The following is a 213,822-nucleotide window of genomic DNA, read 5'->3' as shown; positions in this document are numbered from 1 at the left end:
CAGCGGCGGGGCGCGGTGGAACGCAGGGGGCGCCCGCCCTTGGCCGCCGCCGCCGCCGCCCACCGCGGGGCCCGCCACGCGCCGCGCCGGGCCAGCCGGGCTGCCGGCTGCTGCCACCGCAATCCCGGCTCCTAAATCAGCGCGGGGAGGCGACCCCTTCCCCCACCCGGCTCCCGGAGCTCCCCGGACGGCGATTGGCTGCGCGGAAGCCCCCCGCCCAAGGGCCCCCGGCTCCAGCTGCCGCGCCATTGGCTGCGGGCCTCCGCCAGCCTTTACATAAGGCCGGGCGCGCTCGAGTGGAGTTGTATAAAGCCAGCGCGCGGCGTCGGGGCGGGAGGCTCGAGGCCAGCCCGGGACCGGGGCTGGGAGCGGCGAGGCGGCGGCGGCGGCGGCAGCAGCGAGCGCCCGCGCTCCCGCGCCCCCCTTCCCCGGCGGTGGGGCCGAGCGGCGTCTAGGATGGTTGGCAGCGCCGACCTCGCTGTGAGTACCCGCTCGAGCGCCCCCATCCCCGGAGGAGAAAGTTTCTCCAACCCCGCGCACCCCTCCCCATCCGCTCGCCGAGGTGGCGGGGAAGCCACCGGGAGTCTGGGAGGACCGGGACCGCGGAAGCGGCGGCTTAGGCTCCCCAACTTGCCAAGAGGCGCGGGACTCGGTGGGCGCGCAGAGTCGACCCCGCTGGCCAGGGACGAGAGCTGGGCGCTCGGCTGGAGGTGGCCTGGGAGCTGCGGCGTGGGGACGACCCTCTGCAGCCCACGGGGAAGGGGGGTGGGCTCTGGAGGTCAGCAGTTTGGGAGGAGGCGGAGGAGGTGAGGAGGGATGTGCCGGGGGTTGGGGGTTGGGGGCTGTCACGGAGTCACTCAGCCTCGCAGGCTCACTTCAGGGCCGGGGACGCTACCTTGCGGCGGGCCGAGCGCCTCCGCTCCCCGGCTGGGAAAGCGTCCCGGAGGGCCGGCTCTCCGTCCCCGGGGAAACCGATGTGTCTCGCGGGCACAGCGTTGGCTGGCAGAGCGCTCCTGGAACCAGCACCGCGCACAGCGTAGCTGCCAGCCGCTTTTTGCTGGACCGAGGTGTGGTCTCGCCTTCAGACTGTCTCAGGCGAGCCCGCTTCAGGCATTCCAGGGCAACCGGGGCGGGGGCTGGGGAGTCCCCGTGGACCCCGTGGGGACCCTGGAGGCTTCGATGGAACATCCGCCGCGCCTGGGGGCATGCCCAGCAGCGTAGCGCGCGTCTTTGCAGTGCAGTGGTGGGGAGCCCTGGCTGGTCCCGCTTCTGCAGAAGCCAACTCAAGAATCCGAAGTCATGCCAGGCTGGGTGGGAGCCTCCCGGAGTGGCGGGCAGACGCTCCCGTGGTGGGGAGGGGTGGGCTTCCTCCGGGAATGACTAATGAATATTCCTGCTGCTGCTGGCGGTGGGTTCCCCGGGTGTGGACTCTGTGCCGAGGGGCACCAGTTCCCGGGGCAGGATGCGTGCCTGAGTCGCACTTGAGGTGTCTTCTGGGGTAGGTGCAGGTCACCCTAGGCGATTCCCGGGAGAAAGAGGGGCAGTGTTCTGGAAGTAGGGGTCAGCTCTGTGGTGTTGTCTTGAATCAGGGAAGAACTTAAGGGGGAACAGAAAAGCTCAAGGGGGGAGGTCTGGGAGTCTGATGACTTGGAGGCCTAAAAAACCAAGATACAATTAGAGCAACTTGGGAGAGTCACACTGGACCCCACTCACAGCTGTCAGGAAGGAGCGGTGAGTGGGAACATGGCGGTGGCTCCAGAAGAGCCTTCCAGGATGTGTTTTCTTTCCTTCTGGCTTGGCTCGTAACATCCTACTGGAAACGCATCCTAAAGTCGACCTGAGAGAACACGGAGGGAGCTGGATGTTAGCTCATGGGACCACAATTAGAGTATTCCACTTTCCGGCTGTTTGGAATGGGAAGGCTGAAGGGAGGGGGGCAGCATTGGCCTGCTCTGCCTCTGCTAGCTGTGTCCCTCACATCCTGTCCCTGAATGTGGGTGGGTGTGCACGTTCCCAGGAGGTCTACTCCAGCCTGGAGATCTTTCACCAGGGCCGTTGAGTCAAACCCCCAGCCTGGCTTGGTTCTCTGCCTACCTGCACTCAACATTTCTTGCTGCATTTCTCAAAGCCTTTCAACGTGAAGGGTCTGTGCCGTGACATAACTGCTTGTTGCTTCTTGGCTCCATCAGGGCTGCACGGATGTTCCCAGCCCTGTGCTTAGTCCTTAGCGCCTTGGTGTTTGCTGTGAGACATTCTATGGCTGTGCAGGACTCGACCCTGTGAATATGCGGACCAATGGCCTGTATCATCCTAGGGTGTGCAATGGGACTCCTAGAGCCAGCACTCCCCTGGCCAGAATTGGTTCTCTGCTGCCAGCTGTGAGGCTGTGGGCTTGGTGTCCAGTAGGGGGCGGCAACGGTACCTGGCTAGGGACCCCTGACTTCCTTACCACTTGCCCTTCACTGGCCACAGTAGCGTCACACTAGGCCTCAGCCCCCAGCCATCACTGTTGTCACTGAACCCCATCACTGTGTGCTGCCTAGGTGGCAGGTGTTGCTGTGACCTCAAGTGCCGTGGGAGCAAGTGTAAACCCAATGTTCCAGAGAGAACTGGTGCCTGGTCCCACTGTGTGCTTGGTGCTGCTGTGCACTTTGAACTCATTAAAGGCTCATTAAAACAAGAATGAAATCTTGAAAAACATCTGGTTCTTCAAGCCCGCTTCCTTCCCCAGTCCTCTTCTGCACCAGCCAGTGTTACCGGGAGGGGACTTGCTGGAGGTGGGGGAGTTGGGACTGGGCCCTGGGACCCCCGGATCTCTGTGCAGAGAGAGCTCTTTGCACGCTGGCGATGTGCTTCCTCGTTACCATGAACAGTGGTTTCTGTTCTCGGTACAGCAGGTACTCGTAATGACTGACGATGCTTTGGCGAATTAACAAGCTTGGGGAAATTTCCTCTGACTGTTACTCAGAGCAGCCAGACGAGGAGCAGATAAGTTCTGGTAATGTTCCTACACAGGTCGTAGAAAACCATAACTATTCTTTGCCTTCTTCCATGATCTTTCCTACAATTCAAGTTTTCTTTTAGGCAAACATCAAGCCGCTGTGGGTGTCTGTGCATGTAGCAATAGTTAAGTACCCAGGTCTGGAGCCTTCATGGCCCTGCTTGAAATGCGGGAGTGGCTATGTCTGTCCTACTGTCACTCCACACCCTGCTGCTGGGACCGCCCCCCCCCAAAGCTCAGGCCTTGGATGGACTGGGTGTCTATGTGTCCCCTCCATCCTGCTGCTTCCAGCTCAAAGGCAGAATCCTGGACTGTTCTATTTTTGCAAAATCCTCATGTTCGGGTTTCTTGGGTGACCTGGAAGGTGCTGCCATTTCCACTGCCCTTTCTTGTGTTCTGTGAGTCTGGCCCTCAGCACCCGAGCTAGACTCCAGGAGGGAGGGAGCTGAGCAGCCTGGCAGCTGCAGCTTTGCTGTGCCCACCCCAGCCATTTGGCATAGCCAGTGGCCTTCCTCCAGCTTCCCCTGGAGCTTCAGTCATGTGGCAAACCCTGTCTTGAGGACCCATTGTTGTCCTGCCAGAAGACGCGAAACCTCTTCACTCCTTGGGCTCACCCAAGGGATGCTTGTTGCTGCTGAAGGTGCTGGAAGTTTCCTTACCTCCCTCTAGCTCATGGATGGGGTGTGTGTTCCCCACCAGGGACAAAGGGAGCCCTGGGGGAGCAATAGGCCTCTGTGCAGCCTTAGCCAAAGAAATGGACATGCTTTCTCGAGGCATGGGTCACTTCTAAGTAAGACCGAAGGCAGGTAGCTGCATGAGACTGTAACTAGGGCACAAGCTCTCTGGGTTTCTGTTGCCATGGGGGAGGGGTGAAACATCTGAGACCCTAAGAAGGCATGAAGACGTCCCTGCTAGATGGCTGACCCTGCCCCAATCTCCTTGTAAGGCTCACAGACTGCTGCCCTGGTCCCTGGCTTAGGAGTCCTGGCCAAACACCTTGAGCTCTGCAGATGTTACCGGGCACCTCAGTTACGTGGTGCAGCTGGCATTTCTGTGACAAGGTGGGGCAGCAAGTCCAGAGAGGCAGTCTGTGGTGTGGCCGTGTCCTTGGGCAGGTGAAAAGACGTCCCAAGCTGGAAGGGGGCAGGCTGTTGCCGTATCAGTGTCAGAGCCTTCCCTTGCCACCACGGGAGGCCAAGTGTCCAGGTCTGTGCGGCAGCAGCCTGGGTGGGGCTTCCTTCTTGCCACCTCCCCTCCTGTCCCTCAGGGTTTTCACTTTGGGGGTCTGCCTTTCTTGGGCAAAAGACATGTTATGGACCTTTGGGTAACCCTGAATGTGGGAAAGACCCAGAGCCATTGAAGCCTCAGACTGGGGAGAAGGCTTCTCAGAGCTGCGGGATGTAAGAGCACGCCCCGAGCCTCCTGCCAGCTGTGCACGGCCGCCAGCCTCGGCTCTGCTGGGTGATGGAGAGCCTGGCTGCTCACTTAGGAGGCACAAACCTGTGAACTCTGCTTAGGAGCAAGTATGAAATCAGCTCATTATCACAACAAACACGCAGTGGGCCACCTAGGGCATTTCACAAACGCATAGCTGCAGAGCACTGGGAGATGGTGTCCGAAAGGTGTGAGGGGGCTGGAGAAGAGGAGGGAACAGGGAGACCTCTTTTTTCCACTAAATCCCTCATCTGGACCTGATTGAAGCCCTTTGGCAGCCACAGGAAGGGCCTTAGGAGACACTGTCATTGCAACAGCCAGGCCAAGGACCACTCCTGGCGTCCACGGGGGAGAAGCCAGTGGTTCCGCTGGCCATCCTGAGACACCCAACACAGCGTTATCCAGCCCTGGAGGTCCACATCACCAAGGCCAAGAAGCCCTGGACCACATTGGAGGAGACAGACTTCAAGCACATTGTCATCCAGCTCTCCCATTTCACAGCTGAGACGGTGAGATCCTGAGAGCAGAGGGGACCAGCAAGGGCTGCCAGGCGAGCAAATAGCCCAGCTGGCCTGAAGCTCGGATCTGCTTTCTCCAGGAGGCTGAACTTTGCCCAGACTGCCCGCAAAGTTGTGGCAAATGAAGATTAAATGCGAGCTGTGAAAACACTTGCCAAATCATAAAGAGACTATTTATTACTATTGCTATTATTAAGAATTCGGGAGTTTGGAAAGTTCTATTTCTGGCTGTGCCACTGACTCATTGTATAATCTTGGACGAGCCTTGCCTCCTCTCCTGTGCTTCTCTGTGAGGATGTGTGACGGTGGAAGGGCAGTGAGGAGGCTCAGCAATGAAGTGTATAGCATAACTGTCATGTTTAGAGGAAGGTCCCAAGACATGCCCTTCAACCACGCTGCACACCAAGAAACCAGGATAAAATTGCTTCTCGAAAGGAATCGGGTTGACTCTGTGAGAAGCAAAGGGTTGAGTTGGAAAGATTCCAGATCCTGGCCTGTGAGTTGGTCCCAGCCTAGGCAATTTGATGAACATCGGAGGAGAAACTGATAGCCCCTGAGATGGCAGGCGACTGGATTTGTCCCACTCCCCCAGGAAGGGAAGAGGGCCACCCTTTCCTGCTCAGTCCTGCTTTGCAGGGAAGTTTTGCAGAGAACTTCAAGGAGGACTGGGAAGGCGGGTCATTAATTAGTAAAACCTTGTTTACTTAACAGACACATCCTTAAAGATCTCTTCCCAGAGACATTTTGACGTATGACTTTAATTAGCTACGGGAGAATCGAGAGTGCAGAGAGTATAAAATGACCCCTTCTGCTGTTCTCTGTTACTCTTATCTTCGTTTGCACTCAACAAGTACAGTGACAAGGTCATGGGCTCACCACTGAGTTCAGGGGCTATCCCAATGACCAGAGGTGGAACAGCATGCTCCCTCCCCTCCCCCCCCACCCCCTCCTTCCAGGCATTGGCCTCCACCCACCTGGGGAGACTTCTGGGTAGCCCCTCCCTCCCATGCTCACCCCTGGGCTTAACTCCTACTGTGTCTCAGCCCTGGTAGACTGTCCACTCATTTGGGCCAGGCACCATGGCTTTGTCTTCCCTTCCAAATGTCTGTCCCACTGTACCAAGAAGGCCTGAGTTTGGAAAAGCGGTACTGAAGGCATCAGAAAAAAAAATCCACCAGGGGTCCTGGATAAATTAGGAAGGGAAACAAGCCTATTCCTCAAAGTCTTGTAGTCCAGAGCTTTTCCATTCAACACTTGGCAACTCCTCCTGGCCAGGGAGCACCTGGCAGGCCTGCATCCTGTCACCTGCTGCATTTGGTCCTTCAGCACACATTTGTTGGTGGTGGACAGGGCATGATGGGTGTGGCTATTGCCTGACCAGTACAGGCTCCCCCTGCGCCAGCACTTGCCACACAGTCATCTCCTTCTGTTTCAGAGCAGAGACAGAAGTTGCACTTCCTGCAACGGGAAGTCAGAGCAATTAAGAATACTTATTAAGGATCTACTCCACCTTGCACGTAAGCCTAGGGGGCTCCGTTTGCCCCCTCAGCGTCAGAAACGCCATTTCATTAGGCCACCAGTCTCCCAGCATGAGTCCCCTGAGCCGTCACCTGCCTTTCCCAGGAGCAGCACCCAAGGCCTTGTCTGTGTGAGAGCGCCACTGCAGGCAGGGGCGACAGAAGCTGTCTCTAGGTAGAGGGAAGGTGGGGCAGGGGGACCTGCCTGCGGTCTTCCAGGCTGGCACTGCAGAGGCCTAGGACAGGGGACAGGGCTGAGAAACTGACAGCTGTAGTACTGAATGTGTGTTCCCTGGAGGCAAGGACTCAACCTTATATTCAGCTGGTTTTTTCTGGTGTTGGGAACAGTGCCTGACAGAAGAGGTACATGAGAAATAAGGAATGCACACATAAAAGCAGTGACAGCAGCCCCCGTGTCCTCCCTCATTTGGGCCACAGCCTTCACCTCCCTCTCCAGCCCAGTGCGCCCCTGTCCTAGCCAGCTCCACAAGCCCCTGCCACAGGGTTCTTTCCCACCCACCGCTCTGGCCGTCGCACTCCCTATCCCTCATGGCCCAGGTCATTCACGAAGCTGCCAGCATCGTTCCAGTTCCCTCCTACCAGGTGCCCTGCTCCACCCTGTGCTGCAGCCACACAGTGCCTCCATGGATCGCATAAACTCTTGCCTCCACCATGCGCACACCTGCCATCCCATCAGCCTGGAATACTTTCCTGCTCTCAGTCTCCTGGCCAGCTGCCCCTTGCTCTGTCATGTGCCTGCCTCAGTTTCTCCAGGTCCCATGCCTTGCTCCTTCTGCTGTGTTCCTGTTGCACTTGGCTGAAAACAAGTTTGTGTCAGTGGAAGAAACTGTTGAGTGTGATGCCTAGAACAACTTTGGGAAAAGCTGTTCTCCCTGCCAAGGGCCATCTGGGTATTTATCACGTCGTTTGCGGGCCATGCAAAATGATCGGCTTAAAAATCAGCCTGCTTATGGATTTATTGGATTTTGAGTCCCGCCTGTGGTTGCCTTGGCAGGGCCAGACCAGATGAGTTTGTGGGCCTTAGGCAGCCCACAGGCCAGACGGTCCCACCCCTGGTTGGGAAGATCAACTATGGAGCCGGTTTGCTTAGAAACAAATCGTGACTCTACTGTGCACTGGCTGTGTAACTTTGGGCAATTCCTTAACCTGCCTGGTTTCCTTTGTGACTGAGGATGGCAGCTGTTCCTGCCTCATCAGCTCGGGAGGAGGCGTCCAGGGTCCATCTGTGTAAAGGGGTAGAGCAGTGGTTGGTAACATCAAGGTTATTGTCATCCATTCCTCCCATGGTACTTGCTGCCAAGAGTGTAGGCTGTGCCGCAGGTGAGAGCCTCACCCTCTGCCTTGCAGAGCCCGGGGTCACCCCTGTTTAACAATGGAGGCCAAAGACCGTGTGGATACAGGTGAGATGAGAGGACCCGGGACAGCATCAAGGTGAGGGATTAAGTGGGGGGCCATCCCAGCAGCGAGAGCTCAGGGGCAGGAGCCAGTGAGGCAGTGTTGAGTCGGTGACCCAGTGGTTGAACAGGTGAGGGAGATGTGGGAACCAAGATGACTACCAGATTCCCAGCCACTGGCTGTGCTGGGATGTGAGGGACCCCCACCCCCACTTCAGATTCAGAGTGAGTGAAGGAGAAGAGGGAGGGGAGAGGGGAGGAGAGGCTCAGCAAAAGGGTGGAATGCCACCCCTGTGTAGAGGTGGCTGTGTGGCAGTCCAGGCTTCCGCGTGGAGTCCCTTAGGCCTGCTGATGCTCCCCGCACCTGCCCACAACAGTCCTCCCCAGAGTGGTAGCAGTGCCAAGCCTGCCTGGGGAAGCTTAGCGCATGGCAGAATGGTCCCTGTGGGGAGGCAGGTCCACACCCAGGCTGATGTGGGTGATGGGGAGGCCTGGAGTGTGGCTTGCATCAGGATGGCTCCGTCTCAGCACCAGAGACCCCTGGGGTTGCAGAACGCTTTGTTGGGAGCTGCCTTGTGTGTTGTGGCGTGTCCAGCAGGATCCCTGGCCCCCACCCCTGGATATGACAGTAGCACCTCTCTTCTCTGGTTCTTAAACCCTCACACATCACCCAGACATTGCCAGGTGTGCCCCCTGATAGCAGGGGCAGCAAAATCTCACTGGTCAAGAATCCCTCTCTTCCATATGGACACATGGAGACACCTGGGAGAACTCCCTCCTAACTCACGACCAGGGCCAGGAGCCCTGAGAGGTATGCGGGGGTCTACCTGCATGGCTCCACCCTCTCCTCCTGCCTCTCTGAAGCGATGTCCAGGCCCCTCCAATGGCTCATTTAGCTCTTTTGGCATGCCCCGCCCGCCCCCAGCTCCCATCACAATGTCAGGCCCATGTGGGGTACACAGCAAGTGGTGCTGTAGGGATGTGAGCCCAGGCAGCTCTGTCCCCCCTTCTCCAGCTTGGCTTGGTTCCAGGAGCTCCTCGGGTGAAGGGGTTCCATGTGGCCCCAGTGTTCCCTTGGAGGCCCACTGTCCTATGTGTTTTCTGCTCGCTCCCAGTGGTGGCAACATTTAGGCCTCCTGCTTTTGAGAGAGCTTAGGGTATGCCCTCGGCTCTTCTAATGGACACACAAAAACTGCTTACCCTGAAAACTGCCCCCCCAAAGCCTCTCCCCACAGCTGCCTGACCCCCACAGCAGAGCACTCGTGTTGCCTGGTTACCACTTTTCAGACTCAATCCACCATGTCCAGAAACCACAGAAAACGGGGCTTTGCTGCTCGTGACCCACAGTCACGGCATTGGCCTGTCCACCCCTGGTGTGTGCCTTGTAAAAGGAAGACAAGCATGCAGCCAGCCCTGCTGTGACCCGTGGCTTACTCGCCCTCAATGGCCGGTAGGGGTTGAGTCCCCTGTTACAGATGAAGACATCAAAGATCAGGATGGGTCCCCAGGGTTGTGAGCTGGTCAGTGGTGGGTTTGGGATTAGAATTCAGGTTGCTGGCTCCAGACTTTGGGTTCTCTGTCCCATTGGGGATGCTGACAAAGCTGGCCTATCATGCATTTTTATGAAATCCTCACGACCAAGCAGTTCTCTTCGTAGCCTGAAACACGTCCCGCCACCCTGGTCCTGGGAACACCCGCTTTCCCCTATGCACAGGAACAGCCTACCTCACCAAGGTCTGGTGTGCTCTGGGCCTGCCCCTCTGCCCAAGCACCACCTTTGGGGTTTAACCTCTTGGGGACTTCTCCACCCCCCGAGTGGTCTTCCCTGGCCCCTGTAGCAGGTGTCACAGCTGCCCAGCTAGCTATTGGGAGGGCTCCCTGGGGCCAAGGACCAAGTTTAAGTCATTGTTGCTTTCCTAGAACTCACTGCTTCTCCAGTACATAGTGCATGGCACTTAGCACAGGTACTTAGCACAGCCTCACTAGTACTCTGTTCTACTGCAGTACTAGGCCTGCTGGTGAGTACTACCATGAGCACTCTTCTTCCTGGCAGATGCTCGATGCACAGGCATTTGAGGCAACAAAAGTGTTAGGTTCAGCCTCCTTGTTTATTGCTTTTATCTTTTCTATCTGTTCCCCCTGAGGCTTCAATGGTGCACAGTGGGGTGACAAGAGGCCCCAAGCCAGCCAGCTAACTAGGAGGTGACTCAGGGTGCCCACTGCTGTCGCTGTAGGAAAAATCACCCTGCTCTGCTTTCTTTGCCAAACTTCATATCCCCTTCCTCCTTTGACACTCTCTAGCTAAATAGATTTTCTTCATATACTTCAACAAGCCGATGATGAATTTTGGTAGCAGCAACATTTTTCACTTCAAATCAGATTGCAGCTTACACTCCCATCTGGGGACCGGGAGGCCAGGGCAGGGATTCTTAGAGTACACGAGAGCATCGTGTGGGCAGTTGATCAAAAGATAGGGCACTCACACCCCGCCCCAAGCCATTTCCATTGAAAGCTGGCTGAGGTGCCTGGGAAACAGCACAATGTAACATCTCCCAGAGGTGACTCTGGGGCTTGGTACTAAAAGTAAGGTCTGCAGACTAGCAGCCGAGGCATCCCCAGTCAGTTGGTTAGAAATGCAGACCCCAGGCCCCAGCCCCAGACCACCGGAATCCGAATCTACATCTCACATGACCTTCCAGAGGTGCATATGAACAGTGCAATCGAAGGAGCATCACTTCAGAACAAGGACAGTTTTTAAATACCTGTTAAATATGACAAGTTGCAAGCACTTTCTGCTGATTCACATGATCATTGGGATATATTCCTTTTTTCCTTCATTTCACAAATGGTAACAGGGCACCTCCTGCGATGGTTTGTGCGTGCACCTTGGCACGCCTCACTACCTTGGCCTACAGATTCCTGCCCATTCCAGTCACTAGGCTCTGTCCTTTGGTGGCACCCGTCTCTTGTCCCCTGGATCTGACCCTTTCCCATTGATTCTGTCCTCTCCTTCCTTTTCACCCTCTTGCAAAAATTAGAGTCAGAATTCCTCCTTGTCAGTCTCTGTCAGTTGGGAGCATTTGACCTTGAACCAAAAATGGCTGGTGCTGGGAGTGCATAGAGACAAACTAAACAGTCCTGGGCAGTCCTGGGGGTTGCATAACCCTGAGGTTGATTTCAGCTGCTGAGATCTGGAACTGGTAGAGGGGCTTCTGGACCCCCTCCCAGCCCTTCACTGGAGTGTATGGCCCGACCTGGTAACTCTGGGATGTAGTTACATCCAATGTAGAACTCTGCTCTTCAGTGTATGGTGTGTAGACCAGTGCCAACAACACTGGGGAACTTGCTAGAATCCTGGGCTCTACTGCGAAGTTAGTGAACCTGAATCTGCGTTTTAGTAAGACCAGCAGGAGATTTATACACACATTAAAGTTTCTGACGTGCTAAAGCACTGGGATAGAAGAGTGTTTCTAAGTATTAGAATCATGGGAGCTTTCAGAGACCCTCATGCCCAGGAGCAGGAGTGTAGCCTAGTGGTTTAGGGGCTCACCTTCCACATCAGAGAACCTGGGTTTGATTCCTGCCTCTGGCTCATGACTCTAGTTTCCTGCAAATGCAGACCATGGGAGGCAGCAGTGATGGTTCCAGTAGCTGGGTTCTTGTCCCCGACCTGGAAGACCTAAAGCTGTGTTCTCAGTTTCAACCGTGACCCATCCCTGGGTGTTTTAGGAGTGAACCAACAGGTGGGAGCTCTCTGTCTCTGTGTTTCTTTTCAAAGATAAAAACTAAATTAGTTTTAAAAAGCCCATGTTTAGGCTACATCCTATGCCAATTAAATTGGAATATCTTGTGAGGAGATCCAGGCATCCGTATGTTTTTGTGGTAAAATACACAGAATCTAAACTCTATCTTTTGAAGGATATTTAGGTGTAAATATGTGGCATTAGACATAGTACAACTGTCAGCACCACCTATGCCTGAATCTTTATTTATCCCCAACTCCACACCATACCCACTAAACACTCCCCATCCCATCTCCCTCGGCCGTGGTAACCATTGCCCTACTCTGTGTCTCTCTCGATTTGACTACTCTGGGTACCTCTTATAATATGCGTCCTTTGTGACTAGTTTGTTTCACTTAACATATGCCTTTGCGATTTATCCAGATTGCAGCGTAAATCCAACTTTTCTTCCTTTTTAATGTTGAATAATACTCCATTTATCTGTTTATCCAGTCAACCATCCATAGGCCCTTGGGTTGCTTCTGTTTTTTGGCTATTTTGAATAATGCTACTATGAGCATGGGTGTATTCCTGTCAGTTAAGGTCTCTTTCACTTTTGGACATATGCTCAGAACCGGAATTCCTGGATCCTGTAGGAATCCTATGTGGATTTTTCAAGGAACTGCCTGGCTGTTTTACACAGCAGCTGCACTGTTTTCACATTTCTTCCAGCAATGCAAGAGTTCCGATTCCTCCACATTTGCACCAACACTTGTTATGTTTTTTTTTTAATTAAATGATAGCCATCTTTATGGGTGTAAAATGGTATCGCCTTATGGCTTTGATTTGCATTTCCCTTATGATTAGTTTTATATTCTCATTGGCCATTTGTGAATCTTGAGAGGAAATAGCTATTCAAGATTTTTACCCATTTCGAATCAAGTTGTGTTTGTTGTTGCTGTTGAATTATAGCAATTCTTGAAATATTCTGGATATTAGTACCTTATCAGATATATGATTTGCAGATGTTTTCTCCCACTAGTTGGGTTGCCTCTTCGCTCATTGATGGTCGATTTTACTTATCTCGTTGATGTGTGTGCTTTTGGTGTCTTATCCGAGAAACCCTTGTGAGGCATGAGAAGTTTGGGAGGCTCCCCAGGCGATGCCAGCCTACATCCAATACTGAACAGAGTTTCTCAAATTCTAATAGACATCCAAATCCCCTGAAATCTTGTTAAAATGCATATTCTGATTTATTGGGTCTGGGTGAGGCTCAAAGTTCTGCATATCTTAACAAACTCCTAAATGAAGCTGATGCTGATGGACTGGGGACCACTTGGAGGAGCCAAGGTGTGGAGAAGCATGTCAATGGTTTCCTTCGCCCGAGCCTGACAGCAGCCAATGGATATGGACCAGGCTTCCTCCTGAGCCTGCCTGTCTCTGGCCTTCCGCTGATATGAATCAGGCGGGTGGGTCCATGAGTTGCTGCAGAAGAATGAAATGTGAAGGAGACCTCTTTGTCCCGCTCTCCCCACCCCTCACACACACCTGGGAGTCAAAATGTTCACCGAGGGAAATGACACAGATTGGCCTGAAGTTTACCAAAGAGGGAAATTGCGGAAGATATGCTTGTCTTAAAAAAAAGAAAAATCCTTTAATCCAACACCAAATTTCAGAGGTGGAAAGGTCTCCTAAGAGATTTTCTCCCAAACCTTCGTTTTGCAAAAGAGAACCAGAACCCCCAAGGATTGTGACTTGTTCAAGGTCACCAAACAAAATAGAGGTGAGCCATCGGGGCACTGCTTCTTTTTACTTTAGGTTATTTATCGAAAAGTGACAGTGCAGAGCAACTTCTTCCGTTCCGTAGTTCCTTTGGTGAAGTCTCACCAGAGAGGGTATAAACCAGGAGACTGCCTCCCGATTTTGCCTCTTGTGGCCTTTGTTAGAACGTATCTACCAGTGAAGCCCATGGGCCCTCCTAGGACCCGCTCCCCTGGTGGCAGTGACCAAAACTGCAGGACTAGTGCCTGGACAAAGCCACCCAGGTTCTGGACGACATGCCCACCAGGTCCACTTCTCGCTCTGTGCCTGTAGCAGGTGCTGTCGCTGAGCACAGCACTCTCTCAAGCCCCTGCCAATCAATTGGATTTGCCTCTCAAGTGGAAACCCATTCGCTCTCCCTGCGATAGAGGTCATACGCTGAGACGCCCGCTGACCTTCAGGTCCGTGCTCATCAGCGCATCTACGCTGGTTGTTAAATAGTCTTTCCCATTTGCCAGTCCCTGACTGCTCACTCACCCAGTTTTGAGTTTCCTTTATCCAGCTAGGCTTCCTGGCACGTTGTAGTGCTGGTGTAGGGATGCATTTGCCGTCAGCGATTAGACAGCTTGTGGCAACAGCTGCCTTGTTGGGACATCGCGGCAGGTCGGAGTGACCTCACTGGGTCACGCACCATCCCGCGTGGGCCTGGACCTTCCACAGCAACCTCTTTCCTGGGAGGGTGCCCTGAGATCCGCTTCTGCCTGGCAGCCAGAGCCATACCCCTGTGTCTCTCACATGCCTCTCCTGCAAGGCCTCAGGAAGGCGTCTGACTCGCACTTGGCTCCAGTGGCAGTGCCCGGGTCCTGTCGGGTAGGCTCTCAGTTCTTGAACTGGAACATGCTCATTTGCTGGCAGGAGCTCTCCCTCCATATGGGCAGACAATCTTCAGATCTTCCTTGACCGTCCCCTCATTAAGACATCAGCCTCACTCAGCCCGGCTCTCAGCCGCCAGGCGCCCTGACGGGTCAGCGGGAGAGACTCCATCAGGAGGAGGGTTGCTGCCTTCTGAAGGCAGGGCGGTACCGCTCTGCCTGCTGGGACCAGACCCGTGCCACCTTTGTGTCACTCATTCCAGCGGCTCCTGGGACACTCGGAGTTGTGAGCTCAGGCCCAAGGCAGAGTCGCAGGGTGGCGTCATCTGGGACGTTCTAAGCATCTCCTTTGCTCCTGCTCACAGCAGGTGGAGTCCTTCCCCCTCCTTGGCCATTCTCAGGCATCTCCTGGGTGTGTGCCATCAGCTCCCATGGCCCCAGGCTGCTTGGCAACATCCTGAGTTATGTTAGAGATATAATAATGAATTATACAATGCATTATACATAATTAATTTATAATAAAACACGCATGCAATGGTTTAATTTCTCCAAGTGAATGATGTGCTCCCCGCCAGATCTGCTGGAAGGAGTCCCCTAACTGGCTGCCTCTTGGTATCGAGGTGGTGGCCGGCTGCCCTGGGGAGGGATGTTGGCTCAGGGAGCCAGCCAAGTCAGGGATTCCCCACCACGCTGCTTCTGGGTGGCATCCCGCAAGAGGACAAGCCTTTGCCGCCTCTCCTCTTGTTCTAGACCTGGATCCTCCCAAAGGCCTGGCCCCTGCCTCTGCACGGTTGGTGAGCTGTCATTTTCTGCATCATCTCACTCTCACTCCCAGAGCATAGGAGACGCCTGCACATTGGTATCCTCCCCTTCCTTCCTTCCACAAACATGCATTGAGTGCCTGCCAGGCACCCTGTCCCAGGCTCGGGGGATGTCGCTGAATAAAGCAGAAGCCAAGAGCCTTGCCCAGGCGGGGCTTACACTGCAGCCATGGAAGACAGACCATGAGCACTCCCACATGGGAGGAATTAGTGGAGACTGTTGTACGGGGCGGAGTGCTGCAGTAAGAGAGCGTGGAGTGGTGGCAGGACAGGGAGGGAGGATGCCCCACTGTGATGGGACAGGGTGAGCTGGACAGGGCTTTTGGGAAAGTAGCAGACTGGGACTTGCCCAGGTCTTCGGGAACAGGGGAGAAGGACCCATGGGCCCTCACGGGTTTCCCTAGCCAGCTCTGGCTGCAGGACCTCTCTGTGACGCTTGTGCCTTTGGGTTTCAGATGCTGCAGATATCACTGTGCCTGCTGCTGCTGTGGTTTCTGCCCCTGAACGAGGGATCGCAGCGGGCTGAACCCATGTTCACTGCGGTCACCAACTCCATCCTGCCCCCTGACTATGACAGCAACCCCACCCAACTCAACTACGGCGTGGCAGTGACCGACGTGGACCACGATGGGGACTTCGAGATCGTTGTGGCGGGGTGAGTGTCCCTTGTTCTGACTTTCACAGGTGGGCTTGGGAAGTCTCTGCTGTGCTGGGGCTGAGTGGCAAGTGAGGCCCAGGGCCAAGGACTTGCAGCAACATACGTGCCTGCTGCTTGGACTCCGGTCGCCTGCTGGCTGGGTACAGCCAGGGTTGTGGGGGGCAAGTGCCTAGCAGAAGGTTAGGATGGAGGAGGTTGCATTTTGGCAGAAGGAGGTTGGATCCAGAGGCTTCCCAGGGAGAATACTGGTCCTCTCTTCTCGTGGTTGCCATGCCTTCTTGGTTTTGCAGCTGCTGCTTCCTTCCCGGAGCTCACAGATGTCCTGATAGGAGGGGAGAGGGTGGGCGTTTGGCACAGTAGTTGAGACACTGCTCGGTCCCAGATTGGAATGCCTGGGAGCCAGTCTCACTGCTGCCTCTGATTCCAGCTAGCTTCCAAGGTGAGTCCTGGAAGGCAGCAGCTGAAGCCATAAGTACTTTAGTACCTGTCTCCCACCGGGAGACCCAGGTTGAGTTCTTACCTGTTGCAGCCATTTGGGCAGTGAGCCAGCAAACGGAAGATTCTCTGTGTGTGTGTATTTTCCCTTGACTTTCACATAAAAGAAAAACTGAAAATCAAAACTAGGGGAGGCTTTGGCCCGGCACAGTAGCCTAATAGCTAAAGTCCTCGCCTTAAATGTGCTAGGATCCCATATGGGCACCAGTTCTAATCCCGGCAGCCCTGCTTTCCATCTAGCTCCCTACTTGTGGCCTGGAAAAGCATTCAGGGAAGACCCAAAGCTTGGGACCCTGCACCTGTATGGGAGACGTGGAAGAGGCTCCAGGCTGCTGGGTTTGGATTGACTCAGCTCCAGCTGTCGTGGCCACCTGGGGAGTGAATCAGTGGATGGAAGATCTTTGTCTCTGTCTCTTCGCTCTGTATACTTGACTTTGCAATAAAAATAAATAAATATTAAAAAAACTAGGGAAGACTTATGGGTGACAGTTGTGGTATATGATGCTCAAGGCTGCCTTTTCGCAGCGCTCTGTGTAAAACTCAGGGAAAAGTTAATCACCCACTTCCAAGAGGGAGGAAGAAGGAAATTAAGAGGATTGCCACACCTCCCCTAACCATGTCTTGGCACTCACTGAGCTCTTGTGTCCTGAAATGCAGCATTGCAGAGCAAGGAAGGCCCAGGACCCTGCCTGAGACCCTGTGGCTTCTGTTCAGACGCCTTTTGATCGGATGACCTTGAGTTAGTCGCTCCACTCGGTGAGATTCTGACAGGTCATCTAAAGGGAGGCAGCTGCAGTGCCCTGTCCTGAAGCCTCATAAGCAATGACACATGACAGTGCCTTGTAAATCCTGCCAATCACCAGTTGTAATGGTGATTTACCGAGCATGAATATGCACCAGGCACCGTGCATCGTGTTATTTCATCCTCCTGACAGCACTAAGAAGTACGTGAAGAGTCTTCAAAAGGTTTATGGAAAACGCCTATTTTGAAAAATCTTTGTGCAGATTTAAAATTTATTGGTACTGAACTTATCTTTTGGAAACATTTTTAATTAATTTTGTTTACTTGAGCAACGTAGAAATTAAAAGAGAAAGATGCAGACAGCTCTTATCCGCTGGTCTTCCCTAAAGTAAAGGCAACTTCAAGCACTCCTGTTGCATGATTGCACTCAGGCTCCTCCTATCTGTTTTCAGTGTTTTATTTGAAAGGCAGTGAGAAGGGTAAGGGGGGAGAGCGAGCAAGTGAGAGAGAGATCTTGCATTTGCCATTGTACTCCGCTAGTGCCCACAGCATCCAGGGCTGGGCCAGGCCAAAGCTGGAATCTAGGAACTCCATCTGGTCTCCACGTGCGTAGCAGAGACCCAAGTGCTTGGGCCGTCACCTGCTGCCACCTGGAATGTAGTCGAAACTGGAATCAGAAATGAATACAAGACTCAAACCCAAGCACTGTAATATGGGATGCAAGCATCCCACGTGCCTCTGTTTCACTAGGCTACTGCTGCCCACTTTCTCACTTTCTAATTCCAGTTTCCAGGAAGTCTTTGAAGCTCCCCCCTCCATGCTATCATGCCCACCTAGGGAAAAGGAAATGGGGGTTCACAGGCAGCAAGCAGCCTGCTCTCTGTCAAGTAAACAGTAAGTGGGTGAGTTAGGATTTGAACCCCAAGACTTCTCGACTGTAGAGCTGCCAGACTATGCTGTGCAAAAGTTTAGTTATCACTGCTTTAAAAATCCGTCAGCCAGTAATAGCACTACAGGGGCCAGACAGCTTCATTCTGGGAGCCTGGCGCTTTTATGGTAGTACTGAACAAAATACCTGGCAGGTAGTGTGATTTGTAGAAATTGCATGTAACAATAGGAAGCATTGACCTTGGAACTCGAAGACGGGGTCTTAATTCTACTCCTACTTAACCCAGTAGTCATGAGCCTCGTAGACTCTCTTAGCTCCACAGACCCACTTTCCTTAGCTGTAAAATGGGCACCCAGACCCCACTGCAGTCGTAAAGGTCGGTAGTGGTGGGGTGCAGAAAAGATACTTGGAAAAGTGCATGTTTGTTTTCATGTATGCATGTTTTCCACCCTGTGCCAAGAGGCGGCCTCAAGTCTAGACCCTGCAGAAGGTGAGGCGTGGGCGCCATCCAGTAGAGCTTTCTGTGATGCTCTGGATGTTCTGTGTTGGAGCTGTCCACCACGAGGGGCATCCAGAAGTTCATGGGAAATGGAGTTCAATGTAGCACACGTTTGCAGCGACGTTTTGAAGCCCCCTGTGTGGTATCTAGACCGGTGGCTATTTGAATGTGTGGTTTATAGTCAAGGAACTGAATTTTTAATTGTTGGAATTTTTTGTTAAATACCTGTATTTAATTTAACAGTGTAGTTCTACACTTTTAGAAAGAAACCTAGAGAGCAGAGGATGAAAAGGGAGAAGAGGGAATTCTGAGAGTGACCCTTCTCTCTTGGGGTGGCCCGCACAGAGCTGCAGCCACACAGCTCGCCCGTGTTCAGCTGAGAGTGGCGGAAACTGCCTGGTCAGACCATATCCACGGCCTACCTGCCTCCCCCGACACCATACCTGCATGCCACCTGCCAGAAACGGGGTTCGAGGACTGGAATGCATGTCTGAGCTGCTCAGAATTGTTAGTTGGCTTTGTCTCCTGCTGGGTGACCCTGTCTCCGTCTGGCTCCCCAACAGCCTCCTTCTCCAAATATGCTCTGCTTTCATCACGGACCATGAAATACTCTCACACGTCTGCACATTAGTGTGGGAATAAACAGGACCTGAGATGTGAATGGAACTGCCGTGTTTCCTTCTACAGGGAGCTCCCAGGCCTGCATAGGTGGGACTTTCTGCAAGGTTACAGACAGAAGTAAAGAAAATGACAGAGAGAGCCCAGCAAACTGCCTGCAGTGCGCACACATGTGCGCGCGCACATACACATACACACACGGAGAAACAGGCCAAGGCCTCCTATCAAAGGCATGCTGGAATAGTGGTCATGGGCTGCACTGCCTTGCTTGTGATCCATCTTTCCAAATAACTAACCGAGAAAGTCTTGCCCCCAGGCCGATCCTGACTTGGGTCTGTTTGGGCAGCAGCATTTGGTGGAAGAATTGTCAGTGGCTCCTTTTCCCTGACAGGGCAGAAGGATTGCTAATGTCCGCATGGACACATTGGCCAGGATCCGTTCCCTGAGCCCGAATGTCAGCATGGACTTTTTGTGCCCAGGTCTCCATCCCCTCCTCCAACCCCGCATCCCCAACCCTCTAATGTGTGGGGAATTGGACCCCCATCTTCCAGGCCTGCAGCATCTTTCTTTCCAAGTACTGGACATTCATTTTACCCTCCTCTTCAATAAACTCTTCTCTCTCCCATCCAAGGAACTCAAGATATTTTGCTGTAGTGCCCTCGATGACAGAGAACTTGACCACCACTAAGTTAGATTAGAGTGGATGACTCCACCTACTCTGGATTGCCACTCACTATGGGTCTGCAGGGCCTGGATTCATTCTCTGGGAACAGAGCCAGTCCCCACTCACCTCACCCACCCTACCCCCGACATGCATCCTGACCCTGGGCCAGTTGTTCAGAAGGGCTGCTGTTTGTTCTCCCAGCGAAGGGTTGGGCCAGGCAGCACCTGCGAAAGCTTAAGCTACTGGGTGTTATTCTGAAAAATTATGTCTATTGCTCACCCCCAGCAAAGACTTAGGAGCACCAGGGAGGACAGCATGGCAACGTTGGGCAGCCTCCCAGCTGCTGGTCAGGCTTTCTTTGTGGCTGTTGTGGAGCATTGTGAATTCTCAGAGCGTCACAAAGCTACGTTCTAATTTAAGTACCAACATACATTCCAAAGGCAAATATAACTTTTTATTATCTTCAGCTGAGGATGATTTGTCACTGTCTTCGTCTCGGGGCTGGGTAACCAAGAGCTGATCACACAGACGTATTGAAGTCGGGACCTTGGGAGGTCGTTTGCTCCACCCGGCAAGTCTTCGGGAGCTCCTCGTGCCTAGAGGGTTCCATCTACTCTGTAATCCAGCCCACTCGTGTTCCTGTTTAGGACTGATTGGGCTGATCTGGATCCCTGCTTGCACAGCGGCATAGGCCGTTTCTTGCAGCCTGTTTCTCTGTTGCCTAAGATGTAAGCCAAGTGGTCACAGTCCTTTCTAAGGCCACTGTCCTACCTTGAGACCCATGTGTACCCCTTGAGCCCACTCCGATTTTGACTCCAACCTGTGTTTCATTTATTCCATACCCAGGGTTAACTCTGCCTCCCTCTCTGATTGCATAGTCTCTGGTGAAGAATTATGAAACAGGTGTACATTTTTAAAAATTGTATTTGAATGCCTTTACCTGGGGCACCTGTGGTCCAGCGCTGACAGGCCCACTCTCTATTATCTTGTAGATCTTTCCATTATGCAGTCCCTGAAGACGTTTACTTTTGCCACCCCTGGGATAATGGCCAGCTCTTCAGTTTCTAAGGCATACACTTGCTTGAACTTGTCTTGAATTTGTTGACCTTGGAGGGTGTCTGACGGGAGCCCTGTTGCTTTGAGTGTTTACTCTCTGAATAGGTTTGTTTTGTTTTGCTTTTTCGGTATCCTCGTTCTGGATATTGACGGCATTGATTTTGCGCGCGTGGCGGGTGGGTTTATGTTGCGTTCCGGATCCTTGACTTAATTGTGATGGAAGGTGTGTGCGTGCCTTGGACTCTGGGAGGAGCAGAAAATGACCGCCCTTTGTTCTGCGGGGATGGGGGAGGGAGTGGGCCCCGGGCGCTTCTGCCACAGCTGGGCGAGTGCCTGCGCATACGGAGGGCTTATCTGTCAACCGGCAGGTGCGTGATTGCGGTCTGCACATAGTCTCCTCCCTGCGGGGCGAGGGGAGGATTTGATCACGCCGGGAGACAACCACGCACGTCCAGGCCATTGAGGATCTTCAGGACCGGTTCCCTGGGTAAATAGAAAGCCCAGTGGCTTCCCCTTTTCTCAGTGGAACTAAACGCCCAATCTACCTTCTCACAGAGTCTGGAAAGGAATTCCTGTTGGTGTCAATCTCGCACAATTCCTTCAGAGCAGCTTTTGTTTCCTGGGACATCCCCAGAGGTCTGAGATAACCTCCCCCCTTCTCGGTTTCCTACAGGAGTGTGCTCAAATGGAAAGATTGTAGTGGTTGTAACGTTGAAATCATGATTTAGATCAGTTTTTCTACACAAAGAGCATTCATTTGATAAAACCTTAGCGCATTCGTCACACTCGGAAGGGTTTCATTTAAAGGGATGCTACAGATTGGAAAGCAGTGTTTTCCTTTTTTCCCCCTTTAATTCTGCAACTTTATCAGGGAACTTTTTCTTTTAATTTAGTTAAGTTAATTGAGTTATTTAAAAGGCAAACTATGTTCAATTACCAGATTAATCATGATCATGTAGGAGATATTTTACCATTATAAACAATAAGAACAGTGACAAGGAATATGACATTTATCTATGGTTTCACTAAAGCAGCCTTTCTGTGTTTTATTAGAAATATATGTAGATACACATAGTGCAGAGGTATATTTTCACGGTATTGAGGTACAGTAGATAGATGTAGTCTGTGCATAAATATATTTAGATGTAAGAGGGTACTTTAAAAAGTTTGGGAGGAGGGGCAGTGCCAAGCACAGTAGCCTAGTGGCAAAGGTCCTTGCCTTGCACGTGCTAGGATCCCATATGGCCGCCAGTTTGTGTCCCAGCGACCACGTTTACCATCCAGTTCCCTGTTTGTAGCCCGGGAAAGCACTCGAGGATGGCCCAAAGCTTGGGACCCTGCACCCATGTGGAAGACCCAGAAGAAGCTCCGGGCTCCTGGCTTCAGATTGGCTCAGCTCCAGCCATTGTAGCCACTTGGGGAGAGAGTCAGCAGACAGAGATCTTCCTCTCTGTCTCTCCTCCTCTCTGTATATCTGATTTTCCAATAAAACTAAATAAATCTTAAAAAAAAAAAAAGGAAGTCTGGGGGCAGTGTTGTGGTACAGCAAGTTGAGCTGCTGTCTGCAGTGCGTGCATCCCTCATGAGCACCGGTTTGTGTCTTCTTCCCGCTAATGTGCCTGCAATGGCAGTGCGAGATGGCCCAATGGCTGGGCCTCTGCCATTCCCCTAGCAGACCCCGATGGAGTTCCTGGCTCCTGGGTCCTGGCTTCCACACCTAGCACAGCCCTGGCTGTTGCCGCAGTTTGGGGTAAATCAGCAGATGGCGCTTTCTCTAGCCTCTCTGTAACTCTAAATAAATAACTATTAAAAAAAGTTTGTGTGAAGTGGGATTAAAAATGTAAATGTGGGGGGGTGGGGGACATTTGATACAGCAGCTCAGATGCCTGTGTTCTGTATCTGAATGCCTGGCTTCACACACCGGATCAGCTCCTCATTCCAGCTTCCTGCTCATGGGCTCCCTGGGAGGCGGCAGGGCATGGGATGGCTTCTGCGTGTAGATCCTTGCCACCTGCTTAGAAGACCTGGATTGACTCCCTGGGTTTTGGTTTCCGACTTGTTCAAGCCCCAGCCATTGTTTTGTTTGACTCGCTCCCTTTCAAATTTAATTAGTTAAACTCTACTTAAAAAGCGTAGGCTTATTTTAATTTTTTTTATTATTTAAAATTTTCTTTAGAAAAAAACCTCTTTTTTTTTTTTTTTGACCCAGCACAGTAGTCTAGCAGCTAAACGGCCTCACCTTGCACCCGCTGGGATCCCATATGAGTGCTGGTTCATGTCTCAGAGGCCCCACTTCCCATCCAGTTCCCTGCTTGTGGCCTGGAAAAGCAGTTGAGGACGGCCCAAAGCCTTGGGACCCTGCACCTGCGTGGGAGACCCGGAAGAGGATCTGGCCTTCTGGCTCCTGGCTTTGGATCAGCTCAGCACCAGCAGTTGCAGCCACTTGGGGAGTGAATCAGCAGATGAAAGATCTTCCTCTCTCTCCTTTTCTCTGTAAATCTGCCTTTCCTATAAAAATAAATAAATCTTTGAAAAATGGAATCTTAAAATCCATGCATAGTTTTTCTTAGCAAGGATTTCAATTTATTATGAAAACATTTTTTTCATCAAACCCAATACATACTTTGAAACTATTTTTAAAAGATTTATTTATTAGAGAGAGGGATAGAGAGAGAAGACCTTCCATCAGCTGATTCACTCCCCAGATGACTGCAATAGCCAGAGCTGAGCCAATCTGAAGCCAAGATCCAGGACTTCTTCCAGATCTCCCATGTGGGTGCAAGAGCCCAAGGCTGTGAGCCATCCTCCACTGCTTTCCCAGATCATAAGCAGAGCTGGATTGAGAGTGGAATAGCTGAGACATGAACCAGTGACCATAAGGGATGCTGGCACCACCATCAGAAGTTTAACCTACTATATCATAGCACCAATCCCTAAAAATATTTTTAAAAGCTTATTTGAGAGACAGAACTCCCATCTGCTGGTTCATGCTGCAGATCCTTGCAATGACTCGATTTGGTCAAGGCGCATGCCAGGAGCAGGGATTATAGTCCAGATCTCCCATGGAAGAGGCAAAAATTCAGTTGATTGGGTAATTCCACTGTTACAACATCTGCATTTACAGGAAGCTAGAGTTGGGCAACAGAGCTGGGAACAGAACCTACGCAGTCTGAAACACATATTTGTAACTCCATTTTTCTACAATAGTTTTGAAGTACCTTCCTCTAACTATTTATCTGCAGATATAGCTATAAAAATAGATTCTATGCTATATAAATTTTTATGCTATTTATATAACAAGCTACATAATTTTGTAGGAACCATAGTGATATACATCATTCCCAAGCTTTCTTTCTCTCTCTGTAACATCCAGACATCCAGATCTGGCTTTTGAAAGTTGCTTAGAGTGGGTGTCCTGTCTGCATCCTGCCATTCCCTGAACGACATTTAAGCTGCTTCTAGTCTGTGGCCACTGAAACCACTCTGCCCTAATGCCCTCCTCTGTTTGCGTACTCTTCCTTTTCTCTGCGATAGCTACTGCCACATGGAAATCCTGGATCAAGGATTTGAGCGAGCATGTTTTAAATCTTAGTAGGAATCACCAAATTGCTTTCATTCTCAATCTTTTTCGTGTCTTCATAGCCTAGAAATAAAAGATGAGCACGGGGATGATTCAGTTCAACAGCTATTGCAGCGCCTACCAGGAGTACAGCCATGTGTCCCAGGGTCTGAACTTTATCAATTTAGATTTAACAGTTCCAGGAAGGGAAAAAAAAAAGGGGGTCTATTCTACATTGGCAGAGAAAAATGCCGCTGTGAGAAGCCACATCGAGGAACTTCAATACTTCCTGATTCAGACTGCCAAAGGACTTCCACTAAAGCTGCCCCTGCAAAAGTATATTTCTGAAGTAAGTCACCCTTGACCCTGACATTCATTGTCGACGGTGTGGTGGAAGAATGATTGCCGGGTGCTGGCTCTTCTGCTGTAGTGCAGCGTGGACTGCCCCTGATTTTGAATACTAATAAGACGCAAGTAGAAGCAGGACTTTTTAACCCATTCTTCAAACTCTTCCAAGCAGGTTACTCAGGAGTGTGTGGCAGGCTGGCCAGAGATGTTTCATGGCTGTACCCAGAGCTCCTTTTCCCCAACCCAAGCGGTGGGCAAACATGCCACCCCTGCCCTCCACCCCAGCTTTCAGACTCTCCTGGCCAGCTCAAGAGACTACAGCCTGATACTGTCACTCCAGGCACACAGGCAGGGCGAGGGTGGCAGCCAAGGCAGGTATGACAGTGGTCTCCCAAAGAGGTCCACCTCCTCATGTCCCATGGATATGTTAGCTTGCAGAGCAAAGGGGATTTTGCAGATGTTTAAGTTAAGGACCTTGCAATGAGGAGGAAGAGGGCTGGGTCCTCTAGGTTGGCTCCATGTAATCACAGCATCCTTAGGAGGAGGCAGAAGAACAGGGCGGGGTGACGGGCTGGGAGAAGCACTCGCCCCGCCATTCCTGGCCTTGAACATGGAGTGAGGGGCCAAGAGCCAAGGAATGTGGGAGACCTCCAGAGGCTGGGAAAGGTAGGGCTACAAATAGGCCCTCAGAGCCTCCAGGACGGGGTCAGTCCTGCCTGCACCCTGATATCAGCTCCGTAAGACCAACATCAAGCATAAACATACATAACTGGAGGGTCATTGGTTTGCATCGTTTTAAGCATTCAGTGTGTGGTCATTTGTCTCAGCAGCCACAGGAAGCACCATAGTGGGTAAAAGGTTCAATGTTTGGCACCATTTTTCCAGAGGTGATGGCAGTAGCCTCAGAGTATTTTCACAGTGGAATGTTTATAGTTTCATAGCAATAAAAGAAATATGCCACCATGTCAGAGATGCAATCAATGAAGATATGAAAGAGGATTGAGGAGGGGAATTGGCTCAGGTGATTGTTCTTGCTGGGAGGTCCCAGCATGGTTGCCTGTGAGCTGGACACCCTGGGGTGCCGGGAGCATGGCTCAGCCCAAGTCCAGGGGCCTCGGAACCAGGGAAGCTGAGGGTATAACTCTCAGCCGGAAACTGAAAGTGGTGAGTCGAGCCCATTTGCCATCTGTGTTGACGGCACCTATGTCAGGCTAGGTCCCCCCAGACTCATGTGTTAATCGCATTTGGAAACTTTCACAGACACACCCCAAATAACACTTTCCCAGGGTTTTTAGGTTATTCCTTAATCCAATCAAGTGAAGATGTAAAGTTAAGCATCTGAGCCAGCAACGGATGTGTTGTTTGTCATCATGGTCACTCCCCAGTGTAGGAGCATGTGCAGTTTTGAAAAGAGTTCCCAGAGACACTTCCTTGGTGGTCTGCTAGATTCACTGATCCTACGACAATCTGTTGATACCCAGTGTGATGGGTGACTGGAGATGGAGAGAGAGAAGCCGGGACTTCGGTGGTCTCACTGTCCCAGGTGGGACAAATGGACTCAAACTGGGAGAGGTCTTAAGTGATCAGTGTCACCTGACAGATGAGGTCAGAGGCGTCCCAGGACACTTTGGCAGTCTGAGGAAGTCTGGGGAGGTGGAGCTGCGAGGTGACCTCGGAAAGATACTGGTAGCCCTAGGGTCTGTTTAGTAAGGGGACAGAGGCTCCTCCAGGTCAAAGCTAGCTGGAAGCTCACTTGTTGTTTGTTTATTTTTAAATTTATTTTTAAAAAGATATTTCTACCACAAAACTTGATTTTCACAGAGTAGTGAAGAGTATTTATAAAAAGCCCTTCAAAAATAGTAATATAATTAAGACACCGAAATTGCCTTTGCTGAAAATGGCAGAGCTACTTTTAGTCACTGAATTTTCCATCCATTCAGAAACTATTCGTATGCTCTGTCGCCAACCGCGTTCCTTGAAGTCTCTCCTCTCTGTGTTTTAAGTGGAGGACTGGCTTAAGGATATTCTCAGATCTGTGGGCTCCAGGACAGGCTGCCACAGGCTGGCACAGGGCAGGCAAAGCTGAGGCCAGGCCTCCCCACAGCATGGGCCTGCCGTTTATGCCCATTGTTCCTGCGCTGCTGCCTCCCCTCCCAGGAGGCAGGTCCAACCTCACCCTGCCTGTCTCGTGTTTCTCTTCTCACCTCCCTTCTGCTCCGCAGCCCAGAGGGCCTGGATGACAGGTGGCTCCATCACTTTATCGCAAGGATGCTGTAGCTCTGGCAGTCTGAAGGAAGAGGTTACTGTTAATGTGCAAGTATCTAAGAAAACACCAAATGTGAAGAAGCTAAACACAAACATTCCCACCTCCAGGGTTTCACAGTGATCTCCGCTTCGTGTGCCTCTGTGTGCTTGGGCCCTAGGCCTCAGAAGGAGTGTGGAGTAGTGTGTGTTGCTTGTATCTTCTCCTCAGTGGCCCAGCACTTGCATGTTATGCAGTGTTTCTAAGAGTGACGGATTTTTTTTTAACATTTCACTGTCTCTTAAATTGAGATGTGACTTCCGATTGCAAGCCTGCACTTAATTGGCAGAGTTTTCCCTTTTCTGGAGATACGTAAGCTACTGAGGAGGCATCGCCAGAGACCCGTTAGATTTCGTGAAAGCGTTGTGTGCAGAGGGGGCTGCCCCACTTGGCGGATGAGCATGCGAGGTCCAGGCTTCTGCTGAAGGACAAGGGGTGGTGAAGAGGTGGGTCAGCTATTCTGCATACACACATTAAAGTAACCTTGCTAGCTGTGTTGCTCAAATTGTCATCTCTGTTAAGTCGTTTCCTGCTTGACTATTGCTAATGGAGACGTTTGTTTTGTGATCCCTGCTGTTGCTGTCCATTCCCTCCTGTGATCCTGCCAACCTTGATTTTATTCATGGTGAGGTTAACGTATTAGTTGCAACTTCCAGGGGAATGGAGCCATGATCACTACCTTGTTACCAAGAGACTCTGTCCCTCCCTGCTGATGCCTCTGCTTGGTACGTGGTGGAACTCTCTCCCTTCTGGTTTGTATTTGCCAGGAACACTCAGTCACCCCTCCATGTCCATAGAGGAGAGATCCTAAAACCCCTTACAGAGGCTAAGATCCACAGAAGGTCAAGTTGTTACAATACTGTAGTATTATCTGATAACCCAGGCCATTCTCTGTATGCTGTCAGTTGTCTCTACGTGACGTAGAATACCTAGTATATGTAACTGGTGTGTACAGGAACCTCATGCTGCTCTGTTTGGGGAACAATGACAAGAAAAGGAAGTCTGCATGTTCACTCTGGGCACAACTTTATACCCAACATTTTTGACCCACACATGATTGAATCTCCCTCCACATGCTGACTATATGGGAGGATCTTAAGAAGTTAGGGAGAAGTGGGAACTTAAAAATGTAAGTTTATCTGGGAGCAATTTTGAAATTCATATGTAGTCTTTTCATCATATGCATTTCCAAGAACTTATTGAAGATCCCGCATGTATTTTTTACCATAGTTTCCATAGTATTGCCTTGTACTTTTCATTACATTGTGGTTTCTTTCTCTTTTTTAAAATAAAGATTTATTTATTTATTTATTTATTTATTTGAAAAGTAGAGTTACAAAGATGGAAAGGGGGAAAGAGAAAATAATATTGTTATTATTATTATTTTATATAGACAAAATTCTAAGTTTATACTGAGTTTTACCATTTTATTTGACTTAGCTTTCCTTCCTGCATCTCAGAAAGATCTTTATGATAGCCCACTTTTGGATGTTCCTTTACTAGATGTTTGATGCTGGCAAACTGTCTCACTGTTTAAACCTGGAAACATGGTTGTGGTTTGCATATGGTTTGTGTGTTGAAATTTAATCCCCACTGTGAGAGGTTAGTGTGGTGAAACAGCCCAAGTGCAGTGTTCCACACAAGTTAGGGCTTTGGGGGTGGCTAGGCTTAGATCATGTCTTGAGGAGGGAGTCCCATGGTTGACTCCTGATGGCTTTACATGAGAGCAACTGGAGAACGCTTGTGCACACACTCTCCTTTTCTTGCTGTTTGGTGCCCTACATTGCCTAGGACTCTGCCACTGAGAAGGCCACCACCAGATGTGGCCCCTTGAACCTCTAGATCTGTGACCTAAATGAAGTTGTACAACCTCAAGGCTTTCATTATAGTGAGGTAAAATAGACTAATAGATATATCTTTACTATCTCTCTGGTCTTAGAAGATTGTTATTTCTCTGCATTCAAAACTTCAATATTGAATCTTATTTATTGCATGGTCTTTATCATTATTGTATTTGAGATACTTTTTATTAGCAATGACATTCCTTTCTAAGTTATCTTTCTCTCTTTTTCATCTTTTGTATTTTACTAGCGTACATGTAGAAATGGATATCTAATTTAAAGCTTAGTTGTGTTTTCTGAATCTAAGGAGTCATGCCTCTCACTGGTGGTGAATATTTCTCAGCCATCTTTTTAAATCTTCTTATCACTCTTTATTCTCTGTCCTTCTGGGACTGTGTCCACATCTCTTCATCTTTCTTGTGCTATTTCATCTCCAATCCCTCTGTACTGTCACATTCTGGGTAATTTCCCAGGTATATCTTCCAGTTCATTAATTCTTTCTTTAGTTACATCTAAACTGTTGAGTTTTCATCTCACAACTGTTTACTTCATATGATCCTTTTTCAAATTTCCCTGATAATTTCTTTTTTAGAGGTTAATTTATTTTTATTGGAAAGTGAGGCATACAGGGTTCAGCATCCGTCTCTGTTAGCTCAAGGATCACTTACACTCTTCACAGTGTTCTAAGCCGCTTGTTCCCATTTCTTCACCACTCTTGTTCAGTTCACTTTTCCATGAGGTAAGGTGGTTCTTGGATATTTCCCTTACATTTAAGATTCCCTGTAAGATATTAAAAATACCAGCACATTGTATGTGAGATTTACTTGTTCTGTCCAGGTAGAATTCTTCAGAGGTGTGCACACAAATAGAAGCACGCCTGGAGCTGTCAATAAACTTAGAATTTCCAAATCTTATGCTCTTTCATTATCAAGAATTCATGGGAGGACCCGGCGCAGTAGCCTAGTGGCTACAGTTCTCACCTTGTACACGCTGTATCCCATATGGGCACTGGTTCTAATTCCGACAGCCCTGCTTCCCATCCAACTCTCTACTTATGGCCTGGAAAAGCAGTTGAAGATGGCCCAAAGCCTTGGGAGACCCAGAAAAGGCTCCTGGCTCCTGGCTTTGGATCAGCACAGCTCCGGCCACTGTGGCCACTTGGGGAGTGAATCAAAGGACGGAAGATCTTCCTCTCTGTCTCTCTTCTCTGTGTATCTGACTTTCCAGCAAAAATAAAATAAATCAAAAAAGATTTAATAATAAAAAAGAATACATGGGAGACCATAGACAACTAAAGGCAGTAATATTTAATAAGTTCTCACCTTCTTTTCAGAGATGCTTGAACTCACTTCTTGCAAAAGCTCTACAGCAAGAGAGATTTGGCATGAGTTAGACAAGGAGAGATGTGTATGTAGAAAGCATGTGCAGTAAAGCCCTGAGCACACATGTAGCCAGCCCAGGCCCTTGGACTGTGCCTCCCTAGAAGAGTACAGGAGAATCAGAGTCTGTGGCCAGCATAGATGATCCTATTAAAGGTCACTGGTGCTTGACTTTGCTTCCCCCGGTGACAGAGAAGGGGATCCCTTCTCTTTCAGCAGCCATCTTTCCATGCTGTTTATGGGATCCTTACAGCTATATGAGTTCATGGACTCAAGTGTTGTTCGACCTGCTTTTAGTGTTGTAGTTATTTCATGCATCCTCCATGAGTGAGAAGGAAGATGAACATGCTAATGAGGATTCTTTCTGACTGGGTTAGCATTGCATCAGGGGGCTCCTCATTAGGGATACAGCAGCAGATCTACTCTTAAGGATACCATAGCACCTCCAGTCCTTCTTCCTGGAAGAATATTCCCCCTCTTTTGGAGAATCACAAGATCCTAGGGGAATAGCATCAAAGTAGCCCTTTGGTTACTAGTGATTGGTCCGGGGCTCCTTGTAGTCTGAGACTGTCGAGTCACTGTCATGGTCTGAGGTTTCTGAGAAGAAGAGCTCTTTCATTGCTCTCAGACCATGAGTTGGATCCTGGAAGAACAAAGGTGACACCCAAGAGTAGGCCAAGGTCTCTGAGGCCCCCAAGCTATGGGTCTCCTGTGGCTCTTCAGTTCTGGAACACCCTTCCGTGGCTTCAGTAAATCCTCTCCCTCCTTTCTTCCAGGACTACTTTTCTGATCTAATGCCTAAACTCAAGGCTTATAAATCAGACAGTGGCAGTCTCTTTGTAGGCCAAGTAAGGATTCTATCAGGTACTGTGCTCAAAACAGAGCATAACCACATCCACCTTAGAGGCTATCTTAACCAAAAGAAAGACTGAAGAATATGTAAAAGCAATTGACAATCTGTGATCAGCAGTGGCCTATGTTTACGAAGGAGTTTTTGCTATATGGATCAGACTTCAAACCCAAACTGAAAGAAAATCACAATGTTCCTTAATTAAATAATAAACATTCTCTATGCACACTTTGATCAATAATCCTTTTAAAATTCCTCTTCTCACATTAGATTGCAGGCTTCTACAGGCAGGTACTTTATCTTTCATATCTGCGCACCTACAGTGCCTAGCACATGGTTGGTATTCAATGAAATGAAATAGTCAGGGGTCTTGTGGCTAGATGAACGATCTTAGGTAAGGGAATTAATGAAAATAGTAAACATTAACTACTCAGAAGTGATTGATTCAAGGACCTTCGTCTTGAGAGCAACATCCATCAATTCAGTAAGCAAATCCTACATGCCTACTTACCGTGTGCATAATTGTGTGCTCAGTGCCTTAGCAAAGACTGGAATATGATCCCTTCCTTTCAGCCACCATAGTTCTAGGATGTAAAACACATATGGAAGTAACAGAGCAGAAAGCTATAGAGACTCCATATCAACACACTTAACCAGGTCTGCGACCCCCAGGTCTGTCAATATTCTAGTCTCTTGTAAACACTGAAATCCATCTGAAGATGAAATTGCTCTAGGATGTCATAGGTTTGATATTTTACAGTTACAGCAAGGTCCTTGTGTTCATTTCCCTTTCATTTAAGCCAGAGGACTTCATTGACTAAATCATCCCAAGGGACTTCACAGTAGCACTGAGCCTCCGTTCTGGTTCTTCTGTGTTTCCATTAAACACCTTGGAGAAGAGCGGAATTCTCCCAAATGTCCCATTAACCAGTTGTATAGATGCTAGCTTTGCTTTTGCCTTTATTCATTTTAAATGGCAAAATTATATATATTATATTATATTATATTATATTATATTATATTATATTATATGTGTATATATGCATATGTATTTAACATGTAAAGCATAATGTTTTGAAGCACATATATAATGTTGAATGGCTAAAATGAACTAAATAACAAATGTATTACTTCACATACTTTTTTTGTGATGACAGTATTTAAAATTTACTCTGCTAATTATTGTCAAGAATATGGTCTGTTGCTGTTACCTCTACTGCCCATGTTGTGCAGTCAACTTCTAGGACTTATTCATGGTGTAACTGAGGCTTTGCGCTCTGTGACCAGTTCCTCCACACCCGCATCCCTAACACCAGCCCTGATAACCACCATATTACTCTCTGCTTCGGTGAGTTCAGCATTCCAAGATTCTACATCTGAGTGTGTCTTACAATTTTTGTTCCTGTGCCCAGTGTATTTTGTATGTCCTCTAGAGGTACAGTCTTGTTGTCATAAATGACAGATCTTTTTTTTTGGAAAGCTGAATAATGCCTCATTGCGTACATACACAGTTTCTTGATCCATCTGTTGACGGACACATACATTGATTCCATATCTAGTCTATCATGAGTGATGCCTCAGTGAGCATGGGAGTGTAGATGTCTCTTTAACAGATCTATTCCATCTTCTTTGGTTATATACTCAGTAGTGGGATTTCTGGATCATATGGTAGTTCTATTTTTAATTTTTTGAGGAACTTCCATACTGTTTTCCATAATTAGCTTTATATTTTTGAACATATATTTTTCCATCAGTAACCTTATCCTTCCCTCCAAATGAAAGCAAAATATAGACGAGGAAGAGAAAGATAGTCTCACCTCCCCCCGCCCCAAATAAGATGGACTGTAATCCTGGTATCCCCAGGATCTCTTGCTTTTTTCACAGTTAAGTCATTTTGGTAGGAAAGAAAAAGAAAAACACATAAGCAAGAACAGAACACACAATTTGAGATCCAGACAACCCTGTGCTTTAGGTCCCCCGGATCTCTTAAAGTTGCTACCCTGTTGTGGCGGGCTGCCACTGCTGTACCCAGCTGTAGCCGAAGCAGCCCTCCACCAACTCAATCATTGCTCCATCGAGGTGGTCTGAGAGGGTCTGGGCTGAGCCATTTCAGGACCTGCTTCGCACGGAGCTCCAGAGCTCTGGCACAGCCCAAGGTCAGTGTCTTCCCACTGCCACATCCTTCCATGTACTCCATTTTGCTCCTATAGATTGGGAAAACTCGGAAAGCATGGCAGGTCTTATTATAAAAGTTCCTTTCCGGACAATTCATTAATGTTAAGAAGCAAGAGCTGGTGAAATAGCAGATATCTCAAAGTCTTCAAGGACATGTCTAAAGTCTAAGCCAATTTTTTGAGCACACCTAACTTTTCATGGGAAAATGAATCTTTAAAAACTAAGTAGTTAAAAGGAGACTAGTCCGTTTCTAGTTCAGAAAGCTGGAGAACTACAGAAAATTTCAGAGAACATGGGTAACTTTCTGATGGCTGTCAGATAATAGTGCTTTCTGAGTTGTGGGGAAGACAGATGAGACAAGACATGCAAATTGCTTAGCACAGCACCTGACACATACCATGTGCTCAATTGCTAATGTGTTGAGGATGATTATGTTTACTTAATGCCTAATTTAACAGGAGGAGTTTACCTAGACCCACCCGCGTCTTAGTAGCCATAATGCTTCTCCACTCCCTCTTCCCAACAATGAAATAACATCTCCATGTAATAGTTTTGGTTTTCAATTAGAACATAGATCTTCTGCTCTTAATTCTTCACACAGTCTTTCAAACATTACTGTTGTGTAGGGTCTGTCACCCTGAAATAAGTTATCTTACATTGACTTAGTCTCCTATCAATCAATTCCCCACCTAGGAAAAAGTTTATTTACTCCTATTATATTAGTCCGCTCATATTCATTCATTTCACAAAATGTTTTATTAAGCGGCCATGTGCCGGGCACCTTACTGAGCCCTGGAGGTGAGTAGTGAAAGAGAACAGACTCGGAGAGAATCAATATGCCTGACGAATGAAAGAAATCCTTACTTTGGAAAATAATTCCAACTTCTTCCAACCAAATATTTTATCACAATTCGTAATTTGGAACCAGAATAATTTCTCATTCCCACTGTACATTCTTGCTAGTAAGAAGAGGAATGATAAAACAAAATGGGCAAAGAAAGAAGGATATGATTGGGACGACCCATGAATTAATCAGCCCCTGAATAATCAAGAGGTGATATATAAAACGTAAGTATCACATAGTTCATGCCTTCTTAAATAATTAAACATATTAAAGGAAGGACAAAAAGACCACATTTCAGAAGAAATGAGTAGCCTCGAGGCAGAGGGTGAACCAAAAAGAGCTCCATGGTAGCATTTATGAGGCCTCTGTATTGTAGCAAACCAGGCCGACAGGGATGGGGCGGGGATGCGGATTCTCCCTGGTGTTTTCAAGCAGTGAGCGCCAGCCTGGAGGTCACGGAGTTATTGTAAGGAATCTGAGGTTCCGTCTGCACGCAGGCACTTTCTCAACAGGAGCAAGTACAGCTACCATTATAGGGAGATTCTTTTTAAACATTAAAAGGTATCTTCTGACTTTAAAGGGGGTGAACACCATGAGCTGAAAATATATACTTATGTGCCGTCATGAAAACGGGATTAAAAGGAGCAAGAGAAGGGTCAGCAAAAGAAGAGAGAGCGGGAGACTTCAGACAAGACAGAGGAGCGAGAATGTGAGAAGAAAGAGATGGGAGAAGAAAAAGAGAAAAGAGGCACACAGATGGAAGGGGGAAGAGGGTTGTGGAGTCACAGCAGACTCCGGCTCCTGCCCTTCCTAGCCGTGAACCTCAGACAAGTTGCCTGCCCTGCACGAGTTCTGGTTTCCTCATCCACCAAATAGAGATAGTAGTTGGCAGCTTACTTCTCAGCTCTATGGCGGGGGTGGATTGGGTTTCACTCATGGAGAGGTAGAGGCCCAGGAAAGCTGGCCATGTAGTTCAGACTAGCCTCAAGGCTTGGGAATCAATGGTGCGAATGACCATGATCGCAGACCAGTGCTTGGAGAGGAGATGTTCCAGCTAAGCAGCGAGGCATCCTTCCCGCCTCTGTTCTGTTTAGCCCCTCCACCAGTTAGACAAGGGTGCACCAGGGGAGAGCAGGCAGGCTCACTGAGGGCACATAATCAAATGCTAATCTCATCTGAAAGCACCGTCCCAGACACACCCAGAAGTCTGGCCTGCTCTGTGCAGCCTATTTCCTGTCCACTGTGACACATTCCATGAGTCACGACAGCAGCTGCACAGAATGTCCAACATACAGGGAGTCCTCACAGATCACCTGCCACTGTCTGGTCACCTGGCATTTACCCATAAGCTCTTCCACAGCCTCATCTTCTGGCAAATATCCGAATGTGGCTTTCTGGTCAGTTCTCGCCTTTATCAAACCAGATGAGTCAGCTTTTGATCGTGATAGAAGCTGACCTTTGCTTAACCACCATCCTCACCCCGATTGAGGGTCTGGTGGGGCACACCAGAGGCAGCTCACACCCCCCAGGAACTCATCAGCTTCAGCATTTCTGAGCATCTTTCTGTGGCACCAAAACTGCCTGCGGTTCTGGGCCTGACTCGCCTCGACCCAATCACCATAGGAAGAGCCACACGCGAGAAAGATTCCTAGTGGCCTCAAGGCCACCTTTCTGTTCAAGGAGAATGTGAGAGCCAGAAAAGGGGAAGGATTGTTTTACCATATGTAAGGGTTCCATTCCTTGATCTGGAAACAGAGGGAGCTGAGCAGATGTACACTCTGGCTTTTTCTTTAAAGCTTTGCTTGAACGGTAGATTGTTGAAAAAAAAGAAATAGAGGATCTTCCATCTACTAATTTATTCCCTAAATGCCCACAACAACCACAGCTGGGCCGACTAAAAACCAGAAGCCTGAAACCAGGAGCTCCATTCGGGTCTCCCCTGTGGATACCAGGGTCGCAAGCATTTGAGTCATCATCCGCCTCCTTCCTGGATGATGAGCAGGGTGCTGGATTGCAAGCAGAGCAGCTGCTCTCAAGCCAGACTCCAATAGTGGAAGCTAGTGCTGCAAGAGGCAGCTTAGCTGACTGCACCACAATGTCAGCCCCGGGTAATCTTGATGTGGTCATTTAGCAGACATTTGTTGGGTACCTCCTGTGCGCCCAGCCCTACAATTAGTATTAGAGACGGTGTGGCCAGGGTGGACATGGTCCCTGTTGTCACGAAGCTGGCATTCTAAAGGGAAAGACAGCAAAGAAAGGACCAGGGATTTGAGTTTAGAAATAAGGTGCCCCCAAATAAAAGCACTGTGAATAACAAAAAAAAGAAAAGAAGTAAGGTGCCCATCTACCACACACACACAGTCTTGTGGAAAGTCGCAGAGCCCTGGGTGAGTTTCCGTCAGCAGCCCTGGGAGCTGGCAGCACTGGCCTCTTCCCCTCCCTGGCTGCCCTGGAATCCCTTCCTTAAATTATCCACTTCAATTCCCATTTTTCTTCCCTCCTAACCCTCAATTTCAATCCTTTAGAAAACTATTGAGATCTAGTGATGCAAAGAAGACACTAGCTAGATTTCCAAGGAAATTTGCACGCTCAGAATGATTAACCAATGGTAGGAAGACCTGGTGAAATGTTCAGATGAACCCAGAACAAAGGAGAGAAAAGATGAACCCATGGGTGCCCAGGAGTATGCCATTCGTGAGAACCAAGCTCAGAAGTCAACCAGGGCTCGACAGGGGGGCTGTGGGTCTGGGCTGACTCTTCCTCTTCCGAGTGTAGGAGTCCTGGGGCTGCGCACACCAAGTCATGTTTTTGGGTGGCTATGCTTCAAATATTTCTTATGTGAATGTTTTAAAATTATGCAAATGACTATGGCATTCCTATTTTAACACATCTTCATTTCTTAATACACTAAAAGTCTCAAGAACCGAAAGTGACCCAGCGCTCTCTCCAACCAGTGTGGAGACGCTCTGGCTTTAGCCTTGCTCAGTATCCACCATGTACTAGACTGCAGTGGGCCTTTCATGTGTATTCTCATTTATGGCAGAGGTGCTTTCGTTTCCGGTTCATTGAGGAGAAAGTGAGACCTCAAGGCAGGTCCCTGCTGAGGGACATGCAGGTATTGAAGGGCTGGAGCTAGGAGGTGACCGTGGCTGGACTGGCTCAAAGCTTTCCCCCCCGCCCCCGACCGCCCCTTGTTTCAGAGCTGGGCTCTGTGTTTGTGAAATCACGGTGTCTTCACTGTGTTGCAAAATGAACTAAATAAAAAGATGTAATTTTTCACAAGGATAAAAATATTTCCTCTGAAGCATGCTTTTTAAAATTCCTACGATTTTGTTCTTGCCTTTTTTTGGTATTAAGAAGTATTTTGATGGTTTATAGTGTGAGGGGGAGTTGGATGTTTTCTTTATTGTGTTAGTTAACAAAATAAAGCATTGGCAACCCTGTATGAGTACCCCAAAAGTTGGTGTTTTCTTTCTTTCTTTTTTTCCCTTTTTTTAAAAAAGATTTACTTATTTTTATTGGAAAGTCAGATATACAGAGAGGAAATACAGAAAGATTTTTCCATCCGCTGGTTCACTCCCCAGTTGGTCACAATGGCTGAAGTTGAGGCGATCCAAAGCCAGGAGATGCTTCTGGGTCTCACACTTGGGTGCAGGGTCCCAAGGCTTTGGGCTGTCCTCTACTGCTTTCTCAGGCCACAAACAGGGAGCTGGAACGGAAGTGGCATAGCCAGGATACAAACCAGCACCCATATGGGATCCTGGGCATTCAAGGTGAGGACTTTAGCCACTATGTTACCATGCCGGGCCCAAAGTTGGTGTTTTTAAAACTCGCCGTGCTGGGAACCTTCAAAGTCCTTAAGGCACAGCTCCAAAGTGTTGGCATCTCCATAAGGTGCTGGCACTCGGCTGTGCGGTGTGCCTTCTCCATGCCTGGGAGATGAGAACCACTAATGTCAGACCTTGCCTGGCTTAACAGATTAAGAAACTGAGGCTTAGAAAGGTGAGGGTCCTGGGCCCAAGCCCTCCCCTGCACTCGGCTGCAGGCTGGAGGCTGCTGGTGAGCTAAGGATCCTTGCTTCACCCACCATCCCACCCCCAAGCTTTCCTCTCCACCCCCTGTATGTTTCACTTCAGAGCAACCCTCCTTCCTATAGCCTGCCTGTCAGTTTTTGTTTCCTGTAAGTTAGGCAGAGTTCGTTTCTGTTGCTTATAGCCAAAGAACTCTGCTGAGCATGGAAGCATCTTCTCCAGCTCTGGCCACACTAGGTACAGCCTCATCCTCCGTTTTCTCTTCTTCCATCCTGTAATGCAACCCTTCCTCTTAGCCTGTTGCTCTGAAGACTCTCAGAGCTGCATTCCTGGCCTTGTGGAGGGCTGCAGGCAGCTTTGGTGGCATTCTGCAGGTGCTCTGGCCTGGAAGGACTTCATGCAGAGCCTCAGCAGGGAAGCTGTAACTGTGCGCTCTGTCCCCTGCTGGCCAGGGACACCATGAGGCCAGTGCTTCCTTTCGGAGCTTGGCAATTCAAAAGGGTCTCTTATGTCAGTGTCAGGCTGGCTAGGAAGAGTGGGCCAGCTACCGCTCTAGACCTGCCTTGTACTTTGGTAACAATCTTGGTTGTGTACATGTGGCCTGCTCTGTGTGTATGGGAGTTGGAAGGTGGATTCCTATGGACATGCTGGTGGGTGGTTTTCTAGGGAACAGGCACATTTGGTCTACACAGCGAATGTTGGCACTTTGAGAGGCAAGTGTACCTCTGGGCTGACCAAAAGCTGTTGTCACTCACGCCCCAGCTCATCCACAGTGACAGCTGTGCAGTGTGGCCTCGGAGTGGCTGCCAAATGTGGCTGTGGTGGGCATGCCACAAGCAGCAGGAGAAGCACCTGCTCTCTTCATTAGAAAGAGAAGAATCATGCTGGTTCTCAGGACACATGAGCCTTCTGCAGAGAAGGGACAGGATCTGGCTCCCCCTGGAGGGAACAGAGCAAACCAGAGAGTAGCTCATTTCCTAGGAGCTCTGTGATATGAGAGCGCATCCGTCAGCTCACGGAGCGGGAGACGGCTAATGAGGCCAGTGTGTTTACAACGTGAGAAAATATTGACAAATAAAGTCACGCTTCATGCTGTACATAGCATCTACGGCAGTGGTAAGAATAACAGCAGGACTTAGCTGTGGTTAATTTTTGTCGAGTTTTGGTGCCTGGCATTCCCTGTTCCTAAAAACATCCTAGCAAGAGATTGCTTCTTGCCTTTTGTGGGAAGTTTTTGGAGAAATGATAGTCCAGGAAACTGCCCTCGCTCCGTGGACACCTCTCTGGAGCTTCGTCCAGCAGTTGCCAAGGGGCTGAGCCAAGAGGCGGGCGCAGGTCCTAAATGCATCCAATCAGAATGTCCCGAGTCTTCCATTTTTCAGAACAATGCAAGGATGGAAGAATCATTTGGAATTCAGTCTTTTTTTTTTTTTTTTTTCGCTACAGCACCTGAGTGAGGCTGTCAGAAGGTTCAGGCTCCTTCTGGAGCTATCTGTCCAGAGTCTGTTGCTTCAGCCTTCCTTTTAAACCAGTAAGATCCCCCATTACCTGCCAGTCAACTTCCTTTTGCTGTAAGGCAGGCAGAGTTGGCTTCGGTTACTATTTACAACTGAAGGACTCCACTGAGCATCACCTGTCTGCACTAGCTCTGCCTTCTTCATGGAGGCTACCGGAAGGCTGTCTGCCCGCTCCAGGTACTGTGACCCTGCCCATCCGACATGACCTTGGGCACCTGTTCCTTGTCACACAGGAACACAAGGCCTCATGACCAGGCTTCAATTTGGACCCAAAGCGACATTACCAGCTCAATCAGCTGGTTATTCACCAGGCTTGGCTACAAATGCCAGAAAGCCTCTTGACTGTTTCCAAAAATAAAATCCAGCCTCACAGGATGAGGATCTGCCACCATTGTGCAAATTCCAAGTGATATGGCATCAATTTGAAGAAAACTCTCGAGGGAACCCCAAAGCGTCTGGAACAATGGCAGCAGCCTTGGGATAGATGGGTGGCATCTCTGACGACTGCTCAGGAGAGAGAGAAGCAGACTCATGTGGAGCGAGTTATTCCAGCATATTCATTAAATAGCCCATCTCATTATCTAAAAGGCACATTCCACAGTGGAGACATGTGTCCAACCCGTAAGAGTTAGAACTCTTTGGAAAACCCCCAGCATGCCCTTTAAGAAGCTCTCCCCCTGGCCATGGCCACACGAGGACTTTTCGCTCCATGTGGACAGCACATGGAGATTAACAGGTAGTGGCCATTGTCCGTTGTTCTGAAGCTGCCTGTGTGTCTTCTGCCCAAGGAGAAACTGCCAGTCTAAACTAGGAGAACATCTGCAACCCTCCAATTTAAGAGCCCCATATAGACATCATGCACGCTTCCTTGCGTTCTGAGTTGTTCTTAGATGGGAAGAGGTTTGCCATTAGGTTTCCCAAAATAAATGTGTTTGTGTGTGTGTGGGTGGGTGGGTGTGTCTGTGCGGGTCTAACTGTGGGCCCCAAGCTGAAACATCAGAGTCTGTGGAACACACCTTCTCCTCCCCTATCTTGATAAGCTCGTCTGCCCGCCCCCATACAGCCAGGCAGGAGAAATGAACAAACCCTTGGTCAACCACCCTCATGCCCTTGTGCCAGGTGCCGGGGCCCTGAGCCATTCTAGCAATTGAAGTATCCCTCTTTCAGGCAGGGGGCAGAAGAAACAGGGATGGCTCTTGATGTGCCTTTTGATGGGGAGACAAAGGAGGAGTGAAGCTTTCAGAATTGACTTCTGTCCCTTGGTGTCTGGCAGTTTCTATCTGTTTGTGATCAAAAGATCACAGCCCAAAGAGGGGAAGAAGAGAAGAATCTCTACTTCTAGCAGGCTCCAAAGACATTCTTGGATTATTTATTTGTTCTGTAACTCATTTCTGTCAAACATCCCTTTTCTATCTCTTGTCATAAAAAATTGAAATGCTAGTTTCTCAGTGGATGCCCTGGCTTTAACTATCTGTCTGACCTTGGACAAATTATTTAACCTCTTTAAACCTGTTTTCTTGAGTGGAAGTCCAGGGCCTGACACACACAGGTGCTCCCTGTGTGTAGGCATGTAGGCCCTGGCATCTCAAATCCTTCCTCTCTAACTCCCTCTGTGGCTTCCCTGGCGATTGAGGGCAGTCGTAGCAGGGTGGACATCACCATTGTCCCTCGGCACACTTCATGTCCAATCTGATGCTTACTAACAGATATCCTTTGGCATTGTCCTGCGCACACTCCATCACTGCATTAGCATCAGCCTGGGGTTGACGTCTACATGGTTTACCCAGCAGAACTGCCATTGACTGACCGTTGCTCGGTGCCCTTCCCATTTGTGTGCCAAAAGGTGTTTATTCATTCACTCCCTATGTTTGAAAATCTCTCCACAGGCAAGTTTCCCGGCATCCTTCAAGTCTTAGTTGTCTGTGTCGTGTCATCCCCTGATAAATAGGAGAGACCGTGAACTTTGTCCCTGTGTTTTGATACTTTTCATTCCTATTTCTCCTTGAATTCACACAATGAGATATTTCTAGAGTTAATACTATCCTTTTTGTGAAGTTGATTTGCCAAGTGGGTCCCCTAGAGACTTGCCCCCTAATCTGAATTGTCAACTGGGGACCACCCGAGATTGATGGTGGAGGGTTATGATTGTCTACGTGTTGCGCTTTCATCCAATTTTCTGATGTGTTTTGGTAATGATGTTGACAGTTGTGTGAAGATCTGTTACTGAAATTAAAGCCGCCGCAGCAGCATTTTTGAGCTTGATGATTAGATTTGATTAGATCGGAGTGGGTTTTACTTCTCCCTCCGAGTCAGCAGAGATTTACCGTCCACTGACTGATTTAACTTCGTGCAGTAAGACGGGTAGCGACATAACCTACCCACTGAAAAGGAAATGCCAGGAAGTGTCGCAACAAAGCTCAGCCTCATTTGCCTTTGTGTTGACCTTGAAGGGTTGGAAAAGGTTCCCATTCTCTAAGGTTTCTACCCATGGAGTGGCACAGAGACAATAAATGCTCGTATGTTTTGGTGGGTGTTAGTAGTGATGGGCATCTTCCCTCAGTAGCTATCACTTGAGTGAGTCAGAAGCTTTCATGAAATCAGGTAAAGCAAAAAAGAATAGGAGTCTGGTTTCTGAATTCTTGTTGCCACTGGCAGGAGGTAGGAGCAAGCCAGTTACGAGTCTGAGTCTAGATGTCTCAAAGTCACAGCGAGTTGCTGGAAGAAGACAGCCCTGCCAGGGACCTCCTGTAATGTGACATGCACAGTTTCACTTTGTGTGTGAGTTCTCACGATGATCATAACCAGTCATTCCCAGAAGAGGAGCTGCAAAGGACCAACAGATGTGGGGGGTAAAAGTAGAAATTTTCAAGATGCAACCTAAAATCAGACTCTAGTTTTCACTAACAGAACTGGCAAAGCTTTAGGCAGGTTACACTACTCAGTGTTGAGGTGCGTATTTTCATGAGCCACCAGTGGGAATATAAAAACCTAAGAAATCAAGAAGTACTTAAATCCTTAAGAACACATTGTACGTTAGACTCTATAGTTTCCCTTCTCTAATTCTGTCCTGGAGAAACGATCATAAACAAATGGTCAAAAATTTATTTGCAAGGATGAGCATTGAGGTGCAGTGGATAAAGCTACTGCTTGGGATATGATACCCCATATGGGAAGGCTTGGGGTTGTGTCCTTTGCTTTTGATCCAGCCTCCTGATAGCACACCCCAGGAGGCAGAAGATGGTTCAAGTTCTCGAGTCCCTGCTACATGTGTGGAAGACCCAAAATGGAATTACTGGTTCCTGTTTTAGGCCTGGTCTAGTCCTGGCTGTTGTTGCAGGCATTTGGGAATAAATCAGCAGATGAGAAATAACACACATGCACACTCTCTCTCCTGCTGTCTGTTTCTGTGTCTTTCTTTCAAATAAAAATAAGTATTTTTGCAAGACTGTTATACTTGTTATAATGGCCAACAAACAGAAACATCTTAATAGCCAATAACTAATAAAATGGTTAATAATGAAACATCAGCATAAAAAAATACTATGTGTTCCTTAAAAATTCTCTTCCAAGAATATTTCAGGATATGAGAGAAATATTCATATTATAACTAATGTAAAGAAGCATAATGTAAAACTTGCTGTAGCACATTTAAATATGCACAGAAAAGGACTAGAAGAAGGCACACCAGCGTATTAAGTGCTATTCCAGGTGGTTGAGTTAGAGGTTATTTTTATTTTCTGTTTTTTTGCAAATTTTTATAAAATTGGCTCACATTTTTATTTACAGTTAAGAAAAATGTCTAATGATCATGATGATAGCATCTATAAGGTCACCCTAAAGGGTTTTTTGGTTGTTGTTTTGTTTTCAGCTTTTCAGACCCTCAGGAAGAGAGCGGGGAGAACAATTACATGTTTCTCTTCACCTCATTTACGAAATGTTAGCAGAAATTCTACAGGCTCCAGGTGCTTTGTTTTTCAGTTGCTTGACAGTGTTCTTCACCTTGCCGAGAAAAATTTGAGGGATTCTGCAGGTTCTTTTGCCTGGTTTTGCGGGATGGAGTTGAAGCCTTAACTGAGAAGTTTTGTGAAAAGGTCTTTTCATAGCTTTGGGGCAGATTCATTCTGACTTAGCAGTTTTCCATCCGGTAATAACTAGGAAGCTGGCAACTACCATGTGTGTGTGTATGTGTGTGTGTGTATGGCGCTTAAGTCTATACTAGCATGTGTTTTACAATGTTAGGAGAGTACCAGACACCCTCAGGGCTCATTGTTCTATTTCTTTGTGCTGTATTCCTTTGAGCCTCTGCCCTGCTGTGTAGAGGCCTCTGTTTCTCTCCCTCTCAGAGATGTCAGGGCTGGAAATGAAAGGCCCCCTGCTCGTAGCTGTGGCATGAGGCAGCTGGACCACATGATTAAGGCATCTTCAACTCCAGGCTGGTGGGCTTGGATGGCTCTTGGAGTAGGATACTTCCTCTACCCTCTCATCATTCTTTTTTCCCCCAGTTCCCACCTAAGATTGTAGTCTAAAGGCTACAATTCTTCAGCCACGTAAAGACAGAGCAGTGTAGTGATCCACAGAATCAAACGGGATGGTTCGAGGTCATAAGCATTTCTTGGTGACTTTGAGCTGGTTGAGCTAGTGTACATAACAAATCCATATGGCAGGAACATAGAAGTGTTGGCCACCTTCATGGCCTCTAAGGCCTTGACCTTGTGTGCCACGGTGTGGCCATTTGATCAACATCATTACACCTACATTATTCTTAAGAACCCAGCCGTGACCTTCAGTGGAAGTGAATCCAGGACTTTACAGACACAGCTGACGATGAATTACAACTCATCCTACAGAGTTAGGCATTTAACCTGGCAGTTTAGAGGCCCACATCCTGCATCAGGGTGTCTGGGTGTGAGTCTTTACTCCAGCTCCCGATCCCAGCTTCGTGCCACCCTGAGAGGCAAAAAGTTCACATCACTGGGTCCCTGCCACAAGGTGGGAAACCTGAATGGAGTGTTTGGCTGCTAGTGTTAGTCTGTCCAAGCCCTGGCAGCAGTGAGCATTTGAGGAGTGAATCAGTGGCTGGGAGATCTCTGTCTCTAAAAAAAAACAAATAATTGAAATAAACCATCCTTGAGTTGGAAGGTGTGATGCTCTTGCTGCGCAGCCCAGCACTGAAGGTTCTGGAGGGCTTGGAAGCATGAAGTTCTAGAAGCATGTTCTAGAAGAAGTTCTAGAGGTCTGGTCCCTGATTATAGGGGAGATAGAACCTACGCGTATGGCAAAAACTGAAAACGAGAGCAAGTATCTTTCTAGAGATGGAACTGTTTCGCAGAACCTGTCTCCTCTGAGGCTGGGAACTGTAAGCTCCAATCTTTGAGATCCTGCCGTGTCTGCCTGGCATTGTGCTGAGCTCTGGATGAGGCCCTTCTCTGATCCTCAACAGGCCTCAGGGAGGCCCTCCTGACCTCTGTGTTATAGAGGAGCACAGGTAGGAGAAACGTCCCAGAACCTGCTCCAGATTATAAAGTAAAAACACAAGGCCATGGCCCACTGCAGCCATCAGGCTGGAAGAGTGACCTGGTTGTGTTAAAGGGAAATCCTTTTTGTATTAAAAGGAAAGCCTCTGGAGCACCTCTGCCAGTCCTTTAGTGGAGGGCCCCCTGGGAAGTGGTCACTTGAAGAAGGGCCCTGGTGATTCCTTTCATCAGACAGGCCTGGGAGACAGGGTCTGACACGACTGCACTGCTTCTTGCCTGCCTGCAAGTTAGAATCATCCAGGGAGCTTCTAGAACAAATACCAGTACCCAGCTCCACCCCAGTGTGTTCTGATTTAATTGTCCTGAGGTAGGGCCCAGGCTTCAGTATCTTAAAGCTCTCCAGGCAATTCTAAAGGTGCAGCCAGGGTTGAGAACCGCCGCTCTGCTGCCTCTGCTGATTAAAATTAAATCAACCTGACTTACTCTAAAGAAACACTGGTAAAAGAAGAATTGCTCGGAGCTGGCCAGCTGTCTTCTACCTCCAGTCCAACAATCAGAGAGGCATAGAAGGGCTGAAAGAAGAGAAGCAAAGGAGCCAGCAAGGTGGGTTGCAGCCTCTGCACCCACTCACTCTCCAGCTCTCTGCCAACCACACTCTGACCCCCTGCAGGTGCTGCTTCGGCGGGGCTTTGACAAAGAGGAGAAGTCACTGCTTGCTTCACCAATGTTCCGTAAGCTTGGAGGGCCTGCCACAGCAGATCACAGAGCCCTGTCTCACAGTTTCTGATGGGCTGTGTCCGGAGAAGGTGCTGGTCAGATCACTGGCTTAGTGCTTTTGTGGTTTCATTTTATTTGAAAGGCAGAGAGAGAAGAGAGAACCTTTTATCTGCTGGTTCCCTCCCCAGAATGGCTTCAACAGCCAGGATTGGATCAGACCAAGGCCAGTGACTGAGGGAGGAGAAACTCTACACAGGAAGCGCACCTGAGTGGCAGGGACTCAAGTGCTCGAACCATCACCTGCTGCCTCCCAGGGTGGGCATTAGTAACAACCTGGATTGGAAGCAGAAGTGCCAGGACTGGCGCTGGCATTCTGACATGGATGCGAGCACTCCAAGCTTCCACCATCCCCCCCGCCACCACCATCTTACCCTCAGGCTCTGATGGTTTGTACTTTGGAGGAAACATTTGTCTGACTCTGCGTTTGGTTGGGGAGTGGGCCCTTGGACATTTGCAGGGAACCCCACAGAGGCATCCACACAGTGATTCAAAGACCACCCTGCCTCCATCTCCTCCCTGAGTCACGGGTTATTACACACACGGTCAGACCCCAGTGCAGATTCATCAGCTCTCTCAGCAAAATACACGATGGCTCATGACTGCCAGGCAGTGTTGTCACACCTGGAAGGCGTGGCAGTTGAGTCAGATCAGAGTCTTGCCTGCATGCAGTTCGTGGAAGGAAAGCAACACACACACACACACAAACACACACAGAGCAATGTGATTTCAGAGGACAGGAAGTGACCAGGAGGAAGGCCTTTGAGGAGGGGACACTGGCAGATAAGACCGGAACTACAACAATAGCCCACTAGCCCCATCATTACCTTGTATCCACCAGGATCCCATATGGGTGCAGGTTCGTATCCTGGCTACTCCACTTCCCTCCCAACTCCCTGCCTACGACCTAGGAAAGCAATAGAGGACGGCCCCAAGCCTTGGAACCCTGCACCCTCCTAGGAAACCAGAAGAAGCTCCTGGCTCCTGGTTTCAGATTGGCTCAGCTCTGACCATTGCAGCCACTTGGGGAGTGAACCAGAGGTTGGAATATCTTTCTCTCTGTCTCTCCTTCTGTCTATAAATCTCATCTGCCTTTCCGATAAAAATAAATAGATCTTTAAAAAAAGAAAAGACAATCTCTAGAGTGGTTTTGAGCTGGGCACGCATACAGAACAGGAAGCCAGCCCAAGGTAACATGTGTGGCAATCAGCTGGCACTTCAAGCTCTTTCCAATTCTTGTCTCACCGGGGTCTCCTAGCATCCTATGATGTAAGACCATGGGAGCCTCTGTCCTTATGTTTGGTTATGTAATAAGCAGGAGGGCAAGGACTGGGGCTGGTGAGAGCTGGAGCTTAACACAGTGTGTCTCAGATTCTCCTATGCACACAAATAACTGGGAACCTGCTAACACGGAGCCTCTCACTCAAGGAGTCTGGGGCATCGCCTGTGACTGTGAATTTCTGATAAGCTCTCAGAGGGACGAACTCTGTTGATCTGTAGACCACGCTTTGAGTAGCAGATCCAAGTCATCCTGAATGCCAACCATGTTCATTTAGTCAGAGTTGGGAGTAGGGGAAGATTATTGCCTAGTCTGGCTGCATCCTTGGAGTTAACCTGTCCCCATCCTTTGGTCCAGCATCAGGGGTCCTTGGGTCCTTTCTGACACTGAAATGCACGCTGGGCAGAAGCAGCAGGGCCTCCCCTCCCCATCAGGGAAGGCAAAAGACTGGAATCCCTGCTGATGTCGCACCCTGCCTTCAGCTTAGGCACAGCTCAGGCCGGGCCATACATACTGATGATGGCAGCACACCGGTTCCCGCCAGTCTGATTTACGCTTGGGAGGTGCTCATCAATCCCAATAGGGAACTTGTTATTTTAGGCTTCAGTTTTGATAGCAAAAACCAACTCCATAAAGCCAACAGTTTCTTTTTTCAGCTCCGTCTCCAAGGCAGGCCTCCTTGCTTCCTTGCTAAGCAGACCTAAGCCCCTCTTGGGTTCTCAGAGCCGACTTCCTCCCTGGCCTCCTTATTCAGGCTCCCATTTGGTTTGGTGCCCTGGAGAGTCACCATGAAGAGTCTCCCGGGGGGGGGGAAAATATATCAGCATAGATTGCAAACAGCTGGCTTGCTTTCTACCGGCAGGAATGTCATTACATAAGCACCAGAACCAGAGGTGGAAACCACACAAGGCTTGAGTTCTCCCCAACACCTGCCCCCTTGGGTGAGCAGAGCTGCTGAGACGCCCCGCAGTCTCCTGAGTCCGGCTTCCTCTCACTAAGGCACCAGACAATGGCGTTGCTAGAACCACTCCTCCTGACCATGGTATTCCAGACATCACAATTCAGAGCCTGTCATGGTGAGCAGCTTGCCAACGGACTCACAGAGCCTGTCACAAAAGGTGCCCGAGCAGAGGCCCCGTTATCAATTACCCTGGGCCCTCTTAGCTGTCAGGGCCCACCTGGCCCAGCTGTTCAGAACTTACCCATAAATCCCAGGCAAACCCCATCCTAATTTGGCAGAAAACGGCTCATGAATACCAACCATGTGGAGATGCTCCACTCGGGCTACCCCTGTCCTGAAGGTCCCGCAGAGGACGCTGAGGAAGCGTCCACGTCACACCTTTGCACAGAATGCTCCCTGCTACCAAATGAACAAAAACAACTGAGCCAGCCCATCCCGGTCGACATTTTGCTCAACTCAACACTTACTGAGCCGTAGGAAAGAACTTGGCCAGGTGCTCAGGGAGAAACAGATACATAAGGCGCAGGGCTGTGCTGAGGAAGAAGGCAATCTATCCACAAATACCTAGCACACAGCATAGAATGTGATGGATCCTGGACCAGGAGTAAAAGGGAAGGGCAGCTGGGGGCTGGGTGGGAGGGGAGAGGAATCCTCACAGGAGGAGTCTGTGACCTGCTGGAAGGGCTGACAGCAGAGTGGGTCGGCCCAGGGAATAGATGGGATTTCAGCCAGAGGGGGCAGCACTGGGGAGCGAAGCGCGCCATCACCACTGAACATTAAACTCTCACCACTGTTATTCTTTTGAGTGCTCTGCCCTCTGTGAGGTGGGTACTCACACGACCACCCCTGATCACAAGTGACATGGGCGAGGCCTGGCCAGGTCAGCTAACCTGTGCAAACCAAATACCAGTGGGAGCGGAGCTGGGCAGCCTGGGACTGGTGCCTGGTGCACTGTTGACTCTATTGCCTCTATGAGGAAGACATTGGGTGTTCTTTATCCTGGCCGTTTTTAGATCACTAATCAGCACTGCCAGCCCTGTTAGAAGCAGAGCGGGCACTGAGGACCTACTGAAGATTTTTGTTTACGCCTCACCATGCGGCTTTCCATGTAATCAGTGCCACCCTCGAGGACAGCAAGCGGCAGGCTGCCTTGCTGTGCTGGGGAAACCAGGAATCTGCTCTCTAAGGACTCAGCTCCTCGGAGATGGGAGACCCTGGGACTGTTCATGCCTTCATAAGGCAACAGCCAGCTGGCTTCTCACCCAGGGCCCCGGAGCCCACCCTGCCAGGTGCACCCTGCTTCTCTCTCAGGTGGGAAGAAGTGAGAGAGGTTCTGGGTGCAGAGTGCCAACATGAAGCTTTGGCTGGGTTCCACCCACCCTGCTCCAGGTGCAAGCTGTGCAGACCCTTGGGGAGGAAGGGCCCACTAGAACAGTGTCAGAGCCCTGGCTGACAGCCTTCCCAGAACTGCCTGCATCTGGGCCATCTTTGATACTGGGTGATGTTGGATCTCTGAGTTTTTTCTCCCTAAAGAACTGTAACACACATCTGCAGGCTCATGGTCCTCCCCCTCTCTCCCTGCACCCCGAGGCTGGGAGAGTTGAAATCTTTTGAACCCAAACCAGCTGTCCCTGCCAGGTGAAGCCAGCCGGGCACCACGGCCCAACCCCTTCTCCCGGGATTGGTTCAGCAGTGTTTTGTGTTAAATGCCGACATATAAATTTGTAGGCGAATTTTGTAAGCAAATTGGATTCCTTCACAAGGCCCTTAAGTGCTGCCATTTAGCCAGATTTAATGGTAGGCTCCGGCCAGCGCAGCGCGCATAGCCATCCTCTGTGGCTGACCCTCCGCGGTCACCGGGGAATCGATCCCCTGGCTGATGCACGCGGCGATGGCTGCGCGGCCCACCGCCTCCGCCCCTCCGCGCATCCTCCAGGCTTCCTCGTACTGTCTCCACCTCCTCCCCTTCCCGGCTCCCCCCGCCTCGCTCTCTTTCTCTCCCTGGTCGCAGCCTCTCCTTCCCCTCCCGTCTCCCCCTCCTCCTGTCTGCGCCGACGTGGCAGCTGCTTCCAATGCAGCGAGATGCAGCATTCATTCAGCTTCGCAGACTCTTTAAGGTCGTTACTAAATATATCAAGCAGAAGAAAAGGGTCTTTTTTTTCCTATCTCTGAGCAGGGAGCATAAAGACCGGCCTTAGGATCGGAGCTCGTCCTCGTTACCCCCTAGTGGGCGGCTGCCAGGAGCCGGGTGCAGGCCCCCCACACGGGCCGAGGCTGGCCACGCCCAGGAGGGGCGCAGGTGACGGGAGCAGGGAATTGGAACTGACATCCATTTTACATCTTGAAGGAGTTCAACAGCTCCGGAGACTCCGAGGGGAAAACAATTTCCACCAAAGCTATTTCTCCTCCTCTGGATTAATACATACATACATACATATACTTTTTTTTTCTGTCTTTCTGAGGATATTGGGACATGTTGGAAGAGGGCAGCCTGAGGAGCCTGGAGACCGAGAAGGGATGCTATTCAGATGCGCTAAGCACGCCTGCTGGCTCCTTTTTGAGTTGTAAGCAGCTGACCTTGGCGACCTGGGCCGAGCTAGCCAGGCTGCTGGCAGTGCGCAGCTCCGCTGGGTGGTAGCCTTGGGTCCCCACCCGCCCCCTTGCCCCGTGGCCAGCCCCCTGCCCCTGGCGCGTGCAGGCACGGCGGCTGGGTGGTGACTGAGGAGCAACCCCCACTCCGCTGGCTCACGGAAGTTCCTGGAGGAGAGATAAAAATATAAGTAATGTTTCATATTTTATCTTGGGATCAAAAGTGGATGTGGTCACTAGAATGGGAGGGGGGAGACAGCCGTTTTTAACCTTTTCTGGGGCTGTGCTGCAGGCGGCGTGCATACTCTGGGGATCATAAGACACTTTAGGTTTTGTGAGGTGCCAAGAACCCCTGGAGCCTCCTACTACAATGAAGGGCCCAGGAAGGAAGGCTGAGGTCATCAACACTGCGTCAAAAGGTGATTCAGTGGTGGAAAGGAGAGTTTTGGGAGAACATTCTAGAAAGGTGGTCACTGAGGTACTAGATTCGGTGAAGGAACGTGAAGCCTTGGGGCAGTGGACTCACCAGCTGACAGTCAGCCTTGATGGTGGTGATGCTGTGTAGGGGTTCCCCAGGAGGTTACGTTTCCCAGGTGAGGCCGGTAGGCAAGGTGGCGACCACAGGACATGTGAAGCCCTTTCCAGAAATTCAGCAGGGAGAAGGATGTGGCAGCGAGTGGTTTGGGAACACCGAGAACCCAGCTGCTCCTTGCTGGGTGGGGAATCAACAGGAAGTCTTCGTGGAGGAGACCGGTTCAGAGACGGGGATACACCAGGTGGAGGGCAGAGTTGGGGGCAGGAAGGGAGATGGAGGTGTGGAAGGCCAGTCTGTATCCTGAGGGTAGCCAGGGCAGAAGGAGCTGGTGGTGACGCTCTGTCCTGTCAGCCGCTGGCCTCTGAGGAGATATTTTTAACACACTCCGTTTTTTTCTTCTTCTGATTCTAAAGGTACCACAAGCTCATTATAGAAATTTCTTAAAACTGTGGAAAGATGTAAAGAAACACACATGTAATTACTGTTAACATTTTGGCATATTGCTTCCTTTCAGTCTGCGTTTCGTACAATCTGAGACATTTTCATTAAATCTAAGACACCCTCATTTGGGAGAATGTCATGACTTTGGTGCCACTGAGGAGGTGCAACTGCACATGACAGGGACTCACCAGAGTGAGGGAGCCACGCACCATTCACGGGCTACGGTGGGACAATCTGCCATGGCTGTGTGCTTTCCTCAAACTCCAGATGTTAGCACACTGTAAATGTTGTATTGTGCTTCTTCACTCACATCAATGCCACGGTTCACCAGGTTGTACATGTATTTGTAAAAGTAATTGTTAATGCCCGCCTAATATTCCATTACGTGGAGTATCACGCAATTCATACCACTACTCCCCTGCCAATAGGTATCATGTTCGTTTCTTCTTTTACCACAATACACAGTTCCTCAGTGAGAAATTACATGTGTAATCTTTTTTTGCATATTTTGCTGAGAGATAAATGCACACCACAAGCCAAATGGTAATATGGTGTAATACGACTTATCTCTGGAAAACATGTGTTATGCGTTCTCTCTCTGCAAAGTATGTAAATAAATTGCTGCTGACCTTGGCTGCAGCTCTGATGTTCATCCCTAAATCACGTTTTCTTTAAGTTGTGGTACACAACCCGTGACAGAAATATGCACCTGCTTAGCCATGTTGTGGTGAGCAGTTCAGTGTCCGCAAGTCCGTTCTCACTGAGAGGCAGTCATGACCACTATCCACCCACAGAACGCTTTCCATCTATACAGAGAAACTGGACCCATTAAATAACAAACAACCCCTCATTTCCCCCACCTCCCGAGTATGACAGACACAGTACTTCCTGTCTGGGTGTCTGACAGCTCTGCATGCCTCAGATGAGTTAATTCATACCATACCTGTCTTTTTGTACCTGCCTTATTTCACTTGGTGTAATGTCCCTCGGAGTTAAGACACATTGTTGCCTGTGCCAGAATTCCCTCTCTTTTTAAGGCTGAATAATATTCCACGGTGTGTATCTGTCTCATTTTATTTATCTGTTCACCCATCAGTCCTCATAGGATTTTGTCTGAATGGCGGACTTCTCCAGAGTAGATTCCTCGTCATCAATCAAAAGGCATGAAAAATATTTAGACTCTTGACACATAGTTCTGCTTTGCTTTCCCAAAATCCTTTAGAGATTTATACTGCCTCTATCAGTGTGTCAGTGTGTCTGCCAGCTCTGGATATTATCATTCGGCTTATTTTTTTTTTTACTTTGATACCAATAGTATCACCTGTCATTGTTTTAATATGCATTTCTTTGAGCACTCCTAATGAAGGTGAACTTCTTTTCTTTTATTTCTTCATTAACTAGGATGTGCCCCTCTCTCTAAATTGTCTTTTTATGTCCTCTGATCATTTTGCTAGTAAAGATGTAGTGTTGTACCTACTCCTTCACGTGCAGTTGCTCCTTACAGATGGATTAGTGCCACCATCACCTGTCTCCCTGTGTGGGCAGAGGAGAAAGTGCTGGGAGCCAGCAGGCAAAACTGCTACCCTGATGCAGTCCACGTGTAGGGAGGGAGCAAGACAAGAACCAAGCCCTGGCATGGATGGGGTGGTGTGCGGGCTAAGGAGAGAAGTTAAGATGAGGCAGGGGAGGAGTGCCAGGGCTGTACCAGGGAAGACCTCTCTAAGGAGCCGGAGACAGGCCCTCAGGGAGCGGAGGGGAACTCCCGTGGTTGTCTGGGGTGAAGGGTGCTGCTGAGGCAAGGCCCTGAGGGAGGAACTCGAGAACTCCAAGAAGCCCAAGTGTGCCCAAGGCCACAGGAACACCACTGCAAGGCCCCAGGCCATGAGGACAGTGGCTCAGACCCATGGACCCACAGAACTGGCCCACACTGGGGAAGCAGTGCTGTGATTTCCACATGCGGAGTACAGAGCAGAAAGGCAGAGAAGGGGCTGGGTGACCGTGGGGAGGTTGTCACAGTGATCCCCATGGAAGACACACTCGCTTGCTTGTCAGCCTTTGTCACCAAAACTAAGGTGCCTGGGAGGAGTTCCCGGGAGGGAAGGCGGCTGGTGGTCCCAGACCAGGAGGCACCCAGAAACCCGGCACTTGATGAGGGCCAGAAAGCAGGGAGCATCCTCAACTCCCACACCCCCATTGCTTCCTTTATAGCCATCAGGAGCTGATCATGGGTACCACCCTTGGGGGAAGCCTGCCCCAAGCCAGTCACTTCCCAAAGGTGCGACCTTCAGACACCATAACTGAGTCAAGCCGCCACCTCTGCTGCCTTGGCAGTTAATGTTAATCCTTTAACTGCTAACTGAAGGCTTTGCGTGTTCATGTATGTGTTGGCGAGTCAAATGGTGTTCAAACCATAGAAGGCGACAGAGCTTAGACCAGACAGAGGTTAACAGGCGTGTGAGAAATGACCAGAGGGGATTGACTGCAGAAGCCCCTGCAAATAATAACTTGCGTGGCTGCCCAAGTAGCTTCTGTAATGTGGCATAGTATTGGCATCAAGCTTACCCACCTCCTCTCAAGACTTTAAATCCTCTCCGGATGACTTCCAGCACCAGATGTAGTAGAGATGTGGTGGAATAGTCAGACTGTGTTGTGTAGGAACGGCAAGAGCAAATACATCTATACATGTTTAATGCAGATGCAATTTTTTTTCGATATTTTCGGTTCCCTGGAGGGACAACCGCAGATTGTAAGATAGAGCTAATCGGATTGGCAAATGAACTGGGAGGTGGGAGAGGAATCGAGTGAGACATGATGAAGCTTTTGGCTTAAGCACCTGGAAGTCAGACGTTGAGGAAGGAAAACAGCAGGAGTAGATCTAGATGGGCAATGGGGAGCTCTGTTTTTGACAAGTTAAGTTTGAAATGTCTATTAAACATTCAAGAACAATGTCGAGCAGGCAGTTGGATATATGAGTCTGGAGTTCAAGGAAGAGGTCTGGGGTAGAGATATAAATTTGGGAGTTGTCAGTGTACGGATGGTATTTAAAGCCCTGATACTGTGTGAGGTCACCAAGGAGCAAGACTGGATAGAAGACAGCAGTAATGCCTGGCGACAGAGCCTACTGCACCCCCCGCCCCTGACATCAGCGCTAATCTGGACCCTTTGGCATGTGGGGCCCTCTGCGGGTTACAAACTGGTGTGGGCCTGGGTGGGGAGAGAGGGCACAGTGAGATCCGTGCTGCAGATCCAGGCTCTGTAGGGCTGCCTGACATTTATCCCTTCTTTCCAGAGTGGGGAGAATCTGAGGGCGTCTCATCAGAGAAGGCCCCAGCAGGCAGTGGTTAATATCTCAGATTTCCATGGTTACGTTTGACCAAAGATCAGCCAACTCTTTAATCTCAAGAATCATCATCAACAGGGTGATGCGCAGTGGCAGTCTTTTGATACTGGCAGGGGAAACGCAGCCTTGGGAGAGAGAAAGGTAGAGAAAGAGGCAGGAAGGGCAAGGGCCCCAGTGGGAGGCTTGGGTTCTGTAGAGTGACAAGTGCTCAGGGGAAGGAGCCTTGGCACCTGGAAAGCCCTGTCAATCTCTTTCCTTGGCCCCCAAGTCCTCAGACCCAGGAGATTCTAGAATCTTTTCCTGCTCCAGGGGAGAAGCCCCACTTGCAGTGTACACATGCTCTCAAATTGGAATAGCAGAGCTGGCCATCGTGGTTGCCACCCACCCTCACCTGTGCCTTCATACCTGCTGCTCGGTGTTAGGAACAGTGACCACACAGCTGTCACCCAAACCAGGACACTTTGGATGGGGTGGGGAGATCTACTAAAAATTTCTCAGGACGACCAGCCTGTACTGGACCTGCCCTAGGCAAGCTGGAGCACCAAGGCCACCCGCTGAGCTCCGGGTATGGCTGAGGCACTGCAGCCTCCCCTAAGGAGAGGACTTAGAGGTGAAGCTCCAGGTTCACCTGCAAAGGCCTGGCTCAGAACATTGCAGCTTTGGTGACACCTCTTGGTGTAGGAATGCTTTGTCCCTACATCTCGGCTCCTCCCGCGAGAGGCCCTTCCTGCTCCTTTAGGACATGGCTTTCAAAAGGCTGCTCTGAAGAGGGCTTCTCTGTCACACACTGGGGGGTTGTCCCCACCCGAGGCATTCCAGCCCAGGTCAGGGCTGCCTTCCTAGGGAACCTAGATCCTCCAGGCGCTCCCATCTCCCTTCTCTTGCTCTCTGCTGACCCCAATTCCCCTAACCACATCCTGGGCTGCTGAAGAAAGACCTGTTCCTCTGATTCCACATGCCCAGGGCTATTAAAGGGACAACAGAATTAACTGCTTAAACGTAAATGCCCTCCCTGGCAAGCCAGCGTGATTCCCTTTCAGAACCCATTTTGGTGCTGTCATCTGTGAATTTAAAACCTTTTTGAGCTTCATGTATATTTTAAGTCTGTTTTCTCTTCCTTAGATTACAAATGCCATAAATTTCCTACCTGATGAACAGTGCATCTTTTTATTTGTCCTGAATTCCAGCTCTTTCTCCTTGCCCAGATCTTAGATTTCTGGAAGCCAGAAAAAAATATATTCCTCTGGGAAACCATATATGGCTTAATGGGTCCCGCTCTGTCTTAACAATCATAGGGCAGGAAGAGCCCTTGAATGTCATTCATTGAACTTACTTCTCCAGTTCTATTCACCAGATTCCCCTCTCTCTTTATGGATACCCAGTCTGCTTGAATATGCCTAGAGACAGCATACTTACCAACTCCGGAGGCAATCAGCTCCAACTGGGTAGAATATCTTTATGCTGTGTAAAAATCAGCCTCCCTAAAATAGGATGATTTGTTCAGTCATACAGATAGTCGTGTGAACTCACATTCAGCTTAGCGTGGGTACAGATGGCTACATATGGAAATAGACATAGGTATCTACACAGGTTAGTACACACATCAACTTCCTTGCTCTGTCACCTCAAGGACCCCAGAAGCAACTGACACCCTAGTAGCAAAAAGCAAAGAAGCCCCAAGAGCTTGGTTCCTAATGCTATCCTCCAATAAAATGAATCAGAGAAGTGACTTATTCTTAAACACTAGGGCAGGATACACACACCATGAGCCTGGAGCATCTGGTGGTGCCAGACAGTAAGGAAGTACTCAAAAAAGCCACTGCCATGGGGTGCTCCACAGAGATGGGGGAGCCCCAGAAGCCAGAGCCCGAGCTTCCAGTGGCTGATGCAGGAACACTTCGTGCAACCTCATCAATAAAGTAGCACTGGCTTACAACCCAAAGTAAAAAATAAATATCAATGAACCTCCACTGATATAAATAAGTGATTTCATAAATATTCTCCCATATTTATGGGAGAATAGATAAATCTCCCAGGTAAGAGAATTCCAAATAATTGATGTGGATATTGCATCCTTGAGGAAGTGAAGTGTCAGTCCCCACTCCTTCCGTGTGGGCTCTGCAAACTGACTTTCTTCCAAAGAGCACAGTCCGAGGCAGGGGGCTGCTACCCATACAGGGTAGACCCCTGGCACGACATCAGCCAGGGGATCACAGGCAATAACACCAGGAGTCGGGCCTGTTGATGTGCATCTCCATGAGTGGTGGCCTTTTTCCCCATGGCCCTTAAACCCCAGTCCAACCCAGAGAAAAGCATCAGACAAATCCCAGTAGAAGGAAGCTTGCCAAGTTCCCGACCCAGGGAGAAGCTGTGCCCGCTGACGGGCGCTATGGACTGCTGACAGCTACATGCAGTGTGGGCTCTGGGGTGGGATCCCGGGACAGAAAAAGGACGTTGGTAAATACTGAGGAAGCCCAAATGAGCTATGGACATTAATTAATAATAGTGTATTGATCTTGGCTCAGTAATTGTGACAAATGTAGCAGCTAACATTGAATGTTAATGATTGAGGAAACTGGCTGTGGCATGTATGGAAACTCTGTATACTGTCTGCGTTTTTTTCCTGTAAATGTAAGGCTATCCTAAACTAAGAACTTTATTTAAAAGAAACAAAATCAGATTTCCCTACTTATGTACCGGCTTTGACTCCAGCACCAGCCTGCATCAGCTTAGAAATGACCCACCACAGGTCAGTGCTGTGTCTCTCCAGGCCACGTCCCAACAACTGTCATAATACTCATCCTGCCCCCTCTATCTCCTTCCTGTGACCCTCTGTCCCTTCTCCAGCCACAGCTGATTTTGACAGCTGCCTGCTCAAGTCCTTTGAGGTGCCCAGAACCGAACACAATACTCTGGGTGGGTTGCCGTCCCCCGCCCGATGAGGAGCAGGCACGTGTGTCTCCAGTAGTGGGACCCGTAGTGCCTTTCACTTGGAGGGCAACCATCTCACGCTCGTCTCCCATTGGACTCTGCGATGTCTGTCTCAATAGCCCCCAGTGCAATCAATAAGAGAGGTAACTGCAGAATTGATGCTTTCCAAAAATAAAAGAGAAAAAGAAAGGCTAATTTCTAGAGGCAGGGAGTGTTCCAATACCGTGAGTATTTCAAATGCTCTTGGAACCTACCAAGAGAGAGGAAATTTGGCAGGTGTGGAACTGGAAAACGAACTTGAATCTAATATCACTTGCAGTCTACTGGACAAGCTGTTCAACTGCTCTTGCCTCAGTTTTCCTCATCTTTAAAATGGGGGTAATAATAGGGCTTGCCTCATACAGTTCAGGGATTCTATGTTTGCAAAGGAGCTCATGTTTGCAAATTTGCTGCTGGCATGCAAGTTGTGCTTTACAGATGCCATTGTTTTAGCTTTTGCTTTGAGCACGGAGTCGGCACAAGGAGACTTTCAGCCAGCCCCTAATAATGAATCACTCCTGCCTCACCACCCTCTGGTGGGTCCCTGTTCTAACACCCAGCACCAGCCTCCTCTCCCCCAATTTGTTCTGTCATCTGCCTTTTTGATCAGTAAGCCAAGTCATCATCTGTGGATGTTGAATAGACGGAGATGAGGACTGAGCTGGGTGGCAAGTGTGATGGGTGATAAGCCTGGGTCTCCCACCAGCTGGGCTGGTGTCATGCCAAGGAGCTTGAAGCACCCTCCCTCACTGGGCCCCTGATTAGTATAAGCACAAACCATGACAAGCACCTTACACATGCTAATGGCCAACTTCCATTGGTTTTAAAGACTAATCATCTCGGGATGTCAGGGTAAATGATGGGCTCAGAAGAAATGGAAAGAGAAGTCAGGGGTGCTGGCATCTGAACTTAATTAGACACCTGTGCTCTTCATAGGGCCTGATAAGGTCAAGCAAACACAGTCAGCGTTAATAACATTATCAGGGCCGTGTGGTCTGCAGGCCTTGCCAAAGTCGATACGTCAAGCTTTTGTGGCTCGGAACATGTGTCTTCCGCTCACACTCAGGCTTATTTCGTACATGCCAACAGCTGGCACCACATCTGGAGAGGCTGTTTCTGCTGTGGCCTCTTTTCTCCTAGGAGTGTTTTATGGGACAGCCCACCCCACCTCAAGCGTTTCGAGAGGAAAGACCTCCGTCATTCATTCTTGACGGCCTGTCACGCGGCAAGCCTCTCAAGCCTCGGCTGCAGGGCTGCTGTGTGAACGAGAAAAGCAGACACTCCAGGGCAGTGGGCCTCCAGCATGCCTGTGCCACATCATCGTGTGGCATGGGGTGTGAGGGGAGGAGGCATTCCTGGGCCTGATCACAAGCCTGCTGTGTTGGGAAGAGGGGTCACCTGGGGGTGGCGCATAGCCTGCAACTCCACGTCTCACTTGCTACATAGGTGATTCTGACGCGGATACCTTGAGAATCACTTGCAGTGCATGCTCTGCTAAGGGCTCTCAAGCCCCCACCTGCCAGCCAGCACCAAGCACTCCTTGTTAGTATTATTCGCAAGTGCTTCATTCTGTCTTGAAGGGGGCTCTGAAAGCCAGGTTTGGAGGATTCAGGTCTCTAGACAGGAGACAAGGAAGGAGGTGCGCTGAAAGAAGGACTGGCTGCAGCCCAATGTGGAGCCCAGGAAGATTGTGGTGGTGGAAGAGGGAAGAATACACACTAAGGGCAGGAGCCTAGGAGGCAGCCCTGTGAAGCTGTGGGTCTTTGGGCAAGTTCTATAACCTCTGAGTCTAGATTTCGTTATCCTAAAGGGTAACTATTGGACTCAACCTCCCTGGATGATAGGCTAGTTTTTAAACAGTGTGTGTGGCAGGGAGAGTCGGGTACAGGTGTTTGGGTCTCACACCTCTTGCACCCACAACCCATATCAGAGTGCCTGGATCTGAGTGTTGGCTTCACTTAGCATTCTGCTTCCTGCCAATGTGCACCTGGGGAGGCAGCAGGTGGTGGCTCGAGCACAGTCTCTGCCACACACATAGGAGACCCAGATGGAGTCTGGCTTCAGCCTGCCCTAACTTCAACTGTTGTGAAAATTTAGAGGGAGTCAGTGGATTGAAAATCAATCCATGTGTGAGTATCCTTCCAAAAAAAAATAAATTTAAAAAAAGGCAGTTAATGCAATGAACTTACCAATGTGCCTAGAACCATGTATATCGTCCACAAATGACAGTTACTTAAAAATACGAACAAAAATAATAAGTACTGTAATATTATTCTGCCTTATGAGAAATCCCTACTTGTTCATAGGTCAATGAGCAACCATTCACTTTTTAGGCAGAGGTTATAATATTTCAGTCAGTTAATAGTTATCTGGCTCCTACTGTGTGCAGGATTAGACCTGGTACTAAAGCCCATGCAGTTTGTATTTAAGATGGCCACCTCTGGGGCCTGGCACAGGTAAAGCCAGCATCTATAATGCCAACATTCCATATGAGCACTAATTCAAGTCCCAGCTAATTCACTTCTGATTCCACCCTGCTGATGCACCTGGGAAAGTAGTTGGGGCATGACCCAAGTGCTTGAAACCACACACTCACATGTGAGACCTGACTCCCAGCTTTGGACCAGCCCAGTTCTAGCCATTGCAGCCATTTGGGGAGTAAACCAGTGAATGGACAATCTCTCTGTCTCTGTTTCTCTCCCCACCTCCCTCTGCAACTCTGCCTTTTATATAAATAAAATAAACATTTGAAACATTTCATGAAAAAAAAAAAAAACAGACAAGGGTATCTCTGGTGGTGTCCGATGGCAGTGTGGGGATGAACTTGGGGCAGGAGATCTTGGTAGGTTACTGCCACCATCCAGGCAATGGTTCTCGTGTGTGAACAAGCATTGAGTCCCCTTGAGCTGGATGGGGATTTGACCAAGTTGCTAAGGGCCTAGATCCCACATCAGAGTACCTGGTTCGGTTGTTGGCTCCGGTTTTCTGCCAATGCCTTCTCGGGTCCAGCATTTCGGGAATCCCTCAATGGGTAGGTGCCCTCTGCCTCTCACATAGGTTATTTTACAATTTTAAAATGAAACTGTCCTGAGGACATGTTCAAGGCCCAGACAGCCACCCCCATGCTGGCGGTCGCAGGTCTGAGAAGTCCAGGGTAGCCTAAGGAATATTTGTGGGGTTTTTTTAAATATTGATTTATTTGGAAACATAGATTTACAGAGAAAAGGAGAGACAAAGATCTTCGATCCACTGGTTTACTCACCAAATGGCCACAACGGTTGGATTTGAGCCGATCTAAAGCCAGGAGCCAGGAGCTTCTTCCAGGTCTCCCATGCGAATGCAGGGTCCCAAAGGCTGTCCTCGACTGCTTTCCCGGGCTACAGTCAGGGAGCTGGATGGGATGTGGAGCAGCCAGGACATGAACCAGTGCCTATTTGGGCTCCTGGCACTTGTAGTTAGATAATTAGCCAATTGAGCCATTGTCTGGGCCCGGAAGGTGTGTTTTGAGCACACTCCCAGGTCAGGCTGTGGCTTTAGGCCAGGGGACCACACCTTGAGAAGCTCCATTCTGGGCAATAGAGGAAGGCATGAAGATATCGAAGGACACAATTAGGAATGGTGGGGGCTGGTTTCAACATGGTATGGACAGTAACTGGTGGATGGGACACCGGGGCTGGGCTGCCTCTGCCCTCTCAGCTTGTGCCTGGGGTTCCTGCACACTGGCAGGGGTCATGGCAGCCCACAAGCTTTGAGCAGAGGAGGAGCTGCTGCCAGGTGGCCTGGCCGTACATTTGAAACCCTGTGCCCTCTCATCACAGCCAGGGCTGGGCTTCCCAGTGTGGTCTCTTTTCATTCCTGCGTCTGTTCCAAGGAAAAGCACTTTTTTTTTTATTTTTTATTTTTTGCTATTCTGTTCTTCCCGGGATGCCGATGGCTCCGAGATGTGCGGGTGCCGTTCCACAAGAGTGCCCGAGGTGTGTATTGAATTTCGGTGCCGGATCATTTAATGTGCGGTGACAGAGGGAGCGGATGTTGTTTGGATTCCTGTGGAACTCTCTGCCTTTCTATTTTCTGGGCCGAGAGCCCGCGGCGCCTTGCTCTGCAGCCGGCCCCTGAATTCTCCACCTGTAAGAACTCACAGTACCAAGAACCATCCCCCCACCCCAAACACACAGTCCCCACAGGCATTGCCAAAGCTCCCTGTGAAAGCCAGTGGAAAATTGGAACATTCGCGTGGGTCTTCGGCGCGTCCGTTTCATTTAAAGCTCTCCACAACCCTAGTTGTTACTGAATTAAACCTTGAAGCCAACAACAATCAATAACCTAATAATATGATGCTCTGAAGGTGCTTTTTAGTAATGAGAGGGAGGCTCTCGGAGGGAGGTACGGCTACCCAGTGGCAATCTGCCTTCAGACCTTCAGACAATGGCTCGCTCTGAGCGTTCTTACCCACCCAGAGCACCCTGAGCACTGTGGCGCAAAAACTTCTCCTACGGAAGAGGGCACGATCCATCCGCTCAGACTTGTTCAGAGAGCCAGCTTTGCCTCTCTCACTTCTCTCTTTCCTGACCTAGGCTCTGGCCAGAGAGCCCAAGCACGGACAGGTGCAGAAGAAGGGAAGCAGTGAGCTTGGGGCTGCACAGAGGGGGACAGTGAGTCCCTTGGTGCCTGAGCACCATGATGTCTAAAGAACATGAGAGATCAAAGCACTGTCTGTGAGAGGCTTGGGTTTTAAAATTGGCACCACCCAAGAGGGTCACCTTGAGGAAGACTCCAACGCTGAGCATATAATGGGACTCATGTAGTTCCCGCTAAAATCAGACTCCAGCCTGAAGTAGAAGCCATTGCAGGGGAGGGCACAAGACTGCTGCATGGAGCCTGAGCGCCCAGGCATCGGTAGAATCAGAGTTCTCTGCCTCTGCCACCACCAGTCTCAGGGGGCAGAGGAATCAGCTGTGATTGCATCTTGACTGTGGGGTTAGGCTTAGCAGGCCCACAAGCCTCTGAGACCCTGTGTCTCCCTCTGCCCCCTCCTGGTCATACCCTGAGTCCTTCCCCTCCTTTTACTAGACCCAAGATCTAGACAGATAATCTTTGTTTTTCTAACATTCACCTGCTGTTGGTTGAGTTTTGAAAATGAATTCTATTGAGAAAAATTCAGATGTGTGCCACAGTGGCAGAACAGCTATAGTGACGCCCCTGCGATTTTGGTGGACTTTGAGTGACATTTTTTCTTTCCCTGATGATTGATGTCTGGGAGTGAAGTGCTGTTTTCATCTGAAGTCACAAAGAATGAGAAGAACAGGCGGTGTTGGGGGATGGAGTCGCGGCACCAGTGAGACAAAGAAGGCAGACCCTCTCTGCTGCCCTCCGTCTTCTCCACAGGGGCCTTCAAACCCCAACAGGGAGGCCCAAGCTCTGCCACACCCTGTGACAGGCAGGTGCACATCTGGTCATCTGAAGTGGGGCAACGACAGGATAAGCTGCAGCCCTACTTCAGGTGACCTGTGACGGTCCTATGGTGGGGGGAAGAAAATGGGAAGGTTATTTCAAAAATAGTAATAAAGGAGTGGGCCTGAAAACTGAAAAAGTGGTGAATTTAAGCAAATGGCTTGTAAGCGTTTAGGACATAGTGTGGGGAGCTAGCTCCACTACCCGTCTCCTTGCAGGCCAGCCAGGAGACTGGCAAGATGCTGTAGTCATCATTTATTGTTATTTCAGTGGAGTAGTTAGCCGTCTCTCCACACATCATCACAATGAATGTGCTGACCCATAGGCAGATGATGAGTTCTGTAGTTAGAATCACATCCTCAGCATGGATTCACAAGCCACATGGAAGATCCCATTCCAGAACCTGCCTCATTGAACCTCTTTTGATCAATGACTCAGCTAAATACTCAGAAACCATGCTAATCAGAACTGTAACTGAGACCAGAGAGGGACAAATAATGATTTGACCTTCGGGAGAAAACTGTTTGTTTTGTAAGCAGTTACTTCATCCTACATGCATGGTTGTGTGTGTAGAGCTACACGGTAGAAACTCACTTGTGTGTAGGTATGTGCTCTGCACTTCCCGTATAGTACCCAAGTTTATTTTAAAATTAACCTTTATTTATCTGAAAGACAGAATGACAGAGACTGAGATCTTCCATCCATGGTTCACTCCCCAAATGCCTGCAACAGCAAAAACTAGGTCAGGTCAAAGTCAGGTGCCAGGAACTCCATCCCAGCCTCCCACATAGGTGTCAGGAACTCAAGTAATTGGACCATCGTCTGCTGCCTGCAGGCACACTGGCAGGAAGCCAGATCAGAAGTGGAGGCAGAATATGCTCCCAAGCAGTCCAGTGGGGAATGCAGGCATCCCAAGATGCAGCTTAACCAGAGGGTACCCGATTTGACTTGGAAGAAATTAGTATTTATATGATGATTACTCCTTACTGCTGCCAAGGAGAACTGGTATTTATTGAGCATCTGCTGTGTGCCAGTGTTGGAACAAGCTCTGCTGTACAGAGCTATGGCAGATCTGAAACTTCCATTCTTAGTCATGCTTGCAAGGTTTTACCTGTGGCTGATGTCTGGAAACTTGGACATGCGGAGGGTCGCAACATCCCCAGAACTGATACAAATGACTCTGTGCCACAACTGTTGGTATAAATAATGTGGTTTGTGTTGAGCACCTGCTTTCCTTCTAGATATCTGCAGTTTGGATACCTGTAAAGCAGAGGATGCCCGTGGGACCAACCCTAGTACAAACCCTGGGCGCGGAGCCTCTAATGAGCTTTCCTGGTAGATAACATTTCACATGTGTTGTCACAACTCGTTGCTGGGGAAATCAAGCGTTGCCTGTGTGCTCCCCTGGGAGGGACTCTTGGAAGCCTGTGCCTGGTTACCTCCAGACGTCAGCCCACCTACCTTTTCCCTTTGCTAATTCTGCTGTGTGTGTCTCTCCCCAGCTGTGAGTGATACGATGTGCTGAAGCTGTGTCCTCCTAGCTCATCACTGGGCTTTGGGGTAGTCTTGAGGACCGCTGGTGCGTAGGCATTTGCGACACATTACAGACTTCTTAGAATAATTCTATCCTTACTGCTCACTTCCAGATGCAGGCCTTGACTCTGAGTCTCATTCCAAGGCTCGTGTCTTCCATGGAGTTGCAGACACTCACTGCTCTTTCACTCTCTTGTTTCTTTTGGGTCCTGAAGTTGGCATGAGTAGACCACCATCCTCATATGTTTAGAGACCTCCAAGTAGGGTCCTCTTAGCACTTTCTAGAGAGAAAACAAACCACTGAACATACCACCCAAAGCAGCGGGGGTGGGAAATAGTTCTTGTTTTACAGAGCCATGCTATTTGTCCCCATCTGCCTCTTAGACCAAGTGGTTAAATTTTCTAGAAAAAAAGAAGTGGATGCAGGCATGTGGCTAAATGGTTAGAATGTTGTTTGGGACAGGGGCATTCCACATCAAAGTACTTAGGTGCGAATCCCTGTTCCACTTCCAATCCGGCTTCCTGATGATGCAGACCCTAGGAGGCGCAGCACGTGATGGCTCAAGTACTTGAGTCCCTGCCACTGTGGCTTCAGCCTGGCCCGTCCTGTTTGTTGTGGGCACTCGGGAAGTGCATCAGCAGGTGGAAGGTCTCTCTGACTTCCCTCATCCCAGTAACTGCTGACTTTCATATATATACATTCTTTTATTATTTTTAGGTGTGGGTTAAAAATTTCTCCAGGGTTTGGGGAAATATAAAGCTGGCTGAGTGACTGGCACCTATTATGCTTCCTTTCCCAGTCATCTAAGAAAAGGACAATGCTCCCAACCCTATAGAATGCTAACCACCCTTTATGAACTCTGATGTAAACTGTCACCTTGGGGTGCTGCTACCGTCATATCCCTGATCATCATGATAACACATGTGGCCTCTGGTGCCAGATGTTTGTGATGGGGAGGGAAGCAAGCGACATAAGAAGTCTGTTCTTTCTGCTTGTTTTTGCCATAAACCTAAAACTGCTCTGAAAAATGAAGCCTGCTCATTAGAAAAAAAAAAAAACCAGTAGACACCTGTAGCTGTTCAGGTGTGTCCCAGGGAATGGATGAGGGCCTAGAAAGACCTCTCCTGCCCTTCTCCACTTTCCAAAACTCCAAAGGGTGACTCACACCTCACGTTCCCTGCTGCTAGCTGCATGATGGGCACTGAAACGTCTTGCAGAAGAAATTGTCCCCTTTCTTTTGCCAACTGGCATAAGATGTGCTCATCGTCTCCCTCATTCCAAGAAGGCACAGACTGCGCAGTTCTCTGCTTCTAAACCACTTCCTCCTCCCCCTGAGAAGTTCTGGGATGTGGGCAGCTGGGGCCTATCAGGAACCCCCCCATTTCGTGGGTGCCCCGCTGCCTACCCTACCCACTCTTCTGCTCAGCCTGCAGCCAGGCCCTGGCGAGGTAGGAAGGCAAAGAAGGAGGCAGCTCCAGAGCTGGTGCAGGCATGGGGCTGGTCTGGCCCCATGCTTCCAAATTCAGCCCTTTTCTGGCTGACACAGAAACCGGCCAGGGTTACTGATGGCCACATCCTCTTGCTAAGCTCTTCACCCATCATCTCCTGTCCTTGGTCCCTTCTTAGCACCTTTGATGTTGCACACACTGCAGTCTTAGCCTCTTGGGAAGTAGTGGGGCTACTAAATTCAGTAAAATAGTCATAAACAGTGCAAGGGAGCTGTCCCTGCAGCAACAAAAGTGAATCTACCCTCAGGAGGCAGAAGCCAGGCAATGGCCAGGGAAAGGCGGGAGAAAAACTTCCTTAAGAATGGAAGTTCAGGGCCAGTGTGGTGGTGAGTAGCAGTTGAAATTACTGCCCGCAACACCAAAATCCCATTTTGGGTGCCAGTTGGTGCTCTGGCTGCTCCGCTTCCAATCCAGCTCCCTGCTCATGACCTGGGAAAGGAGCAGAGGATGGATCAAGTGCTTGAGCCCCCGTACTCAAACGGGAGACCCAGATGAAGGTTCTGGCTTTGACCTGTCACATCCCTGGCTGTTGTGGCCACTTGGGACGTAAACCAGCAGTTGGAAGACCTCTATCTCTATCTCTCTGACATCTAAATAAATAAATAAATAAATCTTTCAAGAAACCAAAACACAAGCTCTAGGAGGCCAGGCCCCGGGCCTGGATTTGCCACGGGCTCTGCTGCTTTCCAGCTCTGCACCATCATTCTTGGTTTTCTTGTCAGCAAAATGGAGGCAGCCGTGGTCCCTTGCAGACCAGGCCAAGTACGCATGGCCCGTAGTGAGCTCTCTGTGATTAAGGGCCAGGGCGGCTGCTGCTGCTGCTGCTGCTGCACCACTGTTGGAAACAAACCCTCCTTCCCATTCCCCTTCTGCCACCCTCACTTCATCCTGAGACATCTCCCACCACCCCTTCCAGAGAGGCTGCCTGCCCTCATCCTAATTGACCATCTCATCCTCAAAGAAAAGTGCCTCATCTTTTAAAATAAATGTTCTGCTTTTCCACTTCATGTGTACTTTCTAGAAGGTTCTCCCTGCCTCCCAACCCTCCATTTGAGAGCAGGGCAGATCACTGCACCCTGAGGGAGATAGCCCAGGGTTGTATTCATTGGTGCTTCTTTCAGCGAACCTATGGTGGTGGCCTCTGTGATACAGAGGAGAGTCAGTCCAGAAGCGATTGGCTTGTTTGTATCCTGGCAGGGGAAAGGTGGTGATGAGTTTCCTGTTCAGTTTTGCTTTTCCTGACCACTGCTGGTGCTGCAGGTGTCAGGTTGGATATGAGGACCAGAGGCTGGAGTGCTCAACAAGCAGCAGTGTGAGTTCTCTCTCAGAACACTGATTATAGATGGGGTCAGTGCTGGTCTGAACCCAGCTCCAGAGGTCAGGTACGTGCGCCATCACTCAAAGACAACCCCTAGGGGAGCACTGGAGGTCCTCCGTCATGTCTGTTAAAAGGCAAAGTGGGGCGGTAAGAGAACCTGTGTACGGAGCTCCTAGCCCAGTGCAGGGCAGGCTGTGAGCAGTCGATGCATGTTAATCTGTCATGATGACACATTCTAAAATTCAATCAGAATCTGCTCAGAGCAGCTGTTTTGGAATTTATCGGAGAGTTGATGTCAGTCTTCCTGCCTGCTGGAACTCACGTGTCTCTCTCAATCTGGAAGCGAATGTAATCACTGACTTATAGAAAAACACAGGTCCCACTCCCTGTCCTATCTTATGTCCTGTGACATGGCTCCTTGTGCTGGCTGCGAAGTCACCCATTGTTTGCCACTGGGTCATCTAGAACCTCACAGGGGTTGGTAAATAAATCATTGTGATGATCAAAGATACCAAACAAGGGTGACAACTTCCAGGAGGTGGGGCCCCGCCTTTACAATTTGTCACCACAGCCTCTTGGGAACTCCTGTCCGAGGCAGTGGCTACATCCTAAATCTGCCAGCATGCCCTTTGCAAGGGTGAGTAGACCCTTGGAGCACAGGGTGGGTGACAACACCCTAACAGGTACACTGCCTGGGCTGCCCACCATGTCCTCTGGAAGCTCTTGTAAGAGGAACACACCTGCTTTGAGTGAACATTTTTCCTTTGAGGAAGTCCCAGATTGACTCTCAAGGGAACTGAAGGGTAGAGGCCCCAGAGAAAATATCAGCTCTTGTTGCTGGAAACCTTGCTAAGCGTTGCAGGTGTACCATCTCGTGCATGTCTCACGAGAGCCCTCTGGGGTGGACTCTGCACAGATGAGAGGTGTGATGCTCAGAGAGGTTAGTTGACTGCCCCAGGGTACAGAACCAGGGAAGGACAGAGAGGAGAAGGAGTCTGGGGTGTGTCTGATTCAGAGGAGTGTGTCTGATTCTGTTTGGCTTGGGCAGGCTCCTGCCCAAGCCAAACAAGGCAGTGGGTTTCAAACTTTTTTTTTTTTGGTGGAATCCTTTGATGCAAAACCAAAATCATATGTAACACTCTGACATGGAAATCAGATCAGAGGCTGGCATTATGGCATAGCAGTTTAAACCACCACTTGCAACCCCCCCAACATTCCACACCAGGATTCTGGTTTGGGTCCCGGATGTCCACTTTCAATCCAGCTCCCTGCTATTACACCTGAGAAAGCAGCAGATGATGGCACAAGTGCTTGAGCCCCTGCTACCCGCATGAGAGACCAGGATGGAGTTCCTGGTTCCTGGCTTAAGCCTGGCCCAGCCCTGGCTCTTGGGACCATGTGACGGGTAAACCCACAGTGGAAGATCTCATTCACTCTTGTTTTCACTCACCCTCTCTTCCTTCCTTCCCTTCTTTCTGCTGCTCTGCCTTTCAAACAAATAAATAATTTTTATAAAAATGGAAGAAATCAGCTCAGAGTGGAGCTGCCTTGATGGAGGGGAGTTTGGGCTAGAGCCCTTCTTGTCCTGCCCCCACTTCCCCTTAGAGTCTTTAAGGAACCTCTGGGGAACCCTGGAACCCCACAAACCCCAGCCCAGAAACTCTCAGGAAAGGTGAAGGTCATGGGCCTTAGCATCTCTGCAAGCCCTGGCCTCGCAGCATCGCCAGGAAAATCACCCACACAGGACACTCCCTGCCCACTGCCATTGTCATCCCAACTGATACATCTTATGGGAAGGTAAATATGAGTCCCGAGGAGTGGGTATTGGTTGAATGGCAGCTCCCCTGCCCAAGTAGATATGTGTGTGTGCCTGAACATCACCTTTGATGGGATGCAGTTAAAGGTGCCATAGGGCATTTTTTGTGGAGTACCCAACCAGGCCTTGGAAGAGGCAAGCGGCCAAGGACAGAGCCTTGGGAGGCAAGCCAACCTTGCCGTGGCCTTAATGGGACCATGGGAGGGATGTGTTTCTGCGTTGTGCCTTCCATTTGTGGTTCTGTGTTAGGGTGGTCCAAGCTGGCTTTTGTGGGAATCATGGCCCAGCTCACAGACTGTATTATACAAGGGCTTCTCCAAACGTGCATAGAAAATTCACGTTGACTTTTCATTCCATTTTTCTGTGAACTTTTAAAATGCTCTCATATGTGGCAGTGGCTTTGTAAAAAGTCGAAGGCACAGGGCGCTGGCTGCAATCCGGGGAGCGTAACCTCAAGGGTGCGTGGCAACCAGCCGCCCGCTCACATCTTCCGAGAGCCCTCAAAGAGCGTGATCTCGGGCACTGCTGAGGATTCCACTTACCTCCCGGACCTCGGCTCCAGCAATCACCATGTCGAGTCAGTTATTTGTAGCAGCCAGATTGTCATTTCTGACAACAGGTCTACATTTATCTGTTGAGTCTAATGATTGTGCGGACAGGAGCCTTATTTGTGCTGTCACATTCCACTTTATCACCATCTACACCCAGGCCTGTGGGGGTACTCGGCAGACAAGCCAGGATGCCTCCTAGCTATGTGCTCACTCCACAACTCTTCCCTCGCTGGACATCCAGGTCGGCCTCTCCCAGGCAAGCAGAGCAGGGCTGAGTTAGGACTGTGCTGCTACCAGGCAGCTATGAGGCTTGGGGGGACCTAGCATCTAGCCCGGTCTTGCTCTGCTCATCAGGGGCAGAGGGGCCCCTCCAGGGTGAACCCTGCAGCAGCCAAGCCATGGGGGAGCTTTCTTCCACAGCCATCTGGCAGCGGTAATGTGTCAGCTACACTGCCCGAGAATTTGTCAGAGCCACAGAGTAAAGAGGTAATATCTCTGTTTTTAGCCACCACACCTGCTGAGGGGGGTGTCACATGCCGATTCTGTACTCGCTGGTGTAATTTGGAGAAAGCTTTGCCAAAAGGAGTCCCTAGTCTAGTTAAAATAATATGTTAGCTCATGAACAGGAGAAAAACAAGGCATTAACATGCAGTGGGGAGGAGAAGCAGACACTTGGAGTCAGAAGAGCCCAATTCAAGGCCCAGCTCTGCCACTTTCCAGCTGTGTGACTTGGGCCTGGGACTGAGCCCTCCTGGCTTCGCTTTCTCACTTTGAGCTGCCTGGACCACAGAGAGGAGGAAGTCACCAGCATGGCCAGCCATCCTGGCCCTGCCCCGCACTGCTCAGGCAACAAGGCTGTGAGGATGAAAGAGAGTGCTTTGTCTGTCTTTGAGCTGCATTTCCAGTGCCGAGGTCAGGGCCAAGGCAGCCAACAAGGACACCGTCTCACAGAGGAACCGCCACTGAGGCCTGCCGCCTCCTGGCTGTCTGTTGAGGTCCCGAGTCAACAGAGACCTCCAGCCTGGCTTCTGTCACACATCGTCCCCTCTCCGCTTGTCAGACATTGAATTTCAAAAGAAGCTGGCTGGTTTCTCTTATCTCCGAGAGTGCTATGGTCCACATCTCTGTCTTTCCGAAGGAACCAAATACACACATCACACGGAAAAGAAGAAAGCTGCTGCCATTCCGGAGGACAGAGCATGCGCAGCTGGCGGCACTTGCTCTGGCCCGTTTCTGATCTGTGTGTTGGGGATGGGACGTGGGGTGGTGGATGTGGGGTAGAAGGGGCAGAGGCCAATGGAGAAATCAGTGGTCTCCTGTCTGCTGGAGTAGGATGCTCGAGTGGCTGTGCCATGGGCAGGGCTCAGCCCAGAGGCTCGAGAGAACACCTGGTTCCCTGGGGGTGAGGACCTGCTCAGTCCCCAGAGGAGAAAGGGGAGGCTGAGGATCGTGTGTGTGCCACGCTCCACCTGTGAGACGGACATGTATCCACAAGTGTGGGAGGGAGAGCCTAGTGAATTGTGAGTTAATCATTAGCACCCTTCCAGGTATGCGACTCATAGCTGTTCTCTGTGTGTTCAGGTGTAACCATGTTGTTATAAGCCCCTGAATCAGAGAGACATGCACCAGCCAGTCCTTCTCCACTGTGCTCAGACCCCCAAGTGGCATCAATCGTGGTAAGGAGACAGGAAGGACTGGGTTGGGGCATGGGGACACACGTTTCAATGACCATGGAAAGCATCTAGAGTGTGTTTGGAAGGTGGATTGCTGGGCTCCATGTCCAAGCCTCTGTGATTCAGTGGGTCTGGGAAGCGCTCAAGAATTTGCATTTTTGAAGATTTGTTTATTTTAATTTGAAAGACAGATACACAGAGAAGTAGGTAGGTAGAGAGAAAGATCTTCCATCTGCTAGTTCACTCTCCAAATGGCCGCAGCGGCCAGAGCTCATCTAATCCATAGCCAGGAGCCAGAAGCTTCTTCCAGGTCTTCTGTGTGGGAGAAGCGGCCCAAGGATTTGAGCCATTTTTCTGTTGCTTCCCAAGCCTATAAGCAGGGAGCTGGATCAGCAGTGGAGCAGCTGGAACACAGATCAGTGCCCATATGGGATGCCAGTGCTATAGGCAGATTAGCTTGGTATGTCACCATACTGGCCTCTGGAATTTTCATTTTTAACAGGCTCTAGGATATCCCCATGGAAGTGGTAAACAGGCCACTGTAAAAGAAGGTGGTGTAGACCAGCGCTTCTGTAACCTGAGTTAGTATGCACATGAATCCTCTGCTCACCTGTTGGAAGGCAGATTCTGGAGTCTTAGATCTGGTGTGGGGCCGGAGCCTTTGCATTTTCTTACCTTGCTCCCAGCCGATGCGATGACACCACTGCATGCAGCACACTGAGCAGCAAGAAGCTACTTTCGCCTCTTTTTTTTTTTTTTTTTTTTTTTTTTGCCATTGCGATGCATCAGCTCCAGCAGGGGCTTTGTTCTAAGTGGATGATTCCAGCTATAAAAATGTCTGTTTACTTAATATCTTAGATTATAGTCATGTACCTCTCATTTGTAATTAAAAAAACTCTTCATCTTAACTGCTCGTCAGCTGGGCAATTTTTAGTGCAGCCAGCACTTTGAAGAAATAAATGCCTAGGTAGAGCTTGGTACTTGCTCGCTGGTACTTAGCACACAATGTTTTGTATCCCTCAACTTTAATGCACGTTAGCTCCAATAGCCAGATTCTGATTAGTGTTAATGCATGGCTGAGGGAATTCAAGCCAGCTTGGCAACAAAGACCCCTGTGGATGAATGCCTTTAGTTGTTGGCAGCTTTATTTTTTTTTAAAGCAAAGTCTCTTCTAGGACCATTTTCTTCAAATCAAAATGAAGAGTTTAATTCATCAGTTAACACTCCATAGCAACTGGAAGGCTTCTGCTGCCTCCTCCAGCCATTATTTCCCAAGACACAACCAGGCATACTCAGTCCATTAGCTGCAACGTGAGAGAGAAAACTAGAAGGAACTTGATTGTCCTGCTGGGATGGGATAGCCAGGGTGAGTCGGGAACGGAGTCCAGCAAACAGAACAGCTGGTGCGTGCGGTCTGCACTCAGCCTGGCAGAATGGGGTGGAGCGCAGCACTGCGTGCCCGGGTTGGGGATGGGGGCAGCTGGACAGCCGCAAGAGACTCCTGTGGTGACTTCATCGGGAATTCCAAGCAGATGGTGATCCTGGGGCATGGGGCCCTGCCACACACCTAGAATCTGGCCCCAGGACTGTGGCTGCACAGAGCCCTGGGCTTGTAGGGGGCCCTTTTTCTGACTTGATCATCCCCCCACCCTGTGCTGTGACGAGCAAGAGCCCACCTGGAACTTACCTTTGAAGAAAGACCCTGCCTGTCAGCGGCCAAGATCTATCCACCGCCTGTTCCTCTCCAGGGACCCATGTGTCTTAGTGACCTGTCTCCTTGCTTGGCCAATCCAGACATCAGAGCAGGCTGGCTTACAGCACTCTCCTGTTCTCCCTTGAATATTCAGATCCTGTTGAATTGGGTAAAAGAGTGAGGGCTCTCTGGAGGACCCAGGCAAGCGGCCTCAGCTGCAGACAATAACCATATGTACAGGCTGTGTGTACGTGTGTGTATGCATACCCTTTGTGTATGTGTGTGTGTCCAAAATCTACACCTGTGCCACAGTTTGCGTAGATTGTCTCCTTTGACCTTGAGCTAGAGCAAATATGATTAGCCTCACTTTATAGATGAGGAAACTAAATGCTAGTGTATGCGAGCAGGTTCCTTTATCAAGCATGGTTTTAGGGGGTGAGGAGAATAAAATAGAGGCCAGAACTCTGTAGAGCTCACAGCTCCTCTGCTCAGGGCTACACGGGTAATAATAATAATTCATTCTTTCAAAAATATTTATCGAGCTCGCCATTGTGTGTCAGACACGGAGTGTGTAAGGGAGAAGAAAGACACTCTCCCCAGCACCTCCTGAGCATCTGCTCAGGGCCAGGCAATGGATTAAGCACCTTCCAGGTATTAGCTTAATCCTCCGCACAGCCCTATGGCATAGGAGCTGACATCTGCCTACTCACTGGACAGGTGAGGAAAGTGAGGCTGGGGAGGAGGGCAGCCTCTGGGAGCAGAGTGACTGAACAGGGTCTGCCCTTGGCAGGGTGGTAGCTCCGGCCATGGGTTATAACGTCCTGCTGTTCCCACTCTAGGGAGCTGCCACTCCTCTGCCACCTTCATCCAGCCATTCCCAGGGTCGGAGACAGGCGTCCCTGATCCTGGGTCAGGAGAGCTCTAGTACCTGTTCTTTCCCCAGCCAGCGTTGTTCCCTGACCTAGCTTGACCTGCACCTCCTCTGTCTGGCCCCTGCCCTGGCCTCACGGCATGGGTAGATCTGACGTGGTACAGGTGCTACCTTGTCTGTGAGACCAGGACTGAGGTCCCACCCCTGCCCTCTGCAGCTCACGTTCCTTCTGCTCACCTGACCTCCCCCTCTAACGTGACTGATACCACAGACCCCATCCGTCATGATGAACAACCGTGAGGGAGCCTCCTGGTTGCCGTTACATCTTTTCCTTGCTCCGGCCATGACTTCTGTACCCTGCTCTCGGCCAGATGCTGCACTGATCTCAACTAAGAAGCCCAGAAGTGGGAAGAAGACACCACTTCTAGGGGACTCCTTTCCCTCTCCCCATCCTTCCTTCTTTCCTTCCTTCCTTCCTTCTTTCCTTTCAGGCCTAACCCATCTGCTGGCCCCCAGCACCCACCCCTCACTGTACACCTTCCCTGCTGCTCTGAACCCCCTATCCCATCTTGCTCTTGTCCTCTTAGCCACCCACAAGCATGGGCCCCAAAGCATGGGAAACCTTCACTTAACTCCTGTACCCTGGTCCCATCCCAGTTTGCTGGCCCTTTGTGTCCTAGTGACTCATCCATGTAGCTGCTCACCCACTGCCGAGGGCCCCAAACCAACTCGCCATCTCCTCACCAAGGCAGCATCTTCCTCAGAGGTCAATGTAGCTTCCAAATTGTCAACTGTGTTGGCTTTTCCCAGCCCTGGGCCTCTTGGTCTCTCAAAAGCATGTGGCACCGCTGGCCACCCTCTCTCCCTAATCCTCACTTTCCTGAGCCTACTCCAGCTTGCCAGGAGCAGAGGCAGCTCCTGTTAGCTCAGGGTTTCCTGGAATAGGTTGTGAAGTCTCACGGAATCCAACCTCCCTCACCCTGCACGACTGTCAGTTGCCCACTTGGCATGTCTGTGCTGGCCAGCTTGACTACCCCATTCCCTGAATATCCTTCTCTTTCCCCTCACTCAATCCTTAGCCCACAACATTCCTTTTGGACTCATGAATGCCTGACCCGCACGTCTCTTAGGAAACTGCTGTGCATCGTCCAGTTCAGGATCAAAGGCACCTTCTTCATGAAGACTCTACTCTCACTCCTCTGCAAGCATGGGGCTGCGGCCACCCCCCATCTGCTGCACAAGGCCGACTCTGAGCAGAGGATTTCGCCATGGACGCTGTGTGCCCCTCATGTACCGTCAGCGTGTGGGCCTGCAGATGGGATTTCAGAGGGACTGAGTGCAGTCAAGCACTGACTTCCTTATCTCACTCCTGGAGCGAAGCAGCCGGTGGCTGCTTGCCCCACCACTCTACCGCTTGCTGTACTCCCCCATCTGAAAGAGAGACGAAAACCAGCAACATCTTAGCAAGAACCTTCCAGATATCTCGAACACACAAGAACACATCACAATAATTCTTCCTACATCACAATAATTTTAGGAAAAATTATGTATCCTTCAACACACTTGAAAAAATAACCATTGCTAAATATTTTCTCATGAGATAATTCATTAAAATTTAAACTTTTAAAAATATACCACCAATATTCTGGTAATCTAAAAGCCAGGGACCTAGTGCTGAGGAGGAGGTTTGGCACTGAGGTTATAAACAGCTGTCCCATGCAGGGATTGGGGCACTGTGGTCTGGGGTGGTTATTGGTATCTTCTTTGCATTTTTATTTATTTATTTGTTTGTTTATTTATTTTATGTATTTATTTTTATTTAATGCATAGTATTTGAATGTATTTGTGAGGATACAGCAATGTGATACACATGTACAGTGTAAGATGATCAAACCAGCATAATTAGCATTCCCGTCGCCTCAACATTTACCAAATCTATGTGTTGGGAACTTTTGGACTCTTCTGGCTATTTTGAAATATACCATAAATTAGTGTGGACTACATTTGCCCTACTGAGCTACAAAATACTAGGGCCAGTCCCCCATGGCTCACTATGTTTTTTGTGTTATTTGTGTACTATTTGAGAGGGAAAGAGGGCAAGGACTCCCCTTCTGGTTCACTCTCCAAAATGGTCACAACAAACAGACCGAGACCAGATGAAGGCAAGAGCCAGGAACTGAATCCAGGTCTCTCGCTGAGTGTCAGGGACCCAGTCACACAGGCCATCACTGTTGTACCCCAGAGTCTGCAATACCAGGAAGTGCCATCAGGAGCCAGCTCTGGATCTAGACCAGGTGTTTTCAATGTGGGGTATAGGCATCATAAGCGTTAGGCTACATGCCTGCCTCCTAACTACATTTTGATCCTCTTCTCTTTTTTTTAAGATTGGTTTATTTTTATTGGAAAGGCAGTTTTACAGAAAGAGAGACAAAGATCTTCAATCAGCTGGTTCACTCCCTCAAATGGCCGCAAGGGCTGGAGCTGAGCCAATCTGAAGCCAGGAGCAAGGAGCTTATTCCGGGGTCTCCTATGTGGGTGCAGGGTCCCAAGGCTTTCCCAGGCCACAAGCAGGGAACTGGATCAGAAGTGGCGCAGCCGGGATATGAACTGGCATTCATATGGGATGCCAGTGCTCAGAAGTGGAGAATTGGCCAATTAAGCCAATATGCCAGCCCCCTCGATCCCCCTTTCTAACCTCCTATCTCCTTCCCCTTCTCAGTCTCTAAGAACTACTATCCCATTGTCTGCTTCTATGATATTCATTTTTAAACATCCACAATGAGTGAAAGCATATGGTATTTGTCTTTTTGTATGACACACATTCCATTTAATGTGATGTCCTCTGGTTCCTTCCATGTTGCCACAATTAGCAGAACTGCATTCTTTTTTACAACTTAATAATACTCCATGGAGTCTTTGTCTTCTCGTCCATTGGTGGATACTTTGGCTGAAGAACAGGAAGTTTGAGCAGAACTTTGGTAGGGATTTGCCTGAATCCATCAGAAGTAGATGAGCTGACTCTGTGGTCACCTCTCCCTGCCCTGTCTGCCTGAAACACAGGCTTGGACAGGGTCAAGCAGGAGATCAAGAGCCAGGCCCATATGCAGAACCCTGTGAGTGGAACAGTTGCTCCAAGTTCTGGGGCTCCTTGAGGGATTAGGACACAGACGATGCCTGGGAGGTGCTGCCTTCTTTCTGTGTTGTCCTTGGTGACTGTGTCTCCAGAATGCACAGGCCAGTGGGTCTGATGCCACCTGGAGACACAGCTGTCACCCTTCCAGACACCTCTAGCGCCACACGACTCCTCCAGCTGAAGCCTGTCCACCCTGCACTCCCAGCTCTCAGCTGTATGCATGGGCATGCGACCTTGTCTAGACCCCTTGGAGGTCTAGAACAATGCTGAGGGTGAACTGAGAGGCTGGGAGTTCTGCCACCATTCCAGCTTTATGGAGAAGGGTGGTGTGGGAGAATGTGTCCAGCTGACAGTGAAGAGAGGAAGGGGGAAGGAAATTTAAGTCCTGACAGCCACCTGACTCCAGCCGCTACGCCTTACTACTCCTGCAGTTTGGACAGCTGGACCAGTAAATTCCTCAACTAGTTCAGACCGGGTGTTGGTCACTTGCCACTAAAGAATCCTGGCTCATGTGGCTTCCGACTGCCCTCCGAGTCCCTCCTTGCCTATCTGTGGACTTCCCATCCCCAGTCTTTCTCTGTTTCTGGGAACAGACATTGATGAATGGAGTCACAACCTCCTTCCTCCTTCTCAGCAATCCCAGACATAGCAGAGCGCCTGCTCTTTGCTGGCGTTGTCCTGGGTTTGATGAAGGCTGGAGCTTCATATGATGGTCTCTGCCTTCTGGGTGTTTATGTGCTCATGAAAACATAAGAAATTCCAAGGGCACAGAGCACATGCTGAGCACAGATCTTTTTTAGAACAAGGCATAAATCAATCAGTGTGCGTGGAGTTTTATCCAACACAAGCACTCATCACTGTAGCTTATCCTGACCTCTGGGTACCAAGCATCCCTTTATTAAAAAACCATCCACTCCTCATGAAGCACTTTTCTCCTTCATCGTAAAGTTACCATCAGCAATAGAGCGATGTATTTGTGGGGTCTTCTCCACCCTAGCCAGCTCTTAAGTCAGGACCAAGTCTGATCGTTATTGTTTGCTCAGCTGCCCTTTTCAACCTTACTCAGCTTGTTCCCTTGTGAGCCCCTCACCCCAGATTTCTCATCATGCCCAGAGCCCTCCCATTACCAAAGTCTCCATTTCTTTAAGCTAATACCTGGCGTCTGGTTGTATCCTATTCTGGGATGCAATCTGTGAACCTCCTGGTGGAATGCCTTCCCATATGCTTTCTGGTCCTATTTAACTTCAATGGCTTTCAAAGAACTAAATGTGTAAAAAGGGAAAAAGAGCATTACACACATTTCCAAAGAAATAATCTATGCTTAAGGCTGTGCGTTTAAAATGAGAAAAATTTAGATGTGGCTGGGAAGAAAAAGAGGAATAGAAAAAAAAAAGTAAGTTTCTTATTACCCTTCCACCCTCGGGCTCTACGTGGGTCCTCTGATATTCTGAAACCCAAGTATCAACCCAGCGAGGCCCAGACATGCCCATTCTAAGTTCTAAACCGATCCCAGAAAATTCCCCTTATTTGTGAGTCATCTATCTTCCTACATTCCAGGAGAAACTCTTCATTCCCAGAGGTCTGAGATGGTAATTCCTCATCTTCTGCCTTCTTTTTTTTTTTTTAAAAAAAAAAAGGTGTAGCAGCTTACAAATAATTCATTATTTCTCACAATTCTGAGTGGTAAGAATTTGGTCAGAGCTCAATTGGGTGGCTCTTCTGCTCCATGTGACATCCGCTGTGCCATTTGCACAGCTGCATCCAGATGTCAGCCGGGCTGACTGGCTGCAGAATCCACATATCTAATAGGTGCTCTGTGATCTTCTGCCTGGCTCTCCGTGGGGCTATCCTGGCCTTCCTTGTAGCATGGTGGTCTCAAAGTAGCAAACTGCCTGCATGGCAGCTAACTTCACCCCGAAGTCCACATGGAAGCTACTAGGCATCAGAAAGGCCAGGCACAAGGCAGGCATTTAATGAAGCAGTGAAGCCACTATGAGTGCCTGGGCTCAAGTCCTAGCACCAGCTTCTATTCCAGCTTCCTGCTGTAATGCATGCCCTGGGAGGCAGCAGGTGTTGTCCCCAGTACTTGGGTTCCTCTGTCTACATTGGAAACCTGGATGAAGTTTCAGTCTCTTGGCTTGGAGTTCCCAACCCTAGCTGTTGCAGACATTTGAGAAGAGAACCAATAAATTAGTGATACCTCTCTGTCTCTCTTTCAAGTCATTAAATAAATAATTTTTAAAAAAACCAGCAAAACCCAAAACTGACCCAGCATGACTACTCCCATATTCTGCAAATGAAGACAAGTCACTCCAGCCCAGATTCTAAAAAAGGAGAGAGTCCATTGCAAGTACACGGATGCAGAGTAAAGGAAATAATAATAGCCAATTTTTTTAATATTTATTTTGTTTTATTTTATTTGAAAGGGAGCATGACTGGGGTGGGGAGGTCTGGTTCACTCTCCAAGTGGCTGCAACAGCCAGTACTGAGCCAAGCCAAGTTGTCCATGAACCTAAATCATGAGGGCGTAGGGGCCCACGGGAATCGTTGTCTGCTGCTTTCCCGGGTGCATTAGTAAGGAACCAAGTCGGAAGCTGAGCAGCAGGTACTCGTATTGGCTCTCCAGTATAGGATGCCAGTGTATCCTAAGCAATGGCTTTAATCTGCTGCACCTGTGGAAGCCAGTTTTCAAAACCATCTACTCCTTCCCTTTTACTGCTTGGTCCTAGAAGAGCATGCCTACTTGTCCAACTTGGAGCCTGGGTTATCCCCCATCTCTCCATGCTGTTATTTGGTCCCTGAAAGTGATCTTAGCTCACTCTCTCCATCCAAGACCTAATATCTTCCTTGTTCAGCCTCCACTGCCCTGAGAGATTTATTCCAGGAAGCTGTGTATCTTCAGTGCTCTGAGTAAGTTTTTGCTAAACCTAACTTGTGTTTTTTGTTCTGTGCTGATAGCAGTCTCCTAAAACTGCTGGTACACTCATAAGGCTTCTGGTACTTTAGGCCATAGGTGGGCAATCTTGTCATAAACAGTTAGTAAAATATATTTTTTTATTTTTAAGTATGTTATTTTATTGGAAAGGCAGATTTACAGAGAGAAGGAGAGACATAGAGAAAGATTTTCCATCTGTTGATTTCCCAGATGGCCGCCAGGTCTGGAGTTGAGCTGATCCAAAACCAGGAACCATGAGTTTCTTCCTGGTCTCCCACATGGGTGCAGGATCCCAAGGCTTTGGACAATCCCCTACTGCTTTCCCAGGCCACAAGCATGAGGGCAGAACAAAAGTGAAGCAGACAGGACATGACTGGTGTCTGTATGAGATGCCGGTGCTTGAAAGTAGAGGATTAGCTAGTTGAGCCAGCCCCCAGAGAGTAAAATATTATCAGCTGTAGGGTTCTCTGACGCCTAATATGAACCCTCAACTCTGCAGCTTGTTCAACAAAAACAGCTATTGACAATATGTAAGCAAATGGGTATGTGTATGTTGCAATGCAACTTTATTCACATAATCAAGTGGCAAGTCAGACTTGGCCCTTGAATCTGCTTCAGAACCAAGAATAGGTTTTCCCATTTATTTTATCCAACAATTTTCTATTTCCCTTTCAAAAAGTCATTTTCCTCTGAAACTCATTTTCTTCATCTACAAAATGAAGGTGTTGGAGTGCCTAAGAATCAAACACCCCTCAAGCTCACAGTTGTGAAAATGCACCATGTCTTCCCAAATCTTTAGAGAAAATCCCGCAAAATGCCAAGATGGGGGCATCTCTCTGATGCTGTGTGAGTGTTGAGGCGTGACTTTAGGCCTCCTAGGGCTATTGCAGTCATCCTTCGGGATCCACAAAGCACTCCCCGTCTGCCTATCCCTGCACTCTACTGTGTGTGTCTTTCTGCTGACAGGCTCCTTAACCCTTTGTCTCCATTTTTCTCTCTCTTTTTGTTCCACCTCTCTGCCCAATAACTGTTGAATAGATAGCTCTTCCCCAGTTTTCCTTTTTTAATGAAAAAGATGTTTCCTGCTTTTAATTTTCAAAATAGATATTGCACAAGTTTTTAATATATCTTTCCAAACTTAAAAAAGTGCCTCTCTTTGTATCAAATGAGTTACTGTAAGTAGATTGTTTGGCCCTGGTATATGATGTGTCCTCAAGGATTGTATCCTATTTTCAGACTTGCCTTCTGTAACCACACAGGTGACTTCTTGTCACGTGGGCCAGCAAGTCTCTCAAAAAAAAGTCGCCCGTCTGTGTCTGTGGGTAGTGTTTAGTTAGTCTCTGTCATCGCAGCCAGGACATCTGTCTGTCATTGCTGTGTCTGTGCACCTGTTTAGGGAATTAATGCACATGGAGAGCCAAAGGCCAAGCGCCAGCCTGGTGGTACAACCCACCATTTGTTCAGCCCCAAGCAACATCCTTGTGCCTTCCCCAGGCTTCTTCTCTTCCCTCTGCTGTACAAGCATTCACTGAGCACTTACTGGGCACTGGGTAGGGAGAAGACAGGCAGGAACAAAGACACCCACCATGTCTGCCTGGTGAAGCCGTGGTTCCCCAGGGAAACAGACAGGAGTAGGTGGGGAAGCTGTCTCCAAGGAGTTGCCTTTGAGATGAGCAGCTTAGAGGGGGCAGGCTGCAGAACCACACGGGAGGGGAGGCAAGAGGCAGGCCCCAGGCTGGGAGCCGCACCTGCCAGGACATGAAGAGACCCCTGGACTAAGCTCCCTGACTGTGGGCACCCACAGAAGGCTGCAGGCAGAAGGACGGCGCACTCTGATTTCTGTGATCAGAGATGAGAGTGGTGGGGGCAGGTGAGGTGACAGAGAGCGGAGGCTGTCCAGAGCCCATGACAATGCTGGGAATAAGGGAAGAGCTTGAAATATCCTGGGAGGTAGGAATGACAGCGAGTGCCAGGTGAAGGGGGTGGGGGTGGGAGCCAAGGCCAGCCCAGGGCGCCGCTGGCAGGACCTGGGTACCCACGTTCGGGAAACGGGCGCAGGCAATCAATAGTCCTGCTCTGGCCGCATTCCATCAGAGCCGACATGGGCTGCGCAGGGGGCCGTGTCAGGGAGGCCGGCGGATATATGGGTCTGAGCGTGGACTGCAGATCTGGGCTGGACTCATAAATCTGAGAGTTGTCATTCACGGGGATGGATATTCTCTGAGAGTGAACGGGCAGAGAAAGAAGGCAAGAGGGCTTGGGGCCGGACCTAGGAGCCCTGACCTGAGAAGGTGGTGAGAGGAGAGAGGATTTGGGAAGGGGAAGGGTAGAGAGAGCACAGGAAATAGGCAACACAATCAAAAGGCTGCAATGGAAGAGGATGTAGTAGGTGCCTGCGGGTACCCCTGAGAGCACTTGAGGCAGTGGGGAGCAACAGGGCATTGGGGTGCAGTCTGTGACGGTGGGTAGCGTAAAAAGTGAACCCTCGCAGAGGATCAGCCAACTGAGGGCTGGAGTGAAGCTGTGGTTTCCCAAGGGAAACAGGGCCAATACTGTGAGTGCAGGACCTTGGGTGCCTACTCTGACCACCTCAGTTAAGACAGAAGGTCCGGCCTTCTCCCAGCCCTCCCAGCTTGTGGCTTCCTGGGACTTTTGACTGATGCTGAAATCTTGTAACTGTAACTTCACAGTTTACCCAGTGTTGCCACAATGAGGCCTCACACCACTCCTGAGAGGTGTGGAGCAGTCCTGGGTTAGAGATATGGGACTGAAGCTCAGAGGGACCTGTTGACAAGCACAAGGTCAGAGCCAGGCAGGGGCCAGCCCACAACCTCACTCCTAGACCACTCCTGGCCTTGCCCCAGGCCCCTTGCCTCTAGAACCTGCACCTTCCAGTTGTCATAAAGATGTAATGAGATGGGCAAGCAGCACTTAGGATAGTACCAGACACATGGCGACCCCTCTGCTGATTGTTCATTCATTTGTTCACTCACTCATTTGTTCTTACATCCAACAGGTATTTATTAAGCACCTTCTATGTGCTATACACTACGCTAGGCACAGTAGAATACAGGTGCATCCACCCTTTCTGCACTCTGAAAGTGTGTGTGTAACAGAAGGGGTGAGGTGGGAACCTGGCAGCTCTGCCCACACAGGAATGGGTGAGGTACAGATTGCTGTAGGGATCCGGAGCTGAGAAGACCACATCCAGCAGTCAGGGTAGGCTCCGCGTGGGATGGGGTGGTTCCTGAGCAAAGACACAGGTTCTGGCAGATACAGAGCAAACAGGGAGGGGTAGGACTATGAGAGCTCCCAGGGTGGGGCTGCAGCCCCAGCCAAGGGTGCCCTGGCAGGCGGGGAAGGGCTGGCAAACCTTCATTCCACCCGTGGCCTTGCACCTTGCTTGCCAAGAACTGTACCTTGGAGCTGCTGATCTGGCTTCGTGCCTGTCCCTAGGCATGCAGGAGTGAAGAAAAGATGAGTCAGGGCCAATGCCGTAAGTGCAAGGACCTTGGGTACATACTCTGGCCACCTCAAGTAAAACAGCAGGTCCAACCTTCTCCCACCCCTCCCCTGGGAACCTGGGCTTGGGGAAAAGCAAAGAGTGCAGGTGCCAGGAGGGGTCAGGACTGGCGTCTGATGGTGGCTCCTCAGCACAGCCTGGGAGAGGGGCCCCTGCTCGGTGCTTGTCATCAGGGTATAGCTATACCCAGACCCCCAGAGCTCCTTACTTAGGTTCTAGAATTCTTAACACAGCTGGGACTATAAAACACACACACACACACACACACACACAATACCAGCATCAGCAGAGAAAGGCTCTGATGGACACAGTGGCAGGCTCAGGAGTGACTCTAAGAGCCATAGTTGTCCACGCATTCTGTGGTCCTCTAAGTTAGTGACAGCTCTTAAAGAGGAGCTTCAAGTGGGGGAACTGACCAGCCCTACACTACCAGCTTCATCTCTGCAAAAACTGGGCCCTTTAAGAGGCAAATAGGGCAAGCATTTGGTACAGCAGTTAAGTCACCACCTGGGTGCCTGTATCCCTTCTCAGGGTACCCAGTTATAATCCAGCTTCCTGCTAATGCCACACTCTGGGAAAGTAGGTGATGGCTTCAATGCCTTGGCCCCACTACCCATGGGAAAGACTCGGATGGAGCTCCAGGTCCCTTGCTTCAGCCTGGCCCAGTCCTGACTACTTTGTATATTTGAGAAATGAACAGTTGAAGGAACCTCTCTCTCTCTTTCTCTCTTTCAAATACATGAAAATAAACTTTAAAAAACAAATGAGATCAAAGATGAGAAAGTGCTTTATAAACTGTGAAGCACAATGGCGAGGCAGTGCTGTTATCATCGCCGCTGTTTGCATGAGGTACTCGGGCGTTTCTGAGTTCTCATGCATAGGACTCCGCGTGGAAGAAACACAGGATTCAGACCCTTAGGACACAGTTGGGGACCCAGTGCTGCGCTAACAAGCATTGTGACTGGTGTTCTTGAGGGCCAGCCTTCAGGGTGTTGTCAGCGCCCACACAGCACTGCCTGTCCCCAGGGCCTGGAGCTACCTGCACATGGTGCTATATCCATCAAGGTGTCACCCTGTCACCCACGATGCTGACTCAGCCCCTAATGAGGGTGCCAGGAAGCATCCCCACCCAGTGCTCAGCCTCCCCCAATCCTCCCTGGCATCTACATCTTGGAGAGGAAGGAGAGGGCATCCTGGCACTGCTGGGGAAAGAAGTGCCTTTTCCAGCACCTTGGACAGCTCTTTCTGCCCCCCAAGCCTCTCCTGGGACTCTCCACCTTGGATGCACCTGCTCAGGTTCCAGCACAGCAGAGGGGCTGGGATGTGTTAGTGGGGTTGGACTAGTTTCCTCTGGAATTGAGGCAAGCTGTGCTCCCAGAAGGTGGGTGGAGTCCTCAGACCTTCACAGCACTGCTACCTCAGGAGGCCTCTGGGGACCAGGGGACACCTCTGTCCCCTGGCTCAGACCTGATGTTGAGGTTTCACTCATTCCTCCCACAAACATTTACTGAGCAACAGCTGTGTGGCAGACAGTTATTCAATACCGGGGACAAAACAGACAAAATTCTGCCCTCTTGGAGCTTATTTGGGACCAGTGAAGGGAAAAATGAACAAGAAGCGCAGAGTCATCCACCAGTGGTGAAAGCTGTGCTAGAGCAGAGGGGAGGGACGGAGCGTGCTGGGAGCGGGGAGTGCTTGTTGCAAATTTTTGAAGCATGGGCAGGGAAGCTGTCCCAGAAGGGCCTGAAGGAGGCGCAGAGCCAGCTGTGTGGAGGAACAGCATCCTGGTCAGAGAGGGCTGCATGTGCTAAGTCCCTGAGGAAAGAGCATGCCTGGGGCTGTGGGCAGGTACCACTGGAACACCTCAGATTGGAGTGCCAATTCCAGTCCCAGCTTCCTGCTAATCCATCCTGAGAGGCAACGGATGATGGCCCGAGTACTTGAGCCCCAACCAGCCACATGGGAGGTGCAGATAGAGGTTCAGGCTTCTGGCTTCAGCCTAGCCCAGCCCTGGTTTGGTCATTTGGACTGAGCCAGCAAATGGCAAATCCTTCTCTCCGTCTCTGCATGTGAACATGTGCTGTTCTGCTTTTCAAATTTGTGAAAATAAACTTTTTAAAAGTTCAAGGAAAAATGCAGTTAAGAGATACAGTCCTTTTTCAAAAAGAAAGAACATACTTGGGGCTTCAACAGGAAGAGGCAGCATGGGAGAGATGACAGTTGTTGGGCATTACCATCTGTAGACCTGAGTTCCCTGGACCAGCAGTCAGACAGGTTCTCCTAAAAATTTCAGATGCACCAGTATTCGCCAACCTGAGATGCTAACTTCAGGCTCCTGCTTAGATGCTGGGACCTCCTTTCAGGAGAGAGTCATCCCAAATCTCAAAGCCAAAGCCTTCTGTTCCTCCAGGGCTGTTCACATGATGACTCTTGGGAGAGCAGAAGGAGCTTGGCCTAGAGACCCTGCACCTGCCACTCACTGGTTGTATGACCTGGGGAAGTTCTCTGAACCTGCATTTCTCTGATGAGCTTCATCGGTTGCCTTGTCTGTCAAATGGGCTGTTAGATCTAAAATAATGACATGGTGAAAGAGAAGTGTCTTGGAGGTTTTTGTTTTCAAGGGGGTTGTCACTGGCTGCCCACTCCCCTCCACGCCCTGCTGCTTGTGTGTGTCCCACCTAGGTCCGGCTGACTTTCTCAGCCTACATCCTACTCTGACTCAGGACACTCAGGGACCCCTAAGGAAGGGCTGCTGAGGGCTCCCCAGGAAAGCACCAGGACTGAGCCCAATGCTGGTGGGGTGGGCCAGGGTGGGCCTAGCTGCTCCTCCCCAGCAGCCCTGCCCCCTTCCCCCTCCAGGTACAATGGCCCCAACCTGGTTCTGAAGTATGACCGGGCTCAGAAGCGGCTGGTGAACATCGCCGTGGATGAGCGCAGCTCGCCCTACTATGCATTGCGGGACCGGCAGGGAAACGCCATTGGGGTCACGGCCTGTGACATCGATGGGGACGGCCGTGAGGAGATCTACTTCCTCAACACCAACAACGCCTTCTCAGGTAAGGACTGAGGCTCCAGGCCCTTCCTGCTCCGCCCCTACTGAGGGCAGCATAGCAGGAGCCCTTCCTCAAACTCCTGTCACTGGTTCCCAGGCCCTGTCCTGTGCTCCCTTGGTGGAGGCACCAGCAGGACCTGCTCTTGCCAGTTGCAGGAGGCTCACATTTCTGTCTCCCAGGCCCTGGCAGAGGTGGGGAAGCAGCATAAGCAGAGGCCACTGTCCCCAGATGCTCCGACCTATGTCTACAGAACCCTAAGACCCCTCCTGTCTGCCCTCCCTTCCTTTCCCTGCCTGCACCATTTGTCCATCAGCATCTCTCTGGGATCACAGAGGACACCTTCACAGCTCCTGCTTATGCCCAGCATCTTCTCTGAGCCAGCCCGCAGGGGCCATGGGCAGGCTGCTAAGGAATGCACGGAGATTTTGTGGCTGGGCCTTCTCCAGCCACAGCATCCAAGTCCCTGGGGCTCAGGAGGCCAAGACCCTGCATTTTGGATGCACTGCAGGACTGGGCTGCCCTTCAGGTCCCACATTTGTAGGAGCGAAGTCCTACACACAGAGGGCTGGTACACGGTTTGGACCTCGAAGCTGAGGAGCAGCAATGGTGCCCAGTGGCAGCTGACACTCGGGTACCACCTGCTGTGCTGGGCTCTGCTCTAAGCATTGCATGTTAACCATTGAACATCAGCCTCATAGCAGCCCCTTCTCATGGCTTCTGGAAAATCTCATATAGTATTAAGCACCCTTGGGCATCCAGAAGTTTCTGCCTTCCCCTCCCGGGAGAGCGCCCAGCTTGCCTTATGTTCCTGTGGCTGACTCCCACCATGATTCCCATGGTTTCTCGGGTCTGACCTAAACCTGCTGGGGTTGTGGCCAGTCCATCCTGAGCCGGCACAGCTGTGCAAGAGGCCCCGGCCTTGCATGTACCTGCAGAATGCACCCTCACTCCCCAGCTAGCAACAGGCTCTGAGCAACTTTGGATGAGACCTTGTGGCTCAGACCAAGGCAGTCATCATCCCAGACCTTCCCAGCCTCTTAGAGGCTGGAGATTACGTGGCTTTGGGAATCTCCCAGACACACACACACACACACACACAGACACACACACACCATTCCCATGGGTTATAATGCTACCCTTACTGGCTGCCAAACCTGAGCCCTGCTGGGGTCCCCAGACTGCCCTGCCAGCCACACGAATGGGAGGAGAAGGGCTGGAGCCCATGTCACAGGCAGGGGCGGGAGGTGCTGGCTGACAGCCAGCCGTGTGCAGCCAAGAAACAATGAGCCACAGCCCCGAGTGGTGTTTTATGGGTTTTCATCTCATCTTGCCACCGAGTGAGGCCTGAGAGATAGTAATTATCCCTACACAAATATCAGGGCATGAGCACCCAGCTGGATTTACTGCCCTCTCGCCAACCGAGCCGAGATTGGATTAGGACACAATTAATTGATGGGCTGATCAGCTCTGCCATGTGGGGCAAGGTCGGAAAGGGGGCAACACCAAAGGATGCCTGCAGGAGGGGTGAATCCTAAAGAAGGTTCTGGTAGGCCCAGGAGGCAGGAGCAGGGAAGATGACAGAAGGGCTTCTGTGAGCAGGCTTGGCAGCCAGGGCACACAGCACGGAGCACCTGCGTGGGAGCTGCCAGGGCTTCCCAAGGCGACAGCCGCTCTCGCACTCCACTGTGAACCCAGAGTAGGGCTGAGTCTCTGCACCTGGGCAGCTCAACAAACCCCATTCAGCTGCTTCCCGAGCACCCCAGCCCGGGTCTGGGGAGCCGGGGATCAGATTATAGAGCTCTTCAGCCGATTCCTGCAGGCAGTTGAGATGAGGGGCCACCACCTCCAAATCTGCTTGGTAGCAGACTCAGTCCTGTCCCTCCATGTCTGCCTCCCATCGCTGGGTCCCAACTCGATGCCAGACACTATTGCAGGCGCTGAGGACGGCTCAGCGCCTGAAGCACAGTACTCCCACCCTCATGGGGTTCCCACTGTGTCCCCAGAGGCCTGGTATCTCTCCAGATGCTTGACCTCCTCTGCCAGACCCCTGACTCTAAGCTTTTCAAGACCATGCCCCTGTGCCAGTCACTCTGCCCTTTAGTGACCCCAGCCCAATCTGACCATCTTAGGGGTTCCCTTAGAATTGGCTAAGTGAGTCCAGGCAGAGCAGGTGGGCCCCTGGCCATGAGGAGCAGCAGGAGGGAAGGAAGCCATAAGATGTTGGGGTGGAGGCCCAAATGTTCCCCCTGGAGGGACCAGAGCTGTAGGGCCGCAGGACGAGGACAGTGGCCAGAGCTGGACCTGGACACACACCTCCTGGCGACCTTCTGTGCGTCTGAGTTAATTTTTCGGTTGAGTGATTCTATTGATTCGTTGCCATTTGTGCCAGGTCAGCACTTCCTCGGGGCCGATTGGCACGCACTCAGCCATTGCCACCCTGAGCACGGAGAGAAGCCTGCAGTCCCTCCTGGAGCCCCTGCCGGCCCCGGCCAGTCCACAGCCTTCAGCCTGGGCCTCCTACAGCCTGTGCTGGAGAGTGGTAGGGCCCCAGCAAAGGCACAGGTCCGCTCACCTGCCTCAGCTGGCCGGACACACTGAAGTTCCTGCACCCAGTGTCCTGTGGGGTTAGTTAGGCTTGGGATTCACCCTGCACATACTGGGTGACCCTGGGTGACCACTTGCCCCCTGTCGGTTCCAGATCCTTCATCCATGGCATTGGAAGAGTCCTACAACCTCATGAGCACCATTCCTTCAGCGGCCCTGGACTAGATCCCAGGTCCCTGCCCCTCCTGAAACCACTTGGGGTGCCCCGACCTCATTCTCTCCATGTCTGTTCAACTCCATTCCTGCTGGAGAACTTTGCACTTGCTGTTCCTTGTGCCCCAAATGCTTTCCCCCCGATGGTCTCAGAGCCCTCACATGAGGTCTTCTGGGAGCATCTCATCTGAAGCCATCATGCCTGTCCCACCATCCCCCCTCCACTGGCCACTGCACGACTCACTAAGGGTTTCCTGCTGGTGTCTCCCACTGGAGGCCTCACCTGGCAGGGCAAGCACTTCATCTTACTCAACTGTTGAGCTGCAGGCCCTGAGAAGTGCTTATCCCTTACTAAGCATAAAGGACAACCAAAACTAAGGACAAAAAAGCAGCTGGGGCTGTGCTAGGGCTGGGTAAGCACTCTCCGAGCTGTCTCCTCTGCAGGTGTCCTGGGCAGAGGGCATAGAGAACAGGGCCGTAGTATAAGCACTGCCCAGATGAAGGCGCCAGGGGGAATGCGTCCAGGGTGAGGAGTTGGCAGTCAGGTAAGAGAGAAGGCAAGGAGGAAGCTTGCCCCCACTCCACAAAGGCCAGGGCCACAAAACCAGTTTATGACTTGATCCATCTGGGAAAATACAAGGCAGTGTTCCAGGCAGTGCTACACAGTGAGAGCCAGGTGGGAGCATGTGCAGGACATCAGGGGGACCAGAAGCAGGACCAGCAGCTCCCTAGCCGAGCCCCTCCCTGTGTGGTCCTCCACAGGCCCACATCAGCCCTTCACTGAGTGGCCTTGAACTGTCCACAGACTGGCCTGGTATGCCAAGCACATAGGCAGTGGCTGAGTCAGCCACGTTCACCTTACTTCCACCCATTTAAATAAACCAAAAAGGTGCGGAGATCTGCCATACACCAGACACTATTTGAAGAATTCACCTGCCCCCTCCTGTCCACATGACAGTCCCAGGTCCCACAGGTCCTACTCGCAGTTCTGCACCTTGCGTCTGTCATCTGACATCATGTGACAGTGCATTCCAGACACCAGTCCATGGCCACTCACAGAGCCTTCTCACTCGCTTTATGACTGCATACTACTCCATTGAGAAGCTCAGCATGAATTCCATGGGTCCTCAACCAATGAACATTTAGTGTTTGCCATCTTTTGCCCTTATGAGAAGTGCACCAAATGGGTAGGTCTGTGCATGGTGCCACTTGGCACAATTGCAGCTTAATGGCTTGGGGTTTGGTTTTTCTCTGTATGTGTTAATATTTATTTTCATCTACTACAAAGGCAGAGATGGGGGTGGGAGGACAAGGAGAGAGAAAGAGAGAGAGAGAGAGATTTTTCCTCTGCTGGTTCACGTCTCAGGATGCCTGCAAGAGCCAGGGCTGGAGCAGATCAAAGCTGAGGGTCCTGAACTCCATCTGGCTCTCATGGAATGACAGGGGCCCGAGGACCTAGCCCATCTTCCTCTGCCCTCCCAGGAGCTTTAGCAGGGACTGAACGAGAAACAGATGATCTGAAACTCAAGCTGGCGCTCCAATATGAGATGTAGGTGTCCCATGTGGCAACTGTGGCCACCCCTGCAGGTGTATGTGTGAGAAGCTCATGGAGAGGCAGTCGCTCCCTCGGAGGACTTGGCAGCACGGCTGTGCCAGGCAAGCCAACGGCACCTGCTAGGGACAGCATACATTCCATCCCTCCGCCCTGAGTGCACTATCCGCCCTCCCCAGGAAGATATGTCATCAATTTCTTTTAATATTTGCCAACCTGATGGGAAAACATTGATTTCCAAGTGTAGTTTTAATTTTCATTTTTCTTAAAATGAGTGAGGCTGCGACGGCTTTTATGTATTTGCAACTCTGGTCTACTCGAAGCCTCTGCCCGCGTCCTTCTATTGATTATCGGGCTTCTCCCTCTGGATCCAAAACACCTCTTTATAAATTAGGGAAATGAGCCCTTTGCCTGAAATACACGAGTCGCGGTGAGCTGTCTCTTGTTTGTCATTTTTCTTTTTTCTCATGTTAAGTTTTGTAACAAGAAAACTTTCATTTTGTGAATTTGCTGGCTGCTGGGCTCCAGGTGGTGGCTGGAGAGGCCCCGGGTCCTTTGTGACCTCTGGGGAGAGGTTTGCATGCCAGACAGGGGACAGGGGTCCCAGGTGGTGGCACTCGGCCACCTCAGGAGCGCCTTCACGCCCTGCAGACTCTGCACCTTGCAGAGGTGTGATGTGTGGCCCCACGGCTTCACCCTCAACCAGAAGCTCACAGCAATGCAGACTCTGAGGTCTCTGCAGACCATACCCTGCTTCAAGGCCCAGGAGCTTCCTTGGGCCCAGCAGTCTGAGCTGCCCTCCCCTGGGTCTCCACCCTCTTCTTGCCCTTCCCAGCCAGCCAGGTTCCACATGGATGCAACTCTCCTAATAGGGCCCCAAGGGGAAAATGGTCCTGGGCCCCTCCCCTCCCAGTGTGCTTCATCATTCAGTGAGGACATTCCACAGCTGCCACAGAGAGCTGCACAGGGCAGTGTACGCGGCCCTGGAGGCCACTCCTTGATCCCAGCGTAGAGCCATCTGGGACTGCCTGCTACAAGCTGCTGCTGTCACCCAGACCACGTGAGGGTTGTGCAGCCCCCAGCCAGCATCACAACAGCTGAACCTCCCCAGACAGACAAGTTAACCCTCAGAGCACCATCTCCCTGTGGCATGAAGGCACCGCCTCTCCTGGTGTGGCTGTGGGGTGGTCATGGGACATCATTGTCAAGGGCAGGAAGCTGGGGTCAGAGTTCACCCTTTTCTAAGGTTGCCTTGTCCCAGGGTCTTCCCTGCCCTGCTGGTTCTCCAGTGACCGAGTCTGCTGAAGCGTTCAGTGCCTAATGACACACTTACCTCCTGTGGCCTGCCACGGACCTGACTGTGCACCCAGGTTCCCTGATGCTGGCAATACTGATATGGTGGTTGCCATTGAACTGCTCAGGTGCCCAGCATTGTATAAAGCCCTTGACATCATTTCATTAGTCCTCCCGGCCTGATGAAGGAATGGCTGGCTGTTCTCATGATTCCATTTGACAGATAAGAAAAAAAGACAAAGTATTGTCACCCCAGGGAAGCGAACATCGCTGGCTACCTCCTCTACTGTGCTGTTTTTCTGTACTCTCCTTGCCGTAGGAGGGTGGGGCAGGGTGGAGACCGCTGCCCTGTCATACACACCTGTCACCAGCATCAGACCCTGAGTCTGGTAATCTCCAGCACTGGATACAGGCCCTGGCAGAAGAGGGACTTCCAGCTGCCTGGGATCCTTAGCAAGAGCCTCCCTTCCTGTGGCTCCAGGCCGCCTTCTGGGGGTGGAGCTGGGTGAGACAGGACAACAGGATGGTAACTTGGCTTCATTGACAACACTGATCTGGATGCCCTAACCTTTCCAGATGAAGAGCCAACCCTGCCTCCTCATCCTGTATGCCTGACAGTTGTTCTTCGTCTGCCTCTCCCCCTCCCTCCTGTACCCCTAACATGGTACTCCTGGGACTCACGCTATAGCCCTGTTCTTTCCCATCCCCGGTTGTGTGAATTGCCATCCTTCATTGCCAGGTCTTCTTGGCCCCATGGTGACCACCCCAATTGCAAACTATCTGAAACCAAGCTCCTGCTCCCCACCACCCAGCTGGCCTCCTGTACCTGCTTGGGTCACTGTCCCCACACAGTTTAACTCCCCTTGCTCTGCCCGCCACCCCCACCAGTCCTACTCAGGCCCCTTCCACAGAGATCATCACCTCATCTATCAGCCCTGAGAACCCACAGAACAGGCTGCCCGCCACATGTTCCCATGGTGCTGCTCACCGCCACTCGTTCCCATGCCTGCTGGGCTCCCTGTATACAGCATCCCTCTGACATCCCCCAGCAATGCCCCCCTTGCCTTCAGTCCTGGGATTGCTAGGGCTCCCCACCCTGCCACATTTCCCTCCAGGGCCTGCTGCACAGCCCTTGCTCCTGGGCAGGCTCCAGGTCCCCTCTGCCTTCTTCCTGCCACCTTGCCTGCTTGGAGGGCTACCGTCCCTCCCTGCCTGGCCATTCTGTGGCTCACAGTGCACAGCACAGACTCCACAGTCAGAACTACCCACCTTTGACCTGGTCCACCACTTACCTGCTCTGTGAACTTGGGTGATTGATTCAGCCTGTTGGCTGCTGATTTCCCCATCTGTAAAATGGGACTCTGGGGTTTGGACGAAGCAGTGGTTGTCAGCAGCTGCTTCACTCAGCCTGGCCAGACCAAGCACTCCACACCCAAGTGTCGTAGTTCCTTTGGTCCTTCTCATCCTGGCCAGATGCCCGTCTCCTCCCTCGGAACCACATGGTCCCCTTCCCCCCATCCTGTGCTGCTGTGCTGTGCTGGCTGTGGACTGTTAGGCAAACCCCTTCATCTCTTGGACCTTGGTGCTTTGTTTGCAAAATGGGGTTAAGGAGTGAGTGTGTGTGAAATGCCCTGTTGGTCTGCCTAGCCCTCATAAGCACCCTGAGTCAGGAATAGAGGCTGTGCCTCTCCATGGCCTCCCGTAGCACCTGGCATCTGAACCACACCCTCTGAGCCTAACCACGGGTGCCCAGCAGGAACCAGCAGATCCACTGGACCCTGTGACAGCAAGACTCTTTCAATGTCGAGATCCCAGAATCTGGCCTGGGAATGTGAATTCTTAGAAGTGCCTCCTCTGGGGGTCATGACCCTGTCTGTGAATAATGCCTTCCTGCTTTTCCCAGGTCTCCTCTCACCAAACACAGTCCTTTTCTCCTCTTTCAGGTCAGCATTCCCGGGCTAGGTGAGGGCCCCCGGGGCAGCCTGAAGCTAACGGAGCCAGAAGGCAGGCGTGGGCACTGACAAGGGCCGGGGGCCGGGACTGGGTGTTTATTGCCTGTGCCATCGACCCGCACAGCTCGCTGTTTATCTGTCTTCTTGACACACCTAATTACCCAGGTTGCAGCTGCCAGGCCGCTTGCTCTTCCTAAATCACCAGCTCCTGTCCTCCTGTCGCCCAGGCCTGCAGGCCTCTGCCTGCAGAGGGGCTGCCATTGATTTTGCCGTTCCCGCTTATGATCTACAAGGCCTCGCATTGCTGTTGCACATTTTACCTTAATTAGTTTATTCTTCTGGGAATCCCTGTGGAGCTCGGAAGCCAGGAGACAATGGAGCCAGCACACAGCACCCTGAGCCCTCTGGCCACAAAGGCCAGAGCCTGCCCAGATGTCAGCACCCTAGGACAATGCCTAGCTGGGAGCAGTGCTGGCCCCATAGGTGCTTGACAAGTGGTGTGCAACACTGAAAAAACAAACAAAAGAGGTAGCATACCAAGTGCACTTGACAAGGGCAGGGTTGAACAAAATAAGATGAGGCAGGTCATCTGTTGCAACACTTTTCGTAGTTGTAGCAGGTTAAGATCAATGAGGACACTCCCAAAGGGAGGTGAGCCTTTCCCAAACCCAGATGATGGTGGAATCCTTGCTCCAGGCCCACTCACAAAGACCAGGGTCAAGCAGAGCAGGTAGAGGCAGCCTGAGCCCATTTTCTTGTCAGGCTGAAGTAAAGCTGGACAATTTGAGAAATTTCTTCCATTGAGACCAGAGGAGCCCTCCGAGCTCCGGCCAGCTAGGGGAGTGTAACCCTGGGCATTTCCAGACAAGGTTGGCCGGAGCTGCACAGGTTCAGGCAGCCCAGGTTCAATGGAGCTGGGTGGGGGATACTTGCAGCTGGCCAGGGTCAGAGGCTGAAAGTGCAGAGGCAATCTTGGAGGTTCTTGGGCACCTGGAAGCTGTAGGGGTACTCACCGCCACCTCTGCAACAGCCACAGTGACTGGGGCCTGGATCCAAGGCCCAGCACTGGAGGCCACAAGTGCTGTATACAAGTGTGGATACAGCACAACCTGCCCTGGGTCCAGGGGAGCTTGTTACAGCCTCTGCTGGTCCCACTTCATGCAAACAGGTTCCCTGCAGAACATCACCATGGTTTGTAGCAGAGGGTTGCCCTCCGTCACTGCTGGGCCACTATCCACCCCCACAGAGGAGGTCCAGCTCCCACAGGGCCTCTCACAAAGTCCCAGGGACCAGATCCTCTGTCCTCTCCTAGCTGAGTCATGAGAGGCCATTTATCTTCTGATCTCATTCACCTTCTCTTAGAGTCACCCGGGTAGACCCTAAGGTGAACGGACATCAAGGTTTGGACTTGCTCGTCCAACATCCCGAGTTCTGCCCTGGCCTCCCACACTGCCTGCCGCTAGTCTGAGCCCGCAGCTTTCTCCCTGGCTGGCCAGAGTCGGACTCAGGGTTCTATCTCCTGGTCTTCTCCCAGCCCAGCCTCCCCAACTCCTTCAGCTTCTGCAGCCACTCTGCCTGTGTTCACCGTGAAGGTGGAGCGTAGTCCCTTCCCAGGGTTTGTGAACACTCTGGCCTCCCAGGAGCAGCAAGTAAATTCCCGGGAGGGGTGGAGGGTGGAGCTCCGCCTGGTGGTCGCTTGGAAGTGCTGGGGACTCCAGCCACATCCCCAGAGCAAAGGCTTAGTGGGAAGCGGGCTCCAAAGTCCCAGAATCCCTGAAATCGCCTTTGGAGAGAGGTGAGCTGGAGGTCCTTGGTTTCCTTCCAGTCCTCCAAGAGACCAGGGGGAAAAAAGTGTAGACCCCTTGCTCTGAGGCTCCCAGCCCAGGAGAGAGCCTCTAAGGGCCCCCCTAACCCTGCAGCCAGTTCCAGGCTGAACCACCTCACCCCTGGTCACACTCCGGTGCCTTCCTCAGCAGGGGCTTAGCGACCTACCCACCAAGCAAAACCATTTCTTCAGAGACCCAGGTCGTGTCCTGCAGTCTAGCAGCGAAGGCAGGGTGCTCCTGGAGAGGGGCGTCTGGCCAGGCATGACTGCTACAAGGTGGACGGTGTGAACCCTTCCTCATAGCAAATGACTGTCCACTGTGGACCCGACCGCCTGGTGGCAGTTGCTACAAGACATACCTGGAGCTCAGAACCTTCATCTGAGCCCACCGTGTGCTTGCCTTCTCTTCCTCTTTCCATTCCTCTCTCTAGGAGTGGCCACATACACAGACAAACTGTTCAAGTTTCGCAACAACCGCTGGGAAGATATCCTGAGTGATGAGGTCAACGTGGCCCGTGGCGTGGCCAACCTCTTCGCGGGGCGCTCTGTGGCTTGTGTGGACAGGACGGTGAGTACTAGGTGGTGTGGGGGCTAAAGGGAAGCAGAAGGCACGCAACTGCCAGGAAAGAAGCCGGCAGATGGCACAGCATGACTGTGCAAGGCAGAACCCACAGCCATACTACCTGGTAAACCCCTGTGCTCACGGGTAGGCACTGAGCACTAGAGCCTGGCCTTGCGAGAGGGTCAGAGCCCACAGCTCACTGCCTTCTCCCAGCAGGTCCCCTGGGACCTTGAGAGGACTTGGCCAGCTTGGACAGCCAGCTTGGACAGCCAGCCACTTGCCTGGGGACCCAAAATGGGTTAGTGGTTGTGGCTAGGGTGTGAGCCAGAATCTTCTAGTTCTAAACCCTGTGCTCATTCATTCATTCAGCAAACGTTGGAGAGGTGAATGGCATGGAGCCCTGGGCACCTGTGAACAGATCAAGGCCCAACAGAGGGGATCATGGGTGGGTGGAACTGGGTGGGGGACAGTTCTGTACTGACTCAGGACTCCTTTCCTGCCTCCAGGCCTGCCCTGTACCCCTGGATGGGGAAGGAAGGCTGAGTGGGAAGGGCGGGAGTTGCTGCAGCCATCTGTGGTGCACTGCATGGGGTGGGGGGCTCCTGTCCTGGCAGGCCCAGCAGGAGCCCGAAGCTTGTGGTGGCAGTGATTTATCCCTCCTGTCACCTGCTCCCCTGCCACCCCCCCTCCCTGGCTTGATCAGCAGTTGCTCTGGATCAGAGCCCCAGCTGCTGCCCAGCTTCCACAGAAACAGCTCCATCCCCTGTGCTGGGAGAGGGGGCAAGGGGGAATGGCTCGCCCCAGGATTGTGATGACACTGAAGGGTTTGGGGATTCAGCGAGAAGCTTCACAGTGGGGGGCCTCTAGGCCTTGGGAGAAGGCAGGTGCCAGGTATAAATATTTATTTCTTAACAAGCTGGTGCTGGGAAGAGGAGCCAAGCTGGGCTGTGAAGCCACATTTAGCCCTGACCTGAATCGAAGCCACCTGGACGCCTGCCTGCTTCAGGGGGCAGGGGAGGCGGTGGGCAACGACAGGGACAGGGAGAGGCTCTGGGCACAGCCCGGGATGGGGAGGGCCAGGGGTCTCTTCCTCTTCTTCTCATGCTCCCCAGCCGCACTTGGATGCCAGGAAACTTCTCAGCGAATTGATCAAGGGGTGTGGAGGGCACCCATGAAAGATGCATTTTTTTGTCCTGACAAGGACAAAGCCACTCTACTCCCCAGCACATTCGGGGACTCAGCCCCAGCCTGTCCTCCGAGCCTCAGGAATAACGAAACCTAACAGCTGATCTGGTCCACTCCCAGGAGAGGGGCTACTTTGGAGTCTAGCCACCCTCTCAGGCCTGAGTATTGATAAGAGGGGAACAGGCAGAGGCCAAGGGCAGGGGGAGCTCAGGGACAGGACGGTGCAATGACACAGACAACAGCTGGCAGGCATTAACAACACATGTGCCGCGCCCCATGCTGAGGGTTGGCACACATCTGCCCTGCAAGACAGGTGCGTCAGGATCCACTGGACAGATCCGGAACCTCAGGCTGCAAGCGGTTCAGCAGCTTGACCTTAGTCACACAGCCCCAGGCAGGCAAAGCCAGGAACCAAGCCCCGCCTGCCTCTGCTATCCTGCCTGTGGGCAAAATAACACGAGACACTGGTTTCTAACCATGAGTGCTACCACAGCATTCTTGACACCAGTCGTTCTTGGTCTCATAGTCCCCACTGGGGCTCTTAGTCTGTGTGCTTGCTCAGCAGATCTCAAAGTGTAGTCCCCAAACCATCAGCGTGAGCACTACCAGAAATGCAGAGGCAGAGTCTGGTGCTTTGGTAAAGCCTCCATCTACGATGGCAGCCCCCTGTGTGGGCACCAGTTCAAGTCCCAGATGCTCCACTTCTGATCCAGCTCTCTGCTAACGCACCTGGGAAAGCAGCAGAGGATGGCTCACTGAACCCACATTGGAGACTGGAGGAAGCTCCTGGCTTCTACCTGGCCCAGCTCTAACGGTGCAGCTACTTGAGAAATGAACCAGCAGATGGAAGACCTGTCTTTTTCTCTCGGTAACTGACTTTCAAATAAATAAGTAAACTTTAAAAGAAGAAGAAGAAGAAGAAGAAGAAGAAGAAGAGAAGAGAAGAGAAGGAAAGAAAGAAAGAAAGAAAGAAAGCAAGCAAGCCAGACCTAAGACATCAGGGAGAGGGGGTCAGTTAGCCCTGCCAGTGACTGCAATGCTACATTTAGAAGCCCAAATGCCCAGTGAATATCCCAGCCCCCACCCATGCTGTTCCCTCCCTCTCCCCTGCCCCCCCCCGTTCTTGCCCCAAACCTGGAACCTCTGCCTGCCCTTTGTCTGCCGCTGCCTCCTTACACCCCTCCCTCTGGATCCAGCTCAAAGCCGACAATCTCTTACAAGAAGCGTTCCCTGATCGATAATGATTATGCCTCATGTTTATATAGCATTTTTATCTTTTCAAAGACCTTTCACAGGCGTTGTCTCATTTCATCTTCTCAACAACCCTGCCAGGAAGCAGGGAGAGTGCAGTCCCCATTTCACATGTGACAGAATGCAGCCTGGAGGCCGCGCGAGATCTGCTCCGGGCCACAGAGCCAGTGCTGGGGTGCAAGTGGAGAGCCCTAGACCAGGGTTCTAGTGGTGCACTTAGAACGGCAACATCCACTTCATCTGGGATCCAGCAAGAAACAAATGTTCTCAGAGCCCAGCCCACAGCTCCTGAGTCAGAAGCTGGGGGTGCGGTTGGCGGCTGCAGCTGCTCGCATTTCAAGATTTATTTTATTTGAAAGGCAGAATGACACAGAGGCATGGGGGAGAAACAAAGAGAGAGATCTTGCGTCCACTGATTCATTGCCCAAATATCCACAAACAGCCCTGGCTGGGCATGGCCGAAGTCAGGAGCCACAAACTCCATCCACACCTCATTTCCCAGGGTGCATTAGCAGGGAACTGGATCAGAAGCAGAGCAGCCAAGCCTTGCGCAGTGCACTGCGCCATAGCCAGCCCCCAGCATCTGTGTGTGAGCAAGCTCTGCAGCGGATTTGGATGTGTGAGAACCCCCTATCCAGAACCTAAAGCTGCAGAATCAGGCTCCTTTCTCAGGAACCATCTCCCCTGGCCAGAGTCGCTGTGGTCTTGAGCAGTCTTCTGTCACTGTGAGCCTTCGATGTTCATCCATTTCAGAGAAGCAAGGAGCTAGCTACCACTGGGCGGGATGGAGGTCGGGATTTCTTACAGAGCGTATTGCAGTCCGTTTGGACTTAATTGCCCATTTGTTGATGAGCTTGCTAACAGCTGGTAGGGTCGGGAATGGTTCATGATGGCGTGTTTTCCCTGTGGCCTCCTGTTCACTCTCCGTCCAAATACTGTACACACACTTGCACACACATACACACACACACCATGCCCCTGTGATGGGGAGAGCCTTGCAAGACTCCAGTGTGCTATAATGCAGCTTGTTTCTAACTGGGGCCCCGTGGGTCTTGTTAAAAATGCAGATTCGGGCTTGGCAGGTCTGGGTGGGGCTGACTTCCCTGTGTCCTGCACACTGGCAGGTGTCATGCTGCAGGAGCAAGATCTGTGTGGTTTTCTGGGCAGCAGGGTAGAGAACCAGAAGGGCAGGGGCCTGGGAGTCTTGGGAGGCCAGCTTTGTCACCTCCTCCATCTCCATGCCTTGACATTCCCTGGCTGGAATTTTTTATTCCAGCGACACTGAGCCCAAGCTGGTCATGATCTCCCCCTGGGTGTTTCACTGTCTTGCTTGTCTTTGCCTAGAAACCTCTTTCCCAGTCCACATCTCCTAGCTGAGACCGCACCCCCCCCAACCCACTCCCGGCCAAGAAAACCTCTTCTTCTTGTAGGGAAGGGCTAGGCCTCTGGGCTTAGCATCTTCCTCCCAGCACCCTGGAAGCCATGCCTCAGCCCCTACCTTCGACTCCAGTTGCTTGCTTAGGCACCCACGTGCCCCGAGGACACCCCCAGGATCTCTTGCGTTAGCCACACCTGCCGTGGCTCTTCTTCAACCTCAATGGAGAAAACAGACCCTGGAAAGGGCAGACAGGAAGATGGGAGAGGACTTTAGGGTGTGGTGCCACAGGGCAATAACAGAAACCAGCCCAGAGTGCCAGAAGACTGGTGACGAGAGCACAGACCAGCTACCTTACATGTGGCTGTTTCTCTCCTGTCCCCTGGTGCTGATGACTGCCCTTCCAAGGAAAGCCACAGGAGGACAAGGACTTTGTCCCCAGAACCCCTCTAGCAGGCCACCTTGCACAGTCAGTGCTCAAGAAAGATGCACGGGCCTGCCTGCTTGGCGGGAAGCGATGAGAGGCTAGAGGAGAGCTAGCACCTGACTGAGAATGTGTGCCCCTCTGGGGAAGCAGGAAGAAATAACACGGGGCAACAACCGACAGGCAGCCCAGAGTCTCTGAGCAGCACTATGGTGGACGAGAGAATGACTGGTGGAGAGGGCTGGTGCCCAGGATTCCTCCTGGGTGCCACAAGTGGGAGGATGCCTGAGCCAGTGCTCTGGAGGGAACCGCAGTAAACTGTCTCTCTGGTAATCAGCGGGGAGAGAAGGGAACGCGAGAGGGAAGGAAGACCCGGCCTTTTCATGTGAAGGGCAGGATGGGAAATGGGAAAGGGTGGTGGCTCGGGAATTTGCTTGTCATCTTGGCTAGGGTGAGCCGGAATGGGAGCGAGAGACAGAGAATGATGGGAATTGGTGGATCAATCAATCAGCAAATATTTATTGAGCAGCTACCCTAGCTGGCAGCTGGAGAGAGCGCAGCTGGAGGGAGGCACATTAGAAAATTGTCTATAAAGAGGTGGCTGTGGGGGAGCGGGTGGGGGTGCTCTACCGGAACGGGATGGGAGGAGATGCTGCTGCGGGCTGCTCCGTGGAGCGGCTCTGGGGGCAGCATTCACATCACAGCCTGCATGAGCAGGCCCCATTTGGGTTACTGTCTGCCCCGCCTACATCACCCACAGGAACCGGGTTCTGGCTCAGGGCAGAGCCCACCCAGGTGGGCTGCTCACCACCTCCTTCCCCATGCCCTGCAGGGCTCTGGACGCTACGCCATCTACATCGCCAACTATGCCCATGGAAACGTGGGGCCAGATGCACTCATTGAGATGGACCCTGAGGCCAGCGACCTGTCCCGGGGCATCCTGGCGCTCAGAGATGTGGCTGCCGAGGCCGGGGTCAGCAAGTACACAGGTATGCGGGGTGCCCAGGTAGGTTGGGAGCAGGGAGTTGGGGGCCCAGCAAGCTGGGATCTAAGCCCTTGGAGCCCCCACACAGCAGGTGTCTCCAGGGAGGGGCAGATGAGCACTTTATTCCTCCTGCTGCCTCTGTCACCATCTGTCCAGTGCCTGGTGGACTCTGGCAGACGCAAGCCTTGGAGGACACAGTGAGAACAGCAGGCCTAGGGGCTTGTGGGAAAACAGAGCTGAGACCCCCACAGCACCTGCGGCTCCCATGAGTCCCTTGGCCAGTCCTGCTGCACCCAGCAAGGCTCTGCTCTTGGGAAGATCACAAAGGGTGAGACTGAGAGTTCTCCCTACTGCCCGACAGCAGACGAAACAATTGACTTACACCTCAGGGCCAGGAGGCAAGCACTCAATCTCTGTGCTTCTTCCAGGTCCCGTATCTGGTAACTGAGCTCCAAGAATCACATGCTTCTTCCAAAACCTCCCCTGTACCTTCTTGGCAGCCCTGCTTTCCACCCGGCTCTCCAGGTGGTGGGCCTATTATCAGCTTGTGGCTAGAAAGCACTGCTTTTCAAATACCAGCACCCTGGTAATCCACCAGCAGCCTGCTGAGGGCAGAGCTCAGCCAGTTCCTGTCCTGGTTGCCAAAGACCAGGAAGTCAGGCTGTGTACAATGATGATGGCTCATACCCGCTCCAACCTCATCCATGCCCAGCTGCAATGGAGATACAGAAACACTCTCCTGGCTTGTGGCCTTCCCAGCAAATCCCTCCCAACCAAGACAGAGCCTCCCAGGTGGCAGTCCCCTGGGACCCCCAGGGGCATCCTTTAGGCCACGCCCCCTGCTCCACCATCTGACTAGGGACACCGCCTGGAAGCCCTCCCCAGAAAAGGTGGCCACCACCTCCCCTAAGTCCGTGACACTTTTCTCAGAAACTCTCCATCTTGCTGTAAGGTGGAGATGGATGCTGGCGTGTCTGACAAAGTTTGGGGGGAATAAATGGCCGGACCATAAAATAGTTTGCACAGCTCAGGCCCCATCAAAGTGCCTGTGAGCTCCGTGCGTGAATGAACGGCAGAAAGGCCGGGTGTCGGCAATAAACCATGCTTCCCTCAGAGAAGGAATAAACATGCAGGCACCTCGGCCGAGATTTGTACAGTCAATTTTTTTCCAAATAGTTCCGCGTTCTGTGCACTGGGCTGGCTTGGCAATTAAGTGCCTTGATCTTGCAGAAGAAGCGGGAGGAAGGGGGGAGGGGTGGGGGAGGGAGGAAGCACTTGAAAATGATGCGTTGGAACGGAGGAGGCGAGGCCTGGAAGGGCAGTTGATGCAGAGAATAAAAGAATTCGGGAGGTCGCAGCCAGACTTGAGCACAGAGGGGACATTGTTCATGCTGACTGAGCTGGCACAGAACGGAGGAACGAGCAGGAAGGGGCCCGAGAGGAGACAGCTGAGGAGCAGGCGTGGGTCTGGGAGCACCAGCCAACTGAGCCAGGCTGAGCTGGGAGCACGGAGTGCTAAAGGAAGGCAGAGGAGCTGCTGCAGAGGGATGGAGGGAGGCCGGGGCAGCTGGTGTGCCCAGAGGACGCATCGCGGCAGCGCTGCCGACTTCCAAAAGCTGTTTGGCCGACAGGAAGCTATTTGGCCCACCAAGTGACTGTTCTGTCTGCCCGCCTTCCCCAACCCACCCTTCCCCTGCCCGTCAAGCCCCCCAACACTGGCCTACAGCCCCTCCTTGTCGCTCTGTGGATGACACATGGACATCTGGCTGGAAAAATAGCCCTGTGTATCCCCTTGAGCTCCAGAAATGCACCCCAAATGTAAGGGCTGTCATGCTGAGCCCTGCCTGATGGTTGAGGTTCTGGGCACATGGCCAGTGCTCAGAGCCAGGCCAGCGCCAGGGGGCCTGGGAAGCAGGCAGGGATGGGGGGGGGGGGCGCTGAGCAGGCTGAGAGGAGAGCGAACCTCGCCAAATGTGCACTCAGGGTGCCAAGCCCCACAGCACCCACCTGCTGCGCAGCTGCAGGACTGGGGAGACCCTGCCATTCTCCAAAGCCACAGCCAAGGCCCAGAGAAGAGAAGGCACACACTCAAGGTCACACAGGAGATTGGTAGAGAATTAACCACTAGAGCCGCCCCCCCCCCAGTGCCTCACCTGCCACAGCCAGCTGCCCTTTCTGTGACCTCCAGCTTGAACCTGCTGTAGCCAGTATAACCCAAAGGGCCAGAGAATTGGAAGACCCCATACCCACTGAGAATGCAGCCAGCCCCAGGGCCTAGCGCGCAGGACTTGAACCGCAGGCCCCAGACTGCTGATGCTGCAGCAGCCACCTACGTGGGGTGTTCAGGGCAGCAGGGGGAGGCCTGCCCACACTGGCTGAAGATCAGGCCATGGTGCTGCCCAGGCACCAGCCATGGGGCCCCGCGGGAGGGGGTGGGGAGGCCTACGCGCCTGGCAGCTGCCGCTCTGCTGGGTCACAGTGCCATCTAGTGGCCACTGTGCCCGTTCTCAGGGGACTCAAAGCCCCCTTTCCCCTCACCCTGGAGGACAGCAGAGCAACTGGCACTCTTGGAGACTGCAACAAGACCACTCCCCAACCCCCCCCCCCCCCCGTTTCCACATCCTAACTTCTCAACTGCCCACGACCTCTTGGAACCTGGATGGTGCCATGGGGTGTCGTGCCTAGGAGTTCTGAGAAGTGGGTACTTGCCAGGGCAAAGGACACGGAACCAGAGAAAGTGGAAGTTGAGAAACCAGAGTCCTGAGCCACCTCTGCAGCCCAGGGATCTCGGCCCTGCCCTTAGAGCCTGAGCGCCTCGTGCTGCAGCCTGCCACATGCGAACCCTACTCCTCCTGACTTCCAACTGACATGGCAAGGGACCAGTTAAACCTCTCCAGACCAGCTCTTCTTAGCACTATGAGAATGAACAGAAGGAGCCAGGCATGTGCCTCTGCAGGGACTGGCACACACTCGGTGCCCACGGAGTAGCCCCAAGGCCCAACAGGGGCCCAAGGGAATACACAGAGGGACAGACCCAGCCCCAACCTGCAGCTGTCCCCTGTGTGTGCCAGGGCTGCCTGCCAGCCGGCTCGGAATCCTTTCTGTGACCCTGTCCCTCCCCCGACCAACCCAGGCTCCCCACTCGCTCCCACCTCCACCAGGAGCACCATGCCCTGGCCTCACCCTTTGAAGGAGCATCTGTCCCGGCTGCGACGAGGTAATTAAAGAAGCCTTAAAAGAAATTTGGGAAGGAAATGAAGGTGGATTTATGAGGTGGGGCGGGGAGTTTGCTGTTGGCCGGGAGCAGCGTGAACAAAGTGAGGGCAGCTCTGATTTATAGGAAGTCATTACCAGAGATGCCGAACGCCCAGCTGAGGCCTCCTGGCCGAGCCCACGGCAGCTCGACCGGGACTGCAGGGCGGGGGCCACTGGGCACCCGACTTCCCGTGGGGAGCACGGGCAGCCAAGCAGGCTGGGCTGGGACCCAGGACCCCTGGGAGATTGGCACAGGTCCCACATGGGCTCTATATTTTCCCAGGTATCAGGTGGATTTAGTGATTGTCAAAAATGTCATTTTTCTTTCAAACACAGATCTGTTCTAGAACAGAAATGTAATTTTGTATGCACTGTTTTCTCAGCTAACAGAAGAGAGTTTAAAAGCTCATCAGGCCTGTGGCTGGGCATTCTGGGCCACACACCCCAGGCCTACTGAGGCCAGTCCCCTGTCTGGAGGAGAGAAACCATGGATTTATATTGTGACACCCTTGCCTGTTGGCTGTGATGGCACCACAACTTCCTTGCCTAGAAAATGATGGGGAAGAGAGAGGGTTTAGGGAGATGTTGGAGATAGAAAATTTCAGTTAGCAAGAAAGCCAAGTTCAAGAGCTGTGTTGTGTAACAATGCATTTTATTATTGTTCATTGCTAAGAGGGTGCATTTTAAATGTTCTCACTGTGAAAAGTAAGTGTGAGGCAACACATATGTTGATTAACTGGGTTCAGCCATCCTACAAAGCACACAGATGTCAAAACAGTGTGGTGTTTGGGGTGGGGATTTACCCTAGCGCTCAGCGTCCCCGTTAAAGTGGCCACATCCCACATCAGAACGCCTAGGTTCCATACCTGCCTCCAGCTCCAGGTTCCAGCTTCCTGCTAATGTACACATGCTGAAAGGCAGCGAGTGATGCCTCAAGTGGTAGGGGTTCCTATCAGCAACGCAGGGGACCCTGATTGCGTCCCCAGTTATCTACTTGCAGTTCTAGCCCCAGCTCCTGCAGTCATCTGGGGATGAGCCAGTGGGGTCTCTCTCATGAAAATATATGCATATATATGAGCCCTCTGTCCCAGGCAGCTCCTTGCAGCCCCCTCCTGGGAGTGACACAGGGAGGGGGCTGTCTCCCGCACCCACCAGCTGGCTGAGGTTAGAGATCTCCCACCTCCCTCCCTTCACCTCCTGCAGGAGGACTGGAGGGGCAGGGCGTGGTGGCAGTGCCCCATTTAACACCCTCCACTGACTAGCACTGGAGCCCTGCCCAGCAGCTGAAGGTCCTTAGGGAGCTGGGAATGGCAGCCCCAGCATCAACACAGAGTTTTTCTGTGTCAGAATTTTTCAGAACATTTCTGGTTACTATCCTGCTCTTTCCCCTCCCTTCTCCAGCAACACAGACACACCCTCAGTCACATGCGCTGCACATACACTCATGGGCGTGCACACCTGGCACCGGTACACACTCAGCACACACTGCCTGTTCTCACACTCTGTGTTGCTATTCTTTCCTGGATGTTTTTGGCTGCCTGCAGACCCTGGTGCCCACCAGACCCCTCTTTGTATCGTGATCCCAGCTGGCGAATCCCATGGATTCAGGCCTTAGCTGCAGGGCCTTGACTCAGAATCCCCACCAGTGCAGAAGGTATAGGATGCATTGCCCAGCTTTTCCTGTGGGCCGCCCTGAAGGCCACATTCACTGAAGGGCAGAGCTGCAGTGTGCCTTGGAGACCTCATTCCCCCCGCACATCTTCCAGGGCAGGAGACCACAGCCTGGAGGGCACACTGCTCCAACTCCTGCAGCTGCAGCCAGGAAGATCCAGGCGAGAGACCACAGACCTTTGCCCATCACTGTGAATCCCCGCCACCTCACCCCTGCATCCTCATGCCCCGGTAGGATCAGCCTAGTAGCCTAGTAACGTGCACCGTCCCCCTCCCGAGGACCAGCCCCTTCTCTGCCCTTTTCACACCTCTCGTGCCTGCCTTAGATGTGATCTGAGAGGTGGGTCACCTGCACCTGAGGTGACAGTTAGGGAAAGTCTGCCTCACCCAAGGGCTGGGGGTCAGGTCTTCATCCAGCCAACGTTACGCCATGAGGTTTGGGCCCAAAGAGAGACCAGCAGAGCCAGCGCTACAAGGTGGGAGGAGACATGGGGCATCCGCAGGAGAGCTAAGCAGGAAGGAGCATGCACACCCCCAGCAGCAAGAACGAGGAGGCCTTGAAAGCGTGGAAGTGCTGGGGGAAAATAAAGGCATATCATTCACCCAGCAGGTGGTAAATAGTCCCAGCTAATGACTATGTGGCACCTGACATTTTCCAAGGTACCTTCCAAAAACCAGCTCACTTAGTATTTATGACAGCCCCGAGAAAGAGCTATTATTATTGTCAATCTCATGTTATAGGTGAGAAAACAGAAGCCAGAAAGGTTTGGTGATGTGTCTGAGGTCGCACAGCTCACACTTGCACTTGCTGATCCCCGGCCCAGCTCTTCAGCCCCAACTGGGGAATTGCGTGTTCTTTGCAGAAGGTACCACCCTCGAAAGAGAAAGAACTGAGGGATGCAGATTGGAGTCATTCTCAAAGGCTCAGTAAAGGTGTCCCTACGTGTCCCCGGGGAGCCCCATGTGGTATGTGCTAAGCCTTAGGCACCCCGGGGTTGGCGGTTACAAAGGAGGAAGAGGGGCAGGTGTTTGGCCCGGTGGAACAACCCTGTCTCACGTAGCAGTGTCCAGGCTCCTGATTCCACTTTCTGCTGCTGCATACCCTGGAAGGCAGAAAGTGGTGACTCAAGGATCCGACCATGTGGAGACCTGAAGGAAGTTCTTGGCTCCTGACCTCAGCTTGGCCTGGCCCCAGTTGATTTAGGCGTTTGGGGAGTAAACCAGCAGGTGGGACATCTTGGTCTCTCACCCTCTCAGTCACTCTGCCTTTTAAAAAAAAAAAAGGAGGAGGAAACAAGGAAGGAAGGAAGAAGAGTGAGGGGGAGGAAAAAGAGAAAGGGGAAGGTTCTAGTAGTTGCTGAAGATGAGGTCTCTGGGAGTAAGACACACAGGTTCTGTTTAACGCTGGTAGTTTTCACTGGTTTGAAGATGTGGGAGTCGAGGGTCCCCTGTGGCATGGGTGAGGAGTGCCAACACCTGGCTGCCCCGCCTCCAAGTGCAGTTGGGGCCCCTCACTGAGGCAGCTGGGGCTGATGCCCAAGAGGCAGGCTCCCCGACTGTCTGCTCACCTGCTCCCCAACTGCATGCCCAACTTGCCAAGTAGGAGTTGTGGGTAACATCTCTGTTATGGTCCAGTTGCTATGGCAATAAATTGTCACTAATTAGTAGTGTGGTTACCATGGCAATTTTCTAGTAATTACAGGTTACAAATGGTGCAAGGCTTCAACCCAACCCAATTAGTTAATTAGAAAGATTTAGAAATTTGTCCAAAAGGGAAATAACCTGCTTTGTAGAAAATGAAGGGAATGTGTCATGGCTTGGGAGCCAGAGGCAGGGAGGAAATTGGAAGATGCCAGAGCGGGAGGAAGGATGGAGGCATGTGGTGGCAGGTTCCTCAGTGCCACCTGAGATTTCCAGAGACCTGGAAAGGGTTAAGGGCATCTCACCAAGTCCACTCCGGTCTGGAGTCTAGACAGGACCGGGACGGGGGCAGCGGTCAGCAGCCACACAGTGGCTCCTCTGTTGAGGGACAGTAGCTCCCGTGGGGTGACTCAGCACCCTTCCTCTGGCTTTGGAAGGGCCTCTGAAAGCCACCCCACCTCGAACCACAAATCTTATCGTGGAAAGTGATGCTGTGTCTCGCAGGACATGGCACGGAAATGCTGGGGACCATGAGGCTGTTTTCAGGAAGCCTGGATGCTCACTGAGAGCTGACCAGAGTGTCTGGGGATTTGGGCGACCCAAGGTCTGGGACAGGCGAGCAGACTCCAACCTAGAGAGCAGGAGTGGCTGAGCCCTTGGCCCACCAGTCTTTCTAGCTGTGAACTAGCCCTGGGAGTTAGGCTCCATGACTTCCTCCAGTGCCATTTTGCCAAGGAGAGAAGTACAGGGCCTTGGGAAAGTCCCCACCATCATCCCAGGGGAGGCAGCTGGGTTCCTGGCCAGCACTGCCCAGGTCTGCCCAGGTCTCACCTGATTTCTTCAGCAGCTCCCAACACCTGCTGTTGTTCAGTTGAGCAGTCTTTGGAGCAGAGCTCTGTGAACTTGAGGGTGCACACCCACCAGCAGGATCTTGTTTGGGTGCAGGCTTAGATTTGGGAAGGGCCTGGGTTTCTGCATTTCTCTTACAGCTGGCCCGCAAGGCCCTTTCATAAATCATATTTCATCTCTTCAACTGATAAAACAAACTGATAAAAAAAAATCACATACATTTGCCCCATACAATATGATGGTTTAAAAAATATATACATTGTGTAATGGTTAAATCAGAGTAATTAGCATTTGCATTGCTCCACACTCTGTGTGTACGGAGAACCCTTCAGCTGTCCTCCTCACCGCAAGCATATGAGCATCTTCCAAAAGCTCATGAAAAGTGCATGTTGTGAAAAACTGCGTGGATTTAAAAACCTGCATATCAAAACAAACAGCTTTCAACTCCGTGTTCCAGGAACTTGCTGAGTGCAGCGTACTCACCAAGGGCTACAACAGAGCTCAGGCCCTTGGCTCCTGGGACCAGCTTCTCCCCAGCTCCCCATCCCCAGGAACCAGTCCTCTGTGCTCCTGAGAGGCCTGCGTTCTGCAGTTCCGCCTCCCAGAGCCTGGCCCCTTTCACTCGGCACAAGGTCCTCCAGGCCGCTCTGGAGGCTGGTTCTCTTTTGGGACTGAGTCATTTCCCATTGGGTGTGTATGCCACATTTTCCTTTTTAGTGTTATTCTTGCTTTATAATTGACATACGACATCTGTAAATATTTATGGGGTGCAAGAGGTTAATTCAATACGTGTATACAAGGCCTAGTAATCAGATGGGGCGATTAGCATTTGCTCTCTTACCAAGTCTTTGTTCGTGTTTTCTTCATCCGTTCATCAGCTGATGCAGCAGCTGGGGAGCTTCTGTGTCTTGATGCTGGGAAGGGCGCAGCAGGAGGCGTGGGGGTTCAGGAGCCCTTTCCATGGAGTGATTCTGTCAAGAGCGTGCCCAGTGGCAGCCCTGCTGGACCGTAACATCGTCCTGTCCTTAACATCTTCAGAAACCTCCCTACTGATTTCCATATTAACTGTACTAATTTCCTATCCCATCAGCAGCATGAGGGTTCCCTTTTCTCCCCTTGTCGTCTTGGTCTTTTTTAATCATACTCATTCTAATCAGTATAGCTCACCTCGTTCGCTCCTGTAAGACTCCCCAACGTAGACAAGGCAGGCCCGTTTCACAGATGAAAAAACTGACATTCAAAAGATCATGTAACTTTCTCAAGGTCATGCATCTCAGGGTTTAGGCCTGCCAGCAGGCCCCAAAGTCACTGAGAGTGAGACAAACAGTGGCCTTTGGCCGCAAGAACCACCGGAAACAAGCTGGTGAGGAATGTCCACTTTATTACTCACAGGTTATGGGTTTTAAAGAGTGAGGAAGGGGAGGGCAGGAAGGAGCCTTCTGGCAGACCCCACGCCCATCGAAGACGCTATAATTGGCTGTATGACAGGTCTGTCTCTCTAGATCTTCCGGTGATGTCAGAGGTCATGTTCAGGCATATTCCCCTTGACCTAGTAGCCATGTTGGAAGTCACACTCCACCTGTAGGCCTGAAGGCTGTGCCTCAGGCCAAGGGGAGGGTTAGGCTTAAGCCACGCCCCCTAGGCAGCCTGGGCTGATCGCCCACATATGCAACTTGTACAAAGTCAGGCCAGGACTAAGAATACATATCCTGGTCCCAGACAGGTTGCCTTCTGCCATTTATTTCCAACAGGCATGGCAAGCAAAGAGGCTTTGTTGAAACCCGCTGGCTGGGGGTGGGTGCACTCAACACATTTGAGGGCTAGACTACCTGACATGGGCAGCTTAGATTTGATCCTGCTGACTTCAAAGGCTAATGTAGAGCTGGCTTGATTTCTTTCTTTTTAAAATATATACCTTATTGGATTTTTCCCTTTTAAACTACAGGAGCAATTCTTGTTGCCACAAGCCAAACAATGCAAAGACTTTCAAAGAAAAGGCCACTGCCGCCTCGCCTTCCCCACCACCTGGCCTTCCCTCCCCAGTCCTCCTGTTGGCAGCATGGGGTGTGGCCTTTCTCACTCTGTCCAAACTCAAATGAGTTTGTACAACCACATATATTCAGAAATACGTTGTATGTTCCTCTTCTTGTTCAGAGAAGGGTCAGTACACAATGCCATACCTTGAAGGATTATTCTTCCCCCTAATGACAGCTCATGGCATTTCTCCAAGGGCATGTGTAAGGACGTGCCCAGTCACGAGTAGCTGCCGATGGGTCCATGACGTGAAAGTGCCATGACCCATGCAACCAGTTTGCTCAGACACAGCCAAGTGAGCCTCCTGGTCCTATGGCTGGAGCCTGTTCCTGCGGGTTGTTTAAGCAGGGACACACCCAGCATGTGATCAGCGTACATGGGACCCAGAGTGAGGAGGAAGAAGGAAGCAGGTGCACCTGTGACCTGACAACAGTGTGAGCAAGGCTTTGGCTGGCCTCATCCTCTGGACTGTCCGTCTCCTTTCAGTCATGCAGACTGGGAGCCCAGATAGGCCCCAGCAGGCGTCTGGAAGGTCAGAGCTCCCGCCCTCACTCCAAAGCTCTCTGGGTCACCCCCCCTGCCCCAGATGGTTCAGGCTACACTTCTGAGGCTCACTGGGGGGTCTGTGTGCTGTCCTAGGTGGCCGAGGGGTCAGCGTGGGCCCCATCCTTAGCAGCAGCGCCTCGGACATCTTCTGTGACAATGAGAACGGGCCCAACTTCCTCTTCCACAACCAAGGCAATGGTACTTTTGTGGATGCTGCAGCCAGTGCTGGTGAGTGACACAGCCCCCAGCCCCAGGGCCTCTGTGCTGCCACACCCCCTCCAGCAGGGCCCTCCCCGGCCTTGTGGAGATCAGAACCCAGTCGTCGAACCCAGTCGTCATGTGCACCACTCAGGCAGTGCTATTACTGCCACATCCATGTCCTGCATAACTCCACAGGGGGAATCCAATGCTGGGAAAAGGAATCTGGAACTCCTGACCATGAATTTCTCCAGAGCATGGGATTGGCCCGTGACCCTCAGACACCTGTGTCTCAGCCTGTATCCCTTCCAAGCTGCCTCTCCCTTTTGTCTTAATCGTTCAGTTCCATCTAGTCACCAGGGAGGAAAGCCCTGCTGAGCACCCAGCTAGTGCTTGGAGCTGTAGGTGCTGACCTGAATAAGATCAAGAGCACCCCAGACAAGGCCCTGACATTATAAACATAGGTAAAATGCACATACAGTGAGAAACGGGACAAAGCAGTGGCCCAGACTCCTGGCCTTGTGCCCTGAGACCATCCTCTGGCAGCCTCGAGGCCTCTGCAGCCACCACTCCCTCATCCCAGATCACTGTGCCCTTTGCCCTACTGCAGCTGTTCTGTCTGGCTTCAACCCTTCGCTCACAGGTCACCTTTTGCCTGGCCTCCTGTGCCATCAGCCAGAGACTGGTCCCTCCTGTGTGTTCCCACAACCCTTTCACAGACCACTCACCCAAGCTTCTCCAGCACCGTGATGATTTGTCAACAGGCTCCCCATGCTCTGGGCCACTGCCCTACTCATTCTTAGCCCAATGCTTGGCACCCCAGGGTCACCCAGGAACTTGTAGCTAAGTGAGACAGTGGACACAGTCAGTCTGCCCTTCAAGCCCTCCTCTCCCTCGCTGCCTTGCCAAAGATGGCTTTGATGGCACAAGCAGCCAGGTTACCCCAAGCCTGGGGAGCCTCTGCTCCCGGCCTGAGCAGAGACCAGCCTAAGCAAAAGCCCAGAAGCTGGAAAGTACCTGGTCATGTGGAGCATGACAGGAGCACAGTAAGAGGAAGAGTGGCCTTGGGGCCAGAGAGCAGAGCTCAGGCCAAGGGAGAAGGGACAGTAGGGGTCCAGCCGCTGGCAGCAGCCAACAGCCAGTGTCCAGGTTCTGCAGTGGGGCCAGTCTGCTCTCGTTGCCCTGGGCATGTGTGCTCTGCTGGCTGTCTGCTTGGAAGCCTGCATTCAGGGGACTCCTGGCCAGCACACCTGCCCACCCCCATCCTGTGGCCAGTCAGCCCCACCCTCCCCTACCTCCTCTCCCTTTCCAGCTAAGCTAAAGTTGGAACACAGGGCACCAGCTCTCTCCTCCTAGTGCCATGCTCCGGCAGTGAATTTCCTCATGGTAGAGAGACTAGTAGAGAAGGCCCGAAGGATCTGATAAGGTGTTAAAGAGATGAAGCAGAGGTGAGCGGACAGGTTGGAGCAGGAGCAGGTATCAGGCAGGAGGAGAGAGGAAGGTGCGAGGCCCGTAATTGAAAGTCAGAATGATTGCAGAGGTTTAACAAGACATGTCAAGAGGGCATTCATCACCCAAATAGATGCTGCTGTGGAAGGCAGCCTGGCGCCGGTTCCTCGCGAGAACAGGAACCAGCTTCTTGTCAAGGTGCCTCATAGATAGGAGAGAAATGGGCCAACGCGGAAGGCCATGGACACCTGGGCCAGGGAGTCTGACCGAGAATTAATCTCACCACACTCCTCCTCTTCATGCCTGCCTTCCGAGGCTGCTCAACCCCCAAGTTTCCCAGGGGTCCTGCCCCTCATCCTGGCTCCCACCTTCAGGATCTTCCTGTTTGCCTTGCGCCTCCTCTTTCCCCATCACATGGTCCCATGACCCACCAGCCCTGTGTCACAGCTGTTCTCTTCTGACAAGGGTCAGCGTGGGCACAAGGAGCTGGTGCCCTACACGCCTCAGCTCTCACCTGCCCAGGGGAGCAGGTCTGCGTCGGGCAGCAGGAGGTCAGGCCATTGCTCGGCTCAGACCACGTGCTCCAGTCTCAGGACTGGCAGGCACAGGTGACATTGAACACAGAGCCTCCCCGCCCCCATCTCACAAGGCACGCTCTGGGTTTCTCTGTCATGGTTACTATATTTCCTCTGCTGTCACAGTGTCCCCAGTTCGCCTTCTGTCAAGTTATTCCTGTCTCTTCATTCATCCGGCGAGCACTTACTCAAAACCAGCAGGCAACTGCAGACACGGAGACAAAAGCTTTGTGTGTGCGGGAGAGTCGGGACGAGCATCCTGACCTCGCGGCATGTCAGGTCTGCCTGGAGAGCCTGCCGCCACACAAGGACGCCCCCAGGAAACACCGCAGCACCCCGGGACCTGGGCATCCACCCGATGACGCAGAAAGGAGAGGCAGGAGGCAGGTGGAAGGGGCTGTATAGATGAGGTGATCAGGGAAGGTATCCCTGAGGAGGTGACATTGCCACTGAGAGCAGGATAACAAGTAGTCGGGTAACCACAAGCCTGGGGAGCCTCTGCTCCCGGCCTGAGCAGAGACCAGCATAAGCAAAGGCCCAGAAGCTGGAAAGTACCTGGTCATGTGGGGCATGACAGGAGCACAGGTAGAGGAAGAGTGGCCCTGGGTAGAGACCAGGGCCGCTGGGCAGAGGCCTCACCAAGCAAGGCTTGAAAGCAGGATTTGAACTTGAGCCAACAGGCCTGGGGAATCATGGAGAGATTTCAGCTAAGCAGTCACACGATCTGTTTGAGATGTCCCCTCTGAAGGGTCTTTGGCCTCCAGCACTCCCTCGAGCACCCGCCCCCACCCATACTGCCCCCAGCACTGAGTAGAATAGTCGGCTTACTGGGCAAAAGCAGCTTGAGAATGTCTGTAGTCCTCTCTGCAACCAGACCGGTGTCCCACCTCCTGCCCCCAGAGACCTGGGATGCAGCGGCTCGGTCCTCCATCCATGCCTAGCAGGCCAGGGTCACTCTCCCTTTGGCCTGGGGGCAAATGCCTATGGGGTGTACAAGGGACACTGCCCTGAAGGCTCTGGCCTCTCCTACCCTCTCCTCCCCAGGGGTGGACGACCCCCTCCAGCATGGCAGAGGCGTTGCCCTCGCTGACTTCAACAGGGATGGCAAAGTGGATATCGTCTACGGCAACTGGAATGGTCCCCATCGCCTCTACCTGCAGATGAGTGCCCACGGGAAGGTCCACTTTCGGGTAAGAAGGGGACACTTGACCCCTGCCCGGCACTACACTGTAGCCCTGCCCTGTCCCAGGAGCCACGGCCCTGCCCTATGCCTCATACCAGGTTGGGCAGGGGCGGGGGGGGGGGGCCATGCAGAGTCTGAGATGAAGGTAGTATCTGGGAGAGCGGTCTCCAGCCTGGGCTGCCGTGGGTCTGCTGCCCAGAGCAGAAAGAAGCAGGTGCACCGGGGAGGCCCCGTGGGACAGACTTTCTTCTCTGGATCCAGCCACCATCCTGCTAGCTCCTGGGTCAGTAGCTGGTCAGTAGCTCCAGCCTGAGTTTCCAGGTTGAGGTTCAGATCAAGGGTGAAGTCTTGGGAGATTTGGAGAGGCTGGGGGCCCAGTGTCTGCCCCTCAGCAGACAGATGCTGGGCAAGCTGACCCCAGCTGCTGACCATGCTCCTCTCCCTGGATGCCCTCTGAGAATTATTCCCCACTGGTGACCATGCCGGGGATGCCGCCAGCGGAATGGCCTTGAGTCTGGGGCTTGCTCCGGGAGGACAGCAGAGCGCCTGGGCCCCCTTGAAGCTGATTTTGGGAGGCATGGTTTTGGGAAGCATGATTCTGGAGGTGCTCAACCCTTGCCAGAAAGTCCAAATGGAATGAGAAGATTCCGGTGTTCTCCAGACATTTGCTGATCCCTGGGGAGATCTCCAGGGCCCTGTACCTACAATATAATGGAGAGACTACCACCACAAGCTCCCTCCCTTGCAGGAGCACCCTTGGGTGCTCTCTGTGGCTGCCTGCCTGCCTGGGGAGACACGGGAGGAGGCTTGCTCTGAAGTCAGGGCAGTGGATCCCGGGGTCCGGAGTGACTTCCCTCTTCATCTGGGCCTTTCTTCTCACCCAGTTCTCACCCCTCCTTCCTGGACAGCCCCCAGGGACCTTTGAAGTAATCACAACTGGAGGGGGCAAGTGCTGGGGGCATGGACCAGGGGAGGCCAGGGACACCACTGACCATCCCTCAGTGCACAGGGTGGTTCCCAACAAAGAGCTACCTGGCCCCACATGTCTGTCTTCCTGCTGACCCTTCCCAGAGATCCCGGAAGTAATCCCCCTCCTTCTCCTCCTCCTCATGGTAGATGCACCAGTGAATAAGGGCCTCTGTGTGCCAGCACTTGTGCTGAGAGCTTCTGTACACCATCTCAGAAGTCCAGGGGGCCAGTGGGGCCATCCCAAGGGGGCCACGGAGGGTTCCATTCTTCTAGAACCATAGGACAATCATGAGGTCTGAGGTCTCTCTCTGTTCCCCACTCAACCCACCCTGACCACCCTGGCTAGGCTCTCAGTCAGTTCACAACTGCACTGATGGGGTCCCCTCCCTCTCCCCCCACAGCAGGCAGTGAACCCTGGCCAGCTCATGCCCATGGTCCTGGGAACAGGCCTGCAGTAGGAGGTGGAGGGCAGGGTCAGGCCTAGGGACAGAGAGACCTTCTGGAGACACTGGCCAGGCCTCTCCCAGTCCCCTCCCTGCAGGCTCTGGGATTTGGACAGGCATCCAGGGCTTTAAGGGAAAAACCCATGAATGGTGGGGATGGATATTCTGCTCAGGAAGGAAGATTCTCTTCACCAGGCCTGCCCAAAGCTCTACCAGCACTTTGAGATCCCAGTTCTGCTCTTCTGGGTTGGGGTCTCCCCACAAGTTCTAGATCCCTCAAAGCAAACAGCTCTAACCAGCAAATCAGCAGGCTCTCGGCCCCTCACCAAGATGGCAGCTGCCTCCTTCACTCTCCCCATCAAGGTCAATGCTGGAACAATGCAGGCCACGTGCCTCTGGCCCACCCTTGGCCAGGTGTTTTACATACAGTCCCCACCTCCGGGGAGGCTGTGCTTGTCCAATGATACTACTGATGAGCAGAGCAGAGCAAGAGGGCTAGAATGACCTGCCCGAGACAGTCCCACTCACCCGTGGTGGAGCACGGCACCCACCCAGGTTCCACTCACCCCAGAGGAGTGAGCCTGTGCAGCAGGAAAGGCTGAGCACTTGATTCAGAAACCCTGGCTTGAGCCATACCCTCATCTTTCTGGGTCTCAGTTACTTCCTGTGAAATGGGTGCTTTCATACCTGCTGTGCCTCTAGGGACTGCTGAGAGGTCACATGACCCTCCTGCTTGTCCTCCTAGCAGGCTGGGGTCCAGAGGCTCTGTGCTCCCAAAAGCAGTGCTCCCTCCCCCCATCCCGCCCCAGCTCCTTCCCTAGAAGGTAAGACAGGAAGTGTGGGCCTCTTGTGCCTGGCCCCTGCCCAGCCCCCTCCCCTGCCTGCTGACCAGCAGCCCTCTCCGCTCCAGGACATTGCCTCGTCAAAGTTCTCCTCACCATCTCCTGTCCGCACTGTCATCGCCGCCGACTTTGACAATGACCAGGAGTTGGAGATCTTTTTCAACAACATCGCCTCCCGCACCTCCTCAGCCAACCGCCTCTTCCGGTATGCATCCCTGCCCCCAGCTGACAGTGGGAAGGGGCCTAGGGGGTGAGGCTGGGACTGGGATGAAGGGTAAGGGATCAGAAGGGAAGGGAAGGATGACCAGGGCCAGGAAGTAGGTGCCATAGCGGAAGAAGGTCCTCTGATGGAGACAGGGCTTGAGCATGAGGCTGCTGGGATGAACGGAGCCTCGGGGGCTCGTAACTGGCTTCCCACAGCTGCGGTGGGCTGTGGCCCTCCGTGTGCCCCAAGCCCCAGCTCCACAAGATCGTAACCTAGGCTGCCAGACAGGGGTCATGGAGCCAAGCATGTCTGGATAAGCTTGCACCAAGCAAAAAGAAGCAACTTTCCTTGCCATAGTTTTTCTCAGAGCCACTAGCATGACCAGCAATAGTTCACCTTTGCCGAAGATAGTGGCAGGTTCCCCCACAGGCTTCACCACCTCTTCCCAAGGGTTTTCTCTGGGAAGGGATGGAGGAGACAACTGATGAGCCATGGCCAAGTTGCAAGGGTTAAAGACAGGAGGAGCCGAGGTACCCAACGCCAGCATGTTCCCAGAGTGACAGGGAGGGGCTGCCTTGTCTCAGGCCACACTTCTCTGTCCAGGGAGCTGGAAGGGGGGATGGCCCACTCGCATCAAGACTGCCCAGCATGCCCCTCAAGAGCAGACACCCAAAGCCCCACCCTGCTCTTGACACTCAGAATCTGGGGCAGGGAGACCTGAAGGCCTGAATCCTGCCCCAGTGCAGGGGCACCTGCTGACTCGTCACCCTCAAGGCTGCCAGCTGCTGCTGGGAATCGCACCCTAGCTTCACACCTGCTTATTCCTGGCCTAGAACATGCTAATGGGGCTCAGGGTTAGGTGGAAACACTGGGATCCAAATGGGTCAGATCACCCCCTCGCCCCCGAAGTCCCAGCTCCTCTCCCAGCAGAGCGCTGTGACTAAGCATGTTTGGAAATATCATTATGAGCCAAGCATCCATCCTGACTGGATGTGATCACCCCCTGAGGACACCAGATTTACTAATTAGGTGCCTTGCAAAAAGCTTATTCACAACTTCCAGATTAATTGCAGAAGATCAATTGCTCGTTAACGGAGACACTGCTTTCCTTCTCCAGCTAATAAAGTGTCACTGCGGAGTCCAGGCCTTCCCCCTCCCACCCCCCATCTCTGACCAGAGAATCCAAGCATTTCCCATACCTGCGCACTACCCAGTCCACTTTACACCAAGATGGGCTGGCCCAGGACTGTGGGTGGACACAGCCACCAGATGGCCGCCCAGTGGTGTTATGTACGCTCCCACACGGCACAGTGTGAGTCACTTCCCAGGATTGTGGCCATGCCCAAGTCCCCAAGGCAGCTGGCTGGGCCCTGGGCACCCAACTCAGGTGCCACAGCCCGGTCTGCCCTCAAAAAGGACAGCTCTGCAAAACTGGTCCTCCCCCTCCCCCAGCCCCACAGAGCAGGAGCTCTTCACCTGTCATAGGACAGAACATTGTGGGTTCCTTGAGCCTGGAACACAGCCAGGCCCTTGTGTGCTTGAATGTGCCAGGGCAGTCCCCTCGTCCAAATGGGACACAGGGAATGGAGCAAGGGAACTCTGATAATCACACACAGCAGGTGCAAAGAGGGGCTCTCCCAGACCAGCTGCAGAATGTGGTCTTTCTGCTGGTGCCTCCACTCTGCTCACAACTCTACCTCTCCAGCAGCCCTTGGCCCCACCTGGGGTGCCTGCTCCCCATCCAGGGGACCCTCGCATCTCCTCTCATCCTGCAGAGCAGCTGTTGAGAATTCACAGCCACCCACACCGCTGTTGCACTCACAGTCCTTGGCCTTCAGAGATGGTCCCAGGCTCGTCCCTGACTCCCACCTCCTCACCCTCCCCAAGTACACACACCTGACCTCCAAGCCTGGGCTGCACCAGCCCCAGGCCACAGGCTGCCCCCACCCTTTCGCCCTTGTTCCTCCTCCTGCTCAGCTGCGTGACAGGTGCCTGCTCATACGCTGGGCTCAGCTCAGCTGACCCTCCCCTGGAGAGCCTTCCCTCAATCGCAGCTCAGCACCTGAATTGACCCAGACTTGGAGCCCTGTCCTTCCAGGTGCTCCTCATGGCCCAGCCCCACACAGGCCCGGACACACAGAGGTGGCCGTTGGAACACTTGGTTCACAGGATATGTGAATGCAATGCAACAGCCAGGTTTTCTCCCCAGGAACCCTGCACTGCATTGTCTCCTGGCCCAAAAGGGGTCTCTGCCTGACTGGGGCAGAATCTGCAAGATCTGAACAGGCAAGGGACAGTGAGTGTCTGCAGGTCAAGGCCTCATACCTCTGGCAGGCATACACACACCCATGCATACCTGCACACAAGGGCAAGGCCCAGGCACAAGTGCCGCGTGCAGACAGTGCACGTGGCTGAGCTCACAGTCCCCTAAGCCCCATTCTCCCTTCCCCGGGGCTCTGAACTCTGGGGCTGCACATCCAGGCTGCTGGGAGCAGCTCGAGTGAGAAGCGAGAGAGCAGAAGGCTGCCTGCTAGTTGCAGCATTGGGCCTGCTGCGGCCAGGGCTCGGTGCAGACTTGACTGATCGCCTGTTCCCGAGACTCATAGTTCAGCTAGAACCCCTGTATTGCAAAAAGCCCCCTCTCCTCCCATTTGCCCCTGGGGTTCCCTGTGCAGCATGCAGATGGCCTGGAGCTGTCCAAGAGCCAGGGCACTGGGGCAGCTGCAGGCCAGGTACTGCCAGAGAGACCCCAGGCAGTAGAGTTGCTGGTGAGTAGCAGATCAGATGCCCCCACACAAGTGGGAAATGACAAAGGCCAGAATGTGCCAGAGGCAGAGGAGGACCAGTTGCTTCTGGCAAGACTAATAGAGAAGGCGGGGCAGGGACAGAATGAAGGGTTTGAACCCAGCAAGCATCCAGAGCCAGGAGCCCAGAACCCCTTGAAAGAAGCCGAAGGTCACTTGGAGGTGGTTGTATCCCCGCCCTTTCTCCATCCATCAGCTGCCCTGCCCTGGGCTGTCTGTAATTCATCCATTAGGGAAGGAAAAATCAATATTTACCCACATAAATTAAAACCCAAGAAGGGAACGGCCAGGGTGTAGGCAGGCCAGTGAGCAGAGAGTAACTGCTCTGGGATCAGTAGTGCTTTAAGGGACCTGGAAGGGAAGGGGTACCTGGGGCAGAAAGGAGTGAAGGGATCCCAAGGGCCTCACCCCTGCGGGCCTGTCTCTTTCCTGCAGGGTCATCCGCAGGGAGCACGGAGACCCCCTCATCGAGGAGCTCAACCCTGGTGATGCCCTGGAGCCCGAGGGCCGGGGCACAGGTGAGGGCGCCTGAGGGCTGCAGCTCCCACTTCCCAAACCAGGGAAGGAGGCACCCAGAGCAAGGGGCGCCCAGTAGGAGGGCCAGGCAGGGGGAGGAAGGTGGGTGCGGGAATCTCTGGGCTCAGGGTATGCAGTACCAGAGAGGGGTAGGACACAGGATAAAGTCATTCCTGCTCAGGAGGCAGTCCTGCATCCGACACCTCCCCTTCAAGCATCCAGCTTGGCCTCAGACAGAGAACACTGGACCAGGGGTGTTGAGAGCCAGCTCTGCCCATGCCTGGCTTTGTGCTCTTGGGGAGGTTCCCTTTGCTGGCCCTGCTTCCTGTACATCTGTCACACAGGGTGTTAATGTCACATGGCCTACTATTATACAGGGTGCTACTGTTACACAGGGTGCTACTGTCACATGGCCTACTATTGGTGCCAGGCCCAAGGAGAGGCAGTACTCATGCAGGCACTCAGTAAACTGACCCACACCTGCAAACCTGAAGAGCAGGTTGGTCAAAGTGAGGCAGGAAGGCTAGACAGGTTTGCATGGCCAGAGAGGTGCCCAACCACCATATGCAGGGAACAGGGTGGAGAGGGGCTCATCACGGGAACAGTAGAGGTGTATGTATCGCTTGCAGGGGGCGTGGTGACTGACTTTGACCAGGACGGGATGCTCGACCTCATCCTGTCCCACGGGGAATCCATGGCCCAGCCATTGTCTGTGTTCCGGGGAAATCAGGTATGTGATGGCCTAGACCTGCCTGTGGGAAGGTGGGTGAGCTGCTCACCTGGAACTCCCCAAGGCCTGGAGGAAGCCAACATCCAGCCAGGGAGGCCTTGACCCTCTGCCCACATTTGTCTGTCGCCCACCTGCCAAAATCTGTCCTTCCGGGCCTGCTCCCCTGCCTCTCCCAGCTCCCCGTTCCTATCAGACCTCTGTTCCCTGCTGTTTCCCCCCACCATCCCTCCCCTCCATGGTGCCCATGGCTGCTCCTTCCCTCCCTGCAGGGCTTCAGCAACAACTGGTTGCGAGTGGTGCCCCGAACCCGGTTCGGGGCCTTTGCCAGGGGCGCCAAGGTCGTACTCTATACCAAGAAGAGTGGGGCCCACCTGAGGATCATCGACGGGGGCTCAGGCTACCTGTGCGAGATGGAGCCCGTGGCTCACTTCGGCCTGGGTGAGTCAGTCTCAGGGGGTCCTGAGACTAGATCCTGCAGCCTGCTACAGCGGGTAGTGGGGTAGAGGTGAGGCAACAAGGGCGCATGGCCTTGGTGGCCAAGGCTTCCAGGAGCAAACCCTGCCCTTGAGGTGATGCCAAGCTCAGAGGATGGCCATGGAAACAGCAGCTGGGTTTGTGTGCCCCTGTGGAGCAGCTCGCCCTAGGGTCAGAGCATATTTGTCCAGGGCTGTGGCCTTGTCCTTCACGTGCTAGACTGCACCAGCTTGTCCCTGGCCTCCTGGGAGCCAGTTCTGTGCCCAGGGCTGCGATGAGGCCCTTTGTGCGGGAGCCTTGGGGAGCGCAGTGTTGTCAAGCAGGCATCACTATCTGCAGCAGAGTTGGTTCCTGTCAGCAGAAAGGGGAATGGGAAAGTCCTATCTTTTTCTCACACATAAAACTGCTAACATTCCCATGTCACATGAGCACACACACAGCACATACACAACACGTCCCTGCTTACTCATTAGAACAGCAACTGGAGACAGTACCAAGTGCTGGCAAGGGTCTGGGCCGTGCTGAGGGGTCAGGGAAGCAGGGGCCTGTGCGCCAGGGCAGAGTGAGAGTAAAACTATGCAGCTTCTCTCTAAAACCTCACGCATACGACTCCCACTGTCGGAGCTGACCAGCCACACCTGACGGATGCCCCTTGCCTGGTTCTGCGACTGGGGAAGGTTACATTTCACCTGCCCCCACACCCTAGCCTAGCAGCACAGCGCGGTGTCGAGTATAGGGTGGGTTTAGGGGGGATCCCCTGGTGATGGTACAGCATCTCCTGGCAACTCCAGGGAATGTGGCATTGTGCCGCTCCTCCACTGAATACCCATCACTTCACACTCTTGTGGCAACACAAGACCATGCCTGGAACCCTGTGAAGCAGGGCACCACCTGGGTGTCCTGAGGTATTTCTCAGATGAATGAAAGCTAACACATTCACACACAGCTCTTCACAGCCTGTGCGTAGCCATTATGCATGGCATAACCAAACCCCACAGGCCATCCAGATGTCCGTCAACAGGCGAGTGCACATCCATGCCCTGGAACACCACTGGGTGGTAGGGGGGAAGAGGGTTGGGCAGGCTGGCAGCATAACAGCCAAGAACTCATCTGCAGGTGGGAGATGCTGGTTACAGAATTGCAGGGGTCAAACTTCTATTGCCATCACTAAAATATTAAGAGGCACCAACTTCTACTGTAAAAGGTTTCTCTCTCGCACAATCCCAGCTGATCTGGAGTCGGAGACTGCAGAGAGTAGTGGAACATGTACTGGGGCAAAAACCACGTGGTGAGCCAGGAGCAGAGAGCCCAGGGAGCCAAGGGCCTCTTAGAACCAACACTCCACCCCTTGGGCACACTCCCACCTCCTGGCCAACAGCCTTGGATCAAGTCTGTCCTTGATCCATTAAGATTCATTCCTTAACCCTTAAAAATAAGACGTTGGGTGCCAGATCTCTAATGCCTGAGCCGCTGGGATGACCCAGTCCTAAGAATGACATTCTCAAGAGATGACATTGCAGAGGTGCCAAAGTGACAGTGACCTAGAGCAGAGATGGTGGAAAGAGGCCTGGAGCGACCTTATAGGGACAGTCCCACAGGACCCTGATGGTGGTGGAACAGCTCCACGTCTTGGTCATAGTAGTGGAGAAATGACATTGAGCTGTACACACACAGCTGTACGAGGTCAGACACCTGGCTTTGATCTAGACTGTCCCCACTTGGGGGTACTTAGTAACCAGTACTCAGGATCTGTCTGTACTGTCTTACAACTCTCCATGAGTCTCTGATTATTTCAAAATGAAGTGCTTTTTGAAGAAATGCATGGAAGACGGGATTAGGGGAAAATGCCTTCTGCTGGAGGGGCCGCCAAGGTGTCCAGTCAAGGAAAGAGATGCCGTCAAGCACTTAGGGGAGCCAGCAGTGTCTGCTGAAGCAAGTATTACACTTGATGGGCTCAAGTATGTAGAAAGATTCCTAAGTTCAAAACCAGACTCCTTCCCTTCACGTTAGCACCTCATGAAGTGGCATAGCTTTTTTTAAAGATTTATTTATTTAATTTAAAAGGCAGATTTTACACTCCCCAAGTGGCCACAATGGCTGGAGCTGAGCCAATCCAAAGCTGGGAGCCAGGAGCTTTTTCTGGTCTCCCACGTGGGAACAGGATTCCAAGGACTTGAGCCATGCTCCAGTGCTTTCCCAGGTCATAAATAGGAAGCTAGATCAGAAGTGGAGCAGCTGGGATACAAAGCAATGCCTTGCAGGCATCGGTTGTACCACCACACTGACACCCAAAGCAGAGTAAGTTTAATAGAGAAAGAGTAATCAATATGGTCTCAAGCTAACGGATACATACAGAAGTTCATACTATACACATGAGATTTATACCTAGCAAACAGCTGGAATAGCAGAAAAGTGTGATGCACTTCTGAGTATCTGCCTTAATCTAGTGACTCGTTCAAGACACAGTGTGGGTACTTTCTGATGCTTCATGCTCACAGCTGCTCTGAGACGGGCTCATTTAATACGGGAAAGTGGAGGATGAGAACAGTTAAGGACTTGCAAGACCATGTGACCACTGTGCTTCCAGTCCAGGCCTGTTGGAGTATTTGATCTTTATTTTCTTCTGAATTGTGTGTATGTGTGTGCATACATGCGCGTGTGCACGTGTGCACCCTCCAGTTTTTATAGGGGACACATAATACTTATGTAGGCCGACAAACAGACAATAGATATTGAGGGGACCCATGGCCTGGTTGTATGAGCATATGCTCAGGCTATTGCACCCTGGCTGGAGACTCTGAGGTTGGCCAATCTGTCACTCCTGAGGCAGCAATCAGCTAGGCTGGCCCTGAAGGTATGACTTCTAAATGCACAGAAATCCCCCGCATGCCAGCAGGAGCCAGCATTTACCGAACATTTTGGAGATACCAGACACCAGGCTGAGTGCCTTGGGAAAAGGACTATTTAGTTATCATTGTCTGAAACATGCCTTGGGAGGGAGAGACTGAGGTGGAGGTTAAGTAGCCTGCCCCAACCACATATCTACAGAAGGTAGGGAGCCTTGGACTCCGCCCCACCGCCTTGGACAAGGTGCTTTGGGTTGCTGACCACAGCCCCGGGCCACCTGTCATTGCACTGTGTAGGCACTCAGCCTCACTCTCGCTCTGCTCCTGGCTTCTCTGGCATCCACCTCCCCTCAGTGACCAGGTAACCCAAGGGAGGCTGTTCAAGCACCCCAGTGACCACCCCTGTCCCTTGGGTGGAATGCTTATCTGGGTATCAGGCTGGGCATCCACACCCAGCCCTTTGTACAGACAAAGAAATGGAGGCTGGCAGAGAGAATCAGCAGTGAGGCTGGGCTCCCGCTGGGCTTCCCCACCTGGAATGTGTCCGCACACTGGAGGCTGCACCAGGTCCTCCCTCTGGCGGCAATCTGCCCATCCAGTAGAATCAACCCGCTCCCTCAAATAGGCAGCCCTGGCCTGATCACTGGGTGGGCTCCAGGGGCTCAGCAGCCTCCTGAGGTGTGCCATGCCCAGGCTGGAGCCCCTCCCGATCGCCCACCCCACCCTGGCTATTCAAGGCTGAGGGATTTGCTTTTTCTCTGAACTCAGGCTCCCTCCACCCCCAAAGGTGCTCCGTCAGGCTCCTCTCTGTTGCAGGAACCTTCTCCCAGAAAGAGGAGGGAAGGGGGACTGCTGTGAGGGACAGGGCGCCCCCAGGGCTCATGAACTACAGCCAGGCTCTCCCCAGGCCACTGAGAGGACAGAAAAGCCATCAACCTGGGGACCTCTATAGTTCCAATGTTCCTCGCAGGCCCAGAGGATCTGGGCAGAGGCTGGAGCTGGCAGAGCAGCAGGGAGGAGGGAGCTGGTGAGGAGGACCAGGGGGTAGAGGACTGAGGAACTAAAGGGTGGGCCAGGGGAGACCGACAGACACTGGAAGGGGCAGATGGAGCCAGGACCTGGCAGGCAGGAGGAGCGAGCTCTGCTGTGGGCTGCTTGTCCTGAGGAGGCCATCCTGGGATGCAGCCACCACAAAGGGTGGAAGGGGTTGGGGCAGACGAAGGCTCTGGGCTCAGGACTCAGTGCCATCCATGGGCATGGCCTGGTGACCAGGACTGGAAAGGGAGCAGTGACCAAAAGGCACAGCTGGAGGGCCAAGCTCAGGACAGCAGGTGCCTGGGGGAGGGCAGGGCATCTGGGAAGCCAGGGAAGTACCCTGAGAGGGCAGGGCTGCACTCGGACCCTGCAGCAGGAGCAGCATTCCGATGGCTTGTTGATGCCTGTGCATACATGTGTACATATGTGCATGTGTGCACACGCACAAGCCCATTGCTGAGGAAGTTAGAAACTGAATCACTTCAAGAGGCAGTGAAGATCAAGCATGGTCTCACCAGCGTGTCGGCATCTTGGGTGGAAAGCCAGCGTTTCTCCCACGCTTCCAGGCCCCACCGATCATGGTGACCCACACATGTTGGCTGAGCAGGTGCTACGTCCAGCGCCACAGAGGTCCTCTCTGTGCAGTCTCATATCCTTGCAGAAGGAAGGGAAGTGTAGAAACCCAACAGCATGACAAACAGAGAGAGTGTGTGTAAAATGTTAGAAGATGTGGAGGGGGAGGGGATGGCGATGTGGAGGGAAGGGCAAGCCGGGAGGTCCCTCTACCCCAAGCCTCTGGGTGCTTTCATTACAGATAGGTGCCGCTTGGCATCTGTTTTCCAACAAAAATGATGACACTGTTCCAGTCATTGTGACAACTTCCCTTCACGCCGAGCCCTGGACAGCCTTCTATGGCTACTGTCCTCCGTACTGCATGGTGGCATTCCGCTGCACCCTCAGGCTGGTCAGCTACCCTGATCCCCATCCTGGGCAGCCAGGGTTGAGGTGGGACACAAGCAGGGTATGAATGAGCAGGGAAAGGTCGCTTCAGGTGAGTGACAATAGAGGTGACACAGAGGCTAGGTGCAATGGTGGGATCTAGAGAGGAGGGGTTTGGGTCTCGAGGGGAAAGAGCTCAAGTCTAGAGGGAATGGGGCTCGAGGTCTGGAGGAGAGGGGCCTCAGGATCTGGAGGGGAGAGGGCTTCTGGGAGCCCCCCTGCCCATACTCGCTAGGCTGAAGCTAGCTCCAAGGGACCCTGCTCCCTTCATTCCTTCCTTCTGACTTGACCAAGGTTGGTGGGCGTGTCCTGCTCTGCCCCACCCTGGCTGCGTCAGGCCTGGAGGACCACCTTCACGGGACTCGCCCTCACCTGTACACCTACTCCCTCCACACATCCGGCTTGCCTCAGGACCCGGGGCCTGCACAGTGCTCTCTGGGAGTTCCTAGAGGGCCGCCTCTGCAAGGTAAAGGGCTCTCAACTTATTCTTGCAGACCTGCCCCCTCTCAGTGGGTACCTGCCCTGGCCATGAGCCACAGCCCCCTGCCTTGGCCAGGATCCATAGCCCTCTGCCCTAGCCAGGATCCTTGGCTCCCTGCCCCTTGCCTTGACCCATCCTTGCACCTCCTGGGTACACATGAACTGCCAGACTGCCAACTGTAGATTTCTGCTTGCAGCACTGGTTGGGTGCAGGCCCAGCATGCACGCGCCCACCCCTGCCAGTCTCACACCCTGGCTATCCACTTGCTGGTGGCAACAGGCCAGAGGCCACGTGCTGTCAAACCCAGAGCACACAGACAAGCGCCAGTAATCTCCTTGTCCCCAGGAGCCCCCGCCTGGCCCCCCACTTGGGCAGCACCAGGGCCCCACTCCCACGCCCCCTGCCTCTCAGCTAATTGTTTGCTAGTGACTCACAGCTGCCTCCAAACCGGCTGGTGCTCATTTAGGGAAGGAGAATTCGCTGGCCCACATAAAAACGGCTTTATTAAAGTGCAAAAATATTCCACCAACTGTATTCCCACCATCTGTTTTGCTTGTAATTCTTCTGAAAAGCACAATTCTCTGGGCCTCCCTGGCCTTTGTCCTTTGAAAGCTGCCAGAGGCCACTTGTGCTGCTCCTGACCCCGTGTCTCTGCTGTCCCGTCTCTGGCCTCCCCTCCCCTGCGCCCAGCCCTGGCAGCCTGTCCCCAGCCAGTGTCCGGGAGCCCAGGCAAACTGGATTCCAGTCCTAGCTCAGACACTTGCAGGTTACTTCACCTCTGCAAGCCTCGGTGACTGCATCCACACAATGGGTGCAGCAAAGCCTGCAGGTCCCCCACCTCTGCTCCCACTCACTGCACCTAGTGCACATTTGTTGTCCTCAGGTGTCGTCCTGACCTTCAAGGCACCATGCCCTTGCACACCTCTGCACCTCTGCCCTGCTCTGCCCCCACAAACTCTTATTCCTCCTGCAACATCCGAGTTCAATCAATGACCCGCCTCTCTCACTATGTCCTCCTAAGGCTCCTGCTGCCTGTTTACAGTTGATGACAATAGAATCTTTGGGTTCACAGCTCTCATGGAAATCTACACCTGCAGGTGGGGCCTGGGCCTGTGGCATGCACTGCTGAATCTCAAATCCTGTGCAGTGTAAGGCACATGGTAGCAGGAACAGGGGTGGGGAGCACGGGCAGGAAGGAGGGTGGGCGTGTGGACCAGTCACATCTCCAGGTCTCAGCTGTCTCCGCTCTCAGATGGGAAACTGTGAAACTGGAAGCTCGCTCAAGGGAGACAGCCAGGACCTGCTGCTTTCGTAGCATTCCTGCCAGGGGAAGCCCCTTGGGAATGGCCGTGTCCATAACTGGAGCAATGGGTGCTAGAGGTGACAATCAGCCAGCAGGACCAGCCTCCTGATCCAGGGAGGGTGGGCTGTGCTTCCCAGGGGTGTTGGGCTGCAGAGCCACTTCCCCATCTCACAGATGAAGAAACTGAGGCTGCAGCTAGTATTCACGAAGGCAAAACAGCAGATGGCCGTGGAGGAGCCCAAGTGCCATGCTGCGTGGGGCTCTTCTGGGTCTGGGCAGGGAGGGAGCCCAAGCTTGCACACAGATAGGAAGAACAGGTGGGGCTGTCGAGTTAGGCTGGGCCAGGGCTCCCTGTTCTGTGTGCTTAGGGGAGAAATGCTGTCTTCTCTTTGAACAGGGATTGGAAAGAAATGTTTTGAGAAAGAGAAAACAGCTCCAGGAAGGAGACTCCCTTGGCAGGAGAACCCTGAGCTGCGGGTCCCTGCGTCACCTGCAGCCTGCGCTTCGCTCCTGGGCAGGGTCGCCCCCTGATGCTGACAGAGCCAGGCAGCTGGCCTGTCCTCATTCGCTCCCTGCACAGTAGCAGTGGTGATGGAACATTCCAGTGGGACTGCGAGAAGGTCAGGCCAGAGAGCAAAAGGGGACCAAACCCAGGGAAGCTGGCGAAGCCGCATGGGGTGGCTCTCACAGCATAACTTCTTCTGGAACCCCTACTGGCAACGGGGCCCGCTCCCCCAACCCCACCCTGAGAAAGATGCAGCTGGGCCTTTCCTGCACCCCGGCTGCCTCCGCCAGGTACCATCTCATCCCCTCCCTCAGAGGACCTCTGCACCTCGGTTCTCCTCAAGGTCTGCCCATGGCTCCCTGCTCCCTTTCCTAAGCTGGGGGAACCCCTTTTATGCAGCAAAATATTTCACAAGAGCAGGAATTGAGCCTAGGGATTCAGCTGTCGCCAGGTCCTGGGTTCAGAGCTGTCAGAGTGCCTGGTTCAGTGTCAAGCTCTGGTCCCTGACTGCAGCTTCACACTGATGCGAACTTTGGGAGACAACAGATGCAGGCTCAATGAATGAATCCCACCTGAGAGAACCAGTTTGGGTTCCCAGCTCCTGACTCAGGCCACAGCCAAGCCCAAGCCACTGTAGGCCTTTGGGAGACATTCTCATTTTCTCTTCTCTCTCTCTCTCTCCCCCCTTCACATAAAATGAAAAGCAATCAACCAATCAATCCATTGGTGGACGGTAGTGACCAAAAGCTAATATAAAGTCAACAGCCCTTTAAAGTTTCATTTGGTTGCTAACAGTATCTAGGCACATTAGAAAAAGCAGCGCAGGCAGGTGGGTGGTACATGATTTATTCAGTCTAAGAATGATACTTGTGGGGAGTTGTGCATTTGAAGAGCCCCCTTGCAGGACTCCCCCTCCCCCTGCCATCTCCATGCCTGCATCCATCAGCCCAGCAGAGTGATAAAAAGAGGCCTTGCTCCCATGTTCTCCTTGCTGTCTGCTGAGAGCAGCCCCTCATCCTCTCACCCCGTCCATCACCATTAGCTGGGCCTTGCCACCGGGATGAGCCTGGTTCCTTACACAAGGGGCCAGGGCAGCCTCTGACAATGCCTGAACACCTAACAGATCTTTCAGGGCTACTTCCTGCCGCTGCGGAGGGTGGGCTCATGAGATGTGGGCAGGGCAGCCAGTGGGAGCATCTCTGGGCTCTGTAGGCTCAGCCCTGCTGGGGTCTTTCTCCCATGTCTTCACAGAGCACTTTACATGCTGGTGCCCTGGCCCCCAGCCAGCCTCCAGGCCCTCTCTACCCCATGGCTCCGTTCCTGGTTGTTTGGGTTTTTTTGTTTGGTTTTTGGTGTTGTTTTTTTTTTTTCCCTAAGCTTGTCACTTGTTAGCTGTATGTCAGTGTCAGTCTCCCTGCACTGGAGTGGAAATTCCACGAGAATGGGACCCTTCTTCCCCCACCCTGACAGTGCCAACCGCATGCCAAGCCTGTGTCTATCAATGAAATTTTGTGCAAAACCAACTTTTAATTCCTAGAGGCCAGCCAGCTTCACAGCTGGGACTCATCCCCGGGATCCACCTCCCACTCCTTGCTGTGCTCTCCAGAGTACAACAGAGAAGTGGCAGAAATGAGATTTGAACCCTGGACTCGCATCTACCTGCTTGCCAAGAAGCCTTCCCACGAGGACAGCTTCGTGCCGCCCAAAAGGGGAGCCCATAGCTCTACGTGCTGATTGACACTTAAACTGATTACACTGATGCAGGATTTAAAATTCACTTTCCCAGTCACACCAGTCCCACTTCATACATGGCTCAGGACCTGATTGGACAGGAACTATTCACAGCCTTTCTAGAAGGTTCCATTGGGCCGCGTTGCTCTCCAGAGGGCTGCTTTCCAGCATCTCCAAGCACATACAGTGTTCAGATGTTATTTTCATCAAGTGGGTGTGTGACAGACCGGCTCAGCCAGGAGCAATCAGTCTGATGGGAACAGGACCCTGGGAACGGTGGGCAGTGACATGACATGGGTGAACACCAGGGACGCTACACTGGAGCCCCATTGTCCTGCGACTCATGCCCTCTCTCTCCATCCCACAGGGAAGGATGAAGCAAGCAGCGTGGAGGTGACATGGCCAGATGGCAAGATGGCCAGTCGCAGCGTGGCCAGTGGGGAGATGAACTCCGTTCTGGAGATCCTGTATCCCAGAGATGAGGACATGCTTCGGGACCCTGAGCCCCTGGAGGTGCAACATCCAGTCTGCAGCCTTGGCTTCTAGGGTGACAGCCAGCTACCCGCCCCCCTTCACTGTGGACCCTCCATTTGTAATGTGCACACCCCTGTGCACACCACATCTCTTCTGTTCCTCCCCCACAGCCTGGCCTAAATATGAGGGTCTCTGCACTCAGTTTACAAAAGAGGAAAATCAAGGCCGGGGGAGGGAAATCCAGTGAGTCTCCTACAGGCTGCACAGCTGATTGGAGACTAGGATCCAACAATCTTCAGGCTGCCTACTGCCTTCCTCATTCTGCCCACGGCTCTCTCCTCCTGCCCTGTTGCCCTACGGGTGGAGCTTGGGCCCTGCAGCAAGGTCTCTTGGGGCTCTTTAAGAGCTGCACAGGACCAATCTCTGGACCCCTTTCCCACTCTAATGGGGACCGGTTGGTTCCAAGGAGCAGGAATCACTCAAACCCCACACCAGGGAAGGCAACTAGGCTCAGAAAACTTCAGGGAAAGCTTCGCACACGTGGAAAGCCTGAGCTCAGAGCCCTTGCAGTCAGCTGGGGGCCCTAAGAAGGAATTGTTGCTCACTGCTCTTTCTGCTTCTGCCCACCTTGCAGTGCGGCCAAGGATTCTCCCAGCAGGAAAGTGGCCATTGCATGGGTAAGTGGCCTGCAGGTGATAGCAAGAGATGGCACAGGGGTGGGACTGACTCTTCCTCGGAGGGTGTCAGCCAACAGGAGGCAGAGAGGCCAGAGGTGGGAGGGCCTTGTCCCGGGCTCCAGATGCTAAGACAATCACTGGCTGTGACTCATGGAGGCGGGAGTGATGCTGTTGACCTGTGGGCTGAGCCGTCCAAGTCCCCAGCTCAGTGTGTCCCTGCCACGAATCCCAAGGAAAGGAGATGCTGGGGGACCAGGGCAGCTGTGGCTCCACCTTGGCACCAGTGGAACCACCTCATGTCATGGCCAACCAGTAGGGCAGACAGCAGGGGTGGCCTTGCCTGGGCCATGAGAGTGAAACAGGGAGAGGTGTGGTCATGATACCTTGGGGACAAAAGCAGAGGCCTTCTTGGCACAGCTGCTCTGGGGGGGTCCCCAAGGACCTGGCAGGGAGAAGGGGCAGCCCAAAGCCCTTGTCCCAACAACTGCCCACCCGGTAGTCCTCCCTCCTAGCCCCTTGGACAGTGGCTTCTAAAGCTTCCCCTGCAGCCTTCACTGCAGAGGCACAAGGGGAACCAGCTGGAGACCGGCCAGCCCCAGGCAGTGAGAGAGACACAGGGACACGGGAGAACAGCCTCAAACAGGCCCGGGCTACGCACAGGAGGCAGGCTGGGGGGGCATAGGCTTTGCACCCCGGTGTTACCTAGGAAGTTCTGGATGTGGTTCTCATTTTGCAAAGATCACTCTGGGCCCTGGATGGTAGACTGCACTGGAGGCAAGAGAGGAAGCCAAGAGACCAGCAAGCAAGCAACAGCAGAATTCAGGCAGGAGAGTGGGGTTGTGGCAGAGGAGTGAGAGTAGAAAGAGGCCAGGCTGCACACAGGACTCAGGGGACTGCAGGAATGCAGGCCGCTGAGGACGGAGTGTCCTGGGGTGGCACTGATGGAGCCAGGGAAGACGGGAGCAGGGGCACAGAGGGACGTCCAGGGCAACATTTTGGATTTCCTGAGTCTGGGATGTATAGCAGCCAAGCAGGTGCATCTGCCAAGCAGTTCACTGGTCACTAGGCAGCCCCGGGGAGGGGTTGTGGCTGGAGACAGTGAGTGTGAAGTCATCCGTTTAGAACAAGAAGACCTACAGAAATGGTAGCCATAGAAAAGGAAGACTGGAGCCAAGCCCAGGTGACCCTAAGAGACAGAGGTCAAGTGCAGGAGAAGCCAGCCTGAGGAAGCCAAGGAACAGCCAAGCAAGGAGAAGCGGTGTGCCTGCGGGCCCCCGAGTGGGCGGGAAGGCAGAACCTGAGCCAAGACACCCCGTCCCACACCGCCCTGGAGAGCTGCATCGCTTGCCTTTCAGACACCAACGAATGCATCCAGTTCCCCTTCGTGTGTCCTCGTGACAAACCCGTGTGTGTCAACACCTATGGGAGCTACAGGTGCCGGACAAACAAGAGGTGCAGTCGGGGCTATGAGCCCAACGAGGACGGCACGGCCTGTGTGGGTGAGTGGGACCCCTTCCCTAGGGCAGCTCGGGGTAGGAGGGGAGCCCGACCAAGACTGCAGCCCCTACCCTCTGTGGGACATGTGGAGGCTGCCTAGACCCTCTCACAAGTCCAAGACAGAGACCTGGAGAAGTCCCGCCACCCCTTAGGGGACCCCGGGGGAGCCGTGTGCTGGCCTGAGGCCACCACTCTTGGTACATGTGCCAAGGCCAGCGTGCCCACCTTGAAACCGGCCCGTGTTTTTGTAGGTGGGATGTAAAGCTAGCTCCTGCGAGTCACCGTTGGCTGCATTTCTGAACTGGTGTTTGTCTTCTTCCTCCCAAACGCCTCCCTCCACCCCAACCCCTCCCCCTTCTTCCCCACTCTCTGCCACCCCTGCCCCATCCTTTTTGCAGCACAAGTGGCCTTTTTAGGTGGGTTTTCCTCGGCAGCCTTTAGAATCTCGGGGCCTCTATCCCGGGCCTCCTATCTGGTTCTAGGCCTTGGACTTTGCCTTCAGTTCTATGCACTTTAAATCCTATCAATAAAGGAAAAACAAAACAGAGCTAACGGCCTTTGTGGAAAGCTGTGTCTCGCGGCTGCCTCTGTCCACGCCCAGTAGATCCGGCTATAGGTTCCTGGTGACTAGTCAGCAGGGGTACCATCTTTTGAATGGGACGACTGAGAGATGCTGGTACCACTGTGCTGTCAGTGAAGCCTTTTTATTTATTTATTTATTTTTTGCATGTTTTCTAAGGAAACAGAAAAAGGAAACGCCTCCCTCCCCACTTGACACACACCACCAACCACCTTCGGTCCTTCCAAAGAATCCCAAGAGGCCTGTCCGCCCGTGTCTCATGAGCTTCTCGTTTGGCCACTAACAAAGATGACCCCCAGGCAGTTGCTTAGAGAAGGTGCCTGGTGCCTGCTGGCTTGGCCTGTGCACCCCAACTTCCTGTGGTAGAGAAAGTCTTACCAGGGTCAGTTGGGGATGGTGGGGAAAAAACAGGTAGCCCTTTGGGATTCTTGATTAAAAAAAAAAAAAAGTGAAGTTTGAACTTGCTAATCTTCCAGCCTGTTTTCTAGAGAAATCATGCTAATAACCTTTGTACCAGATGTTAGCACTTAGCTGGTAGAAAACAGACGAGGTTGTCCAGGCAGGTGGATACTGGGTGGAATGCTGAATGAGCAGCAGCCCATCCACCAGGCAGTGCTGGGAAGGCCAGTCCTACCGTAGAAAACACTCTCAGGCCTGCACAGGGCTCAGGGTCATGCAGCAGCGTCCATGACTGGGAGGCAGGCCAGGGCAGGGGCCAGGTCAAGGTATAGGAGGAGCAAGGGGCAGATGTGGGCTTCACTGAGTCCACTTCCTCCCCTCCAGGCCTCAGCTTCCCTAATCTGATTAGGAGAGTTGGGCTCATGGTCCTTGAAGGGCTCCTCTCTTCCCAAGACTCCTGTGTGTGACTGAGCCCACTCTCTGTAGTCTCAGGTTGGCTGGAGTTCTAGAAAGCACCTTGCAACATGGGCTCTGCAATAAGCCCAGGACTCAGGAAGCCCCTGTGGTTGGCACAGACCCCAAGAATGATGCAAAGGCCTAAAATGTGATCTCCAGCATCCCGGGTCGTAGAGGCTCCTGATAAATCACAGATCTGTTCTTCATCGGGAGGAAAACTCGCTCCAAGATATAATAAAATCTCACTTAAGAATGCAGCAAGCCTTTTAAAAACACATTTAACACAAAAAAATCCTATTTCCTGATACCGTAATAATATTCCCAATAAATCACGAAATATGAATTTCTCGTAGCTAGTGCTGTTTCTACAGTTGGAACAGGAGTGTAAATGAAAAGTTTTGAAATGAAAACCGTTACAATTTCTCTGAAAAAAAGTGTACCCACTTAAAAGTCACTCCACTTCCACCAAGCCCACCCCTGGATACTTGAGATCGAACTGAAGATCTGAAAGGACCCCAGAGATGACCAGGGTCCCTCTGGCCAAGGTCACAGCTGGCCCCTCACTGGAATGGGACCCCTTTCCCACCACATTGTCTGGTCTGTGGTATAGCCAACTCCCCCCACTCCCCATTCATTCTAGAAGCTGCTACCTGTTTGGAAATAAACACGTAGGTTTGAGATGGTGAGTTAAGTAAAGACAAAGCCCCCCAAAATTCCCCCAAATGACAAGGAAATAGAGGTGGGACAAGGAAGAAGACAGCCCCCCAAGGACTTCAGGGTGACCTCCAGTTACGAGGTCAAGCTTTCTGCCCCTTTCATGCTCGCGTTGGAAGAACTAAGAGCCTGAAAGACGCAGTGGACATGGCTCCTGGACCAACTAAACTCTGCAGGACCCCGAGACCAGGGCGCAGCCCAGGAGTGCAGCAATTCTGAGCAGATGCCCAAGTTCAGTGCACAAACCAGCCACAGTGTGTGGGCACAAATCCGCATCCAAGCCAGCTGGGCTCTACATCCCCAGCCTCTTTCTTCTGAGGCCCAGGGTGGGGAATCGGGGAGCATCCAAACCCTCGCCTTGCCATCTCAGTCACACCATATTGGTTTATTTTCCTCTCTATCGTCAAGCCCTGCTTGGGCTGCTGAGTCTTTATGAACTTTTATTGGACTTGGAATTGTGACGCAAACAGTAAATATCTTCAGATCAGGCAACAAGCTAAGCCAGAGGACCGTGTCTGCGGTGGGGCTGGTCCCCCATAGGGCAAGCAGCAGCTACGTCTCACCCTGTAAAGCTGCCACTTCCGTGCTATCTGAGCACGTGTGCTCCTTCAAACAACGCTACAGACTCCTGTTCAGGGAGCTGGGAACGTCTGGCGGGGCCCAGGCCCTTTGCAAAAGCCTATGTGTTCAACCTTCATGAGAGGCAAGGGCTTGCGGGAGCCCAGGCTGACAGATGAGCCGAGTAGAAGTGTGGTTGCACAGTGGGGACAGAGGAGGAGAAACTGGATCTCAGCCCCTGGCACTGTGGCTCATGCCCATAGCCACCACATTGCCTCCTGCCTGGACCCAAGGCAACCAACTGGTGTCCAAAGAAGTCAGCATCTCCTGCCACCATGTCATTGGGAGATGGAGCCCAAAGACCCAAGATCAGCCTCCCGGCAGCCAGTCCAACCTGCAAGAGATGACGTGGCTTGCAACAAGCATACCCCTGCCCCCATGAGTCAGCCCCCAGGCCTCCTCCAGTTCCACCTCCGTTGCCAGTCCTGCTCTGGGAAGGTGCCATTCTGAGGGCCAGGAGTCTGATTTTGTGTCACTCTGGCTGCTATGGCCCCTCCCAGGGTCTGGGCATCGCACCCAGTCCTGCGTCACCAGACTGTGGCCCACGCCAGCCTCCAGGAGCCCAGTGGAGACAGAAAGAGGAAGGCTTCCTTTTCCCTGGGGAGCCAGCTGAGTCCTTCCAGAAGGCTCCAGCCCAATATCCCCCAGCCAAGGACCCCGGCCACAAGAGGGCCTTGCTTGGAGCCAGTATGGCGTCTCCTTAGCAACAGGCACATTCAGGAAGGAGGAATAAGGAAGACAGGAAGCGTGAGCAGGTAACACGGGCCCCTCCCGCAGCAGCTTCTCCACTGCAGGGGCTGCCATGGCAAGGGGGAACCTGCCCGGAGAATCTCAAAGCAGGAAGAGATGCCAAGTCCTCAGGTTGGCAGAGTGCCTACTGGAATTTCACACCCCTGGCCCCACTTGTCCTCACCCCACCCCACAAGATCAATGTGGTCAGACTGTTTTCACTCCCAGCCGACTGAGGCTCAAAGGGATGGATGGCCAAGCTCATCCAGGCTGTGATTAGCCACTGCACCTGAGGCCAGCAGTTGCCCAGTCCCACAAACTGGGCTCTGGGAGGACGGCAGGTCGCTGACACCTGAGGCCACCCTGGACACCTGCTGTATACTGGGCTCAGGGCTAGTGGCACAGTTACCTGTGAGCTATCCTGGCCCAATCCCTGCCCTGGCTGTGCCCGACAGGCCCTGCACAATAGCCCTGGGAAGATGGGCAGACAGTGTGCCAGAGCTGCCGAATGCCCGGAGCAGGGGGCAGTACTTTGACAATTTTGGGGGGCATCTGGATGGAGGTGGGGTACCATTGTAAGTAGTGAGAGAGGCCAGGTGGGCTTCCCTGAGGAAGAAGCATGTGAGCAAGGACTTCGAGGTAGGCAAAGTACTCATGCCTCAGTCATCCACTCTATAAAATGGAGTATACTCATGATAATAAACTTGACACGGCTCCTGGCACCAAGACCTCAACAGGTTAGAGAAATAGTGATGATGGTGATGCTGAAGTAGCAAAGCCCAGGATGGAGCCCTGGGTCTGTCCAATGCTCCTAGCTTCCCAGTGTGCCCTGCTGCCGCCCCAGATGTCTGTGAGTATGTCGTAGGGATGGAGGGAGGACGTGGAGAGTGTGGGCCACTCTCAGCGAGCTGACGGGTTAGCAGGAGTGCAAGTGGCCCTGCAGGGGCAGAGCCAACCAGTGGGGGGGCCTGGCTGTCCTGAGGGTGGCACAGCTCCCCCGAGGGCCATGCTCACAGAGAAGGCCAATGGCCAGAGGAAGCGAGCAAGGGGTGTGGGGTGTGGCCCAGGGCAGGGGGCCCAGGGCAGGGCAGGGGTCAGGGTCACAGAGGGCTGGTGCACTGGGCTCATAGCTGCCTGGGACGAGACCGAGATAGCTGAGACATTCTCTCATCCAGCTCCAAGACACTCTGTGGCTTTCTTGGGGACCACCCACAAAAGGGCCAGGGGTCTGAGTGACGGCATGGGCCTCCTCACTGCCCATCCTGCTTGGTGTAGGCCCAGCTAGCCTCCCTGAAAAGGCCGGAGGCTTTCAGAGTCTTGAGTGCCCCCACATCTTCAAGAATGCAAGAGATAGTGTGTGTTCTCCCCTCTTGCTGACTGGGATAGTGAGTCAGGACACGTGCCCACCGGAGCTCCGAGAAGCCGCGGTGGGAGGTTTGGTGATGGGAGGAAGGGACTGAGGTCTGGGGTGAGAAGGGGGCACAGCCCCTCCACCATCTCAGGGCTAACCTGCTCCCTCCCTCCGATTGCGAGGAGAAACCTCACCCAAGGTTTCCCTGCGCTCCCGGGGACCAGGGCACAGGCCCAGTTTAGGCCAAAGACAGGAAGGTTAGCTAAACACGCTCCCATCTCAGCTTCAGGTCCCAGACACAAGACTTGTTGCTGTCTGGGGTGAGCATAAAAGATAGATGATGGGCTTTCCGTGCCTGGCTCAGTGCCCACCACGGAAACTGCAGGTACAAAAACCCTATATTCATCCTTAAAAAAGTCGATGCAAAAGCCCTGAGGCCTTCCCCCTCCCTTCCTGGTGTCCATCCTTCAGATCTTCTCCTCGCCCTGAGAGTTGGGGATCAGCAGCTCAGGCCTGGATCCCAGACATTCCCAGCCTGGGAAGGGGGCTCCAACCATGGCTCCCTTCACGGCACCTCCATTTCTCCATTGTAAAATGGGGGCGGGACAGTCCAGTGAAGCCACCAGGGGGCGCCCTTGAGGGAAGGCAGGTCAGACAGAGCAGGGCCTGGAACATCCACTCCGGAGTCTGTGGTGCCCCAATCCTTCTGCTGCAAGGCCCAATTCATCACACATTAGCTGGGCTGGTGCCGGCCCTGTAAGAATCCTTCTTGACAAGATTCATCCATCACACGGAGGTGCCAGTGCCGGGTTCATGTGGGGACAGGGTGACCTCAGCATCCCCCACCCCTCCACTAAAGCACTGGCAGCCCCATGTTCACACCCGCACAGGCACCGGGGCCGGGCAGCGCCCAGCCATTCACCTGCCTCCCTCAGTCTGGAGAAGCATCAGCACCCGTCTGCCCCGCATCCAGTCCATCTCCCCAGAAAACGCCACCCTCTGAGCCCTCCGCCCCAGACATAATGACTCACATCCAGATCATGGGGCTCTGGGAGCCCTGAGCAGGGGCTGTGCTCCACTCCCAGGCTGGGCGGAGGGCAGGAGCAAAGCCATGAGGACCCATCCGGGCAGCAGGACAGAGAGCTGCTGGCCACTACCTTCGGTGGCCTCGAAGGGGCCCTGGGCCCCAGGAGCCTCCCCGGTCCCTACAGCCTGACGCAAGATGTGGCTCTGAATGGCAACAGCCTGTGAGGCCGATCTTGGCAGGGCAGGAGGGTGTGGAAGGCCCCCTCCAGCCCCCACCCCAAGGAGTTTGCTAATTGGGGGCAGCAGGGGGTGGAGGAGGAGCAACTGCGTGAGCCCATCAACAGGGTCTAACATTTCCCCGGCCCCGGCCTCATGCCACACTGTCGCAGGTGGCAGCCGGTCCCCAATCACTTTTCCATTACAGAAATCGATGACTTGAATTACTCCAAAATAACTAGCACCTCCATGTGCCTGCCAGGCTAATTTTTCTGTGTCTACGTGGGCTCACGTGTTCCTGCCGGGGTCTGGAATCCGTCTGTATGAGTTAATCCAGGTAGAACGGAGGCGCGTGTCTGACGATGACGGATTGTGGCAGAAGGAGAACAGGATTCGGCTGAGCCAGGCGTTCGGGTTCAAGGCTTTGTTCGGGCACACACTAGCTGTAGGCCCTCATCAGGCTACCTAACCACCTGGAACATCCACATCCTCGTTCGTAAAACAAGGTTTCAGACACAGCCTACCAGGCTGCCCTGCCGGTCATCATGCTATATTTGTAGGCACTTAATAAAACATTCATCTGTATTTTGCACTTTATTTTTTCTACTTGGGAGGTACAGTTTTATTGACATGCTTCTCCTGTATAGAACTGTGCATGTGTCTAGCTCTGTGAATACTCACCAAGTGAGCACCCATGCGAATGGCACCTGCTTAAGAACTCCCAGAAGCCCCTGCACTCCACCCAGGGTGCCCAGTCTTGACTTCTCCCACTGTAGAGTCCTTTCGCCCAGCTTACAATCCTTTTGCAATGGAATCCTCCAGTTCACACTAGCCTGGTGCCTGGCACTCTCCCCCCATTCCACCCCTCCCCCCCCCACACACACCAGTCTGTGAAAGACTCAGGGACTCATTGCCCTCACTGGGGAGTCATCAGGCTGTTCTCCCAAAAGTGCAAATTCGCCCAGGCCTGGACAGCTCTGGGACGCAGCAAGATGCCTGGGCCAGTAGGAGGATCAGAAAGCTGAGTCCCAAATCAAGTCCCTCTCTGGGCATAGGTGCCTAGGTTCCCTGCATCTTAAGGTGGAGCCGCTCCTTCCTGGGTTTTCCTCACCGTGAGACGACAGGTCTTGGGGACAGAGTCTTACCGCTTAGGCCCGCCTCCTCTTCACCTCCCGGACAAATAGAAAGGCTCCTTGCAGCACTGGGTCTGGGGGTCCTGGAAAGAGCTCCGTGACTGCCCCCTCCTGCTTGTGATTCCCGGCTGCAGTGCGCGACTCTGCCACTGGGAGGCGCCATGAGCTTCTACAAACCCTGCCATCTGGGTCGCCTTTAGCCAAGGCAGGCTGGCTGACCACAGGGGGTCAGGCAGAGTTCTGTCACCTCTAGAATGCTAATGAGGTCCATCCCTGACTGGCCAGAGGCACACAGGATCCAGGCAACTGAGCCAGCAAAGAGAAGCCAGCATCACCATGCAACCAACAAGCTGGATCTCCCCACCACCCTTCCTGGTCCAGTGCACCTGCAGGCTTGGCCCACCCACATCCTTTGGTGGACTACAGTGTCCTCATCCTTAAAACACCCCTACCAGGGCCTGGCGCGATAGCCTAATGGCTAATGCCCTCACCTTGCACGCTCCGGGATCCCATATGGGCACTAGTTTTAATCCCGGTGACCCTGCTTCCCATCCAGCTCCCTGCTTGTAGCCCAGGAAGGCAGTAGGGGACAGCCCAAGGCCTTGGGACCCTGCACCCACAGGGGAGACCTGAAAGAGGCTCTGGGCTTCTGGCTTCAGATCAGCTCAGATCCGGCTGTTGCAGTCACTTGGGGAGTGAATCATCACACAGATCTTCCTGTCTGTCTCTCCTCCTCTCTGTGTATCTTTTACAAAAAAAAAATAAATCTTAAAAAAAAAAGCACCCCTACTGCTGAAGGGTAGGGGACCTAGGGCACAGGTGGGCCACAGAGGGAGCGTCAACCAGGCTTGTAGCCATACTTACTGCCGCTAATGTTGGAAGGCGTGAATGCCTCAGCCAGCCCAGCACTCAGAACTAGTTTTGTCCTTGAGTAATTCTTCCTGTTCCTCTCTCCTGGGTCAGGGGCTCAAACTCAGCCTTAGCATGGATCCCACTTCCTGTCCCAAACATGGCAACAGGAAGCAGCTGCTGGGTGTTTGGGAGCAGGGCCAGCTCCGAGTGAGGCAGCAAGTTCAGCTTCCCCTGGGAAGCAATGGTGAACCCCCAGAGCTACCATGCCCACAACCTGGCAGAAGCATCCCTGCAAACAGACCCTGAGCCCCACAGCCCCAAGGGTGCCACTGGCAACTGGTGACCATGAGTGCTGGGGCGGGAGACCTAGATCTGTCACCCACAGCCCAAGGGTGCCACTGGCAACTGGTGACCATGAGTGCTGGGGTGGGAGACCCAGATCTGTCACCCACAGGCTGAGAATGGGGTGCAAGTCGCTCTGCCCCCTCCCAGGCCTTTCCCCACCTGCAAAGCACCCACTTGGGTGGCATTGGCACACAGTAGGTGCTCAATAGATGATTGGTTTAATAATATCCAAAACAGAACTCTGCTAGGCCCCAACACCATACATCCCCTCATTTTAGTTCTGGGTGATGTTATGCCCAACCCAGGGTCAGGATTTAAACAACAGGTATGGCCTAATGCAGGAACCAGCTGCCTGTGCACACGGTCTCTCTACCCAAGTCGCAGATGCCCCGCAAAGAATCTCTGTGAGAGGCCCTGGAGAGACCTCCCCATTGGTTACCTGCGCCCCGTGACAGTGCCGCCACTTCCTCAGGTACACACTGGCCTCCGACACCTTAGGAATGCCGCCAGCCATCATGGGGGCAGGGAAAGTGGCACAGGGCCTCCAGCTGAGCAAATTCTTTTATTGGAGAAGGAAATTACAAATGGGCACTGCGTTGCAAGATGCACAGGTCAGATGGGATAACCAACTGCATGAAGGCCAAGGTGGCCACAGGCCACAGCCCGGGGTCACAGTGGCTGCAGCTCTCAGGGGGACCCAAGGACCCGTGAGGCCCGGGGACCAGAGTAGCCCTCTCTAGCCCTCCAGCTTGGCACCTGCTTCCCTCCAGTGGCTCCCTTAGCCAACAGGAAAAACACAGGCCCCTCTCGGGTTTCCCAAAGCTCCTGCCAAAGCTGCTGTCTCATGGCCACTCACTCATTGCCCCTTGTGGGTTGGCATGGCAGCCCCTTCCTGCGCATCTGCAGGGTACCAGGCAGGTGGCTGCCCCTTCCCACTGGCTTCCGAGGCCTTGGGGCCAGAGCAGCACCAGGCTGGACCTTCCCACCTCCCTAGCAAAGAGGTCTTGCCCCAGTCCGTGGGTTGTCAGCTCCTTCAAATGCCCAAGGAAGTTTCACTGTACAAAGCCAAGACACCATGTCTGCAGGTCCAACATCAAAGTGGTCAGGAGAGGGACCCTTGCGGCCAGTGAGAGGGTGGCTCTGCCCCCCAGAGTCCCAGCTTCCCTTCTGCTTGGACATGCCCAGGGCCACATGCCCATGGCAGCCCAAGGCACGGGGCCAGGGACTTTGAAACATTTATTTACAGAAGGCCAGGCTGGACCCACACAGGAAAGACCACCATGTGACCAAGACAACACAGGACACAGAGGGGCAGCCATGGGCTTGCAGCCAAGAGGAACACACAGTGTGGGCCATACAGACACATGTGTAGGCACATGTACAGACACATGCACTGCCCCCACATACACAATCACATGTATGCATATATACCATCTCTCCACAATATACACACATATCTATGTACCTATGTATCCTCACATGACACTCCCACGTACACACACTCATGCCTTCAGATGCACACACACACTGAAAAGCATGCAGCCATGGCCAACACACATATGCACACACTCACACCAGTGCACATATATGCGCTCTTGTGTGCACACATTTCTTCCCTTACACAATGTGCACATGCATACATGCTCACATAAACACATGTGCATCATACACACAGCCCTCACACATGTGTGTCCACATACACATGTACACGTCATGTGCGCGCACACACACACAGGTTCTAATCTCAGGAAGTTGGCTCCAGTTCAGGAGTTCCGACTCCCCAGGATGACACCTGCCAACAGAGAGCTCTCTCAGACCCCCTAGAACCTCACACCCCGGGCTGTATCCCACACCACAGTGCCTGGTAGCCTGCTAAGTGTCAGCAGTGGACAGTTCCAGGCAAGCCTCGGCTCTGGACAGGGACAGGAAAACCACAAACCAAGGCGAGGTCAGGAGCTGGTTGGACAACTCCCCACCACACCACCCATCTCCCCTGGCCTTGACAGAGGCTGGGTCACCAATGGGCAGGGGCCCTGTGGTGGCATCAGAAAGAGCAGAGCAGGGAGAGAGCTGGGGGTGAGAGCAGGGCTGCGAGGGTAGGGGAGATCCAGGGGCAGTGAAGGCTTCAGGCTGGGGCATCGTGAGGAGTGGATGAACATTGCCAGGGAAACAGACCGGGCCCTCTGCAGAAGCCAGGAACTGCTGACCCTGTCCTGCCCACCCCAGCCTTCCCCCACTGGGAGAACCCTCACTCAGGAAGGGGCCCATCCTGCAGGGTCGGGGAGAGCAGGGCGTACGAGGCCACTCCCCAGCAGTGGCCCAGAAAGGACTCAGAATCGGGTGCTCTGGTAGCGTATCCGCCGCAGGTCTGCAAGGCCCTCGCCCCGGCTGTACACCTCGCTGCGGGGACTCTCGGCCAGTCACCGGGCCCCCGCCCCGCCCCCGCCGCCGCTGCTGCCACTGGCACTGCTGCTGCTGCCGCTACTTGAGCTGCCGCTGCTGCACCGGTCCTCATAGATGGAGATCTCGATCTGGGCGGCGCGTTAAGGAGAGCTGCCAGTTGTGTGGGGAGATGCGGGGCGGCTGAGAGCTGCACGCCACCCAACCCGCTTACCTGGAGACTCGTGGTACAAGCCGTGAGTGCACCAGGGCTTGTGTTCCAGAGCCTGTAAAGGCTACACCCCAGGACGTCTGGGTCCTGCATTCAAATCCTGACTCAGCTGCTCATGGGCGGGTCACTTTGTACCAGCCTGCTCAGTCCTCACGTGCCACCTCTATGAAATGGAGGTCATTCGAGTCTTGCCGTGAAGCCTTCATGAAGGACATGGTGGTCGGTGAGTGCTGAGCACCACGACTGGTCCTGGCCTGTTGAGCACGGTGATTCCTGCATTTGTTTGCCTTATTTTCCCCTCTTGGTTTTGCAGCCAAATGCACACCTGGGTCATGCCATCCTGGCGGGGAATAGTAGAACCAAACCCACCAAGGTGCTGAGCACTGCTCCCCACCATGGTTCAGCTGCTTCCCATAGACCGGGCTTTTCTCATCCAACAGGAGCTACCAGGTCAGAGTAAACAAGGAAGACAGCAGCCTGCGGACACCCACGAGCAGGGACTGACATGTTCTCCACCAGCCTGAGAGCTACACGGCTAAGGGTGTGTGGCAACCCTGGCCTGGCATCCAACAGCTGCATGACACCAAGTATTGTGCCCACACCTGCAAGGGAAGAAGAGCCACTGCCCAGCTCATGGGCTGCAAGGAGCATTGTATGAATTCACATCCACAAAACCCTTACAAGACTTCCAGCAGCCCATAGGAATGCCAGTTCGAGTCCTGGCTGCTCTACTTTCACTCTAGCTGCTTACCAGTGTGCCAAGCAGCAGAAGATGGCTCAAGGGGTGCCTAGCACAGTGGTGCAACAGGTTAATCCTCCCGCCTGTGGCACCAGCACCCCATAAGGGCACCAGTTGTCCCAGCTGCTCCACTTCTCTCTCTCTTTTTTTTAAGATTTATTTATTTTTATTGGAAAGGCAGATTTACAGAGAGAAGGAAAGACAGAGAGAGAGAGACAGATTTACAGAGAAAAAGGAGCTGGATGGGAAGTGGAGCAGTCGAGACATGAATTGGTGCGTTCATGGGATTTCAACACATGCAAGGTAAGGACTTAGCCACTGAACCATCGCACTAGACCAAGTGGCTGCTCCACTTCTGATCCAGCTCTTGCTTACGGCCTAGGAAAGCAGCAGAGGATGGCCCAAGTCCTCAGCACCTTGCACCCACATCGAAGACTTAGAAGAAGCTCCTGGCTGCCAGTGTCAGATCGGCTCAGCTCTGGCCACTGTGGCCATTTGCAGTGAACCAGCACATGGAAGGTCTTTTCTCTCTGTAAAATCTACCTTTCAAATAAAAATAAATAAGTATTTTTAAGAAATAGAAGAACTACATGGCTCAGGCGCTCAGGCCCCTGCCACCCACGTGGGAGGCACATTTGGAATTCAGATTCCTGGTTTCAGCCTTACCCAGCGCTAGTCATGAGCCTATTTAGGGAATGAGCTAGTGGATCAAACACCTCACTCCCTCTCTGTCTTTCCCCCTCTCTCTGTAACTCCTCCTTTCAAATAAATAAACCTTAAAAAAAAAATTGGCCAATATTAAGCCTCCAACGCAGTCAACACAACATGTGCAAACCTTGTCACTCACGGCCCCATCAGTGCTGGTGGAGTGGGCACACCTCTGTTTCCTGGTAGCCTCACCAAGGGGTCTATTGGTTGACAACTCTGGGCCCTGCACAGAGTAGCTCTGAAGGATACGACCCTCATGCCACGTTCCACAGGGTCAGTGAGCAGGAGGCCTCGAGGTGCAAAGATCTTCTCATTCTGCTCCTGGATGTAGCGCGAGATCTTCCTGAGAACCTGCGGCAGAAGAGGGAGCCAGTGAGGAGGGGAGTGGCAGGAGGGCCCTGTGGCAGGGGTGTAGGGAGGGGAGAAGGGTGGCCACCTTCTCGTAGTGAGTCTCCATGCAGAGGAAGATGAAGTAGGCCGTGGCACAGGCCAGGCAGCCCTCCAGGTACGAGCTGCCTCCAATCTTCTCGGCCTCTGCGTAAAAGCTGTTCAGGGTCTTGACTGTCTCCTCAAAGAGCTGCCGCTCGATCTGTGGGTGGAGAAGGACAGATCTGGCTGGGGTCAGCCACCCTCACAGGTGCACAGTGGCAGTGGCAGTGAGGCTGATGGTAGGGATGGGGCGGCATGTGGGGGAGGGGGCGGATGATGCCATGCACACAGGTGACACCACAGAGGGTGCAGATATGGGACTGGGAGCCGGGAGACCTGGCCGTCCCCTGGCTGCGTGACTCTGGACAAAGGACTTAAACATCATCTCTACAATGAGACTGCGATGGCCCCTGGGCTGCCCTCAGAAACAGGAAGCTGCCTTGATCTTCCCCACCCTTTTTGGCAGAGTCTCAAAGTGACCCCAACTGTTACCCCATTTCTGGCTGGCTGTGTAAGAGCTCAGGACCAAATTTGTAGGGACTGTCTATGTTCCAATGGGCCTCCAGCTACTGAGACTCCTGGGATGCAGTCTCAGGAGTCTCTCCCAGCAGCCAAAGGCACCGGGAAACCACTGCCCTGTGTGTTTGGACACCTCAGAGAGTCTGTCTTACCTGTACTCATTGTCATCACAGCCAGCACCCAGTGGACACCTCCTAAGGCCAGCACTGGTACACTTGACCCCCAATACTTCTATCTGAAAGGTATCACTGTCACCCCCAGCTGACAGCTGAGGGCCACTCCATGGTGCCCTACAGCCCCAGTCACCACCACCTCCAACCTCTAGCCTCTCTGCCCCAAACCTCTGCCCTAACTTCCTGTCCAAGTTGGATCGTCTCACCCCAGCCGTCAGATCCCTCTGCAAGCTGGGAGGATGGGCTGAGGCAACGCTTCCCGGCTGCCGTGCAGCCACAAAGAACATGAGGCCCTGGCTAAAGTGCAGGTACAAGGTCAGCAGAGGTAGGTACCCTCCAGGGTCCTGCTAATGAGCTCGTAGTGGTGCCTGTGTTCTCCATGCACAGACCACAGTGCCAGTAGCCAATCACCTGAGCAGGTTTACAGTGAATCTATGTCCACAACTCACCCCCAAAGTCTCAGACTCAAATAGTCTGAAATCGGGGACCAAGCAGAGCAGCAGAAAACACCACAGCATGCCCAAGCTGATGCACTGCAAGGGTCCTTTCCAAGACCAAACAGCAGCAGCTCCCCCAGTATGAGCTGTGAACCCCTTATTGCAATGCACCTGCGATTTCTCACTGGAAACCGAGGGTTAAGGGGTGGACATTTTGGCTAACAGTGGTTAAACATACCACATCTTATATCAGAGTGCTTGGGTTCAAGTCCTGGCCTTGCTCTCAATTCCAGCTTCCAGCTAATAGCACACCTGGGAGACAGCTGGTGAGGGCCAAGTACTTGAGCCCCTGCTATCCATGTGAAAGATTTGGGCTGAGATTCCGGCCCTTTTAGGGAGTAAACCAATGAATGACATTCCCCTGCTCTCTTTCTCTCTCTCTCCCCACCCCCCCAAACAAAGGATAATTACAATTTTCTTTGAAACCAAGGTTTAACTAATTATGTTTCCAATGCATTTTGGTTAATTTTAAAGTTTTGAAACTTTAAAGCCATGCAGATGTCTGAGCTTCACAGGGGGAAATTCTGGCCAACTGCCGGGAGTGCAACCTGGCTGGAGGGTTTTCTGAGCTCCCCAGGAAACCCTCCTGGGCAGCTCAGCTGGGTGATGCTGCTGGGAACTGCAGAGCCCTGAGCCTGAGTCCAGCAGTGGAGTCAGTCCCTGGGGGACATGTAACCTCATCCACCAGGACACAGGAACTCCTGTCTATTTAGCCAATACTCTGCACGACTCTCCAGCAACTGAAATCTGAGAGCTGCTGGCCTGAAAGTCTCTGAGGTTTCTGAGATGCAGCCCTAACTTTCTAATAAGAGAATGCAAGATGGCATGAGGACTTTGTTCTGTTCTCCCACTTGAAGTGGCTGAACATGCGAGGTGGCCCACAATGTCATGTGTCATCACATACCATGGGAGTCCTGAAAGACCCTCAGTTCCACCATGGTGCTGAGTTCAAGTGTCCTTACCCGGCTGTCCAGCTCCGGGGGGAACTTGGTCTGGAACTGACAGATGGTGCCGTCACTGTAGTCTCTCTGGATAAAGACTTTGGTGGCCAGCGAAGCGCTCCGCCGTAGCTCCTGCAGATTGTGCACCTATAGAGGAGGACCCAAAGCTGAGGGCTGCCCCCGGCCATGAGGCTTCCAGGGCTAACACTGGGCATGACTGGGCCACCCCATAGGCGCTCCGGGAAGGCCAAGGGAAGGCAGGACCATGGCATGTCCCAGGGAGACCGTTAACAAGTCTAACCCAGGGCCAACACTGGAGACTCTGGAGCTGCAGCAGAGCCTGAAACCAATTTAGTAAGACCTCCCAGGGCTGGCTCGGCCTGTTCCTCTTCCTCTCAATCTCGCTATTTTCATGTATTCATTCACCATATACCAAGTAATTCTAACTTGTCAGACCCTGACCTTAGGAAACCCAGTGCTGGGTAAGGCTTAATTCTCGCACCCTCAAGTGGGGTTAATAACAGGGTTGGAAAGGCGAGCATGTGAGACAGAAGAGCATCTGGTGTGCTCTTTAACTCAGGCCCAGGCCAGAAAATACCCTGGATGGGAGCAGGTCCTATAGCATAGCAGGTAGAGCCACCATGTGCAGTGCCAGCATGCCATACAGGCACTGGTTTGAGTCCTGGCTGCTTCATTTCCAATCCAGCTCCCTGCTAATGCACCTGGGAAAGCAGGAAGAAGGCTCGAGTGCTTGGGCCCTTACACCCATGCAGGAGACCAGGAAGAAGCTTCTGGCTCCTGGCTTCAGCCTGGCTCAGCCCTGGCCATTGTGACAATTCGGTGAGTGAACCAGCACATGGTAGATTCATTCTCTCTCTTTTTCTAGTTCTTCCTTTCAAACTAATTAAACAATATATAGGTTAAGAAAAAAAGGAAAAGGAAGCAAGGAAAGAGAAAGAAAAAGAAAGAAAGAAAGAGAGAGAGAGAGAGAGAAAGAGAGAAAGAAAGAAAGAAAGAAAGAAAGAAAGAAAGAAAGAAAGAAAGAAAGAAAGAAAAAAAGAAAGAAAGAAAGAAAAGGAAGGAAGAAAGAAAAAAAGAAAAAATAAGGCCAGACCACAGATGGCCTTACACCCAGCACTTCTTGTCACAGTACGAAACAGACCAGGAACAGCCCAACCTCCCCAGAGAAAACGGGGGATAAAGTGGACTTAGGAAACAGCCTTCCCTGGCAGGAACTGGCTGAGTGGTTTCTGCCCCTTTCACACCTGCAGATTTGACACTGAAGCCGACTGTAGCATGGGGTGGGGGGCTCAGTCCCTCTGGAGCACAAAGCCTCCTTCTTCCATCTCTGCAGCCTCGTCACCCACTTGGGAGACAAGCATCCCACTGAGTGAGCTACGTCCAACTCTGGAGGCACCTGAAGCCCTAGCGCCAAAGGCAGAGTGTGCAGGCAGCCAGCTCATTCCCTGTAATTAAGCTGAATTCATGCAGTCACTGGGCTCCCACTTATTGAGTCTCTACTAGTGCCAGGCTCTGGGGATGCCGAGCTCCAGGGAGGAAAGCAAGCAAATATATAATGAATTCGACTGTGATAAATGCTGCTGAGGAGCAGTGTCTCACCCGGACAAGCTCACTCAGAAAAGGCTTCCTGGAGCCTGTGTTGAGTCATAAAGGAAGCCAGGAGTCACCAGGGGAAGGGGTAGGCGGGAAGGGGAGGGAGGAGGAAAGCCAATGCAGACGGAAATGAGCTTGAGGGAGATCACCTCGGATACTAGACGCCAGCCTGGGGAGGCTGGGCTGGCTTGCAGGGTGGGGAGGGGCTACAGGGAGGTGGAAGTGCAGAGAGGGTCACGGTTGGTTCAGGAAACAGGAGAGATTTCTGCTGAGGCAGGGAGGGAGTGGCTGGGGAGATGCTCACGCTTGCCTAAAAGCTGGAAGAAAGAATGACCAGAGACAGAAGTCAGCAAGGTAGGAGGCCGAGTAAGCAGTGTATCGAGGGCCTGGAAAGGCAGGGATCCAGGCCGCTCTGCGATTTGGGGTAGGTTACATAGGTGAGCACCTCTAACCTTAGTACCCCTGACTCTTCCAATCTAAAGATTTCATTGAAGAAACCTCATTGCCATCTACTAGGTTCCTAAAATAATTCTGAAAAGTACAGAGGCTTTGACTATATCCATCAGCTCACCATCAATGGGCCTGCCCTGTCTGCCTAAAACTTCATATTGTTCTGTTTTCAAAAGGCAAGAGGAGAGGGTTGTAATCTCTTCCCACCTAGCCCCAACTTACAAGACACAATCTTTTTTTTTAAGATTTATTTATTTTCTTTTTGGAAAGGTAGATTTACAGAGAGAAGGAGAGAAACAGAAAGATCTTCCATCCACTGGTTTACTTCCCAAGTGGTTGCAACGGCTAGAACTGAGCTGACCTGAAACCAGGATCCAGGAGCCTTCTCTGGGTCCCCCACATGGATACAAGATCCCAAGGCTTTGGGTCGTCCTATACTGCTTTCCCAGGCCACAGGTAGGGAGCTGGATGGGAAGTAGAACAGCCAGGACATGAACCAGTGCCCACATGGGATCCTTAGTGCTTGCAAGTGAGGATTTAGCCACTGAGCCGTTGTGCCAGGCCCAAGCCAGTCCATCTTGACAGTGAATGCCCCTGTCCCTAAGCCATCATCCTGGCAGGTCTGGGAGGAACAGAGCAATTCTGGGGCCATAGGAAGGGCTAAGTTCTTTTTGTAGTAGTCTTAGGGAAAATTCAAGTTTGTCTGAGCCAAGGAAGATAGTGGTAAGAATGGAAAGAACAGGAAAGGGGCAGGGCTTCAGCCACACCTCTTGGTGCCTAAAGGCAGCCAACATGCACACACACACATGTGCTGCCACGTTGGGGCATGAGCTGCCTCTCCTCACCACCTCTCACATCAGGTGTGGCCATCTGAATGCCGTGGGAGTGGAAGTGATGTGAATTGAGCATCCCCTTGATTCCTAAAGATGCTCCCTGCTTCCTGGCTCTTTTCCATTCCACTAAAACCAAGACTGCTGTGTTGCAGATGGTGGAACCACTAACTGCAAAAGGCCTGGGTCCCCGACTCATTGCCTGGAAGTGATTCACCTACTGGTGAGGAACACTTGCCTGGGTAGTAAACTTCCATCAGACTAAGCCAGTAAGACATTGGATGCCACCTTATGTGGGACAGTCCACGTCCTCTTCTGGGCTTTGATCCCATGAACAAGAGAGGCCAACGTCCTGTGCACTCTGAAAGGACAGCCTGACTCTGGCTGAGGACAGTGAGGACAGCCAGTCACTCTCCCTGGAGACTGTGTGGGGGCCCTGGAGGAACTGGCTATAGGGTGGGAGCAGACACATTTCACAAGACAAAGCCTTGGTCTTCCCAAACTTCACAGAGCACGCCTGTCACAGACCCATCTGCAGCTGCAAAAAGGGCAGGAGTCAGGGCAAGCCAGGGACTCCAGCTCCCTCCACCCTCGGGGGCTCCCCTGTGAAGTACCAAGAAGCCCTGGTGGAACACTGTCCCATGGTGCCAGAACCAGAGACCTGACTTGAGCCCACTCTGGGGACGTCATCCCTTCTCTGCCTGCCTCCCTGCCCCCCACCATTTCCTTAAGTGGAAACTCCATGACCTTCCAGAGCCTCATCAGAGACTGGGACACAAGTGGTTCCAGGGGCTGTCAGTGACTAAGCAGTGAAGGCCTGGCCTGTCTCAGGAGGTGGCAGATCACTCCCCTAAGAGGTCACCCGAGATCTCAATTTTTCAAGATGTCACAAATCCAGATCTTCCTATCCATACCTGGATGCTTCAATGTTTCCAATCAATTTCATGCATTTAGAGGCACTACACTAGTCCAAGAAGGCACTGTTTGGACCACAGCTTCCAATACCCAACTCCTGTGAAAAAGGCCACAGCAAGAGCCCTTCCACAGGTGCTGCATCCAGGCTCCAGGCCACCTGCCAGCCATGCATTCATCAGGAAGTGAAGATCCATGATGTTCAAAAAATCTTACAGGAAGAGCACCAAACATGGCTGCCCTTTCCAGAGCGGTACCAACTTTCAGTCCTCCCCTGAGCACTCCAAGGGGTTTCTTCACTGACCCAAAGATTTCAGCTTCTCTCCCTCTCCTGCTTTCCTCTAACTGGCCTCTTCCTCACAACACCACTCCCAAGCCTGCTGGCAAATGAATAAGGACACAACCAAGAATCATGTCATAGGCCCCGATTTTCAAACTGCAGCGTGACGAGAGTGGGGAGACTGCTTGCAGGGCAGGCACTGCAGGCCACACACTGAGGTCTGTATGCTACCTGTCAACCGCACGGTCTGGGAAGCAAAAGCCCTAGGTGGCAAATGGGCTCCCACACCCAGTTTGCTTGAGATGAACAGGATATCCACCTGGTCCATGCCTCCCTCCTGAGTAAAGAGCATCTGATTCCATTGGCTGCAGGTGATGCTCAACTTCAGAATCAGGGATTCAGCAGATGTGCGAGGGCTGGGTTACCTTGCTGGGGTGTGGCACTAGAGTCGAGCACCATGAGACACAAGCAGCCAGGTCAGGCCTGAGGATGGAAGACCATATATAGGCCTCCCTTCTTGTCAGCCATCACTGGCACCCAAGCCAAGCCATCATCTACTGATTGCTAATTCCATGCTCCAGAGAGGAAACCTCCAAATGCTCTGCTTGGAAGCATTTAAAAAGCTCTGAGGGGCCAAGGCCAGCACTGTGGTATAGCAGGATAAGTTGCAGCCTATAGCACAGGCATCCCAATTGGATGCTGGCTCATGTCCCGGCTGTTCCACTTTCAACCCACCACTCTACTAATGCACCTGGAAGAGCAGTGGAGGATGGCCCAAGTATTTGGGTCCCCATATCCATGTGTGAAACCTTGAAGAAATTCCTGAATCCTGTCTCCTGGCTTTTGGCCTGGCCCAGTCCCAGCCACTGAAGTCATTTGGAGAGTGAATCAGTGTGTGGAAAACCTCTCTCTCTCTCCTCTTTAATTCTGCCTTTCAAATAAATAAAACCTTAATTTTTTTTTTTTCTTAAAAATCTCTGAGGAGCTGAAGTCCACCACTCAGAGATGCCCTGTCCAGCCAGGCACCTGCCAGCGTCCCTGCCTGAGGCAGACCCTGCTCCCCATGATACACATTCACAGAACTGCGCTGCTCAGAAACAGGCTCCTCACAGCCTTCCAAATGAGGTCAGTGTACCACTCAGGAGGCTCCACCCTCCTGTGAGGGCCTGGCCCACACACCTCCGCCCTGGGCTGACTCCTCAACAGAACTCGGGAAGAACGACCCTAGCTGCACCCACAGCCATCCTCTCTCTTCCCTCTCGCCCCCTCAGTTCTCTTTTCTCCTGCCTTCGGCTGGAGCTGAGAACTTCCGATTCAGAATCCTAAGGTGACAGTCATGGAAACTGGGCGTGAGGTTTTCCTGCTCCCAACAGCTGCTTCCTGGTAATCTCACCCTAGTTCTAATAGCGAAGGAGCCTGGGGCGAATGACTCATCGCTGAGCACAGATCGCGCACATGTCCGGTGCCATGGCACCTTGGGGAGCTAAGCTTCCTGCTTCTGGGTCCCCCATAGCCAAACTGTGAAGGGACCGTGCTTGCCCTCTGCTCCGTCCTCTGTCCCTCAGCCTTCACGCTAGCCCCGCCAGGCCAGTTGGGAGCCCAGGTCTTCACACTCCAGTCCTTCCTGACTCCTTCCTGCTTCTCCCAATCCCCATCAAAGTCTCCTGTCAGGACTCTTAGCAACATAATTGGCTAATTGGATAATTATGGATGCTGCCAAAACAAAACACAACAAAAATGCCAGCAGTGAAGACAGAGGCGTGGGACTCAACTTTCTATCCTGGCTCTGCTATCTCATAGATGTGTTTTCTGGAGGAATGCTGTTGCATCACCTGCAAAAGGGGGTAATGACGCCTCCCTGGGCCCTTCACAGGGATCGAGCAAGCTTCCCAGCCTTAGTCGTCGCCTCTGCTAATCGCAGCTAATGACCCCATCCTTGCCCACTTCACAGGGCTGGGCTAAGCCTCAAAGGAAATCACCAATGCCATGGTGCTTAGCACATGGGCCAGTGCTAGACTTGCCAAGGCGTGATAAGCCAGAGCTGCTCCCGGGAGAGGCATGCAGGCCTGACCACAGCCTCCTGGAACGCCGCCTTGCCCTAAGGACATGAGCCTGGAGATCCTGGTGGACCCAAGAAGGACACACACAGGGAGAGAGTGGTCTTTTAGGATCCATAGGATCCGACCATGGAGGCAGCCGCCTGAGCATCCCACACGGCCCGGCTCCAGCCGTATCTGCCACAGTCTGGAAGATGACCAGCTCCCTGGCCTTCTGAACATTCTGCATTCCTCCACTCGACAAGCTCTGAGAGTCTGCCTGCAGCTCGGCCCCTCACCGGGTCCTGGGAGTGTACATCTTCCTCCTAGCCAATGCTGTGCTTTGTGTGAAAGCACCACAATGCCAGGCAAGCGCTCCCTGGTGTGGCGGGGACTTCAATGGAATCACAACAATGACATCAGTATTACGGTCACGCTGCTCCCCGGACGCCCGGAGGCACTCGTGCGGAGGCCTCTGCTCTCCTCCTGGCACTGTCCCCAGTGGTGCCGGAAGTGTGGAGATACCACAAAGGCAGTTAACATCAGACGGGGGGAGACTGTGCTGTCCTGGATCCCACTCCAGAAATTCAAAGAATGAAACTTCGAGCCCTGTGACTGGCATGCTGTGTGAGTACCAAGCCAGTCCCTGCCTTCTGCTTCCTCACATAAGGAGCAGGGATGTAGTGCTCTCTCTCTAAAGAATCAGAAGACAGGAGGAGTCCCTGGGGCTGGAAGACGAAATGTCGCAAGCTCTTCATGCACCAAGATTCTGCCCCTAGCCCACAAGTCCGTTGAAGATGACACCCTGAAGTAGGCAGCACCTCCCAACAGACTCAGGGTAGGGGGTATTGTGCATACCTGAGTCAGGAATGTCAGATGTGGTGAAACAGCAAGCAAAGGTACTATGCACAATGCTAGGGGTGGGAGAGGCAGCTCATCAAAACCAACCATTGGGGTTCTCTTTGTCCCCTCCCTCTTCCAAAGGAAATGCGGATGTGTAGGCAGGTCTGTTGTCGGCCAGCCAAGCTTCAGGTTCAGAAGCTGGGCGATGCACCGCCTAGCAACCACAGCTGCCTTCCCTCATCTGCCTGCTCCAATCCTCTGGGGAAGAGGTATCAGGACTTGTCTTCCGGGGCAGAGGGCCCTACAGCAACCCTGGTGCCAGTGCCAACAAGTGGTGCAGGCAGCCGGGGGATCCAGGGGACAAGGGGCTCCTCTCTTCCACCCTCCCCCACCTCCTCCTCCTGGGCTCGCCCCCTCCCACCCCCACCCAGTTCGCCCTCGCCGTGCACTTGCTCCCGCGGGACAGTCGGGCACGCACGGGTTGCGGTCCGGCCTGGGGGCTCGACCCCTACCTCGGTGGCCATGTTCCGGGGGGGCGGGTGGCACTGACCGCTCCGGGGCCAGGTGAGGGGGCTGTCCGCGGTGCTGACCCGGGCCCCGGGTGGGCTGGTGGCGGCGAGTCGGGGCACTGTCCACGGTGCTGATACGGGGGGCCGGGGGGGGGCGCTGCGCTGTCCGCGGTGCTGATGCGGTCGCCGGGCCCGGGAGGCGAGGCCGCGCCCGAGGCTCTCCCGGCCGCAATCGCCTGCTGCTGCTGCTGCCGCCGCTCCTGCAGGCAAGCAGCCGGCTTACCTCCCGAAGCGGCGGGGGCGAGGGGCGGCCGAGGGAGGAGCGGCGAGGCGCCTGGGCGGGCGGGGAGGGGTCACCGTGTCCCCCCCCCCCGACTCCGGCGCCCTCCCGAGGAGCCCCGCCCGCGGCCGCAGACTCGGGGCCCGGCCTGCCCAGGCCCCGCCTCCCTGGCCCCCTCCCCCTCGGCCACGCAAGGGCGCCGGGAGCTAGGTGCTGGCCGGTACCGCCTGGGGGGACCCGCAGGCCAGAGGGGCCGGAGTGGCCGGGGAGGGACTGCTAGCTTCAGGAGCTGACCATCTCCGAGCGCGGCGTCTATCTTCCCAGCACCCCGACTCTGGCCCCTCCCCCCGCCCTCCTGCAGGCTTCCTCGGGTGAATTATTTTCTCTCCGTTCGCTCCCGTTTCCTATTTTGCAGTCCAGGCATGCCTGGCCTCCTCTCCACCCTCTTTCCCACTGCCACGAGGAGTCCCATTCGCTCTCAGAAGCCGCTGCAGTCCACAGGAGAGTTTTGCCCCAGCCCATAGGCGGAGTCCCTTCTCACAGCAAACTCAGAAGGGAATCCAGTCTCTCCTCGATGCTCCTTCTGGCCCTGGTCCTACCCCTATGCTTCCCTCTCTCTTCTGTGCCCCAGACTGTACACACACCCCTACCTGCTGCCACCACTCAAACAGTAGGCACAGATGGTTCCAGGCCCATGTGCTGGCTCTCACGGAGGGCAGGTGTGGCCCTGCACGGCATTCACATCTTGAGCATCACCCTTCCATCCCTCCAGGTGGCCCATCCGTGTGTTTGCTTAATAAGCAGAAAGGAAACACCAACATGTCTGGCTTCTTACTCATCCAGGACCCGCCCCTGGGTCTAATCTCCCGTGCCTCAGAGGCCTCAGGGCAGCCCTCACAAAGAGAGGCCAACAGGCAGCCGGGCTGCTGAGACCCCTGTGTCCTTTGGAGGGCCGGGCTCCAGTCAGCTCTGCCCCCACTTTGAGCTTCCTGCTTCTGCGCACCGCACCGGGGGAGCAGGTGATGGCTCCTGTGCTTGGGTACACTTCCCTGGGAGACCTGGGCTGAGTTCCTGTTTCTGGCTTCCGGCTGCCCAGGTCACGGCTGTTGAGAGGGAGTGAACCAGCAGATGGGGACTAACTGTATTTCTCTCTCTCTCTCTCTCTCTCTCTCTCTCTCTCTCTCTTTATGGCTCTCAAATATTTTTTTAATGAAGTTGGACTTAACTGTGTTTAGAACCCTTCAAATTTTTACTTTGAAATTTTCAAACACACAGAAAAGTTGGGGGAAAAAAACAGTACCATGAATTCTCCTATCTGGCTGCTTCAACAATGAACAGTTCACTGCATTTACTTTCTTGGTAGCTAGAGAAACGGAGACAGATGTGACTTGATAATTAACAACGGAAGGACGCTGTGAGGCTTTAATCCTAAGCATTTCGCCACACAGCTCCTACAACTCAGAGCATTCTCCTACCTAACCACAGTCCCTCTCACAGCCTTAAAAATTCCTTATCATCTAATATTCTTGGGTAGTTTATTCCCTGACAAACACGTGAACAGCAACAGCCTCTTCCAAACTCCAAACTTTTCTGTTTCTAGTAGCTGATATATATATTAAATTTTTTTAAATAAACTTTTTAAATTATTTTTATTTTTGATGATTTTTTACATAGTTGATTAGGGTGATTAGGGTCAAGGGCTACAGGAAGGTGGGTGAGATCACCATTTCCACATTTTCTTTTTTTTCTTCCTGTACCTGGGGGAAGGGGAGAGAAGCCACACCTGGCCTCCCAAACGCCTCTGCACCCTGGGATGGAGGGCAGCCACCCGATACCACCCCAGGGTCCCCACTGTGGGGCATGCTCCGAGGGTCCTGCTTATGAGGTTTCTATAGTTCAACAGCTCTGAGTAACTGCCGATCTCACCACTCCAAGCATGATGAAATCTCTCCAGAATCCACTGGTTGACACAGTCCACCTTAGAGTCTCCATTTAATAGCTGATATTTACTTAGAAATATCATTCTGCATGGATGGTCTTCAGCATCCTGCATGATTACTCTTTCGGTTATATGCTCTTACTATTCGTTTTATTGTTATTATTCCCAGTTTACAAATGAGGAAAGAGTAAGTTGCCCAAGGTCGCGTGGCTGCCGAGGCAGACACAAGCAGTCATGCCTCCGTACCTCCAGCGTGGCTGATCTTCCTAACTGGACTGCTCCCTTGGGCTTCCTGGACAGCATCCACTGGCAGAGCCGCACCCACAGCACCAACTGCCGATTTCACAGATGAGCACACCGAGTCCCAGAGGACAGTGACATGGCAAACAGTCAAAGGCGGGCGTTTTGTTCTACCTCACAGTTCAGCAAATTATTTGGCATCAGGAAGCAAGCTGTGAATCCCATGGAGGTCAGTGGTAATACCTGACCACATATCTAACGATCTCTGTGTGCTCCTCACATGGAATTGATTCTGATGGTATTTACTCTCACACAATGACAAGAAGCCTGCTTGGGGCTGTTTGACAAAGTCATTCATTCATTGTATATGAAGGGTCTTCAAAAAGTTCATGAAAAAAAATCCATGCAAAAGATTTTTTAAATGATTTATACCAAAATAAAGCATCTTTTAGTTCCATTTCTCATATACTTTTTGAAGTCCGCTTGTATTTGGTGAGCACCTATTGTGTACCAAGCACTGTTCTAAAGACCTGAGTTGTCTACACTTAAAAGACTCTGTTTGTTTGTTCTTAAGATTTTTTTTTTAATTAGAAAGGCAGGTTTACAGAGAGGTGAGACAGAGAGAAAGCCCTTCCATCCAACTGTGAGGTGGAACAAACCATTTGATTCATTCCTCAAATGGCTGCAATGGCCAGAAGCTGAGCCAATCCAAAGCCAAAGCCAGAAGTCTCCTCTAGTTCTCCCCACATGGATGCAGCCCTGGACGGTCTCGACTGCTTTTCCCAGGCCACAAGCAGGGAGCTAGATGGGAAGTGGAGCAGCCAAGACATGAACTGGTGCACATATGGGACCTTGGCACATGCAGTGCAAGGATTTAGCCACTAAGCCATTGTACCAGGCCCGACTCTGTTCTTACTAAACTTACAGATTGATACGGGGATAACAGCATACAATACGTGAGTAAAAGAGTATTTACCTGTTGAGTTGTGATCATTACCAGAAGCAAATGAGGCCTGGGCAGAGCACAGGGTAATAGATTGTTTTACAAGGAATAGTCGGGGGAAAAATTTGTCCAAGGTAAATTTGGGCAAAGCCGTAAAGGAAAAGACATACACACCCCAAGGGAAGAGGACAATGCAGAGAGCATGGAGTGCAGGGCAGGAGTGGACTTAGCATGTCTGAAGAACAGCCAGGACACCAAGGTAGCTAGGTTACTGTGCATATGGGGAAGGGGGACAGGAGCTGACGTCACAGCTAGCAGGAGCCAGGTTAGAAGGCCTGTAGACCACGATGTGCAGAAAGTGAGATGGCAAGTTTTACAAAATTTAGAATACAGGCATGATGGTATCTAATTGCAGGATTTATTTTATTTATTTGAAAGGCAGAATGACACTGAAAGGTAGAGGCAGAGAGAAAGTGGTAGTGGGGAAGAGGTAGTCCATTCCACCTGCTGGTTCATTCTTCAAATGACCACAACAGCCAGTGCTGGACCAGGCCAAAGCCAGAAGCCTGAAACTCCATCCAGGTCCCACATGGGTGACAAAGACCCAAGTACTTGGGCCATTTTCTGTTGCCTTCCAGGTGCATAAGCAGGAAGCTGAATTGAAAGTTGAGCACTCAGGGCTGGAACCAGCACTCTGATATGGGACACTAGCATTGCAGGCGGCAACTTACTTTGCTACAGTGCGAGCCCATAATTGAAAGGATTTTTAAATAATTATTTAATTTTTTTATTGGGAAAGCATATTTACAGAGGGAAGGAGAAACAGAGAAAGATCCTCCATCTGCTGGTTAACTCTCTAAATGGCCACAACAGCCGCAGCTGAGCCAATCCGAAGCCAGGATCCTGGAGCCTCTTTCAGGTCTCCCACATGGGTGCAGGGTCCCAAGGCTTTGGACCATCTTCCTCTGCATTCCCAGGCCACAAGCAGGGAGCTGGATTGGGAAGTGGGGCTGCCGGGATTAGAACCGGCGCCCATATGAGATCCTGGTGCGGGCAAGGCGAGAACCTCAGCTGCTAGGCTACTGCACCAGGGTCATAGTTAAACGTTTTTATGATTTATTTTTTTTTATTCAAAATAAAAGCTTTACAGAGAAAGAGGGACGCTAGAGAGAATAATTTCCATCCACAATGGCCTTTCAAATAAAAATTAAATATTAAATAAGGTAGTAGCAACAGGCATGGTGAGAAGTGACCACATTCTGGATCCAAGCTGAAGGTAATCTGAGGGTCTTCAGATGGATTGGATGTGACTCTAGGTCTTGAGGTCTGATCCATTTATTGAGACGGGGTTGGGGAGGAAAGGGCTGAGTAGCTTGACAGGGTAGGGACCGTGGTGTGTTGCTGGTGTCTACTGGTCTAAGCTTGAAGTTTGAGGGGCAGCTTGTAAATGCAATAGGCACCAGGGTCTGGTGGAGCAGGGTGGAGTTGGAGCTTTGCCTTCCAGAGTCATCTGCATGAGATGGTATTTAAAACCATGACTGTAGTTGAGATTATCAAGGGAGTGGAAAAGCTGGAAACACTGTTCAAGTGATCCTGGACACATCATGACTTATGGGATAGGAGACAAAAGGTGGCGGTGAAGGAGGTGACCAGAGAGCAAAAGAAAGAGAGAGGCATCCTGGTGACAAGCCAAGAAGACTGGGGTGAAAGCCTTGCCCACTGTATCGATGGCGCTCAAATGTGGAATATGATGAGGACCAGAGCCGATCATTGGGCTTGGCAGCAAGAAGGTCACCAGGGACATTGATAAGAGTTTTTCCAGTTGTGTGGGGAAGGAATGCTGATATAAGTGGGTTGAGAGTCAGGTTGGAAGAGAGGAAGTTGATCTATGGAGAGCAGACAACTCGGCAGAGGCACTTGGCAGGGAAGGAAGGGAGGAAAGACAAGTGTGTGGTCTGAAGAAGCGGGAGCAGAGCAGGTTCCTTAAAGAAGGGAGGCATTGGAGCCTCCTTGAAAGCTGATGAAAGGAGCCTAGTAGAGGGAAAAACATTGCTAACCCAGGAGACGGTTGGGGCAGGCATTGTGGCACGGTGGGATACGCGTGCTACTTAAACACATGCAATATCTGAGTGCTGATTGGAGTCCCAGCTACTCTGCTCCCAATAGCTCCAAGTCCTTAGGTCCCTGTCACCCAGGTGGAATTTCTGGCTTCAACCTGGCCCAGTCCTGGCTACTGCAGGCACTAAGGGAATGAGCTAGCAAATGGAACATCTCTCAATGTGTTGGGGGGGTGGGGTTTTCAAGTCAATCATTGTTTAATGCATTCATTGCCGAGCAATTGACCCTCAGGGCAAGCTGAGGGAATGACTTTGGACAGGTGCACAGTTACCCTCCCCACGTGGATAATGAAAGAAGCAGGATCAACAATCACTGGTGTGAGCTGGCTGGGAGACAGAAACAGCCAGAAACTAACATGTGCTTCCTTGACGAGTGTGTACAGAAAGTTCTCTGAGTGCCAATCACGGTGCAGTTGTCCTCTTGGGTAGCCCAGAGCTCTTGCCCTTGACATTGGAGGACTCTAGGGAGGGCCTTGCGCTCATCCATAATCCTTGGTAGCATCCAGCTGCTCTAACCTGAAACAGCCAGGAACAGTCTGCTTTTTTTCACCACATTGCCTGAGGGTCATTAGAACAATCTTGACAGATCTCAAGGCTTAGGGCATGAACATGGAAGCCATGAATAGAGATCCATATTGGAAGTGGGGAGAGGGGAGAGTCCACTTGTGCTGATTCAAGGCTGGGGTGGGACGCTGCAAGATGGATAGTCCCACATTCCAGGCACATGGAGTCCAACTCCTGGGGCCTTTGAGATTTAATCTGAATAATCACTATTATTCACAAGCCCTGGGACAGCCCAGTCCTGTGCAAGAGCCCAGCTCTTTGATGTGTTTGTCATAAATTAATGAGTTTGCCCACAAAATAACATCAAAGAAGAGCCACGAACTAATTCGCTGTTATCATCCTCCAATCTGCGGCTGCACTGGAAAGTCTCCAACAGAAAAAGGACCAGAGCCAGGAAAAGAAACCAACTGAAAGATTTGGAAATTGTGAGATCTGGAAAGAGATGAGAGAAAAATGAACGGCTGCAGACTGCAGAGGAGCCGGGGAAGAGCTGACAGACCTCAGGGACACACAGGAAGCGCAGGGCAGGCTGGGGGATGCTCCATGCTTGAAAAGGCGAAGACCATGGGAAGTGCGTGGTAGGGCATTGTGTCCCTGCAGCCACAGCATGGCATCACCACCTCTGGCTCTGCTGTTTACCATGTGATCACAGACTAACCTCAGAAGCCTCAGTTCTCCAACCTGTAAAATGGGGCAACTACAGTTCTCTCTCCCCAGACAGGATCCATATGACACAGGCAGCTTTCTCCACATTACCTGACTCTTCTGATTTGGGTCTTTCGAGAGGAAAACAGGTCGAGGTTTATGGAACTTCCTCACTGGAAATGCTCCCACAGGGACATCTCATGGGGCTAGCAGGATTTCCTATAGCACAGAACAGGTACCAGGAGGCCTGCTTCATTGCACTCATGAGCCATCTTTGAACATGTACCATGTGCTAGAGGGAGAAAGGTGACCACAAGCTGTTCCCAACCCCGGGCACACCAGTAATGGTGAGCACTACGGTCTGTGCCCTCAGAAACTCATGTTGAGGGGTAACCCCCATTAAGAGAGGGGACCAGGTGGGATCTCTCAGAGGCGATAAGGGCCCAGCCCTCATTAATGGATTCATCCATCATACAATTAATAGGCTGATAGGTTATCCAAGGGTGGGTCTCTGCCGTTCTCCCTATTTCTCTCCAGGCAATGCTCTGCACTGTCTCAGGTGTCAGCAAGAGGCAGTCACCAGGGGTGGATCCCTGACCTTGGCCTTGGACCCTAGCCAAAATAAACCTCCCTTTGCAATGCTGCTTGTCTGTGGCATCATGTTATTAGCAACAGCAAACGAACTGAGACAATAGGGTCTGTAACAAGGGCTAACAAGAAGACAGATTCCTCAGAGTTGGGATCCAGACAAGATTTTACAAACTGCTTGCCATTTGAACTTGGCCTTCAAGGATTAGTGTAACATCTTTCCCAGAACACCCCTGCCACGCCCCCCACACCCCCAGCCAAGGGTAGATCAAAGTGCTCAGGAACAACGAAGCTCTGGAACCCCTAATTCAAGAAAGCAGCTGTGGCAGAAGACATGTGAATGGAAGAGACCGTCCTAAAAAGTGTCAGAGCAGGCAGACCATGGCACTTCTGCAAGGGGAGTCACTAGCATGTGACTAAGCCATAGGGGCTGTCTCCTTTCTTAGCTTCATTCACAGCCACAGCTCTCGCTTGCTCTCCTCAGAGGAAGTGGAGTGGGAGGCAAGGTTCTGTAAATGCAATTCCCAGCTAGCCCCAGAGACTGCAAGTACTAGAGGCACATCAGGGGACCTTCATCACAACGGTCACCTGTCATTTCAGCAGCCCCCATGCTGGAGGCCAGACAGGGGTGACTGACGGGCTGCTGTCTTCCTTCCACCCCAAGCAGGCTGAGAGCTGACTCACCATCGCTCAAACCACAATCATGCAGGGGAAGACTGGAAGCCTCTGACTACATGACGGAAATCATTGCAGGGAGTTAATAGGCATGGGCATAAAGGGTACCAGGTGCCTATAAAGCAGTATTAATTATGAGAACCAAGAGGGATCATGGAGTGCAAACCAATTTTAGCTGCAGAACCCTTTGTTCAAACATAGCCTCACATGACGTCAGATCTCAGAACCAAATGAAAGAAGGTTGGTCTAGAGGAAGGAATGTGCTGGCTCTACCACCTCCTCACTCTCAGCAGAAGTCCCCCTGTCCCCTGCCCAGGCCTCTCTCCCCACTGAACACTCCCCCACTCCCACCCCTTGGCTCTGCAAATGATTTCTGAAACCATCCAAGTAACTCCAGGCTATGCTTCTAAAAATCCAAACGAGAAAGCCATGGGTCCCCCACCTGCCCCATGCTGTGCTTTCCCCATCCTGTCCCTGCCAAAAACGATCTTGCAGTTTCTCCATGTCGCCTGCTTTCAATTCTCAGTTACCTTTACGTTGCTAGACCACCCGGCTATACCTCCATGGTTCGAGCTATCAACTTTAGAAACCTTGCCCTGTTTCCAAGATGACAGAAGAAGATAACTTGGCTCAAAGTGCTACCCTCACCTCCCAATACAGTTACATCACCATTTGGGCTTAATTTGTATTTTAACCAAAATGAACATGCAACGAGCTTAAGGTTTCAGCCTGGGACAAGAGACGCACAATAACCAGAGGCTGTGTCCTGGCTCTCCCTGCACAACCCCACCACACCTGGCTTTTCACCCTCCTTCCCACACTGTGGGTTGACTGACTGGTGGATAAGAGAACAGATTTAGCTCCCTTTCATGCTTTCTCTACAGCATTCACCACCTTTCCTAGAAAACTGTGATTCACCCCTTGTGTCTTCTGTTTTTTGCCTGTTGGGTTGTCTGCCTGGGCAGGGGTCTTTGCTGCCTGCCCTTGATGGATCCCAAATGTCTAGGAAAATGTCTGGCTCAACAGACACTTGTTGAATTAGTAAAGGTAAAATTCTCTGGAGAGGGGAGAGACAGCAGTTGCTTTGAGATTCTACTAGCATCAGCTTGCATCTGGTTTCTTCTAGAAGGAGTAGAAGCAAGAATTTTATATGTCGATGATACAGAATTTTTCAGAGCAGGGGTAGAGGGGAACAATGCCATCACAGAGCGTGAATTCAGCCCAGGCCCCCTTGTAGGCTTCACAAGTTGGGACAAGTCGGTTCAGTTGCCTTGGGAAGGATGCAACTACTTAAGCCAGCAGAGGCTGGGGAGGAATGCCTTCTCCCAAGGATGGACCCTGCTGTGGCAAGCAGATACAGAGGTGCTTTAAGGTACTTTAAACAGGGACGGTGGAGCCCAGACATGCCCAGAGCCAGTAGCCCTCGGCCCTGGGACATGCTTGAACATTCATGGTGTTCCAGCACCACTCTGGGCAGGTAGGAAGGACAAAATGCTGACCCAGCCCCTCCTCTCCAACACCAGGAACCCCGTCTTGCTAAAAGCACCTCAAAATCCCATCAATCCCAGGAAGTTTTCCTCTGACCATCCCAAAGCCACGGCCTCCCAGATGCTGCTGCTCTGTGGCTTGTAGCTCCCTGTGCTCCCCAGAGTTCTTGGGGTTCCTGAGCAGTGGGCGGGACACAGGGCCTATCCCAAAAAAATTTCCAGTTCTGCAGGTGTCTCACATTCCCTGCCTCCAGCTCAGCCATCCTTGCTTTTGACCTGGGCCATTGGCCTGTACCTGTTGCACTCTTGCCTAAAAATTGTCACCCCCTTAAGACAGTGCACCTGTGACTTATCGGGTAACCCGCAGAGCTGGTATTCTATATGGGTGCTTGTTTGAGTCCCAGCTGCTCCACTTCTGATTCAGCTCCCTGCTGATGGCCTAGAAAAGTAGCAGAGGATGGTCCAAGTGCTTGGACCCTGCACCCACATGGGAAACCCAGATGAAGCCCCTGGACCCTGGCTTCAATATCTCTGTGTCTCTCCCTGTCTCTCTGTAACTCTACCTTTAAACTAAATAAATAAATAAGCCTTTTTAAATTAAAAAAAAAATGGTCACTCTGTCCTCACTAACGCCACATGCCTCAGCATCCTGGCTCTGCCTCCCAGTCCTCCTCCTCAGTCAGCCCCTCATATTCTGCAGGGCAACCACAGCCAGAGCTGGCTATTTGTCAGTGCCTCAAAAGCAACTCCTTATTCCCATCTAAACCTTCCCATTCACATTCCCTCCTCTTTAACTGCTTCTCTACTTGACAGCTCTTCAGGTGGGGGCTCACACTGTGGCATAGCAGGTAAAGCTGCAGCCTGGCATCACATGTGGGCATGGGTTCAGGCCCCAGCTGTTCCATTTCCAATCCAGCTCCCTGCTAATGTCCTTGGAAAAGCAGCAGTGCTCCAAGTGCTCAGGCCGCTGCCACCTCTATGGGACCTGGATGAAACTCCTGGCTGCTAGCTTCAGCCTGGCTCAGCCCCAACCATATGTCTATTTAAAATATGAACCAGCAGATGTCAGATCTCTGTCTTACCTTCTCTTTGCAACTCTGCCTCTCAAATAAATGAACATAAGCTTCTAAATGGAACCAATAAGGACAGGCTGTGAAGAACCGCGGGAGCCAGAACTTGGTCTCACACTGCCTTGAGGACCTGTAGGTGAGAAGAAAGCACTGCGTTGGAAGCGTTTGTGTGAGAGCAGCACTGGAGGTGGATTAGCAGGGGAACGGTGGGAGCAGGGAGGGCAGTGAGGGTGCCAGCATGCTAGCCCGGGTGCTGGGCACAGAGCACTGCCTAGAAATGGTAACAGAGGGACAGGTGATAGGAATAGCTCCAATACAGTCACCCAACGGGCTGCTGCCTCTAAGAATGCAAGGTGTAAGGAGAAAAACAGAAATAATACAGGGCCTTACATCCTTCTCTGGGCCAGGAGGAGCCATGATATAAAGTCAAGGGCAGATTAAGTCAAGTCCATACCAAGTGCGTGGAGAGCAGAGCAGCCCCAGGGACTGTTCAGCACCACAATGAGGGTACACGCAGGTGAAAGCTGGAGCAGACTCTCCATAAAACCCCTAATTGGTACCATAAGCATGAGTCATTTAGGAGAGGATTACAGGAGCTCTGAGAAGGGCATTGACTGTCTAACTTTGGGCAAGATGGTGTAGTCTAATTTAAAGACCTCTCAATTCCAAGCCCAGCTGTGTTGTCTCTAACCGGATAGCCTTGGACAAGTTCATCAGCTTCTGTGAGCCTTGGCTCCACCTCTACAGAGTCAGGATAGGAGCATTATAAAGAGCCAGCACAGTGAGCTCTGCAAAGAGCCAAGTGCCTCTTGTGGCTACAGCAGGTGTCCAGCCAGCTCAAGGGGAGGAGGTGTTAGAGCAAGAAAAAATAAGATAGTAGCTAGAGGCAGCCTCCTGGGATGACAGCACAGCAGCCGAGAGGAGGAACCCGCCCCCCCAGCACACACACACACGAATGGCCCAACAGGGTCAGCTGTCACAGACAGTTCAAGAGGGATCAGCATTACATTACACAGTCTCCAGAAAATGCAGTTGTTTAAAGTCCAAAAGAAGCCAGTGAACAGAAAAACCGAAAAAGCAAGGGACAAGATGCTCACAAAGACACCCATCAGTCCAGATATTTCAGCAGCAAATAGTATGTCCTACTAACATCAACTGAGTGGTGAAGCCATTCAACCGATCTAACAAGAAGGCTGGAGAAGGCAGCTCCATGACGAGCTCCCATCACCCCAAGAGCCCAGTCTTTGCCCATCCCATCTCTGCAACATCTGGAGCACAATAGCTCCTCATTCTCAAACCTGCTGCCTCCTAGCTACAGGAAGGCTGCTACAGCACCCAACATCACACTCTTGTAGGCAAGCATCTAGGGCAGGCAGGAAGTAAAGGGCCTGCTTCCTCCTTCAGGGAGATAAATCTCTCCCAGAAACCTCCTCATTGACCTGCCCTTACATCTAATGAGCTAGCCCTGGGTCACATGGCCACTTCTAGTAGGGAGGGAAGCCAGGAGGCTGCTTATCATTGTCAGACTCTGGAGAAGGAAGGCAAGGAAGAAGAGGTTGAAAATCCAGACTGCACCTATGGCCAACCCTGTCTGCAGTGTCACGCTGGGGGATGCCGAGGATGACGGGAAGGAAGGAAAGGACTCAGCTCAGGAAGGAGAGCAGGGAGGGCCGGGGCTTGACAGAGAACTGAGTCCTGTTCTTCTCCATCAGCCGCAAGAAGGGAGGACATGGGCCTGGCGCAAGAGCATAGTGGTTAAAGTCCTCGTCTTGCACGCGCCAGGATCCCATATGATCCCTGGTTCTAATCACGGCAGCTCCACTTCCCATCCACTTCCCTACTTGTGGCCTGGGAAAGCAGTCAAGGACAGCCCAAAATCTTGGGATCCTGCACCCATGTGGGAGACCTGGAGGAGGTTCCTGGCTTTGGATTGGCTCAGCTCCAGCCGTTGCGGTCACTTGGGGAGCGAACCATTGGACGGAAGATCTTCCTCTCTGTCTCTCCTCCTCTCTGCCTATCTACCTTTCCAACAAGAATATAAGAATAAATAAATCCTTAAAAAAAAGGGGGGGGGAACATGAGCACAGAGCCAACGTTGTAGAGAGATCTAGACCTCCACAAAACAAAACACAGCCACTTTGAGGAACACAAGAGGAAATCAAGAGGGCATGAGACATCACCCCCAAGACCTAAAGGGGCCAGCACGATGGCCCAGATGGCTAATCCTCCTCCCCTTTCAAGTGCCAGCATCCCATATAGGCACCAGTTTGTGTCCCAGTTGCTCTACTTCCCATATAACTCTTATGGGAAAGCAGCAGAGGATGTCCCCAAGTCTCGGACCTCTGCATCCATGTGGAAGACCCAGAAGAAGCTCCTGGCTTCAGCTCAGCTCAGTTCCAGCCATTTGCAGCCATTTGGAGAGTAAACCAGAAAATGGAAGATCTTTCTTTATGTCTCTCCTTCTCTCTGCAAATCTGCCTTTCCAATAAAAATAAATCTTTTAAAAAGAGAGAGATCAACTAAAAAAAAAAATCACAAATGGGAACAAGTGGTTCCTTAACCTAGCAGTCAAGACACCCATGTCCCACACTGGAGCACCTGGATTCAAGTCCTAGCTCGAGCTCCTGACATCAGCTTCCTACTAACACACATCCTGGGAGGCGGCAGTGATGACTTGAGTGGGTTGGTCTCTGCCACATGGGACACTTGATGCAAATTCCCAGCTCTCAGTTTCTGCCCCAGCCCAGCTTCAGCCATTACAGGCATTTGAAGAGCGCACCAACCAACAAATGGAAAACTGCTCACACTCTTTCTCATACATAAATAAAATTTAATAAAAAGATTCCACCCACAGAGTGGGAAGGACACAGAGTAACACCAGCATGCCTGTACTGCTGATGGGATTATCAGCAGGTACAGCCATTTGGGAAAACGTGCAGGCTGATCACACAACCAGGAATTCAACACCAAGGTGTAGACACCGCACCTGTGTGTCCAGTCCAACGGGAATGTCCACAGCAGCATTGTTTGCAACATAAAACTACTGAAAACAATCCAATTATTGTTAGATTCAAGGATAAATAATTCACTCTTGGGCCCAGCATGATAACCTAGTAATTAAAATCCTTACCTTGCATGTGCCAGGATCCCATATGGGCACCAGTTTGTATCCTAGCTGCTCCACTTTCCTTCCAGCTCCCTCCTTGTGGCTTGGGAAAGCAGTATAGGACAGCCCAAAGCCTTGAGACCCGGAAACTCCTGGCTCCTGGCTTCGAATCGGCTCAGCTCCAGCCATTGTGGCCATCTGGGGAGTGAACCAGAGGATGGAAGATCTTTCTCTCTGTAAATCTGACTTTCTGATAAAAAAAATAAATAAACTTAAAACAATTTTTAAATAATTTTCTCATGACCTAGTCCCCTAATGAAATAGTACAGAGCAGTAACAACACGCATGAATCTCAGAAGAGACGGGGCAGAACCAAAAATGAATATGGTGACAGAGAGTGCTTGTGTGTATATCCAGTTCTAAAACAAGCAAAAAATAAAAACAGCATGTGATCCAGGACATACACATAAGTGCAAAACCACAAAGAAAGCACACACACACTCACTCACAAAGAAAAAGCACAAAATTCAAGAAAATGGTGAATTCTACGCAGGCTTGATGACCAGAATACAGAGGACCCCAGCATTGAGGGAAATCCCCTACTTTGAAGCCAGGCAGTGGGCACACAGGTGTTCTCCCTGTCCTTGTTAGTCAAGACTTCCATGCCTCCCAGAAGCATCTCTCATATCCGTGGAATCTCACAGATTAGAAAAGGGAAGAGAATGCAAGTGAGGTGACGGTACTCGTGCCAGCCCACCATGGGGGCAGAGCCCTTCCCACTACATAACCAGATGGCACCTGCGGTGCCCAGCACCATGGCTTGGACAACCACCCCACGAGGCCAGGAAGCTGCTCAGTGAGTCTGGGCCTCAGATGAGGGAGGAGAGCTCGACTCAGGTGGGATGGACAGCCAGACCCTGGCTGTCTTTCCTTGAGGAGCTGGGTGTGGACATATTAAGAAGAAAAAGAATCGGCCCCTCTCCAGATGAGGGAGGCCCCTCTCCAGAGGCCATGCCCTATGCCAGGCACAGCTACTTCAACTGCCAATCTCCCCACAACCTTCTAACAAACCAGGGGGGATACAAATGCTGACTTGAGTTCAGTAGAGAGAGGATAGAGACTTGGCTAAGTTCAGTCACTCACGCACATTGCAACCTGCAAGTCAGTGGAAAAACAAAATGCTCACACTGGCACAGGGCCTCCCTTTGGTGGCCACTGGGCCCTCTGGCCCTGGCTCGCACACACCGAGCTCAGGCCATCCTGCTACTAGGCTGGCTCTTTCTCACCCTGCCTTCTTGCAGGACCCACCTTGTCACACCTTCATCCGCCTTCAGAGCTCAGCTTTGTTGCTACCTGCTCAGAGGCCCTCTTGGCCACACCCTCCCACTGACCCCTCGGTCACTCTCCCTCTCTGGACACTGGCAGCCACCCTTTGGTCCCCAGCTGTCCACATTAATCTGTTGTGTTGCTGTCTTCCCATGACTTGACCTTAAGTCCCAGGGACTACCGGTCATTGGTTTGTCAAAGGCCCCCACTGCTGAGCTCCAGGCCTGGCACAGGGCACGTACCTTATAAATGCTTGCTGAGTGAATGCAAAAGCTGAACCGGGCTGGTGAACAGAGGCTGAGATGAGACATGCTGATAGATGCAATCTCATGTTCAGAGAGGGCACTGCCCCATGGCTGTTGTACCTAGAAGAGGCCTGGTGAGGACCCTCTGTCTTCAAGCTGTATCTTGGCAGCCTAGGGAAGGAGATGAGCTTCTCCAGATCGCCCTGCTACTGGCAGACCACAGCTCTCCTTGTGGGAATGCTTCCTCCCCCTACCTGATCCTAATGAGGTCTTTCCTGACTGTGGCATTGGTACTTGGCAACAACCATTCCAGAAAAATACCCCAAATTGGAGGATGTTCAGACATAAAATAGCTGAAACAATGTAGCAATGGGGGAGATGGAATAATTACAACAGAAGCAAAGACCCACACGCGGACCTTGCCAAGTTAAATGGAGCAGGATAATCCCATGCGAGGCTCCGCAAGGTGTGGAGCCCCACAAAGCAGGGGAAGTGCTGGGATGGCATGAGAGGGTATAATTATGGGAAAAGGAGTAAGGTGAATCCCAGGGAATTTGGGAGCTTAGTGGCAGGAACCATTTCCTTTCAGGAAAAGCTCTGAGGTTGGGCAGCTGTTTCCTAACGGAAGGAGAGGGGCGCCACCCCTGAGGGTACCTAACCTCAGCTTAAGCCAAGCCTGGAGACTCTACCAATAGGCTGGGGCGGGTGCTAGGGACAGAGGTCCTGTGGAGACAGGGTGATGCAGCAGTCATTCGCCCAGGCTCCGTGGTCAGCGTGTGCATTTCGTGTCAGCCACAAGCCCTGAATCAGGACACTCGGGAGGGGAGGGGGTTTGCTGGATCTCTGGTCCATGCCATGAGGACATGGGGCCAAAGATCTTGACCAGCTCTGAGTTGTGGCTTCCCACCAGAGCCCATGGGAAGCGCTGTGTCATGCTGATAGTGGCTCCCAGGCAGACACCACCACTGCGGCTGAGCTGCAGGGACTACTGAGACAGACTGCACCCTGTCCAGCACTTCCCGGGCAGGAGATACCAGCCAGACTGCAGCCTTCTGCAGAGACAAGCCTTGTCTGCAAGTGTGCTGGAAGAGGCTTGCAGAGACACACAGTCCCCAGGCCGGACGTTGGGATTCTGGAGATGGACAAGCAGGTTGGGAGGGGTGGGTGGGAAGGGTGGACATGAGGGCACAGGCCAGCAGAGGCTCTGCCTGGGACCTCTGGGTAGGATGTGGGTGACTGCAGGGGCCCTATCGGTGGCCTCAGAGACTGACTTGGCTCCCATCCTTCTTGGAATGAAAATCAGGGAGGCCATGGCCTGCAGCCAACAAGGAAAACATCAGAAGCCAGGATCACAAAAGCAGCATAAACAGAGCGCTAAAGGGAGCAGACAGGAGTCCCTGGCAGTCCCTTCCTTTCTGCTGCCAAGGGTGAAGTCAGGGACTTCAAGAGCAAGAGTGCAAGAAGAGGGAAGGCTATTTTTGGCAATAGTCTTGGGGGTCAGCCTTCCAAGCTACTGGGGAAGGAGAACCTGATCCCTTGGATGCAGAGAGCACCCTAATCCTCACTGCCCTCTGCTGTGTCCATGCCTCCATGTGACCTGTGTCACTGAGCTATACTTGGGAACAGAACAGTCAGAATCCTTGGTGGGGTCACCAGCAACTATCTGGCAGGAGGAAGCAATGCAGGAAGCTGACTACCCACTGACTGTGCGACATGTGACAGATGACAGGTCCCAACCCCCCCTCTGGAGTGCAGATTCTGCATCATTTACAGGGAGTAGTAAGTCTCGTGGCCCCCAGGCCTGACCCCCAGGACTCTGATTCCTCTGTCGTGCAGCGGTTTCCCCTGCAGGGAAGCAGGATGCTCGTGGGGCCTCTGGGAGGCTGACGTCACTATGGGTAAGAGGATGTGCCATATTCAGAGGGAAGGGAGTCCCTCCTGAGCTCAGGAACCCACTCCAGCACGGCCCCGTGTGGCCAAGCAGAAGAGCCAGCTGGGGGACCAGGATCTGCGTGGGGAGCCCAAAAGATGGCACCCTTGCCTTGTGCCCATGGATTCCAGGGGCTAGCTGGCTAACTGGCTAGGCTAGCATGTTTCTTTCAGCAGCTGAGTCAAGGGCAGGCAAACCAGCAGGCCCTGTAGCCTGCTGCAGCTGGCCCATGACTGTTCACTGGGCCTCCAGCCTGTGGTAAGCCTGACACTAAGGTCTTAACACACAGCATCTCAGGGCCACCCTCAGATGCAGCTGGGACCTGGCAACTTGTCCAAGGACGACAGCTTCATCATGAATCTGATTCCAGATCTGGCCATGCTTCTTGTGAGTCCCCAGTCCCCATCATGGGAATCCAGACGCCAAAAGGTCAGCACGCACTTCAAAACCTCACCCCTACAGGTCCCACAGAGGCCACGGTAACCAAGCAATGGGCCACACTGTCAGCCACGGCTGCAGGTGAGACAATAAGCACACGGGATGCGGGGATGATGCGGTTTGAAATGTGCGGCTACAGGAAGGGGCAGGGGTCTCAGAAGCACCCCAGCACAGAGAGACTGGGCCCTGCAGGGTGATCACAGTATTTCCTCCATGCTTGGACACAGCCCAGGGCTCCACAAAGAGCAGCTGCCTAGAGCAGGATGCGCTGGGCCGGGAAGGCTTTGCAACACCCCAGAAGGGTCTGGCGGCTGTCCAGCAACCACCACAGCTGAGTCTGCTCCTGGGCTCCAGGTCAGGCCACCCAGGCGCAGGGCTGCTTGGGGACCTGGGGAAATTCCTCGGGAATGAGTGGCACAGAGCTGCCAACCTTCCCCCTTTGCCCACATGCTCCTGGCAGGAAGGGAACCTCCAGAGAGGGCGGGAAAGGGAGGGGAGGGCGGAAGGCAGTCAGCTAGCAGCTTAGCTCCCTGGCTGCTGCTGAAGTCATGTGGAGACTGAAGGAGACAGCTGGTCCCTGAGCAGTGGAACAAGCTGGAGCCCCCATTGACAGGCCAGCCACAGTGCCCAGGATTCCTGCTGAGCCAGCCTGTCCCTGCCACCCCCTCCGGCACCCCAGTAACCCCAATAACAAACCTAACAATTCCTCCCCTTAAGCACCAGGCCTGTGGATACAGTGGGATACAACAAGGAAAATGTTTATTATTTTTAAAATGTATTTGTTTATTTGAAAGGCAGAGTGTCACAGAGAAGGAGGGGCACACAGAGATAGAGAGATCTTCCACTCCTGGCTCACTTCCTAATAGCCCCAATAGCTGGGACTGAGCCATACCCAAGCCAGGAGATGGGGGTGGATGCAGGAGCCCAAACACATAGGCCACCCTCCACTGCCTTCCCAGATGCATGAGCAGGGAGCGGGATAGGAAACGAGCAGCCAGGATTCGAACCTGCACTCTGATTTGGGATGCTGGCATCGTAAGGAGCAGAGGCATTCACGATGCCAGCCCCATGATAGGGCTTCTATTCAAATGGGCATGACAAGCAACAGACAATCGAAATACATGTTAAGGGGCTGGTGCCATGGTGTAGTAGGCTAAGCTTCCACCTACACTGCCAGCATCCAACTTAAGTACTGGTTCAAGTCTCAGCTGCTCCACTTCTGATCCAGCTCCCTGCTCATGGCCTGGAGAACAGTAGAAGTGGCCATTGCAGTCATCTGAGGGGTGAACTAGTGGATTGAAGACCTTCTCTAAGTCTCTCCTTCTCTCTCTGTGTAAAATCTACCTTCAAAATGAACACAAATCATTTTTTTAATACCCTCAAAGAGGTTGGGAATGAGACAGATGCCTGAGGTGGGGGATTTAAGATAAAGGCAGTCACAAGTGCTAAGGCCCTGAGGCAGGAGCAACCTCACAAGTTGAACGCAGGGCAAAGAGGCCAGTGTGGACACAGCAGAGGAACAGTGAGGAGCAGCAGCATGCCTGAGGGAGGAGACGGAAGGAGCTGGCTGACAGGGCATCGTAATAGAGGGCAGTGCTGGACAATGGCAGAGGATGGACATCTCTGCCTCCTGTCTAACAGGGCTGCTCCTGTGTGAGGAACCTAGGTTATGGCTACCACAGTCATAACCATCACCGGCAGCAACAGCTACACCTGTGTCAAGCTCAGGGCCACTGGCTCTGCCACTGCCAAGAAGTCTAAATCCTACAGCGACCTGATGACAGAAAGGGCTTGCTTTTCCCGCTTTCTAGTTGAGGAAATTGAGGCTCCACCTGAGATAGCAGAGTCCCTGGGACACACGCCCTCCCCAGTGCAGCCTGGTCCCACTCATGCCCCTCTCCTCGCCTGCCCCACCCCTCAGCCACAGGAAGCTACCCTCCAGCTTCCGCAACTCCCCACATGCACCCAGGCTTCCAAGACAGTTGCACGTGCTCTTCTAGCTGCCTCAAGCTTTCTTCCCCCACACCAATCCATCTTCTAGGACAGTTCATCTCTGCCTCTCCAGGGGACCCCCACTGATGGTCTCCAACATGGCCACTGTTGCCCACCTCCCCAAAAGTGCAAGGCATGACATCAGGTCCTTCAGCCAGCCTGCTGCACAACACACGCTCCAGGTCAAGGTCAGCGGACAGAGCTTATTCATGTCAGTCTCCCCAGTTCGTCAGTTTAACAGCCAAGTAGGTCTCGGGTTCAAGCGCTACCAGCACTATGCATTACCCTAAGATAGTTCTACTTTCTGCAGCACATTTAAAAATTTTTTTAAACAATTAATTTATTTCTATTTGAAAGGCAGATTTTTACACAAAAAGAAGGAAAAACAGAGAGAGGTCTTCCATCATTAATTCAACTCCCCAAATGACTGCAACAGCCATAACTGAGCAGATCCAAAGCCAATAGCCAGGAGCTTCTTTCTGGGTCTCCCACATGGTTGTAGGAGCCCAAGGACTTGAGCCATCCTCTCCTGCCTTACCAGATCATTAAGCAGAGAGCTGGATCAGAAGTGGAGCAGCCAAGACTCAAACCAGCACCCATACAGGGTGTCAACACTGCAGTCAGAGGCCTAGCCTAATATGCCACTGTACCAGCCCCCTCTCCAAGGCAGTTTTATTTTCCATCAAGTTTCTGGGTACATTCCCATACCCGTGGTCAGACAGAGGCAGAGCCACAATGCTGTAGGATAGCGATGCTTGCATACAAATAGGGAGCCTGATGCACTTTAGAACCAGCTGGAACCAAGCTCTTGCTCTACCTCTCCACAGCTATGTGAAGCCAGGAGCAAACTATTTACCCTGGGCCATCCTGCTCCATAAACTGGGGCCAGGGAGAGCCTCTCACACAGACTGAGTGGGAGCTGGATCCCCTGCTAACACATTGACCGGTCCTGGAAGTATTCCCAGCACACAGCAGTCTTGCCTCCTTGCTCTTTCCCAACCCGAAGCCCACATCTGCCTTTAGCAGGGCTCTGTATTTTAACATTCAGCCACAGAGACTTGCAGAGGAGCAACCCGCCAGCCAAGGGGCCGCATGCTCAGAGACACCTGCTGTCCCACCCCTGTGGCACCCCCCTCAGGGAGCTGCAGGACTGGAGCCTACAAGCAAGCTCCTGGGGATTCTATGCCTGATATATTAGGGGCTACCACACCCTTGTAGGAGGACCCTCAGAGATGCCCCACTCACGACCTCTCCAATAGAATGTTCTAGCAGTAACAGCATACAAAATTGGCCTCCCAAGTCCTAGTCTGCTGTCCACAGCTGGAAGGTCTCGCCCTTCTCGAAAACAGTCATAGGGACAGTCATTGGGCCCTGTCTGCACATGCCCTTCAGAACCCTGGCCTCGCCCTGACTGGCGACAGAACCCCCTTGTCAGTACCTGGACCCTTGGTGCAGGTCCTGCAGCCCACACACGTGCAAGTTTGTGCCACAGGGGTGTCCATATTCAAACACTACAGACAAGGCTGAGAGCCAGGCCTGAGACCAGAACAAGCTCTTGTCAGGAGTAAGTGGGACCTACCTTCCCCACACAGGGACACCTGCCTCCTGGTACAACTTGCCAATGTTAGATCTTTCCACTCAGAGAGAACAAAAATATCTTCCTTTTTACAGGCCTGGGTGGTTGCAAAATGAGCCAACTTCAGAAACCCGGGAAAAGGGTGCTGGCCACAACCAGACAGCTAAACGCTGCACACAAACTTCTTGTGAGGAACACTGATGACGGCCTCTTTGGCCCTGCTCTGGGAGCTGGGGTGACCACTGTTCCCATTAAGTAATAGCCACCATGAGTAAGAAGAAACTTGCCAAGGGGGTCAAAGATGGAGTCTTCTGTGAGTGTTTATAACTGCAGTCACCTCAGACCTGCCAGGGGCCTTGTGGATATTCCCTTGAATAAAACTATGGTCAACAAGGATGTCTTCAGAGCCGTGCTCTCAAACACGAGGCCTGGTGGAAGGCTGAGGCCAAGTTCAAAGAGAGGAACAAGGCCAGCAAGAACAAGTGGTTCTTCTGAAAGCTGTGGTTTGGATGTTTTTTGTTCCAGTCATGAACAACTCTTTCTTAACAAGGAGGGGAGGAATGAGGACTCCTCCTTGGAATCAAAACACCTGTGACCTCCACCACTTGAGGCAGTGTGACTGGAGCAGGTCCCAGGCCCTCCTGGTGGGCTGAGCTGCTTGGGGAGTATGGCAGAGTTGCGGAGGCATGAGTCTAACAAGCACAACACCCTCTGTAGGTGGCAGGTGTTTTTCCCTTGCCTGACTCTGCCACAGTTACAGCTGACCCACACAGCTGTAGCTAGGACCATGACATTGGCCAATGGGCAGACACCCCTAACTGGCACTGGAGTGAATGGCAGCAGACAAGCCTGATCCCACCGCAGTGGCACAGAGGTCTGGGCACACTGCCAGGTGCAGGGCTGCTCAGAGAATCTCCTTGGAGTCTAAGGTTGCCACATACAAATTCCTTAGTACCTGCCTAGGTTAAAACTCTCATTTCACCAATGAGGGTCTAAGTGGCCCATCACAGGTAGCTCAGCACATCTAGTCCAACACATATTAGCTCAGTGAATCCAGCCCGACGTCCCACTGTGCCCCAAGAGAGGTCCCTGACATCATGGCTGTCAGGAGGCTGTCCCAGGATGGCCATGCCTCCCTTACCACCACCACCAGCATCCCTGACCCTGGCTCCCGACAGACATCAGGTGCCCGATGTCTGCCACCTGCTCCTGGAGCTCAGGGTAACAGCCCAGCCCCTCAGCGGGTTATTTATAGAGTGTTTCTGGATGAGTCAGGCTGGGAGCTGGCCAGCGCTGTCAGGACCTCTCCTGAACAAATGCTGTATGCCCTGTGGAGCTGGAGCACCCTACGCCCCCACTTCAACAGCCTGCTCCTGCAGGAAGGCGGGATGCTGGGCCAAAGGGGTCTGTCGCCATACACAATGCACCTTGCCAGTGCAGGAACTCCAGCCTGGCAGGCCAGGTTCCAGGGGGACAAATGGAGAACCCCAGGCATGGGAAGGAGCACCCCTGCCGGGCACTCTCCTGGCCACAGACCATACAATGCTACCCGTCCCTGCCCAAACAACCAGAATTCATCCCCAGGCCAGCGCTCCCACCTTTGCTCCTGCGTGCTGCCTTCCTCCGCTCCTACAGGCAGGCTATTTATAGCTCCCTGGAAAGGGACCCAGGCCTCCCAGCCTCTCCTGGCTTCCAGCTCCTGGCAATGATAATTATTTGCCCAGCTGGGTGCCACAGCCTGTGCCACTATAAACAAGTGCACCTGCTTTCACACTGGCCTCCCACAGGGCCTGAGCCCAGACACCCAGCAGGGAGCCTGACCCCAGAGACACCCCTTTGTGACTCTAAGCTGAGGGCAAATGAGGTCGGAGCCCATGCTCACCCACACAACAGCCACAACAGCCCCCAGGGTGCCCCAAGCTTGCTCAGCTGTGTGCACGGGTGAGGAGTGAGGAATCAGGCAGAGGCACACATAAACAACTCCTCACTCAACAGGGAAGAATGAAGTAAGTGTTAAATTAAGGTGCAAGCTGGGCTCAGAGCCTGTGGCCCCCAACTCCTCCCTCCTGCTGTCTCCTTATAAGAGTCATTCATGGCTACTTACGAAAGACTTGCTGCACAGATACTAAGAGGGAACTGCAATATATTCCTTACCCAATACCCTCCTGCAGAGTCAGTTTTGTCCATCCCCAAAGCTCAGACCTCACACAGACACAAGGCTCAGATCACAAGGACCCTCTCTGATCTCTCAGCACCTGGCAAGAGCCAGCCCTGGCTCTTGCAGACGTCTGGGGGGATGGGGGAGAGGGATAAAGCAGCAGATAGTAGAAGATCTCTGTTTATCTCTCTGCCTTTCAAGTAAACCAAAATAAAGAAATAAACATGTTTTCAAGATAATGTGGGATTTTTTTTCATGAACTTTCTGAAACTGCCTCACAGTTAGATTTCTCAGCTAGCATTCTCTGTTCTGGAATCTACTTTGGGCGAAGGCAGCCATGCCGGCCTTCTTTTGCCTAGCACGTCTTTCTCTGCCCTTTCACCAGACATGCACCTGCGTCCTCATGTTTAGGTGTGCTTCTTCCATCTACCCAAGATGACCTCTAGCTGATGCGCAAGCCTCTCACATGGAATGCAGCTGTCGAGAGGGCTGGAGGGAGTCTGCCACCTTGCAGTTGGTCTTCCCTTTGTGCCATCAGCTTTGTGTGCCCTTGTTCTGTGTTCACTGGGACACAGTGTTTTGGTGTTTCCATGTGCTCACCTATTGGCGTTGGTTCCTGGTTTGCTCTCCGTGATTGCTGTAGCATTTGGAAGACACATCTTGACTTTTAAAATTTGTTTTAGGATTTATTTATTTTTATTGGAAAGGCAGATTTATAGAGAGAAGGAGATACAGGGAGAAAGATCTTTTGTCTGCCAGTTCACTCACCAAGTGGTTGCAACAGCCAAAGCTGAGCTGGTCCAAAGCCAGGAGACAGGAACTTCTTCTAGGTCTCCCAAACAGGTGCAAGGTCCCAAGGCTTTGGGCCATCCTTGACTGCTTTCCCAGGCCACAAGCAGGGAGCTCGATGGGAAGTAGAGCAGCCAGAACACAAACCGGTGCCCATATGAGATCCTGCTGTGTGCAAAGCAAGGATTTAGCTACTGAGCCATTGTATCAGGCCCCCACGTTTACTTTTTCAAAGTCAACATGCAAATGTGGCTGTGCTGATTGCCATCTGTACTAGACTCCGGCCTTGGTTTACTTTTGCTCCTCCCATCCCGACTTCAGCTCTCTCGCTGGGGTGGGGCAGGACATGGAAATCATCAGAAAGTTGATCTGCCATCCATGGTCATCAGATCATGACTTCAAATGTTTTGCCTGTTTTATTTTTTTTTTAAAGATTTATTATTTTTGGAAAGCCAGATATACAGAGAGGAGGAGAGACAGAGAGGAAGATCTTCCGTCCAATGATTCACTCCCCAAGTGAGCTGCAATGGGCCGGTGCGCGCCGATCCGAAGCCGGGAACCTGGAACCTCTTCCGGGTCTCCCACGTGGGTGCAGGGTCCCAAAGATTTGGGCCGTCCTCGACTGCTTTCCCAGGCCACAAGCAGGGAACTGGATGGGAAGTGGAGCTGCCGGGATTAGAACCAGCGCCCATATGGGATCCCGGGGCGTTCAAGGCGAGGACTTTTAGCCGCTAGGCCACGCCGTCAGGCCCTTGCCTGTTTTATTTTTAATGGCATCAGGTGGGAAGGTATATCTGGCTCCTGTGGCTTGGCTGCGGATGGCGGCAAAAGCCCCCAATGTGGATATGAAGAAGCCAAGACCAGCAGGCCAAGCTCACCACCTGAGGCCAGGCAGCCAGTAGGTGGCCAGAGCTGCAGGCAGATCTTCCGGTAGACCAGCACTCCCTTCTCTGCCCATTGCCCCTGTATGAAATCCCCCTGAGAAGGCAGAAAGTGCTGTCAGCAGCAGCAGGAAGTAGAATGTTGCCACAACAGCAAAAACCTGCTCAGAGCATTGTCACCTGCTTCAGAAGCCAGTATGACGACTACATATTTTGCATAAAGTCACCCATTAAAAAGCAACTTTGGCCTCTTCCAAGATTTACCTTAAACACTCTTTTTGCCCCCTTGGCAGTGTATGTGGCATGATGCTGGGGGCTTGTTGTCTGTGGAATCAGTCGAGGGAGGCAGGAGGGGTTCTCTAAAAAGTCATTCAGGGGGCAGGTACCATGGTATAATAGGTTAAGCCTCCACCTGTAGTGCTGGCATTCCATTTGGGCACCAGCTCCAGTTGTGGCTGCTCCATTTCCAATCCAGCTCCCTGTGAATGTACCTGGGAAAGCAACAGAGGATAGCTCAGGGCCTTGGGCCCCTCTTCCCACATGGGACATCCGGAAGAAGCTCCTGGACCCTGACTTCAGACCTGCCCAGCTCTGCCCATTGTAGCCTTTTGTGGAATAGACCAGCAGGCAGATTGCTCTGTTTCTCTTGTGTAAATCTGCCTTTCAAACAGAAATAAATAAATCTCAGCAGAAAGAAAGTCTTCCAGTAGCTGGTGACACAGTGCCTGCCTACAGTTTCCCATTACCCTTTCCTGGGTGGTTTTATTTTGTTTAAGATTTATTTTATTTTTATTGGAAAGTCAGAAATATAGAGGAGGAGAAACAGAGGAACATCTTCCATCTGCTGGTTCACTCCCCAAGCGACCGCTACAGCTGGAGTTGCACCAATCCAAAGCCAGGAGCCCAGAGCCTCTTCCTAGTCTCCTACATGGGTGCAAGGTCCCAAGGCTTTGGGCTGTTCTCAACTGCTTACCCAGGCCACAGGCAGGGAGCTGGATGGGAAGTGAGGCTGCCAAGATTAGAACCAGAGACCATATCGGATTCTGGCAAGTGCAAGGAAAGGACTTTAGCCACTAGGCTACCACACTGCACTCTCCTGAGTGTTTTTAAATATTCATTTCTTATGCTATGCCACAGTTCTGGCCCCTCCGTGAGTAGCTTCTGGTTGAATCTGATGACCAGTTGATGGAGCTATCGCAGCTCTGAATGTGTACGAGTGTGCATGCACGCGTGTGCTCATTTGGAGACAAAATTGGAGTCCCCCTTTTATCAGACTGTTCAGCTCACTGTAGGTCTAGGGACCTATTTATACGAAATGAGAGAGAGGAGTAACTCTCCTTAAACTCAATCGCTTCTGGGGCCAGCATGGTGGCATAACAGGCTAATTTACAACTGATCTGGGATGCCAGTTCTAGTCCCAGCTGCTCCACTTCCAATCAAACTCTCTGCCTGTGGCCTGGGAAAGCAGTGGAAAATGATCCAAGGCCTTGGGCCCCTGCACCCGCCTAGAAGACCTGGAAGAAGCTCCTGGCTCCCAGCTTCAGATTAGCCCAGTTTTGGCCATTGATGCCATTTTGGGAGTGAACCAGGTGGAGGATCTCCATTTCTGTAACTCTTTCAAGGAAACTAAATACATCTTTAAGAAAAAAAAAATAGTTGAGAGGCCTTGGTGCAATGGGCCAAAGTCACCACTTACGATGTCCAGAGTACCTGGTTTGAGTCCGAGCTACGTGGCTTCCAATCCAGCTTCCTGCTACAGTGCACCCTGAGAGGCAACAGCTGATGGCTCAAGAATTTAGGTCCCTACCTTCTATGTAGCAGACCCGGACAGAGCTCCAGCCTCCTGACTCTGACTAGCAGCTGCTAGCGTTTGGGAAGTGAGCCAGTGGATACAAGATTTTTCTGTGTCTCTCTCAACCTCCATCTCTCTATCCTTCAATGAAGAAGAAAATAAATACATATTTGAAAGCTGCTCACAGCAGCTGGCTCAGGCTCGACTGTAAAAGAAGCTGAGAGGAACGGAGCTAGCAGAACCTTCAGCTCCTCCCCACTCCAGGTCCCACAGGCAGAGAATAACTGGAAGCTCAATTCTTTCCCATTCCTTCACTGCACCTGCTGACTCCAAAGGGACATCTTTGGGAACTGAACCTGAAAGCCACAGCACTGACTTGCCTTCCCACAAGCTTCCTGACATGTGACAATCTCATGGAAGGTTCCAGATAGCACATAGTGTGGAAGCTTCCTAGCCAGCTGTGACTGAGGCCCCTCGCCTGGAAGCCAATCCTGAGGTTCACCACTCTGCAGAGCAGGCTGCTCAGTGGCCATGATGAGGCCTCTGCCACGGACCCGGGGCCCGACTCCAGCTGCCTTCCTGGCCTCAGAGCCGGCTGCTTTGCGTGCCTTCTCTGGCTCCTCCCAGAGAAGCCGCTCACAACCGAAGCCAGCACAAGAAGCCCAGTGGGCCACGCCATCCTGCTGCACCAGATTGCAGGTGTGCAGCCTGTGTGGCACCTTCCGTGCCCAAGGAGCTCAAGAAAATACCAACCAGGGTGGGCACTGAGCACGGTGACTTACATCACCACTTGGACACCGTGTCCTACCTCGGGGTGCCTAGGCTTGGTTCCCAGATCTGTTTCCAATTCCTGCTGATGCGCACCCTGGGAGACAGCATGCTGTATCATCCACCTGTGAATTCCAGACTTCTAGCTCCTACGACAGCCCTGGGCTGCTGTAGGCGTTTGGGGAGATTTGGTTGAATGAATCAGCAGATGGAAAAATCAATCAATGAAGCTGTCTCTTCCTTTCAAAATAAAATAAATAAAATTTTAGAAAAATAGTGCAAGAATGTTCACCTCCCCACCTCCTTGTCCCTGCCTGCCCGCCCCTGGAATCACGTCCTGACCCTCACTCCCTACCTCCCCCGTCGTTACAAGTTCCAAAGGGGAAAGCAGCCCAGCCCTGCCCAGCCCCACCCTGCCCTACCCCACCTCACCCCACGCCAGAACAAACTTTCCCTTTGACACATCCCTCCCGCCCTCCTCTTTCCTGCACAGCTCTCTGGCCCGAGCCCAGCAGCTGTCATGCCCTTTAGCCAAGAAGGTGGCTCTGCCCTGCCCACCAGCCACTGTCTTGCTCCCTGAGCTGGCCCCATGCCTGAGTGATAGACCAAAGAGGCTGGAAAAAGACAGTTGTGACCTTTTGCACAGGTGCAGGGCAGGGAGGCAGGCTTGCTGTGCCCACCCCCGGCGTGGGGGCCTCCACTGTGCCCAGAATGCCAGGTGCTCAGAACAAGACCCCAGCAGGTGTCTGGAACCATCCCCACGTGCCTCGGTACCTTCACCTCAGCATCTTGCTCTTGTGCCTACCCACCCCACACCCCTGGGAGAGGGTCCTGGGAGTCCCTGCAGAGACAAAGGAGCCCTGGAGAAGGGTGCATGCCAACAGATACCCCAGGCCCACTGCCCATCTCCCATTCCCACCCAACTCAACTAGCTGAGATGCAGACTCAGGCCCGCCAGGTGGGTACCGAGTGAAGGGGAGCAGAAGTGACACTAGGGAAGGAAGTAATACAAACACCATGAGTTGCCTGGCCTTCTTCCTGGTCAACTCAGTCACCCTCTTAGGAACCCAGAATGGTGGCTGCCTTGTTTCCTGCTTAAAGGGACAGAGAGGACCAGGGATGTCCAAGGCTTGCCCCCGGTCACAGGAGCCACACCAGGGTTCAGGGGCTGTGCCAAAGCATACCCCACCAAGGCCAGTGTGCATTTGGAAGAAATGTAAATGTGTGCCGTTATTTGTCTAATAGCTAGGGACAGGACAGTCATTGTAGTAACAATCAGCCTTTTCCTCGTGCCACAGCCGCATGAGACAGGCCAAGGACCGTCTCCATCTCCTGTGCATGCCACAGATAGTCGCAGCGCAGCTCCAGCCCCTTGGACACCTTGATATCGAAGGAAAGGCATCTGTAGCCACATGGAGACGCTGGTGGTGCAGCACCTTCACCCCCACACACTCCCACAGGGCCTTGGGGCACCTCTCCCAGGCAGGGGTAGATCTGACAGCTTGGGTCGTCACACCAGTGGTGACACAGGACCTTAGAAAGACAATCGATATGTACCTCAACATCATTTCCTCCTCCTCGTTGCTACAGACTCTGCTTTCCTGCTAGACCCAAAAGATAACCCACAGCTGAGCCACACTAATTGCATGGCTCCTGTCAGGTTCTTGCTTTTCCATTATTTTCCCTTGCAGTCAGGATACAGTTATAGTCAATGAAACATCCAGACAAATCTGCCAAATGGTTTCTTGTTCTGATAGAAGAGACAGTTAATAGAAGAAACTGCCCCTTCTTCCTGCTTTGATGTGCTTGAGTGAGGTCACGATGGATGGAGCTGTGGCCGCCACTTTGCCACCAAAAAAGGTAAGAAAAGCAAGTACTGGGTGAACGGCTGAGTAGAATCCTTGCTGGCAGTTTTGATCTGTCCATCCTTTCTAGTTCAGACTTTGGAAATAACTCAGTTTCATCACAGCCTAAGCCACTGTCCATTATCTCTGCCTGAATCCCACCTGATACAAAGGTGATAGCAGACAGACACAGGCTACAGGATTCAAGGCACAAAACTGAAGCTGGGGAAGAATCAGTGGTAGGCCAGTTACATACCTGGAGGGCAGAGGAGGCAAATCCCAGGAATGTTCCTTCACCAGCTCCCGCTGGCTAGCTTTAGCAAGAGAAGCCAGAGCATGCTTTCCTGGCCAGGTGTCTCATCAGCTGCTGCCTCCCTCCCAGAGCCACCAAGTTCTGGGATCCTGGGGTCTTGGCAGACTGCAGGCTCTGGCAGATGGGAAAAACTAAACTGCCAGGTCCCAGGATCCCTTCTCAAGTCCCAGCTGGGAAACGGCAGGTGCAGGAGTGCAAACAGTGGCCTTGTAGGGCCTCTTGCTCCGGCGCCATCAACACAGCAGCTCTCACATTCCATGCTAAACTCTTTTCAGAGCCTCCCAAAACCCTGTGACTTAAACCCTATTATCATCCCATTTCACCTACATGAAAACTGAGGCTGAGCGAGAGAAGGTTTGTTTCCCGTGCCCTTCCTACAAGCGCATGACAGAAGCAGGTCTCACAGCCCAGCTCTGAATCACAGAACTCCCTTTCGGTGCCTTGGCACCTCTCCCACTCCTCCTCTATGAATGCTTCCCAAAGCCAAATCTCACTCCACCCACCCAGTTCCCTCCTCCCTCCCAGGACACCTGTGCCTGTAAGAACAGAGCTGGTGCTGAGTTTTGCATTGCTGTGAGCAGTGATCCCAGGACTCCCACATGTGCTCCTGCCTCCCCAGCAGCCCTTCAGGCCCTTCGGAGACCACCAGCATCTGGGTCATGCTTTTGGCTGCAAATAACAGGATGACCCACTACAACAGCTCAGGGAATAAGGACACAACAAATTCAGAGGTCTATGGCGATGACAAAAATCCCAAGAGCCACAGCGATGGTCAAAGACAACAACCACCCACTCCTACTCCCATCCCCGACCCCATGCCCCTTGTCTTGGGAGCCATTCACATTCCCCAACTGCTAGGCCACTGTCTATATATCCCCACCCACAACTAAGAGGGAGAAAGAGTGAGCTGGCTTGTTACCATCCAGTGTTTGGGGCTCACAGGGGATCACAAAATATATAACTGCTTAACACCGACACAAAACCAGGAGGCACACTCAACAGTGATTGGATGGCCCTGGGACCAACATAAGAGTCCAGCACTGGGGTGGGAAGCCAGGGAGTGACACACCCGCTGAGAGTGAGTGGTGCCAGCCATTCCCGAGAGACAGTGGACATAGCCTCCTGTCCTGAGCCACAGTGACCATGACGTCACACCGCGCATCAATTTGAAGAGGCATTCCCTTTGACAGGACGAGGATGTGTGTTCATGCATGTGTCACCTTGGGTGGCAGTCAGGTAAGAATCCTCTCAATAATCCTACTAACCAGCAGTTTTTTGGGCTGCAGGCTATGCACCTGCTAGCCCTTGTTAGGCAACAGAGCAAGATTACTCCACCAGGAGGCAGGATTATGCATCATGGTAAGTAAACCAGTAAGTAGAATCTATGTATCCCTCTCTCTGTGTAACTGAGTTTCAAATAAATCAATCAATCTTTCTCAAGGTCTGGCCGGCTGCACAGGTGGCCATGGGCTGCCGCTAAGGGTAGGGGAAGCAGGCATCTTTCCTTACCTGGGTCCAGTGGTGGCCTGGGTGCCAATGGCACTGAGTGAAATCCTCGGGCCACCCAGCAGCCTGCCCTGGGCGCTTGGGATTGTGGATTTGCAGGGTGACTGGGAGATCGCACAGGTGAGGGTGAGCGATGACTTGTGGACTTGTGCCCTGGTGAGAAATTACTGCTAAGAGACATCCTTAGATAAGGCCACTGTACATGTAGGTAAGAAATGACAACAGAAGGACTCCCAGTGACAAGTTCACTGTACTCGTTGGTAAGCAAGAGGACCGAAACCTGGTGGTTTGGAGAGGAGAAACCAGAAGACCTTTTTGGGTCAGACTGATACACAATACCATATGGGAGTTCTGAGCTGGGCTTGTTAGCACGGAACATTGCTGAACACCAATGCCAGCCCACATGAAAGCTAGGGCTGGGGGCCTGTCGGGCAGGGTTAGCTCCTAGTACCTGACTGAGTGTCAGAAGAGTGGACACGTCACACAAGGCTGGGCAATGACACCAACCAGCATGCAAGAAAACCAGATCCAGGGGTAGATTCTGCAGGGGATTTGTGAGCAAAACCCTGTGGAAATACAAGTCCCACTGGTTAGCTTGAGAATTGGGGTGGTGATGGGTTGAACTAGGCGTGAACATGGAATTTTCCAACACTCACGGGTACTAGAGCTGGGAACAGGCTGGGTAGATCTGGGCTGCAACACCCACATGTGCATCCTACATCAGGATGTGGAGCAGGCCAGCTCAAAGGCCGGGACAGAAGGGCACGCTGTGCTGGGTGGGGGCCTGGTAAATCCGAGAATCAAAATGGTATGTGGGTCAGGCCAGGTGGGGCTGCAATATCAGCCAGTTTAATTTAGGGCTGGGACTGGGGACTGACAGGGCTGGGTTGAGGTAGGCTGTAGCCCCCACCAGCATGAGTTGGAACTGGCGGGGTAGGAGTGGGCCAGGCCAAGCTATATTATCCACTGGCAAATGCCGAGGTGAGGTGGGCCATGCCGGACTAGGCTGCAGCACTCAACCAGCACACGTGAGACCCGGGGGGTAGGGATAGAACACAGTAGGGGGGTTGCATGGGGTTCCCCTGCTGGATCACTACTCCCACTGGTGAGCATGAGAGCTGGGACTGGTGCAGAACAGGCCAGGAAGGACTACCTCACCTGTTGGCCTTCATGTGAGCTGGATCAGTGGAAAGCTAGGCTGGGTTGACTGTTCTTACTGCAGCATGCATAAGCCAGAGTGGGTAGGGGTTAGTTGGTCTTTGCTGCAGCATCAGCTGGCAGGTGCTGGCAGGTGCTGTCATGGAGGGCAAATTCTGTTAAACTAAACTGCAGAACCACCTGGAGAGTGCAAGATCTGGGAGTGGGAGTAGGTCCATCAGGAAAACAATGGGCACCTTCCTTTTGGGCTGCCACTCCCACTGGTTAGCACAAGAACCAGGACTAGGGGCAGGCATGGCTAGACAGGGAGTGGCATCCACCAGCACCAGAGTGGACTGGATAGTGGGGCTGGTTGGGGTTAACTAGACTTCAATGCTGATTAACATGTATGAGAGCTGAATGAAATGTGGGACAGACTGGGCCAGTCTTCCGTACATATTGGCAAGCACAGAAACCAGGGCAGGGGGCAGGCCTGGTGGGGGTTATTGCAGGTTGCTCCAACTAGACTGCAGCTCCCACTGGTTTGCGTGAAGGCCGAGTATGTGATGGGCAGGATCAGGCTGGGCTCTAACACCCATTGGTTTGCGTAAAACTTGGGGCTGGAGACAGAACTGATCCAGCAATTGCAACCACCAGTATGTGCGTAGGCCGACTTGGGTGACAGACTGTGTCAGACCCTGTATTGGCAAGCATACCCAAGAATCAGGTTTGGAATCACCTCAAACGAGGTTTCTTTGGGAATCTCCCCAACCAAACCACTGGACTCAAAATTCCAACCATGGAGAGAACTGCAGGTTCCATGGTCTGGCCATGGAGTGCATGTATCAGAGCTGGGCCTCCTCAGTGGCTTAGATGGAGCAGAAGACAGCATATGCAGGTGCACATGGAGAATACAATGGTACATTAGAACGTGCAGAGGACACCTGGTACCATAACAGAGGATGGAAGACAGAACAAATTAATCAACTATCCAGCCAAGTGTTGGCAGTTAAAATCTGGGCAAAGACTCTAAGGTAGATTATGCCAGCCAGTGGATTCAGGAGAGATTTCATCGTGCTTGGAGTAGTGTGATCGGCAGAAATTCAAAACTGTTGAACTATCAAAACCACTTGAGCAGGACCCTCGGAGCATGCCCCATATCGGGGACCTGGGATGGGTGGGAGGCTGGCTGGAATTTCTCCCTTTATCTTCTCCCTTCCCCCAAATACAGAAAGAAAAAAAAAGAATATGGAAACAATGGTCTTACCCCACTTCCTCTAGTCTTTGATCCTTTGCACCTTAACCAACTATGTAAAAATCATCAAAAATAAAATTTCAAAAAAATTATTTTAAAAAATCTTTCTCCTCTTCCAAGAAAAAAACATGTTTATTTTGATGTAAATTTTTTAAAAACTGGTGCTTGCACAGTAGCATAGCACACTAAGCTTCTGCCTGTGGCACTGGCATCCCATACAGGTGTCAGTTCATGTTCCAGCTGCTCCACTTCTGATCTAGCTCCCTACTAGTGGCCTGGGAGAGCAGCAGACAATGACCCAAGTCCTTGGACCCCTGTCCCCACATGGGAGACCTGGAAGAAGTCACTGGCTCCAGACTTCAGATCAGCTCTGCTCTTGCCATGGCAGCCACTTGGGGAGTAAACCAGTTGATGAAAGATCTTTTTGTCTTTCCTCTAATTCTGACTTCCAAGTCAAATAAATATGTATTTTAAAATTTCTTTGAAGCTAATGCATAGTTTTCTCATAATATAAACTTTCCATGAACTTTTTAAAGGAGCTCTCAAATTTCCTTGGGCATCAGAGTGCCATGGGGCACATGTCCAAAGACCCAACTGCAGGCCTACTCCTGAGGACTGCAGCTCCACTGTGAGCCTAGGGGCCTGCATTTCCTTTGTAAAATCTCCCTGATGGGTTGACTGATTGATTTGACAGGCAGATTCACAGAAAGACAGACGGAAAGCTGCCATCAGCTGACTCATTTCCAAAATGCCTAAAACAGCCAAGGCCAAGGCCAGAAGCTGGGAACACAATTCAACTCTTCCACCTGGGTGGCAGGGACCCAACTGCTTGAGCCATCACATTAGCAGGAAACTGAAGTCAGGAGCCCTTAGTGGGAACCAATCCAGGTACTCCAGTGTGGAACACGATGTCCTAACCAGCATCTTAACTTCTGGGCTGCTCACCTACCCCTGCGTCTCCAAGGCAACCATGCAGGTATGCATGTTCCACAACCACCTGCTGCTGCTGCTATAGGGGCTGAGCCCATGGCCAGCAACTGACACAGAGTCCGTTGTTTCTGGGCTGAGTGTAACCAACCCCAGTCTCAGGTTTGCCAGAGCAGAGCACAGAGCAGGTGCTAAAATTTTCTGACCCTGAATCAGGAGGTGTGGTCTGCAAACCTTGGGAAGGAGGGAAGTTAGTCACAAGGACCGCTGGAAAGGTCAGGGTGAAACCAAGTACAGTGTACTGCTTGCCAGCAGGCACCCACAGAGCCAGCCCTCGTGGAGGAGCCAAAGAATTGATGGATGAGAGTGGTGACAGGGCCCCATTCTGGGAGTGTCACGTGCCTTGAAGTCTGCATGACCAGAAGCCCCAGAGATGCTCATTGTTGGGGCCCCTGAGAAACAGGCTACAGGAAAATGTCCCCAGCCCTTTTACAAAAGATCCAAAACCCCAACCAGCCCCTTCTGGAGTGAATTTATTTGAAAATGTAAGAAACTCTTGTGAGCAAACTGCACCCCACAGTGAGCCAGGCTCCAGCCCCATGGGGTGCTGATTTGAACTGGCTCAACTCCTGTCACTTCTCACCCCTGCCAATGCACCAGCCCCAGCGCTGCCAGCATGCTTTGGTGGGCCCCACTAAGCAGGCAGTGCCCTGGCCCACAGCTCCTCTCACAGAAAGCCCTCTCTGCACAAACAAACAACAAGCACACAGACACAAAGGCACACAGGCATACACATATACACGCACATAGGCACACAGACACATACTGATATACATTATACACACAGGCACACAGACACATGCCCACACATGGACACATGCACACAACACACACATTTCCACAGAGACATACACACACAGATACAGAGACACACACCTCCATATACCAGCAGCATGGCACCTTATTCAAGAGCAGGACTTAACACACTTCCATTGCACCCCCATGTAGCACAAACACCTGCTGATGCAGGGATCTTGAAGGACAGAGGCTGCCAGCCACCACGACCCAGTGAAGCAGGTCACCCCAGGACCAACACTCTCAGCAGGAGAGCAGAGATCCTGGGAGCCCCACTTGGTCAGGAGGAAGTGAGGCCAGCAGACTTCCACAGGCCTCGCCTAGGCCACCCTCGCAGTCTCCCTTAGCTCACAGAGGTCACCACTGAGGGACAGACATTTGCCAAGGGTCCCAAACACCTCCTAGAAGGCTACTCTGCCTGACCCAGCACCCTCAAAGGTCCTCCGGGGAAGTGGCTGGAGGCTGACCAAGATAGCCTTGCTAAGAATGACCCCAACAGGCTCCGAGGGGACAGTCTGTGGACACCCTGAGCCCAACAATCCGAGGCCTCAAGGAAGGGCTGCAAGCTGATCGCCTGTTAAGAGCCAGCCCCCGGTCAGCTGGGTGAGCTTGAGAACAGGAAGGCAACTTTGCTACCCACAGACTACCAGTCCAAGGCACTGCTGCAGCAGCTCTGTGAAGTCCAGACCTGTCCAACAGAGAAAAGACCCAAATGGTGGCCACTCACCCACTCACCTTTGCAGATGCCTGTAGGCTAGGCAGCTCCTAGTGCCACTGGAAGGGGGGGGTCGGGGAAGGGGTGTCGAGGGATTCACACACTCCCTGACTCCTGGGGAGCAAAGAGAAGGCCTCACTGGGGAGAAAGCAACTGCGGTCTGGTTTCTTTCTTTTTTTCATGATTAATTGGGAAAATAAAAGCCATGATTGTGTTTTGGCAAGCTGATCATTTAGTGCCCATTCAGACCATTGTTTTTAATTATTTACGCAACATATACTTAGCGAGGATGAGGAGACGCAGATCTTCTCTTATAAAACTTGAATACCTTTCTTTAAGTTCCGAAGAACCGATTTATTGCACACATTTATTAGAGGCAATTTTCTAACCCAGACAGCTGCCTGGGCAGCACAGGTCCCATTTAAAATTCAGACGTGGAATAAATCACTTGTCCTGGTAAACAGCACTGTGCTGGCATCAATTACCCCATGGCCCAGCCACTGGGACTGGTCACGTGTGGCGGGATGGGGCGGGCAGCACTGCTGGCCACCAGGAGAGACCCAAGAGAGGCCAGAGTCCAGGGAAGCGGCCTTACTCTGCTTTGCCTTTGCGCTCCAGTTGAACACACAGCCTTCCGACTGAGCTGGACCAGCGCTCATCTGGTATTTTCTGCTAAGGGCTGGGTTGTAAATGCTTTAAGCTTGGTGACCCAAGAGGCCAAATCAAACCACTCTTCTCACCAAAGGGTTCCCTGGTCCTTGTTAAACGTCCTTGGTTCTGAGGCCGCCCCAGTCCCAAGAGGGCTGCATGAGGTCTCCAGACTTCGGGGTGAGGGCTGACTCTAATCAGGCAGTTGCTGGTAAGTATGGACCAGGTCCCAGAGGGGTCACTTATTAAGGCACTGTTCAACCACCCTGATTAAGGTAATTTCACGGCTGCTAACTCCTGCAAACAACCCTGAATAAAATACCACCCAATGGGTGCAGGGTTCTTTCTAGTTCCTTCCTGGCCTCAATCACCCCCCACACACACACACCGAAATCCCAGGACTCATTCTGAATTCTACCCCTGCCCTGGCTTCCTGTTGCCAGCGGCACCAGGTCCACATACGCTGACACTCAACCGTGCTAGTTACCACAGCCTGAGGCTGGGGGCAACCCAAACACCGACGATAAAGGGACGGGAGGACATAACGTGCCACATCTGTGGGGAAGGGGGGAATGTCACCCTGACCTACAAAGGCCCTCCCCATGTTGCGCCTCCTGGTGTCCCCATGTTCCCTATACAGCACCCTTCACAGAGACACAGAAATAAAGCAGTCACCTTACTTGCAACTCTAATGGAGTCTGCCCGTGACCTTCAAGCATAGGCAATGGAGCAGGCCTAGCTGCATCTCCTGGAAGCAGGTGTCAAGTGCAGGAGCTCAGGCCCCAGCCACGTGGCTGTATCCTAAGTCACCAGAATTTGAGAACCACCATTGCAGCTGCCCCTCCATCCACACCCTCCCTAGCCTTTGCTCTCCCTCTGTCTCCATGACAGGCCCCAAAAAATTCATTTCCAAAAAAAAATAATAATAATTCATTCCCACGCTCGATTCCCTGTCCCAGCATCCCTGGCAGCTAAGAATAGCTCTGAGGAAAGCAGTATCAGGCACTGCCTGCCTCACATAGAGACGTGATGCCTAGAACAGCTGCAGCCACTTAGAGTCTTGAGGGAAGGTGACAGAAATTCCATCAGAACACCCTTCAGCCACTGGGTTAGTCCCAACAGCTGGCCAATTCTAGGTTTTTTGTTTGTTTTTGTTTGTTTGTTTTTAGAAAGGCAGATGTACAGAGAGAAGGAGAGATAAAGATAATGATCTTCAGTCTGCTGGTTCACTCCCCATGTAGCTGCAATGGCTGGAGTTGAGCCGATCTAAAGCCAGGAGCCAGGAGCCTCTTCTGGGTCTCCCACGTGGGTGCAGGGTCCAAGGCCTTTGGTCAACCTCCTCTGCTTTCCCAAATCCTAAGCAGGGATCAGGATGAGAAATGGAGCAGCCGGGACACAAACTGGCACCCATATGGGATGCCAGCATCACAGGTGGCACCTTTACCTGTTAAAGGTAAAGGTCTTTACCTGTTAAAGGTCTCTCTAGTCTTCTTTTCAAGTGAGAAAAATTAGCTTGTGTATGCTGATGCCATTGCTGGCCCAACTCTCAGCCACACGGGCACTTCTAACTCACACAAGCCCTAGGATGAAACTCAGACCCCTGCCAGTGCCTGCCGGCCTCGTCCAGCCTAGGCTCTGCTCCCCTACCTCCTGCATTCCCACCCTCCTCGCCATGGCCTCCCCTGTAAGGTTCCTCCCTTGGAAGGTTCTCCACACAGCTGGCTCCCAAGGCCCACAGGCATCTCTTGCTTTCGTGGCTCCCCCCTCCCCATCAGGCAGAAGCCAGTGGAGCCCAGCACGTGTCACCGTGTGCAGAGTTCCGGGCTGCACACAATGCCACCGTGCCTGCCCACTCCCTGACTTAGTGAGCATGCACCTGCCCACACGGTGCTGGAGGTGAGATCCCACGGGGCAGGAACTTGCCTGTTCTTGGCTTTGTGCCTCTGGTCCCTCCAACAGGGGCTCCACCAATCACAAGCAGTACACATGACGGAGGTCACAGACACTCACCACATCTTTCAGTTGATTCTGTTCCTCTGGATCAAAGCACTTCAACCTACTCTTGTTGAAGAGAAAAAGGAAGAAGGCGGCAGTCTGTCCATGGCACACAGCATGCAGCCTGAGGGACAGACACAGTGTGGGGCAGTCCCAGCTTCCGTCCTTTGCCCGCAGCATGACCCTGAACATGTTACTAGGCTCCCTGGGTGCAGCTCCATCTTTGGGATAGAGAAATGGATGCTTTGGCACAGCAGCTAAAACAGCGCAGGATGCTGCTCCTCATGCCAGAGCGCCTAGGTCTGATCCCAGCTCCAGCTTCCTGCTAATGTACACCCCAGGAAGAAGCAGGTGCTGACAAATGCCTGGGTCCCTGCCACCCAGGTGGGAGACCTGGATTGAGTACCCATCTCCCAGGTCCAGCCTGGCCTAGCCCCAGCTATGCAGGCATTTAAGGAGTGAACCAGCACATAAAAAAATCTCTCTTTGTGGGCCCAGTGCAACAGCTCAGTGGCTAAATCCTTGCCTTGCATGTGCCAGGATCACAAATGGATGCTGGTTCATATTCTCCTGCTCCATTTCCCATCCAACTCCCTACTTAGGACCTGGGAAAGCAGTCGAGGACGGCCCAAGGCCTTGGATCCTGCACCCTCGAGAGACCCACAAGAAGCTTCTGGCTCTTGGCATTGGACTAGCTCAGCTCCAGCCATTGTAGCCACTTAGGGAGTAAACCAGAGATGGAAGATCTTTCTCTCTGTAAATCTGCCTTTCCAACAAAAATAAGTAAATCTTCAAAAATGAATTTATTTTTTAAAAAGTTTCTTTGTGTATTTGTCTCTCTCTCTACCTTGCAAATAAATAAGAATATTTTATTCTAAAAGAGGAAATGGGCCTGGCACAGTAGCCTAGTGGCTAAAGTCCTCACCTTATATGCACCCACCGGGATACCATACAGGTACCAATTTGTGTCCTGGCAGACCCGCTTCCCATCCAGCTCCCTGCTTGCAGCCTGGGAAAGCAGTCAAGGACAGCCCAAACCCTTGGGACCCTGCATCCGCGTGACAGACCCGGAAGAAGCTCCTGGCTCCTGGCTTTGGATCGGCTGAGCTCCAACCGTTGTGGCCAGTTGGGGAAAGAATCAGCAGATAGAAGATCTTTCTTTCCGTATCTCCTTTTCTCTGTATGTCTGACTTTCCAATAAAAATAAATGTCTTTAATAAAAAAAATAATAATAAGAGGAAATGGGACCAGAGACACCTTTCTCGTGTGCTTCCAGGGAGGAGGAGGCAGTTCCTACAAGGCAGTGCTTGGCACAATGCCCAGCACACAGTAAGCACTAGACAAGAGTTAGTCTCAATATTAATTCACATTCATTATTCACCAGCATCTGTAATGACAGCACTGCAATTATTAAGTTAGCGTAAACATTGCACTGGGTGACCGAGACGCCACAGCCAGGCTGCCATTTGTCTCTTCTGACCTCAGACCCAGCATATCTGCCCAAAACCCTGCTGTGCCTGCTGGCTCCTCGCTCTCCCACACCACAATCGGCCACCAGCAAGCCAGGACAGGCAGGAAGGGTAGGAGTGGGCAATGGCAGGCTACAGTTAACCATTGAGACCCTTTGCACCATGAGAACTTCCCCAGCCATAAGCAGATCATGACCTGGAGTTGCTGGTTGCTCCATGGAGCCCACCACGACCCTCCAAGCCTTCCTCCCCACGGCCACAGAAGCTTCCAAGAACATTGCTCTGGCCTGAGTCAACTCCTCCCCTGGCTCTGGGAGCACATTCCCGGGTGTGGCTTAACAGAACATGGCAGGCCATGCATGTCTGCACTGGCGTCTGTGCTGGTGGCCGGCCTGTGCCCCCTGAGCTCTGCTGGGGACACAGGGGTCCACTCTGAGTGCAGCCCAGCTTGGTTCTGCTGCCCTGTGGCCTTACTTCCTCCCTCACTCCCTTTCCCTGCATCCTGCTCCATCTTCCTGCAAAGACACCTTGTCCCTACTTGCCCAGCCTTGACAGACTTCCTGCAGTTTTAGGCACAGGAAGCTGTGTGGCCCATATTCCCCCTGCCACGCACACACATACACAGTCCCCGTAGCCCAGCCCTTCTGGGCAGAACTAGCCCCACAGCTGTCCACCACTACTCCTCCCTGCCCCCTCTGCCCCAGGAGCTCCTGCCTGTTCCAGGCATGCTCTGCCCTCGTATCTCACAGCCACCTTGCAGTAACCCTGTGTCATATACACTACCAGTGTTTCCTAATGCACACTGGGGAGCAGATAACAGCTTGTCCAAAGTCACCCAAGTATGAAGGGGTCAGAGCCAGCTTTGGATCCAGGCACCGTGACTCACACATCCTCCCCTGTAGCTCTTCAGAACCCTCTGGAGTGAGCCCAGCACGATGCACCCAGGCACACCCCACCCTGGCAGGGACCAGGGCCCTACAGAAGAGGGAGAAGAGCCCTGGGCACTGGCCCAGACCCCCAGGCCCCCAGGCCTCTCTGTCCGGGGGTTCTTTGATCGGCCCTGCCAGCCATAGCATCTGCAGCCCAAAAGGTCAGATACGCCACATTTATGAGGTCCCGCCAATGGATGTGGGAGGCACTAATGAGGACATCGTGACAGACAGAGCTGGTGTGCCAGCTTCTCACGGGTGCTCTCCCTGTGTCCCTCACACAGGGCACAGTCAAAGGCTTTGGAGAGGGCAGAGAGGCCTGCAAGGCCAAGTACACCAGACTCTTGCCTCTGCATCCTCCCTGTCCCAACCTCTTTCTTCTGTCCAGCCCTTCTCTTTCTCTGACACCATGGAAACCAATGACCTTGACCCTAAAGGCAGAAGGACCCTTGTTGCCCCACCCCAAAACCAGGGAGGCCCAGAGAAGTAGACATCCTTTTCCCTTCGGCTCCATTCTCCTCACCTGGAGCACTTGCCACTCAGACTCCCTGGGACATAAGCATGATACAACTGCAGGTTGTTGCAGCATGCCACTCTCAGAAGGACCTGAAAACCACTTCTGTGGGCTCTATAGGAGCAGTCTTGATGTCTAGCATAATGGCTCAATTGGTTAATCCTCCACCTGTAAGTGCTGGCAACCCATATGGGCACCAGTTTGTGTCCCAGCTGCTCCACTTCCCATCCAGCTCCCTGCTTGTGGACTGGAAAGGCAGAAAAGAATGGCTCAAACCCTTGGGACCCTGCACTCATGTGAGAGATCCAGATGAAGGTCCTAGTTCCTGGCTTCGGATCAGCTCAGCTCTGGCCACTGCAGCCATTTGGGGAGCGAATCATTAGATAGATATTTCTCTCTGCCTCTCCTTGTCTCTGTAAATCTGCATTTCCAATAAAAATAAATAATTTTGGGGAGCCCAGCACAGTAGCTTAGTGGCTGGGTCCTCACCTTGCATGCACCAGGATCCCATGTGGGCATGTTTGTGTCTCAGTGGCCCTGCTTCCCATTCAGCTCCATGCCTGTGGCCTGGGAAAGCAGTTGGGGACAACCCAAAGCCTCGGGACCCTACGCCCACGTGGGAGACCCAGAGGAGGCTCCTGGCTCATGGCTTCACATTAGCTCAGCTCCAGCCCTTGTGGCCACTTGGGAGGGGGGATGGATCAGCAGATGGAAGATCTTCCTCTCTTCTCCTCTCTGTATATCTGACTTTCCAATAAAAATAAATGCATCTTTTTAAAAAGAAACAAACTTTTTTTGTTTAAATTAAAATAAGGAGCAGTCTTGTCCCCATGAGGAATTAGAAAGCACACAGGACTGTTTGGGAAGGTGGGGTCCACAACAGCCAGTTGGCAGGGCCCGGCAACACTGACTCCCCTGCAGGGCTCTGCCCTGTACATCCCAAATACCGGTGCCCAGCGGGAAGGGAAGGGAAAGTGAAATCCATGGATGAGGGTGTCACTAGGGTCACCATTGCAGAACCTGCCAGCTGCCTACCAAGGCCCCTTTTCCTTAGAAAAAGAAGCCAACAGACAGCCGCGCACCCCAGCTCAGAGAGTCCATTTCCCAGTTCTTCAGCAGCTTCCGTGAGCTGTGTAAGGCCCAGCTCCTTGGAGGTCAGGCAGGCATGTTGTACAGGTCAGCCAAGAAGTCTCCCAGAAAGGGAGGGCCTTGCCCTTTTCCTGCCCTTTCTCTCTGTGCTGCCTGGAACCGCAGGTGCAGCCCAAGCAGCCAGCGGGACCAAGAGGTAACACACTGAGCACAGAGGCATTGCTGGACGGCAGGTGTTGGAGGACGAGCAAGTACAGTTGTCAGTGCAGCCCTGGACTGCCAGCTACAGAGAGAGCGGTTGGCAAACCACTGTTACTTGGAGGACTTGGCCAGTATTTGCAACTGAACTGCAACGGAGCCTTCATATTAATATTCACCCAACAATTCCTCACGTACCCAGCAGTGCGCTGGGCTTCTCCCAGGCATTACTAAAGGAGATAATCAGAGCAGATCTTACTCATAGCATCATGCTGCAAATCAATGATCAAAGAAATCAAAGGCCTACAAGGGGAAGCAGCTTCCTCCTTCAAGGCAAGGAACGAGGAGGAGGCAAAGTTGACACTGACAGCAATCTCCAGCTCCTTGACGGCCAGTACGGCTGCTGGCAGGGACAGAAAAGTGTGAACGCAGAGAGTGACCACATGGCAAGGACACCCTTCCCCACATGACCCTGTCAGCATGCTCCTGGCCAATGCAGGAGCTCTTGGTAATAGAAACAAGCACAGGAAAGCCAAGGTCGAGGCCTAGCCAGCCAGGCTGCTTCTATCTGAGCAGCACTTGTCTACCTGGGGCAGGACTATGCTTTGGAGTCCTGTCAGAGATGGAGGCAAAGAGGTGAAAACACAGAGCTTGTCAAAGGTAGAAATGTAGGAAACCCAGATCCTGCAGAGGACTGAGACCCACACCCCCGGATGGATACGTGATGGGACCCTGATGTCCATCAGCCCCCAGGCAGACCTGCATCCTGGCTTCTTAGCAGGAAATAATAGCGCCCCAAACTGGAACTGCAGCAGTCACAAATTGGTGACATCTCTGAGCATTCAGCTGAAGCAAATAAAAATACTTTCTGGATTTTGAACCATAGCCTTGACGATGTTATTGTCAACCCAACAAGAACAAAAGGAGCCATGGGTAACAGAAACTGAGCTGAAACTACAGGAAACATTAGCATGATCAGACAGAAACTAAGAAGCCACTGTGTGTACTGCACTCAGAGAAATGTAGGTCCAAGTCTGAAAAATTAGGCAGTGATCAAAACTATAAAAAAAGTGGGGCTGACATCATGACTCCATAGGCTAACCATCCCTCTTCAAGCACTGGAATCCCATTTGGGCTCCAGTTTGTGCCCTGGCTGCTCCACTTCCCATCCAGCTCCCTGCTTGTAACCTGGGAAGGCAGCTAAGGCCTGCCCAAAGCCTCAGGACCCAGCACCTGTGTGGGAAACCCAGAAGCTCCTGGCTTCGGGCTGGCTCAGTTCCAGCCATTGCAGTTACTTGGTGAGTGAACCAGCACACGGAAGATCTTTCTCTCCTTCTCTCTGTAAATTTGCCTTTCCAATAAAAATAAATAATTTAAAAAAAAAAGCCCTAGCTCTGTTCCCAACTTTAGCTTCCTGCTAATGCACACCCTGGGAGGCAGCAGGTGATACTCAAGTGATTGAATCCCTGCACTCATGTGGGAGACCTGGATGGAGTTTTCCTACTCTGACTCCAGTCTGGCCGAGTGTTGGCTATTTCAAGCATCTGAGGTATCAATCAGAAGATGAAGATCATATGTACACCTTTATATTTTATATATGTATATAAAGATGCCCCGTCAGTAGCAGGATATGGTCCTGACTTGGAATCTCACAAACAAAAAGAATTCTGGAAGGAGATGATACCACACAAGGACAGAGTAAAGAGCCCCAGACTGTGGTGAGCTTTGCTTGCATACTTCTCAGATCTGCTGAAATGCATTATTTAATAAGCAAAACATAAACTTGTTTTTACACAAGTGTGGCTTTGGGCAGACGTTACTGGTTACCCACTCCACAGCCATTTCCTCCCCAAACCTCACTAAATAACCTTTGAAGGCTGCTACCCATTGTTAAGGGCCTGGGCTCCTCTGCCCTGGGACTGCCCTGCTCACTGCTGACGCCAGGGCCCAGCTCTGCATCCATTGTCCGTTTGTCCAAGTCTATCAGCAGCAAGCCTCTGGCAAGCCGTGGATCGGGTGTGACCAGCGCTGTGCCAGGGCTACTCCCTGAGTACTAGCAGTAGGCTCCTCAGGGACAGGGATTTCCGTGGTGTGGGAGGCTGTGTACATCTGGGTGTGGAATTCTCTGTATTTTCTGCTCAGCTTTGCTATGAACTTAAAACTGTTCTAAACTGTAAAGTCTATTTTAAAATGGAAAACTTTTAAAAGACACACATTAAAAACTCCGTTGTCGGGCCCGGCAGCATGGCCTAGCGGCTAAAGTCCTCGCCTTGAATGCGCCGGGATCTCACATGGGCGCTGGTTCTAATCCCAGGAAACCAGGTACTTAAGCCATCACCTACTGCCTTCCAGAAAGCACATTAGCAGAGAGCTAGGTCAGAAGCAGAGGCAGGACTTAAACCCAGATGCTCTGACACAGGACGCAGCTGTCGCAAGTGGCAGCTCAACCAGGGAACAACACCTGCCCCAACCTGGTTTTTACAGCACTACTGGGCTTAAGGTAGAATTAAGTTCACACAGTTTTCCTTATTGTTTGGGTGATTTGCTACCACCCCTGCACCAATGCTGATACAATGTTACTAAGTAACACCTGTGGTTTAGCAGTAGGGCCTTGGATAGCTGGTGCGTCTTGCCACACATATCATGACCTGTATCCACCATCCCCATCCTAACATTACTTGCCAGCTCCACTGTCCTCAGCATCCTCTGGGCTCCACCTGCCCAGCCCTGCCCACCCAAAACTCCTCACAACCACTGATCCATTCATCATCTGCACCATGCTGTATTCCAACGGCTGCTACACACTTGGAATTGCATGGATATGTAGCCTTTTCAGACTGGCTTCTGTCCCTTTGCATTTTGTATTGAAGTTGCCTGTATGTCTTTTCATAGCTTGATTGCTCATTTAACTCCTTTTTCTCTGCGGAGAATGTCCCATTGTAAAGGGAGGTGCCACTGGCTCCCCACCTGTATGTCTGCAGTATGTTCCTGACAGCTCAGCATGGTGCCAGCCAGCTGCAGGTGCAGGGTGTGGTTCTCCCTTCCGCCAAAGCCCTACCCGAGCACACATTCCCCAATAACCAACATCAAGTGTGGAAACAAAACAGAACCACAGTTCTGTGTCTCATTCTGGGGCGCCTCCTAGGCAGTTCTGTGTTTAACACAGAGTGTGGAATGAGAAGTGGGTTACTTCCACTTGAGAAGTGCATCTTGGATTTGCACATGAACTGTTTTACGGGAGCTGAGCAATATCTTTGTAATTGACATTCCTTTTGAGTTTGTCTCAAAACTAAAGAACCAATTATGAAAATAACTATACTGGTCATCACACTATTGTTGTGAGAATTTTGTCACAGGGATCATTTCAGAATGGCCTTGAAATTGCCACCTTGAGTGTGGGCAGGCCCAGTGACTCCCAAGGAAGTGACAGCAAGTGCTGAGGTCATAACAAGAGAGTCCCCCAGGGTGGCCATGGCCAGGTCAGGTGCCCCCTTTCAAAGAAGGCGACACATCAGAAGGATCTCTCCAGCTGGCCCTGGAGACACAGCTACAAGGGAAGGAGTTTTGACAACCTACATTGGCAAGGTTTGCCTCACTGAGCCTGGACCCAGCCAACAGACACCCTGAGCAAAGGCCCCAGAGAACTGTGCCTGAGCAATTGATCCATAGGAAAATGTGAACTGGTGCATGTGTGACTTGAGGTGCAGTGTTATGGTGATCCATCACACAGCAAGGAAACTAATCCCCACGTGTGGAAGGCCTGGTGAGAAGCAGAGTAGCAATGCACACACCACAATCCTCACACCACAGAGGAAGCCTCCTCGCTGCACTGCAGATGCCCATAGATGCCAAGTGTCCCAGCCAAGGTCACAAAGATGGGGGCGTGGCTTCACCAGGCTCAGGGCCAGGCCCATCCAAGTCCAATTCCTCCCCGATCCTACAGAGGGGTCTGGTGGACCATGTATCCCCAGTTGCTGCCTTGCGGTGATTGAGGAGGCAGCTGGCACTCAGACGCACCCCATCCCAGTTCACCAGGTCCAACAGGTGATCAAGCGCAGACATGTACCATGGGGTGCAGGTGGTGCCTCCTCTTCCTCCTGGGGACTCCATGAAAAGTAGAATCAGATCTGACACCCCGGGCTCAAGGAATACCACCCTGTCTCTTCCTTCTGTCCTATCTCCTGGGCTCTGGGGAGTTAGGCCTGGGCCCCTGGAGAGGCCCAGGCTGCAGCCCCCACACCAAGTCACCCCACTCCAGTCAGCCTTCGCATTTGGGGTTGCCAATATGTTTCACCTGGAGCCTCCTGTGTTGTTTACAGACACAGCACCTGCTCCCTCTGCTGGCCAATGTGGGTAGCTGCATGGAGTCCCCTCTACACTGTGGAAAAGATGGGGAAAGAGGAGCTACTCAGAATTCAGGAAGATGAAGAGAGGAAAGTGTTGGGGCAGTCAGCAGGCTGGCCAGAATCCTGCCATGGCCAGAGCTCTCCTGTCCTGAGGCTCGTGGGTCCAGCTCAGCTCCCCACACAGAGCAACAGGCCTCAGATACTGGTTTGCTGAGCCAGATGTGGACTGGCCTGTGGAGAGTGGGAGGGAGGGACCCTGCTTCCACCAGAAGAGGGAGGGCAGGGGACAGGTGTTAGCCTAGCGGGTAAAAGACTGGCATGCTGGATCAGAACATGTGGGTCTGGTTCTTGGCTGTCATTCTTGCTAACACAGAGCTGGAAGGTAGCAGTGATGGTCACAAGCCAAGTGGCTGGTAGCCGACATACCCATCAGTGCAAACACACCTCACCTGCTTCTTCAGCAGGCCTGCCTGGGACTACTATCACTCCCACTATCCTGATGAGAGACTGAGGCATGTGGCAAATTCTGGAGTCGGAATGCAAACCCAGACAGTATGACATTGACAGTGGTTGTCCCCAGTGACAGTCCTGTGCTCCATATGTCAATTCCAACCCCAAACCAACATGGCCTCCTTTTACCCCCAGCCAGACCTGTGTAGCTTCAAAGCCAAGACTAGCTTGGGTGTGGATAAGCTGGGGTCCAGAGTGGCCTAGTGGACAGGAAAGGCCAAGCCCCCGCGTCAGACAGTACTGTGGGCACTTCAAGCTGGGTGGTCCCAGGCAAATCCCTTCACTTCTCTGAACCACCATGGCCTCACCTATAAAAGGGTAATTCCTAATTTGGAAGGTAGAGGTAAGGTTTGGAAGGAATGCAATCCCAGCACCTGCACCTTGGCCTAGGGCAGCTGTTAGTGTCTGGGGAGGTGGGGGGTGTGTGTTCTAATAAATGCACCCTTCCCTGGAGGGTGGGCTGCCCCTGCTGGATCATGTCATCGTGTCAGAGATGTGAGACAAGAAGCTTGCCCTTGCCCTCCACGCCGGCAGCCTTGGCTTGTCAGCTCCAGAAGCTAGCTGCCCCATTGTGAGGACACTCGTGCTGGCCTCTGAATAGTCCCGGCATCAGATGCACCATTCTAGCCAAGCCACCACATGACCGTAGCCCTGGCCAACACCTGGGCCTCAATTGCGCAGGACAGCCCGAGTGAGGGCTACCCAGCCACCCTGCCCCCTGAGGTTCTGACCCACAGAAGCCATCGGGGACAAGGACTGTGGGTTGTGCTGTGCTTGCTCTCCAATCATTACAGACGTACCCCCAGTGTGCTTCCCACCCGGCATCTGCAGACCAGCACATGCTCGGAGCTGAGCTGCCGGCCCCTCCTCCAGGTGTCTGTGTGACACCAGGGGCCCAGGGACCTGGTCAGAAGGAAATCAGCAGCAGAATAAATCGCCAGCAAGCTCCTGCCAGAGATGGGGCTGAGCATCTTCTATCCCCCTCCTGGCAAAACCTCTCCTGTTCTCAAGAGGCACAGATGGGGAAACCGAGGTGCCTCCAGGAGCAGTCACCCACATGAGAAGACACCACTAGGTGGCTGAGCTGGGATTTGAATCATACTCTACTACCCCAGTGTCAGGTGCCTAACCTGTGTGCCACACAGCCCAGGGAGTGCACAGTGGTTCAAGCGCCCATTTGTCCACACTTGTCCCCCTAACAGGCACCACTGCTGCCACCCACTTACTCTCCTCTAAGAGTGACTAAGAAGGGTTCTGGGATGAATCACAGCCTGCTGTCCATCTTCCTGCCAGCAGGTGAGTGCACCCCTCCCTCTGCCCTCTTCCCCAGGCAGCTCCAACTCTAAGGACCCCTCGGGACATCTCATCTGCTTTCTACCCCAACCTGGCTTTTCAGACACAAGCACAGGCTCAGAGAGGTGCTGTCACTCATTTAAGTTCTTGGAGCTCATGACCGCCCTTCCCGGAGCCCACCCTGTCCAGATACCTGAGAGCTGACAGAACCTAAGGCCAAACTTCCCAGCAACCTCCACTGCCTTGTCCTAGAGGGCCCGCCACCCAGGGGAGGGGACTTATCTCCCCCTGTCTCCCTGCCCCCACCTCCTGCCAGGCAGCCTTGATTAATGGGCAGCTGCTATCTTATCTCCCAGCTGCACTGGTTAAGGATTAATGGGTGGTGGCAGGGCTGGAGGAAGACATGATCTGTCCCCCCAGATCAACCCAAGAACTCTGCAGCAGACTGGAAGCAGGAGCGGGTCCCAAAGGGTCTGTCCCTGGCGTTCACACTCTCCCATCCGTACTGGCTGAGCTCCCCGAAAATATGAGAGGTACCCAAGATGGCACCTGGTCTTAACCGGGGCTCAGTGAATGCAGCTCTGCAACTCTTGCAATCCCCAGCTCTTGAAGGGTTCACCAGGAAGTCAGTTCCCCAAATCTGCCCAGCTGTGTGACGGTGCAGCCAGGGTCCCCAGCTGGGTTTTGCGGTTGCCCCTTCATGGGGTAAATCCCTTCACACTCTGAGCCTCTGTAAAAGGGGCATAAATAAGGACGTCCACATTGTCCCCTCAGCAGGACTGTTGGGAAGCTGACTTGGACCATCCCACACCACACTGCAGAAGTTTCTTATCCCACAGACAGCACCCAAAGTCAAGCATAGCCCTGGGAGCAAAGGACAGATCAGTCACAAGCCCTCCTCGGGGCAAGGTTACCAGTGCCCACCTCACTACCCCCTGTGCCCCTACAGGTGGACAAGTCACACAGTCTTAGGTGAGAGAAACGAAACTTCATCTTGCACATGAGCGACCAGCATGCCTGAAGGCAGGCAGCTGTGGAAGGACTGCACAGGGAGCCCCATGGCCACAGTGGGTCTGCCACACAGGGGGACCAATCTCCTTCCCCACTTCTTCAACAAACACGGGCACCATAAACAGGGAAGAAATGAAGATGAATGAGGGCAGGGGTGAGAAGGAGGAAATGTAGGAGGTGCAGGCTCTGGGGAGAACAGGCAGTAAGGTAAAGATGGATGCTCTAAAGAAGAGGAAGAATAGTAGATGAACGGACAGAACAGAGAATGGGTGAAAAGGATGAAAGGACGTAGGAAAGGAAGGAGTACTGATAGGTGGACAGATCAGCAGATAGACGGTGGGTGGATAAATGGACGGATGGGTAAACAGGTAGGTAGTTGGGCAGGTAGATATATGGATGAGTGGACTAGAGGGTGGATGGGTAAGCAGGCAGGTATTTGAGTAGGTGGATGTATGGATGAGTGGGTGGGTGGATGATGGACAGATGAAGAGAGAGGGAAGTCGGAGTCCTACCAGCCCCGCCCAGATCCCGAGACCTTTGATGGAGAATAACAAAGAGGGCACCCAGCAGGCCCCCACCAGAGGACATCTGCTTGACTCTCGAGGGGGCCCCAAGAAGCCAGGCTTCTTTCCCCTACTCCAAAGACATTCCTGGGGCTGCCCCTTCCCAAAGGGCAAAGGGCAGCTATCTGCTATCTGCCCTGTTTACTCTGGACCCGCAGTCAGCAGGACCTCCAAGCCAGATCAATTAATAGTGGGGGCAGTGAAGGGCGCCGGGGCACTGATAACAACAGGGTCCCACCAAGTGATACCCCGACTCATCAGTCTCCCCTCCCCAACTCCCCATGGCACCCAGATCACCCAAGCAGTTTCTATTCAGAGATGCTGGAAGGCTGGGTTTCAGGTCACATGGCTGAGCGTGAGCTGGGTTCTGGGCTGGCTTCTCTGGGATCTGGAAGTGCAGCCTGACAGTGATGACCATGGGGCTGGGGACTTAGTGTCATGGTCCTGTCTCCTCTCACCCACCAACTGCATGACCTTGAGCAAGTGACTTTGTCCCTCTGAGTCTCATTTCCCACCCTGAAAAAGGGTAGGACTGGAATCCACAACACAGAGTCAGGGCCAGGCCTGGTAAGACCTCAAAATGTATGTGGGTCTCTGGCCAAAGTTTGGGGCTGTGTCAGGGGCCCCAGACCAGCCTGGCAGCCTTCCCCTCTCCAGCTACTTCCACTGACCCAGGAACCCCCTCAGGTGCCATCAGGCATGGAGGGTTGGGGAGACCCCATGTCCTCCCTTGTCTACAAGGACACAGGAGTTCTCAGTCATCTGGAACAGCCACAGGTCACACCTGGCTATCTGAGTCTAAAAAAAAAAAAATTCAGAGCCCAGCATGTTAGCTCAGTGGCTAAATCCTTGCTTTGCATCTGCCAGGATGCTATATGGGCACCAGGACACTGGTTTGTGTCCCAAACGCTACATTTCCCATCCAGATCACTGCCTGTGGCCTGGGAAAGCAGTGGAGGATGGTCCAAAGCCTTGGAACCCTGCACCTACATGGGAGGCCCCGAGGAAGCTCCTGGCTTCAGATTAGCTCAGCTCTGGCTGTTACAGTCACTTGGGGAGTGAGCCAGCAGACAGAAGATATTTCTAACTTTCTAATAAAAATAATAAATAAATCTTTAAAAAAAAGAGAAATTAAAATTCAGTGAGGGAATATCATGCAGCCATTGAAAGGGAATCACAGAATTAACTGTTACAACATGGATGAACTCAAAACGTCCTGTGACATGAGAGGGAAGAGGCACCAAAGGCCACATGAGAGGAAAGTGTGCTGTTTATATAAAGTGTCCAGAACAGGAAGCATCAAGGAGGTGGCTGGGGGCCTGGGGAGGGAATAGCAGGGAGCAGCGGCTCAATGAACAGGTTTTCTTTTGAGAGACAGAGATCTCCCACTAGTGGCAAGGCCAGGCTGAAGCCAGAAGCAGGGAACGAGCCAGGCCTCCCAGGTGAATGCCATAACAAACGTGTTTCTAGACCAGAGAGAAGGGAAGGACACCCATCACTGTGACTGTTTCAAGTCCCACGGAGGTATTCATAGGAAGGCAGCTGGTTTCACATTACATGACTCAAACAGAATTAAATTTGAAATTTGGCTCCTCGGTAGCACACAGATGGCGAGCATGTGTATCTTACCCAAGTGCCAGGCATTGCACTGCCAGGCAATGGTGACCTGCACCTGCGGGCCATCTTATGGTGGACAGGACATGGAGATGTTAAGTTCATGGCCTGGGTGGCACAGGGTGGCAGGCCAAAATCCTGAGCCCTGATTCCTCAAGGGACAGTTCTCCTTCCCTCAGAGATGGCCTTGGATCCAGGAAATCATCAGCTAACTCGGCTCTAGTCGCCTGGCCCTGCTGCCCTCACCCTGCCTGCTGGTCCCCTACCAGCTCTGCTTTGCCCTGCACAGGGCTCTGGCACAGGCTAAAAGCAGGAAAGGGTGTGAGTGTGTGCTCTGGAAGCTGAAGGGTGCTCAGTTCCTATTTGCAAACGCTGGGGAAGAGAACTTATTGCCATGCAATTTGGAATTTTCACAAAAATTCCAGGAAGCCAGAGGCTGGGTAATATGAGTGGAGGGGAAGGAATGTACCTTGCCCTGAACCCGTGGCCTCGTCATGACGGGGGCAACAGGGCACCGACCCCGTGTTGCTCTCAGACCCTAGGGGCCTTTCCTCCTCCTGACTTTAACACCATCTGGACTCAGGGAGCAGTGGGAAGTGCGGGGTCTCGGAGAATCTGTTTTGTTCAGTTCCAGCACTATCACTGACTACCCAACAGACCTTGAGGAAGGTAATATTTCTGAGCCTTGGTCTCCTCATCTATAAAATGGGGAGTTTTCATGCATGTCTTCCTCAGCTGTTGGCAGGCTGAGACAGGATCCTGGATGGGATCCCCGACACCCCATGAAGATGAGTCACCCTCACCGGGACCCCAGCTTCTCTCAGCTACTGTCCCTGTGGGGCTCTGCCCTGAGCAAGCAGCTCTGGGAAGTCTTTAGACATAAGCTCTCAGGGTCAGCATTGTGGCACAGTGCATTAAGCTATCACCTGCAGCACCAGAATCCCATACAGGTGCTGATTCAAGTCGGATGTCCCACTTCCAATCCAGCTCCCTGCTAATGCATCTGGGAGAGCAGCAGAAGATGGTGTGGTTGGCTTTCTGCATCTACATGGGAGACCCAGAAGAGGCTCCTGGATTCCGTCATCCCAACGCCCACCACTGCAGCTACTTGGGCAGTGAACCAATGGATAAGGATTTCTCTAATTCTCCTTCTCTCACTGGGACAACTTTGCCTCTCACAAAATGCATCTTCCTTTTAAAGATTTGCTTATTTTTATTGAAAAGGCAGATCAAATTTACAGAGAGAAGCAGAAACAAAGAGAAAGATCTTCCATCAGCTGGTTCACTTCCCAAACGGCTACAACAGCCAAAACTGAGCTGATCCAAAGCCAGAAGCCAGGAGTCTCCGTTTTTCCATGTGAGTGCAGAGTCCCAAGGGTTTGGGCCAGCCTGTACTGCTTTCCCAGGTCACAGGCAGGGAGCTGGATGGGAAGTGTAGCAGCTTAGACATAAACTAGCACCCATATGGGACCCCTGCACTTGCAAGGTGAGTATTTAATCATTGACCCAAAAATAAATAAATAAATAAAATTAAATAAGCATTGAGCCGTTGTGCCAGGCCCTAAAAAAAAAAAAAAGTACAGGTTTTCATCCATATAGTATAACCAATAGCACCAGGCAACCCTCTCTGGGGATGAGGGGGTAATTATGGACATCCAGACTCAGTGAGACCTGGCTGTCCTCCCTGGTCCCTTGTGTCCTGGAGTCACCCACCTGGGAGACTCCCCACCGTCTGATCATGGTCAAGCTCCTCACTCACCTGCAAACACAGCACAATAGCAGTGACACCTACCTCCCCTGGCACTGGCCAGAAGGTGTGTATGTGGGGATGTAGGGATGTGTGGGTGGGTGTGGGTGTGGTAGAGACAGGGACAGACAGAGCTCCCATATGCTGGTTCACTCCCCAAATGCTCACAACAGCCTTGGCAGAGCCCAGGCCAAACCAGAGCTGGGACTCATTTCACATCTCCCACGTGGATGACAAGAGCCCTACCACTGGAGCCCAAACCTCCACTGCTGCTTCCAGGGTGTGCATTAGCAGGAAGCTCAACTGGGAGTGGAACCCAGACTTGAATTGAGACACTCTGATATGGGAAGTGACATCTTAACCAGAGGCTGAACGTCTGCCCCCACAAGAGGTTTACATGAGATAATAAAGCTCTCGGCACAGGGCTGGATACACAAATGCAGCTAACAATGAACTCATGTTCCGGGAAGGTGGTGGGGTAGATAAGATGGACAGAAACCCAATTGACCATTCCAGGCAGAGCAGGACAGTGAAGGGAATTCTGGCTTGTGTGGAGCATCCACATCTCGTCTCAGCCTGACAGGACTGCAGCATGCCAGGAGGCAGGACGCAGAGCTCTTCCAAGGCCAGTTCTGCCCACCACGGTTGCAGCTCCAGCAGCAGCAGCACACGGGAATGGCCTGGAGTAAGGGGACTCTCCCACAGGTGCCCAGCAATCTGACATGTATTTCACCCAGCTTCTGGGGTGACTGCTTTGCAATACAGAGTTTGGAAACTTTCAACCTCTGCAGGAGTTACAGGAAGCTGGAGGCAGTCCAGGTGAGCCCTGAAGGCCAAGGACACACCACAGCCACAGGAAGTTCATCCCCAAGCCTCATGTGCCCATTGCCCTCTAAGCATTAAACAAAAATTCAAAAATAAACAAACAAACAAAACACAAGAGACACAGGCAGGGCTAATGAGTAAGGAGGCAGCCTCCCAGTGAAAGCTCCTGGACTGGGGGCCGGCATTGTGATGCACGGCACTGCTTTGAGTCTCAGCTGTTCCATGTTTGATTCAGCTCCCTGCCAGTAACAGCCGAGAAAGTAGTAAAACGTGGCCCAAGTGTTTGGGTCCCTGCCAGTCATGTGAGAAACCCAGATGGTGTTCCTGGCTCCAGCTTGGCCCAGCCCTACATGTTTCAGCCATTTGGGAAGTGAACCAACAGAAAGAAGATCCTCTCTGTCTTTTTGTCTCTCCTTCTCAAATAAATAAAAATAAATAAAATTTTTAAAATAAATGAAAAAATGCAAATAAGCACAGCAAAAAGCACTGATCCTTCTATGCTCCTAAACAGGGACTCCATCAGCACTGGGGTAGTGTGGGGCTGTGCTGGACACTGCAGGAAGTCAGCAGCCCCATGACCAAGCCACAGCCCTCATAGGCAGGCAGCCCACCAGCATCTAGCTGAGGGAAACTTCTGACTTAACCTTCTCACTGGACAGGTGCAGTGGCTGAGACCCAAGGAGGCAAGCCAGAAGCCCTGGAGTACAGTGGCCTGAGATCACAGCTCACAGACAAACCCCGCAGGGCCCAGGCCTTGCAGGAGCAGCTGGAAGGCCAGTGGGGACTGCTTTCAGAGAGGCTCATGTGCTGCCAGTCATTAGAAACAGAACCTGGAGTGCCTACAGACAGTGCAGAAGAGCCTCCTGGGACCAGGCAAGGCCAACACAGCTCGGAGGCCCCAAGGGCAGGCATCCAGCTCTTCCCAGGCTGGGGAGCCCAGCTTCCTCCCAGCTGAGGACAATTGCTCCATTGGCTGGGGACAAGGAGTGGAGGCCCAGTCAGCTGTGTCCTCTGCCCCACTAGTTGTGGCCCTGCCCAGCTCCGCCCTCTGCTTAATGAGGCCATTGTTGGCCCCGGATTCCCTGACAGCTGCCCCCACCCCTGACACTCCTGTCCTGGGTTTCCCCTTCACAGTCCTGACCCCAGGGTCCTCCCAGAGGTGCCTGACTTTCCCTCCTGCACCCAGAGCACAAAGCCTCCCCAACCTACTGTCCCCTGGCTCAGTCGATCGACACCCAGTCCCCATTCCTGGTTTTTATATTCATCAGCCAGGCAGGGACTGCCAATCAACTGCTGGTCAGTAGTTCTGTCCTGACAGCCTGTAACTCCAGCCAAAGGCAAAGAAATCAGCTGCTGTCTCTCCAAGAAAATGAGCCATCCATTGTTGATCCATGGGACCATGGGGAACCATTCTTCAGCCTTCAGTGCTGCCTTACCAGACCCTGGGTGGTCAGCAACCAGAGTGCAGCCTGCGGTTGTAGCATTTGATAGATTTGGGATCCCTGGGACACTCCTACCACCACAGCCAGGCTGTCCACTTCCCTTGTGTGCACAGACGCTATGAACACTGACAACAGCCATCTCAAGGTCCTTCAAATACTTCTCATTGAATCTTCCCCAGAACTCAGCAAAGAAACTAATCATGACTATTATGCAGATGGGAAAACTGAGGTCCAATCCTCACAGCACAGGTACCTCTGTGTCTCTGCACCCAGTGACTCCACACCACTTCCGCAGCCCAGTCAGAAAGTAGCCCAAGCTGTGATGGCAAACAACCCACGCACCTGTTCATCACGGTGCCTCCCTGAGGGCAGTAGCCTTGCCAGCTGCTCCTGCAGGGCCACCTGAATCAATGTTCCACAGCACAGTGCTCTACCCAGACACCTGCCCCACACTGCCCCAGGATGAAAGCCAGGGTTGGAGTCCTGGTCCTGCCTATGGGCTGTGTGACTCTAGGAAAGGCATTGCGCTCTCTGAGTCTATTTATTCTTTTTTTTAAAAAGATTTATTTATTTTTACTGCAAAATCAGATATACAGAAAAAGTGGAGAGACAGAGAGGAAGATCTTCCATCCGAGGATTCACTCCCCAAGTGACCTCCACGGCCGGGGCTGAGCTGGTCCAAACCCAGGAGCCAGGAACTTCCTCCAGGTATCCCACGTGGGTGCAGGAACCCAAGGCTTTGCGCCGTCCTCCACTGCTTTCCCAGGCCACAAGCAGGGAGCTGGATGGGAAGTGGAGCTGCCGGGATTAGAATCCGCACCCATATGGGATCCCGGCACGTTCAAGGCAAGGACTTTAACTGCTAGGCCACCATGCCGGGCCAAGCCTATTATCACTTGGAAGGACACAGTGCTGCTGGGATAACAAAGGGAAACTATGTGCGGCCCAGAACACAATGCCAGCCCCCGAGCATCG

At 52.4% G+C, this 213,822-nt stretch overlaps 2 protein-coding genes across 4 annotated transcripts; one reads left to right on the top strand and one right to left on the bottom strand.

Moving 5' to 3' along the window:
- Positions 1-329: 329 nt before the first annotated feature.
- On the top strand, positions 330-134,581 carry CRTAC1 (cartilage acidic protein 1). Of its 2 annotated transcripts, none has more exons than XM_058671672.1 (15): positions 330-480; positions 15,517-15,716; positions 86,757-86,953; positions 96,761-96,897; positions 101,959-102,115; positions 112,201-112,335; positions 115,374-115,519; positions 117,835-117,971; positions 121,211-121,293; positions 121,921-122,021; positions 122,291-122,459; positions 131,763-131,908; positions 132,504-132,546; positions 133,902-134,045; positions 134,442-134,581. In XM_058671672.1, exons 1-15 carry the CDS (start codon positions 457-459, stop codon positions 134,558-134,560), a joined length of 1,938 nt encoding a protein of 645 aa, XP_058527655.1. In that variant the 5' UTR covers positions 330-456; the 3' UTR covers positions 134,561-134,581. The 2 variants fall into 2 exon arrangements, with proteins under 2 accessions (XP_058527655.1, XP_058527656.1); XM_058671673.1 differs by having other exon boundaries at positions 134,295-134,581.
- A 10,166-nt stretch (positions 134,582-144,747) lies between these two features.
- GOLGA7B (golgin A7 family member B) lies at positions 144,748-167,233 on the bottom strand. 2 transcript variants are annotated; one of them, XM_058671675.1, is made up of 6 exons: positions 167,114-167,233; positions 156,557-156,810; positions 149,101-149,226; positions 146,957-147,109; positions 146,770-146,871; positions 144,748-144,993 (listed from the first exon to the last, which is right to left on the bottom strand). In XM_058671675.1, the coding sequence occupies exons 2-6, from the start codon at positions 156,566-156,568 to the stop codon at positions 144,883-144,885; spliced, it is 504 nt and encodes a 167-aa protein (XP_058527658.1). In that variant the 5' UTR covers positions 156,569-156,810; positions 167,114-167,233; the 3' UTR covers positions 144,748-144,882. The 2 variants fall into 2 exon arrangements, with proteins under 2 accessions (XP_058527658.1, XP_058527657.1); XM_058671674.1 differs by lacking the exons at positions 156,557-156,810; positions 167,114-167,233 and adding an exon at positions 150,345-150,691.
- Positions 167,234-213,822: the final 46,589 nt, after the last annotated feature.

The sequence above is a fragment of the Ochotona princeps genome, chromosome 13 (assembly GCF_030435755.1).
Source record: "Ochotona princeps isolate mOchPri1 chromosome 13, mOchPri1.hap1, whole genome shotgun sequence".
Lineage (NCBI taxonomy): Eukaryota > Metazoa > Chordata > Mammalia > Lagomorpha > Ochotonidae > Ochotona > Ochotona princeps.
The sequence above is the reverse complement of the archived record's forward strand: the minus strand, read 5'-3'. Positions and strand labels throughout refer to the sequence as shown.

What these genes read in the sequence shown, in the direction of transcription:
- CRTAC1 (XM_058671672.1), top strand. Translation starts at nt 457, where the DNA reads ATGGTTGGCAGCGCCGACCTCGCT. An exon ending in CACCAACAACGCCTTCTCAG is followed by an intron (nt 86,954 to 96,760) that starts GTAAGGACTGAG and finishes TCCTCTCTCTAG; the next exon opens with GAGTGGCCACATACACAGAC. An exon ending in GGACGGCACGGCCTGTGTGG is followed by an intron (nt 134,046 to 134,441) that starts GTGAGTGGGACC and finishes TCCTTTTTGCAG; the next exon opens with CACAAGTGGCCTTTTTAGGT.
- GOLGA7B (XM_058671674.1), bottom strand. Translation starts at nt 150,377, where the DNA reads ATGCTACAGTCGGCTTCAGTGTCAAATCTGCAG. An exon ending in CCCCGGAGCTGGACAGCCGG is followed by an intron (nt 147,110 to 149,100) that starts GTAAGGACACTT and finishes CTCCACCCACAG; the next exon opens with ATCGAGCGGCAGCTCTTTGA. An exon ending in TGGAGACTCACTACGAGAAG is followed by an intron (nt 146,872 to 146,956) that starts GTGGCCACCCTT and finishes CTTCTGCCGCAG; the next exon opens with GTTCTCAGGAAGATCTCGCG.